The sequence below is a fragment of the Ursus arctos genome, unplaced genomic scaffold (assembly GCF_023065955.2).
Source record: "Ursus arctos isolate Adak ecotype North America unplaced genomic scaffold, UrsArc2.0 scaffold_8, whole genome shotgun sequence".
In the NCBI taxonomy this organism is placed as follows: domain Eukaryota; kingdom Metazoa; phylum Chordata; class Mammalia; order Carnivora; family Ursidae; genus Ursus; species Ursus arctos.
Window position 1 is genome coordinate 65,226,462 of NW_026623100.1, and position 283,116 is coordinate 65,509,577.

The 283,116-nt window shown below is 49.0% G+C and overlaps 6 protein-coding genes across 12 annotated transcripts; 3 read left to right on the plus strand and 3 right to left on the minus strand.

Moving 5' to 3' along the window:
• The first annotated feature begins 337 nt into the window (after positions 1-337).
• CIB4 (calcium and integrin binding family member 4) lies at positions 338-40,168 on the plus strand. Its single transcript, XM_057309131.1, has 6 exons — positions 338-523; positions 606-702; positions 28,739-28,880; positions 37,425-37,534; positions 38,404-38,492; positions 39,985-40,168. The coding sequence occupies exons 1-6, from the start codon at positions 411-413 to the stop codon at positions 40,013-40,015; spliced, it is 582 nt and encodes a 193-aa protein (XP_057165114.1). The 5' UTR covers positions 338-410; the 3' UTR covers positions 40,016-40,168.
• Positions 40,169-41,912: 1,744 nt separating this feature from the next.
• Positions 41,913-55,148, minus strand: CIMIP2C (ciliary microtubule inner protein 2C). Its single transcript, XM_026517210.3, has 4 exons — positions 55,075-55,148; positions 45,297-45,570; positions 43,962-44,074; positions 41,913-42,057 (listed from the first exon to the last, which is right to left on the minus strand). The coding sequence occupies exons 1-4, from the start codon at positions 55,146-55,148 to the stop codon at positions 41,913-41,915; spliced, it is 606 nt and encodes a 201-aa protein (XP_026372995.1).
• A 3,591-nt stretch (positions 55,149-58,739) lies between these two features.
• On the plus strand, positions 58,740-150,344 carry OTOF (otoferlin). 3 transcript variants are annotated; one of them, XM_026520462.4, is made up of 47 exons: positions 58,740-58,922; positions 73,914-73,972; positions 89,183-89,271; positions 97,331-97,430; positions 98,705-98,886; positions 105,482-105,526; positions 111,906-111,979; positions 113,735-113,861; positions 114,332-114,386; positions 120,981-121,112; positions 123,781-123,843; positions 124,235-124,319; positions 126,913-127,072; positions 127,393-127,579; positions 128,379-128,565; positions 129,888-130,111; positions 130,573-130,681; positions 131,194-131,374; positions 131,493-131,613; positions 132,224-132,324; positions 132,434-132,524; positions 132,637-132,753; positions 133,030-133,182; positions 133,473-133,662; positions 133,769-133,893; positions 134,279-134,413; positions 135,108-135,269; positions 135,449-135,568; positions 136,045-136,206; positions 136,298-136,460; positions 137,024-137,094; positions 138,565-138,594; positions 139,002-139,133; positions 141,044-141,110; positions 141,776-141,897; positions 142,021-142,155; positions 142,487-142,624; positions 143,139-143,266; positions 143,387-143,557; positions 144,391-144,551; positions 145,260-145,402; positions 145,788-145,876; positions 147,242-147,340; positions 147,477-147,718; positions 147,842-148,020; positions 148,127-148,227; positions 150,164-150,344. In XM_026520462.4, the coding sequence occupies exons 1-47, from the start codon at positions 58,844-58,846 to the stop codon at positions 150,342-150,344; spliced, it is 5,967 nt and encodes a 1,988-aa protein (XP_026376247.3). In that variant the 5' UTR covers positions 58,740-58,843. The 3 variants fall into 3 exon arrangements, with proteins under 3 accessions (XP_026376247.3, XP_026376239.3, XP_026376257.3); XM_026520454.4 differs by lacking the exon at positions 105,482-105,526 and having other exon boundaries at positions 136,964-137,094; XM_026520472.4 differs by lacking the exon at positions 105,482-105,526.
• A 1,475-nt stretch (positions 150,345-151,819) lies between these two features.
• On the minus strand, positions 151,820-189,259 carry DRC1 (dynein regulatory complex subunit 1). 2 transcript variants are annotated; one of them, XM_026520418.4, is made up of 17 exons: positions 189,014-189,259; positions 181,984-182,071; positions 177,254-177,366; positions 175,711-175,894; positions 174,972-175,109; positions 173,923-174,009; positions 173,116-173,238; positions 166,435-166,574; positions 162,838-162,972; positions 162,329-162,561; positions 158,973-159,085; positions 157,706-157,795; positions 157,088-157,174; positions 154,867-155,051; positions 153,731-153,871; positions 153,297-153,399; positions 151,820-152,078 (listed from the first exon to the last, which is right to left on the minus strand). In XM_026520418.4, the coding sequence occupies exons 1-17, from the start codon at positions 189,166-189,168 to the stop codon at positions 152,022-152,024; spliced, it is 2,172 nt and encodes a 723-aa protein (XP_026376203.2). In that variant the 5' UTR covers positions 189,169-189,259; the 3' UTR covers positions 151,820-152,021. The 2 variants fall into 2 exon arrangements, with proteins under 2 accessions (XP_026376203.2, XP_057165115.1); XM_057309132.1 differs by having other exon boundaries at positions 158,973-159,049; positions 189,014-189,242.
• Positions 189,260-193,678: 4,419 nt separating this feature from the next.
• On the minus strand, positions 193,679-238,840 carry SELENOI (selenoprotein I). Its single transcript, XM_026520405.4, has 10 exons — positions 238,596-238,840; positions 223,107-223,175; positions 222,531-222,639; positions 220,288-220,362; positions 211,672-211,934; positions 210,635-210,743; positions 205,298-205,346; positions 203,770-203,950; positions 202,528-202,710; positions 193,679-200,534 (listed from the first exon to the last, which is right to left on the minus strand). The coding sequence occupies exons 1-10, from the start codon at positions 238,650-238,652 to the stop codon at positions 200,436-200,438; spliced, it is 1,194 nt and encodes a 397-aa protein (XP_026376190.1). The 5' UTR covers positions 238,653-238,840; the 3' UTR covers positions 193,679-200,435.
• A 163-nt stretch (positions 238,841-239,003) lies between these two features.
• ADGRF3 (adhesion G protein-coupled receptor F3) lies at positions 239,004-274,833 on the plus strand. 4 transcript variants are annotated; one of them, XR_008958210.1, is made up of 20 exons: positions 239,019-239,218; positions 241,424-241,588; positions 244,411-244,669; positions 251,057-251,167; positions 259,020-259,139; positions 259,357-261,405; positions 262,399-262,459; positions 262,831-262,992; positions 263,463-263,636; positions 264,163-264,381; positions 264,918-265,127; positions 265,615-265,758; positions 265,933-266,129; positions 266,536-266,715; positions 267,656-269,038; positions 269,504-269,545; positions 269,634-269,696; positions 270,156-270,211; positions 271,087-271,142; positions 274,336-274,833. XR_008958210.1 is itself a non-coding variant. In XM_057309133.1 (19 exons), the coding sequence occupies exons 6-19, from the start codon at positions 261,322-261,324 to the stop codon at positions 271,088-271,090; spliced, it is 2,979 nt and encodes a 992-aa protein (XP_057165116.1). In that variant the 5' UTR covers positions 239,019-239,218; positions 241,424-241,588; positions 244,411-244,669; positions 251,057-251,167; positions 259,020-259,226; positions 259,357-261,321; the 3' UTR covers positions 271,091-271,609. The 4 variants fall into 4 exon arrangements, 1 of the variants encoding a protein (XP_057165116.1); XR_008958212.1 differs by lacking the exon at positions 251,057-251,167 and having other exon boundaries at positions 239,004-239,218; XR_008958211.1 differs by having other exon boundaries at positions 259,020-261,405.
• Positions 274,834-283,116: the final 8,283 nt, after the last annotated feature.

The window sequence follows — 283,116 nt, forward strand, 5'->3', positions numbered from 1 at the left end:
CGGCCACACCGCCCCCTCCCCCTCTGCTCTGTCCCTCACAAGCAAAGCCGCCGGGACAGTGTGGGCCTACAGTAGAGACATTGATCTCCGGGAGATGAGGCTGGTTGCTTAGTCCTGCGGTCTGTGGAGACAGCCTGTGGGGCTAGGGCTGCTGTGCGGCTGCTGGCAGCTGGGCTCTAATCCTGGCTCAGCCACACCCACCGTGTGACCTCTTTTCTCTGGGCCAAGGGCGGGGCTGGGCAGATGGCCTGGGTGGCACGCTGGCTTCCGCAAGGGCCTGCTGGCTCGTCCATCTGTAAGGGAGGGACTGGACTGAGTGACCACGGATGTCCCTTCCAGCTCTGACATTCTAGAACTAATACTTGTGGAGTGTATCTCACGCTATAAAGCACACTCGTGTACCTTTCCTCATGTCTGCCTCATCTTTGCACACACACCCCCCACTGTGGGCTGGGCACACTGGAGTCCTCAAGGATGTTTCTAGAACAAGGATGTCTAACTGCCTTTACTATGTCACTCAATCGTAAGTCCCTTTCCTCCAGATAGGCCAGCAGGAGAGGGGCGCGTGGTCTGCCGTCCCCAGCTCACTATGCCTCTCTTTTTAGCATCCATGACACCTTCCTGAAGCTCTGTCCCCCTGGGAAGTACTACAAGGAGGCAACACTGACCACAGACCAGGTCAGCTCCCTGCCAGCCCTGAGGGTGAGTACAGCATGGGGGCGAGGTGGGGCGTGCCACTGGGGTCCATGGAGGGGTCGAGGACACTGGCGGGGGGGGTGGGCACTCTGGCCGTGGGGGCATCTGGTGGCATGCTCTCCGGCGTAGGGCCCAGCAGGCATGGTTTCCCAGCACTCAGGACCCCCTCAGGTCTGGCCTCCCTCTATCCTTGCATCAGTCCCGGAGGCAGGACAGGCGTCACTGCACCATTTCTCAGGTGAGGGGCTGAAGTGTATGGAGACAACGGGACTTGCTCTGGGTCTCATGGAGGAAGGGGCAGGCCTCGCTGAGGCTCCCACTGGCCCTGCTGGCTGGTCCTTCAGGGCCCGCCTGTGATTCCCTTTGAGCCTCAGCTTATGGCCCACCGCCAGCTTCCTGCTGACCATTTACCCAAACTCCCCATCCAGAGGACCCTGCACCGGCTAGCGCTCTCTGCTCTCCTTTATGCCCCAAGCCAGATAAGTGGGAAGGTGGGGATCCCCTGCACAACCATTTGGGCCTTGGGGAAGCCAGGGTGCCACCCCAGTCTGTCCGCCCAGACCCCTCCTCAGCCCTTTTCTGCTCAGGCTGCCTCAGTGGACTAGGGGTTTTCTAGAAGGACTGAGAATCTTCTCAGTTTCTTCCCTGAGAAGCCAGGAGTAGGCCTCGGAGCCCAGGGACTCTCATCCCAGCCTGCCTCCTTCCATGTCCAGATGTGACTACAGGAAAGAAGAACACATGCATTTCTGTCCTTGTCACCCGTATCCTCTCCCCCTCAATTGAGCCAATCCTCTCTGACCTGGCGCCTGATAGATGAGAGAGGTGGACCAAACCTTCATATCTTCTCCTGGATTTCCCCGCTTTCCTGGGCCAAATCTCATAACCCATATACCCCGGATACATACATATACACACACCCTGCCCTTGCTAGAGCAGAGCCCTTGAACAAACCTACGTCTCAGTCTTCCCACCTATGAAATGGGGGGAATGGTGGGGGTGGCTGGGACTTGTTTCCATGTGCTCCCCAAGGCTCCCTGCACTCCACAGGCTGTGCTGACACGAGCCGTCCGTGGCCCCACTCCCAACTTTTAAGGACCATCTTGAGTTTTCTGTTCCTGCTGTAAAAGGCCCTGCCCTTCCCCCAAAGCACCTAGAAGAGCCTGGAGGTGTACCATAAAAGGGCTCCCCAATCACTTCTACGATTTTTAATTAAAATGTGTACAGGGCACAGAGAGGCGATGTCAGGTTAACAAATCATGGTGGTGTCAGCCTTCCCGATGTTTCGTTCTGATCTCAGAGGAATAATGGTTTAAATTTGTCATTGTGCAATGAGAGGCTCCTGTCTGGAACACGATGGGCCTGAGAGCTGTGGGCACCTCTTGGAAGACGTCTACGGGCTCTGGGGCGGGGGTGGGGGGGGGGAGACGGTCCTCGGGGAGAGATTGCACAGGTGAAGGGGCACGCATTCAACTTGGGCCATGTGGCCTCTCTGAAAAATGAAGCCCGGAGAGGGAAACACCTTGCTCAGACCCTGTGACCGCAGAGCCTGACCCGGCTCTGACCCCACTTCTAACCGGGGCCTCCACCTCTGATCAGGGGTTGGCTTGGTGCTGACGGTGTGCCTGGGTCTGCGAGGTGCCCTGGGGGCTCAAGGGGAGAACGTGACAGAGACCCGCCCTGGAGGGCTGGCGTGGAGGGTGCTGGGAGACACGTGGGCCAGCACTCCACACGGCCCCAGAGCACCCTAGTCAGGCCTGGGGTCTCTGTTCTGAGCCCCCGAGGAGCAAGCCCTGGACTAGCATCAGAGCGCTGGGTCAGGGCCCCGGTCCTTCACTCCACCTGTGACCTCTGCCTCTAAGCCTGAGTCCCTGTCTGTGAAGCAGTGTGTCTGTCCCGCGCTGTGCGACGGCAAGTGCAGGGACGAGCCACCGGCCTCCGCACCAGCGCTGTGGCAGGAGGACTCTGGAGGGGGTGCGGGCAGCCCCAGCCCACAGGGAGCACCGGCCCGGGCCACCTCTGGAGCGCTGGACGCCCAAGCCCTTCCCTGGACAGTGGCTGGGAAGGGAGACGGGGTCTTGGGACAGCCTACTCTTAATTTTACTTATTTCATCCTTCTAAATGGCCATTATCCAACTCTATTGTACAACTGAAAACCAGATCATTGTAGGAAAACACAGAAAAGCAAAAATATAATGAAAACCGTCAGGTAGCCCACCTCAAAGCATGATCATGAGGACCAACTTGCCTTATTTCCCTCAATTTTTTCTAAGCAGATATTTAAGTGTTTATTAAGTGTTTATTGGGATCACATTGACTTTTTTTGGTACATTGCTTTTTTTTTTTTTTTTTTTTGCCTTCCCCTTTTGGTTTCTTTGTTCCTTTTCCAACTGGTTCTGAACAGCCAGAACCATCTCATGAATTTAGGACACTGAGCCACTGCCACATCAAGAGAACGAGGGGACAGGACACTGGGCCAGGAGCAGAAGGGCTGGGTTAGAACTCACTTGTCTGCCATGTGATCTCAGGCAAGTCACTTCACAAGAGGAATGATTCGGGGTGGGAGGAAGCAAATAGACCCCAGGCAAAGAAGACGGGGTGGGAGGGGTGCTGCGTGGAGCCTGTTTTCCTGCAGGTGTGAGGCCTGGTTCTAGGTGCTCCCAGGTATAGCCCTGGGCCCAAGGACGCAGGTTTCTCGACAGTATGAGGAAGCACTTTCTAATCCGCAGAGCTGTGTGCGGAGGGCCTGAGCTCCCTGTCACCGACAAGCGAAGCACCCGACAAGCATTTAGCTGGTTACACTTAGGTATGAACAAGAGGCTGAACCCCGTGCTTGGTCCCCTCTTCATGGCCCGAGCCTGTGGTTCTGGCTCTGGGACTCGTTCTTACTCTCTGTTGTGTCAGCATGGTATGTCCCAGACTTCGGACTTTTTGTGGTCCAATAAAATTTTTAAAAAATTTTTTTTCCCTTTTTTTGAGGAAGAACTAGCTAGAGATGCCAACTTTCTAATTTTGCCAAGTAAGGACATTTAAAAACTATGTGATCCACAATCACCATCATTTCATTTTTAAAAAATGTTCATTTTAGAGCAAATATATGAGAAGGATCTAATCCCAGGCATAAGAGCGGTTCTTTCCACACACATCTCTTCTTGTCCTTATTTTTCTACTTTTGCTACCGGTCATTAAGCACTTTGTCACTGACCAGCACTGGTCCTCAGACTAGCTTTTGGGGATTTAGATCTAGGACTAAATTTCCCTCCGTGTCTTTCCAATCTTGGTCGAAGGGGGAAGCTTGCTTCCCAAAATGAGCAAGGAGAGGCTTCCTGGGGGGTGGGGGCCTGAGTGTCCCTGTTGTGTCCTCTGCGGGCCCAGTGATGGGAGCTGTGTGACTCACACTGCCCAGAACACATCTCTGGAAAAGGCTGTGAGAATTGGGCCCCAGGGAGCTCCGGGTACGGCTATAACTTGGCTCAGGCGTTTGAGTGGTCTGGGAAGAAAGTCCTGTTTTCTTAACTTGGATTCACTGGTGGAAAAATGGGTGGGTTAATATTGGGAAGGGTCTGCTCGTCAGCAGAGAACAAGGCAGAAGAATGGCCTGGGTAGCAGAGGGCAGTGGGAAAAACCTGATGACGGGGACACAGTGGTCCTCTTTCACTCAGAAGTTCCTGTTTTCTCTTTGCGGCTTTCTTTGGTGTATTTAAAAGCGAATTAGCTCAATGTTTCTGTTCTTGTAAATAATGACCTTGCTTTCTGTAAAACTTGGATGAGTAGTGGCACAGTGTGACCTGGGTTTCTGGTTTCTGGGCCCAGGACGGCGGTGGTAGGACCTGGGGAAATCTCGAGGTCTCAGAGCCAGTAGGATGGAGGCTGCTCTGGTCTTCCCCCCCTCCCCCTCTGGGATTCCCGTGGGCAGGTGGTCTGTGCACAGCCTGGCCTCTACTACACTTCCCCCCAGCATCAGCTCTGTAAGCACAGAGAGGTTAGGGAACCTGCCTGAGGTACCAGGAAGCTCTGTGGGTATGGCTCCAGAACGTTCAGCTCCACATCCTTGCTTTCTACCTGCCCCCAATGTTTCTGAACCTTTCTGATGCCTGCTGTAGGCTGGGCCTAGCTGCTTAGAATAGCTTGTGAAGAACCCACTCCCAAGGCTTTCAGCAAATCAAGAGTCCTCATGCTTATTCAGGCTTTCGAGAAATTACCAGAGTAGCAGGGGCAAGGATGGGAATGTATTTTTTTATTTAAGTTTTTTTTTTTAATCAAAGTTATTTATGCATGCCAAGTTATGCATGTCAAGTTGCCCTCTGGGGTCATCCTCATTTCCCTTCTCTGGAAAGAAACCATTTGTAGCTCTTAGCTGGTTCTTGGTTCTTGCCTCCGTATCTCTGGAGAGCACTCTTGAATGGTGCCTTCTTAGTATCTCAGGCTTTGACCTCATCCTAGAGAAGAGGTTGAGCTCTTCCCTCCCCCATATGACCCCCCACATGACTCCCATCCCCCCCATGACTCCCATCCCCCACATGACTCCCATCCCCCACATCACTCCCATCCCCCACATCACTCCCATCCCCCACATCACTCCCAGTACAGGTATATAAGTATTTCGGTTAGATGGGTATTCAGTGTTTATGTTATGATGGCTACATATGCTACTCGAAGCTGAGCCAGGAAATAGACTACGGTTACTTTTCCCTGTCTGCACGTTTTCTGTTGTTGTCTTTCCCGCATGTAATCATTGTTTTTGCTTTGTTTTCTGTGTACTTATCATTAAGTTGACACCAAACCTCTGCTGATCATCTAAAAATCTCCTCTAATTAAAGGCTTTCAGAACTGACACATTTTCTGTACGTTGCATTTTCTTGGTGAAATTTCTCTTGGAGCCTTAGGAGCCTCGCTAGTCAGGGCCGGGGGGCCCTCCAAGCCTGGTCCATGTTGTCCTAGGTTCTGGTGACTTCTCCCTTGGATCTTCATTCCCTGTCTTCCTCTCTCCGTGTGCTCCCTTGCTTGGGTGGAGCGCATCCTCTAGTAGCTTCCCGAAAAAGGGCTCACGGAGGTAAATGTCTTGCCCCCTTACATATACCTTACATGGCTGATAATGTCTTTATTCTCCCCTCGAACTTGATCGAGAGTTTACCTGGAGCTGACCTATCAGCTGGTTGTCATTTTCCCTCGCGTTGGGAAAGCAGCGCTCAAGTGCATTTTTGCTTTCACTGTTGTTACTGAGCAGTCCAAAGCCTTTCTGTTTCCTGACCTTTTTTTTGTAACTCGATTTTTTTCTTTCTGGGAACTTGCAGGCTCTTCTCTTTGGCCCCAGGATTCTGAAATTCCCAATGATGTGAGGTGGTGTGGGTCCTTCTCCCTGTGTACGAGGCACACAGAGGACCCGCTCAGTCTGGAATGTTTCCATGGATTGTTTTCTTTGATAACTCTCCCCCTTGTGTCTTTGTTCTCTCCTTCTGGAACTCTAATATCCTGCTGTTCTACATCAGGGATCGGCCTTTTACTTTTTATCTCCTCTCTCTTATTTTTCATTTTCATCTCTTTGCTCTTCTTTCTGGGAGCTTTTCTCAACTTTATCTATAACCTTAATTTAGTTTTTCACTTCTGCCCTTATGCTTTTAATTTCCAAGGGCTCCTTTTTCCCTCTGTTTTAAAATAGTATCTTCTTTTTCCTGGACGCAATGTCTTATCCACCCCACCCCCCCGCCAGCTTGTTCGGGTCTCCATCTTCCGTGTCAGGGGTCTTCCCTGGCTATCTGGTAATCGTCCGCTTGTAGTAGAGGGTAGGGGGCTGGTAGCTGAAGAGCTGTGTCAGAGCTGGAGCCCCTGGGTAGGCTTTCGACTGGGAGCTCCCCCAGAGAGGGAGTGGGTGGGGGGCCCATTTCTTGCGGTCTCCCTAGAGAGGATGGGAGGAAAGTTCTGAAAGGAGGGCTGCTGGGGTCTCAGACTTCATCGCTTGTATATTTATTTAATCCCCAATTCTCAATGTGGCTGACACCCCCCGCCCCGTACAGAAAGCCCCTATTAGACTCTCCAGAGAACAACCTTCCAATCTGGTGCGGGGGCTGGGGAGGGCCAACCACCCAGAGTCCAGCGGAGGGGACTAGGACTTCAACGCTTTCCACACTTTTAATCAATCCTCCTTTTCTAACCTCTATGTACTTCCAGTGCCTCCAGGTGCACCCAGTTCCAGAGCCTTTCGAGGATCCTGGGGTGTAGAAAAGGCTGCCGAGCAACTTTACCCACTGTGGGCTCAGGGGCGGGCTCTCTCCTGTCTGCCCGGTCAGTTACCGCTTCTCGCGTGTGTCAGAGCGCTGCTGTTTTATCGAGTTCTCTCTGTTTTTTGTGGGTGATGCCTCTAAGAACTCCCTTTACTGTAGTTGTAGTGGGTGTCAGAGAGAGTGAAAATAGATGCAAGCGTTCAACCCGTCATCTTTACCCAGGAATAACACCTGCATTCCCGACATTCAGTAAAGCATTGCGAAAACAGCCTCTCCTCCCTGCAGCTGCCCCCAGAGCTGCCCCGCTCCCCGCTCCCCACCTCATGAATGCTCCACTCGGCTGGTGTCCTCAGCGCTCCAGTGCGGCTCATTCCTCTTCCTGTCCCCATATCACCCTCCAGCTGAGCCAGGCTACTGGGGAGCCCCTCCCTCCCCAGGACCCCTGGCAGATGACACTTCTTGTCCAGCTGATTTCATTACCAGGGAGAAATTCCCACAGCTGAGACATATTTGTGGCCTCAGCCTCATGGATGGTGTTCTCACACCTAGTTCTCATCTATTTACCCTAGAAGTAGTTATTATTTACCAAGCGTTGTGCACTGAGTGAGGTCTCGGGGGCTTCCTTTCTTGTGGAATTCTGGGTAAAGAACAGACAGGAGAATCACAAACCATGGGGGCTTTGCAGAGCTCAGATCCTTGACCCCAGTGCCAGATGCTGTGCCCCAGATGGGCACATCTGGTCTACCGGGGGGGGGGGGCATAGTGCTACCTGGAGGGACCCCAGCCCAAGACACTTGGTCATCTCTGTCAGCGTCTACTCCCCACTTCTTAGGGTGCTGAATGGCTGCTGGGGTAGCCAGGCAAGTCTAGGCACCGCTCCCCGAGGGCCCCGGAAGGACCTCCCTACTGCTGTCCTGTGGCTGGTCCAGGGCTGGGGCTCGGCACAGAAATGCCTGCAGGTCAACTCTTCCAGCAGCCTTGGCCGGCTGAGTTTTTATCTGAATTGACAGCTGGGGAAGCAGAGGGTCAAGGAGGGGAGGCAATTCGTCTAGTGAAAACTCCGCTACTATAAATGACCATCTTGCTTCGCCTTTCAGAGGGCTGGAAGGGCTCCCAGAGGCCCGTGGGTTCCCGAGCCCCTTTTCTACGGCAGATGGCATGCCTGGAGAGATTGTGAATCCGCCTGTCCAACTGAGCAGAGATAGGGTGGGTGGGAAGGTAGTACCTGGATTCGGGGAGTCTTCCTGGTACATTTTTTAAAATCAATTTTGTCAGAGCCTTGGTGTGGCTACCCCTCACTGTACCCCCGACGATGGACAGGTCTTTACCACTGAAGAAACTGAGGCCCAAAGACTGCACGTGCAAGGTCGCAGGGCCAGTCAGAGGCAGAGCCAAGGCTGGAACCCAGCTGTCCTCTCCAGACTAGGCTGTTTCCTTGCCTCCCCTGCTGAGCTCCCACCACCTCCGAGGAAGATCCTGTTGAGGTTAGACCCCTGGGAAGGAACTCGCCTGCCTGCTCCTGACCTTCACCTCTTGGCTCCCATGAGCTCAGAGCAGTCCTCTGAGCACACGTACGCAGCCAGAGGGCAGAGCCGGGAGCACTGAGGGAAGGCTGCATGCAGGAGCGGCTGTCTGACCACCCACCGCCTGGACCAGGACAGCTGGACCCAGTGGTAATCCCCAAGCTGGATTTAGGCCACTGGCCTGGGCCCTCCCTCCCCCTCAGATGTTCTCCCTGGCTTGCTAACAAAGGAAGCGGATTGGATGGTTGTGGCAATACTGCTTTCCAGCCCCAAATGCCCACTGCCATGGGTCACGTGCTTCATGGTCACGGCCCCTTTGCATGCTCTGCTGCGTTTGAGTCTCGCAGCAGGTACGTAAACCACAGCGGTACAGCCCCATTCCACAGATGAGGGAACAGAGACCATGGGAAGTTCAAACACACCCAAGGCCACACAATCACAAAAATACTTCTGTTCTTTCTTCTCCGTCTTCTGGGGGCAGATGAAGCCAGAGTCCCCAAGCAGATCACCATGCATGTGTCTGGGTGCAGGTGTGGCAGGAGGAGGAAGGAAGATGGGAAGGAGCTGGTGGCCTGGACAGTGGGCGACTGAGGGAAGAATGGCTTTTCCCATCTCTAGCTGAGATGCCTTCCCCAGGCCTCCCTTGGCGACAGATCACACGTGTGTGTTCAGTGTACTGGGGAGGCTCATACTGAGGCCCAGCTCATTTCCACAGCCCAGCGCCTCAGGTTCCTGTGGCAGGCCTGGGAATTGCCTGAATTCCAAGTCCCCAAGCCACGTCCCCCCCTAGTGCCCAGACTCCGGAGTGGGACAAATACTCCACTGAGAAAGAAGAGAGAACAAAGGGGCAGCCCTGGATGGGAGAGCACCCCAGCCCAGCCTCCCAGGCTCCCACCCAGAGGCCCCACCTCCCAGGCCATGAGGTCACTCTGAGCCTTTGATCTCATAGGAGAGAAGTAAGCTGGCTCTCAGACACCCCCTCCCAAGATAAATTCTGGGTGCTGATCAGAGACCCAGCGCCTCCCCGGAGGAGCCGGAGACCCAGGGCTACAGGCACAGCCGCTGTGGTCCACTGGGCAGAGTTCCGGCCAGCTGGCCCCCCGCCCCACCCTCCCCACCCACCCCGAAATCTACCCTGTGCCAGGCCCTGTGCCAGGATGCCAAGCACACGCCATCTCATTGAATCCTCAGGGTAGCCGGTCACAGCGGGGAAGCAGAAGAGCAAAGGGGTTAAGCAACGGGTCCACAGTCACACAGCTGATGAAGGGCCGCATTCTCCACCACATGCTCTGACTCCCCCTCCTCCCAGGGGGAGGGTCCCGACTCCGGAGGCAGAGGCAGAGCTGGGAGGGCAATTTGGCAGCTGGCTCACTCCCTGCATTTTCAAGCATCATTAGATCTTTTTCTGACAACTTCATCAGTTAGCAGGGCTCAGAATTGGCAAAAATCCGTATTTAGACATTCAGCCAAAGAATTAAGAAGTGGCTGGTTTCAGAAAAAGCTCAGTGATGTGGGAAGCCGGCTCTGCTGTGGGTGAGCAGTCAGCAAGAGAGAAACAGCTCTGGCCCCCGGCGTGGGTTGCACTGTTGGCACCGGGGGCCTTGAGCACATGTCCTTGCTCACCTTGGGGCCTCGGGGTCCTTATCTTCCAAACGGGTGTGATCAGACCTCCCTCACAAGCGGTTAGGAAAGCCTGGAAGGTGGGGAAGGGCTGCCCTTGCAACTTTCCCCTCTGTGGACTCACTGGCTTTGGGTCAACTTTCGCCTCAATTGTCTATCTGGACCGCAGGGCAGGGCGTGGATGACCCCGGCGCTAAGCTGGGGCTGCCGGGGGGTGGGGCCTGTGGGGACGTGGCCACGGAAGCCCCTCCCCCAGTGCATCCTGATGGCAGTTGCTGCAGCTGCTTCTGGAAGCGGGGTCGTGGGTAGCGCTCCCTACTGCTCACCCCGCAGAGGTTTGTTCAACCCCTCGTCAGCCCCGGGGAGGGGTTCTGTTTCCCGTGCTGAGTGTGAGCGGCCCCTCTGCCACCTTCTGTGTCACATCTCACGGACCCTGGAGAGTAGCCCCTGCTCTGGTCTCCAGGTCAGACCCGCATCAGACCAGGACTGTTGCCCCCAAGTCCTGCTCCCCCCAAGTCCTGCTCCCCTTGCCTCTTCTGCCTTTCTCATGCAGCCAAAGCCACTCGGGCCTTTCATGGGCTCTGACCACGATTCATGATTTCTCCCGGAGCTCCCAAGAGCAGACGTGGAACCCTTGAGAGCCCTTGAGAGGCAGTTTGGCATCGTGGACCAGGCAGGCCCGGGTCTGAATGCTTCAGCAAGCCGCTCAAACTCTCAGAGCTTCGGCTTCCTTACCTTTACGCTGGGAACGCTGGGAACGACAAGTCCCCTTCTCAGGGCCTATCAGGATCCAGTGGGATGCACGCTCCAGCCCTCCCCCAGGGGTTGCATCACCTCAGCGCCTCTCCCTGTGACAGGCACCCGGGAGTCGAGGCAAAGTGGCCAGCCCCGCTGCGGGGGGGAGGGCATAGACTCTAGGGCAGGTGGAGGGGCCGTCTGGCAGCAGGGCTAGCTGGTGGCAGGACGAGGGCTGGGACTGGGCGCCATGCGGGCACTCGCCCCACCGGGCTTTCTGCTTCTGGGAAGAACATTTATGAGGCGAAGGTGAGAAGTGAATCTGGATTTCCTTCCAGAGGGGAGCGTCCTCCCACCCTGCTGCAGGGGACACTGATGGGACCATTTTCAAAGTATTGCTTGCGCCCGAGTTCCCTGGCGGCACCCAAGGGAACAGGCTGTGGAGGGCCTGGGGACATGTTTGTCCAGCACCCTGGGCCCAGGCCTGTGTCACGGAGTCTAAGATAAACAAACCCCCTCTCAACTTTTCAAGAGTCCTGGTCCCAAGGGCCCCTCTCGGCCTGCTGGCTGGAGGCTTTATTCCACTCATGTCTTTTCTGATAACTTCATTTGTGCCCCCAGAGACCTCAGACTTGTTTAAAAATAGAAAAATAAACAACATTGTTCCTGAAATGCCCCCCCACTTTGGGCCTCCTAACGAGGTGTTGGCTGGGCTGGCCGGGGCTCTGTTCCCAGGATTTTCGACCCTCCACAGGCCTCGGGCCTGCTGCCGCCTCCACAGGGACCAGATGCCCCACAGCTCGGGAGGGCTTCCCAGTGGCATACATCGCGGTGTGGAGGCCGGTGTTGTGCAGCCCTCCCGGGGCTGTAGGCCACCGCGGCTCCACACAGCTGGGGTCGGGGATGCATTCACCCAGGTGCAGAGGGGCAGGCCAGGCCCAGCATGGGCCCAACCACAGAGGGACCTGCCAGGGAGATTCCCCTCCTCTTAGCTCGACCCCTAAGGAAGCCACAGGCCCCTCCGTGTGCCAGGCACAGGCCCAGACCCCCAGGACTCTGCCCGCAAGTCTCCCAGGCTGACAGGCCTGTTGTTGAAAGTCCTGGACCCAGGTCTGCAGTTTGTGGAAGACTGGCTTTCCCCACCTGAACAGTGGCCCTAACGAGAGCAGCCGTGCCTAGCTTGGAGGGTTTTTATGAAGACTGGACAAGAGGAAGGAACGTGAAGATGCTAAAATGGTCTGAAGAGGATCATAGGCGGCCTTAGAAAGGAAGAGCTTCTGGAAGGAGGCAGTGGCTTTGCCCCTCTGGCCTCACAGCCGGGGGTTAGACAGAGGGGGGCAGCATCTCTGGATAGCCACCAGGCTGCTAGAGGGACCCCAAACCCCACCATCCGGAAGGCAGCTCAGAAACGGGCATGTTCCACCTGAAGAAAGACTCACGAGGACGTGACCCTTTTTAGGTATTTGCTGGCAGGTGGAGGAGGAATTGGGGCAATTGGATCAGGTTAAAAGTCCTAAGCAGATAGTGCTTTTAGAAGCCAGAGCAGGCTCATTCAGAGAGCAAGCCGCTCGTCCCAGAGTGCAGTGCGAGGGCCATCAGGCTTCAGGCAGCAGTGACCCACCCGTCCGGGACATTGAAACAGAGATGATCGATGTCCTTCCATCCCCTGAATGTCCCTGCGTCCAGAGCTCCAGCCAGGAGAGGGGTCGTCGTCCTCTCTCTTTCTGCCTGAAGCCACACGCCAGAGGGAAGTGCTACCAGCAGGCCAACCCAGTGTCAAGGGGACACTGAAGCCGATGTCTAGACCCAGACACCAGTTCTCAGGTGGTGAAGATCAGAGATGGCAGGAGGCACCCACTTCATCCTGCTCCCTGGCCCCTGTTGTCCCAGAGCCCCTCCTTTGTCCACCACCCCATGAGTGCCCGCAGGACTCAAGTGCCCCCCATTTTCAGGAGGGCAGTCAGGGAGAACAGCTAGTGGGCAGCTCTGGATCAGGGACCAGTCGGTCCCTTGTCGGCAGGAGCAGTGCCCTGCCCGGCAGGCGGGGCTTCCCTCTGCATTCTGGGCAAAAGGCCTCCGGGAACAGGGAGAATCCCTGAGGGGAGGGGAGGCTGCCCAACAGGGCCGGGCAGTTGAGGTGACCCCACCTCTCTCTGCAGGTGCCCACCTCCTCAGAGAGGTCTCTGAGCCGGCAGGGACCCTGAGAGACAAGAGAGGCCAGGACCACAGTGCTCTCTATGTCATGCAGACCAAGACAGTGGGACAGTAACACAAGGAAGCCGGCAACACTGGTATAATCCGGTAGAATTATCAGGAAACATGCTCGCTCCCTGCTCGGTATCAACCTGTGGCTTTATACTTTGGAATGCATGTGGAGAGATACATACAGACACCAGGAGATGAGCCACAGCCTTCTTCCACCGAACTTCCATTCCCATCGCAGTTTCCTTGCTGGCCTGGCAGGAGTGCACCCGCCAGCTCCTCACGGGGTCTGAGAGCTGAGTCCAGCTCTGCCTGGGGCCCAGCCCTTGCCCTGCAGAGAAGGAAGCAGAAAAGAGAAGCAAAAGCCCCTGCTTCCCACCTCCTGGGAAGGAGAGTTTGCACTCTTAGCAAAATGTCTCGGAAGTGCACTTTTCTTTTTTAACTCATTTTTTATTTATTGTTAAAATGGTATGTCCACATTCAAACACATTTTCCAAAAAACAAATCCCTTGGCATCCCACCACCTGACAGAAGTTGTCTTTTCTTTTATAACCTTCTCCCCCAGGGCACACTTTGTTTTGCATCACTGTAGACATACAGAGATACAATTTTATTTTGTGCTTTTTCTCCCATTAGGCGAAAATGTGTTTTTTCCATGTTGTTACATAGTCCGTGTAATTATCATTTTAATGGTTGCGTAATTGCATTGAGTTCTGATTTACTAAGCTACCCTCTCATGGCAGGACATTACCATTGTTCCCAGTTTGGGATTTTTTTTTTTTTTTTGCTACTATAAATAATTTTGCAATAAACATCCTCATGTGTTATTTTCTTCATTTTAGGAAATTACTTTCTTAGTTTAGATTTTCAGGTTCCCCTTGGAGGCATGAGAGAGATAGGGCCGTCCACTTTGGGAATTTGAACTACGCAGCCATTAAGATGATAATTACACTGACTACGTAGCAACACGGAAAAACATTTATGCCTCAAGGGGGGAAAAAAGCACAAAATAAATGTAAAACCTGGGCTCTTAAATATCCCTAAGCCAAGCCAATGATAAAAGATAGAACCCTTGAGACCTCTCTCCAAGTCGACATAAAGGTCACTTTGCATGAGGTTTTCCGACGGGCAGGCGTGTGTTGGGGTCCTATCCATTTTCTCCATCCTCCAGGAGGGTACAGTGTGAGTACTCGCTCTGCATTTCCTGCTGAGAGGTGGCAGCCCTAGCTCCGGGGTCTCCTCCTGGGGTCCAGCTGGTGCCATCCCGAGGTCAGGAGCTGCTGCAGACCCGGGTGCCAAACTCTACACACCTGCTGTGACCCAGCATCGGCTCTGCCTGCCGTCACCACGACCTCCACCCCGGCCCCCAATGCCAGGATTCCTAGGACATTTTCCACTCCTCCCCTTGCTCCTTCTTGAGCCGCCATCTCCATAGCCCGTTGCTCGGAGCTCAGCCTGGACCCGCCTGCTGACCCCAGAGTGTGACACCTCTGTGCACATTTTCTCCCATCTGGATGCAGCGTCTTCCTGGGACACGCTCCATGGCAAGAGCTCAGCTTTGAGGGTCAGACAGACCTGGGATCAGATTGCCGCTCTTCCTCTTTACTTGGTTAAGATCTTTAACCTCTCAGCTCCCGGGTTCTGTTTATTTATACAATGAACTGACGGATACCTACTGCGTGGGTCCTTGCAAAGAGTAGACGGGGTCGCACGCTTGAATGAAAATGGCACAGCACGTGACACGCAGTAAATATGTAAGGAGCACCAGTTTCCCCCTTGGGTCCAAGGGAAAATGGGGATGAGTCGAAGTGCCTAGAGGTCTGGGTCCCTAGGAGGCGCTTCGTGAATGGGTAAGTGATGTGTTGCTGGCTGGGCTCTAGGCAGTGCCGATGTTCCTGGAATAAAGGGCAAAGTGCAGGAAAGGAAGTTGGGGGCTTCGAGAGGATACAGGGCCTTCGAGATGCTTCTGTTTGGACGTTGTGATCTTTAAAGACTCACTGAGCATCACAGAGGGAGAGTAGCCACCCCTGGGCTGGGGATCGAGCTCCTTTCCTCCTTTCCGTTTATATCCATTGAGGCAAAGTGAGGGGCAAAATCCAGCAAGTGCTGTTGCTCAGATGTGTTGATGGAAGAGAAATTGTTGTCTTGAGGCAAAGACATACATCCTACAGAGTTCACAGAGGAACATGTTCCCAGGGTGCCCCGGGGTGGGCGGCCCCAAACAGCTGCAAAGCAGTCCCAACACTCGACTCGGGGAGCCCCTCCTGCTCACAGACAGGAAGGCTGCTGAAACAGCAGTAGGGAGCTGGGGGGCTGTGACAAGCAGGGGCGCTCAGCTCCCGGTAGCTCCCGAAGCTGTCCCGTGCCTGGTCTGCCCCGGGTGACCTCATCACATTAGTCAGGCTTTCCTGCTTTGCACCAACTGCCGTTCAAGGACAGGTACAGACCGTGTTTTAAGAGATTTTTATATTGGCTCTTTGGAACTTTGTTTGCATTTTCCACAGAAAAACGTATAAACTGCTGTTAGGTCCCCAGCCTGAGCCACAAGTTGGCGCCGCTCCTGGTGCCCCCGGCGTCAAAGTAAAGAAACGGACCCTGTGGCAGCATGGGGAGCCCTAAGTACCTTCCTGCCCCAGGGAAAACCCTTGGCCACCAGCTATCTTCCCTCCAATTTGATGCCCTGTGAGAGAACAGGGCGCCCCTCCCCCATGCTACTGTTCTCCTTTTTTGGGGGGAGGGAGGGCTTGCAAGGGACAAGGAGGAAGGGCTCTGATGTCTTCCTCTGTCCCTTCTGCCCCATCTATGCACATCTGCTCCACTTCCTATTGACCCAGCAGAAGCCTTGACCTCTTCACTGGTTTCCATAAAAACTCCGCTTAGGCCAGCCCCTGTCTGGATTTGGGCTGGCACTGCAGAAGGGGTAGGTAGGTCCCGGGAAGGGTCGCATCTTGGATGATTCGCCTTCACTGCTTCTCCTCTCTCCCTCTTCCACCTGTCCCCCTCACCGTCCACAGCCTAGAGGGCCTCTTGGGGTGCCCATGTCTCCCTCCTCCTTTCGCCATCCAGACCTCCCCGAGCACAGGGGTCTTCCCGCTCACAGGACCCACCTCCCCGTACGCCAGCTGCTCTAGTATCCGTGGCACTGTTTTCCTCATTATCTTCGTAACTCAACAAAACGGCAGAGCTACGGGATTGACCTAGAGGGTCATTCGTTTGACACCAACGCTTTATTTGGTACTCCGGGAGAAGTGGTTTTCATCAGAAGGTCTAAGGCGGTAAATGGAAACATTTCCGAGGTAAATCTGGCAGAAATTGGAAGAGGGAAGTGAGGGGGGAAAGCATTTGAAGGACACGTTTGCAGGAGAGACACTTTGTCACAGGTAGAATTGACCGTGTGTAGTGAGTTCAGACAAGGGAGGGTCTGCCATGGGTTGGGGGTGATGTAAGCTGCCTGCCTCTGGGGGAGCCTGGCCACAGCCTGAGGGATGGAGGGGGAGCGGAGGGAAGGGAGAGGGGAAAAGGAAGCTTTGTGAGATATCCTTGCAGAGCAAATGTTTGCCAGTTGGGCGTTTGCCCTGGGCTGAGGCTGGAGGCTTCCCGTCTCCGTACAAACCCTGTCCCCACCCACATCCTTGTTTGGGTGGGATCCACCTGTGGCTTCTGGGGGGGGGGATGCGGTGGGGAGGGGGCAGCATCTGATGTCATGTCTCTGCCATTGATTAGCACTGTGACTTTGACCGGGTCACTTAGTGTAGTCTAAGAATTGGCTACATAAAAGCCACCTGGGCAGCTTTTAAGCTACAGGTTCTGGGGTCCTACCCCTACACGAGCCGACTCAGAAAGCCCATGATCGGGGTCATGGATGCGAATTTCGGTGAATGGTCCCTGTGGGCCCACCTAGCCAGTGGGTGTGCTAGTGTCTTTGTGAGTCTCTAGCCTCAGCCCCCCAAATGAGGTCATGCATCAGCTGGCACTCAATGTACCAGTCCCCTTCACACCCCCTCTCCTCCCCAGACTGCTCTCCCTTGAGTCCCCTGGAGATTGCATGCAGAGGTGATGCCTCTGGCCGCAGTCAGCAGTGATCCTGAGGAAATGCTGGGCCACGGGCACCCCCTGGAGCCAGAACTAACATTTCCACTCTCCCCACCAGCGGGGGGGAGGGGGTGCACTCCTGGCACACACGTGGGCCCCGGAGGCATCTTCGCTTGGGAACTCAGCAGGTACAGCTCAGCCAGGGCCTGGAGCTGCTGGTGATGCTGATGCAGGGGATGGCGAAGTTGGGGGTAGCTGGTGTTTATTGGGGGCCTGCCAGTAACAGGTGTTTTGCAAATATGATCTCATTCGACCCCCATAAAACCCCATGAGCAAAATTACGATTCTGCCCATTTTACAGATGGGAGCTGGAGGGGCCGCACGGTCTGCCTAAGGTCACATAACTCGATTCTCTTGTTACTCTTGTTACCCAGGAATGTGGACATGGTTTGACGTGCTGTTAGGCATTCAAGCGTTGATCTCGAGCAGTTAAAAATGGGCTGTACGAATGTGAGTAGACATTAACCTATAAAACGGCTAAGTTCGTCTCTCCTGTAATGGGTGTTGGTAAGCCAGTGAGGGACAACTGGTCTTTTGGGTTCCCCCCCCATTTCTTCTTATTTTTTCTCTGCTGCTTGGGCAAGTTGCACTTGAGATTGTGTAAACCTCAAGAGCTGCAGATACCAAAATCTTGTAGACGTCAAACAAAATTATTCTACCAGCTTTTTAGAGTCAGTCTGACTCCAGAGCCTCTGCTCCTTCTGTTCTCTACCTTGAGATTCCCACCGCATGATGCCAGGCTCCTGGGCCACCCCCAACACAATACAGTCCCCTGAGCTCCTCTGTGCTAGCAGGTATCTCTTCTGGAAGTTTCCTCAAGGCAGTCACAGGTACCTGTGGGCCTGAAATCTGGGGAGAGACTGGGCTGGTGGGTCTGAGCCAGGTTCAAGCCACGTGGTCCCATGGATGTTTAATAATATTTAACATTTTTACTGCCTTTCTCCCCTATTTGTTCCATTAGCGATCTGCCTCCAGCTGCCGGCAGGACACATCGTCAGCCTGTCCCTGCCAACCCATCTGTCACTAGGAGACAGCTCCCATACGGGCCTCTCTGTTTTTAGACTTCAGGAAGGTTGAACATCTAAAACACAGAGACTGTCCCTTTTTTATAAACAACTGGCCTGGCCAGCTGAGGAGTGTATTCACCTAAGTGAATTTTTCATCCCTCACACTCCCTGTCCCCAAGTCCCCTTAAATGGAAATGTCAGGCTTCTCTCCACCTGGTGAAGATCATACAGACCAGTCTGGGCTTTTGAGAGGTTTGAGGGTCTGGGTTAAGCCCCACTGTTGCTCTCTCCTACATAACATTTTTATCCATCCAGCCAAAACCCGGGCAGTCTGCAAAAGGGGAGGAAGGGGCTGGAGGCCATGTGGAGAAAAAGGAAGGGGAGCCCTGTTGCCTGGCCTTGTTTCCTAGTCCCCTCCCCAGAGCACCCCCCAGAGTCCCACCACATCTTGCTCCTTGCCCCATCTGGCCTTGGCGCCTGCCCTGTCGCTGTCTCCTGGCTGGTTTCTCTTCCTGGGCCCTCTGTCAGTCCTTCCTCATAGCAACACTACCCCTCCAAGCTCTTGTCATTTGACTTTGCTTCGTACTTGATTCAGACATGTCTACCCCACCTGTTCCTGAAGGTAATTATTTAAGTGCCTAGGCTGAGTCCCATAAAGGACATTTGGGGGATCCCGGGAACTTGTTCAGTGCCTGGTGTACAGTAACTCACCTTATGCATTTGCTACAAGGACTTGAAGTTCAGGTTCATGAGTTTTGTGCCCTGCATCCCTAGCTGAGAAGCCATATCCTTTGGCTCCACTGGTTTGTTCTCCGAGCAACTGCCAAGTGTCAGGGACTTGGGACTCAGGGTAATACCTCAAACCCTGCTTGCTTTGTGTGTGCAGAAATGTGAATTTGAGAAATTTTCTTGGGAAAAAAATACCCAACAGAGTTAAGAGTAGCAGTGCAGACAAAGCATCGAATTAGGAGTTTGCATTCTCCTTCTCTGGCTTCAGTTTCCTCTCTGTAAAACGGAGTGGTGATATCCATCCGGCCACGTGCCTGTGAGATCATGGCAGCCCAAACCAACAGCTTACACACAGTAGGTGCTCAACCATGCTGGGTTTGAGCTCTGACTGAGCAACTTCAACTCAACACTGCCACCTTCTGGCAGAGTTATTCTAGTGCTGAAGGGTGCAGGGGTTCAGACCCAGAACTGGGAATTCCTCCTGGGCAATGGGTCAAAGGAAGAGAAAACTTCCGTGAAAGTTTCTCAGTTCAGCCCAGAAGCTCCATCCACCTGTGGCTTCCAGCCACTGCCCCTTGGTGACAAGCTCCTTCACGTCCTCGGGGGCCACTTCCTAGGGGCAAGGAGCCCAGGGTTAGAATGGGCTCCACCTGATAGACCTGGAATTCCTGACACTCTTTTCCCTCCAGTGACCAACTCCCACTCTTGGGTGAAGGGCCTTTTTTTAAATTATTATTTAAATAAACATTTACGTCCTTTATTTTCTAATATAAGCACTTAATGCTGTTTCTTTCCTTATACACGATGCTTGCACTGAATACCACAAATTTTGATAGCTTGTTTTTGTTTTCATTTAGATCAAATTATTTTCTCATTTCTTGTGTGACTTTTTTGACTTTGAGGGTCTTCAAGATACCTTTCTGTTACTGATTTCTAATTTAATTTTGTTGTGGTCAGAGAACATATTTTGTATGATTTATATCTTTTAATATTTATTGAGACTTTCTCTATATCCTAAAATATGATCTATCTTGGTAAACATGCCAAGTGCACCTGAGAAAAATATGTATACCGCTGCATAAGGCAGAGGGCTCTATAAAACGCTGAGTAAGTCTAGTTGGTTGGTAGTCTTCTATTTCCTTAACGATTTTTTGGTCTATCATTCTATCAACTATTGACAGAAGGATATTGAAATTTCTAGCTCTATATGTGGATTTGTCTCTTTGAAAAGAATTTAAAATGAGAAAAAGTTCTTTCATATTTACTCACGTATTTATCATTTCTGGTGTTCTTCATTCCTTTGTGTAGATCCAGGTTTCCTTCTGGTATTTTCCTTCTTCCCGAAGGACTTCCTTTAATCTTTTTGTAGCCCTGGTCTGCAGATGAATTTCGCAGCTTTTGTTTTGGAAAAATGTCTTTTGCCTTTAGGTTTGAAGGATATTTTTGCTGGGTATAGAATAATAGCGTGAGAGCCTTTTTTTTTTTTTCTTCTTCCTCTCCGAGTTAAAGATACTGCTCCGTATTTTTTGGCTTGCTTAGTTTCATTTTTATCTCTGTTCCTCCATATGTATGCGTTCCACCCCACCCCCACCAAAAAATATTTTCCCCTTTATCGCTGGTTTTTAGCAGACTGATTATGCTGTGCCCTGATGTGGTTTTCTTCAAGTTTCTTCTGCTTCCGTTTTATTAAGCTTCTTGAATCGATGGGTATACAGTTTTCCTCATCATGCTTTCCTCTACCTTTTAGAACATATTAGCATATTTATTATTGTCTTAATGTTTGTGCCTGCTCATTCTATCAGTATCATTTCTGGATCTGTTTTTTTATTAGTTGTTTTTCCTACAGGTTGTGGGTCTTATTTTCCTACCTTCTCACAGGACTGCCAACTTTTAATTGGATACTGAATATTGTAAACTTTATATCATTTGGTACTTAATTTTGTCGTATTCATTTATATGTTACTGAGTTTTGTTCTTGGATGTAGTTGTGCATTGAAATGAGTTCAATCCTTTCAAGGCTTGCTTTTAAGATTTATCAAGGCGAGTATTGCATATCTTTATTACATAACCATGGTACACTTATCAAAACTGATAATAAATTAAAATTGGTGGGACACTACAAACTAAATCACAAACTTCATTCGGATTTCACCAGTTTTCTTATTTATGTCCTTTATCTGTTCTAGTAGCCACTCCAGGCTCCCACATTGCCTTTAGTCTCCCCTAATCTGTGACAGTTTCTCAGTCTTGTCTTTCATAATTTTTTGGAGAGCACTGGCCAGTTATTTTTGTAGAACCTCCCTCAGTTTGGGTCTGTCCGATGTGTTTTCTTGCTTAGACTGGGGTTATGGATTTGTGCAACAAATACCACAGAGGTGATGTGCCCTATCTCATCACATCATATCAAGGAATACATGATACTGACATGACCTATTACTGGTGATGTTAACCTTGGTCACTTAATTAAGGTGGTGTTTCCGGATTTCTCCACTGTAAAGTTACTTAGTGGATAGAGCTAGAAAATATATGCATGTATAGTAACTCAAATATACTACACACCAGTATTTATTTTTGTATATATCACATCTAGACTTCCCCTCTTGCATATTTGTAACTTCTTGTGACAATGAGAAACTTGGTTCCTATTATTTGTTATTTATTTGTCTATCTGTTCAACCCCAGTATCCGTGTAGTTTCAGAATTGCCAACCCACACACACCCCTGTGAGAAACAAATTTGCTAACCGGGCTCAGGGTTGGTTTGTGGCTCTTTTTGTCTTTAGACTATGTATCCAGTAAAACCACCATTTTCCAAAGTTATTTGGTTAGCTCCTCTTTCCAAATTCCTTCCAGTGAGGTTTTTGTCATACATTTAAAACACAGTTACTTTTATTTGTCATGGTCCCCATTTCATCCTAGGTTTACTAGCATCTTGGGTCCTTAAAACTTTTTAAATTTTTTATTTGCATCCTATAAACTTCACTCATTGTGGGTATGGTTCTATGGGTTTAAACAAATGCGTAGAGGTGTGGCTCAGCCACCACAGTACCACCATACGAACAGTTCCATCACCTTAAAAATTTCTTTGTGAGTCTCCTTTGTTGTTATTTCCTTCCCTTCCCCCAACCACTGACAACCACCTGTTTTCCATCCCTATAGTTTTGCATTTTCCAGAATGTCATACAAATGGGCTCGTACAGTATGTTGTCTTTTGGATCTGACTTCTTTTACTTAGCAGAACACATCTAGGAATTATCCACACTGTTGCATGAATCAATACTTTGTTCCTACTTATTGCTGAGGAGTATTCCAGTACATGAATATACCAGAGTTTGTTTATCTATTCGCCTTGTTGAAGTAATATTGATTGCTGTGGCTTGCCTTTTCACTTCCTTAATAATGTCTTTTAAACAACATAAGTTCTTATTTTCATATACTCCAATTTATGGATTTTTCCCCCTTCATGATCAAAGCCTTTTCTATATTGTTAAAGAATTTTTGCCTCAAGGTCATGAAGATGTTCTCCTATGTTTTTGTCTACACGTTTTACTATTGGTTTTCCATGTTAGATCTATGATCAATCTGGGATTGATTTTTGTGTATGGTGTGAGGTAGGAATCAACCCAACACCACTTACTGAAAAGACCTTCCTTCCATTCTTTTGCAATGTGATCTTTGTTATAAATCAAGTAGCCATATATGTGTCGGTCTGTTTCCAGAATTTTTATTATGGCCATTGGTCTGTCTTTCCTTGTGCCAGCTACACTGTATCAATTACTAAAGCTATAGCAAGATCTTGATATCTAGGAGTATAAGTGCTTCCGCCTTGTTCCTCTTCTTTAGAATTGTTTTGGCTGTTCTTGGCCCTTTGTGTTTTCAATTTCCATATAAAGTTTAGAATCATCTTGTTAATTTCTGCAAAAACATCAGCTGGAAGACTTTAACTAGAACTGTATTAACTCTGCAGATCAATTTGGGAAGAATCAACATCTTAATTAAGTTGAACCTTCCAATCCATAAATATGGTATATCTGGGGGAAAGTTTTTAAAGGCACTAAAACACAAACGATTTCTTACACCCTTCTCCCAGGATGTGTGGTCTGTTCAACCAATCTTATGCAACTATGAGAGGTCTTTTGGGCAGCAGCTTGCTCAGTGAGAGTCTGCATAAGTAACCTCAGGCCTCCACTCAAGATCCAGAAAGAACTGGCCTCTTATGTACCCCTCCCAGCCGACCCCTCCATCTACTCCTTTCCTAGACAGATGCTTTACATCTGTTTAAAATTTTTAAAATACAAACATTAATCATATACTTTTGGCAAGAGTTGGTAGCAGACAAAATGAACAAATGAAGCATTAGTTTAAAACAACAAACCCTAAAAATTAAGACAGTTTAGTTGGCAGTGAGAAGTTTTAAATGAAATAATGCTGTCTGATCCTTTTTAAAAAAACAAGATCTTAAAAATCAAACCTCATCGGCAACGTCACTGCTGAGTCACTAGCGTATTTTTGTATGAATTTTTCCAGCAACTGTAAAAAGCTCCTTTTGACTGTGTACTAGTTGGAAAAATGGTGAGGAGATATTTTTAAGCTAAGTCCAAATATTTTCCCTCTGACTTTCATCTTCAAATCAGATCTCTTGTTCAATAACTTTGAGAAGATCTTTTTAAAAAAATGTTAGTTTTTTGGCAGGGACTGCAATCTTTTTATTGTCAACAAACTGTAGTTTCTGTTTCAAAAAAAAAAAAATCCCCAGCATTTGGGGTTTATTTTCATCTTCTTTAGTTTTGTCATACAGAGATGGAGATTGACTACTGAGTCACCTGTGTAAATGTCTATACTGGCGTATGTTTATATTCACTTGTTCAGAACGCCTTCAGGCTGGGGTGTGTATTATTCTTGAAATGGAAGCGTTGCTTTGTCAATTGTCATCTTCTTCCTCTCTGGGGATTGAAGGCTTCTAAATGAGTGTGAGATTTAATGCAGACTATAACTCTCTGGATAGGTCCCAAAATTTATTGGTTCAGATTTCAGATTGTTAAAGTAATAGCAACACAATGTGGAACACAGTACTTGAACTGTGACCATGCATGAGCCTTGCTCCCTCTCTGGCCTCTCCCCCAGCTGTTCTGCGGCTGGGCTGGATGCAAGAACACCAGCTAAGCTTGCGCTTAGCTCTGGGTGGAGAGCAGGGCCAGGCATGGAGGCAGCCTCTCCTGGGCCCTTTGAAACTATCCTTGCAGCCCTGGCATCATCCCTTTGCACAGAGCTGCACATGTGCTCAGGAGACCTCGCCACAGGGGACGTCCGTGCCCTGGGATCTCCCTCCAGGAAGGGAGGAGGCAGCAAACCTGGGAGAGGGGGAAGCTGCCATTGCTGGAACAGAGACAGGCCAGGGACACCCTCCTGGCACGTGCCCGCTAGGCCTCACAAAGAACCGTACCAGCCGCCCCTCGGTCCCCAGGGCCTAGAAACAGCTCTGGTGACCCGGGGCCCTGCATGTCATCTGCCCTGCCATCTGCTCACTCCTCCCCCACTCCTTCCCTCTGGCCCCTCCACCATTCCCAAGCCTACCCACTTCCTGCTGCCTCCGCCTTATTCTCTCGGCTTCTCCCTCCCGCAGTGTTTGCTTGCACTGTCCCCTCCAAGGCTGCTCCCTCTCAGGACAGCCACTACCCACCAGAAGGCTGGAGGTGGAGCTCTCACAGGCAGGGGCCACGGCTTTGACTTCAAGCTAGCCTCTGTTTTGGCACTTTGCGTCAAAAAAAAATTTTTTTTAATTGAAGTAAGCCTTTTAAGAGGTTCCAGTTCCAAGGTTTTCTTCATTTAATGGTCACATGTTCTGCCTCCTCCACCACCTTTTCTTTTATGTTTGTTTGCCACAAGGGACCATAGTGGAAAGTGTGCCAGGAAGACTCAGGAGACCTGGGTCCTAGGCTGAGTGACCTTGGGCAAGTCACTCCCTCCCCCCTCCCCGACTCCCCACTCTGGGGCCTCTTTTCCACATCCCTGATTTATGAGGGGCTTAGTCTAGATCAGAGATCACCAGCTACCTTTGATCATGCCTACCCAGCGATTAAAAATATGGGAAGCATACACCCATAATATGTGTATATTCAGACTCTGTCTCTTTACTACAATACCAGTATGTTATGATACAAACATGCAAAATAAAACATTTCAAAGATTTTATTTGTTTGTCAGAGAGAGAGAGCACAAGCAGGGGGAGCAGCAGGCAGAGGGAGAAGCACCCTCCCCGCTGAGCAGGGAGCCCGATTTGGAACTCCATCCCAGGACCCTGGGATCATGACTTCAGCCGAAGGCAGACGCTCAACCGACTGAGCCACCCAGGTGTCCCACAAAATAAAACATTTTAAAGCTAAATATTATATAAATTAAATAAACATAAAATACCTTAAAAATAGATTCCCCTTTCATTTCTAGAACAAAATTTCCTCCTCTCACCATTGTATCATTGGCTTGTAATTAATAACAATGGTACAAGGGAAAGCAGTATGGTTGGACGTGCTTCATTATTCTTTAAAATCTTGCTTTAACACTTGGAGATCGAGCTATTCGGGGGTCTGGTTCTAGTTGAGTCTATTTTTAGTGGCTGTCATAGCTGGTCCAAAGAGAACAAACGTATCATTGGCTGCATGTATTAAATTATGGCACTCATTTTCAATCCCATCTGCCAATTAAAGGCTTTTTATCGAAATGAAGCTCGTAGATGTCCATCTGCCCTTGTGTCACTCAGTGGCTCTTACAAGATAATTGGAAAAACACTGCATTTTTATATTTTTAACAAATGGACTCAAAACCCACTGACACTCTCCATTTGGATGATTTTCAAACAGATTTAGAAAAATCTGTTTCTAAGATTTTCAAGTATGCACATAGAGACATTATTTTAAGTGACTTCACATGTTTTCAACAACAAAAATCTGATATTCAAAATAGTTTCTCCAAAGCAGGAGTTCTTTGGAAAAGCAAGTGCTTTTCTCCCTCATTGCTGAAATGAGTCACCTCTACCTCGAAGAGTCAGAAGAATTCGAGTTCATTTTTCAGTGGATATCTGCCAACAGTCACTTGTCATCATAAAATGCTCAGCAAATTTGGAACGTTTGTCTTTTTGTACAAGAAACACATATAATTCCTCTTAAAGTTTGATAGCTCTTTTAAGCGCTCTGCCAAGAGATAACCAGCAAACCTCTATGTGGTTCAAAAGATTTTCAAAGTCACTTCCCTTCTGATTACAAATCATTGTCTATGTTTTACTATGCTTTAAACTCTTAAAAAAAAAAAATTACCCACACCAATGCATCCGGTATCACTTTGTGTACTTTGGGTCTTAACCTTTTGACTGGTAACCTGCAGGAAGTTTCGTGGGGCATTGGTTTCACAGGTGTGGCCATCCCTGCACCCTTACCCAGAATCCTTTTCATCCTGGAGCAGCCACTCCATTAGTGATAACACCCAGACAGTTTCTCCCATAACTGGTGTTTTCATTAAGGGAGTAATGTACTGTTCAGTCAATATCGCCTCTTTCCATTAGTCGCTCACAGAAATGTGGTTCTTCATGTATTTTATTCTCGAAACAGAATCTAGGAAAACCATGTTAGAAGCATCTGTACTTGTCATCCAACTATTTAGCGAACTTTCCACAGTGTGAAATTTGTTCTAATGCTTATTTCTCTACATGTTCAGCAATATTTCCCCCACATCTTCCGATAGTATCTGTGGTCACTACATTGTGTCCTATGCACTATTCTTGCTACCACCAGCTTCCACACCAGCTGCCTCCTTCCCAATCTCTGTAAGGCAAGTGGTGTGTGTATGTGTGTGTGTGTGTGTGTGTGTGTGTGTGTAGATAGCAGAGTCACGTGACATGTGCCAAAGAGAGAGTGGATTGGCTTCCTGGCTGCCATCCCCTCCCCCCCCATCACTCCTAGCAAAGCCAAGCGTGGAGATGGGCCCCCAGGGAAGGGAAGACTGATATCTCTTTCCCTGGTTGGGTGTATGTTTAGGCTCACTTCTTGCTGGTCTGCCTTGGCCCTGTCTGACCCCAGGAAATGAGAACCGAAGCTGGGACTTGAGCTACGTCTGACGAGATGCTCACCATTTCTCCTACCAAATAGAGGACAACTTGTATTTTAAGTAGCAGAGGATCTGCCCTGACGTTTTCTGGTTGATCACCCGCACTTGCATTATAAGCATTATCTTCAATTGTATTTTCTTTGCAGGAATCTTGTTAAGCCACCATTTGCGAGAGTTAATTGAGTTAAAATTGGGCCAAGTAGTTTGTGAAGCCACTCAGCTAGATACACGTGACCTGGAATACATCGCAGCAGATAGCTCTTATCAGCATTCATTTGACGCCATCACGATAAGCTTTCCAGGGGGTGGGGGTGTAGAGGTGAAAGGGTGGAGGGGCAGACCCTGCAGGAGCTTGTTTGGAAGTTTTATCAAGGCAGCCCGGATTCTCCCAGCCCTTGGCCACTCCACGGACATATATGTGTATATATATGTGAGAGTAACCCCGTCACCTAGGGACCTTATTTACAACGTAGATTCCTAGGTGTATTCGTTTGCTAAGGCTGGGGTGACAAAGTGCCACAATTATGTGGCCTAAACAACAGAAATTTACCGTCTCACTTCTAGAGCCTAGCAAGCTGAGAGCAAGGCTTCTGCAGGGTTGGTTTCTGCAGAGGGCTATGAGGAAGGATCTGTTCCATGCCTCTCTCCTAACGTTAGGTGGCGGGCCAGCAATCATTCCTTGGCTTGTAGATGCCTCACACCCACCCCTGCCTTTATCTCCTCGAGTGCATGTCTCTGTGTGCAAATTTCCCCTTTTAATAAGGAAACAAGTCAAATTGGATTAGGGGCCCACCCCACTTCGTATGCCCTCACCTTAACCAATTATATCTATAAGACCCTGTTTCCAAATGAGGTGACATTCTGAGGTATGAGGGGTTAAGTCTTCAACATACAAATTTGGGGGACAGACACAATTCATGCATGATGCTGGGCTACACCTCAGACCTTCCAAAACAGAATCGCTGAGGGTGGGAGCTCACACTTCATGCTCTTAACAAGGAACTTGGGTACCTTGTTTTCTCACTAAACCTTGAGAGCTACATGGCCACCAGAGGTGACAGAGAAGGTTCTCTCTCCCACCTCAAATACACAGGAGTACCAAATAAAACACAACCATAGGTATTAATATGTAACTTAGTTCAAAAGAAATGAAGGAGAAATTTTCATGTGCCATAAATGGAGAGCTCAAAACCAGAGGGCTAAGCCTTGGCTGTTGCTGAGAAAACCCTAAGGAGTGTTAGACAAGGATACAGGCCCCTGGCAGGGCGTGGGGGAGTGCTGGGGCTCAAACACCCTTGAGGGAGGTAACAGGCCCATCGGGTACTTGAAGCAGAGGAACTAATCCTTTTGCATGAAGCGCAGAGCCTTGAAAATGTACCTTGTCAGTGAAAGTCATTGAAAGGAGGACTAGAAAAATCAACCAGAGATTTGTTTAAACTAATTAAAAATTGGGCAGATTGGCCATTCAGATCTGCTATGAGAACTCACAGAATCAAATAGCTTTCTTAGTTGAGGTGCATCTAAGGAAAAAGAATTTGGGTTGGTTGAGGGGAGGGATTGGGGTCATTCTAGAATACTACAGCAAAGTTGAGACCTGATAAAGCCTACCAGCAGGCAAGGAAGAGTTTAGAATAGGCAGGGCTGGGCCCCTGAGCAACTGGGAGAAAGAAGTCCTGGTAGGGGAATGAATTAGACATACAGAAAGCAGAGAAGGGTGCCAGAGAGGAATTTGCTGTGCTTCTGATAGATACAAGAGGGCCAGGGAGGCATGAACCTGACATTGATGGGCCTCCTCATCCCCTCCTCTTCCTCTTCCACAGGTTAACCCTTTCAGAGACCGAATCTGCAAAGTGTTCTCCCACAACAATGTGTTCTCCTTTGAGGATGTGCTGGGCATGGCATCCGTGTTCAGTGAACAGGCCTGCCCCAGCCTGAAGATCGAGTATGCCTTTCGCATCTATGGTGGGTGACTAAGTGGTGGTGGGGGGTGGGGGGAGGTGCCATAGAGTAAAGACCAACCTGGAATCCATCAACATCAATTCACTGATGGGATGATGTTCCTTGGGATTCACTTGGGTGTTTATGGGTATTAACATGTTTCTTGAGTTCTTTGGTTAAAAAAAATGGTGGTGAACTACTACTTCAATGGATAGATGCCCTCCCCTCCATGCCATCAGAGGCAAGTGGAGCCCCGGGTGTTGTATTTTGTGGTAGCAGTGTAGGCAGGCCAGATAGAGAGAGATTGAGGACTACATATGGGTATGAAGGAGCTATGCTGGTTTTGCAGAAATTCAGAAATTTAAACATCAGAACTAGCTTAGCCACTAAACGGCTGAGAAATCTTAGACAAATCATTTCATCTTTCTGGGCCTCAGTTTCATCATCTTTAAAATGAGGTGTTTGAGGGAGATCATCTCTGAGGTCCTTTGACATTTTTTGGTCTCTGGTTTTGTCTGTAGCCATAAGACGCTGCTAAATTTCTGCTCTTCAGTGGGCTCATGTCCCCTAGCGCAGCTGAGATACCTGGAATTCTCAAAAGAAATTAAAAGGAAAGAAACAAAGAAATCTTGAGAAGTCTTCAAACAGACCATGTGCAAGGCTTTACGCTCATTGTGATAACTCCTTGGCCCCAAAGGACTTGTACACTCAGGCTTGTCTAGTTGGGCATTTCATGTGCTTTCCCTTCCAGCCAGGTCCTCCCTATCTCCACACGGTGGACGCCATCTTATTCTTGCCTTGCATTAGAGTGGTACCAGAAGCAGAGAGTTGACACTTGGAAAAAGGAAATGGTACTGGATGGTTCCCCTCCCCTTTTTACAAACTTTTTTTACCCTAAAGGTGGCTTTCAGTGAGGGTATCATACAGGACTGAAAGAAACCTTGAATTCTTTCTGACTTGAAGAATCAGAGAGTTTGGGGACAATTTTCCCCTGAAAAGTGAAAATAAGGGAGAATCCATGAAAGAAAGCCAGACAAGGGAACCCAACATCTGTGTATGAACTATGCCCAGATCTCTTTCTGACCTCTAAACCATACATACAATGGCAGACTCAAAGCAGCTCAGGTAAGGATAACAGAACTGAGATTTGAGTGGCCACTGCATTTTAACAAGGTCCCTCTGTGACAGGGATTGCAGCTTAAGTCCTATTGTTTGCCTGATAGATTTTTTTTTAAAAATCAGCACTCTTTGGAAGAATATAACAGAATCCAGAGTTTTTACAACAATTTATTTATAATGTCTAATACAATCCAAAATGTTTCAATATACAGAAATTTCAGAAAACCAGAAATGTCTGAGCTACAATCCAAAATTATTCAATAGACAATTAAAAAAATAAAATTGATATATTCTCAAGAATGGAGCCTGACTCTGACATGACCCAGATGTTGGAATTCACTAATAAGTATCTTAAAACAGCTACTCAACCTTGGCCAGTGAGGTAAAAGATATTCATAATGAAAGAAATAGTAGGAATTCTCAGCGGAGAAATAGAAACTATAAGAAAGAATCAAGTGGAAAATATAAAAGTGAAAAATAAACTACCTAAGATAAAAATTCACTGGATGGACTTAACAGGAGAATTGAGATGACAGAGGAAAGGGTCAGAAACCTGAAGATAGTTCAACATAAATAATCCGAAGAACAGAAGGAAAAGAATTAATGGGGAAGAAAAAGTATTTGAAGAAGTAATAGCCCACATATCCTAAGTGTGATACAAGACATACATTTATAGTGAACTTCAAGCAGAGCTAAGTACAAATGAAATCACACACCCAAATTTAATTGGCTTAGTGGTCCCCACCTGTTCATTCATCTGCCTCCTTCCTTACTGCAAGTAGTACTGGGGATCCCTGGGGAGTTCTAGCCCACTAGCTTCTGCCCCTTTCTGTCGGGACTTGTGCCACAGAGTACTTGCTGTGCTGTCCCGAGCCACGTCTGCCTCCTGTCAGTACTCTTCTGGGTGGACAGCTCTTCCCGACGCAGAATGCTGGCCCAGGCTGAGTGCTCTCATCTGAGCCAAGAGTCTTCAGGTGGCAAGTAACAGGGACTTACCTGTGTAAAAGGCAATGAACAGCGGTATATTCATTTTCCACTGCTGTGTCATAAATTACCACAAACCTAGTGGATGTAGGCTGTTGGCAAGGGCATTTCCTTTTGTCAGTGGAACTCAGAGCCCTGGCTTCCCGCTGGCTATCTGCTGGAGGCTTCCCTCAGTTTCCAGAGGCTGACCTGTGCTCCTTGACACATGGGCCTCCCCTGTCATAGCCACTTGCTTCTTCAAAGACAGCTAGAGAGAGAGTCTCTTGCGCGCGTATGCTGGAAAGAGAGAGTCCTGTATAACACTGTAATCACAGAAGTAACATCCCATCACTGTTGCCAAATTCTGCTGGTGAGATATAAGTCACAGTTCCCTTCCACACGAAAGGGATATGGAGATTATATTCACATAAACACCAAGAGGGGCAGGTCTTGGGGGGAGGAGGGCTCTAGAGTTTGTCTATCATGAGTAACATGGCACCCTTGGTGGAACTGAGGCAGCCTCCCGAGGACGCAGCTGGCAAGTAGTCAGGAAGTGAGGCAGCTGCTGTCTTCTTCTCTCTCTATGGCTGCCTGGCCCCTCATCTCTGCTTCTCTCTGTGCATTGGCCCTTTCTACAGACTTCCGTGCTTCTGTGCCTATGGGCCGTAGATGAGCACCCTGGTCCCCCGTTTTCTCAGGAGAGGCTGATGGCTCAGCCAAACCCACGATCTTGCTACGCCCAGGCTGGGTGAACAGCCTTGTCCAACCAACCGCAGCCCAAAAGATGCAGAGTCACGTAACAGACACAGCTCCAGAGACCTACTGCCGGGGGTGGGGACACTTCTCAGAGATGGTGAAGTGTGGGCTGAGCAGATGTTCCCGAAGACGTCTGCCTCAGCTGTCTTTCCATGGTTTCCAGAGCTAAACAAACAAAAACACCCAAACCTTCAGGGAGCTACAAAAACAGCAGGTTCTCCGGGCTTCAAGGCACAGGAGCTAAATTGTGTTCAGCTGAGAAGTGGGGAGAACGCCCTCCTCCCAAGAGGTCAGACTGAGCGCCTCACGTCAGATCAGGGACCAGACACCACCTGTCTCCCACGCTGTGCTTGTGTCTTCCTCCAGCCCCTCTCTCCAGGCCCCCTTGACGGGTTTCCTGCCTCCTTGCGCTCAAGCACGAAAACAAAAAGCGCAAAGCCTTCATGCAAATCAGCTGTGCAAATAGATGCCTGGGGACTCATACACTGCAAGGCTTCATCAGATATACCCAGACAAATCTGAATTCTCTTTAGGTTCAGAAGATTTGTCGCCTCACAGAGCTGTCAGCAGGCTTAGAAATGGGACACGTGAATCTCTGCGCCCGGGGCTTGGCGCGTGGTAGCTTCTCGGCACGCTGACGTGGTAACAGCGGGGAAGGGAGAAGAGGGGGAATAAAAAGGAAAAGGAGAAGGTGGTGATGGCCCTGGTGAGCCTTCTTAGCCAAAGTCCAGAGACTTAACTCGATGCTCTAACGCCTTGGTCCTCCGTGCGTGGTCCGTCCACCGGCAGCAGCGACCCTGCCAGGAAGCCCGCTGGGAATGCCAAATCTCCGGCCCCACCGCACCCCGGCTGCATCCGAGTCCACATTTTAACAAGACCCCCAGCTGGGCCCTCCACATCCTAAAGCTTAGGAAATGCCGCTCTAACCCATCAGTTCTCCAACGTGACTGCACACTGCAGTCATCTGGGGGACGTCAGAGCCACGGCTGCTTGGGCCCCAGCTGCACAGATCTGGTGTAAGGGTGGGGGCTGTGCCCTGGTTGGTGGGCTTTTTAAAAGCTCCCTGGGTGATTCTCAAGTGCCACGGAGTTTCAGAGCTGCTATACCGGTTTGGCTTGCATTCAGTTATATGTAAGAGTGTCTGTGTTAAAGAAAAAAAAAAGCCTGGAATTAGGCTGTCCAGAGCCAGGGGGCAGTGGCCGACCGCCTGGCTCCTTCACACCCCCTGATGTGGCAGCTTTAGTCTGGGACTGTTGTCCTCATCATCCCAAGACGGTTTCTGTGCCTACAGGCTTCTCATCTTCATTCCAGGCAGGAAGAAAAAAAGGACGGGAGAAGGGATAAGAACCAAGCGAACATCTGAAGGCACAGATTGAGTTGACTTTTCGGTAACAAGCTTTCTTGGAGGCCCCACCCGGCAGCTTTGGGCTGCTTTGTCCAGAACTATGTCCCGTGGCCACAGGTGGCTGCAAGGGAGACAGGAAAGCTGGGTGTTTTAAGCTGAACACAGCATCACCCTGGACAGGAATTGCACTGCTGTTGGTAGGAAGGGAGGGGGATGGTTATCCGTCAAGAATCCAGCACTGGGCATGTACCTGCTGGGCTCCAGTTTCTGCTTTGAGGGATGTTCCTGACCTCCAACAGATTGGTCCCCCACCCTCTCTGGAGGGACCGACTCCCCAGCCCTGTCTTCCTGCTCCCATCACACGGCTGCCACCATGTGAACGACCTTCAGGCAGATGCCAGAGCAACAGCGGGAGAGCTTGCCACACCCCCCGAGACCTGACCCAGGACCGAGGGCTGGGAGAGGCAAGGGAGGCAGGCTCAGTTCTCCTGGGAATGATAGTGGAAGCCCTTCCTCACTCAACCAACATGGGCTAGTTTCTGTAAAAGGACTTCGTAAAGTGCAAGGAGTAACATGACAGAGAGATTGGGATGATGATGGCAAGAGTGTTCTAGGGGGCCTGAAGGTTGAGCCCCATTCTCGAAGCTCTCTCTAACCTTCCTGTTGTCGGGAAACAGCAAGAGGTAGGCCTTCCCCCATTCTCAGAACGGCCCAAGGCTGCGGGTCTGAGGCTGCTGAGGCTGCAGGGGCTGGCCAGCCGCCCAGAGCTCCCAGCCCCCACCCCTTTCCCAGGCCGCTCTGCCCTTGCACCCCCCAAAGGAGGGGAACTGTCCAGGACTACATTCTACTCTAGCAAATTATTCTGTTTTCAGATGGCCTGGGACCAAAGCCATGTCACTTTGCTGCAGTCTCTGCATACGGGAGCTGGGCCAGCAGGATGCCTGGGGACACTGCGGGGTCTATGGGAGCGGCTGTGGAGCTTCTTACCAGCAGAGCAATGTCACTGCGGCTGCCCACTCCCTCTAGTCCCGGCGTCAGTCCCTCCGCCCCTCCACCTGCTCCCAGCCCTCACCCATGATGTGTGATGGCAGCGATGCACGGGGAGAGCCTGGATGAACATCTCGGGCCTTAGCCTCCAGGTCCTGGGGCTACTAAGCCGTGGGTCAGGGGAGAGCCACCTGCTCAAGGACTGGGGCGGTGAGTTGTACTTTCCACATCCATATCCTGTCCAGGCGACGGCCAGCCAGGTGACTTCATGCGTCGCCTTGTTTAACTCTCCCAGCAGCTCTGTGGAGGTACTGTTACCTATTTTATGGATGAGGAACCGAACGTTCAGATCATGCATTAGTTGGGGTTAAATTTGGTGGCAAATGACAGGGGACCCCCTGTGGTTTACACAAGATAGCTTCCAAGATCTCTGGCAGCTACGTGTTACTTCCCTAACGCATAGGATCCCAGAGGCAGTTGTCCACGGTGTTGCAGGATGTAGTTGCCTCCGTGGTGTCACTTTATCCTCCATTCTCAAGGTCGCCTTGCTGTCACAAAGAAGGTGTAGCCTTCTCTTTAAAGACATTCCTGGAAGTTGCCTGTGCCTCTTCTGCTTGCATCCTGCTGGCCAGAACCCAAACATGGGGCCACGTCGAGCAGCAAGGGAGGCTGGGAAATGGAGCGTTCATTTTAGATGATCATATACCCAGCTACGAATTGGGTGCTTCATTACAATGCAAACATACAGGGACCCTGGGAGAAAAATAAAGCAGGGAATGGGTCAGAAAGTGCAATTTTAGCAGGGTCTGGTGAGAAGCTGGCATTTAAATGAAGACCGTAAGGATCTCTGGGTGAGTGTTCCAGGGAGGGGAAGCACGGTGCAAAGGCCTGGAGGTAGGATTGAGCCTGGCGTGCTAGGTAAAAGGCAAGGAGGCGGAGTGAGGGCAGGGTGGACCTTGGAGAGCACTGTCAGGACCTGGGCTTTCCTCTGGCTGAGATGGAGGCTGTGAGAAGTGGTGCTGAGGGGAGAATGTGGTAGGGTCCACAGGACCACAGGCTGCTGAGGGGAGAACAGACTGAGGGGGCAGACGGAGAGTAAGCACACTGGTTAGGAGGCCGCTGGGGTAACCCTGGAGACCGGTGACGCTGACTGGGCCATGGTGGGGGCAGTGCAGCGGGGAGGTCATCAGGCTGGGTCCACTGTCTCTCCAAGGTGGAGCTGGGAGGGTTTGCTGGCACCTTAGGCATGGGGAGTGAGGGAAGGACACGGTCAAGGATGACTCCACGCTTATTGGCCATTGCCCGTCTGCCAAGAAGGGCACAGCTGAGTGCAGCAGGTTTGGGGCCAGGGAGGACGGGGGCACGTCAAGAGTTTGGGTTTGGACCAGTTGAACTTGAGGGACCTATCAGACCTCCACGTGGAGAGGACAAGAAGGCCTGTGGCTGGATACACGTGCCTGGAGTGCAGGAGAAGCCCAGGCTGGACATAGATCTTGAAAGGCGAGAGGCAGAAATGAGACCAAAGTATAAGTGTGTCGTTTAATCTCGGTGTGCCTGTCTCTGTCGGTGTTATAACGACTAAACGCAGTAGAAGAGAAAGCACTAGGTCATTGCCTGGCACATCTGTGTCTGTCCGGTGGTGTCGTCCCTGCCTAAGCTTACTGCCCTTACTGACCGTGTGGCTGCCGAGCGGTCCAGCGGCTGCACTGGGGTTCCCAGAGGAGGGAGGGGCCACGCGGGGAGTTCTAGAAGAGGCAGGGGCTGCACTGGCATTCCCAGAGGCAGCAGGGGCATTCTCCCAGAGCATTCTCCCTCAGCTTTCATGGCTCTATGTAGTTCAGCCCGCCTTCCACCCTTAACCTCTGACTCACTCTCCCAGACCTCCAAGCCACTGCTCCCCTCACCCCAGACTGATCACCCTGGAGCTGTTCCTTCTCTACCACTGTCCCTAGTGACCCTGGCACCTCCTCTGGTTGCCATCTCTGGAGGTCCAAACCCTTTAATCCTTCTCCGATGCCTCTTCCTCCAAGAAGTCTTCCTCATTCACACCCTCAACCCCAATCAGACATGAACCTGCCTGCCTGGAAACCCTTGGAGCCCTTGGGATGCCTGTTCCTCTCTCCCTGGAGCCAAGCTACTCAGGTGCCCAGCTGTCTCCCCTGCACCCCCCAGACTGGAAGTGCCACCCAGGCAGGAACCGTTCTGGTACAGCTGTGCACCAATGCCTGGCTCAGGGATGGGCACCCAGCAGGCACCCACGTGTCTGCAGAGTGTAAACGAGTGAGGCGGTGGCAAGAAGCAGGTGCTGCCCCGGGAAAACAAGGCAGCCCTAGGTCACCGGCACCAAGGAGAGCAAGGCTTGTGCCAGGAGGACCGGTCCTGTGTTACAAGCTGCTGGAGCTCAAGGAGGGAGCCATCCTGGGCCTGAGGGTGTCAGGGAGACTTCACGGGGAGGCAAGGGAGAGCGAGTGCAGGGTGAGTCCGAGTGTTCCAGGGCTTGGAGGAAAAGGAGGAGGGCACTCCGGGCAGGGGGCAGCTTTCTGCAAAGGCTGGAGATAGAAGCGCTCAAGGCCTGTAGAGAGGACTTGCAGCAGGCACTGAGGGGCCCGGGGACACCCTTCCAAGGTGCCTCTGTAGGAAACTGGGTTAAACACACCCAGGGCAGGGAGAGGGTTCAGCGTGCAGGGGCTTGTATAACGCCCATATTTTGTTGTTGACATACAATGTTACAGTAGTTTCATAGGAATGACCATATTTTTTAACTCAAAGAGGAGGACCCAAGGTCTGACAAGGGTCAGGGCGCACCCTGGAGTGGACACTGGGCATTGTCCTCCGCGCAGGGGGTGCTGGTGCTCAGGTCACCCTGCGTAGGGCCAGGAGCAGGGAACCGTGCTCAAGTCCAGGCGTCCATCTGCTCCTCCGTGCCCCTGGCTCCCGGCCACCAAACCACCTACTGGCTTTTATGAGTTCTGAGTGGGAGGATTCCCTAGCACGGTGGTTGACGTGGGCTCGGAGACCAGCCTGGCTGGGTCCGAACCCGGCCGTCCACTTACCGGCAGTGTGGGCCAACATCTCACCCCTCTGTGCCTCAGGGTCCTTTTGGTAAAGTGAGACTCATGAAAGGTTGACTGTGAAGATTCAGTGACTGAAAACAGGTGATGCTCTCAGGACATGTCTGAGCCGGTAGTATGCGCCCAGTGAATGCTGACGACTACTACTGCGTTGATCGTGTTATTTAGCCCCACCTGAGCCCCTGCTGCTTGCCTGTCCCGGGCTCGCCGAGGGCCAGGCTCGAGGTCTGCCCGGGACAGGGGGGCTCTGTGGGGCCATGGCTCCCTGGACTCCTGGGAGGTTGAGAAAGCCCCCACCTCCTCTCACACTCTGCCTCCTCTTTGCAGATTTTAACGAGAACGGCTTCATCGACGAGGATGACCTGCAGAAGATTGTCCTCCGACTGCTCAACAGTGATGACGTGCCAGAGGACCTGCTGACCGACCTCACAAACCACGTGTGTGCCCGGGACCATGTCGGCCGGGTTGGGCTGGGCCATCCCCCAGAGCCCCTGGACGGCAGGCAGGGTGAGGTGCCCTGAAAGATGGGCACATGGCTGGAGGCAACTATCCCCCAAGTGTGTGTCTTTCCTCCAAGGTCCTTCCTTCCAGGGTCCCCGAGAGCAGGTGCCCGATCCACCCACTCCAAGGGGCCCTCCCACCCACCCTGCGGTCACTGCCAGCAGGTGACCCGACAGCAGCTTAGCCTCAGATGGACACATCACCACGTCCCCTTTCCCACACTATCCCAGGCGTCCTACAGTGACAGTCCAAAGTGTGATGGGACATGAAGGCAGCCTCATGATTCTGTTTGTCCTAAGACCATGAGAACCTTCAAGTGCTTTTGGTCTGGACTGAAACTAGAAGCAAAGATAAAACCATAAGAGGGCATCGCTGCCGCCTCGACCTGAGCAAGCCCCATGCAGTACAGAGCCCCTGCCTGTGACCGGATATAGGTGTGGGTGGGAGATGTCACCCTGCTTACCTCTGCACCTGTTTTCACTGCCAAGTTTGTGCTGGAGGCACGAAGGGGACTCTTCCCATAATGAGACCAGCCCATGAGGTCCCAGACCTCAGTGCACATAACCTTATCTCTGCATCTCCATGTCTTTGTCTGGGGTGGGGAGTAGCAAGGGGGGTGGGGAGAACATCTGCCTCACCCCCCCTCAGGGGGGTCGGGGGACTCACATGCATGTTAAGCACCCAGCAGAGAGCCGCCTATGGCAGCACTTGGCATGAGACATTCTCCCCTCTGCCTGCGTCCCCATCTCTCTCTCTCATACCGGCCTCCTTCCTGTTCTCTGGCTCCTTCTGCACCCCTGGCCAGGTCCTGAATGAGTCAGATCTGGACAACGACAACATGCTGTCTTTCTCGGAGTTTGAACATGCGATGGCCAAGTCTCCAGACTTCATGAAGTAAGGTGTTCTGGAGCGGGGGGAAGGGAAGTGCCCAGCATAGCTGGGGGGCGGGGGGGCAACTAAGGGTAATTCCTCTTCTTCCAGAGCCAACAAAGCCCTTCAGTCTTCCCAAGGAGGTCATGAGTTTCCACGGTAATTTGCCGATTCTTTCAGAATCAGCAAACCTAGAGCTTTAGAGAAATTAGGCAACCTAAATTTCTAAACTTTAGAAAGAGGGAGTGGGGTTTTAACCAGCAAAGGCAAGATTACATTCCAGGCTCTGCAAATGGGTGGTCCTGACTTTGCGTACTGCCCGTCCAGAGCTGGCTCCGCACACCAGTGTCTTCCCCCGGGCACAGGGGGCTCCAGAACTGACTGGCGGGTGGCCTTGGCCACTGCCCGTCCTGCTCCCCTGCCCCCACAACTCCAGAGGTCACCAGAAGTCGGGGATTTGCACGGGGGTGTGAAGATAATGGTCACAGAGTATTTCCAAACCTTGTTTCAGGCAGAAGGGGCATTAAAGGTCTTATATCTTGGTCTAGACACCCTTGAGTTGATCAGCCATCTCCATATTGCCAGGCCATGTTGAACTGTCTTGTTTGGATCCTTCCAGTTATGGGAAAGGCACCACCCCTGCAGCCAGCACATTCATGACCGAACAGCCCTGTTAGAATGCCTTTCTTGGGTTGAGCTGGCATCTGTTTGCATATGTCTGCTGCTCTGTGGCCCTATTCTGCCCTTGGTCTCATAGTCTAGGTGAATTTGATAGCAAAGAATGCCCACTCATGATGGTTGAACCACCCAATCAGAAGAAGAACAAAGACAACTAGACCTCGGAGAATACCTGGTCAGGAACCAAAGATGGTGCATTTTCTCTCTTCTCTATGCCCAGAGTCTCTGCCTCTCTCCTCGGCTCCTCTCTACTTAGCTCTGCGTGCAAACCAGAATCTCTCCTTTGTCAGAGAGGAGGCCAGTTGTGGCCTCCTGACAGTAGTCACTCATTCCTAAGTCGTATCTCTCAGCTCTGACTCCAAATTCCCAGACAGAGAATCCAATTGGCCCGGGTCGGGTCAGGTGTCCGCCCCTCTTCCGATCACCTGGTGGGAGGAGAGGGCTCTCCAGGCCCTCCTGGCTGTGACGGGGCAGGGCCGTGGGTGGACCCTCTGAAAGGTTGTCCACATTTGGAACAACCACCCCAACTAAGGGTAATTCCTCTTCTTCCAGAACAGCTCAGCACATAACGGAGTCAGAATCCTGTCCTCCTTGCCTTTTTCTTTGAATCTCTCCCATTTCTTTCCATTGATTTTGGCACCACGAGGTTCTGACACCCTTCGCTTTCTGGTATTGCTAAAAGGAACATAATAAGGCTTTGGGAGGGTTTGCAGCAGCTGCGAACTGGCCATCCCAGAGAGGGGGACGAGAGGCTGCCTCCAGGACCACTACGAACCTGGAAATTGGAGGGCGCTTTAGATCTGTAGCTCAGGGTGGCTCATGGGATGCTTTCTCTCAGCTCCTTTCGGATTCACTTCTGGGGATTTTGATGTGGCCACAAATACCTGATCTGGAAGCCTCAAAGGCGATCACTGGAACTTGGAATTCAACCCCCTCTGGGCACTGACCGACTCCGATCAGAAGTATGACTTCGTCCCTGTCCTACCTCACTTCTAGACTATTGTTTATTCAATAAAGCAAAACAAAAGCCTTTCCCTTGCCCCCAGTTCATCTATTGAATACAGGATGGCACAGAAGTACTTTTTATTAAGGACTGCTCATTCCAGGTTTAAGTTTGCCGGTGACACGGCAAGGTGTCATCCAAGCTAGCTAGGATGACCAGCCTTTTTGAGGACAGTTCAAATCCCAACCCCCGTCACAGCAGGGACCAGACCAAATGGGATGACGTTTATGCAGAAAACCCACATAATTCCCTTCCTTCCCTGGAGCTACTTCCCAGCATCTCCCGCTGCTGACTATACAGAGACGTGTGTACAGTGGTCATTCCAGTTGCTTCCTGGCGTCCCAGTCCTTGTCAAGGGAGGAGACATCTAGGACCCACTTGGCACCCAGGCACCAGGATGCAACAGTATGGACCAGCAGTTGGGGTTTATTTGCTTTGGTATTCAGCCAAATCCTGGAATGAATTTGGCCACCACTGGGACCCTTTGGGACCTAGGTGGTCAAGGAGTCTGGGTCACAGGGAAGCCCCTTACAGGGTCTCTGAGAGCTGACAGGTGCCTCTCTGATGGGCACACAGTTTTTCTGGTTTACATCGTCCTCCGGGGAGGTGTCTAAACACTGGCTCCCGGGGGGGGGGGACTGTCACATGGACTTGAACCTGTAGTGGTCTATGCCTCTAGGTCCTGACTCACCCATTCAAGAGGTAATAAATTTCCCATTGATGGATGGAGTCCCTTGATCAAATCTAAGAGACACTGGAATGTTGGAGAAAACCTGTCATGTGGATACACAACTGGCCTGAGGTCCCCATCCCAGATCCTGTCTATTGAGGGGCTGTCCCCCACATCCTGTCCCCTGCCCCAGCATACAGGAGGCCTCCCAGGACTTGGAAAACAGCAGCCTGGTGAAAGCAGACACTCCAGACTCCCAACCTCAGGCATGTGACCTGGGAACCCATTCCCCCCATTTCCTTGAAGAGTGGCTTCGTTCTGGGTCACTCGCTCCTGTCCTATTCTAGAAACAGTCCCCGGGGGAAATACCAGTCAGCTTGTGCCTGCCAGTCTGGGAAGAATGCAGAGACTGGCTGCTTGACACACAGCTTTTTCTCTTGGGCACCACGGGGGCTTTGGGGCTGGGTCGTCGCTGCCTCCCAGTCTCCACATGGACCACAAGCAGCTTATGTAGTGGGAAAACGAGAGCTTGGGTCAAAATACTGGGTCACTTCTAGGCTGTGGGTGCTTGTGCAATGTTCTTAACCTCTGAGGCTCCATGTCTTCATCCATAAAGTGGGGATAACACCACCCCCCTCACAAGTTAGTGTGCGGACTAAATGATGCCCAGTCAGGGCTCAAAATGGAGTCAGAGCTCAATTCCTGTGCAGTTGTTCCATGGTCACATCACCTTCGTTCTCAGACATGCGATAATGCGGCTTCCTTGATTACACTAGTGGAAGTAGATGGGAGGTATCTCTTACCTGAGTGACCCGCCACCAAGGCTCAGGAGCCCTATAGTCCTTGGTTCTACCTGCTTCCACCTCAGGGGAGGGATAGGTGGGCCCAGTAGGTCACTGGACACTGCTTCCTACTGGCTTGAACCCCTGAGCTGAGCTTACCACAGCCCTTAAGACTCAGTGCTGTGTGACCCTCAGGCGTGTCCATGCTGTGGCAAAATGTTCCTGGAGCTCAGAGGAGAAGACCATGGTTTGGTCATGGCTAAAGATTTTATTCCAAAAAGCCAACCTGCTCAGAACCAGGCTCTCAGGCATCACGCTCTGAACTCAAAGTAGCGATCTCTCTTCTGCCGCTCATGTGGGGAGACCCTCTTCCCCGAGGGGAACGTCTGGTAGGTCTTCAGGTTCTCAGGGGAGACTCTTAAAAGGTGCCACTTCTTCTCTGGAGTCAGAGGAGGACTGGGGGCAAGGATGGAGCCAGCGTTACGCAGTGTGCCGGGGAGGTGGGGGAGGGGGGAAACGCCCAACCACAGCCCTGTGTGCCCCATGTTCTAGACCATCCTGACCTTGCTGGCTGCTCACCAGCTCAGCATCTGATCAGTCACCCTGCAGCTGAGATCAGAATAATGTGTATTTGCACAACGATACAGTGGTGAAGAGGGAGAACATGGGTGTCAGACAGAACATGGGTGTCAGATTCTGGCTCAACTCCTGCTGGAAGTGGACACGTATAAAGTGGACTAATATTAGTACATCTGTCTCAGCTTTGTTTTGAGGAGTAAATGAGGTAATGCTTATAAAGCACTTCAATAATGCCAGACAAGGAGGAAACAGTCAACAAATATTATAAGAAATGGTGGTGATGGTGATGGCGGCGATGGTAGTGATGGTGATGATGGTGGTGGTGATGGTGGTGATGTTGGTGATGGTGATGATGGTGGTGGTGATGGTGGTGATGGTGATGATGGTGGTGATGGTGATGATGGTGACGGTGGTGATGGAGGTGATGGTGGTGGTGATGGTGATGACGGCGATGGTGACAGTGATGTAATGGTGATAGTAGTGATGGTGATGATGGTGATGAAACTCAGGAAAGGGCAGGGATTTGCCCCAGGCCACAGAGGTGATCAGGGAAAGGGCACTGACCCTCCTACTCCCAATGATCTGGTTGGCCCTGTGTGGTGTATGAAGCCACCGGCTATACAGACTGCCAGAAAATTTGGAGAAGAAATGGACCTGGGGCATCCCAGGCTCCCCACAGCTGTGGGAGGTGCAGATCCTGCCCAGAGTGTTCTCAAGAGGAAATATGTCCCCAGGAGAGGCCCCACACTGCCTCCAGGTTTGGTCTGACTCAGAGCCACCCAAGGGGTGGAGACGGCCAGCTCAGAGTCCTAGAGTTGGTGTCAGGAGATCTCGGTTTCTCCAGGTTCTACCTCCAACCAGACTTTCTACCCAGCACAAGTTTCTGAAGCCATCCCTAAGCCTCAGTTTCCCTATCTATAAAATGGGTCCCTCTATCTTACAGAGAGAAAGCTGCAGAGGCAGTTCAATCTGTGTCTTTAAAAACCATTAAACTCAATGGAAAGGTTTGCCGCCTTATCAGTCATGATGATGGCGAGGCTTGTGGCTCTTGAGGCAAGCAAAGGGTTAGCATGTAGTCAGAAACCCAAGATCTTTCCACTGACCTCCTTATGCCTCCCTCCCCACAAGATGCCTTGGCAGCACAGACTTGATTTCCATGCATTGGTGTCAGGAGGGAAAGCAAGGCAAACATGTACCTGGATTATCTCACAGGGTGGCGTTGACCTTCCCTGGGAAAAGCAGCTCTCCCAAATAAAAGCAGTGAGATTCAGGCAGTGGGGAACTTTCACATATTGCTAGACGGACAGTTGGACTTTGAAAGCTATTTTGTAGTCCTGAGGAGAATATTATTCTGAGTCTGGTCGGTGTTGGGGGGACCGATTCCCTGCTCTGTGTAGTGCCCTCTGTGTCCGCCAGAGGGCAGCAGTTCCTCGCTGCTCAGAGCAGCTGTGCCCACGTTTGGACGTGTGTAGCTGCAAGGCTGCCATTGCAGGGGAGAAGCCTGCAGATTTGGGCCAGCAAAGATGGTGGGGTTTGCTCCTAAACTCCCCGTGCATCTGGCCAGGAAAACACTCTGATTCCGCTCATTCAGGCTCCTGGCTTCGCTGTGAGGCTGCCCAGACCCCAACCCGCTGTGTAACTGTCACCCCCTGCACTGTAGGCCCCTTAGGGCCAGATCTTAACTCCTGTCTCAGTCTGCGTGGCTGTATGCCTGGCTGAAAGCAGGTACCCATGGACATGTGCTTGTAGAGTGCATGAATGAAGGGAGGGCAGGCACTCACAAGTCGGTGGGGAGTGGGTACCGTTCCCACTCCTTCACAGGCAGCACGAAGTAGGGCACCTGGGGCACCATGCCTGTCTTGTCTAGGTAGTATTTCCGATGCTGCTGCGCCGTCTACAGCTCGACCCCAGGAAGAGATAATAGGCTGTTAGGGCGCAGGAGTGACCCGGGAGCCTGCAGCTCCTGCCTGCTATCCCTGGGCAGGGGGTGGGGCTGCCTCCCCTAATGCCCCCGTTGGAGTCCCCAACTGGGTGTCCTCTCCGAGACCAGCTCCCCACCTGTCTGATGGGGGTACTGGCCCCCACCACACCGGCTTTGCTAGGGAGAGTAAGTGACACAGGGGACCAGCAGAGGTGAGGTATGGGACTCGTGGCTCAGCAGGTGGTACGGTGCGTTTCTCCCTCCCTCCCCCTCCCGGACTGGGGGTGCTCTGTGCGAGAGCCACGATGGAGAGCAAAGGCCTTTCCGTGCCCACTGACACGGTCCCACAGCCCCTGGACGTCTGACAGCACTGACCCGGTCCTCTCCCTGGGGAGGCTGCCTTCTCATGCAGTTCTCTGCCCTGAGGACCAGGAGGTACCCACGTCCTTGAACTCAGGCTGGAGGGATGTTTGCAAGAGAAGTGAGGGAGAGAGCGGGTTTCTAGGAACATAGCAGGGAACGAGCACTGGCCCCCTGAGGTGGGCGAGCGCCTCCAAGCCTGTGGCGTGCGAGGATGGGTCTGAGGCAGATGCGGGGGGGGGGGGGGGGCGGGGGGGGGCTTTAAGAGCCAGAGCAGCAGGACCAGAGCGTCAGGGTGTGGACAGTGAAGTCCCAGTCGGGGGCTGAGGTTGCCTCGGGGCACAGCCTCAGAGGGCCTGTGAAGCAGAAAGGTGTCAGGTGGGCCCTGGGACCCAGGGGGGCAAGGACAATTGAGAGTAGACTGAAGGCTGGAGCCAGGGCCGGTGGGGGGGGGGGTTCACCCTCTAGGTGAATCTTCAGCCTTTTACTCTAGTAGGAAGTAAGCAAGGGTCCGCAGGGCCATGGGGCAGAGGTGAGGGTGGGTGCATTCCCAAAGACCCCAGCTCTACTGGCAGTGGGGGTGAGAGGGGACAAGGGCCCTCGGAGTCCCTGGGGTAGGGGTGGGTGCATCTAGGAAACCGAGTCCCGAGCCCCGTCCCCAGGGCCCCTAGCCAAACACATAGGTTCCCTGCTAGCTCAGGGGCTCAGAACAAGCAAACAAACTCACCCTTTGAGGGTGAGAGGTCTCCTCTGGGCCCCCCCCCCCCCGCATTAGTCCCGCCCCTTCCCCCACCGCTGCGGGGAGCAAGCTGCAGCCCAGCCCAGCGCAGCCCACCTGGTAGAACCCCATGAGCTGGGCGGAGCGGTCACTATCCAGGTTGAAGCGGGTGTAGACGGGGGTGTGCAGCCAGCGGTCCCGGATGTGGGCGCGCTTGCTCAGCACCAGGTCAGGGTTGGAGGAGAAGAGGGTCGGGAAGTGGCCGCCTCTGCTGAACGGAGTGTGGCTCTTCTCCAGGGCCGCATTGCGTTGGTCCTGGAAGTACTTGAGGGTGGCGGTGCCGTAGGGGGAGCCGAAGGAGAAGGCCACACTGGGGACATGGCCTTGGTACCTGCCACCGTAATGGGGTGGGGGGAATGGGAGGGGAGATCAGTGCAACGTTCCAGGGCCAGTTCCAAGAGAGGCCCTTAAAACCCAGAGATGGGGTCAGTGGGCCCTGCGGGTCACCTCTGGGCCTTGAGAAGCTTCCCTAAGGGGCACTGCCCGTTCAGGGCTCCGGGTAAGGATGAGGGAAAAAGACAGACTCTGGGCCTCTACCTCCCCGTAGAAGATGGTCATCCCTCCAGACTAGAGGCTGAGGCCGGAACCAGAGCACCAAGGCCCCCTCCTGAGCCCCTGAGCAAGCCTGCAGGCAAGTCACTCTCCATTCAGAAGATGGGGAGGCCTCCTGCTGCTATCTCATTAAGAGTAGAGAATATCAGAAGTTGGTAGGGACACAGCTGTGTGACACTGCTGTCAGACTGGAGGCAGCCAAGGCCTGGGTTCATGTGCTGCAGCCTGGCTTGAGCTCAACGACCTCACGGGCGCCACTCACGCGGCCTGCCAGGGGCTCCATCGCCCTCTGCGACCACGGAGGCCAGAAAGACGGACAGGGGGCTGGCGAGCGGGGCCCCTCGGAGACCCCGGGGAACACAGGACGCTAAGGAGCCCTGGTCGGTGAGATTTGCACAGACAGCCAGACTTGCTGAGGCCAAGTGAGGGGAGAGAGGGAGGCCCCCAAAGAGCAGGAGCGTCTGACTTTGTGCAAGTGCGGAGATCAATGCTTTCCCCGGTCAGTGCTGCTCACCCCCTAAAACCCGGCCCGGACCCCATGGTGCCATTGAAATGGCCCTTGACAGGCCATCACGGGTCTCCTGCAGCACGGGACGTTGGTGACCTCTGCCTTCTCGTAACACTGCTCCTGGATTTTAGGACACTGTTCTGCTCCTTGTCCGCTGGTCTTCACCTGCCTCTCTGACCATTCCTTCTCGGTCCCCCCCCCCCCCCCATGGCGGGCCTCCTCTGCTCCATCCTGAGCCCTCACAGGCTCCTGGGTGATGGTATCCATGCTGAAGCCTTCACCCAGCCCAGAAGTTCCCTCAGACTCCCGCACACATGGCACACTAGACCTTCCCTTGGGGGTCCCAGGCACCATCTCTCCCACCACCCCCCCACAGCTAGTCCTGTCTCAGGGAAAAGCACTCGCCAGATGGCCAAGCCAGAAACCTGGCGTCCACCTCCCTCCGTGTCAGCCCCCGCACGCAATCAGTCCCCGGGCCCCAGGGCTCTGTCTACACCCCTAGCTTGGGCCATGCCACCCCTTACACCTGGACCGTGGCCGCAGCAGCCCCCCCATCCTCCTAAGCACGCTCTTACCTCCCACCCCGCTCCCATACTTCAGCCCAAATGACTTTTCTAAAGTCAAGCCCTTAGCGTGGCGTTCAAGGCCATTGATGAGCTGACCTCGCCTCCCTCCCCAGCCTCACCAGCTGTCCCGCACCCGCCTGTAAAGAGCCATTTGCAGGTTCCTGCATGTACCTGATCTTTCTCCCTTCCACCCCTTGTCTCTCCCTCGGGGTTTGCCCTGTGCTCCCCAGCCATCAGGAATGCCAAACTTGCTCTCTCCCCCAGGCCCTAATGCTTGTCTCCAGTACTAAAGGATCCTTTAAGCCTTGCCCTGTGGGGCGCCTGGGTGGCTCATTCGGTTAAGCGTCCAACTCTTGATTTCAGCTGAGGTCATGATCTCAGGGTCCTGAGATCGAGCCCCACACCGAGCCCCACACCGAGCCCCACACCGAGCCCCACACCGAGCCCCACACCGAGCCCCACACCGAGCCCCCCGCCGGGCTCCATGCTCAGCACAGAGTCTGCTTGGGATTATCTCTCCCTCGTCCTCTGCCCCTCCCCCTGCTCATTTTCTCTCTCTCTCTCTCTCTCAAATAAATAAATAAATAAATAAATAAATAAATAAATAAATCTTTTCTTAAAAAACAGGACTGTCCTACCACTTCGAAGATCCTTTCCTTGCCACCTCTTCCAGGTCTGGGTGGGTCCTGCTCTCTGTTCCCGTCCCACCACTAGCCAGACCTCATTCCGAATGTTCTCATCTACGTCTTTGTCTCGTCACTAGGCTGGGAGCTTCTTGAGCAGAGCTGGATCCTGTCTTACCTCTCCATCCCCAGTTTTCAGGCAGGTCTGGCACGCGCTCTGAGTAGGAAACTTTTGGGAAACAAATAAAATGAGTGGCGACGTGCCTACAGCATCGGTGACATTTCCAGTTGGACCCACTCACACAAATGCCCGACGACGGTGCCGGAGGGACCCCCAGCACCTCCCCGGGGGCCTCCCCTGCTGGGACACCTCGCCTGTGCTCAGCTGAGTTCTCTTACCAGGGAAGCCCCAGGGAGTGTGGGGAGCCTGCCGGCCCCTGAGACATCATGGGCTCCCCGGTCCCACCAGGCCAAAGGGCACAGCCGTCTGAGGTCCGCGCTTCAGGATAACCGGGGGCAGCCGCTCTGCGCCTCGGCCTCCGCACCAATAAAACTAGAAAAAAATGCACAGCTTCCCTCTTCCCATCTTCAGGTGGGAGTCAGGAAAGGCAAGCCTGGGGATTACGGACAGGCCCTCCAGTTGCTCTCCACTGTGGGCGAGGTGGAACAAGAGCCCCTCCCTGGTTCCTGGCCCTACCTCCCCTCAGCAGCTGTGCCTTTCTAGAATCTTGCAGCACTTGCGGTTGCCTGGGCCCAAGCAGGCAGTGAGGGGAGAAGCCTTCCGCTGCATTCAGACATTGGTCCAGCCTTACCTCTCTTGCCCTTGGCTTCTCTCTGCCCTTGAGACCATGAGCCTTGGGATCCTAACCCACTCCCACCTGTCTCTGCCCTTCTGCTCACCATCCTGAGCTCCTGGCTCATGGCTGGGTCTCCTTCTGTCCTGGAAAGACGGAGGGCTGGCAATGCCTGTGAGGTCACCTTGTCCACTTCCAGGACAGAGTCCTCCTCTTCACCATGGTTTGCCCCCTCCTGGGTCCAGAGCCTCCCCCTCCTTCCTCCCCCCACCCCTGCCCTGCCACTCTCATCAGTCCCTATTTCTCTCGGCCTCTGTCCCCGCTCCTTGCGATCTATACTCTCTCCTGCTCTCTCAGCTTCTTCCCCTCTGCCCACAAACACACACACTTGTGTACATTTTTCCCAGACTGCAAAATCCTCCAGTGGGCCTTGGCCCTCTCATCCCACCCTTTCTCTTCCTCTATTCCCGAATTTCCCTGCAGAATGTTCTGTACCTTCTGCCTTTGTTTCTTCCTCTCCCATTCTTTCCTTGGCTTCCCTCAGTCCGACTTCTCACCACTGCACCACAGCCCGCCCTGGCCGGCTTAAACGTGAGCCTGTATTTTTTCATTAAGGTAATGTAAGACCATCCAATTGCCAAATCCAACATCCTCGGCTCACCCTTTCTCTGCAACACTTGCACCGATGCAGAAACTCATTTGCAAGAAGCATAAGCTGAGCAGTCGAAGCAGAGTTCCTGAGAGTTCTTTGTGCTATGTATGAAACCTAATAAAAATATAAGCTCGACAGTCAAGCAGTCAGAGGCCAGCAGGAGGGAGAAGCTTCTTGCTTCCTGCAGATGAGTCCTCCCACATTGAGGGAGCTCCCCACGGACGTGCCCCTGCCCCCTGCTTGTCCTTCCACCTTCAGATAGAAAAGCACTGGGCTGGTGGGCTGAAGAGGGAGAAGAGGCTTATTGAAGCCCACCTGTCCCTTTTCCTTTGGAAGCAAGCCAGCCCACACCTCTCCTCTGTCCTGTTTTGGGTGGACACACTCTGCCCGGATCCAGCCCTGCCACCTCCTTCCGGGGCCCAGGATCAGCCCTGTTCTCCCCTATCAACTTTCACTCTTTTATCTCATTTCTCCGAGGGTTCAGAAGGCAGGAATGAAAGTGAGGCTGGTCATCAGGTGCTGTCAAACCCCAACAAAAAGATAACAAAGCAACAGCACGAAAGCGAAAGCAAGGCTGTCCGCAACATTCTGTAGGGACAAGAGCGTGACCCAAGAACATCAGACTGGCCAAGCGCGGCCATTCAGGTGTAAAGGCAGCCGCCGGTCCTTCCCCGCAAGAAAGAGCTCAGCAACCAAAGCAACCCATAGGCTCCCCTTGCAAGTAGCGTTCAGTGACGAAAGCCTGCCAACTAGATGATTCGAAAGAAAGAAATACCCAGGAATATAGATCCTCTGTGAAAAGGACAGGTGGTTAGCTTCAAATCTATTTAAGCACGGAAGTAGAAATAGCAGCTAGGTGAAGGCTGGTGGCAGCAGGGAATGTAAATGTTATAAAACCTGTCAAAGGGAAAAATAATTTCGGCAACAAAAATTGGGGGGGGGGTTGGGTGGAGGGGCGATGGGAGTGCACTCACGAAGAATTTATAAGCCAAGTCAACGCATGGCAACTAAATTTAAAACGTGTCGTTGAAAAATACACAACACAGTGACTCTCACCCTGGATGGCTTTTAGTCTCCCTCCCTCTCTCTCCTTTAGAGGGGTCTTTTAGGAAGTAGTATCTCTTGAGCCGAATTAGCATTTATCTATGCCAACATCTTTCTCTTCAGTGAAGTCCTAGTATGATCACATTTCATGATTTTCATTTTAAAATAGCAAATGTGGCATAAGCGTATTTTTATAGAATTGCTTTGTCTATCTTTCTATCCACCCAGCCAGCCAGCCACTATTCAGCCTTTTTGCTACATAGACGCACCACGAGGAACCTGGAAGGAAGTTCGCCAAAAGCTAACCCTGGTTAATTCTAGTGTTTGGGTTTGGGGTAGTTTGTTTCTTTGTGCTTTGTACACGTACTTTTTTTTTTTTTTTAAGACAGTGAGATAGTTGAGAATGACTTTACTGGGAACCTACTGGGTGCTGGGTGTTGGGGATCCAGAAGTCCACGAAGCTCAGCCCTTCCTCCTCCCACCTACCCCCTCATTCGTATTCACTGCGTTACACAGTGTGTGTGCAGAGGCCGTGGCAGCAGGGGACACTCTGAGGCCCTTAAATGCAGAGAGGGAGGCCCACTTCCAGGGGGAGGGTTATTGGTGGAGCCCCAGGAAGGGCCTTCCACTGGGTGAGAACCCCAGTGTGGAGGGGGACAGCCTGGGAGCTGGTTTTCTTCCTCTGTTTCTCTTCTAGTGCTTCCAGATGCCCCGAGTCCTCTTCTCTTTTCAGAGCCCCACTCCCTCTGGGAGAGCTCATTTCTGTGAGACTTCCAATACCGCCCCTACACCAAGGACGCCCAGATCTGTGTCTCTGTGTTTCTTCTCCCGGCCACGGATCCACACACCTCGTTGTCCACATAGGGCTTGCTTGCGAGTGCCCAATATGCCTGGATCGAAACCAGCCTCTTCCTCCTTCTCTGGGATAGCGCTGCCTGGTGACACCCACATGCACCCTTCACCAGCCAGAAACCGGGATTCCTGCCATCCTCCCTTCTCCATCCTCTTCCTGTCCCTAAGCCTTGTGACTCTCCCACGGCTGCCAGCCTGGCTCTTCACTCACCGGGACAGTCTTGAATCTCCTAGCCAGTCTCCCAGACCAAGTCTCACCCCTCCAGCCTGCTGTCCACGCTGCTGCCAGAGCGATTTTCTCAAACAGGCATCACATCACCAAGGCTCCCCTCTCCCTTCCCACTCGCCCACGGGCGCCCAATGGCCCGGAAGCGGCACGTCCCTGGGGCCTCACATGCCATCCACGCCTCTGAGCCTTCACACACATCCACTCGCCCCGGGATGCCAAGTCCCTTCCTGACCCTGGAGGATTCCCCACCCACTCTCACAGAACCAAGGCTCTCTGTCACCTTCCCTAATCACACACCCTCTTCCAAGCGTGAATGTGTCACATCCTTCATCCACACTCGGGCGCCCAGTGGTCCACTTCCTCTGCTAATCTGTGTTCTCCTCTATCGTCAGCACCTACACAGCACCTAACACAGGACTAGCGCTCAATAAATGTCCACTGGAGGAGGCAGAAGTCCCGAAACCCGGGGGGGCGGGCACCACGGCCCAGAACACGGCTTTCAAGGGGCTGGGCTCTGATCTGCAGAGTGCACGCTGGCGCGCAGCGTCCCACCCACAGGGGCCTTGGTGCTCCTCGGAAGAAAGGAGCTATAGAAATGTGACGTGTTCCTGTGATTCTTGTCTTCACCACCCCCAGGCTCTCTGCCATACTCCTCCTCTCCTCCCTGATTTTCCACCTTCTCTGAATGCCAAGGTATTTGCATCCCAATAGAATAGAAGCCCTCTCCCCCACAGTTCTCCAAGGATTCCTAATCCTGTTCAGAGCTCGCTGCTCGAGGAGCGGCGCAGGTGTGCGCACCTAGGCGCACACGTCCACGTTCATGTAGCTCCGAGGGCGCGCCTCGGCGAGCCAGGTCTGCGTCCCCGGTAGGCACTTGTAGTTGTGTGCCTTGAGCGCTACCCTGTGTGCTTCCGCACCAAAGCTTTCCAAAGGCCTGTTGTTGTGGGTCCTGTGGCCGGCCAAGGTGGAAAGAACAGAGAGGAATGGCGGGTTTCATCACGGAGCATCCAGCGGTCCCTACGGTGCTGCCACACCGCCTCCTTGACGCCCTCCTCTGCGGCCGGGCTCCCCAGCCCCCTGCACAGGAGCTGGGAGACAGTGCTCAGCCGGGTCCCCCGGCAACGATCCTGTGTGTATCCTTGTGTCTACAGAGAGCAATCCCTCCCCGCCTCTTGATGGCTCTGGTAGGCCCCATACCTGACATTAAAATTAATTACCATGCCATCAGAGATCCCAGGAGCAGCCTTATTAACTAATTAACTTGTGACTATGCAGCACGTCCTCATTCCACTCGGGCCTTCTTCTCCACAACACTTCCTGCTGAGGACAGGGCCTATCAGATTCTTCCCCTGGGCAAAAACTTTCAAGGGCTCCCCATTGTCTAGGAAATTAAGAACCAACAGGCCAGACGCTCAAGGCCCTGCTTGACGTGGGCCTCTGGGAGAAGTCTCTCCAATCTTCCCATCCACCTCCATGTGGCAGCTTTTCCACTCCAGCTAAACAGGCCTTTTGCTGATCTCGAGGCATATCCAGCCAGCACTTCCACCCCTGCCTTTCCTCAGGCCGTCCCCTCCATCCCAAAGACACTCCTTTCCTCCTTTCCCGGCCTTGGGAACTTAGCCATCCCTCAAAGTCCATTTCCAAGACCCCCTTTTCCAGGGAGCCACCCAGAGACCATGCTTATCCTCTCCATTGAACTGTCATCTGTGCCCTTTGTGACCCTTTTATAAAAGGTTTTTATTTATTTAAGTAATCTCTACACCCCACGTGGGGCTCGAACTCATGACCCCAAAATCAAGAGTCGCCATGCTCTTCCAACTGAGCTTGCCAGGCGTCCCCCTTTGTGACTCGCTTATGTCCCGGTTCCCATTCTGGCTGTGTTGTAATTACCTGGGCCTTTAGTCTAGTCTTTCTTTCTGAAGTATAAACTCTGTGGGGAGAGAGGGAGGCGTTCTCCTCATATCTGCATCCCTAGCACTCCTGGTGCTCAGGAGACGCTCTGCAAATATTTGTTGAAATGAACTGACAAGTGGAGGCACATTTTGAAGAGCTGATGATTCTTCTGGAAAGAAGGAGGGTCCCTGTTACAAAGCCTAGGTCTCCAGGGGTCCCTGACCCCCTGTTCTCAGGAAGCCTCCCCCGTTCTTCAGGGTTGTGTGAGAGGCACCAGTTGCCTAATGGGCACATGGAGTCTCCTACATCCCTTTGGCACGTGGCCTTTGTTTTGTAGCCGAGGGCGCACGGGCCTGTCTTCAGGGCAGCACCTGCAGCTTGGAACTCTGTCCCAAGTCGTCCCCCCACCCCCGTCCCGTCCCGGGCACACCTCAGTGACCACATCTGGAACAAGGTGGCCTGGGCTACGTGATCTCCAAAGTCCTTACCACTCTGAATATTCTCTGCCTCTATGAATAAAGCTGGTAAGGGGGATGGTTTGAGCGTCAGAAGAGACTGGCTGCGCTTAAAATCCTGTGATTAATGTTTGAAAAGACACACAAAAATAAGAGTTATCCAAGTGTGGTGGGGAACCTTGGATTCTTTCATTAAGTTAACAAAATGAGGTAGCATTTAGAAACAAAAGATAACCCAATTCAGTCCTCATCGGTGGGGATCTTTAGGGACAGCATATCCCTCCCAGAAAGATCCGTGGCCAAAGACCACACTGGCCCGGCTCATGCTTGGAGCCTTCTTTATGATTCACTTGTTATCACAATTTCTAGATCAGTCACAGGACAGGGTGCTCGAGGGAGCTGCAGACCAGTGGCATGGGTAGGAGCAACCCAGGATCGCTTCTGAAATATGCAACCCCCCAGGCTCCGGACAGAGTCAGGGGGACACTTGGGGAGGGTTAGGTTCCACCTGGGGATGGCGGGGAGCCAAAGATAAAAAATATAATAATGTTTAGAATGAAATCCTATGAAAAACACCCAGAATGTGGTATAAACACCTTATCAAGGGCTGCCGAGATGGCTTCGAACTGAAGCTTATGTGATTGCACCATTGGGACCCATCAAGGGCAGCCCCTGCTTGTTCGTCTTATCACAACACCTGGCACATCCCAAGCACTCAGCATGTCTCTGCTCAGCTTGTCTTTGTCAAAGGAATGCCTAAATGAAGGAAAGGATTAAGAGGAAAATCCTAAACCACCCTTTCTGACACACCTGGCTTGACATCAGCAACATCTCAGAATCCAGTTCCTGCCCTCTGTGCCCAGGGCAACTGGTAGGAGAGAGAAGAGAATCTTACACGCTGGAAGAAAATGTTGGGAGTGGCAATCTCAGACACTTTTCGAGAAGGGACCACAGATTGGTAGAGACACTCAGGCTTGCACTTTAGATGCGTGGAGCTTGATAACAGCCAGAGAAAGGAAAGGTAGGTTTGACCCTGCGTCTGAAAATGCTAAAGGCAAGGCAGATCTGGGCACTGGGAAGCTTTCAAAGCCAGCATTCCGTGGGGATTAAGTGAGACCAGGGGAAGAACCGACCACAAAGTCCAGCGGCCAACGCACACTACTAAGCAGTAACCACTGCCCAACCCGCTGCCAGATTCTTCGAAACCCACCCAGGGCCCACCCGGTCTCCTCTAGTCTTTCTTCCGACAAATACGACTCTGGCGCGAATCCTGGGGGCACCACACTGGGCTGGGGCCCGAAAAGCCAGCTCCCTTCCCTTCTCGGGCTCCCTACGCTTGCGCTCCCGCCCAGGCGTCTCCGAACACCAACCTCACGCTGGGGGCTCCCGCTCCTCCCCCTGCCTGGGGCCCCAGGCCGGGTGTGCTCGGGGACCCACTTTCTACGAAGGGGGAGCTGGAAAGCTCCTGCCCGCGCCCAGCCACCGGTCGCTCTGAGCGAGCAACGCCCCGGGAAGGCCACCCACCCAGCTGAACGATCGGCGCTCGCGGTTCCATCAAACCCCAAAGGCGCTGGGGCGGAGTTACGCGCGGGAGGAGCGTTCGACGGCGCAGACGCGGACTCGGACGCAGGGGTTCAGGCGGGGACCTGGGGGCGCGGCGGCCTTACCCGGGCATGAGGCCGGGATGCACATAGGCGGCATTGAACTCGGTCAGCAGGGTGCCCGCGCCGCGGGAGGCCATGGTGGGTGCGGCAAGCGCGCCTCGAGCCCAGCGCCCCAGCCCTCCCCGCCCGACGGTAAACAGCCCGGGGTCGCCTGGCAACCGCGCGCCTGGCAACGTGACTGGGGCCAAGCAGACGCCGCGTTCGGGGTGGTGGGGGGGCAGCCCTCCTCAAGCGTGCTCTCCGGTGGACCCCGCCAATCGCCGCTCGCACCCACGCGCGGCTTCCACGTCCAGGAATGGGCTCGTCTCTCTGCACAGCCGGCCCGCGTGTGGTGACGGCCCGATGCGGGATGAAGGTACAACCTCGCTGGAGAGGCCCGGCCGGGCTGCGCCCTGAGTGCCCTTCTGTCCGCTGCAGGACTCGGGTACCCGGCCCCAGGCGCCCTCGCTTCGGAGGCGGAGCAGAAAGAGGCAGCCCCATCTCGGCTCTGCTCCAGGAGCCCCATGAGCCAGCGCTCCCCGGGTCTGACCGCACACCCCAGTTCCTCCAGAATTGTCTTCGTTACTCTCTCGTCTCTCCCCGGGAACTTCCTTCTCACCTCTTCCCGCCCGGCACACTATTCCAGAAGAGGGGTTTTCAAGTAAGGGGCAAAAAAGCAAATCCTGGAAAGATCTGGGTGTGTGATTTACACCTGTCCTCAGTTCTGAAGTTCGGTCCACAGGGTGGGACCAGAGAGCAAACTTGCCCAAGTCCCTGGTGAGGTTTCCTTGTAATAATGCCTCCCTCCTGTAGCCGGTGCCCCCACGTCCCGTTTCTCCAGTAACCCTCATCCCAGCCCTGGTCTTTAACTGGGGCGAGAAAGAGCGGTAACAGTCTCCAAGGCGACGTGCTCTGTGCGACTTGGAGCCAAACCTGCCTCCCAGCTCCCTTGCAGGAGTCCTGGTATCCTTAAGAACCCTCCGCCGTTTACCCTGGCCTTCACAGTTTCATTCAATCCTGTCGGAGGAGAAGTGTTATCTTCACAGTTTGACTCTGTAAATGGCAGCTGATGAAGACCATAGACACTAATAAGCTTGCAGGATGCTTTTGCTACCAGATTTCTGAAAAGGCTTTTGCTGACAGATAACAATGGGGTTGGGGGGGGAGGGGCACGGGCTTCCAAGGGGTGCAAGAAGCAGGAGAACTGAGGCCTGGGGGGGAAAAGGAAATGACAGGGAGTGAGTGGTTGCAGACCAGGCAGAAGGACTCTCCACCAGTCCTTCCAACTGCAGTCAGATCTGTGTATTTCTCAATTCCCCACTCAGAATATGAGCAATAATAAGAAAAACATCTGTAAAAGCTGTAAACGAACAACTCTCAGTTCAGGCGTGCTGGACTCCAGAAAGGTATTCCCCCAGCCAGGGTCCAGGGCCCACTCCCACCCCCATCATGACTTCCCAGCTGACGGTGCCTTGAACCTGGCACCCTGTGTTCAACTTGTCTGTGTTCCAGCCAGTCTTCTGCTTGAGGTCCAAGGCCGTATCACATTCACCCCTGAAGCCGCAGTGCCTGGTACTGGGAGAAGTTAGTCAATATTTGTTGAATAAATTTCATAGAGAGAGTTACGGAAGTGGATAGTAGTAGGGGGAGTGGAAATTAAAAAGTGAAATCTAGCTTAGGTTCCAGAGGGTCAGCTGCCTCAGCCGAGAGGTGCTATGTGTTAGCAAAGTGGAATTACTGCCGTTTTATCAATATAGAAACAGGTTCAGCTAAGCTCAATGCCTTGTTTAGGGCGAGCTCATGGGCTTTTTCCTGAGGTTGCACAGGCCTCTTGAAATTCACCCCCTACAGGAGAGAACCATCAGAGGGCCTAGGGAGAAGATGGATCTTTTTTTTCCTGCCAAGTCCCGCCACGCCTTACAAATAAAGATCACTTAATGACCTCACTTATGGGGTATGCTAGTTAATTTAGTTTTTTTTAAAAAGAGATATTTAACTTACCTGGTTTTAAAATTTGAGGGATATTCGTTTGTATTTATTCAATAAATACAATAGACTAAAATACTCTTTGTTTCATTGTGGTTAGATAAAAGTGAGAAAGGAGAGCAGGAATTGAGGAAGAAAAGGGAGAGAAGGAAATAGAACATAAGTAGGAAAAGAAAAAGAAGGCAATGTAGCAAGGAATCATCTAGAAGGAGGCTCCTGTGATATCCTGCACATCACTGGACTGTAGAATTCAAAGGGAGTAACCTCTTGTTAGCATGCCATGAAAATTTAACACTTCCTTTTTTGAACCTTTAGGCTCTGTTCCAGTTACATCACCAAGCTCACCCCTTACCCTGTCAACCTTCCACGGGCATCCTGTTATACCCAGGATTCCATGCGAGGCTCTGGGGCTGCAAAGATGCAGGGCACCGGGGTCTCCCCATGGCGAGAATGAAGCGTGAGATGAGAGGGGTGGGGGCAGCACAGATGAGGATGAAGGTGTGGGTGCAGGGGCACTGTCAGGATTGGGCACCAGTGGGCTGAGTCCAGGCGAGAAGGCAGTGGTGGGGTCAGAGCATTCCTGGCGGAGCAAACAGCAAGAAGAAGGGTGCACATGGCCTTGCAGAGGCTCCAGGTTCAGGAATCCTGGGGTCCGGGGTCCCTTTCGTTATAAGCTCCTCCCAGGGTCTGGCGCGGGAAGAAAGGGCAGTTCTTTCTTGGTCCTTGGAAATTATGCCAGATATCCCTTCCCCATGCCCCCCAATTTCAGCAGCTAATTGGACACAAGGCCTGACAGTTCTGCCCCGGTGAGGCTCACTGGCCCTGGCTTTTCCATCCCCAGGCCCCAGACTGGGGCGAGGTTAGTGTCCAGGACCTCAAGCATTGCCCTTAATAGAACATTAGCCTCTGAGGCCTTCATGCTTAGCCTGGCTCTTGAGCTCCCCTCAAACAGCACCCCATCTTCCCAGATCCAAGGATCCCAAAGCAGGAGGTTAGGACCCCACCTCTTGGGGGTACAATGTCCATGAGAGCAGGTGGAGGAAGGAACATCCCCTTTTCCTCAGAGCTCCCTTTCTGACAGCAGCCACCAGGCACAGCCTCAATGCAGTCTGGTGGACGCTGATTTTCCAGCTGGAGGGCCCGGGTGGGGATCTCTGTGTGGCACAGTGGGACCCAGCCAGGCCGGGCCCATCCAGGTTCTCTGAGCCTCATGGACCCCCGGCAGCCCTGGTGGCCACCTTGACTGGGGGGCGTGAATCACCTTAAAACATGAGTGCAACAGCCCAGCTTCCTGGGCACACAGATGCTAAAGCTCCTTGCCCCATGCCCTCCCCTTCCACACTCGTGCCCGTGCCCCTGTGCCCACGGCTGGTGTCAGAGCCGGCCTAGCAGGGCGCAGCAGAGCCCTGTGGAGAGGCAGGCAGGAGCAGCTGCACCAGGGGCTGGGAGACTGGGCAGGGCTTCATCTGGGAGCAGGCGGCTGAATAATGAATTCCAACTCTGAGCCTGCACTCCCAGGCTGCACGCGGGGTGCACAACGCGCACACACACAGATACACACCCGCCGGGCTGACAACTTGGAGGGGCGGGGGCTGGCAGGGCTGGGAGGCTCTGTGAATCGCTGGAAGGAGCCGCTCCTCGGGCTCGGTTGCCTTGGTCTCTGTGGGCAGCATCCGAGGGGGCGCTGGAGGCGGAGGCAGCAGTGCGGAGAGGAGGGAGGCGTGTGAGTGAGTGTGAGCTGCGCTCCGCCAGGCTCACTCCTTCCCGGCTGCTCCCGCCCAGCAGTGTCCAGGCGCTACACACCAGCATGGCTCTGCTTGTCCACCTCAAGACAGTCTCGGAGCTGCGGGGCAGGGGCGACAGGATCGCCAAAGTGACTTTCCGAGGTAGGGAACCCCCTGTCCTAGAGGGACCCCAGCTCCGGGCTGATGGGCATAAGGCAGGGCAGGGGGGATGGATGGGAAAAGTTCTCGCAGGGTTGGGGCGATAAGGTTTTCCATGGGCAGCCATCTGCCCCTGGCCTGACTGGCCATTGTGATTTCCTGACAGTCAGGGTCCCCCGTGTTGCCTTGTCTGCATCTGTATCTGTCCCTCCCTGCCCTTGCCAGCGTGCCATGTGCCTGGTAGGGTGCCGAGTCCTCTGCCTGCGGGGGTCCTGGGGAGGCAGAAGTAAGAACCCCATCTCCGAGCTGAGGGAGACCCAGGGCTAAGAGGCCCAGCCCTGCAGAGCCTCGGTGGGCCCACTCCTCCTCTCCCTCTCCTTCAGAAGATTTCCTTGGGCACAGGGTGGGGGTGGGCTCTTCAGACTGGAAGCCCCAGCATGGCTCCCCAGAAACCAGGCAGCCAGGGGCTCTCTGGTTGAGGATACTATTGGCTTCTTGTGGATCTTTTGGTGAGCAGGGATCCTGCGAGCTTCACTGGCTTCCCCTCCGTCAATTCTCTTCCTATCCTCCTCCCCACTTGTGCATCCAGTAGCCACTTACTATGTTCTATGTGCCTGGAGGCTGGAGGCTGAGCGTGACCCAGGCTCTGTCATTGAGGAGCCCACCTCCAGTGGGACAGAAGGACCAGTGGACAGACAAGTAGGACAGCTGCATGATATGATGAGGCTGGGGACAAGGGCAGCATGCAAGCCATAGAAGCAGCACCCGACCGGGCTGAAGCAGGATGGTCAAGGAAGGCTTCCTGGAGGAGGTAGCACCTCAGCAGAAACCCAAGGGGCTAGCAGAAGGGAACGAGGTGAGGAGGTGAGGGCAGAGCTGGTGCAGGGGACAGGATGCTCAAGGCTGGGAGAGGAGCTGGAACGTGGAACAGGGAATAGACAGAGGATCCATGAGGCTGGAGCCCAGAGTGAGTACAGAAGCTGAGGCAGGAGAGACAGGCAGAACCAAGGAGGCAAGGCTGCCCTTACCCTGAGGACAGCGGGCAGCCCCTGAGGGTTTTAAGTAGAAAACAAGAAGGGCAGGCTTTCCTGTGTTTACTGCCCGCCGGCCTCTGCTTCTGCCTGGCCGCAGCCCAGCCCTCTGGGCCAGGGGCGTCTCCGGTGGCCTTTCACCAAAGGCCAGGGCACTCCTCACTAGACAAGGCCCTTCTTCCCGGAGAGGGGATGAAGGTGGCCGGATGGGGGAGGAGCTGAGAGAACCCCACCAGATTAGAGAGCAAAGTGAACATCAGGCCCCGGCTGGGAATTAGGAGGGATAGGTGAGAGCAGGGGCCGCAGCCCAGTGCCCACGTCACCCCTCAGTGGCGCGGGCTGTGGCAGGAGGCCCGGGTTGTCCACACTGCGGCCTGTTGTGCACAGACTCGGCAGGGGTGCTGGGGATCGCCTCTCCCTGCTAGCAGGTGGGGGAGGAAAGGGTGGGCAGGCTGCCTGTTGCTTCCCACACCAGCCCGAGGACGGCTTTGTCTCCAGCACCCTGGATCTCTGGGTGCCACCTGCTGGCTTTAGAAAAAGCAAGTGTGTCCTTCCATCTGTGAGATGTGTCCCTGTGCTCCACAGACAGCACAGCCCTCAGCCGTTTAGCTACGATCGCTATGCCGTTGCCGCCACGATAGGACAGTCCCCGGCTGGGCAAACCAGGCGCGTTTGTGGGCGGAGACACCAGGGCCCTGTTGTAAAGACATCTGCGTGGCATTAGTGCAGGGGCTGAGGCACAGAACCTCACCCCCAGCCCTGGGTGCTCAATCCTGCAAGCCCCGTTATCTCCTCCTGGTCAACCGGGGGTGAGCACACTGTCTGTCTGACGCCCACCTTTTTCTTTGAGGCCTGGAGCCGGCCCTCCAGCCTCAATGGACCACACAAGAATTTGCCTCCTTGCAGGCTGGGCCCTCTGGACCGAGTGGAGAGATCCACTTGCAAGCTGTGTACCTGCGGCAGGTGGCCACAGACAGAGCTCTGGGCAAGGAGCTGGGCATCAGGAATAGGCCGGTGGCAGGCAGATTTCTAGAATGCGTCCTTAGAACAACCAGAGATGCCTCAGCCATTCATCTTCTGCAGGCAGCAGTTGACAACCAGAGACACCCCCAAAAGACCAACATTAACAACAATTCAGAGGAGCCGACCCACTCCAGAATGTTCCACAGCATCTCCTGGCATACACAACCACCAGTGTCCAAGCAAACAGCTACAGGGGGAAATGAGAAACTGGTGAATAGTCAGAGGGAGTGGATGGCCCCGAGTTCCCTTAATCCCTGGAGTGAAGTTCAGTGACAGATTGGGTGAGGGAGCCCTAGTGGCCTGGGCCTGTTGGCCGTGACCCCGGCAGACAGGATGAGCTGGTTGAAACATAGTCTGACCTTCTGTGCTGTGCCACCCGGGACACTTAGGGGCTGTGGTGGGAAAAGGTTGATACGGAGTCAGAAGCCCTGGGTCCCACCGGGGTTCTGCCGCTCACTTCGCCTCTCTAGTCCTCATCTTTAACATGGGGACGTGGAGAACATCTGCCTCACCGGCTTGCTCCAGGGAAACAGTAGATGTTGGAGGAGTTTGAGGGAAGGGCATTCAAATGACTGATGTCTGCGAGGCGCCCATTCCAGTGCTCCTTGGGGGCAGCTGCCGGTTCCAGAGCCATCTTCTCTCCAGTGCAAGAGAAGAGAGGAGAGAGCATCTGAGGACTTCCTGACCTGTGCCAGGAGCAAGCAGCTCGGGCCTGTCCTCTGCTCTGTAGGGATCCCCCGGCTAAGATGTTCCTCGGGAACCTAGGCCTGGAGCAGATGGCCCCTGAGACTCCGTTCCCATGTGGGCTGGACACTCACCAGCTGTGTCCCTGGCCAGCCCTCTCGTCCTGCCGCAGGGTCAGCAGCCTCCCCACCTTCAGGCTCACACCCAGCTCAGCGCCCAGCTCCACTCCAGCTCTTAGCTCTTACTCACCCAATGGCCACTCTTAACCCGATCCTGCCCTTATTCATTCACTCACCGAACATGCTTATATTTGTGGACAGGCCTAGGTCTGGGGGTGAAGACACAGCCCCCTCCTGCAGGGGTTACAGCCCATTGCATCAGACAGGAGACACCAGAAGGCCTGGCCCCCAGTCCGAGTGGTGCACACAGACCCCAGAGCCTCAGGGCCTCAGCTTCCCACGAACAAGATGAGACCATGGTCCGCATTTGACTCAGAGGCCTGCAGCCAGAATCAGGAGAGGGCTGTCTGGAAAGGTGCCATCTCAATGGCAGGTCACTACTCAACATTTGTCCTTTTCCAACTGCTAACATCGTTCTCGGCATTGATCAGAACCAGGAAACACAGGGTGGGAGGGCCTGTAAGTTCCTCTAGGCCAGCCTCTGTCCAGTGCTCAGCCCATGCAAACCTGGGGAGAACCTGGGCTGTCTGTGGAAGTAGCGACAGACTGTCTGGGGCCAGCTGTCTGATCTCCCTGTACTCCCCATCCCTGAGCTTTCTTGCCAAGGTACAGGGTTTGGGGATTGGATGTGTGAGATGGGTGACATCTGGGGGTTGTGTCTGATCTCCAGATAATTCACCCGAACTGGTGATTGAACCGGTGGTGATAAAGGTCTGCTTTATCAAAGACTTCTCCCTCCTCCTCTACCCAGCCCACTCCACTGCATTTCCATAACACAGAATTTCCTGCCACTCCCCAAAGATACAAGCCCTGTATATCTCCAGATCTTGAAACATTCATCTCTTTTGGCTAGAACAACGCCCACCCTACCGTCCATCCTGAGAACTCCCTCCTCTGTGAAGCCTTCCCCTTTCCTAGCAGTGCTAGTGTGCGTACTCTTGTCGAATTCAGCTAGGGCGCTTGGTGTCTTAGAAACTGCCCCAGTTCTGTAGGCTGCACTCACGTCCGAGTACCTTCAAGACAGAGATCCCACCTTAGCTATCCTGAGCCCCGTGCGGAGCCCTGGGACCTGTCATCAAAACGAATATGACACAACTCCTATCTTTGAGGTATTCACTCATCAGTGGCTTTTAAACCTTCCACTGTGGCACGGCCATTCTTTGGCTTAGCATCCCCAAATGAGAGCCCCCCACCCCACCCCAGCTTTCTATCCAAGGGGGAATCCAGGGCTGGAAGAGGCCTCAGCAGCCACAAAAAGAACCCTCCATCGACCTCCGAGCCCAGAGGGTCTTCTGGGGCCCCAGAGGGAGGCTGACCCAATCCTCTAGCAAACGCTGGGGAGTCCAGCTCTGGCCCAAAGGTCAGAAGCAAGAGGGGCTGCGTGTGGCCTGAGCACTTCCTAGACTATGCTCTTTCTGCATACAATTGTGTACAACACGTCGTACCGGGCGGGGCTTCGTAGGCAAACCAGGGTCTCATAATCAGAGAGGGATGTGTGCAGACATAATGGGGAAATGGTGTCTGACTAGGGAGGGTCAAGGTGTGCCTGGGGTGAGCCATAAACAGCAGCCTGTCCCGGGGATGGCAGCTTCCTTCCTGCAAGTGTGGAGATGCAGAAGGAGGGGTGAGGGAGAGATGCAGAAGGAGGGGTTGTTGCAGGAGGCGAGCCCATTCTGGGTGAGGGACTGATGGGACCAGAGGCCAGAGGAGGGAAATCCCAGTTAAGTGCACTGACTAGGAAGCGACAGATTTGCCTGGAGCGGAGGCTGCAGGGAAGTTCCGGGGAGGGAGAGGAGCCAGGATCCATGGGGCCAGGTGAGTGACGGTATGCTGGGAGGGGGTGGGGCCCCGGCCTGGGCATGGGGGACCAGATGCCCGCACTCATGGCTGTGGGGACCACCAGGATTCCAAATTAGATTTCTTTCTCCCATTAAAATGGAGGCCCTCTCCCTCTTGATGGTCAATAGGACTTCTATCTGGAGACTTCGCTGCCATCCCTGGTGAATGAGGCAGAGCAAATCAGTCCCCCAGTCCTGGGAGGCTCCCGGGATGCCTGGGCCTGTATGTGCACTCCCGCCCTGCCCCACACCTCCTCTCTGAGAGCGTGTGGGCTAAGTGTCACCCCCACCAACAAGGGGGTGGGCACTGCCCCCACAGAAGGGGACAAATGGAGGGGACCCTTAGGACAGTCTCGGCAGCCCACACTGGCTGTGGACCTAGCTCTGTGCTTTCACTGTGCCTCCCACAACCTCCACTGTACCCAGCTCACACAGGCCCGTCACCACCTGACCACCTAGGGGTGAGGGTGGGGACAGATCTTCTCTGTCTAAAGTCCCAGGTGGTAAATGTCCCCGCCTCGCACCCAGAGCAAGCCAATGCAGACCTCGGAGAGCAGGCAGAGCCGGCTGAAAATTCCCCGGACTTCTCCTGCTTTGATGAGTGTGTTTTCATGATATGAAAATGACCATAAAATTGTCTTCTGCTACAAAGGCCCTCAGCAAAAATGCTGCTGGAAATGTGCTCAGAATAGATTTACAAATAATTTCCCTGAATTGCGATGCCTTCCTTGGTTGTCTTACCCACCCTCACTCATAACATAAAAGCTATAGCCCTCCCACCTACGCCCATGGCTGGGCCTGACCCTTTTTTATTATTAACTTCTTATAACGGTAAGTCTCAAATACATACAAGAGCTGGGAAAGTAGTGCCTTGGCCCCCAAGCTCTCCCAGTGCAGTCTTAACATCTGTGAACTCCTGGCCAGTCCTGTCCCATTTGTGCCCCTCTTCCTCCCATACCCCAAATTATTTGGAAGTGAAGCCCAAACACCACACCATTTCATTTGAAAATATTCATTACATAGCTATAAAAGACAAGGACTCAATTTTTTTAAACTCACACATTATATCACTCCTAAAAAACTAACTCCTTCATACTTTCATATAGTCAGTCAGTGGTCAAATTTCTAATTGTCTCATCGATGTCATAATTTTCTTCCAGTTCATTAAAAGCTACATTTTCATGTGCTTTGTAAATCACGTAGTTTATCATTCATTCACTCCTTCTTTCATTCACAGATAATAATATTCAGTGAGGGTCAGCTATGGACCAAGTGTTATTTTAGGCTTGGCGTGACAGCAATAAATTAAAGACATAGTCCCTGCCCTCAAGGGGAAGACAGTCATTGCACAAATCACCATGAGCAGCGTGATGAATATTCTGGAAAGGGAGGTACAGGTGCAGGGCAGCGTGAGGCAAGGGAAACCCATGCAGACCAGGAGGTCCGGAAGCTGCGGGGTGGGGGGCGTGGGGGATGGGCTGATATTGAAGCTAGCTCTTCTTAGCTGGGACAAAACCTACAAAAGGCCCCATTCCAGGCAGAAGGGCTAATAGCAGTATAGATGCGATGGTGTGGAGCCACATCAAGGGTTTAGGGAGCTGGGAGTGCTTGCTGGGGATGGGGTGGGAGTGGCCTGGAGGATTGGCAGGGGCCCAAACACAGAGGGTTTGAACTTCTGCTTTGTGAGTGAATAGGAGTCAAGGATGCTTTTAGCAGGAGAATGGGAAAAGGGCATCTGGTTTTGGAAAGGACACTCTGGATGTCAGGACTCCAGACCAAGAGCCCAGGGAGGAAGCTGGCACCAAGGTACAGGTAGAGGGCTATGCCTTAATGGGAAGGCTGTGGGTTTGGAGAGAAGGGATGACACCGGTTCAGAGAGGGGGTAGTGAGCTCTGGAGTTGGTAGTGAGCAAGAGGGCAGGCTGAGAGTGCCTCTGGATTTCTTACTTGGGTACTTGCATGGGTGGTGAGGCCCCTGGTGGAGGAGGGGAGCATGCGAGGAAGAGCAGGTTTGGGGGTGGGGGCACAGAAAGGACAGACTTGTCTGTCAGTCATTCTAGTGAAAATGTCCTCCAGGAAGCCAGAGATCAAGCTTGGTACAGTGAGTCCCCAGGAAGGTGGCTGGAGCCCAGTGTTTTGGAGTCCAGGGGGTACGCGAAGGTCTAGGAGAAGGTGAGATATGCCTGAGTCCTTACAGGGCTGCTTTGGGGTCAAGTGAAAAAGGCGATATACGTGAACGGCTCTACACACTGTAAAGTGCTATGTATATGCATACAGCTGTGTATATGTATATGATACACACTGTAAAGTGCTATGTAAATATAAGGATTATGCTCTGCGTCCCATGCACCTGCTGCAGACTTCCAGAGAGACAGGAGTAGACCAGATCATGGACTCTCGGGGACTCCGTGGACTCAGGGATTTGGGCGGGGAGGTGGGCAGAGCCTTATTGACCCACCTTGGGATTCCTGCTGACACTCCGAATTTTTCCAGGCATGAGATGATGGGGTAAAAACACCTAGAGCCACAAAGGCGGGCTCCTCCAGGGCGGGCAGTGGGGGCCCCCACAGTGCCTGGCGTAGAGCAGCCCTGGGATAGAGGTGACACCCACAGGTGCAGGGGGAACAGTTGTGATTCGTGGCAGGGGCCACTCTGCATCCCCCATCCCGGCAGCACCAGGCAGCAACTGCTCCTCACACTGACAGCTCCAGGAGGGTCTCCTGAGACAGAGAATATCATGTGATCATTTTTACCTTCAGCCCGTGTCTACTTCCTGCTTGAACTTGATCCACCCCTGATACAGTGGCTCAACAGTCTTTGTTACTACTTTATTTTTTTTCAAAGCCGAAGGGCTCATTGGCTTAGTTGAAAGTCTGTTTCCACTCACTGGCTTCCCCCCCCCCCCCGCCCCAGCCAACGTTTAAGATAAAATCAGTTTTAACAATATTTTTACACCCTTTAGGAATGTAAAAAGTCACTTTCCCACCATGCCTTATTAAATGCCCAGTGCCTGGTATAGAGCAGGTACTCTGTACAGCTTGTGGATCACTAGGACCATGGGTTCCTCTAATCTGTCACAGACATGGGGAACCTAAGACCTGGCAGTGGCTGAGTGTGTGGCTGGCACTGTCTTAGGCTCAAGGGAAAACACCACGCTCTCTTTGCCTCAGTGCCTGGGTCTGAAAAATAGACCTGGGGCCATCAGTTAGTTACATAACAAAGTCAGAGTTTGAGTGAGCACTTAGAAGGAAGTGTAGGTTAAGCTGAGCCAGAAATGGGGTTTATAATCCCTGCCCTGTCCCCTGCCTCTCTGATGAATCTCTGACATAAGCCTGAGTTTCTACTGTGTATACCTGGGTGTTAACAGGACAGGGAAAGGAGAGATAAATGAATGAAGGTGGAAATTATATTTGAATGAGATTTGTAGAAAATAAAGGGTTTAAAGTAACTGGGGGCTCCATCTAACTGAGAACTGGGGGAGAGAAGGGACAACCTTCCTTATGGGAGGCCCAGGGATTCTGCATAACCCAAATCTGGCTCTCTGAGTCCCTGGTGATTTTTCAGAGAGCACATTATTTAAGGACTATTGTGAGGAGAAAGTGTTATTACAGGAGATAATTACAAACAACTAGACACAAAAATCATTAGGGATATAGAACATTTGATAACGCCTTGACCTAACTGGCATTTCTAGGACATTCCACCCCAAACTTAAAGATACACATTCTTCTCAAATGCACATGGACTATTCATCGAGCTAGACCATATGAAGGGTGGTTAAACAAGTCTCGATATATTTCAGATGACTGGCATCCTGCAAAGTATGTTCTCTGACCCCAGTGGGATTTACTTAGAAATTAATAACAATAAGAGATTTTAAAAAGCTCCAAATATTTGAAAATTAAACAATATCCTTCTAAATAACCTATGGTCATAGAAGTAAACAGAAGAGAAATTATAGAACATTTCTAGCTGAATGATCATGAAAATACACCATGTCAACATTTATAGTTTTAAATACCTACGGCAGGAAAGAAAAAAGTCTAAAATCAGTGATCTAGGTTTCTGCTTTAAGAAGCTACTAAAATTAAACCCAAGTCTTAAAAAAATCATGCTAATTGAAATAAGCCAGACACAAAAGACCACATATCATATGAATCCATTTATATGAATTGCCCTGAATAGACAAACCCATAGAGATAGAAAGTAGGTAAGTTGTTGCCAGGGACTGGGGCAATGGGGAATGACCGCTAATGAGTGTGGGCTTTCTTTTAGGGTGACACAATATTCTGGAATTAGTGGGAAAGGTTGCACAACCTTGTAAATGTACTGAAATCACTGAATTGTACACTTAAAGTGGATAAATTAAATGGTTTGTGAATTTCATTTCAAAAAATAGAAATAAGTACAACCAAAAAAATATTAAAACCAAGAATATAAAAAAGGAAATGAGAAAGCCAACAAAGCTGAAAGTTGACTCTTTGAAAAAAATTAATAAAATAGGTAAACCGTAGCAAGAATGACCAAGAAAAAAAAAGCAAGAAAATGCAAATTATCAATATCAGGAATGAAAAAAAGGATATCATTTCATTAAAAAGAAAATAAGAAAATACCATGAATAACTGTATCTCGGTTAAGTTTCTACAACTCAGATGAAGCAGACCAATCCCTTGAAAAACACTTTACCAAACTGACACAAAAAGAAATAGAAAATCTGAAGAGTCCAGAATCTATTAAAGAAATGAAATTCGAAATAAAAATGATGATGATAATGATGGTAAACTGCTTTCCCATCAAGAAAACTTTAGGTCTCCATAGCTTCGCTGGTGAATTCTAGAAAATCTTTAAAGAAGAAATAATACTACTCTTACACAAACTTTTAGAAATAGAGAAGAAAGAACACTTTGTAACTCATTTCACCATACCAAACCCTGATAAAGACCTTATCCAAAAAGAACATTAGAGTCCAATACCGCTCGTGAACAAAGACGTAAAAATCCTTAACAAAATATTGGTCGATTGAGTTACAATCCACGAAAGGGGTAACACATCATGACAAGTAAATTTTATCCCAGGAATGCAAGGGTAGTTTAAAATTAGAAAATTAACCAAAGTATTTCACCACATTGACACAATACAAGAGAAAAACCACCAACAGATACAGAAAAGCTTTTAACAAAATTCAACACCTATTCATGATAAGAATGCTCTGCAAACCGGGAAGAGGGGGGATCTTCCTCAATCTGATAAAGGGCAACTACAGAAAACATCCAGCCAACATCATACTTAATCCTGAAACAAAGAGTATTTAAACACAGAATATTACTCAACAACAAAAATAAATGAATTACTGATATATGCAACAATACGGATGAATTACATAAATATTACATTGACGAAAAGAAGCCAGACACAAAGAAGTACGTTCTATATAATACCATTTATATTAATATTAAAACAGGCAAAACTAACTTTGGGGTGATAGAAATCAGAACAGTGGTTACTTATAAGAGGTAGAGACTGATTGGAAAGTGAGGGGCGAGAGACCATCTTAAGAAAATGGAGATGTCCTAAATCCTGATTATGTGATAATTACACGGGTATACTCAGCTATTGAAACTCACTGAGTTGTGCGCTTAAGATCCGTGAATGTAAATTTTACCTCGTTAAAAAAAAGAGCTAATCACACCTAAAATACCTAAGACTTGAAAAATATGTAGATGAGGAAGAAAGTCATTTCTGATTATATACTACTAACAATAAGCTAACACAACGTGATTCACAGTGGAGAAGACCATTTTTATGTTTGAGACATAACTTAAATGTCCAAAGCAAGAACAGGACCCTTTAATGGAATAATAGCCGTTTTTTAATTGGGTGATGAACTATGTCCCAGGCGTACAAGCACTACCGTTTGCTCCATTTTATGGACGAGGAAACTAACAAAGAGAGGTTAACTTCGCTAGCAAGTGGGAGAGCTGGGGTTTGAACTCAGGCAGTCTGGTCCAAGAGCCTCACCACTCTCCTGTGGCCCCCTGTACCTGGAAGGGACCTGACACTTCACTCAGTTTCACAGTTTCCGGTCCAGGATAATTGCCCCCAGTTTTCAGATGATGGCTCTGAGACTCCAAGGGCTGGAAGAGCCAGTTCCTGACACGGGTACAGGGCATGATGTCCCTGAAGCTTGTCCTCAGGACATTCCCCTTCTCCTTTAGATGGCCCAGCACCCCACCCTCTGTCTTCTCAGGAACCTGGACCCCAGGACCCCGATCTCAGGTCTTCCTTCAGTGGGCTGCTCCCTGAGGGGAGACTTTCATTTTCCCCTTGACCATTGGAACTCGCCTGTCTTATGACCTCCTACTCCTTCAAGGCTCCATTCTCTGCTCACACTCACAAACACTCGTTCACACTACCCTCTCTGCCTGGATGTCCCTCTCTCTCCCATCTCCCCAGGGTCAATGCCCTTGCCTCTACCATGTCTTCCCTGATCTGCTAAGCTGAAGTCATTTCTCCTTTTCCTGTGTGCTCATTTTATTCCCACTCTGTTGCTTGCTAATGATCAAATTTTGCCTTGTATAGTAGGTAGCCTTTTACCTGTCTGAACTCTCCCCCTGCTGGATTATAATAAGCTTCTTCGGCCAGTGCCCCACGACAAAATCTCTTGTATAACAACTGTCCCCTCCTCCAGGGCTGAATGGCCGTGCTGCCACAGCAGGAGCAGAAGACTCCCTTGCATGTGGGAGTGAATGAATGCACACCAGCTACCAACCCAGTCCCTACGTACCTGCCTTTTCTCAAGGTCTGGCTCTAACAAGGTCAACTGCCTGGAAGAGGGAGCTGTTTGGTGCAGACGGGGCACTTTGTACCCTTAAGTCACATCCGTGAAAGACTAGCACTCCATCCTGCAAATGAGACAAGAACTGAGCTCAGCCTTATCTAGGAGGGTAGCTGCAGGAGGGATATTTTAAATGGCAAATGATATACCGGATACTTCTGTGAAGCTTTGGACTCTTGAGTCCCTCCATTTGGGTGTATCCGACATCGTGGCACTTCTTATAGTTGTGAGCTCAGAGTCTACTATCCAAACTTGATTTATTGTCTCAAGGACGAGTTTATTCCAAACCCAACAGCTCCGCTATCCCCCGAGCAGCTCCCTCCGAAGGAAGGGTGTGCTGTTCTATTTTCCCTGATCTCCTGCTCACTCTACCCACAAAGCCGCCCCACTGCAAGGAACAGGCTATTTTCTTCCTCTCAAGCCTCATTCTCAATCTTCTCCATGGCAAGAAAGGGGATTGGATATTGGGATTTTAAGTGCTTTTGTCTGAAAGCCATTTGAAATGGAGCTGAAATGTCAACATGACCGGTGTTGAGTGGAGAAGATGGTAAGTGGAAATGAACTTGAAAGGAGAGACAGGGTTAGGAATCCTCACTGATAACTTGGAAGGGATGACAGAGGTCCCCTGGCTCTGTCCTAGCGAAGACAGAGGACCACCAGAATGATCCCTGATGCTGTTTGTACAAATCCACCTAAAACGCGACTTTTCAAAAATGCTTAAGGACATTCTGTCTCTGTACAAGTGATTTGGTTTGGTTTAGCAAATCTTTTTTTTTTTTTTTTTTAATATCTAGAGGTAAAATTTAGCTCATCCTGTTTGACAATATTCACCACATTTAAACCCCCAGAGCCTGAGGCAATGAGGTTTTACTGCCTTTTGGAGCAGAGCCCTGGTGTATAAATTCTGCAGTGGCTAATTTCACTGTATTTTATGTCCTCTGTAACAAGGCTGTAGGAAATCCGCAAGTGGGGACGGGTCTGAGCCTCTGTGGCTTCCTGCACTGTATTGGACGGTCCCTCCCTGCCTCCACCCCGGCTGGGCTGCTTGGTTTTCACTCCGGGGAAACCCTGGAACACAGCCTCATCCAGGCTCATTACCATCTTTGAGGATGAAGAGGCCTTTGATGATTCCGAGCCACAGGTCCCTGGGGAAGCCCCGGTGCACACATATGCTCACCTGATTCCCAATTTACATTGTGTGTTACCTGTGGGGAAATTACAAGCAGCTCAGGCACCATCTCTCATGCTTCCCTGAACTGCCCTGGCTGCCCTGGGGTTTGTGGGTAAGATTTTTCTTTCTGGTTTTTCTGTTTTGTTTTGTCCCTGTCTAGTGCTAGAGAGGCTTTGTTTCCCATCTGTCTCCTTCGCATCTATTTTCCGTGTATGTAGCTTCTGCTTTATAGCTTCTTCCTCGTTATCTGAGATGCAGCCCCTCCTCCCACATGTCCATCTTCTAAACACACACACACACACACACACACACACACACACACACACACACCCTTCCACAGACCTCTACCTGCCTCGGACAGCAAACCCCTGGCCTCCTCCTTGTCGGGGGGGGGGGGGTGGGTAGCTGCATACTTGCTCCTAAGTTCTAACCACCAGGCAGGCCCTGGAGATCTCTGTACCAACCCCTCTGATGACGCGAGTGAGGGAAGCAAGGCCAGGGGACAGAAGTGGCTCCCAGGGGATCGAGCCCCATCGCAGTGCAGGGTTGGAGGGGGCTCGTTCCAGCCCCTCCCTGGCCTGGTGTTGGCCGTACTGGTTCAGTGCGTGCGCCCCTCCCATGCCCTCTCTGCTGCCAAGTCCTTTCCTGGGTCCCCAACTTGCCCATCAGTGACAACCCCCACTCAGCCTCGGAGTGGGGCTGAATTCATCCTTGAGACAGTCCTTCAATGACATGGGCCACTGGTTTAGGTTGGTGGGGATTTCAAAGCATTTTTCTTTCAATGACAAAAGTAAAGCATGGTCATGGAAAAAATGTCAGACTGTAGTGTATACAGTCAAAGGCCAAAGTAGGCTGCTTCCAATCTCTTCTCAGGCCCCTTAGCCAGAGCTAACGGTTTCTAATGGTTTGAGATCTTTGTCTATTCACAAAGGAATTTGGTTTGGGTGTTGAGGGTGGGGGAGTCGTATACAGGATCCCATTTAACATGCTAGCTTTTCTCCCCTCTTTGGTGTACAATTGAGAGATGAAAATAAATTAATCCTAAATAATAATTTCTTTTTAATGTACCCTATCTCTGGGTTTGTCCTCATAGAACTTACAAGTCCTTCCCACATGCTTCTACCCCCCCACACACTCTAAAAAACAAAAAATCCCCTCCAAACCAATATTTATTATCCTCTCTTCTCTGTACCACTTCTCTATCTCACACAGCACTGTGTCTTGGGGTATGGATTATATGGTATTGAACTGGAAACCTGTTCCAGCTCCCACTAGACTATGAGCTCTCTGCGGGCAGGGGTCCTGTGATTGTATCCATTCCTTTATCCCGAGGCACCAGGAGGTGGCCTGGTATGTTGCAGACTCCAGTGAGTATTCCTCAAAGTAAACTGAGCTGGCCCATGCATCCCACACACTGCCCACCCTTGCCCCCCAGGACTGTCCTCCATCATTCCTGGTTATGGTTCTTCCAGCAACAGAGCCGGTCCTCACTGGATGGGCTAGGAGAGCGGGCAGCTTGGCTTCTGCCCTGCCAGGTGGTGTACGGACATGGGCAGGTGGGGTGTGGGAAAATGTGTCTGTATCACACTTAGTAGTACCCGTGCCACTGGGGAAAGGAGGGGATGACATGCAGGAGAAAGTGCCCGAGGCTTTCCCCTCCAAGGCTGACAGAAAAATGAATGAGAATGCAGGGGGAAGATGAAGGCCCTTGGGTTTCGGGGAAGAGGGTCTGGGGTGGGCCTGGTTGTGTCGGGGCTGGCTTGGGCAGGAGTTCCTGGGCCTACAGTCACGGGGCGGCGGGGGGCGGGGGGGGGGGCTGCCAGCTGTCAGTGCGCCTGCCGCCCTGGGGACCAGGCTTCTGCTCAGGGCAGCTGCAGGCCAGGGAAAGCCAGCAGAGCTGAGGAGACGGCAAAAGGGGGCCAAGAAAGCCACCGGGAGAGCAACAAGATGGAGAAAAGAGTCTGGGGCTCCCCTCTCATGTCTACCTCTGACACGCCTGCCCCTTCTTACTTTAGTGTCCCCATTTGTAAGGGGGAGCTAGTGGCCTTTGACCTGCTGGCATCACAGGGCTCCCGAGGAGGGGCAAATAAGACAGCACTTGCCTCAGCCCGGAGAGCACGGCCCATGACATGGGGCCCTGGCTGATAACAGCGCTATGTGAACCCAAATGCTGTCATGGAGAATGCCAGGTAGAGAGATCTGACCCCCGCTTCTTGTCCTCTTTCCCCACCCAGGGCAAGCCTTCTACTCCCGGGTGCTGGAGAACTGTGAAGATGTGGCTGACTTCGATGAGGTAGGATGCCCTGGTGGGCCGCTCGAACCCCGGCCCTTCCACCTGGACCCCTCTCCCAGGCCTTTGCACAGGAGAGCCCGGTGCAGAGTGACTGACCCACAGAAGGGCAGTGCGGACCCAGCCCATACCCTGCTGCCCTCTGGGGGATTTTTGTTCTCCAGAGAAAGGGCCCGCAGGTGTCAGAGGCCTAAAAATGAGCCCCTGGCTGAGGGTCCAGCAGTGCTCAAAGAGGAGCTTCCCTACCCAGATCCCTGGGAACATGGAGGGCTCAGGCTAAGCCCACCTGGGTTTCTAACAAAGCCCGTCTAATAGAGACATCACCCTTGTCTAAGAGTGATCGGGGTACCTCTCCCACTGCGTCTCCCGGAAAAGCTATTTTCCTTTTGAACCTCGGGCTCAGAGGGTTGATTGAGTAAGTTATTTGCCCCGTTTATAGCCCATTGTCTCAGTGTTCCCACAACCCTGCCCTTATTCCGATGTATGTTTGCATGTGTCGTGTATGTGTCATTCTCCTTTATCCCCACATTCCTTCTCTCCGTCTACAACCATTCCGGTGCATCTAACGTGCATCTTTTGGTTTCCTGTGTATTCTTACAAAATTTGTGTGGCTGTCTTGTGAGTATGTAATGGGTTTCCTTAAATAATATCGTGTTACATATTTTACTTTACTTCACTGAGCAAGATGTTTACGTTCCATCCATGTTGCTCCGAGAGTCTATTGCTTCTCCCTGCTGCTCCGCACTCTATGGGCACGTCCAACACGTATGAGGGGGTTCAGCCTTCCTGGTTTGTCTGGGACCGAGGGGTTCCTGGGACACAGACCGGAAGGGATAAAATGGGGAAAGCCCTGGTTTAACTGGGATGAGTTGGTCATCATGCACATCTTTACCTACTTATTCCTCCAGAGAGGAAACTCCAGCGTGTCTCTAACCACCCCCAACCATCAGAAAGGCACTGAATATTCTTATGCATGTCTCCTTTGGACTTCCGTGAACATTTCTCTGGAATATACCCCAGGACCTAAAGTCACTGGCTCCCAGGGTATGCATAAGCTTAAGCTTACTCAGCACTGCCATGGTCTACACTTCTACCAGCAATGCACAAGGATCCCTGATTCCCAATCCTTATCTACACTTACTGGCATTCAGCTTTCTGAAGTCTAACAGTGGTGCCTCATGGTCCTTTTAATAATACATTTAAAGTTTCCTATTCTGTAAATTGCCTGTTCCTAGTCTTTGCCCTTTTCTCCTATTGCTGTAGCTGTCTTTTTCTTATTGATTTGCAGTAACTCTTTATATATGTCTGGGATATCAATCCTTTGTTGGATTAAGAGATTGAAATTTCTCTCAGTCTGCCATCTGTTAACTTTGTCCCCTCACTAACTAGAAATCCTTAATCCTGGTGTGTTTTCAAGTTTTACTGAAGATGTCTTTACACTCTTCTAGGTTACAGATATATTTCCCTACATTTTCTGATTTTATAATTGTATTTTTTTTTATCTTGTGTGTGGTTTTAAAGAGGGGTACAGTTTTATTTTTCTCCATGTAAGAAACCACTTTTCCTAACATCAGTTTGCTAAGCAATTAATCATCTCTCCATTTAGGGTCTATGTCTTAGCCTTCTATTCTATCCCTTTAATCTGTTTGTCTGTTCTTGAATTTAACATACTGTACTCATTAATATGGCATTTCTGTATGTCTTAGTATCTGATGAGGCAAATTCCCTCTGTTTACTCTTCTTTTTAAAGGGTGAACTATTTATGGGCCTTTATTCTTCCAGATAACTTTTAAATAAGTTTATCAAGTCCTTCCAGAAACCAACTGGAATTTTGATTAGGTTCCATTGGATTTAAAAATTAATTGAGGAAGATGTCAATTTTTTATATTATATCATCTACTCAAATTATCCACAATCCTTTATTAGCATTTCTAAGTTTACCACATAGAAGTCATATGATCTTGATTATTGTCTTCTATTTTTTCAAAAAAAGATTTATTTATTTATTTTAGGGGGGAGGGGGAGGGGCAGAGAGAAAGAATATCCAAGCAGACTCTCACTGAGCAAGGAGTTCGATGCAGGGCTCCATCTCACAACCCAGGAGATCAGGAGTCTTTGAAACCAAGAGTCGGATACTTAACCAACTGAGCCACCCAGGTGCCCCAATCTTGATTATTTTCTAGATGCTTTCTAGTGTTAGTGTTATCATGAATGACCTCTGACTTTCACTACATTTTTTAGTTGGTTATTGCTGACCTAGAGAAATGCTTTCTTTTCCTTTAGAAGTTCCCCTTTTATCTGATAAACTTGCTGAGGCCTTTTACTCATTTTCATAGTTTGTTCTGTTTCTTATGTAGGTGATCATATCATCTACAAAAAGAGGTTTTATCTCTTCCCTTCAGTCCTATCCCTTTACTTCTTTATCTTTCCATAGAGCATTGAACTACCATTCTTAGTTCTCTGTTAGACAGTAATGGTGATTGGTGGGCATCCTTTCTGTGTCTCCAGTTTTAAAAGGAATAAATGCATCTAAAATTTTGTCATCATGTATACTTGCTGTAATAGGATCTTACTATTTAAATGTGTCTAACTTGTTTGCTAAGAGTTTTTATTATAAAAGGTTGTTGAACTTTAAAGTTTCTTCTGCATCTATTGAGACAATAATAACTTTGCTCCTTTAGTATATTCCATAATGTTTTACTTTTAATACACTGTTATATTCAACTGGCAAATATTTTTATGCAGCATTTTTGCAGCTACGTTTGTAAAATTTTCATCATTTGATAGTGCATAAAATTTTCTGGAACAACGTGCGTAAAATAGATATTTGCTCTTCCTTGACCTTTTGGAAGAACCACATGTAATGGCATCTAAATCTGGATGGTTTGGGGAAGGGGCTCTTCAAACCCTTTTCAATTTCTCTGTGTCTTCTTCACCAGTTTTGGATTTCTATATTTTTCTAGGCATTTTTACATTTCATCTAGGTTTTCAAATTTGTTAGCACCTATTTGATTGTAGTTTTAAAATTGTTTTAAAGTGTTTTTTGTGCTTATAGTTATTTCCCCCTTTTTATTCCTTACTGCATTTATTTTTATCTTCGTTCTATTTTTCTTGGTCTTGCTAAAGATCTGTTTATCCTATTAATCTTTGTAAAGAACCAGCTTTTGGCTTCATTAATCTCTTCTGTTGTTCACCATTTCATTGATTCCTGCCTTTTTCTTAATTATTTCCCTTCTCCTTGTTTATTTTATTTTGCTCTGTGGCTCTTTTCTTAAGTTCCTGAATTGAGTGCTAAGCCTGTTATTTTTAACTTTTCTTATTTCTTGATAAATGTATTTAAAGATATAAATTTTGTTCTATATTAACCGCATCCTACAAAAGTTTATATGTAGTATTTTCATTATCTTCAGCTTTAAACATTTTTATGTTCTTTTATGATTTTCTTTTAAAGCCGAGTTATATAATAAGGAGTTACATAATATAATAAGTTATTTAGTTTTCAAATGTATATGACATGTTAGCTCCTTATTTTTTTTCATTTCTAGTTTTCATGCATTATGATCAAAGAGCACAGTCAGTAGGATACTGATCCTTCGGAATTTATTGAGACCTCAGTTATGGCCTCTATTCATGGTCATAAATGCTCCCTCTACCTAAAAAGAATGTGTTCAGTGGAGGGTTCTCCATAAAGTGCAACATAAATTCAGACTTCTTAGTTACACTATTCAGTTCTTCACCTTTTCTGCTTATTTTTCTCTGCTAGATCTATCAGTTTCAAAATGATTACAATAAAATCTACTTCTACAATTGTTGATTTACATGGTTCTCCCTATAGCTGTCAGTTTTTGCTGGATGTGTTTCGACACTGTATTACTAGTAAGTTCTATATGTTCAAGATGGCTCTATCTTCTTGTCTATTTTTCCTGTTTCCAGTACTTAATATCTTTCTTTGTCTCTTATGACGTTTTTTGCATTACTTTCTATTTTGCCAGCTGTTAAGATTACAATCTCAGCTAATTTTGGTTCATTTGCCTGGTATAGCTCTTTCCATTCTTTTAATTTCTTGGTATATCTTTTTTCGTGCCTCCATTTTCAGTATTTCTGTGCTTTTAAATTCAAGTGTGTCTTTTTAGGACATGTATTCTTTTTTTTTTTTTTAACTTATTTATTTGTCAGAAAGAAAGAGAGCACAAGCAAAGGGAGAGGCAGGCAGAGGGAGAAGCAGGCTCTCTGCTGAGCAAGGAACCTGATGAGGGATTTGGTCCTGGGATCTTGACCTGTGCCGAAGGCAGACACTTAACTGACTGAGCCACCCAGGCATCCCTAGGGCATGTATTCTTAGATTAAATTTTCTCTCCCAGCATGAGAGTCTCTGTGCTTTGATTAGTTTTATCCATTTACATGTATTATAATTGCTGTTTTGATTTTTATTTCTACCACCACCTTATTTTATATTTTCCATTTACTGTCCTTTTTGTTTGTTTGTTTTCTTTTCTCCTTTCCACCTTTCCATGGGATAGATTGGGTTTTCTTTTGTCAAGTGAAAAGCTATACATTCTACTTTTGTTTTCAAGGTAGTCACCCTTCCTTGGTCACGTTTAGGTATCCTTGTTGATAGCTGGAAACAAATCAGTAATTATAGTTCCGCTTCTCATGACAAGTATTGTAATACTCTCCTAGGCCTCTTTGATTTCCCTACCTCAGCCCACACTGTCTAGGTTATACAACTTTCATTCTAGGTTCTTGTGAATGTGTGTTCTCCTTTTATTTGCCCTCACCTTCTTTTTCTTCTTGAGGACAACAATGGTCTTCACCAAGATATCTGATCACCTTTACTTCTCCTATTTCTTAAAGCATCTCTTGGCCTTGTTTTTCTTCTTATTTGAGTGCTTCCTCTAAAAGCAGTTTCGTTTGGATCTTTGTGTAGCCAACCTTCTAAAGCTTTACAAATCTGAGAACAGTTTCTTATTTCTTCAAATTTGAAGTCTTCTAGACTTTCACTAGATATAAAATTCGAGGCTCAAAGTTCTTTCCTTTACTTCAAAATATCAGTGCCTGTTGCTGGTGAGAAGTCTGATGGCCGTCTGGTTCTTGTACCTTTGCGTGGGATCTTCTCTTTCCCCCTGGGGGAAAAAAAGTATAATTCCTTTATCTTTGATATTCTCAAATTTTATGATAATGTGTCTAACCGTGGGGTCTCTTATCTCTCGTGTTTTGCTCTATTTTGTGAGCTCTTTTCAAATCGAAGGCTTTTCATCTTTTATTTATTATAGAAAATTCTATCTCCATTATTTTTTTCAAATATTCCTTCTGTTCAGTTTTTATATTGTTCTCTTCTCTGCGCCCCATGTCATCAGATGCTGTTACTTCTACCTCTAGCTGCTATTTCTTTGCTTTTATATTTTTTCTTCTATCTGTCCTTTCCTGCTGTTTTCTGAGGGAGTTCTTCAAAATGATCTTCCAATTTACTAATTTGTTCTTTTTTCCTTAGGATTCCTTGTTGTTTTATATTGTTAATCTATGTCGTTATGGTCCATTTGTTCTAATGATCTTGCCCCCGTTGGTATATACTGTTCATTATGTTGTCTTGCCTTTATAAGAAATGTCTCTCCAAGTATTTACTTGGCCCAGTTCAAGGGCCCCAGGGATCAGCTACTCTGTCTGCTGACCAGTACTGGGGAAGTATTGAAGGCCAGCTGGGTCAGACCCTACAGGTTGAAGGGCAGGTGTGAGCAAGGGCGGGGGCAGTCACCACAGAAACAGGCGGGCTCTCATCTCTAAGCCTTTAAGGAGAAACACGGTGGCTAGAAAGCAAGCTAGATTTTTAACCAACTGGTTTTGTGGAGGTCCATGAACACCTGTTTTTGTCAATCCTCATCCCAGTAGGGCTGTTGTCGCCATTTATCAGTAAAGGAGAAGGTAACGATCACCCCAAGGTAAGGCCAGGGATCAATCAGTAAAAGCAGAATTCACAAAGATTTCCTCCCACCCATTGTCCCACGGTGGAGTCCGCTCCCCGGCCTCCCCTGGGCAGCCTCCATTCTGCCCCTGACACAGATGGGTTGAAAGAGGTTTCGGTCTCTCATTTCTGTTTGTCTATTTGTTTGTTATGTCCTAGAATCTGTATTTCCCTCTTGTTTCTAGAGTTTCTCCAGGGTTGTCTTTGGGGTGGGAATTGACGGTCCTAAGTTACCATCCTGGCATGAAACAGGAGCTCTGTTGTGACCCCCTTAATAGCTTACCCCTTTTTTCTTGAGGTTTGTTTCTAATCTTTGGCTCAGCTGGGCTGGGAAGGGCCTCATGGCAGACTGTTTCCTTTGAAGCTGGTACTTAGCTGAGTAGTCACCAGGCTGAGAAGCCACCCAGAACCCCTGTCTCCTCCTCACATCAGGTCCATCCCACACAGTGTGGCTGTGCCTGTAGGCCCGGAGCTGGCGGCATGGGGAAGGAAGGCCTTGACTTTCTCTCCTATGCTCAAGAGTAACCACTGACCATCACAGCCAGCAAGCTGTGGCCTCCACAAGGACAGCTCTGCTCTAGACATCTCCCCACCTAGCTGTGTGACTTTCAGTTTGTTTCTAAGCCTCTGTTACCCTTCTGTCAAATGGGACTGATGATAGGTATGAGGGCTCTTTGTCAAATGATGAACAAAATGAGGGATGATGGTGACAGAGGAACCATGGCTGCCTACTATGCCAGCATCTTGGCCTTGGGCTTGCCCACTATACAACCTACGCTTCCTTCCCCTCCCCACTTCATCAGTCAGGCCCCAAAAGGAGGGGTTGGTTGAATGAAGACATAGGCAGCCTGGCTCTCCCTCACAGTCCTGCCTCCCCAATCATTCAGGCAGAGCATTTGACTCCCTCTTTCTCATCAAGCTTCCCAGGGGACGTGTCAGCCCAGGCCTCAGCCAGTGAGCAACCTGATGCCCCTTCCAAGGGCACTGCCACCCCTTTCCATTAACTGCACCCCGGGACACCTGACCCACAGGTATATATGACATTCAAAGTTAATCACCGTGTCCTTCCTCTTCCCAGTGTTGCCCAACACGGGGCAAGTGGAGAGTCAGTCCCTGCCGGCCCCAAGCTCCAGCAAGGGGCCACATTCTGAGCGCCTCCCATGTGCCAGGCTAGGGTACCCCAGAGGGGGAAGCAGGCTCAACAGTGCGTGAAGATCCATGTAGGAACTCGGGCAGAGGGGAGCCTCTGGTTCCATGGTGAGAGGGTGGGGATGGGGTAGAAGCCAGGGAATCACAAGCAAAAGCACACGGCCAGGGTCAGAGAGTAGCCCCAAGATGGGGAGAAGTGGTCCTCACCTGGGGAAAGTTCTACCCACCCATGAGCTGGCTGGGAATTTTATGGTTGTCATAGCGGGGAACCCACTGGCACTTCGTGGAATGGGGGCCAAGGATGTTAAACGACTTGCAAAGCTCAGGCACCCCCACACCGCAAGGACTTGCCCATCACTTCACTGGGGAAGCCCCATCTGAAAATCATGGCGGCAGCTTCCAGAAGCAGCATTGTTTCCTGGGCAATCCTCTTCCGGGCAATCCCCACAGCAACCTACAGATGATGAAGCTCCAGCTCAGAGAGCACGTGTCCTTCCCAAGCGCTGTAAGTAGCAAAGCCAGGGCTCTGAGTCCGTGCTGAGATTAGATGAGAAATCCACTCCAGATGCAGCATAGGAAGCTGGTCCGGGGCCTGACACCCCCCCCAATCCTTACGAGGCCTTGTTTTGGGGTCTTTCCATGCCCCCTGTCACCACTCCTTCCTCTGAGAAGGGGCCAGCAGTCTGGCTGCCACAAAGCAGGAGACGCAGCCCTCCACCCCCGGCTCGAGGAGGGCCCAGGGGCCTGGAACTGCCCACATGCTTACACCTGTCTCCCCAGACTGGGGTGGACAAGCCCTAAGCTTCCTTGCTGGTCCCTGAAAGAAACAGCCTGTCTGTGGTTCTAGAACAAGCTCAGAAAAAGAATCTCATCGGCCCCTTGCAGAACTTCTGAAGGTCTCTTGGCTTTTTAGAAAGTCTCTTTTCTCAGGTTTACTGTGCCCAGACCCTTCGGAACCAGCTCAGTGAGATACAAAGCACATTGGCCTGAGGGTCATGAGAACTGGTCTGCAGGCCTCACTGAGGTTTTAACAAACTCTGTGACCTTGGGCTGGCCACTCAGCCTCTCCGGGCCTCAGATTCCCCTTTTGTAAAATGGGGAGATACTCCTTGCTCTGCCTGCCTTGCAGGACAGATGCATGGCTGAAAAATGAAATAAAAGACAAGAGAGCAAGCGTCTCCCCCTTCTCTGCTCAGACAAGGGTGAGAGGGGCTGCTGCAGGCTGCGCCCAGGAACCTGAGTGGGGAGGAAGCGGCCTTGGAAGAAAGACAATGCTTTGGACAACAATGGGTGGAAACAGAACCTGGATGTGGTATCTCCTTTCCCTGAGGCTGGAACCTGAGACCTTGCATTTAACCTACAGCTCTGGGGGAGGGGGAGAGGCTTTGTGCTAGGCCAGTAGCTAGCAAAAGCCCCTGCCCTGGGGGAACGAGAGCAGTCGCCGGGAGTCCACCCCAAGCCAGTCTGATTTGGCTCTAAGCCAGGCCTCCGTGGACCGGCCTCCACAGGCGAGGCCACAGCAGCAACAGAACTTGTAGGAATAAGTAGAAGAGCAGCTGTTCTATCCCAAGCACCTCGTGTGTGGCAGGAGGGGCTGAGAGCTTCACGCAAGTGTTATAACTCACTGGGTCAGTATCCTTCCAGGTGATAAGGAGCCACAATCAGGATTTGAACCCAAGTCTATCTGATTCCAGAGCCTCCAGTCACTTGCAAAGTGAACCTGCCCTCAAGGGGCTCAGTCCAGTGGGGAGATGGACCCAGTATAGACAAAGATGGACCACGGGGTGGGGAGGCCAGGGGCTGACCTCACCTTCCCACTTCACTTGTACCTGGAAGTCATGGGCTGTGAGCTCTGTGAGGCCAGGAAGGCACCTGTTTGCTTCATCAATGGCTGGGCACCCAGCACAGGGCACAGGAAATATTGCCAAGTGAAAGAATGAACAAAAGAATGAACCCAACTTGAGTCTCGGGTCTTTAAATTCCCAAGACACTCTCTTTCCATCGCATTCTAAAGCTTTGCGGCATATTCCAGTTTCCCCCCCAAATCTGAAGGACTGTCCCTTTAAGTTCATCATCTTGCTAATTAAGGATGGTTCCAGACCTAGTCGGTGACGAAGCTCAGGATAATCCAGGGCATTCTCCAGACCGCATCAGGGAAACTTTTCCATGGGTCCTAGATCTCTGAGGCTGATAGGATGCAGAACTCTGCCGCCCTGGCCAGCACATGCCAGGTCAGGGCCAAGCCGTGAGCGGGCGATCTAGGTCACAGCTCCACATTCCCTGGGATCCTGAGACCTCTCCTCCCAAGAAAGGTCCTCCTCTCCTCCTCCTGCCCCTAACACTGGCCACCTTACTTCTGTCAATGTTCCTATCACGGGCAGCAATTCCAGGTCTGTGTGTGTGTCTCCAGAACTATCCAGGAGCTCCAGTAAAACTAGGAAACACCCCTGCATTCTGTACTGCCCAAAGTGCCGTGTACAAAGCCTGGCACAAGGAGATGCTCAGCAAACCCTGAAGGTGCTCAGAAAACATTTGCCCCTGAATGGGGCTTGCTGGCTGGTGACATCCTGAGTGGCAGTGTTTGGCTTAGCTACAATCTGTGTCCCCCAGAGTGTGTGGAGGCTGACATGGTGTGGAATCTTAAATGCTGTGTGGATTCCCTTGGGCCAGTCTCTGGGCCACCAATGTTCAAAGAACTTCTGAAATAGAAGGCACAACTTTCAACTTTCAGAGAGGCCCTTTGTTCCCAGAAGTCTCCTGCAGTCCCTGCAGTGCCATCCCCCAGAATGCCAGGCCTTGCCCTGGCTCCTGGCACTAACAATACAGGAAGAATCACTATCATAAGCCGTCATGTTGGTCACCCTCTTACCCTGGGCAGGGCTCTGTGTCAGGTTCTGCGCTTTACCAGCTTCGCGATCACCCCAAGAAGCAGTACTATGACCGTCACCCTCACTTTACAGAAGAGTAAGCTGAGGTGTGGAGAGGTGAACTAGCCCACCTGAGCTCACCTGCCAGCAGCCCAGGCAGCCATTTGAGGCCCATTTGTTGAATGTCTACTGTGTGCTGGGCCCTGTGCCAGGTGTAGGGAGACCTCTGTGAACAAGACAAAACTGGGCCTGTCCACTCTTCTCCTGCTCTGAGCTGCTCTGAGAGCAATGCTCAAACTGTCCTTGCAGTTCTTGGGGCGACAGAGGAAGCGGGAGCAAAGCATCGGTGTGTGGAGAGGCAAGGCCTGGGGCATGGAGCCCAGCTCTGCCACTGACGTCAGCCTCCCGGACATGAGTCTGATTCTTAGACAGACAGCATGGGGGAATGTCACAGTCATCTAGTGCTGTGGAACAAACCACCCCATTCTCCCCATTTTAGGGTTTCTCGTGATTCTGTGGGTTGGCTGGGCTCAGCTGGCCGGTTCCTCTGCAACCAGCTGGGAGCACAGTCGGTGCTGACCGTTGTCTGGAGCACTTGGGTCTCCCCGTGGCCTCGTGTTCTCCAGGACCTCTCTCCACACGCTCTCTCCAGCACAGTAGCTTTGACTTCTGTACCTGGTCATTGACTTCTGAGAGGGCCTGGCTTTTACCTCAACTACTAAGCTACATTACCACTTACTAGCTGAATTACCTTGGGCAAATCCGCTCTGAGCCTCAGTTCCCTCATCTGCAAAGTGGGGATTAAATTATATACTATGTGTAAAGTGTGGAGCCAATGCCTGGCACATGGTCAGCACTCAATAAATAAATGTTCTCCTCGCTGTCAATCTAGAAGGATTGTAAGAGCCACAGACCCCTCTGAGATTCAGCCTCAGCTAATCTCCCTGGCTTCAGGAGAGGGTGCAGACTGCGAGTTCAAGCCCCGAGCTAAGAGTCAGGAGACTTGAGTTCTGATCCTGCCTCCGCCACCAACGCTGTGTGTCCCGCAACACTTCTCACACCCGCCACCTCCCCATGTACAAAAGAAGCACATCTTAGCCACGTTGCTGTGAGCCTGGGTTATCCGCAGAAAGCGCTCTGAGAAGTACCGCATTCTACCCAGACATGCATTCGACACACGTCAGTACACATCACCCCAGCTGGTAGAAAGGAAGTAACACAAAACATGAGAAGACAATGAGCAATAACGTTTTTTTCTGGTAAAAGAGAAATGGGACATCAATAGGCAAGGCAGAAGAGGTGGTCAGAGAGTGATGGAGGGAGCAGGAGAGGCAGTGGAGGGTCAGCGAGGGGTGAGGGTCAGCCCCAGACGGGTAGAAAGTCCCCACAAGGAAAAGCAAAATAAAACAAGATAAGTCATGCCTCTAATTTCTGCGGTGTTGTATCGCTTACAAAACCCTCCGGTGTGATCTCACTGGGTTCTTTCAACAGCCCCAAGAGGGAGGTATGGTCACCCTCATTTTATCCACGAGCTCAGGCACCGTGACAGGGGCCTGCAATCCCAAAGCTAAGTCGCGTCAGAGCCAGGGCTGTACCTCTGAGCTGTCAGAGGAGCTAAGAGAGTGACAGAGGGTGTGTCCTTCAGAAACCGGGGAGAGAGGGCCTTGCGTGATCTGCTCACCGCCCTTCCCGAGCTCAGGAGGTATTTGCTGACTGCAGGACGGCAGCAGTGGTAGGGATCGGGCTGGAAAAGCTGCACAGGCCACAGCGGGGGACTCTGGGCCCTGGTAGGGCCTTCTCCCTTCTCGGGATACCGGCGGCAAAGCCGGTCGTGTCCCACCTCGTGGCGGGTGGGGGACGGAGAGGAAGCTGGAGCTTGACTTCCGTGGGAGGGTCCTTCCGGCGCGCAGGCGTCCTCAGACCCGGAAGCACGTGCAGGCACCTGGCAGTTCCCCCACCCCACGCCCGGACCCCCCAGAGATGCAGTGTCATCGGTCTCAAATGCAGCCTGGGCCCAGGGATTGTTAAAAGCTTCTGGAAGTGATTCTGAGGTGTAGGCAGGATGGATAACCACTGAGAGAGGAACAGAGACCGAGCCCCCCCCACCCCCCGAGAGAAACTTGATGAAGGTCGGAAAGGAGGCGGTAAGGAGAAGAAAGCAGGGCAGCCCGCAGAGGAGAACAGAGGAGGGGGGGTGGGCAAGGGAGGTAGAGAGGTGAGGGGCGGGAGCAAGCAAGGAGGGGAGTCAGAGGCACAAGCTGGCGGACTCCCTCACGACTAGTCTCCTCTTCGCACACGGGAGCCCCTGGGACGGCCTTAGTCCCAGACATCCATGGTCACTGGCCCCTGATCCCAGCCTCACTGTCCCCACCTCCTGGAGCTCCTTCCCGGAAACACTACATGTGATGCATTCTGGAAAAGGCCCCCCGGGCGGTGCATTCCTGCGGGGTCTCCTGTGCCGGCAGCACGCCCGGACCCCCCACGCTCTGCTCAGGGCATGGGCCCATGGAGACCCCTCAGTATTCCTGTCACCCTCCTGGCCCGTAAATGGCACCCCAGTCACCAGGCAAGTCAGTGCCTGACGGTGAGCAGAAACAACTTCTGCTGATCCTTTGTGTTCACGTCATTAATGTCACTGCTCAGGACCCCTTCCTGTCATGGTGCCACTGCCACAGTGACCTCCTTTTTCCTCCTAATCTTCCTCTCCTTCCAAAGTCAAGACCCCACCCGCACACCCTCAGGTGGAGCCAACACCCACCCTCTTCATCCCACGAAAACCGAATCTCAGGGGCTCCCCAGGCCTCGCCCCTCGGCGCTGTGGCTGGTGAGCTGGGCCTTCACGAGCTAGCTTATTTCCCTGCAGCTCGATTAAAAGCAACTTCATTAAGAAAGCCACACACTGGGCCGCACTGGAAGCGTGCAGGCAGCAGGAGCAAAAGCTGCTTAACGAGGCCGGTGGGCCGGGGTGGGCTGCCCGCTCATCCTGCCCTTCTGTGCCCATGGCCTCTGAAGTCCTCCCAGGCCCTGCTCTGAACGCTCTCCCTCCCCGGCCTCCACCCCTTCTCTTTCTGCTGCTTCTTCCTCTCTCATCTGCCCACTCCAGCTGAACCCTCCCTGGGACTGAAGAGAGCGACATGAGGCCGTTGTCCTGAGACAGGCCCTGCCCACACTGGGCAGCGACCTACCAAGCTGGCCCAGCGCCCCCCAAGCCTCTGGGCCCCCAGTCTGGGAGAAGGAAGCTTTAGAATGGCTGGCAGGGCCAGCTCCCAGAGACCCCCCAGGGCCTTCTTGGCCACCAACACCAGAGTTCCCTGAATCATGTTCCTTCTGAGAGGCCTGGCTTCCCTGTGTGTGAAACAGAGAACACGGGAGCAGCCTCTTGGGTTGGAGTAAAGACTAAATGAATTAGTGCATCTAAACCACTCAGCCCCCTGCATAATGAAACGCTCTCTACAAATGGCAGCTATTATTAACATTACTATCGTTATTATTACTATTGAGCAGTCTGGATGGGGTGGGGTAAAGAAATGAAACAAATTTAGAAGTCACTGCCTTCCACTTGTTTGGTCAAAATCCCCGTCGATACCATCTCTTAGCGGCATCGTGAGCAGAGCCCCGAGCTTTCTGGTCATCTTCCGTTATTCACAGTCCAGTCCAGGAAGGTTTGCTATTCCAGCCCGGCATCTTCTTTGTGCCCAGGGCCTGGACTCCTCGCTTCTGTCGGGCTTGTGGCTCCAGACATGGAGTGGGACAGGGTCGCCTGCTCTGGCCCTCCGCATCCCCTACCCGCTCCAGCCCGGGGTGGGGGACATGGTCTGATTCTGGGGGGCACTGCCATGGGCGTGGCCCCTCCCTGTGGTGTGGCAACCTCTCTGGTGAGCTCCAGCCAGCTCTGGAAGCTGTCAGTACGGCCGGCCTGCAAACGCTGTCTCATAGAGCACCGTGTGTGTGGGGGGGGGGTTCCTCTGGGGAACCTGAGCAGCTCCCACACGGTAAGGATTCCCAGCCAAGGACCCCTGACTCCACCCCACCTCAGCTCCTGCCACGGGGGACATAGCCCCACAGCCTCACCCAAGCGGAGGACCCCTCCCCTAAGCGGAGGACCCCTCCCCTGGAGGGCAGGCTTGGGTGGAGTGGCAGCAGGCTTGCTGAACCTGGCTCCCCTTCACAGCACCCCCGGCCCCACAGAGCGGAAACCGCATACTTGACGCACCTAGTGGTGGCGTGTCAGGCTCCTTATGGCCACTGCCCTTGCCCAGGACGGCCTCTCCCTAGAGGCCTGGGGACCAGACCAGTTAGCCCCTGCCCAGGCAGATGTCCTTTCCTGTAGGTGTGTCAACCTCTCTGAGCAATTCTCCTAGGAAGGGGCCACAAAAACACTGGGCCTGGGATATGACTGTTGCCATTGTTCCCTTCCGCAGTCGTCTTTCCACCCTAGGAAAGAGCGCTGGGGTGGTGGTTGGGGGTAGCAGGCCTTAGAGGAAGCCCTATGCAGGTGCCTGGTTCTGCCTGTTGGCAGCTTTCTTTAGAGGATGGGGTACTTAGCACCACTAGTCTCTATTTTGGGCCCTACTTGCCTTTTCTAGGGCATCAGGAAAAATCCCACTCAAATTCCTACTCATCATTATTATCGATTTAATAATGAAGCCAAGATAGAAGTGGTGAGGGTAAATTTAGAAATAGTGTGCTGGAAACGGACCACCCCTCCTCTGTGGGTCTGACCCTAATAACACTAAACAGCTCAAGTCTGTCCCCAAAGAACATTGCCAGTGTGAGGGGTGATTCGACCTGAATGGGGGGGCCCAGGACCGGCCAGCATGATTGTGGCAGGAGAGAGCTGGAAGCTTACAATTCCACTCAGCACACAGCAAAAACCAAGCCCATGCCCACAATCCTTGCTGTTACCCTGGAGCCCACTCCATCCTGGCTGCACCACCCACTCCTAGTGCACCCCAGGAATTGGGCTGAGAGTCTGAAGTCCTGGTTAGCCCTAGGTTCTTGCACTCACCCTACCACCTTGGGTAGGTCCCTGGACCTCTCTGAGCACCATCTTTGAAAGAGAAATGGGTCACAATGCCCATGTTACAAGGGAGTGGTTAGAATTATATGAGATTCTAGGTGTGAACCTTATCCCCGTGGAGCACTGTGTGGATGTGGAGGGCCACCTTACCAGGGATCCGTCTCCTACTCATACCCTGTCATTTCCACCTAAGGCCACAGCTGTCTCTCTTTCCCTAGACCTTCCGGTGGCCGGTGGCCAGCAGCCTCGACAGCAGTGAGATACTCGAGATTCAGATCTTCAACTACAGCAAAGTCTTCAGCAACAAGTAAGTGTGGGGTGGAAGAGGTGGGGCCTGAAGGGGCTGGGGGCCTGCCCTGCTTCTTGGGCTACCCTGTCCTTTGAGCGTAAAAGGGGACTCATACCCCCAGCCTACCCTGGATTGACTGTCGCAGACCCCCCTCCTTGCTCGCTCATGTTGTCCTCAGAGCCCCTCAGCCTCCCAGCCAGTGTCAGCCAAGAACACCCTACCCTCCCATTCGCTCCTTCTGTCCCCAGCGCCCTCTCAGCTTCCTGTCCCCTTCTTCAAGTCTTCTGCTTGATACCGTCCTGGGTGACAGTTTCCCAGCAGAGTAATTAACAGAATGGCTGATAATGTACTCCAACAGACCATCTGCAGCCTTGAGGGCGAACTTCCCACACCCGGGGAGGATGAGAAGCTCTGAGGCGGTTTGGTGCAGTGGTTCGGGCATCAGGAAAGCCTGATCTCAGATTCCGAGCTCATTCATCTAGTGTGACCCTGAGCTGGTTACATAACCTCTCTGAGTTCAGTGTACTCACCTGTAGAAAGCATAGGTATTTACCTCGAAGGAAGCTATGAGAATTAAATGAGATAGATATCCATACATGCGTTCATTCTTCCAGGTGTTTACTAAGTGCCTACTGTGTGTCAGGCACTGAACCGGGTGCTGAGGAGAGCAAGTGCCTCCCCTCACGGAGCTTGCATTCTTCAGCAAAGCACACCTACCAGTGAGCACTACCACTACTAAGGGTTCAGTAGAAGGAGTTCCTGTCCGTCTCTCTGGGCAACGAGCAGAATTCAGGATGATTTGAACAGTCTGAAATGATGGCTAAACATAATAAATGTAAAATCTCATTTGGACATTCAAAACCAGTTGCTTTTACACCAGCTCGAGGGGGTCATGGCTGAAGAGCAAGATGTCCAGAAAAGCATGGGGATGTTACTCAGTGAGAGTGCAGTATTACTCAATAGTGGGAGGAGACTACAAACGAAAGAAGAGCTGGCCTAATCCTAGCTCGTATTAATAGAAGTAGAACAATCAGGGCAGGAGAGGTGAGGGATGAAGCTTCCATTGTCCTCATGCTGGTTGGAGAGAATACCAGTAGGCAGCTCCTTGGGTTGCCCAGACCTCCCAAATGTCAATACATTTCTTTATATAATATTAAAAAATCATATTAGTTAATTTCATCAGAACCATTCTTATCATTGGGAAGTTGTCAAACTCAAAGGTGGATATAAGTTCTCTAAAATTCTTATTTTCACTTGAAAGCTTGAAGGAGAAGGACTTTAAGTCTGACGAGTGGATGAAAACCTCAAGGAGAAACTCACAGAGGACATGTCCACCCATCCATATATCTGTCCTTCCATCCATCCATCCATCCTTCCATCCGTTCATCCTTCCATCCATCCTTCTGTCCATCCTTCTATCCATTCATCCTTCCTTCTATTCATCCTTCCTTCCATCTATCCTTCCATCCATCCTTCTGTCCGTTCATCCATCTCTCCATCCATCCATCCATCCATGCATCCACTCTTCCAATCACTCATCAGATATTCACTGAGCAAGTATTCTGTACAAGGCAGATACTGCGCTAGTCACTGGAGGTACTGAAATGAGAGATTAAGTCGCTGTGCCTGTCCCTGAAGAAAGTTTCCTGCCATTTGGAAGAGGAAAGAGAGATGTGTGCCCAGAGGCAGGACCAGGACCAGGCTTCATTGCTGGCAGACAGTAGACAGCTGAAAGGTAGCCAGAGCTCTCCAACCAATGAGATGTTGGAAAGTAGTGAACTCCCCATCACTGGGAGAGGGAGTGGATCACAATGTTGTGGAGGGGATTTGTGAATGGGGATTTTTTTTAATGTTTTTTTATTACATTATGTCAGTCACCATACAGTACATCCCTGGTTTCCGATGTAAAGCTCGATGATTCATTAGTTGCGTATAACACCCAGTGCACCATGCAATACGTGCCCTCCTTACTACCCATCACCGGTCTATCCCATTCCCCCACACCCCTCCCTTCTGAAACCCTCAGTTTATTTCTCAGAGTCCGTAGTCTCTCATGCTTCATTCCCCCTTCTGATTACCCCCCCTTTCTTTATCCCTTTCTTCCCCTACCGATCTTCCTAGTTCTTATGTTCCATAGATGAGAGAAACCATATGATAATTGTCTTTCTCTGCTTGACTTATTTCACTTAGCATTATCTCCTCCAGTGCCGTCCATGTTGCAGCAAGTGTTGAGAACTCGTTCTTTCTGATAGCTGAGTAATATTCCATTGTATATATGGACCACAGCTTCTTAATCCAGTCATCTATTGAAGGGCATCTCGGCTCCTTCCATGATTTAGCTATTGTGGATAATGCTGCTATGAACATTGGGGTGCATATGGCCCTTCTCTTCACTACGTCTGCATCTTTGGGGTAAATACCCAATAGTGCAATGGCTGGGTCATAGGGTAGCTCAATTTTTAACTTTTTAAGGGACCTCCACACTGTTTTCCAGAGTGGCTGCACCAACCTGCGTGAATGGGGATTTTTGAATTGGGTCGAACCACACAGGCTTCAAGGATTCTGTGGTTTTTATTGAGAACTCACAACATCTCAGCTGAGCATGGGGTGTGGGAATTTAGGCCTGCTAGCAGGGCCACAAGAGAAGATGTTCAGGGCAGAGAAGGCACCCCTTGGCCTTTTGGGGTATCACATCATTCAGGCAGCTGCTATAGTATCCACAAGAGAAGTTAGTGAGACACCTCACCAGGCACCCCCAAGATGAAGCAAAACCTTCTTCCCTCGGGTGAGAGACTGGGTGAACTGTGAGGATAGGAGAAACAGGAGCAGAAGGGCCCACACACACACTGAAGTGGGTGTGGAAAAGGAAGAACTGGAAGCTGTGGGCCAGGGGAGGCATCCAGGCACCCCAGCAGGGAACCACAGGCAGATGTCAGAGCTTCCAGAAGCCTCAGAGCCCAGCCAGTGCAACCCTCGCTGCGTAGATGGGGAAACTGAGTCTCAGAGAGCCTACTGAGGCCACTAGACAGTGACATGGCTGGGGCTAGGATGCCTGTTTTCCTTCTCTCATTCCCAGAAAACCGGGGCATGTGAGCAGTGATCATGGACACCACTGACATGATCGAGATTGATAGTTCTTTACAGTGAAAGCCACTAAACAGTCACCGAAATGCTGGAAACCCTTGGAAACATCAAAACTCTTGCTATAAACAAATCAGAAGTATTTGTTAAATTGGGAAACTGAATACCATCCCAGTGAATACACTGAAACTTCAGGCTTCGGTTAGTTCTGAAACGCCAACAAGAGAGAGACAGAGCAAGGGAGTTCCTAACCGAATCCTTCCCTTCTTACTCTCTCCCTACCCTCTCTGCTCCACCCAAGAGGAGGCAGGAAACCCCTCCAGGGGAGGTCTGGTCTGGTGGGAAAGGGTCCACTCATTTTCTTGGAAAGGATGGGGAAAAGGAGTGGCCATCCCATGAGGAACACAAGGCCCATCCTGACACAGGCCAGCTTGGGGGTTGGAGTGGGAGGGTAGCGTGCTCGAAGTCAAGTGGGGCTCAGGTCTGCCCACCCTGGAGTCACCAGGCTCCTTCTCATGGGGCAGCTGAGCTGAGGGGGAGGTTCTGGGGTTTGCACTGGGCTTGACAGCCCGCAAAGCCACATCTGCCCCTTGGGACAGTGCCTGGCCCCTAGCAGGCCCCCAATTACTTTGTGGAATGAATGAATGAATAAATGCCCCATGGGGTCAGGAGGCAGAGGGTGTGCAGGGTGGAAGGGTCTGGAAGCAGAAATCCAAATGATCCTTCTTCTCTGAAAAGTGCAGGGCACTCTGAGGTGAGAGCCAAGTCACATGATTGATGCATTTGGGGAAACTGAGGTAAAGGAAGCTGGTATGAGAAACAGAATTTATGGGTCTGATCTCACTACCCCCTATCTCAGAGAAAGAGACTTGTTCTAGAAGCAGAGGGTGGCTTGGGAACTGGCCCCTTCTCCAGTGGTGGTAGGGGCTGCCAGGAGGAAGCGAGTCCTGGTCAGGCACGAGGAGACCCCAGGTCTGCCCAGCCTGCCTTGAATGAGGTCCTCCTTCAGGAACCTCCTGTGAGGACAAGGTGTCAGGTCCAGAGGATCTTGTGTGTCCCCCTTTCCCTGTCCAGAACTGTTGATGGGGAACAGCCTGATGCAAGTGCCAGCCTCCTGGGACTTCTGAATAATTCAGGAGCCAGGAGAGCAGTGGAGGCCTAGCCAGGCCTTGGGCACTTGACACGGGCTCCCAGGGGAAAGCAATGAATTATTGACAGGTCCTGGTGCCGGGTTGCCGCTCTATTGTGGTCAGTCTCTGAGCCCATCCATGCCTGAGGCCCCTTCCCTGCTTCCCCTGCTCAGCCTACCTGGCCACTCTGCGGGGGCCAGTCCAGCCTCCTGGGTGACTGTGGGCCCTGTAGGGGGTGCCCTCTTTGTGATGGGTAACTTCCATGGGCCACATAAGGGAGGCTATCAGAGGACAGAAAGTCAGGTCCCAGCCCCTTCAACTAACTTGGGGAAACAGGCCCAGCAAGGGTCCTTGCCCAGGATTACACAGCAAGGGCAGGGCAGAGCTGGTCTTCAGCTCAGACCTCCTGACCCCTAGGCCAGCATCCTTCCCAGAGGATGAACGGCCTCCCATCTCCACTTTCCAAAGAAAGGACCCTGCTGTCCAAGGGCTTATGAGCTCATCCTGCCTGGTCACCCGGGCCAGCCTCCCTCCCAGGCAGCTTTTCCATGCTTACCCACCCAGAGGAAAAAAGGCAGCAGGCAGACCTCCCTGAGTTTGCAGCCAGGCTAGACAAGGGCAGCCAGGGTAGACAGGGAGTCACCCCACAGGTCAGAGCTAGGGCTCCCTGCACCAGCTCCCTCCCCAAAGAATGTCTACGGAGGGGGCTGGGCCGTGGCATTCTGTGGGAAGCAGTATCAGGACACTTGCTTTAAAGCTGTGGGGAAACTATGAGGAGTAAAAGCCCCCTAAGCCACCCCCTGGGTCCCAGGGTCCTAGCCCCACCCTCTGGGCCCCAGACAGACCCTGGCTCTGTGAGGCTATGCATCTGCCCCCAGAGCCTGCCCTGCACTGAAGACCAGCACAGCACGTGTGTGGGCCGTCCAGACAGTCATGGTGGGAGGAGGGGCGGGCCTCTGAGTGTGGCAGCCGCAGCCCAGCCGGGTTTCACTTGAATGCTCTCAGAGCAGGTAGTATCACCTCCTTCGAGGACATGGGGAAAAAAGCAAGGCTCAGAGAGATTGGAGAGCCACCCAAAGTCACACAGCTGCCTACAATCTGATGCCAGAGCCCAGCCTCTTTCTGCTCTCTATACTGCTCCTGTTAAGGATGGCATTTAGTCTGCATGTGGACAAGACTCAGACCAGGGCGTGCGGAGTAGGGAATTTGCCAGAAGGCGGATCACCATAGTAAGTGTGGTTAAAGCAGCGAGAGCAGCTGTGGAGTAGTGAGATGCCCGTCACAGAGTGTCTAGCAGGGGGCGGAGAGCACGGGTCAGGGAGGATGCTGAAGGGACTCTTCCTTAACAAAATGCTGGGCAAACCTTCCTCTCGGGCCCTCCAAGTCTAAGGTCTGAGACTGACCTCGGTAACCACCTGCAGGGGAGGAGAGGGAGGAGATGGCTCCATCCTGCCCCCTGGGGGTCTCTTGTCACATTCCAGCATCTCTGCAGATGCTTCCTCTGCTGTGCAAAGGGCAGCTTCCAGCAAAGACGGCCTGAGTGCCCATACTCAGCAGGGGCTCAGTGGGTCCTACTAGAACTAAAAGGGCCCGTTGGCAAAGGGCAGTAGTGGACAGAAATTCTCAAAGTGTGCTCGCCAGCCAGCATCATCAGCATTACCTGAAAACTTGTCAGAAATACCTATTCTCAGGCCCACCCCACTGAGGCATGAGACGCCAGGGCGGCAGGTGGGGCCAGCGGTGACCTGGAGCTGGCTCTTACCCGCTCCCAAGAGCAGATGGTGCCCATCTCTGGGAGTTCAGTGACCACACGTTGGAAGCCTGAAATTGGCCATGGCGGGAGTATTGGCCCCACAGAGGTCATCGGGAGCTCTGAGTCAGGACTGTCCTTCTCTCCCGGCCAGTTGTTAAACAGTTGCCAGCACCACTGTGGACGGGGAGGTCCCAGTCATTTATGTTTTCACAAGCCCTCCAGAAGATTCTATTTATCCTGAAGTTCAAAAACCATGGATTTAAAACCAAAAGGCCCGTGTATTTTCAGAACTATAGTCTGTTGCTAGAATGTCGACACAGCACCGAGGCTGCAAAGCCACCCGCCTCTGCGTGGCATAAAGACAAAACTGAGACTGAGCGGCAGCTGCTCTAGGTCCCCTGGCCCCCTGCCGGGACTTCTCTCCGGGCACGGCCCAAGCCGGGGGAGGCCAGGACGCCTCCAGGGAAGAGGCCTCCGCTGGGCAGGGTCCGCGAAGCACCCAGAAGCCTAGTCAGGCTTTCCCGTGGAGGAGTGGTATGAAGAGTCTTGCCCTCGGGGAGGCAGGACAGCTGGTAGATAAGGCTCTGAGCTTTGGGGGGAGGCATTTCATGTGTGTCCACTAGGGCTGCTCCCACCGCTTCCTCCTCTCACACAGATGGGAGGCTTTTTTTAAAAAACTGTATCCATGGGGCGCCTGGGTGGCACAGCGGTTAAAGCGTCTGCCTTCGGCTCAGGGCGTGATCCCGGCGTTATGGGATCGAGCCCCACATCAGGCTCCTCCTCTATGAGCCTGCTTCTTCCTCTCCCACTTCCCCTGCTTGTGTTCCCTCTCTCGCTGGCTGTCTCTATCTCTGTCAAATAAATAAATAAAATCTTTAAAAAAAAAAAAAACTGTATCCACCCTCTGTGCTCCTCAGGAGAGCACAGACATCCGACATGTCTGTTGAAATCAAAATTCGCCCCAAGCCTCACCTCGCTTGGATTTGCTGTTAGCTGCGTCCCTTCCTGCTTTCTCAGACTCACCTTCCTCCTCTGTGAATCAAGGGCAGCACCGGGTGACCCCAAGGCCCATTTGGCTCTCACACACTGTGGGTGCTCCCCTCAGTCTTTGCCGCTTCAACCAGAAATGGTTGAACGTTTTCATCTACCCCATGTGGAATCACCGTGTGAGAACATCTCTCTGAGTACCCCGTTCCTCCCTGAGCAATAACCTTCAAACTGTAGGGTAAAATGAGGTTCAAATCAACTTAGTCAGCATTTATTAGGCACCCACTGTTGTTCATTAATTCAGCCAGCAGATATTGCGATCTCCTGTGTGCTGGAAATATCACATACAGGCTGGAAGTAGGACACATAGCTCCCCCACCCCTACCCCCGCCCCTGCTCTGGAGAGGCTCACAGCAGAGCGACACCCCTCGATACCCACCAGACTGCTTCTGGAGTGCTGACTATGTTCTTGGCACTCTGAGGATCTCAGCCCTCTAAACAGCCGGAGAAGTGGGGATTATTGGCTCATCTTAGGAGAAGCCAGACTGAGAGAGCCGAGGTTGTCAGGGAGGCAGGTAACGGGCTGGTGTCAGAACCGGGCTTCAGGTCCCAGCCTCCAAAGTGCAGGACTGTGCTCTTCGTAGCACTGTGCTCCCCTCCTCTGCTGTCAGGTGGGAATTGGGGATCCCACAACCAGGTGGGCCCTTGCCCTCAATGGGCTTATGGAATGCAGGTGTGAGCATTGTGGACTAATCCAGGGACCAGTGAGCCAATGGTGGTGGTGGTGGGTAGAGTGTGTCCAGGAACCTCTGGTCCTTCCCCAACAACCTCCACACTGGGCATCTGGGCAGGGACTCAGCTGAACCCCAACTCCATGTGCTCAAGGAACACAAGCCAGGGGGTACCCAGCCCCCATCTGGGGACATTCCCCCCAGGCTGTTCACTGCCCATGAGCTCTGCCAGGGAAATGGGTCTCACACGTACAACCGCTCACAGCTTACCCTAGAACTAAGCAAGCCCTCGGTCTCTCCAGCCCCCTCCCCAGCCAGTCACAGCCCCTTGGGATGTCAGTTCCTCACTGTGGCCTCTTCGTGTGGAACTGCCACGCCCCGTCTGCCGTCCACAGGCTCATCGGGACCTTCCGCATGGTACTGCAGAAGGTGGTGGAGGAGAAGCACGTGGAGGTGACCGACACACTGATGGATGACAACAACGCTGTCATCAAGGTGGGTCTGCCCCAGAGAGTCCCTGGACTTGCCCTTTGTGGGGTTCCCCGGGGGCCTGCTTCACCTGCCTCCTCCCACGCATAACGTGTTCTGGGGGACACTCCTAATGGGTGGCGAGGTGAGGCAGGAGGGGGAACTCAATTCAGACCACCGGAGCCCCTCAGCCTGGGGGCCACCATCCCTGGTCACATCAAAAGGGCCACATTGGCTCAGTGTGGAAGGACGTGAGGCTTGGAGTCAGCGCGGCTGGGCTCAGATCCCAGCACTGGCACATCCTAGCTGTGTGACTTGAGCAAGTAATTTACTCTGTCTGATACGTTAGGTAGGGTAAGCTGAAGTGTTGAGAAGATCAAAGGAGTTTATGGTAAAGCATCTTAACAGGACACCTAGCACAGTGAGGGTTCAGAAAATACGTGTACCTTCTCCTTCCCTGGGGAAGTCGAAGCCTGGGCATTCGGAAGCCTATGTGCCGAGCAAAGGCTGCCTGTGTGGTCGCAGGAGCAAGTCAATCCCCAAGCTGTGAGGAAAAGCAAGTACAGCTGGGAGACAGCCTGACACCCATGCAGGTTGAGGAAGGGACTAGAATGAGTCTTCCCTGTGCACCGGGGAGACACTAGAGCTGAAAGGAGGTAAGTGGCCCAAGGACCCAGAACAAGAAGCCCGGCCAGGATTCTCAGGTGCACAGACAGCCTGGGCCCGGGTTTGGGGCTCCACTTTCCCCCAGAGAAAGGCCCAGGGTGACCCCGAAGTCCCTCCTCCAGAACAGGAAGGCAGGTGTCAGATGAGCAGGAGGAAGTGCCAGCCCCGGGCCTCTGGAGGTGCCCAGGCCTCTTCTCCTGGGGGCTCAGCTCCTAGCACATCTCCAGTCTCAGGAGCGAGGGGCGGTCAGCCCTGCTCCTGAGGACAAGGGGGCGGCCTCTGCGCTGGGACCACTGAATGATCTGATTATGTACGTGGTGGACTCGAGAGCCCCTGCAGTCTAGACTCAACTGTCCAGGGTAGGCCCCCACCTTGGGCACCAGGGAGGAGCAAAGTCAAGTGTAGCAGGACCAGGAGCCAGAACCCACGAAGTTGACTGGGTCTGTACTTCTCCATCTTTCTGAGCCTCGGTTTGCTTGTCTGCAAAATGGAGGTGTGGGGAGGATAACAACCAGCTTGTCTTCCTCCAGCCACTGAAGGAAGTGAAAGCACTCTTGTCACCATCACAAAGCGGCGGCGTGCACGAGTTATTGCCCTCGCGTTCCCCTGCTCACCACCCACCTCTCTCCCTCCAGACTGTCCTGTGCGTGGAGGTCCGATATCAGGCCACAGATGGCATGGTGGGCTCCTGGGATGATGGGGACTTCCTGGGGGACGAGTCCTTTCATGAGGAAGAGAAGGACAGCCAGGAGACAGATGGGCTGCTCCCTGGCTCCCGCCCCAGCTCCCGGACACCAGGCGAGAAGAGCTTCCGGAGGTAACAGGCCAGGCCCCCTGGCTGCCCACCACCCCCAAAGACACTGGGAGGATGCCTGGGGCTTGGTCCCCCTCAAAGGCCCCTCTTGGCCTGACTGGGCTCAGAGTCCAGAGCTGAGTTGCTGGAGAGACATATAAGAGGCAGGAAGGTGTTTCTACAGTGCCCCGCACACCTGTCTCCCAACCCCAGGGCTCACCTGGGACTCAGGGTATCAGGGATCAGGCTGAGGGGCCAGGCTTCCTACTACCCTGAGGAAGTTCTGGGAGGATGAGCTCTAACTTGAGGGGAAGAGGCTACACCCCCCGCCTCCTAAGAGAATGGGTGAGGCAGACAGGAGGGGGCCCTAACCTCTCTGGTCCAAGACCCGGCTGTGCCAGGCCAGCCCCTGGCAGCCTGCCGTCCACTCTGGCCCAGTGGAGGCCCGAGAGAGAGAGGCCTTTTCCTGCCAGGGGGAAGCCAAAGGCCCGGTCAGAACACAGCCTCTCTTCTGTTGAGAAAAATGCATCCTGACGTCCTGGCCCCTCAGTGTCTAGGACTCACACCTGCAAATGTCCTGCCACACACAGGTGTCAGGATGCTCATTTCGAAAGCATGGTTTTTCCAAAAAAGGAAATGCAATTGTATTGTTCTCAGAAATCAGAGAGACAGACTCTAAGTTAATAAAATGTGGACCACAGAGTCCCAGTTTACTGGGACTAATGTGTAAAATGCAGGTAGGTCAGTGGTTTTAGTCTAAAGTTTTAGAGGAGATGCCCCCCCTCCCCGTGACTGCCTCCCTCCCACCTCCCGCCTTCCCTTCCCAAAAAGGTGTCTTCGGTCCCTGTTCTGAAAAAACACAGATTCTGAATCAGTGCAGTTGAATTGAGAATTGTTATATTTTTATGAGACAAATATGCTTTTCTTCTTTGTACTTGAACCACTCCCCTCCAGCCACACACACACACACACACACACACACACACACACACACACACACACTATACAAGCTTAAGACCCTGGGAGCCAGGTGGGGAGTAATGGTAACAAGGTCAAAGGAACCCTGTGTGTGGCAAGTACACAGAGCCTTCCACTCTGGGCCAGCCAGGGAGTGGGGCGGCATCGTCCAGACCAGCTGGGAGCCTGTCCTTCGTAGACTCTGGCCAGCCCGGTGGAAAGGGCGTGCAGTTTGGCCCCAGGAGACCCAGGTCTGAGTCCTGGCTCTGCCTCTTACCAGTCTTGTGACCCTTGGCCATCACATACCCTCTTCACTCTCTTTCCTAAACTGTAGAATGTGGCCCGGAGCAATGAGAACCACCCCCCGCCCTGCTGATAGGAGAGCCAGGAGGACCGTGGAGGGACAGGCTGTAACTGGGGTGCCGAGTGCTACCCCATGTCAGGGCTGATGACGAACAGGTTCTTGGCAGCTGAACAGTGCAAAGGGTCAGGAATTGGTCTGGAAATGGTGACGGAGGAGCAGGGGTCCAGTGGGGAGCCAGGGGACACACACAGGGCACCATGTGGTCGCAATCCTCTGTCCCCACATAGGAAAGAGCGTGGCTTGGCTGGGGCTGTCAGAAACTGCAGCTGGGCTCTAAGAAAGGGCACAAGATTGAAGCTCGCAAGGGCCAGCAAGTGCAGGGAAGTAATACTGGCCCCAAATCAGGAAGCTAAGTTCCATTAAGTCCTATCCTCGCTGCCACTAACTAGCAAAGTGACTTTGAGAGAGTCACCTAGCCCTCTGGGCCTGTTACAGGAATGGGTTGAACATTCTGGCTCCTCTCTAACTGTGACATCCTGAGGGACCCAGGGACACTCTCAAGCTCATGGGTAGCACCCATGTGAAACAGCTCTCTGGGAGCTCTTGACAGCAAGGGCTGCCCTCCCTGGCTCCTGTAGCTCAGGGAAGCTGAGCCAGTTCTTCTCTCAGTCCTAGGAGAGCAGGCCGGGAGGCTGACGGAAGGGACAGGAGTGCATGCAGAGAACGAAATGGGGAGCTTTGGTCCCCAGACCTATAGAGGGCTCCTCTCATCCTTCCTCAGCTGTGGCTGTGCTTTCCCACCTCTCCCTGACCTTCCCGTGGCCTGTCCCAGAGCAGGAGGAAGGGTTTTATCCGGGATTGGGAATTGGGAGAGGGTGACAGCCACGGTCAGAGCCCGTTGTCATCCAGATGCCCCTGCCCCGTGTTGGACCATTTCCCAGCTGCCGCTGGGGCTGCCGGCCCTGACACTGAGAGTACCTTGGAGACAGTGCCCTTGCCAGGCCTCACCACACAGCCAGCAGGGTGGGTGTGGGGAAGAGGTGAGAACATTCGAGGAGGACGCTTTGGTGGTTAGGAGAAGGTGGAGCTGCTTTAGAGAGTTTGGGCTTATCCTACAGCTTAATTCTGGCTGCCTCCATGGGGCCTGTGAGCTCTGGGCCAAGGAGCGTGGGTGCCGACAAGAGCCTGATAGTTGGCCTCGAGGCCCTAAGTGTCGTGTCTCACCCTGGTCACATAAGTGCCAACCAGCCAGGCCTGTCACCTCTGGAGTGTGGGAGGAAACCACCGTCTTCTGGACCAGAGAACCCTCCAGAAAGGCTTTGGCCAACAAAGGGACAGGAGGAGAGGATGTATGTGCCTAGCCTCTGAGCCCCAGGGAAGTCTTCCCCACGTCTGCCCCTTGCCCTCCATCTACTCCTGAAAAGGCCACCCCTTTGCAGATAAGGGCCCTCAGTCTATCAAGTGTCTCTCTTGTCTCTCCTCTGGCCCATCACCAGCAACAAGGAAACCTCATTGCTAGCAAACAGCAGTGTCTCACCTGGTCATCTGGAGTCATGGGGGTCTGGGGTGAGAGTCCACTCTTCTCTGTCTGCAGTGGCTCAGTAGGGTGCTTGCTGGGGTGGGGGCGGGGGTGCTGGTGGAGTGAATGGACAGGAAAGAGCCTCCGCCCCAGACTGGTAGGGGCTCTTCCATGGATGACAGAGGAGGCCACTGTGGGGAGGTCCTGGGGAGCCCACACCTCTCCCTCTAGGGTCTGAGCCCCCTGGCTGGATTCCAGCCATCTGTCCTCACCACTCCAGGGAAGGCCTCTGTAGACGCTCCCCTTACCTAAGGGCACTCACTCTCAAGGCCTTAAGTCTCTTCCTGGAAATTTCTCCCAATTGACCTCAGGAAATGTGTGCTGACCTCTCTGTCCAAGCGTGCCCCCTAACCCAACAGCAGCAGCCTGTTAACCTTTTCCTGCCACGGTTCCATCGATCTCAGGCCCTGGTCAGTCTTGTGCCCTCTGAGCCACTCTGCCTACTTCTCTAGTCTCTGTCCCAAACCAGGGGCCCCTGATTTTGGCCAGCTGTCTGTAAAACACTGTGGGAGTGTTCCCGAAGGCCCTGCAGTGCCATGGAGAGCACAGGGCTCAGATCCCAGCTCTGCTTTTTGGAGCCACACTTTCGCACCTGTAAGAGGGCCAACCCTGATGCCCCTGAGGTGCGTTAGGGTCACGTGAGACGCTACATGTGGGCCGCCCACCGTGGCAGCTGGCGTGTGGTTGGCGCTCAGCCAATGCCTAATTCCGTCCTCCTTCCTTTCCAGAGACTCCGTGTCACCCACCCAGCTTCCACCCTGAGCACGATCAGACCTTTGGGCCCAGGCCCTGTTATTAAGCTCCCCTCAGCTCCAGCCACCCCACCCTGGACCAAGGGCTCCGCCAACGGTGCTGCCAACAGCCGGAGCTTCACAGCAGCCCGGGGCCCAGGGCGGGGTCTCACTTGCTCACAGGGGTCCCCTCACCTCCCACAGCTATCAGCATTGCAGAGAAGGACTGAATTACCAACCCCGTGGGCACTTTGCTCTCAGGGGCACAAAATCAGCGTTCTGGGCCTTGCATGTCAGGATACACCTGCCCTAGTCTCTGAAGGGAGAGGAGACCTTGGCCCTGAACACGTATGCACACACTCACACGTGCCGGGGTGTTTGCACACACTCACATGCATATATGTTCTCTCTGTGTGATGCCGGGGTGCTGTGCTCACCCCTGGGTTCTGGGCTCTGTGGCGGCGGCGGCTCTAGGAGCCACATCCAGAAGGACAGAAAGGAGCCCCAGCTTTAATCTTGCAGCTTCTCTTGGGGCTTTCCTGCAGATTCCCTCTATTCTGTGACTCTCTCTTCTCATCTTCTCCACCTGTCTGGCCCTCCTGCCCTCCATGGCCCTACCTACTTCTGCCCAGCGTCCCTGCCTGAGAACGTAGAGGTTCCTGTTGGGCTCCTCCCTGCTGGGTCTCATCTTGGGAGAGCAAGGGGGGACCACTTTTCTTGTTCTCCCTATGGATCATTCCTCCACCCCAGCAGAGGTCCATGGAAGCTAGTGATCCCCCACTCCTGTACCTGGGGTCAAAGGGCAGCAGGGTATCCCCATGGTGTGTGTCCTGGGGTGTGCATGGGGTCAGTACAACCAGCCTCGCCCCCAGAGTGTTGCTTCAACAGTCGCCATGACCTCTTCCCTGCCTCCCTTCACCAGGCTGAGCTCCAGAGATGCGGGAGCTCTTACATAGCGTAGAGGAGCCAGGGTCAAGGCCATGCTGGGATAAGGGGTGAAGTGGTGCTCAGGAGATTCTTCTCCAGTCCAGCCACTCCACCTGAGGTTGGGTTCCCCTCCATCCCAGGGCCGAGTGTTCGAGTGAGGCCTGGCACCGTGAAGCACTTGGGTCCCAGCAAAACCTAGAGTTCCCCGCAAGCTGCCATATTGAATCTCCCACCCCGTGGCTGCTCTCAGTGGCACACCCAGAGCAATGGGGACAGGGGTGTGAAACCAAGGCTCAGAGAGAGAAGATGCTGGCTGAGACACAGAATTTACCCAGTTGGGGTGGGACACTAAAAACACAATGTGGACTGTAGGAGGGAAGTCAGACGTGTCCCGGGTTCACTGAGAGGGCCCCTTGCAACAAGGCCAGAGGCCAGTTCACATCCCACCCCTACCGCTCCTGGCTGAGTGACTGAGGGCAAGCTGAGCACAGAACCTTGAAGCTTTATTATTAATGTTAGTTGAAGTCCTAATAGGGGTTGTAGTATTATCTTTTCATAGAAGGACAGTCCATTTTCCTTCTCCATTTCCACACTCGGACTGTGGGCCTGTGTGCAGCCCCTCTGTAGGCCCAGAGGCCTGGAGCATGTGAGGAGGAGGCGTGGCAGGCATGGGCCAGGCAGTGTGTGCTGGGCCCTGGGCACGGGTGCATGATATGCCTTGGCCTCTGCTCTGTGCCTGAGTGGATCCCCCACTGGGCCAGCCGGCCTCTCTGAGATTACAGGGCAAACCCAGAGGGAAGGAGAAGAAGCATCACATTTTGTTGTTCAGGTATATAAATTCCATCTTCCTGTTCCATCCTTGGCCAATCCTAGATGATACAGTTCCCCTTGTGGTTCCTCTATTGCAATGCTTTTTAGACTTTTCAGGGTTAAAGAGGTCTTTTAAAAATAGTAAACAAACTTCCCGCAAAACTTGGGCCCATAATTCAGAGAAAGGCAGTCCTATTTGGATTAGTGTGAGGGTGGGGCTGGTAAATCTGCCATTCAGCCCTCCTTGTCAAAAGCTCATTGAAGCTCCTGTTCCATTGGAACAGGCCCCATGCAGTTTTCACATGTGTCCCAGTGGGGGCCCACAGCCCACGCTGGACCTGCCTGCCCCCAAGACCAGCCAGGCCTGGGGCCAGCACTGGGCTGCTGAGATCATCTCCCTTTCTCTGCAGCGAACTGTTCTCTGATCAGTGGTCTCAGCTGATTTTGACAGCCAGTGACCTGGCTGATGTTGACTACTTTGAAAAGAATTATAGACCGAGCAGCTTGTCTAATGGAAAGGGTCACTGGCCAAAGCTGGACTTCAGCCATGATCTGGCTAGGCCTTTGGTTTCTGAGCTGTCAGCGCTCAGAAGTCTTGTCTACCTGGGCAAGGCCTGGGCCAGTGCAGAACAAGGAGAGGAAAAAAATCACTAATTGTTGTCTGCTTTCTTTTCTTCATCCTCATTGCCACAGCATCAGGGAAGCATTGAGAGAACATTCCAGAAGGGTTTTTTGAAAGCCTCCCTAAACAGGGAGAAGAGCACCATTCTTACCCTGCTCAGGGCCCCAGAGTGGTAGTTCTCTTGCTGCCACGTGCCCAGAATCTCCCCAGCCCACCTTTCCTCTTGGAGGCCCTCAGAGCCTGGGAGCTGGCCACTCCATTGGAGGAGATCAGGGAGAAGGTGGGGAGATGCAGGGTGGCCCAGGCCTGGAGGGTGCCCAGGCTCATCTTACCTTGCTTTCCTTGAGGCATCTGAGACCCACACTAGAAAGCACAAACCCTTGCCTGGGAATGGAAGAGAGCAGCTGATACCCTGAGGCCTCCTCCCTCATCAAGGCTCCAGATGCTCCTGGACTTAGGGTTGGGAGAATGGCCACCAACCCCACTCCTGTGACTAGGGCAGAGCCTGGGACCACCCAATCCTTGCCCAGCAAGGTTGAAGTAAGAAGCTATGGAGTGAGGGGTCCCTGGAACAAGGATGCCCTTGGGGAGTGGGGGGTCAGAGGGCCAGGGGCTAAGTCTGCAAGTGTCTCTGGTCCACACCCTCTTACTCACATCTTCTTGTCTCCTCATTTCTTCCCCCTACTCAGCAAAGGCAGAGAGAAGACCAAGGGAGGCAGAGATGGCGAGCACAAGTAGGTGTCCCAGGCCAGGGCGGACCCCATGGGGCCCAAAGGCTCCTCACCACAGGGTGCCGATGTCGGGGTGGCCCATCTCCAAGGGCTTAGGTGTGGGCTGCCCTGGTGGAGCCAGCACCGGGGGATGGCAGGGCAAGGGAAGTCTGTCCATCTGGCCATGGTGGGTGAGGGTCGGGGTGGGGGTGGGCAGGTGTCTGGGCCTGCTGATTTCCACTCCCTCTTGTCTCCTTTCAGTGTCTTGACTCTTCCTCCACTTCCCTGTTCCGCTGTGCACCCATGGACCAGACCCTTAGGCTTCCCTATGAGGGAGGGTGTGACTGAAGGCATAGGAGTGGGGAGGCCCAAGAAGCCAATGGCTGCCTCCCCCCTAAGAGTCAAGGCAGGGCTGGGCAGGTGGACATGCAGGCCTGGAGGCCCAGGAGGACAGACTCTGGGCCCGGAGTGGCCACAGGGGTGGCTGGAACATGAAGCCAAGGGGAGATGAACAGATGAGTACCCTCTGGTTGTCCTCACCATCTCCGTCCCCCGAACGGCTTCCTACGGGAGGGAGAGATCAGGGGCTGTCTGGGAGAGCAGAGAGGTAGGGAAGCCAGATGAAAGGGGCCACAGGGGCTTGGAAAGGCTCAAGGCTCAGGGCTGATGAGTAGGTCTCACAGAGTCCTCCAGAAGCACATGCCATCCCAGGGACTCTCTAGCATCCGGGGGAATTCACAGGAGCAGTAGTAGTCAGGGCTGACCAGCTGAAGGGGGCCTCTGGGCCACAACCCTTTCTTAGAGATGACAAATCTGAGTCCCAGAGAGGGGCAGTAACTTGCCCCAGAATAGGAGAAGAGCTAGGACGACAACAGAGGGAATTTAGCTTCTGACCCAGAGTTTACAACAGACCTGGGGAGTTGAGAACACTTGACTATACTCTAAATTTAATTTAATTCTCCAAACACACTGATGCAAGCTGAAAAGCCAAGCATGTGGTCTTTATTTTCCAGATAGGGAAACCGAGCTTCAGAGATGTTAAGAGATTTGCCCCAGACTGTGGTGCCAATAAGCTAAAACCTAGGTGACATGAGGACATCATGGGGACGCCAGGATTGTGCCTATAGGGATCTGGGGTGGTCAGCATGGGTGTGGGCTGCGATCTCCACTTGCGTTGGGATCCCGGGGGACTCATCGTCGTCCAGTGCTTCAGCAAGAGCTTATTGAGTCCCAACTCGCACTTGTTACACACGAGCAAGAGCCAGGCGATGGCACTGCGTGGGGAAAGTCCAGACTGAGGAGTGTGTCAGGCTCTGAGCAAGGGAAGGAGCCACAGGCAGAGCTCATGCTAGGCTTGAATCCGGGCAGAGAGCTGAATCCGGGGGTGTGAGAGATGATGCGGTGCCGAGCTGGGAGTCGCTCATAAGGAGAGGTTTCGAGGGGTCAGGCCCGCATGGACGCTTAGACGTGAAAGGCCTACAGAGGAGGTGTGAGCAACCTGTCCCTCCCCCAGGCTCTGTCTGCAAGTGGCGATGCTCTAGGGCCCTTCCTGGTTCCAGCTCCCAGTGTGTCCCAAGCCAGACCCCCAGCGACGCAGACTGGTCGTAGCTGAGGCGCCCCACGGGGCAGCCACATGGTAGCCCCGCAGAAAATGCTGGTTCCCTAGTGCTACCTCATCCGAATCTCTTGTCATCTCCAGTCAGCACGTGGGATAAAGTCAACTGGCATTTTTTATGTTTATTTTAATGTGTAGGGCAGGAGGAGGATTGAAAGGGGAGGGAAATGAGATTGCTAAAAAGAGATTATAAACAAGTTGAAACTCTTTTTCACCTGGGAAAGTTTTAAAATCAGTTTTAAATCTCTGAAAGGTTATCGTGTGGCAAAGCTGGCTGGTTTGGAGCTCCCCTGAGGAGAAATCAGTGGAGATATGTGCGGGTTGCAGTAGGAAAAACGAAGGATTCTGCCATGAAGGGGCTCGTGCTCCCCGTGAGTCAGTGAGATGCGGGGAGAGGTTCGCGTGGGGAGGTGGGAAACCTGCTGCCCTGATGCTGTTTGCCGGAGTCTTGCAAGGGCTCGGCCAGCAGCGAGAGCTGAGGAGCCTGCTCCCTGGCGAACTGTGCGCCTCAGTACGCAAGGGCCTCCCGAGCCTCCTGCTTCCCCCAGGGCCCACGGGCAAACAGGCCAGTTCGGGGACACGTTCTTGTATGAAGGGTCGACCTGTCCTGCCCAGATGTGGGAAGCTCTTTGAAACTAACTGAAATTCAACACACTGAAAAACAACCCTACAGCCTGCAATTATGAAATTAGCTGTACTTGGGGCAGGGGCACTGAAAGAAATAAACCCACCAAAGGGGCACTTGGAGCACATGCCCCCAAGTTGGGAAAATGTGGCTGTTTCAACAATGCGGAGAGCCAGAGACCTGTTTCTCTCGGGCAGGAGTCCCTCCTAATTACCTGAGGCCTGAGCTGGTGAGCCTGGATTGTGAGGATTGAAGGCCATCTCAGGGCAGAGCCGTGGGCAGCCAGGTCTGGAGTCCGTGCTCAACACAGCACTCCCTCCAGAAGAATACAGAGACCTGAATTCGTGTAATGCCCAGCTCACTGCATTTATTTTGGCCAATGTTCCCAAGTCATTCTGAATACCAAACTCTCCCCTGGGGCCCTAAGTGCGTCCCCCAGCCACAACGTCCTTCTAGATCTGAGCCGTGGAACCAGCAAAGAAATCTTCAGGTCCAGAAATGAAAAAAGGAGTTTACAAAAGAGTGAACTAATGTTAAATCTTTTCTCTAGAGGGTGAGAGTGGTCTGCATTGTTACATGCATATCATTCTGCCTGCAGTGAATCCAGCAACGGGGAAGCCCAAATGTGGCCCTAAATCCTCAGAGGGCCCACAGAGGCCCACCTGCCCTGGCTCCTGCTTCTGTTTTCCAGCGGCCAAGAAGGAGGAGCCACTTGGTTGCAAAGTATTTTTTCACTGAGTTGATGACTGGCTTGTTTTCTTTGTCTCTTTCTCATCGCATGGAATCTCATCGCATGGAATCGAAGGACTCAGACCAAATGCAGCATTTTATTTAAAAACAAAAACAACAGCTCAGTACACCAGCGCACAGTCACCTAGTCAACAAATTCCACATTTTGGAAATCTAAGTCTCTAAGACCAGTGGATCATCTTCAGCAATCCCTGTCTAAATTAACATTCATTCCAGAAATCACCTTTACCCTTTGCCAGGAGGAGCAGGCACGCTGTTTTCGGGAAGCAGTGAAGCAAGAGGCAGAAAAGGCTGCTTCTAGAGTGAACTTCTGATGTGTCGTCAATCAGAAAACCCTGAAGGGTGGTGTGAGCCAGTGACATCAGGCTGGACCGCACGCTGTCCAGATGACCTGAAGAGCAAGTCTGGGAGCCCATCGTAAGAATTCCGGAAATTACATTCACCCTACACATTCTGCATTTTTCATTAAGGGATAAATCATCATTTTGAGATATTTCCAGGCATAGAGGAGTACCACCGGTGAACCCGTCCACCTGAGATGCTTAAAATTATGCAGGGCCTAGGAAAAGCATTTTCTCCTTTGGGTGGCTTCAGGGTACAGTGGAGAAAAGTAGGAGAGTATAGGTTTTTGGGTTTTTTTAAGTCTCAATCTTTGCTTCCAAATATGTTTATTTTAAGGAAGAAAGTGACTTTCAAGCTCAAGGGTCATAACTGCCCAAGGGAGGCCCCAAGCCTTTTTCCACTTTGGTGGGTCCTTGGGACCAGCATCAGAAAGCCACAATTCCCTGCTACTTGAACCCCCTCCAGGCCTCAGGCAGCAGATACAGACCCTGTCCCAGGATGCCAAGCAGCTGGCTTCTCCAGGCAGAGCCTGCTTCGGACCCAACACAGTGCTTTGACCTACCATCTCAGAGCACTTTCCCAGGAGCTTTAGGGCAAGGGGAACAGGATGGGGGAGGAGGGAGGGCAGCCCAGAGGGGTGAAGGGTAAGGAGCAGGCTGCGTGTGATGGCATCGTGCAGGTCACACACAGCATAAGGCTGGGGACTCTAAGGATGGCACGGCCCAGAAATGGCCAAGAAGTGATTGTACAGTCAAGCATAGGGCCGTCCAGGAGACTCCTGGATAATCCAGGAGAGCGGCAGTCAGAGCAGGAAGGCTGGATAGAATGGAATCCCAAACACTGAGACAGGAAGTAGAGTGAGGGCCCACACTAGGCAGGCAACCTGTTGCAGGGGCCAGAGGGTGCTCCGACCAGTTCCCCCACCCTTAAGGCCACCAGGCAGGGAGCAATCCCACGGGGGCTCAGTGTGAGCCAGGCAGGATGGTCCTTTCTCACGGCCACTCAGTTGTTCCTGATGAGGTCATTGACCTGCTCAATGTTTTGTCACCAGCCATTAACCTTCATGGCAGTCTCTTCCCAAAATGCATTGAGGCTGAGATAATTTGTGAACGAGCCCCTTCTCTGTAAGTAAACCAAGGCGTCTGTGGGACTCGTCACAGACGGCATCCTGATCTGCAGCTTGTGCTGGCCCATGGTCCACACCCACACCTATAAGTACAGGGCCTGGTGATTGTTCACCAAAGTTCCAAATGGTCAGGATGGGATGTCCACTGACAGAGAAGTGCAACCCCATCGCACTGAGGGGTGGGAGTTGACGGCCTAGCAGGCGGGGGCTCTGCTGTGCTTCAACTCCAGTGCTCTGAGCCTCTGAGTCCTTCCTTGGGTTGAATGAGGAAAAGCATTGTGTCCCTCCCAGGATTGCTATGAAGATGAAATGAGCAAACATCTGGAAAAGCCTTTGGCCCATAGTAGGTGCTCAAGAAAAATTGGATAATCTCTTGTTGGCACATAGGTATAAACCTTCCCTTATTAGAAGGGGAGAAGCTTCCTTTCACTCTCCTCTGTTGCGATGTTCCAGACAACATGATGCTGGCTAGTGCAGACACATCAGTGTTACCCCAGCTTTCCTTTACTCACCTCATGGCTTTTTAGGAAACCACGGATACACTGGTGTTTTCTAAGCTGTGAGCTGGTGCACACGGAGGGATTCTTGGTTGCTCTCTCACTGGATTGCAGACTCACAGCCCTCCATGTCTTGCCTGGGTGTAAAGAAAGCAAAGAAGAGAAAAGAAAGGCCTGGGGTTAGGGTAGGGCCAGATTTGAGGGAATGAGATTGGCCCCCAACCTGGAGTAGAGGGGCTTGAGGTTTATGGCCATCCCTACGAGGACAGAAAGGTTTTGCCCAACCGCACATTACCCGGTATAAAGAGCAGGGAGTCTTGGGAACCATAGCCAAGGCTCTGCAGGGAGATGTGTGACCCAAAGGTGGGTGGGCTCTGCTGCAGGCGAGCTCAGAGCTGCAGCCTCCATCTCGCCCCCCCGGGCCTACACGATGACAGGGCTACGCCCAGGAGGAGGAGAATGGGAAGAGGAGGGAGTCAGGTATCCAGCTCGTGCAATATTGATGGGGTAATGGAATATTGCACTTTACCCCCTACTGATCCAACTCCGGGTCCCTCCTGGCACCAGGGACCTCAGGCTCGGCTGCAGGGACATCACTGAAGGGACACTGACGGCCCTTGCCCCCTTCCCTCAGCCCCCCTGACTGCAAGGCCCTTCGCCTGGGGGCACAAGGCCACTCCAAGCCAGAGAAAGAGGTAGGAACTATGGAGTCTGCCATACGTTCCTGGGGGTTGGTTGAAAGGGGGGACTCCACAGTGAGCGGGGACAAGTAGAAGGGGTGGAAGCCAGCACCAAAGACAGATGGGAAAGGGCCCATCTCCTCCTTTTCACTGGGGACCAAGGGGAATCCCAGGGCATGGAAAGGTTGGAAAAGACAAGGTAGGCTTTGAGCACCAGCGCCATCTGAGAACCCAGCCGCTTGTTTCAGCCACATCTCCCACCTCCTCCTTGGCCTCTGCCCCTCTGATCCTATTCCTGTCCGTCTGTCCTGATGCTTGGTCTCGGGTCATCTGGCTTTCCTTCCAACCAGCTGAGGTGGGGTACACGGACAGGGAGGATAAGCTCAGAGGCATGGTGGAGCTCAGAGCTCTAAGACGGACTGAGGGAGCGGAGATCAGCCCAGGCCCCGGGAGGGCTCCAGTTATAAAAACTGTTCTTTCCAGCCAAAGGTCACCTTCTCTGATCGCTGGGCCCTGGCCTGTTCCTCAGTGGCGTGAAGGCACCGGGAAGGAGCAAGTGGTGGGGTCTCCTCTGCTCTAATTCCCCCTCCTGGCTCCCGCTTTAGAAAGTCTGGCCCCCACGATATCTCGGGACCAGCACCGGAGAGGCTGGAGTATGAAACTCCTTTCTCTTACGTGTTCTTTCTCGGGTTTTGCTCTCCTGTGTTTGTGTTGTCTTCCTCCTGGCGTCCATCTCCCTCCACCTCGTTCCGGCGGCCCGCCTCACAGAGCCGGGAGAAGTGTGTTCTCGGCCATGAAGCTCGGCAAGAACCGGCCCCACAAGGAGGAACCCCAAAGACAAGGTACGGACAAGCCCGGGGCCATCTCTCAGCACCTGGCAGAGACCAAACCCCCCGCCCCTCGCTCCGCGGCCAGCGCCCCAACAAGGCTCTCCTGTGATTGGCCAGCGAGGCTACCTGGGCGGGCCCTAGCCTCCCATTGGCTGCCGGCAAGCCGAGTCCTGAAGGTGGTCTTCAGGAAGGGGGCGCTCCTAGCACCAAGGGTGGGAAGGGCATCTCCTCTGGTCTAGAACTGAGCAGAGCCCTCTGTCAGGTGGGCCTGTTCATGAAAGGCTTCTCTTGCCCTCTCTGTTCCTCCCTCCCTTTTTTTTCCCTGCGCACAGAAGCCTGAAGATTGTTCATTAGAGAAGGGAATAACAAAAAAACGAAAGTGGTTTGGCCAGGGGGAAAATCAGCCTCCAGAAAATCCTTACTCAGTGGCAGGACCCTCTGCCCTGCCTTTCCCCAGGCCTTCTCACCAGGCTGCAGGGAAGGCCCCGCCCCGGGGAAGAGAGGCAGGGTGGGGCCTGAGAGTCCAGAGTGGCCTGTGGCCCTGGTTCCCCGGAAAGCAGCAGCCTGGGGAGAGGGCAAGACAGCTGTTCTCAAGGAGGCAGGGAGGCCAGGAAGAAGACAGGGGAGAACGGGATTGGGTAAGGGAGCAGTATGTAGCTTTCTGACCCAGCCCGTTGATCACACATCCTCCTTCGGAGCTCCTGTCTTCCTTCCTCAGATCCCCTGTGTGGCCCACTGGCCCCAGCCTCTCTCCCTCTTGCCCCCGTGCCAGTTCTAGCTGTGCCCTTCTCCTTAGATTGGAGAGGATACAGCTGCTGGCCGAGGCCCAAACCCACCGTGCTTCGGTGCTTTCTCGGGACAGGTGATTCTTCGTCTCGTTGGACTCATACATCAGTGCCGAGTTAGGTTCCGGATTCATCATCAGCTCTTGTACATGGATAAGCTACTTCCTAAGCCTCAGTTTCCCAATCCGAGACATGAGAATAGTGCCTATCTGGACAGGACACGGATATGAGAAGTGGAGATAGATGCAGGACGTGCCTGGCTTTGTGCCTGACACATAGGCGCCTCTCAGTAAATGGTAGAGTAGCTATTGTTCGAAAAGTACGTAAGTATGGATTCTTCATTCCCTACCTTCTTCCACAAGAGGTATTCAGTGCTTATACAAGTCATATACAATAAAAGAGTTACATTCGAGTAAAATAAAAAAGCAAGACTAGGGGTGCCTGGCTGGCTCAGTCAGTAGAACACGCATGTGGCACTTGATCTTGGGGTCGTGAGTTTGAGCCCCACCTTGGGGGTACCAATTGCTTAAATAAATAAACTTAAAAAAGCCTTTAAAGGGGCGCCTGGGTGGCGTAGTCAGTTGAGCATCCAACTCTTGGTGTCAGCTCAGGTTATGATCTCAGGGTCCTGGGATCAAGCCCCATGTTGGGCTCCGCACTCCGTGGAGTCTGCTTGAGATTCTCTCTCTCTCTCTCTCTCTGCACCTTCACTCTCTCTCTAAAATAAATATATATATATATATTTTTTAAATCTTTTAAAAAATTATAATTAAAAAAACAAGACTAGATACAATATCAATTAAAATCACAGATCAAGCTGAGGTAGGAAACACTGCAGATATACGGGCCGTAACATTCTAATCAGATGCTACCAAGTATGCCCAAAAATTGGCTGTTAGCTTCCTGGATGCCAAAGCAAAAGGGGAAGGACAGTCTCTAGCGCACCATCCAGTCCACCTAACTGGCCTTTCTTCTTCGGCAGATGAACCGGCTGTGCTGGAGATGGAGGACCTTGGCCGCTTGGCCATTCGGCTGGGGGATGGGCTGGACCCCGACTCCGTATCTCTAGCCTCTGTCACAGCTCTCACCACCAACGTCTCCAACAAGCGGTGAGTGTGCGGGAGTCTCGCACCCCAAACTGCCTCTGCCCCATCGGGCAGGACCTGCTGTGTGTGGAATTGGGGTGGGGAAGAATGAGGGCTCCTGGCCAGCTTCTTCCTAACCCTACCCCTTTCTTCTTTTCCTGGATGTCTCTCACACCCTGGTCCCTACAAAGGCAGGAGCCTGTGTCCAGGTCACTGAACAGCTCCAGGCCAAGGGAAATCACAGAGCTGCCCAGCCCACATCTGAACCTGTTGACCTCGTAGCTATCTCTCTGTCGTTTGTGCCATTAGCTAGGCCTCTCTATTGCGGCCTCTGAGAACAATTAATCCCCATTCTGTTTGATAGTCCTGGAGTGTTTGAAGACCATGATTCTGTCCTTCTGCCCTCTGCCAGGGTCCAACCACTGCCAGTGCCTGCCTCCCCCCCTGCAAGCAGTCCCCTTACACCAGGCCTGACTGTACATTCTCCTTCTCAGGTCCAAGCCAGACATTAAGATGGAGCCATGTGCCGGGCGCCCCATGGATTTCCAGGTAGGTGGGGCAACTCGAGGCTGCATACCTTGCAGACTCTACTCGAGTAGGGAGTTCTGGCCAAATGTGCATTATAGACTCTGGTTGCATGGATCTGAGGGTCATAGAGCTGAATATAAGTTCCTAAAGTAAGCTTGTTTCTGAGAGGCACTTGTAAAAGTGTCATAACTAAAGAGGTAAAAGCCTACAGAGGAACTTGAGAACTCTGCTTTTGCTGGTCAAAGCCCTCCCAGGGTTTAATTCGTGTCCAGCACTGGACTTCATAAAGTTAGAGGGACCTGGAAAAGCTGTAAAAAGACCAAGAATCAGCAATATCTATATAAAAATAATAAATATACAGTTGTATTATTATATACAATATATATATAATATATATAAATACAATTAAAGTAAGAACCTCTGAAGAAAGATTTTTTTGGTGTGCTTTTTTAAATTATTGTTTTTTAATGCCAGAAGTAATGTCAATCCTGGTTAGCCATAGGTGTGAGAACGTGGGTGGGTTTTTTCTTTCTTTTTCTTCTCTGTGTTTTCTGAAATTAACACTTAATTTTTCTGTTTCTGTGTTTCTGAAACTGGAGACAGAGTGGCTGAGATAGGGAAAAATTTGAAGCCATACTTAATGTGGCCACAGCGCAGGCAGGATGGGTCATGAGCATGGCTGGTAGCTGCTGAGAGGGGGTCACACAGGACGACTGAATCCCAGCGCAGCCCTCCAAGCCTAGGGTGCCTGGTCCTGAGCTTTGTAGGCCCACATCCCCAATTTTGTCCTTCTGGCAGAGTTGATCGGAGCCTGAGAGACTGAGTTACACTAACACAACCCACAATAGACTAATGCACAAGCCAGAAGCACCTAGTACTTATTTATAAACTGGAAGCAAGAGGGCCCATGGACCACCCATTGCTCTAGGCCTTCCCTTAGGGTCTGACAGGACCCAGCTTTAGGCAAGACCCAGCTTTAGGTTAGAAGACTGTGGGCATTCCTAGGACTGAGTATGCTCACTGGTCAGAGGAAACAGAGCCTTCAGGAGACTGAATCTGGCTGCCACTGTGTCAGAACCAGAGCCCAGAATCAGAGTGAGCCTCCTCTCCCAGGTTAGAGCTGTGTCTTTTTTTTTTTTTTAAGATTTTATTTATTTATTAGAGAGAGAGAGTGCACACGAGAGTAGGGGGAGGGACAGAGGGAGAAGCAGGCTCCCCATTGAGCAGGGAGCCCAGTGCAGGATGTGATCCAACAACCCTGGAATCATGATCAGAGCCGAAGGCAGACACTTAACCCACTGAGCCACCCAGCCGCCCCTAGAGCTGTATCTTTGATCCTCATTTCTCAGACCCCATGCGCACCACCCCATCATTAAGGACAGCCCCACCTCACCTCCCTCAGGTCATGGTATAAAGGACTAAGAGGCACCTTTCTTTGTATCAGTACATCTGATCGTGTTTTCTCAAGGACATTCCATGTCTCCCTTAATCCTTGCTTCAGTTTGTTTTCATCCAGTTGGCGACTATCTTTCCTGGTGCTTGAAAATTAGTCCCAGGTGGTGGTTTTAGATAGTCTCAAGCTGTTGGGCTCCTGCGGGGTTTGGGAATGTCACTCCCTCACATCTCTGCCACAACCCAAACAATATCTGAAGACCTCTGAAGGCTTTTGCAGGGGACTGGGCTCAGGGCTTTGCTCCTCTGTTCTCTGAGAATAGGAAAATTCCAAAGAACAAAGACCTGTTTGTCTGTGTTTTCAGATACTCTTCCTGCTGCAGTTGTCACCAGCCTGCCACATAAGGGCACATAGAAAATGGAGTCATTGTTGATCTTTTAACATAACTTATTTTCTTGAAGGCTTACTCTGAGCCCGGCACTAGACTGAGAGCTGTGTGTATGTTTTCCATTTAAGTTAACGTAATTCTTACAACCACCCAAATATAGGTGTTACTGCATTTCATAGGTGAGAAACTGAGGCAAAGGAGGGTAAGGAGCTTACTCCAGGTCACAGAGTTATTCAAAGGTAGAGCCAGGGTTCAAATCCAAGAGTGTCCAACCGAAGCAGTCAGAGTGACTAATTTCTCTCTAATTGAGCCTTTTGGACATTCACCCCCCTCTGGTCCTCGCTCATCTTTAGCTTACTACCTACTGTTTTTTCTTCAAAGCTCTTTCCAACTGCTTCCTAATAGAGACTTTTATTAAGGGGACCACACTTTCTCCCTCCAAAGACTTTACAGACATTCGGAATTGAACAGAACGGTTGTTGTATTTAACCTGGTAACGCAGTATTTTCTGACAAGTTCATTCCCATCTCAACTACAAATATGAACACAGTTTGAGAGAGAGCTCTGAGGATGCAAGTGTGGATTTATTCTTACTTCCAATAAATACAACACTGAAGGCAAGAAAACTTACGAAAGGAATGTCACTTTCTGGAGAACTTAGCTTCGCCCCTTGAGAAAGACCTCAGAAAGCACACCCAGCTGGTGGGAGGAGAGGGGCTTAGCTGAACTCAGATGCGGGAAGGACCCTGAGGGCTTGGAGCAGTGAAAAGGCCATGGCGTGCCCATCCCCTCTGTTTCTTCTGGTTAGAATGTATGTCGTGTGTAAACCCTTTCCTGACTATTGGCGTATCGAAGGCGAGAAGCCGCAGTGTCCCCCCAGTGAGTATGCAGCTTCCCCATCGGAGTGAGCAAAGCTCAGTGCTTGGGCAGAGATGTTCTTGGTAGGTCTTGGAATCCTGTGTTCCCCGCCCTCTCTTCCGGGAACCGAGACCTAATACATTTTCGCCTCCATGTCATCTCCCTAACACTGACCCTGGACCCCAGCTTCGAATGCAGTATTTCACCCACTTCCTAGCTCTCACAGAGCCTGCTCCCCTCCAACCTCTGCACCACCACTGGAGTGATCTCAAAATGCCTACCTGGTCATGTCACATCTCGCCTCCATGTCATCTCCCTGACACTGACCCTGGACCCCAGCTTCGAATGCAGTATTGCACCCACTTCCCCGCCCTCACAGAGCCTGCTCCCCTCCAACCTCTGCACCACCACTGGAGTGATCTCCAAATGCCTACCTGGTCATGTCACATCTCGCCAGCCGGAGGTGAGGAAAGGTAAAGGGTGTTTCAGAAGGGCAGCACTGATGGGCCTGCCCCCTGCCAGCCCAGCTCCCCAGCACCGTTCTGGCCGCACCATCAGATTTCGTGGAAGCAGGTCCCAGAGCGCGCCATGACTCTTGGGCTCTCCCAGGACCGAGGCTTAGGTTTATACTCAGCCTTATTCCTTGCGATGGCTTTCATGACATCACCCGGGGACTAGGTCCCTTATCTTGGAAAACGAGGGCTGAATAGGTGATTACCAAAGGAATCTCCCCGGTCAGCCGGTCGCCCAGTCCCTTTGTGGGTCTGTTTGCCTCCCCATCTTCCACCCTGGAAAAATCGAGTCCTCTGCTGATGACCAGAGAACGGAAGGAAAGGAGGGCCAATCCGCTCCCTCAAAATTATTTAATTTTACTTCTATTTTTTTTTTTTAAGATTTATTTATTTGAGGATGGGGAGGGGCAGAAGGAGAGAGAGAGAACCTCAAGCAGACTGCCCACCTGAGCAGGAGGCTGATGTGGGGCTCGATCCCACAACCCTGAGATCATGACCTGAGCCAAAATCAAGAGTCAGGCACTCAAACAAGTGAGCCACCCAGGCGCCCCTCAAAATTTGTTTTAAATATCAAGTCCAAGTGATATATTTCCCCTCCATATAGCCCCAGGTGGGGTTGGGGAAGCAGCAGGAGTGACGTTCCCCTCCCCCACCAACACCATGCAAAGACCTTAGTGGTTCACTTCCAGGGCTCCCCTCCGGGACACCCCTCAGCCAGCAAAGAGCACCCTCTGGAGCCTTTCTCTTCGCACCCCCCACCCTCTCCTCCTTTCAATCTTCCTTCTCTCCGCAGCCCTTTGGGTCCTGAAAAGGAGTTGGGGGCAAAAACGCTAGCATCGTGGCTGGGCCTCTGGATAAAAAACATAAAAACTAACCAACTGTTCACATTTGGAAGGTTAATCTCCTGATAGCATGTCTTATTACCTTAATAGGACAAAACTGTGTCTGTCTACTTCCCAGTCTTGAGTTATAGAATCTTTTTTATTTTCTTTTTAATGGAGGGGAGATGATGGTTAGTTGTGGGAAAATATAATGAGATTTTTTTTAAGTCTTTGGTATAAAAAGTTTCATAGGGGTTAAAACTCTATGAACTACTGTGCAAGAACATTCTGGAAGGACTTCTAGTGTCTGCTTACTCTCTTCACAGTCAACTTCTCGGAACTAAGTTAATTAGCTCTATTTCCTTTTTAGCTCCCTGAAGAAATGGTGATCATTAAACTTCTTCAGAGCTCTGGATTCTGAGCTTCATTTCTTTGGCATTTCAAGTTCCAAATAGAAATGCTTGCTTTCGTAGTTCAAGTGTTCCTTCAATTAGTAAATGTTCGGTTTCCAGTTCTGTATACTTTCTTGGCAATGTTCTCATTGGCATTGAAGTTTCTATTTTTCTTAACAGCATTAGTTTTGATGTACGGATTTTTCTTGGCCTTCAGAATATTTATAAGACTTTGACGGACACAGTGGATGATAATTTCCGTGGTTATTCTTTTTTTGTGAAAAGGGAAAATAATTTTCTGGAGTAAAATCCTATTTAGAAGTTGCATCACAGCACAGCGATTGAAATACCAAGTCTCCGAGATGAGACGCTTTGTAAAAGCAACCCCCACAGTTTCATTTGAAGAATGAGCTGAGGTAAATGCTGACTCTAGTTTAGCACAGGCTATTTTGTTAAAATACAAGTGCGAGAGAGTAAAATGGATCATTCATAAGCATCTACGGGACCCTACCTACTTGGGAGACTTTGAGAAGCCATTTATAACAATAGCTCACATTTTCTAGAACTTTCTACTGTGTATGAGACACATTACCTCATTTAGCATTTCTATTATATGGATAGATGGTGTTTCCACATCTAGCTCAGTGAGCCTGCATGGTGGCCTCCTCTCACACCTGGTCATGTACAGGGTCTGGGGCTCAATGCCAGTCCAGCCACCCCAAATGTGTACCTCTTTCTATTTTGTCATGGCTGCCCCAATGAGGACCGACACCTCTAAACCCAAAGCCAGAATTGATTGCTTAAAATGAAGGTCAGGAGCGGCACATGGGTGGTGCAGTCAGCTAAGTGTCTGACTCTTGGTTTTGGCTTGGGTTGTGATCTCAGGGTCGTGACATCCAGCCTGGTCTCGTAGGGCTCCGTGAGCAGTGGGGAGTCTACTTGGGACTCTGTCTCCCTCTCTCTGCCCCTCCCTACCTCTCTCTCTCTGTCTCTTTCTCAAATAAATAAATAAATCTTTAAGAGGAAGGTCCAGAAAAGGTATGCACACATACCATCCCTCCCCTGCCCCGTGTACATGCACAAACATTTGTTCAGCGAACAAACAAGTGAAAAGAGGCTTCCCCGCATAGAAGGAAGATTCCCAGGAACTGGGCCCCAGCTGAAAAGACACAGAACACACAGAACACACAGCATGAAGCCAGCAAAGGTGGCCCAGGCTCCCAAACAAAGAAATTTTTAAAAGGGGGAAACCAGGAATGTGGAAAGGGGGCCAAATTCCAGAAACACAGAGAGCTCTCGGAGGCCGGCAATCTTAAAATGAGAGATGCCAGAGCAGGAAATTAAATGCACATTAATGAAGACTTAGAAAGCATAATCCCTGAGCTCATGAAACCCAGGAAGTGGTTTGCAGCCCTCCAGGAGGCGGAGCCACAGAGGCTGGGGGAGCACTTGAAATCATCGGGAGCTTTAAAAATACAGGTGCTTGGGGGCGCCTGGGTGGCTCAGTCGTTGGGTGTCTGCCTTCAGCTCAGGGCGTGATCCCGGGGACCTGGGATCGAGCCCCGCATCGGGCTCCCTGATCTGGGAGCCTGCTTCTTCCTCTCCCACTCCCCCTGCTTGTGTTCCTTCTCTCACTGGCTGTCTCTCTCTCTGTCGAATGAATGAATGGAATCTTCGGGGGAAAAAAAAGTACTTTCATTTAAAAAAAAAAAAATACAGATGCTTGGGCGCCTGGGTGACTCAGTTGGTTAAGCAACTGCCTTCAGCTCAGGCCATGATCCTGGAGTCCCAGAATCGAATCCTGCTCCGCGGGGAGTCCACTTTTCCCTCTGCCCCTTCCCCATCTCGTGGTCTCTCTCTCTATTTCTCTCCTCTCTCTCTTTCATTCTCTCTCTCTCAAATAAATAAATAAAATCTTAAAAAAAAAATACTGATGCCTGGCCCCACCCGCCCAAGGTTGGACTGGCTTGGTCTGGAGTTTGGCAGGGACACCAGTGTCTTTAACCAGCGCCCTCCTCCTTGCTGGTAATTCTAGAACGCACTTAGAGGTGATCCAGCCCTTGCCCTTCCTTTATAAATGAAGACCCTGGGACTTAGTGGGGAAAGAGCCCCCGATCCCCAGCAGATTAGAGGCAGTGCTCACACTGGAACCCAAGTCCAGTGTCAGCTCTCTGCTCCTGGGCCCCTACTCCAGGAGGACCCGCTCCCAGGCTCACTGGGCTCGCCTCTGGCCTCCCTCTCCTGCCCACAGGTCAGCGTCACTGTGATTGAGGCCCGGCAGCTGGTGGGCTTGAACATGGACCCCGTGGTGTGCGTGGAGGTGGGTGACGAGAAGAAGTGCACGTCCATGAAGGAGTCCACTAACTGCCCCTACTACAATGAGGTCAGTGCCCTGCGGCCCTCCGTGGGGAAAGGGACTTTCCTACATGTGGCAGGAGGCTGGGCCCCAGCCCACCCAGGCCCAAGGGGAGCAGCGGGAGTTGAGGGACACAAAGGGCTCCCGGCAGGGGTGACCTTGGTCCATGCTGTTATCACCCCCAGCACGCAGATGTGCCGTGCCATGTCCTCCGGACCCCGAGTCTAGATCACCCCCTGACAGTGGTCTGGCGGGAGGCCACCGTTTGAAACAAATCCCCAGGGACTGCAGCTCCCAGCGCTGTCTGTGGGTGAACCCCGTGAGGCCCGGGCGCAGCTCTTTCCCAGGCCGGAGGCCTTTGGGGCAGTGGCAGCATGAAGGAGTGGTTCCTGTGAGCCAGCCTCTCCGTAAATGCTGGAGGAGCGTCCCCTCTTCTGGCCCCCACAAAAGTCAGAGCTTGTTGCCCTCAATCCCATTTGACACAAGGGGACACTGAAGCTCTTGGAGAAAGTCCTTGCCCGGGTGCTAAGGGTCAGAGTCAGCTTCTGCGTGCTCACCTTCTCTGCTGGGCTGCCTCCGTGCTGCCTGCACCTCTGCGGGGATCCTTCCAGAGCACTGACTTTGACTCTTAGGGTATGAGAGAAAAAAGTCTGGCTTCTGCTCCTGTTCTTTTTTTTTTTTTTTGAAGATTTTATTTATTTATTTAACAGAGATAGAGACAGCCAGCGAGAGAGGGAACATAAGCAGGGGCAGTGGGAGAGGAAGAAGCAGGCTCCTAGCGGAGGAGCCTGATGTGGGGCTCGATCCCATAACACCGGGATCACGCCCTGAGCCGAAGGCACACGCTTAACGACAGCCACCCAGGCGCCCCTCCTGCTCCTGTTCTTCACAGGCATCTGAGGCCACACTGAGGTCAAACGACCTCAGACACCGTCTAATTCAATCTCCCCATCATACAGAGGAGGAAACTGAGGCCCCAGTATGAGTAGGGCCTTGCCCAAGAGCACAGAGAGTTCTGTTGACGAAGCAGGGCCAGTCTGTCAGCCTCAGCCAGTGCTCTGTCCGCCCCCTTGGATGGCCACCCCTGACACAATAGCTTGACTCCTGCTCCAGCAGGGAACGAACTTAATCAGCTCTGCTGAGGGATGCCCAGGTGCCCGAACGTAGGTCAGAGGAGCGCAAAAGCCGCTGGCCTGGGGGCTCTAGCCCTCCTTCTCCTGGAGGGGCATCCAGTCTGCGTCTCCTGGTGGCTCCAGGGAGGGAAGGTGGCAGGCTGGCCGGAGTGAGACATCTGCGTCCTGTGTCTCCATGTCTGTCCCAAGGAGTGGTGAGGGCTGAGGGTGCCACCTGAATGTGGGGGGAGACCCCCAGCTGTTCGTCTTCGGGAAGGAAGCCTGGACACGCATCTGCCCCCCATAGGGACCCAGGCTAGGGTGCTGTGCTACCACAGGTGGGCCTGGTTCTCACAGCTGGTTGCCCGCAGGCCCACAGGGCTGGGACATCAGTGCTCAGGAATTACCACCACCCCCGCCGCCTCGTCCCCCAGCCCCGTGTGACCGCCTTCCTAGGAGTCAGGAAATTCAGCTTCCACATCTCTGACCTTCCATCAGGACACCTCCCTGACTGGAGAAGCCTCCAACCTCAATAAGAGCTGCTTTCCCTTACTGGATGTGGAGACGGGTGCCCTTGGCTTTCCACGGTTATTTGATAGCTGCCAAGCCACGTTTGGCTGACTTGAGGGCTCACCTTGCACCAACCCCATGCACCTCATGTTTCATTCAAACTGCTTCCTCCTTCCCAAGGAAACAGAGCTGCTCTCCCCACACTGTTTCCCCAGCAAACTCCTACTCACCCTCCAGAGCCCAGGCCAAGTGTCCTTGCCGCCGAGCAGCCTTTCCTGCACTCTCTGGGTCAGAGGTCAATGCGCTTCTTTCTCGGTGACGCTAAGCCCGATGTGGGGCTTGATCTGAGGACCCCAGGATCATGACCTGAGCGGAAGGCAGACGCTTCACTGACTGAGCCCCCCAGGCGCCCTAAAGGCAGCACTCTGACCCACAATGCTCCAGTGTGAGTCTTTAGCACCAGGAACAGACTGTCCTCAGACACTGGCCCTGAGCGTGTTGGCAACACTTCTTCCTTGTCTCTGCCCACACATTCACCAAAGCTGTGGTCCCTCCATGACTGTGCCCTGTACTGGTTCCTGGCACCTGCACACCAAGGCCAGGAGAAACGGGGCCCCGGGGTGAGTGGCAGCTCCCAGCTCCAGAGGACAGTTCACACCTGGGACATTTTACGTTTACAGCAAATGAAGTCCTTCACAACTTAGCGTACGTGTGAACATCGCTGAAATCGAGACGCATCTAGGCGGTGGAGCAGGGGGTTTAAGGGCAATGTCTGTGTTGCCTTTGTAACTACAGTGTATATTATGGTGTCTTGTAATATCTCATTCAGCCTCTAACAACTCTGAGCATTTGGAAACAGATCAGACAGTGTTGCCCAAAACCACGCAGCTCCCACCTGCCACTGAGTCAGGGAGGACCAGTGGTTGCCACTGCTGCTCCTCTGAACTTCGGGGCCTGGGGGAACTAGCCAGGGTGCAGACAGGCACTGGCAAGAGGGAGGAGCCCGGCACTGCCCCGGGCTGCTAGCTGCTGTCAGCTGGGTGACAGCAGCTCTGGGTCCTCCTTCCTTCCAGTACTTCGTCTTCGACTTCCACGTCTCTCCTGACGTCATGTTCGACAAGATCATCAAGATCTCGGTGAGCGTAGCTCAAACTGCACCTTTGTGTAGACTTGAAAAGAGCATCCCTCTGGATGGACCAACCGCCAAAGGCGGCCCCATGTCCAGACACACAGCTGGGCAGTGGGGCACAGGCTGGTTTGGGCCCCTCTCACCTGTTTAACTGGGCGCCTCTGCACAGTGTACAACCTACTCACCCGTACCTGGCAGCCAGCAAAAATGAGGGCAAGAGGGGTTAATGCTGAGCCTCAGGAAGCCATCCCTGCCCTGCCAAGTGCCCTCCCGCTTCCCTGAAAAGCTTCGTTCCCCAGAAAGACAGGTGGTGCCACCATCAGACCACCCCACCCCTACCCCGTGGAAAGCCTCTGCCCCGCCTGGCCTGACTGGTGGCTTGTGGTTCTGCCCGGAAGGTGATTCACTCCAAGAATCTGCTGCGCAGCGGTACCCTAGTGGGGTCCTTCAAGATGGATGTGGGAACCGTGTACTCCCAGCCCGGTAAGTAGCTGCGCGACTCGGTCAGCATCAGTGGCCATGGCTCAGCGAGTGTGGCCCATGCCGTCCTTCCCACCGTGGCGGCCCCAGGGCCTAGCCTGGTCTGGACCGTAAACTCAGTGTGAGGCCTTTGGGGGTGTGGTGCGATGGGTGTCCAGTCTGCACACAGACGCAGTGACGACCAGTGCTCAGGCTGCTGGATTCCCAGGAGCCCTGCTGGGTGTGCAGCACCGCCCCCTTTTACACTCGAGGGGCCTGGGGCTTTGGAGAAGCGCTGGGGCTCCACCGTCACCCACTTGGTCTGCATGACTCCAGGGCCCCCACTGAGCCACACTGTCCTCCACACAAATGTAAGTGTGGCAGCCTCTAAGGGACGCCGGGCTCACCGACCATCCGTCAAGGCCCCAGGCCTCCTGAGAATAGCCACGTGGGGCTGTGGCCGACTCGCCACAATGCGGGTCCCCCTGGGCCCACGCTGGATGGGGCTGGCGAGGGAACCCCAAGGAGAGGCCCAGAGGGTTTGTGAGGCACAGGCCAGGCCACGGAGGTGCCCTGAGCCTGCCAGATGACGACCAAGCCCATGGCCAGCTCAGGAACCTGGGCGGACAACCTGGCAGCGGGGCCCACGTCATGGGCCTGAGGTGAACCCACCACTCAGGAGGCAGTAATGACTCCATCAGACCCTTGGACAGTGACAATCCCATCTCATCAGTGTCACGTCTGACCCTCACAAAACAGTGAGGGAGGAGCCAGCAGCGTTCCTTCCCATTTTACAGACGAGACAAACGAAGCCAAGAGAAGTTAAGTAGCTTGGAAATGCCACTAAACTATCAGGTCAAACAAATTGGTGATTTCTTATGGTTGCACTTAATGGACCCTTGGCTGGTGCACTCTGTGACTAGGGAATCAAGTCCAAACCCAAGATTATACGCATAACCATCACAAAAGCATAGAACATTCAAGCCACAAGAGACCTTACAACATCTAGTCCGGTGTCTCTATATGACCAAGAGGCCCAGGGTTACGAAGAGACTTACCCAGAGCCAGTGGGAGTAGAGCCTGGTCTCTGGGTGCCAGACCAGTGCCTTTTCCCACTGCTACACGTACGTCATCCTCAGCAGAGGGTGGCCCTAGTGACCATTAGCGTCTTCGGGAGTAGGGGAGAGGGCCAGTCGTCGATCTGGCACTCTCCAGGAAGCACGCCCAGCTGTGGGCCGTGGGCTGGAGTGGCGCGGGTATCCCTGAGGTGGTGCTCCAGCCCGGGGCTGAGCAACGCCCTCCCCCACCCCCCAGTACCGGCAGCAGGGGTGTGGAGAGACAGCAAGGAGCCTGACGTGGACCCCTGGGCTTCTCTATGGTAGAGTCCTGGAGAGGGGACCCCCGCCACTCAGGAAGCACCTGCAAAGCACCAGGCAACGGGCCACGCATGCCATGCCCTCAGGCCTACCCCTCACCACCCCCTGCACTCAGCATCCCTCCATTTCATGAGAAGGAAGCAGGCCCAGCAAGCTTGTATCACTGGTCCAGGGAAAGGAAAAGGATATGAAGCTGGGTCCAGGTGGGCCCAAGGCCCAGGCTCTCCACTGGGCTAACCCACCACCTGATGTGCTGCTTCCACTGAGTCTGTTCCAGGACCTGGTCCCTTTCATGGGAGCCTGAAGTCATATGGCCCCGTCAGTTAGGGCACTGAGGTCTTCACTCTGCTGGTCTCTGGTTTGGCCTAACCCTTGTGATGACTCCCTGGTTGCTGACCCAGCCTGGGAGTCGTTGGAAGCATGCTGCCAGGGACACAGGACTCCTGGGAGTCTCAGGTGGTGTCCATAACTTGTGGAGCTGGAAGGATTTCCTGCGGGACCGGGGCCTGTTCCCACCATGGCAGGACCACGTTTGCACCAGAGGCGGCAGCAGGACACTGCTCACTCCCTAATTCTTTCTGCTGGAGATGAGGAGGGGTCGTTTGAGGTCACAGCCACCCTCCGGTAGATCATAGAGGAGGTCTGGGGTGCTAGCCAGCTCCCCAGCCTGACCAGCCTTCCCTGGCAGGTGTCTGAGAAGTGTGAATGGGGGGAGGGGTAGGAAGGAGGCCCTTCTGAGCTCAAAGAACAGCACCCTTAAGGCAGGAGGGTCTGAACAGGGACTCCAGTTGTTCAGAGGGAAATAAGCAGCTGGGCCCAGCAGGAGCACCGGGGTGGGGTGGGATGAGTGGAGTGAGCCGAGCAGAGCTGAATCAGGAGGCCTCACAGACGGCGCTAAGGTCGGTGGTCTGTACCCCAAGCACTGACAAGCTGCAGACATTTGAAAGAAAGAGTGAGGGAGGGGGAGCCTCTCCGAAGGTTCTGTCTGGCAGCTGCGTGCAGGTTGTCTGCAGGGGTGGGGGCAGGGCGGCTGCAGGCAGAGAAACCAGTTTGGAGGGTTCTCGCTTCAAAGTCACACCCCACAGCTGGATGCAGGACCTTCCCCCAGCTTCTCGCCCCTGTGGGGGCCTCTGTCACCTTCTGGCCATCCTGGGGACCAGGGGCCAAAAAGATGCTCGACTGCGCAGCTCCGCAGCCCGCCCCAGGATGGCAGGTGCAGTCCCTGCTCATCACCCCTGCAGAGCACCAGTTCCACCACAAGTGGGCCATCCTGTCAGACCCCGATGACATCTCTGCTGGGCTGAAGGGCTACGTGAAGTGTGACGTCGCCGTGGTGGGCAAGGGGGACAACATCAAGACGCCCCACAAGGCCAACGAGACAGAGGAGGATGACATTGAGGGGTGAGGCTCCCATCTCCCCCCAGCCCTGGAGACCTGACCCAGCCCTCCCTCCCCCCCAAAACGAGCCCTTGGGGTGGACTTGGCACACAGACCCCCCTCCCTCCCTTACCCTTGTCCCCACCTACTCCCAGACTGCCCAGCTCTTCTAGGCAGTGCTGGCCTTGGGGTCCACAGACTCTCCTCCCAGGAGAGGAAGGACTGAGGCAGGGCGGGGCAGGAGTTCACAGAGATCGTCCCGGGCCCCAAGGGTACGCAGATGCCAGGGCAGGACTGGGGTGCCCACGCCTGGCCACTGCAGCCCTAGCTCTGTGTGCCGGTAGGAACTTGCTGCTGCCTGAGGGAGTGCCCCCTGAACGCCAGTGGGCCCGGTTCTACGTGAAAATTTACCGAGCAGAGGGGCTGCCCCGCATGAACACCAGCCTCATGGCCAACGTGAAGAAGGCTTTCATCGGTGAGAACAAGGACCTGGTCGACCCCTATGTGCAAGTCTTCTTTGCTGGCCAGAAGGTATTGGGGCGCAGGAGGCTGGGTCTGGGGTAACAGGCATCAGAGGTACAGAGTGATTGGAGGATGGGGGTTAGGGGTGGATGTGAGGCAAAATCAGAAGCCAGGTGACACCTTCGAGCCCCTGGTGCCTTCGAGGAGATGAGAGGGGAGGGGAGCTCCAGCGAGAGGGGCTGGAGCTGTGGCCAGGCTGGGGGTCCTCTCAGCCAGGACGGGCCTTAGGGGATCCCGCCTGCCTCTGCATTCTAGAGACCACGTGCTAAGGCAGGGGCACTGAGAGGGAGGAGGGTCTGAGAGGCTGGTGTGGGGCAGGGTGCCTGCCAGACATCAGTGCACACGCACGTACACGCACGCCACACGCGAGCACTGGCTGTGGTGTGCAACCGATGTATCGCTAAACCAGCAACATGCTGGGTGTTAACTAGATTGAATTTTAATAAAAAATTAAATATGTATATACAAACCTCACACATACACACACACATACAAATATACACACACCACATACACACACCCCACCCACACATACATACGCATACACACACCCCACACATACACATACACACACAAAATTACATATACGCACACACCACAGATACACATGCATACACATAGACATGCGTACACATGCAAACACCTATAACTCATACACATAACCCCCACGTGCACACACACGTGCGCACACACCACACATACACATACATGGATACACACGCATATGCACGCTCCTCACATATGCTTACACGCACGTGCGCGCGCACACACGCACACACACACCCTAACCCTTGCTCCCTCCCACCAGGGCAAGACTTCAGTGCAGAAAAGCAGCTACGAGCCACTGTGGAATGAGCAGGTCGTCTTTACAGACCTGTTCCCCCCGCTCTGCAAGCGTGTGAAGGTGCAGATCCGGGACTCCGACAAGGTCAACGACATGGCCATCGGCACCCACTTCATTGACCTGCGCAAGATTTCCAACGATGGAGACAAAGGTCAGCAGCAGGAGACTGGGTGAGGGACAAGGGTGAGGGACAAGGGCCCTAAAGGGCAGGCGTAAGTGAGACCTTCCCCTCCCACCACCTGCACCATCTCCACCTCTTCCTGAGAGGCCCTGGGCATTGTGAGGATGTGGTCGGCAGCCCCCTCCCCCTCGAAGGAAAGGTGGAAGGTCATGGCTCAGGGCTGCACCGAGCTGACAGGGCCTGCCTGAGCCAGGCTGCCCGGATGTGAACCTCAGCACTGACCGTTAGTAGCTGTGTGATCTCTGAACCCGTTTGCCCCTCTGTGAAATGAAAATAGTGATGATACGGGTGTAGACACGTACGTTTCACATATGCGTGGACCTGCCGCCGTAGTCCCTGTCCACGGGCTTGTGGGACTGACCCTCCCCAGAACCCAGGTGCTGGGCACCAGGGGCACCAGCAAGAGAAGCGTGCGCCCTGTCCTCGTGGTGCCCACTGGGGACCAGAGAGGGGGATGTGCCACCAAATGCTCAAAACCGCAGGCCAGAGGCACAAAAGGCCACATGTTATGTGACTCCATACATACGAACGGTCCAAATAGACAAATCTGCAGAGCCAGAAAGTAGTGGTTGCCAGGGCGGGGGAGGGGACACGGGCTAACTGCTCAGAGGTACAGGGTTTCTTTGGGGCAGGATGGAGTCAGGTGATGCTTGTACAGCAGAGTGAATATACTACAAACCCCCACGGCACACAGTGTTAAACGGTGAATTTCATATTATGTAAAGTATATCTTGAGTTTTTAAATGTCATAATTTTTTCGAAGCCAAACACACATCGCACGTGCAGCAGAATGGAGCCTGGTGTCCACGAGACAGCGAAGGCGGACAGCGAGGAAGTTAGCGGGGACTAGGGACTGGGCTGGCTTCACGGCAGACCGAGGGAGGATCTTCGGAGAGGAGGGGAGGGTCCGCATTAGCAGGGTGCCAGACCTGGTGAGCTGCGGATCTGCACAGGCCGCTAAGGCCCAGAAGGCCAGGCTGAGGCATTTGAGGGGAGCCGGCGTCTGTCCTTCAGACAGATTGTAGGCAGCCCCAGCTCCACGGGCCCGGAGGCAGGGAGCCCTCAGTGCAAGCAAGGAGGCTGCCCCACGCCTGCCCACGCACCGCAGATGTGAGCATCCCTAGGGCCTCCTGTCAGCCGCTCGCTGGCCCGCAGTCTTTCTCCCACCTCGAGTGTTTCACCGAGCAAAGCATGGGGTTCTCGGCTCAGCAACTGGGAGGTGCAGGCCTGAGCGCCCAGAAGAGTTTCCACCACTCCCATGAGCCTCTCGTCCCTCTCCCTGTGGCCCACAGGATTCCTGCCCACGCTGGGCCCGGCCTGGGTGAACATGTATGGTTCCACACGCAACTACACGCTGCTGGACGAGCACCAGGACCTGAACGAGGGCCTGGGTGAGGGCGTGTCGTTCCGTGCCCGCCTCATGCTGGGCCTGGCCGTGGAGATCCTGGACACGTCCAACCCCGAGCTCACCAGCTCCACAGAGGTGCAGGTGGAGCCGGCCACACCTGTCTCGGAGGTGAGGTCCCAGGGAACTGGGCTGTCCTCCGGAGCCCCCAGCTCAGCCCCCTTCCCACCATGGCAGCCTAGGCCTGGGCTCTGCGTGTTGCTGCCCAGTCTGCCTCAGAGGGCAAGACCCCATGACGAGGCCCCCTTCCCCAGGAAGCAGGGGCGCACACTCTGCCCCTCTTGGGGACCTCTGTCCCCTTGCAATGCTGTTCCTGCACTCTGCCTGGAGGTCCCAAGATGGAGCCTCATGTCTGCCCTTTTCCTGGCCATGGTTGTCCCTGTCCATGGATATCCGGGCTGGAGGGCAAAGGGATTTAGGTCTTCAGGGTCTGGGCTGCTTGCCTGCACAACGGGGTGGGATGTCTGCCCCCAAAGGCCCAAAGGGCTTGTCTGTAAGACAGTAGGAGGCCTGACCCCAGGCCCAACATCCCTGCTAAGGTTTGAGGATGGTTTGAATCGTCTTCCCCACAGAGCTGCACAGGGAAAATGGAAGAATTCTTTCTATTTGGGGCCTTCCTAGAGGCCTCAATGATCGATCGGAAAAATGGAGACAAGCCAATCACCTTTGAGGTCACCATAGGTGAGTGCTGGGCTCACAGTGGGGTCTTCAGGCCTGGGAGCTGCTGGGTGGCAATGGCTAGGCCCTGCACCACGGGCCTGGAGGGAGGGAAACTTTGACCACTTTCTTCCGAGTGTCTTCAAGCACCCCATAGCATGCAGTGTTCACGCGAGCGTGCACACACACCCACTGCAGTTCCTTAGTGCACACACCTACAGGGCTAAGCTGTGTTTGGGACATGGGGAAGCAAGAAGCCTTCCCTTCAGAAGGGAAAGGGGAGAGAGTAAGGATCCAGGCCATGTCCTAGGCTGGACCTTGAGCTCAGTGGTCATCAGGGTTCCTAGCAAGGTCTTTGTACAGGGTGGAGGCCATGGGCACCTTCCTCTGGCTAGTGTTCTCTTGTGTCCAAGCTGGTACAGACTCCAGGCACCTTCCCCACTCCTTGACCCCCCTCCTCCCTCCCACAAACCCAAAGCAGCACCCTGATTAGAGGGCAGGATTCTAGCCCCTTGCGTGCCCCCTTCTGCCTCCAGGTAACTATGGGAACGAAGTGGATGGCCTGTCACGGCCCCAGCGGCCTCGGCCTCGGAAGGAGCCTGGGGACGAGGAAGAAGTCGATCTGATCCAGAACTCAAGTGAGGATGAAGCCGATGAGGGTGGGGACCTGGCCTCGGTGTCCTCCACCCCACCCATGCGGCCCCAGATCACCGACAGGTGAGCCAGGTGGATGGAGGGTCCTGAGAGGCCCTGCCTGCTGCCTCCCGTCCTCTCATGGCCTGGCCTCCCACCTCCCTGCACCCCAGTCCTCAACCTCCCACCTCCTGCCCCCCAGGAACTACTTCCATCTGCCCTACCTGGATCGCAAGCCCTGCGTCTACATCAAGAGTTGGTGGCCGGACCAGCGCCGCCGCCTCTACAATGCCAACATTATGGACCACATCGCCGACAAGCTGGTCAGGGCCAGGCGGGGGGTGGGAGGGGAGGGGAAGACAGGGGGTGGGGGGGGTGCTTCAGAGGGCCTCGCCCAGCTGGGAAGCCTCCCCTGCAACACACTAGACAGTCTGCCCAGCAGGTCGCCATGGGGGGAAAAGGAGGCAGGGGGTGAGGACTACAGGAATAGCCCCAGCACGACCTCTGGTCTTGTCCCTGCTCCCATGTCCCAGGAGTGGGTGGGGGGCCCGAGGGCTACCTGGAGTGGAGTCTGGGAATCCTGGCCCATCCCGTCCTGGTGTTCCCTAGAGGAGGCTGGCCAACCCCTCTGTCTCTGGCTGGTGCTGCACCGCTCCCCCATCTAGCCCTGTCTTCTTCCCAGCCCCATTGAGTCCACTGGGACCACAGACCCACAGCCCAGAGGTGGCTTCTTCCTTCTGGAAGAGACAGAACCTGGGGAATTGGTGGTTTCTGTATGGTGGCAGGACCTGGGGGGGGGGGAGCATGGCACTAGTGAGGGGTCCCGGGTTGCTAGCCCTTTGTTCCCCTGATAAATGGGGGGAGACATCTGGGGAGACTGAGGTTGGGGGGCTATGGCTCAGCAGGCATCCTCCCTTCACTCTTGGTCCGCAGGAAGAAGGCCTAAATGACGTGCAGGAAATGATCAAGACGGAGAAGTCCTACCCCGAGCGTCGCCTGCGGGGCGTCCTGGAGGAGCTCAGCTGTGGCTGCTAGTGAGAGGAAGGGGTGGGGCGCGAGGGGCTGGATGTGAGGGGCTGGGTGTCCGCAAGCCTGCTGCCAGGCAGGTGGGCTCCGCTGAGCACTGCTCGCCTGGTCCCCCAGCCGCTTCCTGTCCCTCGCTGACAAGGACCAGGGCCACGCATCCCGCACCAGGCTGGACCGGGAGCGCCTCAAGTCCTGCCTGCGGGAGCTGGTGAGGACATGCCAGACACACACTGGATCAAGGGAGGGTGCCTGAGGTGGGGGGACATCTGTCTCAGACGGCGTGGCCTGAGCCCCTCTCTCGCACACGCCGCCCCCCGCAGGAGAGCATGGGACAGCAGGCCAAGACCCTGCGGGCACAGGTGAAGAAACACACGGTGCGGGACAAGCTGAGGCTTTGCCAGAGTTTCCTGCAGCAGCTGCGCTTCCTGGCAGACGAGGTATGCTCCCCCCCCAGCGTGCAGAGGAGAGGGGGTGCCTAGCCCCCAAGCTGGAGTGCCTGGAGTGGGGAGGGGGTCCCGTCACAGGAAGGGGGACCCTCCCGCTCTGACAGCCCTTGAGGGACGGAGGTGAACCAGCCCTTTATCCTGCCTTCTGGGAGGTGAAGGAAGGCCCAGGCCTGGCTGTACGGCAGAGGCCGAGGTCAGTCAGGCCCTGGGCACCCTAGCCACGTGGCAGGAGCCCTCCCCTAGTGGCGCCCGCCCCTCCCGCCCCAGCCCCAGCACAGCGTCCCCGACGTCTTCATCTGGATGCTGAGCAACAATAAGCGTGTTGCCTACGCCCGGGTGCCCTCCAAGGACCTGCTCTTCTCCGCCGTTGAGGAGGAGCTGGGCAAGGACTGCGCCAAGGTCAAGACACTCTTCCTCAAGGTGCTGAAGGGGAAGAGACGTGGGGGGGGGGGGCGGCTGGGGGCTGGCAGGCCTGAGCTGACCAGGTGGGCCCGCAAGTCTCAGAGAAGAGCTGCAGAGAGGCTAGGAAGAGGGGGACGGGGGCCAGATGGCACTGGCCTGCCCATCCCCCTCCGCACTGCTCCCACCCCCACCCCCCGGCCCAGCGGATAGCTGCGGAGCGGCAGGGGCAGCTCTGACCAGGCCTCTGCCAGGCCCCCCGCCTTTCCTCACCCCGTGGGCCCGGCGGCTGACCGCACCCCCACCCCCAGCTGCCGGGCAAGCGGGGCTTCGGCTCAGCAGGCTGGACGGTACAGGCCAAGCTGGAGCTCTACCTGTGGCTGGGCCTCAGCAAGCATCGCAAGGACTTCCTGTGCGGCCTGCCATGCGGCTTCGAGGAGGTCAAGGCAGCCCAGGGCCTGGGCCTGCACTCCTTTCCACCCATCAGCCTGGTCTACACCAGTGAGTGAGGCCCCCTGGGCCGGCGAGGGCCGGCTCCCAGCCATCACTCCGGGAGGGCGCTGGAGGGGCTGCTGTCCCGGGAGCCTCAGCCTGCTCTTCCCCACAGAGAAGCAGGCCTTCCAGCTCCGAGCCCACATGTACCAGGCTCGCAGCCTCTTTGCCGCCGACAGCAGTGGCCTCTCGGACCCTTTCGCCCGCGTCTTCTTCATCAACCAGAGTCAATGCACAGAGGTGAGGGCCCACGGGAGGAGGGAGTGGCCCTGGCTCGGGGAGTTCTGGAAGCCCCTGAGCGTGTGGGACCTGGAAAACAGATCGGCCAGCACCCCAGACCTTGGAGGACAGCCTTGCTGATATCTGCAGGCCCAGGCCACACTGGTAAAGGCTTTAATCGTGCTTACGTTCAACACAGAAGAAAGGAAAGACATATGGGGGCCTGGGAGCTAGCCTTGTGTTCGCCTTCGTTTTAAGCTTTCGGGAAGAGTCAGGGAACATGACGCTCCTGTCCCCAGAGTCTCTGGAAGCCGCGGTGGCTTGGGGTGACTCCTGCTCATGTATCTGCCCACACACCGCTGCTTATTACCCATCCCCCCTCCCCCCGCTCCGTACCACCTTGCAGGTACTGAATGAGACCCTGTGCCCCACCTGGGACCAGATGCTGGTGTTCGACAACCTGGAGCTGTACGGTGAAGCCCATGAGTTGCGCAATGACCCTCCCATCATTGTCATCGAGATCTACGACCAGGACACCATGGTACGGGCGGGCCCAGGCACCGGGGAGCTGTGCCTTCATCCCTGCACTCCGCACCTCCCCTGCCCAGCCCCAGAGCTCCTCGGCCAGGGTGCCTACTGGGAAGCTGGGAGTGGGGATGGCAGACCAGCCCCTCCAGCAGACCCAGGTGTCTCCTGCCCTGTCACTGGAATCTCAGGAAGGAGCTAGGCCAGCATGTCCCCCCACCCCCCACCCCACAAACTCCTGCCACAGACAGACCCAGCTCAGGCCCAGAGTCACTGGAACATGTTCCAGCAAGTCCTGCTGTCATCAGCCTTCCCACACCCCTGGGCGCCCCTGCCTTCTGCCCACACCTGCTGAGTCAGTAACAACCTCACAGCTCTCCAAGGGAGCTCTGGAGTGGAGAAGGGAAGGGTGGAGGTGACCCCTCCAGAGCTGGGGAGCCGCCCCTCCAGCTACCGGGATCCCCTGAGAGCTCTGGGCCAGAGGTAGGAAGATCTCATTGCTAGCCCCGAGTCCCGCATCTGCAGTTCACTGCCAGCTTGGCCTTGAGCAAGTCTCCGGTGGGTCCCAAGATTTGGTTTTCCCCATCTGTAAAATGGGGTGATCACACCTGCCCTTAGCTCCAGGGGCTGTGGTGAGGACAGATCCCAGGTGTGAACATCCATGGTAAACTCAAGAGCTGGAAGGCCACCTTGGTTATCTGTCGTATCAGGGCAAAACCGACTTCATGGGCCGGACCTTTGCCAAGCCGCTGGTGAAGATGGCCGACGAGGCGTACTGCCCGCCCCGCTTCCCGCCGCAGCTCGAGTACTTCCAGATCTACCGCGGCACTGCCACGGCCGGGGACCTGCTGGCTGCCTTCGAGCTGCTGCAGGTGGGCCACAGGGCAGGGCCGGGGGCTGCTCTCCCCCCGTCCTGCTGCGAGGCCGGTTCGACCGAAGCTGGGGCCTGGTTCTCAGGAGCCTGGGGTGTTGGCCTTCCCTGTCTCCCCGCAGCACCTGACAAATAACTCATGGGGAAGGAGAACGTGACACTATGACTCCCATTCCCCAGATTGGGCCAGCGGGGAAAGCGGACCTGCCACCCATCAGTGGCCCTGTGGACATGGACCGAGGTCCCGTCATGCCTGTGCCCGTGGGCATCCGGCCCGTGCTCAGCAAATACCGAATCGAGGTGCATGAGGGTTCTGTTGGGGTCCTCCGGGCCCTGCCCTGGACAGGTCCCGCTGTCTTCTGGCTTCCTTGCCCCCTTCACTCGGTTCCCATCAAGGCTCACATGCACACATTACACTGTGGGCATCGAGAAGTCTTCGGCAACCTCAGAACACTCATTTCTCAGACAAGGAGACTCCTCAGTCCGAAGTCACACCCAGAGCCAGCGGCAAAGCCAGGCTCCTGCCCGTGCAGCACCGGCCCGGTCCTCACTGAGTCACACCGCATCATTCCCAGACCTTCCCCGGCCCTCCCGTCTGCGCCCCCACACCCACCCTCACCCTGGAGCCGCTCGAGGACGCCGGCCACTCATCAGCTCTCCTGGCCCTTACTCGTCCTGACTTGCTGCCCGCGTCCCTGCCCAGCTCCCCCTCAGGTGGCCCAGCCCGCCCTCCACTCGTCCCACTGACTGCGGGGCTCCCCTCTCCCCCCACCCAGGTGCTGTTCTGGGGCCTGCGAGACCTGAAGCGGGTGAACCTGGCCCAGGTGGACCGGCCGCGGGTAGACATCGAGTGTGCAGGGAAGGGGGTGCAGTCGTCCCTGATCCACAATTACAAGAAGAACCCCAACTTCAGCACCCTCGTCAAGTGGTTTGAAGTGGTGGGTACAGGCCCCGGGTGTAGCCAGGCAAGGTGGGGGTGGCCCCTCTGTGCCCCCCTTGAGCCCAGGCTGCCCTTGCTGCACCCCCCAGGACCTCCCGGAGAACGAGCTGTTGCACCCGCCCCTGAACATCCGGGTGGTGGACTGCCGGGCCTTCGGACGCTACACGCTGGTGGGCTCCCACGCCGTCAGCTCTCTGCGGCGTTTCATCTATAGGCCCCCAGACCGCTCGGCCCCCAGCCGGAACACCGCGGGTACGGCCACACCCCGAAGCCCAGGCCGGGCTCCACTCGGCCCCCGGGAGGAGCTCCTGCCCTCGGAGCCGCCGGTCGGCTAGGCAGGGGCATCCGCAAGCGGGCGTGGGGGAGGCAGGGAGGCCCCTCTCCGGGGACCAAGCTACCTTTGGCTGCCCATCACTCTAGAGCCAGAAAGCGCCAGAGCCAAACATGGTCTTCGAGGGCCTGAGGGCAGGTAGCTCCCTCTGCTCACTTATGGATGAGACCCAGGCCTCCCTTCCAGCCTCCCTCCTGGCCCAGCCTCCACTGTTTCACTCCGCGGCAGCTCAGCCTTCTCTCTGGCTCACACTCTACCTCTCCTTATGCCTGTCTGTTCTCTCTCCATTGCCCTGTCCCTCCCTCTTACCTCAGAAAGTTCCAGAATCAGCTTTAGGCCTCTGGTCCTTCCAATCACCTCTGACTCTTCCTGTCATTCTTGTTCCTCCCTGTCTGTCTGCCTGTCTGTCCGTCTCTCTGTCCAGTCAGGCTCCTCCGGGGTGGCCGCGTGCTGTGCAACAGGGGCCCCTCCTCTCACCCCACAGGGGAGGTGGTGGTGAACATGGAGCTGGAGGCACCCGTCAAGAAGCTGGAGACGGTGGTGAAGCTGGGCGCGGTAAGGCACGCAGCCTCAGTCCCACGCTAGCTGGGACCGTGTGGCGCTTCTCAGGAGCAGGGCCGCCTCCTCTGGCCCACAGCCCTGGGCCCCCCAGCCACGCACATCGTGGTTGAGGGCTAACCCCAGCTATGTGTGCAAGCGGTCCATCCTCGCTCTGTCCTGGAAAGCAGGACTGTCCGCTCTGCGTGGGCCTCAGAGTGCGCGTGAGCGTGCAGATGTGCACGAGCGCGGGTGTGCGCGGATGAGAGAGAGAGCAGGAACCATCTGAGGGAATAGCCTGTGATCATATTTACTCCAACAAACTGCACCATAGACAATAGATTCCCTGCACGAACACAGTGCGCTTTCCAGAGGCTCCCTGGTTTTCCGTCCCGGCCATGCACAGACCAGCCTCCCTAGGCCTGGGCTGGGGAAGGATTTCCAGGTGGAAGCTCCTAATTCCTCTTGGTTTGGGGGATTTGGGCCATTTATCTGCCAGAGGGAACCCCGTCATCTGGGATTTAGATCAGAGGGAAGGGTGGGAAGGAGGCCCCAGGGGGCAGATGTGGGCTTCCTCCCTCCTAGATTCTCTCTACCCCATTCCTGACCTCAAGTCCTTCTCACGGCCTGGGGCACCTCCTAGCTTCTGAGGTCTGGGCTTAGTCTGAAATGACCTTCCCTTGGCCCACAGTCCTTGACCCCAGAGGGTCCCAGGCAGCTGGCTGAGTTAGCAGTGGGCATGGTTCTCAGGAAAGGGGAGCCCTGCCAGGAAAGCTTGCTGCTCCAGGGCTAAGCCTGGAGATCCTGTGCCCTCTCAGCTCCCACCCTCCCGAACTACTCCCCGAGGGCTCCTCCTGGGGCCGGGGGAGAGCCCCCTAATTTCAGACCCGCAGTGAAAAAGATAGCGGACGGCACGAACCTGAGCTTCCCCATCATCACCCAGGCCCTGGGCTCTGGTGGGGTGTTTTCCAACTATGCCATCGTATGAGCATCCACTAAATGTTTAAGGCTCTTGCCCTCGTAAGGCCGGGGGGCAGGGTGTGGAGAGTAGAGTTGACCCCGTCTAGCCAACATTACTGAGCTCCCGCTGCATATGGGTCAGCCTCTCTCCAAGCCCGAATGCCCACTGAAGACATCTGGGAAGTTACAACTATGCAAATGCCCAGTCCCCACCCTTGGACGCAGCAGAGACCTGGCACCGGTGGTTTGTCAGAGCCCCCCGTGAGTCTAACGTGCGGCCAGGGTGGAGGACCACCACCCTTGAAGGTCTGAGGAGAAACATCTGCAAAGCAGACCTTTCGCAGGCTCACCAGGCAGTGTGACAGAGCGCAGGGGCTTGCACAGTGAACGTCCCTGCGTGAGCCCCCTCTCAGCTCTCGCCCTTCTCCTCTCCTCTCCTCTCCTCTCCTCTCCTGGCTGGGCGCCTGCCTGCCGCTTCGGGCCCCTGGTGGCTAATTCTGTCCCCATCTCCTTGGTTCCCCTCTGCAGACTTCTGATGCCGTCATCAAGGTGGATGTGGTGAGTGTGGGGCCATGTGGGGGCTCTGGAGAGAGAGGACCCTACAACAGCATAGGGTATCAGGCCACGGGGCCTGCATCAGGGACCGAGCCACTCCCCAGCCCCTGGATGCTCAGGGCCAGCACACTCCTCCAGAGACGCAGAGGGGGCAAAGCCGCTGAGTGCCAGTAGCGCCTCGGCCCATGGCTCAGATTGGCAAGTCGTGACCCTCCCTAGGCTGTGGTATCCTCCTCCTACAAAACAAGGCCCTGCCCCTCTGACGCTGGTGGCCCCCAGGAGCCTCACGGAGTCTAGGGCTTCCCAGAAGTAAATAGAATGGAGGGGGGAATCCTTGGGTGGTCCAGGGCTCAGAGAATGGCCAGGGCGCAGGGCTGTAGGCAGGACTCTGGACCTGGCCAACCCTCCAGGCTGATGAGGAGAAGGAGAAGAAAAAAAAGAAGAAAAAGGGCAACTCAGAAGAGCCAGAAGAAGAGGAGCCGGATGAGAGCATGCTGGACTGGTGGTCCAAGTACTTCGCCTCCATTGATACCATGAAGGAGGTAAGGCCTCAGGCCTGGGCTGGGGAGCCGACCCCAACTCCACATCAGCCCCTTCTATCCAGCTTCTCTCCCATTCCCCACCAGAGCTGGTTCCCCCACTCCATTAACACGAGCTTGGAACAGACTTGTCCCACATCCTCGAGGATCTAGCTCAGGACCCACCTTTTCCAAGATGGCGGTCCAATCTACCTTCCCTGGCTTGGTTTTCTCTTGTCTCACTCATTTACACCACAAACATCTCCTCAGTATATGTGACGAGTCAGACACCATCCCAGGTACCGTGGGAGCCAAAGATAAGTCCGTACCTGCCCTGAGGAGCCGTCCTGGACATGCCAGCTGATACAGTACGGTGTGATGACAAAGGCAGATCAATGCCTGGGGGAGTCAGAGAAGGCTTCGCAGGGAGGGTGACCTTTGAGGAAGAGGAGAAATGCGTGCAGAGAACAAAAGGGAGCAATGCTTGCTGGGTAGAACCTGGCCCTCTTCCCACTGCTTTGCTCTGCACATCGCTGCCAGCTGTGGCTGTGGAATGTTCTCCCCTGCTGTGTGCACGCAGCTTCTGCCTGCCGAGGCTGATTGCACATTCCAGAAAGTGCATTTCTCCTCTTTCTCGTTTGTCTCTCTCCATCCTGCCTCCCCAGCTCAGGGCACTCCCTGACTTACCAACTGATCAGAAGGGACATGTGCCTGTGGTGTGTTTCTTCCGTAGGACCTGAGCTGATCCAGCCGCCCCCTCTCCCCAGGCCCCTTCTGTGACCCAGGCTGTGTGTGATGTTTACCGTCCACATTAGGTTAGCTGGCTAAGCTGCTGTAGCAAGTTAGATTGGTGTGAACAAGACAGAAGCTTCTTTCTTTCTCCTGTGTCTCAGAGAGTGGTGTTAGGCTGGTACGGGGACATGATGGTGGCAGGTACCAAGACACCGCCGCTTGTTGCTGGCATCTGTGTGGTTAGAGATGGCTCACCCTCAGTCCTAATACCAGAGCACAGGAAGGGGTAAAGAGGAAGCACACTCCTTTTCTCTTAAGGGCCCAACGCAGAACTTGCACAAATCATTTCCACTCATGTTGGCCAGAATCTAGTCCCTGTAGCCACACTTAGCTGCAAGGGAGGCTGGGAAATGTAATCTCTGGCTACAGGCCTGTGTGTCCAGAAAAACTTCTAAAGAGCAGGAGGGCAGATAATTGGGGGTCACCTAGTTGCACCTTCTCCCACCATCATCTCCTGGTTTCAAGCTGGCCACGCTGGAGCTCCAAGGGGCAGCCTGTTTTCTCGTCCCTGCTCCTGTAATTTGCAAGGTCTGCCACTAGGTGGCGCCTTAGTTGATACCCTGTGATTTCCAGCAGGTGGGGTGGACTGCAGGGAAAGAAAACACATTTTCTGATTCAGTTATACTTTTCTATATTCAAAAAAGAATAATGCCACTAAGAATCAACACTAAAATGCATTTTATTTTTAAGTAATGCACAATTTAAGGAACCACGAACCCCTGACTACAGTTAAGTCATATTGCACACGTAATAAACTTTTTCTTAACCCACTTACACAGAGCACGTGATGAGTTTGAACCCCAGTAGGAACGTGTTTGTTTCTTTTTTTTTTTTTTAAGATTTTATTTATTTATTTGAGAGAGAGAGAAAGAGCACGAGCCAGGGGGCAGAGGGAAAGGGAGAAGCAGGTTCCCCGCTGAGCAGGGAGCCAGACACACGGCTCAGTCTCAGGACCCTGAGACTCAATCCCAGGACCCCGAGATCATGACCTGAGCTGAAGGTTGATGCTTAACCAGTTGAGCCACCCAGGTGCCTGAAACGAATTTCTAAGTATTTAAGACTGGTCTGAGACCACAGTTGGGGTCAAAAGACCCCTCCCCAGGAAGCCCACCTTCCTTCCTCTTCACCTCATCTTTTGGCAGCAACTTCGACAGCAAGAGACCTCAGGCACTGACCTGGAGGAGAAGGAGGAGGTGGACAACACTGAGGGTGAGCCTGGGACCGTGGGTCTCCGCCTCCCCTCGTGCCCCTGGAGGGCCGGCTCCCTGCCCGCCACACCGGCTGCTTCTCTTTCCCCTCCTGGGGGCCCGCACGGCCGCAGCAGCCACAGGCAGCTATCACCAGCCCTCTCCGGGCACCAGGAGCAGGCGTAGGCCCTCAGCTAGAGTGGCTTGTGCTCGAACCAGTTCAACAAGTCACAAGGATGAACAGGCATTTAGAGCCGCAGAACATCAGAGCTGGAAGGGAGCTCAGGCCTCCAGCATTTTCCAGACCTTTACCATGGAACACTGTTAATGGGTATTCCAGAGGGAAAAGGGACTCTTGGGTCAAATTGATTAGATGGGTCTTTCGGCACAGGACTTCCCAGTGCCTTTAATATACAAATGTTATTATAAGTCTCTAAATGGGAGATATGATATAAAATATTTTTCCAGCTTATCTGACCACAATGTACCCTTTCTTCTAAAACAGTTCAGAAACATCTACAGCTGGTGTCCCACTGAATGCAGTTTGGGAAATGCTGATAGAGAACAGCCCTCTTAATGTGACAGACAAGTAGCTTGAGGCCAGGGAGGAGAGTGAGCTGGCCCAGGGCTGTGCCCCATCATTTCTGCCCCAAACTGACCATGGCCTCCTTTTCTGGTTCTGGCCAGGCCTGAAGGGGCCGATGAAGGGCAAGGAGAAGACAAAGGCTGCAAAGGAAGAGAAGAAAAAGAGAACCGGCCAGGGCTCTGAGGCCCCTGAGAAGAAGAAACCCAAGATTGATGAGCTCAAGGTGAGGGTCTGGGAACAGACCCACCAGGGCCGTGGGGTCCTGCCTGGGGCAGGAGGTGGCAGATGGGGCGAGACAGAGGCCAGAGGTCATGGCTTGTCCCCCGGACGTCCTGGCCCGGCTCAGGTGTACCCCAAGGAACTGGAGTCCGAATTCGACAACTTCGAGGACTGGCTGCACACTTTCAACCTGCTGCGGGGCAAGACGGGAGATGACGAGGACGGCTGCACTGAGGAGGAGCGCATCGTGGGCCGGTTCAAGGTCAGCGAAGGACGTGAGCCCGGGCCCTGAACCCTGAGCCCTCCCCGGCCACCCCAAGCCCCAAGCCCAGGGCTGACAGTCAAGTGGAATTGTCAGCTACACACTGATTGGTAAAATATGAAAATATTTCTATGCTGATTTAAAAAAAAAAAAAAGAGCATCTGCCCTGAGTGCCCCAGCCTCCACATTGCCCTGGCCACTCCTTCCAGAACCCCCGGACTTCCCTCTGATCCAGCAACTAAAGGGTTAAGGCCCTGAGCAGCAGGGTGCAGACCCTCAGTGCCACCTCTGCCTGTGGGAGCTGCACCCTGACGCCCCTGCCTTGCCCCAGGGCTCCCTCTGCATGTACAAAGTGCCACTCCCAGAGGACGTGTCCCGGGAAGCTGGCTACGACCCCACCTACGGCATGTTCCAGGGCATCCCCAGCAATGACCCCATCAATGTGCTGGTCCGAGTCTATGTGGTCAGGGTAAGACTCCCCTCAGATCCTCTCCCAGAGTCTCCAGTCGCCCTGCCCAGGGGGAGCTAAAGCACTTGCAAAGTGAGCGCCCCAACTGGGAGGCACCAGAAGGGTCATCTGGTCTAGTTTCCACATTTTTCTCTTTTTTTAAGATTTTATTTATTTGAGAGAGAGAGAGAATGAGTGGGGGGAGGGGCAGCGGGAGAGGGACAAGTAGACTCCCCGCTGAGCAGAGAGCCAGACACGGGGCTAGACCCAGGACCCCGGGATCATGACCTGAGCCAAGGGCAGATGCTTGATGGACTGAGCCACCCAGGCGCCCTTGGTTCCCACCTTTTATAGAGGAGGAAGCCAAGACCTGAGACAGGCAGTGACTTGCCTAGGGTTGCGGAGCAAGTCTCCTGTCTCTGGTCCAGCCCTCCTCCCTTTGCCGTCCTGGGACCACCAGGGAGCGGGTGAGGGCACTGGAAGATGAGCAGGGTGTGGGGGGGGCCTGCTCAGGAGCACCCCTCCCCCCTCCCAGGCCACAGACCTGCACCCCGCAGACATCAATGGCAAAGCCGACCCCTACATCGCCATCCGGCTGGGCAAGACAGACATCCGAGACAAGGAGAACTACATCTCCAAGCAGCTCAACCCTGTCTTCGGGAAGTAAGGCCTCCTGGTGTTCCCCAGGCCCCCTCTCCGCCCCGCTGCAGCTTCCCCAGCCCCACACCCACCCACACACCCACCCCACCCTGACCTTCAGCCCTTCTAACCCCCACCCGCCAGGTCCTTTGACATCGAGGCCTCCTTCCCCATGGAATCCATGCTGACGGTGGCCGTGTATGACTGGGATCTGGTAGGCACCGACGACCTCATTGGGGAAACCAAGATCGACCTGGAGAACCGCTTCTACAGCAAGCACCGCGCCACCTGCGGCATCGCCCAGACCTACTCCATGTGCGTGGGGCGGGACAGGGCAGGGCGGGGGCACCTGCTGCATCTTGACACTGAAGACAAGATTAGAGATTGTGATTTGGGAAGGAGGCTCTATGACTTTTTTTTTTTTTTGGTTTTTTTTTTAGATTTTATTTATTTATTTGACAGAGATAGAGACAGCCAGCGAGAGAGGGAACACAAGCAGGGGGAGTGGGAGAGGAAGAAGCAGGCTCATAGCATAGGAGCCTGATGTGGGGCTCGATCCCAGAATGCCGGGATCATGCCCTGAGCCGAAGGCAGACGCTTAACCACTGCGCCACCCAGGCACCCTTCTATGACGGTTTCTGTTCCAGGCCAGGCCTCCTTCCCTATCGACTCTGGGCAGACCACAGATTCTAAGACAGGGAGAGAGCCAGAGGATTCCAGGACAGAGGGGGCAGGGCAAGGAGAGAACAGTGGGCTGGGAGGACAGGCAGCACTGTTCGGCAGAATCCACTGGGGATTGGCCAGCCTCTGCCACTGACAGGCTGCGTGACGCAGGTCACATTCCTAACCTCTCTGGTTATCAGTGTCCTCACAGGAGTCTTCCACGTACCAGAGGCGAGGGCACAGTTGGGGAATGGGTTGGGCTGCACTAGCAGAGGCTGAAAGCTCATCCTGGGGACACAGGGCGTGTGAGGCTGGAGCCTGGGGTCGGAGGGATCAGCCTCCAGCAGCCCTAGTGGCTCAGGTGGGACCCACTTGCTGACACGGGCAGCAGCCAACTTAAGAGAACTGACTGGAACCAGTTACCACCTGGGGATGGGCCCAGCTGCACCCTGAGTCCCACGAAGCCTGTGTGCCCCCTCCCACAGACATGGCTACAATATCTGGCGGGACCCCATGAAGCCCAGCCAGATTCTGACCCGCCTCTGCAAGGAAGGCAAAGTGGACGGTCCCCACTTTGGGCCCCCCGGGAGAGTGAAGGTGTCCAACCATGTCTTCACTGGGCCCTCTGAGATCGAGGATGAGAATGGTAACAGGGCTCTGAACACAGCCACGGGTGGGGCGGGGGTCGGAGGCCAAGAGGAACCCACACTTCCCTGTGGCAGGACCTCAAGGTCTAGACTGGGGTCTCCTTAGACCCTCTGCCCATCAGCCTAGAGTCCCACCCTTGTCTGCCCAGCCTTTGCCCTTCTACCCCATCCTACTACGCTTGCCCACTTGTTGCCTTCTCTCTCCCTTTCAGAATTCCTGAAGGATAGAAAGGACCTCCCCATTCTGCCAATGAGGACCCTGAGACCCAAAGTGTTTCAGTGACTTGCCCAAGGTCACATGGCTCTTCAGAGGCAGAATGAGGGTGGGGGCCCAGATCTGACTCCAAGCCCTGGGCTCTCGCCACTGCTTTGCCCATGTGGCACTTCCCAGAGACCAGGAAAGTGTGTGTGCTGTGGGACTTGCTGGCCACCTTCAGGGTGCTGGCCAGGAAGTGGATTCCTGCCCTCCCTGCTCTCACAGCCCCGCGGGATTCTCTGGTCAGAGCCAACCCAAGGACACGGGTCTTGCTGGGGCAGCTGAGAATTTGGGCAAGCCGATTCTCCCCTGTGCCTCAGTTTCCCCAACAGTAAAAAGGAGATAGGATGGACAGGTGATGGCTCCAGGGCCTCTCTGTGCCTGAGTCCAGCCCAGCACAGGTTTCCTGTTCTGCTGAGGCCGCGCGCCGCTGACCCACCCGCACCCACAGGTCAGAGGAAGCCCACAGAAGAGCACGTGGCACTGTGTGCCCTGAGGCACTGGGAGGACATCCCCCGCGTGGGCTGCCGCCTGGTGCCCGAACACGTGGAGACTCGGCCGCTGCTCAACCCCGACAAGCCGGGCATCGAGCAGGTGACTCTCGCCTGGCCGAGATCTGAGGTTCTTCGGTATCTGGGATCAGGGAGGCCCAACCTGAGTCCCTAAAAATGGATCCTCATTCGCCACGTTCCCAAAAGCCTGGCGGGCACTTCCCCACCGTGCCCCTCACGGCAAGTCTAGTGGTGTGTACCTTTGCTTTGAGTGACAGTCACGTTCGCTCGGGGCAGCCCGGGGCCGGCTCCCCTAGACGCTGTGATTGGCTCTTGGTGATGCCATAAGAATTCTGGCGTCCGAGGATGAAAATTGATGAACTGGGTCCTGAGGGAACAAAGGTTGGGGGTGGAGGGCAGAGAAGAGAGCTGGCCTCCCTGGGCAGGGGGAGTCCGTGGGGAGATTTGCCATGCCCCCTCCTCCGCAGGGCCGCCTGGAGCTGTGGGTGGATATGTTCCCCATGGACATGCCGGCCCCGGGGACGCCTCTGGACATCTCCCCCCGGAAGCCCAAGAAGTGAGCTTCTGGGGCCCAGCACCACTTCCTTCCCACCCTCACCCCTCCCCACCCTTCCGCGACCTTCCTTCCTGTAGGGGCCCCAGGCTCGGATCACCCGCATCACCTTCGTCAGCGGTGCTTCCCCTGTGGCCTGGTGGGGGGAAGAGAGCAACCCATCCAGCCGGCAGGGGGGCCGGCCCTGGGTGGGTCCCCTTCACCCCCACCCAGAGCCACATCCCTGGTGTGCGGTCGGTGAGGCCAGGAGACGCTGCGCACTTGCTAGCGCCCTCCAGTGGACGGTCATCCTCAGAGCGGCCACTGCCCCCAAGCCTGCTCTGTGTTGTCCCCACTCCAGGCGGTCAGTAAGCCCTGCCGGGGAGATACGCAGAAATAAGGTGCGAGGGTGGGAGAGTGGAAAGAGTGCTGGATCAGACACTGAGCTGCCTGCCTCTCCCTCTTGACCCTGGCCAGGTCACGTTGCCTCCCTGGTCCTCAGTTTTGCCATCTGTAAAATGGCAGGATGGAGTTGCTGCCAGTTCTGACATCCTCAGGGGCTGGAACCAGGGCCAAGGGCATGGGTGGGAAAGTAACACACTCAGGGAGGCCCTGGCAATATTTAAATTCTTAATTTTTTAACAGGGGGTCCCACATTTCCATTTTGCACTGGGTCCTGCCAATTACAGAGCACATTGTGCCTGGAAGAGCCTCCAGGTCTGAGGTCACCAGTGTGCTGTTCCAGGGCCGGCCACTAGGGGACACTGCACCCCATTGTGTCACCTGGGACTTGTAGTCAGGGTGTAACTCTAACTCCAGGGAGAGCCGCACTCCAAGTCACGTGAAGGGCGTGACTCAACCTCCCTCCTAGTGGTTGAAATGCAACCTCCGATTTATAGTGGCAATTACACTTCAAGGGGAAAAGTTCTCTTTGGGGACAAGGACAAAAAGGAAACCAGATTCCATGGGTGTCCACTGCCAGCTGCTGGGCTTAAACGTACACTTGTGTTAGAACTGGAGTGTCTTCTGGCCTCTGGAGACCGGGGTCGGGCTCAGCAGCCCCCAGCAGTGGCCCCTGCCCCTCCCAGCCCTGCCCAGCCTCCCTGTCCAGGAGTCTGCTCTGGGTCCTGGCGTTCCGGCCAGACAGGCTTCAGCAGCCATGCTGGCTGGTGACCCTCTCTCCCTCACCCAGGGCCCCAACATCCCCCTGTCCCCTCAACTCCCCCTCCTCGCCCCCTTCCCTGAATCATCTCTCTCCTCCCCAGCCTAGCCCAGACCCCATGCTCGCCCCGAGTCCCCAGGATCCCCTCGGTTACCTGCCCCATCTATACCCAAGACCCTAGGGCAGCCCGCTCCTCCAGACCACCAGCCAGACTCTCCCCTGCCCAGGTATGAGCTCCGGGTCATCGTGTGGAACACGGACGAGGTGGTCCTGGAGGACGATGACTTCTTCACTGGGGAGAAGTCCAGCGACATTTTTGTGCGGGGGTGGGTGAGAGGGCCCCTGGCCGGGGGGGTGGGGGGACCCACTGGACTGGATGAGCCCACCTTCCTGGGAGGCAGGAGAGGAGGGAGGGGGTTTCCTGCAGGTGGCCGCAGGCCTGGAGCCAATGGCACCTGGCAGGTGGCTGAAGGGCCAGCAGGAGGACAAGCAGGACACGGATGTCCACTATCACTCCCTCACCGGCGAGGGCAACTTCAACTGGCGCTACCTGTTTCCCTTCGACTACCTGGCGGCTGAGGAAAAGATTGTCATCTCCAAGAAGGAGTCCATGTTCTCCTGGGACGAGACGGAGTACAAGATCCCGGCACGGCTCACCCTGCAGATCTGGGACGCTGACCACTTCTCCGCGGACGACTTCCTGGGTGCAGGGCTGGGGAACGGAGCGGGTGGCGGGGGGAGGTGGAGGCAGGGGGAGCCCACCCCAGGGGGGGCGGGGGGGTCAACCCGAACCCAGCCCGTCAGAGCTGACTCCGAGGCTGCCACAGGGGCCATCGAGCTGGACCTGAACCGGTTTCCCCGGGGCGCCAAGACAGCCAAGCAGTGCACCATGGAGATGGCCACGGGCGAGGTGGACGTGCCCCTGGTCTCCATCTTCAAGCAGAAGCGCGTCAAAGGCTGGTGGCCCCTCCTGGCCCGCAACGAGAATGATGAGTTCGAGCTCACGGTGGGGACCACCGCTGCTTCAGCGGAGGGCCGGGCTGGGCCAGGCCAGGGTGCTGAAGGCCCAGCGCCCGGCCTGCGAGCGGGGATCCTTCTGTTCCTTTCTGCAGGGCAAGGTGGAGGCGGAGCTGCATCTCCTGACAGCCGAGGAGGCGGAGAAGAATCCTGTGGGCCTGGCCCGCAATGAACCCGAACCCCTAGAGAAACCCAAGTGAGTGGGCAGCCTGCCTGGCCCCCCTGCCGCGCTGGTCTGCGGGGAGGGGCACGGGGACAGGAAGGAGGCCAGAACCTTCTGGTCTTCCTGCTCCCCCTCTGCAGGCACCTCGGCTCTCTGTCCCTTTCTGGGCAGGGGAGCCCCCTCCCTCTCTGCTTCCTGCTGGAATCCACCCCTCCTCTGAACCAGCCAGCAGCTGCAGTGGTGGAGTGGGGAGCCCCAGGCAGGCCTGATGGCAGGGGAGGTGCCCAGAAGTGCACACACTCAGCTCAGGATCCCCCCGCCACCATTGTGAGGCCCCCGCTACACCCTGAGCCTTTGTCCTCTGTGTCCTTTCTCCGCGCTCCCCCCTCTTGCTGCTCCAGCCGGCCAGACACGAGCTTCATCTGGTTCTTGAACCCTCTCGAGTGCGCCCGCCACTGCCTGTGGCACACACACCGCGGCGGGCTCCTCACACCGCGGCTGCTCCCCTTCCTCGCCCTCTTCCTCTACTCTGTGCCTGGGTGCCTGGCCAAGAAGGCCCTGGGGGCCTGAGCCTGGCATCCTGCCGGCTCCGGGACGCCTCACTTCTTCCTCTGGACTTCGGGCCGATGAGCTTGGCGGCGTGCGGCACAAGCGCGTGCACACACACGCGTGTGGCACACACACACACAATGAACACGGGCACACACAAGTGCACGCACACACACGGCAGCTTTCAAGCCGTCGAACAGTCCCGTAGGCTCTCAGAACCAAAATGCCGGTCGTACGTGAGTGCGTGTTAGGCCAGAGGGGCTCCGCAACTTGCCTGAGGTCATCTAGCAGATCGGAGCTAAGACCCAGCTTAGGATTTCGAATTGCCAACCCAGTGTTCCGGGCAGGACGCTGCTTCCTGTCCTGGGGACGGACTGACAGACTCTAACCCGGGGCCATTGGCAGAAAGCAGTTGACTTGTGGACGGGGAACGGGGAAGGGTTTGGCCAGGACTAGCCAGCAAGGCCTCACTAGCTCCCACCAGCCACCGCCTCCCAGCCCAGAGCCGTTTTCTGCCGAGTAGGACAGGGAGGCTCTCCATCCAGGAGAGCGGGAAGGCGTGGGGTCCTGCCCCTCCTGGCTGAGGCACCGCTCCTCAGCTTAGAGCAGCCGTGAGGGGCCGGGCACAGTGCCTAGCCCGGCACCTGCCTCTCTCTCCCTACCCTTCACCAACCCCGGAGGCAGGGTCCGCGATTAACCCCACTGTGTAAGTAGGAAACTGAGACTCAGGCAGGGGCCTCACTTGTTGGTTGCCCCTGGGCTTGGAAACCAGGTACCCTGAGAGGAGCCCCGCTCTGCCCTAAAGGTTCTGGAGGGCATAGTGTGTGTCCTCCGGGGGTCGCTGGGACAGGAGTTTGAAAAAGCCTCCTCGGTACATGAATTTTCTATCTTAATGTCTTCTAAAACCAACTGTTTTCGTAACGCCGACAACAGAAGGCAAAGCTTAGCAAGCCCCTCTGGTCCGGGAGGCCGAGCACAAGGTAGAGCCGCGAGCGCTGAGTCCCACAGGGGCTCCTCCGACCCTTGGCAGGCCCGGTGGGGACCGACGCTCATGTTCATCAGGTTGAGACTCGCCGGCTTCCCAAAGACCACGTGGGGCCGCCCTGGTGCCCAGACTGGGAGCTGGGGAGTGGAGGGGCTTCCCAGTAACCAGCCCAGGCGGCCCCTTCCATAGCCGGGTGGAGGCTGGAGGGCTGCCCGACTGCTCCAAGCCCCTCTCGGCCTTGGGAGGAGCCCGGGCGCCAGACGGTCGCCCGAAGAGCCCAGGGAATGGAAGCAGCAAAGCTGGTGCTTAGAAAGGGCTCGAACCCTGGCTCCAGCAGGCACTGCTTTTGGGCCCAGGGCTGTGACAGGGCCTGCTGGGCCCTAGAAGGGCTGAGGGCATGGGGTGCCTGACCGCGGCTCCCCCTCTGCCCCCCAGCCGGCCGGACACCGCCTTCGTCTGGTTCCTCAACCCCCTCAAGTCCGTCAGGTACCTGATCTGCACGCGCTACAAGTGGCTCCTCGTCAAGGTCGCGCTGGCGCTGCTGGGGCTGCTGCTGCTGGCGCTCTTCCTCTACAGCCTGCCCGGCTACACGGTCAAGAAGCTCCTCGGGGCCTGAAGCCCCACGGCCTGGCGGCGCTCCTCTCCCAGGCCTGGGCCTTTGCCCTCCTCTCCCTAGGGAGCGTGGGAAGCGCAGTGTCCACCCTGGTGGCCGCAGGCCCCGGAAGCCTGCCTCCTGCTGGCGGGGCTGGTGACCCACCCCTCTCATCCTCCCCCCCCCCCCCCCCCACGAGCCTGTTGCTTGCCTCCTGCCGCCATCTGGTCCCTGCCTGTGGGCTGGGAAGGGCGGGAAGGCGTGGGGTCCTGCCCTCCTGGCTCCTGGCTCAGGCACCGCTCCTCAGGCCACCCAGACCCTGCCCCAGGTCTTGCAGTGGCGGGTAAAGATTTAATGGAATTAACTGAGAATTAGCCAGGGCCTAGGGCTATAAAAAGAATGAATAAGCGAAAAGCATCACTCTCCCTCCCCCACAGAATGTTGTGGGGGCAGCCACACCACCCGTCTTTGTTCTGCACGTGTGGGCCAGACCCTTCCCACTAAGGGTGTGGAGGTGGCTGCTTCTGCCCCGCAGCCCTCTTGAGTGGCTTCCCTCCGGCCCAGGGAGCTGCCATGGTGGGTACGCAAGCCCAGTCCCTGCCCTGCCTGCGGGTCTTCATTGCTTCCCAGAGCTTCCTCTGCCCGGTCCAGCGCTCAGAAGCCCGGATACGGCGCAGTGAGAGTGACCTCCGGTGCCCCACCCCACCCCACCCCCCGTGCCCACCCGCCCTGCCAGGCCCTCGTGGAGGCCTGGCTGGGAGGTGGTACTTGCAGTGAGAGCTGGGTTTCTGTTAGCTGTTGCTCCTTTCTTGAGTGGTGATTTTTCTCTTAATAAAAGCAATTAAACGCTGAGCTGACAAGTCTGCGTTTGGCCAAGTGGGGGGACCAGCACAGGGGCACAGGGTCTGTGAGCCCTCTGAGGTTGGCAAACTCAGCACCAGCTGGGCCCCTCTGGCTCCTCCCCTTTGGATAGCCTCGTGGCCCCGGGTTCGAGGAGGGCTTAAGACTCTGGGCCACTTGCCTGGGCTGCCCACGGGAAGAGCCTGACAGTATACCAGGTAGAACCGGGGACCCCAAAAGCTCACCAAAAGGGCCCTGCAAGCCCAAGAACGGTCTGAAGGCTTAAGACCTTACAAGAGTCCAGGGCACGTGGGGGGACTCAGTCGCGTAAGCATCCAACCCTTGATCTCAGCTCAGGTCTTGGTCTCAGGGTCATGAGTTTAAGGCCCGTGCTGAGCTCCACAATGGGTGTGGAGCCTACTTAAAAAAAAGGAAAAAGACCCTGCAAGAGCCCCCAGAGCTCCAGCCTCCACTCATAGACACCACTGCCCCCAAATGCAAGAAGGGAGTCCCACACCACTGGCCTAGGCCCAGTCCCGCAGTGACAGGCCTGTTCTCCTACCACAGTCTGCGGCAGGGACAAAGTCTCCTTATGACACGAGGCAGGGTCGTGGGCCAGTATCTCACTGGACCTGAGCTCTTGGAAGAGATTCAGCCACAACTTTTTAAAGACTTTAATCATGACAGTGGGATAAAAGCAACTGCTCCAGGGGCCTTACTTTGACAGGCCCTATCACAGCAGCTCTGGAAAATCCAGAGTGGTCCCAGGCAGGTCCCTGGGAGAAACGTGCTGGCGGCGGCTCTGGCACCAGCACCCGTACCGGCGTCCACCCTAACACGGCAGCCCTTCTGGGTCCAGCTCTACTTCGTGGGCACCCGGAACACCTGCGTGGGTGGAACTTGCAGTTCGGAGTTGATCTGGAAAAGAAAGAGCGAAGCTCATTACATTTTTCCCAGGGGCCTCCTTCTTCATGCCTTCTGGGGGCAGGTGCACCTGCTGGCTCTCCTCAGGGCTCCAAGTCTCTGCAAGCATTTCCTCCCCACGTGCTTCCAGATGCCAGGGAAGGCCACAGCCGGCCTTCCTTCAGAAGAGAAGTGCTAAGGCTTTTGGTCTGGCTTCTGCTCCAGCTGGCTCACCTCCGGTAATGTTCTGAACCCTCTGCTCTGACCCCTTCACCTGTGCGTCCCATCCCTGGTCCAGCCCTGCCCTTCCCCGCTCCGCCCCCCCCCACCCCTGCTTGTGCACAGCCGCACGGACCACACCGTTCTCTCATGTCTGTCACAGGCCAAGAGACCATCACGACGCCGAGGCCTTACCATATCCTCTGTTCAGGTGTGGCCTGGGGCCCGAAACCACGGCAGGGCCACACTTCCAGTTCCTGGGCTTGTGGCTGGCCTCAGTCACCTCTCCCACACACAGCTGGTGACAGAGGACCTACGCCCAGCCCAGCGTGTCAAGAGCATCCTGACCCATGGCCTCAGTGCCGTGTGAAGGATTCCACACTAGCCCAGCAGAGCGAGCAACTGTGTGACGAATGGATTCTAAGCTCTGGAGCAGAGACATGAGATTTCTTCTCCTGCAAGCCATGGGGAAGTTGCCCCAACCATCACGGGAGTGATCGAGAGTGGGGGCCAGGGAACATCTGTCCCAGCTGGAGCTTCCTCTCGCCATGTCACATCCCCAGCCGGACAACCTGGGCCGGCAGAGTGGGAGGAGCCCAGGGCTCTGGGCCCGTCAGAGTCCCCAGTTTTGATTCTCCCTTTTGGAAGAATCATCTGTGCCCTGTCGACGTCACAGAGGGCTTAAGAGCAAAGAAGAAACCGCATAAAGAAGGGCTCTACGGCCTGTGACGCTGTCCCGGGCTGGGGCACGGCTTCCGAGAGCGGGCCGGCAAGCAGCTGGCACCACAGACCCCGGGCATCGGAGGGGCACTATTACAGCCCGGATGTCCTGGAGGCAACGTCCACTCCCTTGTCCGATAATTCTGTCCCAACCTGAGGTATGACTGCTGATATTTTCCATCACATCTTAACGCTCTCTTGCTTCTGGTGAGGGAAGAGACTCGTTTCCTAAGAGGAGTCCCACGGCCTCCCTCAGCCTCCTGCCTACGTGCTCGGAGGGTCCCTGTCACCCACCTTGGAATCGAGATACTGTTGAAGCAGCATCTGGAGCTCTGTGTTCTGCTGCTCCAGAGAGCTGTTCTCCACCAGCAGCTTGGCCCTCTGGGTCAGGAGGAGGCTTTGGGTGGAAAAATCAGTTAGAGGCTCACTGTAATCCTCCTCCATCCTCCACCAAGGAGGGGCCAGGGTCTCTGGGTTTCGTCTGGTTGGAGCTGGAAGAAGACCCCAGAAGCCTCACCCACCAGAGCAACCTTCCTGCCCTGAGCGAAGTGGGTTGGCAGGAACAGAACAGGAGTGCTGGGCCGGAGGCCACACCCCAGGCCTCTTCGGCGGGACCTTTCCTTCCAGTGGAAAGCCAGGGAGGTGGCAAATGCGGCCACGGCAAGCAGGACCCTTCCCCACCAACTGCCTGGCCCCCTCCTCCCCTGCGCAATGACACGCGCACTTACTGGTATTTTTCCAGGCCTGTGTACAGAGCGTCCCAGAGGCTCTGCGTGGTGTCGGGGATAACCGTGGTCAGGGCCTCCCAGTACTCAGAGTCCTTGGAGTTATCTTGCACATACTTCAACTTCACGGGTGCCCGAGAGTTCCTGAAGGTTGAGAGCAACAGTCGCATCGTCTCCACCTGGCACCCCGGACCCCACGCGGTGCCAGCCACCATGCCCGCCCCTCACAGACTCCCGCTTTCCCACCGGTCCCCTTCCCACTCTGCTATGCCCGTCTATCGGTTTTACGGCAGAGTCTCTGAAAGGGCACGTGTCCCTGGTGCCATTGTCGCCTTTGTGACAGCCTCACTGGAGTTCTATCCACCCCTTTTCTCCACCAGTTCACCTCACTGAACTTCCATCCCGCAACTGTGCCCATTTCTTTCACTAATGCATCTGAAACCCCTCTCAAAAGTCGGCATCCCCTCGAAGGTAGCCTGAATCCAGGACATCACCTCCACCAGGACAAGCCCCCGGCTGCTCTCCTGTAGCCAGCATCGCCCCCCTCCCTGCCACCAAAGGGATCCTTCTAAACTCCGCGGCTCTTGAGTACGTCTTCCCCACCGCTCAGGACCATGTTCCGGCTCCGGTCCGCTCAAGGATACAAAGGTCTTGGGCCCAGCGGGCAAGGCCCTCCAAGATCGGGCCTGGCACCGTCACCCACTGGCCACACTTCCCAGGGAGGACCCTGACACCAGCCACACCTGTCATGATTCTTGAATGCACCTTTCCCCACACTGTGACACCCTGCAACGCCCTTCCCCCCCAATTTATCCACCTAGGAAACTCCGGTTTGGGTGCCTAAAGCCCTCTGGGACACGCCAGAAGGGGTTGCCACTGCCTCCTCTGAGCAACGGGACACCTTGTTATGCCCTGGCCATCGTCCTGATAACAACGTGCGACCTCGACAAGGCCTACGCCCAGCAGGCCCCAGTACTGACCACTGAATGAATGATGCATGAGAAAATCCAAATCGCCTCTTCACCCCCTCCTTTCCTTCGTGTCCACAGATTTCTCCAGCCCTCCCCCATCACCCTGTCCTCCCCGCCCAGGTTCCAGCCACCTTCCCTGGGCCTCAGGCAAGCCCCCCAGCACCACACCTGGGTTTCTGTAGACCCATGACAAAGGCCTCCAGGATCTTGAGGACATCGTTGGGGTGGATGAGCCTGGGAGAAGGCAGGGCCTCCTTCTCTTCCGGTTTCCCTTCCACGAGGCTTTCCTCCTCCTGTCCCTCAAGGTCTGTCTGCTCTCCCGGCTCCAGGGCTGACATCGGGCTTGTTTGCTCCTGCGGGGGTGAGAGATGCCAGGGGTTGAGCTGGAGAAAGACGCAAGGGGGACTCTGGATTGGGGGTACACGGCAAACATGAGTGTCTGAAGACAGAAAAAGGAGAAAAGTTTACAGAAAGTTACAGAAAAGATGCAAAGGGACACATTTACAGGAAGGAAGAAATGGTGAAGGAAAGAATGGAAGAGGAGGGGGATGGGATCAGGAGAGGCACACGGGGGCTTCAGAACAGTGATAATCTTCTAATTCTAAATCGGGGCTCATAGGTGTTCGTTTTACTGATATTCATAAAGCTGACACCATATATATTATATATATGTGTGTGTGTGTGTGTGTGTGTGTAAATACACATATATATTTTTTTAATAAAAAATCATAAATTGTATTTTAATTTTTTAATTTACAAAAGTCTTCCTCCTACTCTTGTCTCGTGTTCATGCAGTTCACCTCCCACAGGCAAACCAACGTCATCAATGTCTTACGCATCCTTCCAAAGAAATCCTCTGTCCGTACAAGCAACGCCATCCCCCCCGTTTTCACATGAATGATACTCTCCTGCAGACACAGTTCTGCACTCGGCATCTTTCACATACCAATAAGCCTGAGAGATATTTTCATGTAAAAAATATGTAAGGAACTTCTTTGTTCTTTTTTCCACTGGTGCCCAGTATTCCACTGTCGCTGCGCCACTGATGAGGTCACCAATCCCTTCAGGATGGAATTTTGGTTATTTGCCATCTCCTCCCACTTCAAGCGGTGCTGCGACCAATGAGCTACGATAAACGCATCCTTCCGTCGGACTGAGACATAGCTGCAGAGCGAAATCCTGGAGGGAGGACTGCAGGGGACCGTGTATATGGTGTTGTCATCCATGCTGCCCTCTGTGGAGGCTGCGACAGTGGGCTCTCACAGCAGCGACTTAGGAGTGGCTCTGGTCCCCACACCAGGGCCGTCACGATGTGCTATCGAGCTCGCAGAGTCTTGCGTACGTGACAGGTGCAGATGGAATGTGGAACAGTTTTAATTTGCACGTCTCTTATTATAAGAAGCCTGGCTATCTTCTCATATGTTTAAAAGTGATTCGTATTGCCTCTTATAGGAGATTTTTGTTCCTATCCCTTGTCCACTCCATCGAGTTGTTGGTCTTTTTCTTCCTGGTTTATACGAGTTCTTTCTATATGAAGGAAATGGGCCCTTAACTGTGATACGAGTTAAGAACATTTCCCCCAGCTGTCGTCTGTATCTTAACTTTGCTCATAGTGATTTTTGCCCCACAGGGTTGTTGCTTTTTAATGTAGTCAAATAGATCCTCTTTTCCCCTCTTTATGGCTTCTGGGTTTTGTTCATCCAGTCATTTCTTTTAGGAAGCATATGAGGATACTCACCCTGGAGCCAGCAACATTAAACATATTTTTTAATTCAAGTTTTTAATTTTTAAATTAAAACGTTATAATATTTTTAACATGATGGCTTCTTCAGAATAGTCCATTACAATCAAGATAGGTATTACACGGGACGCCCGGGTGGCTCAGTGGGTTGAACGTCTGCCTTTGGCTCAGGTCGTGATCCCGGGGTCCTGGGATAGAGTCTCGCAATGCCCCGCTCAGTGGGGAGTCTGTTTCTCCCTCTGCCTCTGCTGCTCCCCCCTCCCCTTGTGTTCTCTCTCTCTCTCTCTCTCAAATAAATAAGTAAAGTCTTGAAAAAAAAAAAAGATAGGTATTACAGATGGGCCCTGCTTTGCAGGAAAGTGGTAAGGATCAAAATATTCAGAACTTGGTGGCACAAGGGCTCCGAGGGGCTGAAGCCTGGCTTTGAGGAAGAGCCCAGGAAAAGACACCTTGGGCCTTAGTGTGAGACCAGTCTCCCATCCAGAGCAAATTCTTTCCTTTGCAAATAGAAAAAGTAATAATACCGGAAACGTTAAGTTAGCTATCTCTGACATAAAACCCTCACTATTTCTCCAGAAGTATTATACAATGCCTTCTGGGGGCTTCCAGAATTTCAAATACTCTCTTTTTTATTGTACTTCACATTACCTGACTGGAGGGTGAATGATAAATTCGGTATTTGAGGAAGAAGTTCACCAGCTTATACAAGTCGTCCTCACTTTCAATTCCAAGGGCCTGGGGGAAAAGAGGAGAATTGCTCAAACACCACAGCAAGAAATCCACCGGCTGCGAGAGTTAACAGACCTCAGCTCCTAAGAGCAGGAGGTTTGGCTGTTCCCCCGAACACTGCCAGCACCTGCCATGGCCCAGAGTGAGGCCACTCAACACCGGGGAAGCGCAGTGAGATCACATCCGAGCAGAGAAACTATGCTCAGAGGCAGGAACAGCTCTGCACAGGCCCGGTGGCTATAAGAATGCTAGAGGAGCCTGGACACACATCTGAGTTTAGGGGCGTTGGGGAGAACCTCCAATCTGAGAGCCAGGCCATGAGAAAGAAGCTGGTGGAGGAAGGGTCAGGGCTGGGAGATGACTCTGTGGCCAATTTGTGGCATGGAGAACGAGGAAAGGGAAGGAGGTGACCCCGAGCCCAGGGAAGCCTGGGAGACTCACATCTCTTCCCAAGGCCAAGGCAATGTTGGAAAAACAGAGGACTCTGGCTTAGAATGAGGTCCCCACCCCATGTCAGTTCAGCCCAGGGGGACTCACTGAGAAGATGGCATCCAACCTCAGCAGATAGCATTCGTTCTTCTCCAGGGGAAGCAGAAGGCTCAGCAGCTTGCTCTCTATGAGGAAACCCTGAGAAGGAAGATGACATCTCTCGTCAGAGACAGGTTTCGGAAACGACTGCTGGGACTGCAGTCTACCTCTGTGTAACTCTAGGCGATGACACCACAGAGCAGGACCCCAGGGATGAGACTCTGGGCAGCAGGACCCCCGAGGATGTCCTTCCTGGGATGCCTGAGAGCCCTTCCCGGGGGACAAAGCCAACACGCATCATGGATTTCACTCCCCCACCTCAGAAGGGTGCAGGCTCGCCTCACCCACACGCCCCTGGGCAAACAGCTAAGTTCCCCAGAGCAGCCCAGACCCGTCCAGTCACAGATTCCTGCCCGCCCAGTGTCACTTCGCTCAGAGGCTAGCCCTCCAATATCCGTAGACCAGGGCCGCAGGCACTGAGCGGGAGGAGAGGGAGTCATGGCAGGCGGGGGACACACCCGATCGCATCACCGTGCACATGAAGTGGGGGGCGGCTGGGGAGACTGCGAGCCTGGCACCCACTCTGAGCTGGCCGGAGAGGTGGCCACTGGCGGCAAGCCTGCAGAGAGAGGAGTACCCGCCTGCTGTCTCTTTCAGCAGGAGCCGCCCTCAGGGCCAAGAGCCAGCTCTTGGCCAAAGAAAACTGTCCCAAGGTGATGGGAGGCTGCCAGTCCTGGCTGCGCCTCTCTCACTCATCTCAGAAATGCAGGCTCATGCACCAGTCGTGTTCCCGGAACGCCTCGACTCCTAGCTGAGCCAGCGCCAAACGCTGGACACGAAATCCAGTGCGTATTGCTGAGACAGGACAGATCTCCAAAGCCTAACACACCCTGAGTGATCACTCTGAGCTCCCAGAGGAAGGCCACGTCAGCTGCGGCCACACCACTCGGCAGGTGGGTTCACAGACGTGAGACTGGAGCCCTTTCTCTTGCAGAATCAGCTTTTTTTTCTTTTTCCTTTTTTTTTAATTAGCAGGAGCCCCTGGGCCAACTTGGCCCACACCTCGCTGACCCACTAAGGGAGGACCCATGTGCCAGCGGGGGTCAGCCCTGAGGCCGGGCCTCTCCGTGAAGGACACTGCTTGCGCCCTCCTGCTTCCCGGGCCGCGTCTGGCCGGCCGGCCTGGGCAGCAGCAGCAGGCGAGAAGCGAGGGCAGGGAGCGGGCAGAGCCAGCGGCCAGCAGTCCCTCGACGCAGCCCCACGCAGCCGGCCTCACCGACTCGTCACACAGCAGCATCAGGATCTTTCTGGTAGTTTTCGCAGAAATCTGCTTCGGCAGGTCAAGGTAAGACTCTGCTTCCGAGGCGGTCTCCTCCATCCCCTCCTCTTCTGCAGACGGGGCAGAGAGGAGAGAGAATGGGAGAGACAAAGGAGATCGTCGCTTGGCTTTGTTGATTTTAAGCAACAAACGGCTTTCCCGAGAACGTTTACCTGTTAAAAAGCCTCTTTAGGCCCCATGAAGTCTCCTTCGCTGAAGAAATCCTAGTATGTGGCAAAAACGGGTTGGGGGGGCGGTGCTGGATACGAGACTAGCGGGAGAATTCTGCCATTCTACAATCTTCGCTGTTCTTAATTTCATCTCCCTGCCAACATCCTACTCCAAATCCGGCCACGACCAGGAAGTGGAAGGGACAGTAGGAACCTATTTATTCTCACTTGAGAGAACAATCTAGCACATCTGCTCGGTGGATTCTAAACCAGCAGCAGATCAGAAGCAGCCAACTAAACCCTGGTCCAAGGGGTGGCCTCAGTTCTCGGCAGGAACAGGTAGCTCATAGCAAGAGCCAAACATTTTCTTACTTAAAATGAGAAATTTAAAAATGTTTTGTCCTATATATTCCTCATCTGAAAATAGTCCTAAGAAATCACTGTCCTACCAGGTTTTACTAGTGGTTCGAAAGAGAAAACGAGATCATGTAAATGAAGATATTTTTTGAAAAGTACAAGATACCATGTTGCTGGTGGAAACGCAAAATGGTCCCATCCGTATGGGGCAATATCCAGCAAAACTATGAGGCATTGACCCTTTGACCCAGAAGTCCTACTTTTAAGAATCTATCCTAACAATTCACCGGGAAAAATATGCAGACACAAATGCACAGAGCGATTTATTGCAGCAATGTTTGTAAGAACAAAAACAAACAAACAAAAACCTGAAAAAAATCCCAAGTGGCCACCAACAGAACACTATCTGAAGTTATAGCTTGGCCACACAACGGAATACCAAATAAAAACAGCATGAGGAATGTGTCTTCTTACTATTACAGACTCAGCTTCAGGAGACTTTGTAAGTGAAAAAAGCAAGATGGAGAAAAGCATATGCTCTCATTTAAAAAGTGGGTCTATATAAATATAAACAAATATATATACACATTTGTTTTTAAAAGCAATTGAAAGATAAACCATACATTTTTAGATAGTTGCCTACAGGAAGAGGGACAAAATAGAGTGGAGAGTATTCTTATCCTATACTTCCTCCAGTATACCTTGCTTTGTACATTCGACTTTGGAAGCATGTAACTATATAACTATGAAACAAAATTAAATTGTAAAAAGCAATCCCTAACAATCAAAAGTAAAACAAAACAAAAAGACCTAAGTATGTATTCGGTTGGTGACATAACCAAATAGAAACTATTCTAAGTGACTTTATTTTTTTTTTAAAGATTTTATTTATTTATTCGACAGAGAGACAGCCAGCGAGAGAGGGAACACAAGCAGGGGGAGTGGGAGAGGAAGAAGCAGGCTCACAGTGGAGGAGCCTGATGTGGGGCTCGATCCCAGAACGCTGGGATCACGCCCTGAGCCGAAGGCAGACGCTTAACCACTGTGCCACCCAGGCGCCCCTCTAAGTGACTTTAAAAGACACCAATCGGGGCACCATGGGGGTTCGGTCAGTTAAGCGTCTGCCTTTAGCTCAGGTCATGATTCCAGAGTCCTAGGATCGGCCTGCGTGGTCTCCGTACTCAGCGGAGAGCCTGCTTCTCCCTCTCTCCCTCTGCTCCTCCCCCAGCTCTCTCGCTCTCAAATACATAAACAAAAATCTTTAAAAAATAATAATAATAAAATAAAATTTAAAATAAGTAAAAAATAAAAGACAGCAGTTTGTCTGTACATTCCTAGTGGAATGTGTCCTAGGAGTAAAAAGAACTTCAAGGAAGTTTAAACAATTTTTAGTAATCATTCGTTAGGAGTAGGTTGATATTTTATTCTGCAACTGTTCTGTGGTTGTGGGAAAAGCAATGAGTGATTATTCTGGAGTCACTGTGCACCAAGATTTTCAAGTGAGGAGAAAGGAGATATACTTTGATAAGGTTAAGTAAAAATTCTGGCATCCTGATTATTACGAAATGTTAGGAGGAATACAAGATTTATTTTATGGTGAAAATGTAATTCCACACCCTATGTTCATCCACAATTGACCCATCCCAAGCAATGAGCACTCCAGCTCCCAGACTGTGGTTTCAGAATACCATTCCCTATTTAAAAGGATCAGGTCTCCTCGACCTTGAGAAATGGCCGATTACAGACTTGAAGCAGGAAACACATAATGTGAGACTGGCAATCTGGTCATTCTGGAAAGTCAGGAAGCTATCGACTACTACTGAGGTTGTGTCAAAAGGACCCAGAAGCCAACATGAAGAGACTCCCATGGGCCAAAGATGGGACAATGTGAGCATCAATAAGCGTGATAAGTGCGGTAAACTGAAACACACCAAATTTGTTTAAATCCAAGTGTGTTCATAATGATATATTTTTTTTAAGATTTATTTATTTATTTATTTATTTGAGAGAAACAGAACGCGTGCACGTGCGCACGCAGGCGGGAGGGGCAGGGAGGAGGGAGAGAGAGAAACTCAAGCGGACTCCTCGCTGAGCAGAGAGCCCCATGTAGAGCTGGATCTCACAACACTGAGATCACAGCCTGAGCCGAAACCAAGAGTCAGACGTTTAACCAACTGCACCATCCAGGTGGCCAGGGATATTAATTTATGAAACGTTACTGGTCACCTTTGGAAGATGCTAGAGACCCAGCCCATTTATTTTGAAAACTAGTAAAGAGAGAAAGAACAGCATCCTGCTTTTCCTCTATGAACTGTGTCTCAGGGTAACAAATAGCTGATGAGGGGAAGATTCTATTTTCAGAAGTGTCCCAGCTAATAAATGAAGACGTATGATAGAATTTAGAATATTGCCTTTTCGCAACCCTGAAGGCAATTAATGGATCTTAGACAATGACTACCACTGGTTGTAGCCTCCCAAAGAGAGAGACAACCTACCACTGGTTTATCCCAATGGAGGTACACAACTGGGTACTCAGCAAAACCTGACCGAGCCTGAATGTGATCAAGCTTCCAGATCGAGCTACCAGATTATAATACAGGGAAGAGGGTAAAGCTATAAATTAAATTAGAGACTTAAAAGCCACGACTATAGACCTTCCAGCTATGAGAACTCCTCCCCCTTCTCTGGACTTCAGTTCGCTCATCTTTGAAACGAATGGTTGACCTGATGGCCTGACAGGCCCCCAAGCTCTAGGGCTCTCGGACTCTGGGACGCCATTCCAGTCACCTGCTTGCATCAGCACCTCTTCTAATATCTGTGTGGCAGACTTCTGCGGCTGCTGAGAGAGGGGTCCCACGTTCCTCAGGAACCAGAACTCAGGTGCCGTCCAGGGGAGCCCCAGGTGATGGGTATGAATGATCCTGTCGACATCAAGGGCCCTGCTCATCAGATCCTTTGCCTCCTCTTCATTCATCAGCCAAATCTCCCGAAACTGCTTGTCATCAACGACAGCAAAATGCCTGCGGAGGAGCGTTGCTCAGCATGGAGCGGACCCCGGGGCCTGGCCTGGGTCCCCCCGTGAGCAGGAGGGCGAGCACTGATGTGGAGCTGTGCTGCGTCCTGGGCCTGGGTCACCGGCCCTCACCTGTGACAGACTGGAGGCCGTCCCCACACCTCTCAAGAAAAGGCAGGTGACATGCGAGTAGAGGGACGGGGAAGACAGCACAAAGGACTCCGCGTGCCTGGGCCCACCTCTATCTAGGGCACGTGCCTTGGGACGCGGGTCCCTAAGATACCTCATGGCTTTCTGTAGCTCCTTGAACTGCATCACGAGGCGTTTGTAGTCGGAGGTCAGCGACTGGTTCTCCTCCTGAAACTGCTTGATCTGTTGGGCGTACTTGGATCGCAGGTTGTTCAGGGTATCGTGCAGTCTGCGGAGCAGAGGGGACCGGGTTCGTCTGCAGCCGAACAGAAGCTGTGGTGTGTGCTCCTCCCCGGGACTTCACACAGCCTTACAGAACCCAGGGTCAGCGCGGTGCAGACGCAGAGAACCTTCCCGTTCATTCCCAAACCCGGCTGCGCCGGCTGCGAACGAGGGAAGGCCGGCCACAGGAGGCAAGGGGGTCATCCGGGACTAAACTCACTTACGACGGTCCAGAAACCCTGACCCCTGAGGGGCCGTCTCCTACTGGGAGTGTGACGGAACCCTCCCCCAACAGGCCACCTGTGAGCGTGTCTCTAGGGACAGCCACCTCACATCCTTCAAGGGCGTATCTCAACTACTTCACTGCCGTGATTTGAATGTTCATTTCCCGTCTAAAACAAGGAAAATAGGAAGGGAAAAATGAAAACTTCACACCATAAGTCTACGAAATATGAGCCCTCCATCCTCAGAGAGCTGACACTGCTCACGAGTCCGACAGTTCATTCATTCACTCGCTCATTCATCGAACATGGAAGGTCTCTTGCCAGGGGTATGTTTGAATACAGCGATGAATACAAGGATACGTTCCAACGGAGGGCACTATCAGCCGACCCAGAGGCAAAGACACACTCGTCACGGTGGAGCGTGAAAGCGCCGTGGCGGGCACTTTACCCAGGATGCCGGGGAGCCCAGAGCTGAGGCATGGAACTTACCCTCAAGGGGAGTGGCCGAAGGTTCCAGCACAGTGACGGGTTATGATAGCCCGGCCAATGGCCCTGCAAGTCCAGGCATGTCACAGCTCCACATCTCACTGCTCTGGGAGCTCTGGGCATGGAAACTTGTCTCATGAATTATGCACGGCAGGCACGGCTTTTAGACCCAGGACCAGACGTCAGACTTCAAACCCGTGAAGAGGTGTCTTATGTCAGTGCCCCATTTACACAGGAAGACAAGAGTCTGAAGGCCTACGCATTTTCAGTTTAAAAACTCTAAAGATAAAATTGTCCCTCTTAAGCATTATTCTGAAATAAGCATAGGGTCCCCTAAACACACAAACATCCAGCCTTCACGTTTTCAGCCTCAATAAAATGCAAAAATCATTTAACTTAGGCTCTGATAAAAAGCAATATCTAATTCATTTTCTTAACTATAGCATTTTAGGAGACTTTCCACATATAGGTGTAAAAAACTTTATTAAGAAACAAAAATTTATTAAGTAGCCATCCCAAAGTACTTTTCCCAACGTCCCTTAGTAAAGGGGTTTCTATGTGTCATCTAGCCATAGGAGCTAATAAAACAAAAACCACCTCCAGGTGCCTGCTGCAGGTCTGGGCAAGGTCACGAGACGGGAAGGAGACGGGACGGGGTGGCTGCAAGGGGAGGCCCAACAACACGTCCCATCCGTCGTGACGGGCTGGAAGCTAGAGATGGAGGGGACGCAGATGGAGGATGGGAAAACTGGGAGGGTAGGCAAGCCGGGTTTCAAAACCTGTGTCCTGGCAGTGACAGCGACTCTCCCAGCTGAAATGTCTTTTGGCAGTCCCAGATAAAGTGACGAGGTGAGGGTGGGATTAGGGATATGTAGCTGGGAGTCCTCGAGAAAGAGGTCATATTCAGGGGCGCCTGGGTGGCTCAGTCAGTGAAGCGTCTGCCTTCGGCTCAGGTCACGATCCCGGGGTCCTGGAGTTGAGCCCCACGTTGGGCTTGCTGCTCAGTGGGGAGTCTGCTTCTCCTTCTCCCGCTCCCTCTGCCCCCCTACTCATGCTCTCTCTCTCAAATAAATAAATAAAATATTTTTTTAAAAAAGAGGTCATATTCAAAGCCATGAGACTCGTGTAGAGGATGGATGGAATACAAATATAAAGCAAAGGGATAAGTTGCTTTCTAGAATATCTAATCACGCAAGAGAAAGCAGAACCATGAAAGGAAATACACTGAGAAAGAAGAGCAAATATTTTAGAGTCAGAAAAGCCAAAGGAGAAAAATTCTGAGATTCAGTGCCAGTAACACTAGGATGAGCCCTGAGGAAGAACCGTGTTGCCTGGCTAGAAGGACATCATTGGTTACCTACAGGGGGAAGTGGTTGTCCAATTCTGGGGTCAGGGGTCAAGTTATGAGTGTTGGAGGTGAGGGGCGGGGCTGGTGGTGAGAGGAAAATGGCCAGGCAAGCAAGAAGAGAAAGAGTTAGCCTCACGCAGGAGCAGCAGTGTCAGGTGAAGGGTTTTCCAGGTTAAGGGAAACTGTACCTGGTTGAAGTCAGAGGGCAGAGCCAGGGAAGGGATGGTGGGCATGACGTAATGATGCCACTCACCTTTCTGTCCTTGGGATCAAACCCAAGGTCTGCCTCACGTACGTCTGCCCACCCCCCGTCCCACCAACGTCCCCTCGCCCGCAGTGCAGCCCCTTTCATCAAACGTGGAACTTCTGGCTTCGTACTTCCTTGCCTTCGGACCTGCCCTTCATTCCTGGCCCTGGCACCATCTACCTTTTTACCAATTCACATCCCTCCCCCCTTCACTAGGTCACTTCCTCAGGAAGCCCTCCCAGAGAACTCCTTCTCACAGACTGTACGGATTTATGGCTGTTGTAGATGGATGGAGAGAGGGAGGAGAGAAAGGAGAGATCTAGAATGAGACACACTACACACTTGATCTCTGGTGGTAGGAATATGGTGTTTTATGGCGTTTTTTAAGGATTTTATTTATTTATTTATTTGATGGGGGCAGGGCAGCAGCAAAGGCAGAGGGAGAAGCAGACTCCCCACCGAGCAGGGAGCCCAATGTGGGGCTCCATCCCAGGACCCTGGGATCGTGACCTGAGCCGAAGGCAGACGCTTCACTGACTGAGCCACCCAGGCGCCCGTTTGTATGTTTTTATCTTACTTTCGCTTGTGATACTTCCTGCTTCTCTAAAATGCACAGTACTGCTTAATAAAGAGCGGAGAATCTATTCTACAGACAGCTCCGCACGTGTGCAAGGGAGAGCCGGCAAGAGCACTACGCTGGTATCATTCGCAATAGCAGAAGATTAGAAGGAATCTGAATGTCCATCCACAGGGACATTCAATCGTGTGAAAGCTCTAATGAACTGATATGGGAACATTCGAGACACAGAACAGTGTGAATAGAAGGCTATCGTTTGGTGTAAACACAGAGGGGGCGGTAAGAGTATTTATCTGTGTTTGCTTGTGTGCAGTTAAAGAAATTCTGGAAGGAACAAAAGAAATGAACAACTATCACAGAGGTGGGAAAGAGGAACCACACAAAATGGGGGGTGGGAGACGGACTTTTTGCTGTGCATTCTTGCACGGGGAGGTGGGAGGGGCAGTTGAAAGTATTATCTTAAAAAAAAAAAAAAAAACCTCTTTTAGTAAGACTTGGTTATACTGTGAACGGCTTGCCTCGTCCAGAGGGAAGAGCCGTCCCATCCCCGTGTTCGGCACGGAAGGGCCGCTGTTCTGCTCGCTTACCGGTTGATCTTCCTCTTCTGCTGGGATTTAATCACTGTGCTCTCTTCGTCCCTCTTCTTCAGCACCTGGCAGTTGTACTCCAGCTTCTCCTGGTTGAGCTGGTACGTTGCCTTCATCTGCTGAAGCTGTTGCTCAAGAACCTAGAGTTAAAGTTTGAAAAAAAACAACACTCACTGGCCCTGGTATCAGTGGTGTGCTGAGGGCCCTGATTCTCCGTTCCGGAGCCAAGTCAGAGCGGCCGGAGGGACGAGTGCCTCCACCTGACTTCTCAGAAAATCCATCATTAGAGGCAAATGAAAGGCCAACCAGAAAAAAATATCCATCATACGGGCGCCTGGGTGGCTCCGTTGGTTAAGCGTCTGCCTTCAGCTCAGGTCATGATCCCAGAGTCCTGGGATCAAGTCCCGCATCGGGCTCCCTGCTCAGTGGGGAGTCTGCTTCTCCCTCTCCCTCTGTGCTCTCCCTCTATCTCTCTCAAATAAATAAATAAAATCTTTAAAAAATATATCCATCATTCGACCGCAAGCTTAAAGCCTATGTCCCTAAAGCCTGACAGAGACGACATTTGGAGCGTTCCAGTCTGCCCCCTCCGGTGCTCCACACCAGACCCTCTGGAGCTACACGTCACCCCACCAGAAACACCACACAAGTTCATATTGCCACAGAAGTGTCCCCACTTTGATCTCCAATTGGCAGTGTTAGTGTTTAACAGATGGTGTTCATTTTAAAGGAGGCTAGACATGGCTATCCTTTCTTTCTACATTTCCATTACCTGAATTCATTCATTCAGCAAATATTTACTTGAGGGCCTGATACATGTCGACACTTTTCCAGGTGCTGCTGAGAAAACACTGGTGAAAAAGGCACAGTCTTGCCCTATCTAGGGGAGGGACAGATCGACAAGCACTGTTGACAAGAAGAGAGGGGTAGGCGCAGGGTAGCATGAGAGTCTCCGTGGCCTTGAAGGCCAGGCAGGCGTTCCGGAACAGGTGGCACCAGCATGTCTAACTGAGACCTGGAAAATGAACAGGAGTCACTCGGGTGGACTCCTCAGAGGACAGAGCTCCAGGGAGGCAAGGGGACTGAGGTGCCTTGGGAATACCACGAGCAGTGTAGGGTGTGAGGTGTGAGGCAGGGAATGGTCAGAAAAGAGGCTGACAGAGCAGCAGGGCAGAAGAGAAAGAGCACTCTCGGGAAGCCTGGGTGGCGCAGTCCGTTCAGCGTCCGACTCTTGGGTTTCGGCTCAGGTCGTGATCTCAGGGTCATGAGATCGAGCCCCATGTCAGGCTCTGCGCTCAGCGTGGAGTCTGCTCGGCATTCTCTCTGCCTCTGCCCCTCCCGCTCATGCTCTCTCTCTCTAAAGTAAATAAATAAATCAAAAGAAAGAAAGGGATGGGAGAAGGAAAAAAGGTCACTCTGACAGTTGGTTAAAAAAAAATTTCAAGAGCAGGCCAAAGCTAGAGGCCGGGCAAACAGAGGCAAGCTTGCTCTGGCCTTTCCTGAGTGGAAATGCTGGAACAGAGGCTGCAATTAAGTGTAATCAGAGCTTGACAAGCAGGGACCTGTGACATGTGGCCCTCTTTCAAGCCTCCTCCCCAGTCTCCTTCCAATCGGCTACAGAGCCTTGCCAAGGAATCAGCTTAGGGGGTGAGTCCAGGCAGCGTCCCCTCCTCACTCTGGCCCACCCTCAAGGAGGGTAACTGGCCAGGAGGTGATGCAGAGGAGAACAAAGGCACTGGCATGGATAACCGAGAGAATTAGTCAAGAGTACCCTGTTTAACTATCTCAGAGAGTTCTAAATCTCCATTATGGGCAGGTATCTCACAATGATTTATGTCCCTGTGCTCCAATGAAACCAGCCTTGCTGCTTCAAATGTGACCAGCCCTGGACATCGGGAAGGCCACTTACCTAGGAGGTGGCTCAGTACAAAGTCCAGTAGAAAAGCTCCTTGTTGGATGGAGATAATCTGAGAAGGCATGAACACGGACAGAGAAGGAGCGTGAATGACAGTGAGTGGCTGAGACCCTGAGTGCCTGGTATTTGCTCTGATGACATCCAGGGACCTCCTTTTTCTCGTAGCCTTGCAAGAAGCCCCTATGACTAAGACGGCATTCCCCAAACTTATTTGGCCACAGAATGGTTTTTCATTATAAGGAAGTGAGAGCAGGTGAGTTACAAATGCAAGCTCTAGCACGTGAGTGTTCACGTCAGTTTCACTCTTGAAGGCTGATTATTAGATAATACTAACTATGGAAACCGACTCTCTAGTTTTCTTACAAAATACATCTTGAAAAGAAAAAAATATCACTGACTCGCTTTTTTTGTTAGCTTTGCGAAACCACCACTCCTACCTCACAGAGCTGAACACAGTTCACAATAATCGGAAGTAAACAGGCCATGTCTTTTTCTTTGTGACCTGAAAGAACTCACATCTGAGCTGATTTTATAGGCAAAACAACAAACAAAGGAATTCTGTCACCTGCCGGTTCTCATTTGCATTTCTTTGCTGGCACTCCTGGTTAATTATTTATTAGCGGATTTTATTCTGGGGAAGCACCCGCTCCTGCTCTTTGCTACAATACGTTCCTAGGAGACTGGTGCGTGGAAGGACTAGCAATGGAACACGCGCTGTGGGCTTTCCCCATCTAGGGGATCAGCCCCTCGGTCACCCCAGCTCTGCTCCAGAACTTCTGCCACCTCCACAGTCACGATGGCCCTTGGGAGTATCGGCAGGGCTGTGAACTCGCAGAACTAAAGGTCTTGTCGCCTCACCCAACAGCGTCCACGGCAGGCGGGCGCATGAATGACGTGACTCACTGTTTGTTCGCAACACCTTCTGCTCGAGCTAATTTTGGTACCGGCGACTCTATTGTTAATTATCTCAGTGTTTAGTCTCAACAGCCCTTGGTTGTCGCACGTTGAAGGTGGTTTTATATTTTTAAATCGTAATTGATTTTTTTAACGGTCCGCCCTTATTCTTCAATGACCCGAAGATATTGTTGCAAAGCTGTACTTTATGTTCCCCCAAGACTAAGGGCGAAACATCATGTCTGGTTTTTGTGAATGATTTATAAAGATTACAATCTTACCTGCCACAAAAGGCCTTGACTGCTCTGGGTACGGTGCTGATGACACCTTCCCGCTCTTCCTGCGTCAGTACCAGCCTCTCCGCAGCCGCTTTCCACACCATCTCCTGCCCCACAAGTTCCAGAAAACCAGCTGCCATCATTGCCCCCAGCGGAATGGAAATCTAAAGCAGCCTTTCCCCTGGTCCTATGGGCTGACCTCAGAGGTCCTACAGGGCCTCTTCTCCTCCACTCTCAGGAATTGTAGCTTGTTTATCTTTGGGCTTTGCACAATGTAAGTTCACGGTATTTGTTAAATAAGTAACTTGTATTTGATTTTTTGTGTGTGATTAATATTCTGGTATTAAAGGTAACAGTCCCTGAAGTTGAGCGAAACCATTTTTCAATTTTAAAAGCACAAGCAGGACCTCAAGTAAAAAACGTTTGCTTCCTGCATCAAGAACTGAGTGTTTCTAGTAGTGTTATTTTGGGGTGGTGGGTGGGTGTGGTAAAATCCTTCTCGAGTGCATAATGTTTACAGGCTTCTTTTTGCTCGTTAATAATGTCACCTTACTAGCATTAAGCACTTGGAAAGTATACATTCTCTTTTTTTACTTCTTGTACTTTACCCATCAAACCAAATCGATGTGTATTGGATCCTTCGTATTTTTGCGGTTTGCAAAAATTTTAGTTGTATATTTTAGAACTGATGCAGTGCTATGAATTACTTAGGAAGAGCAAATTTGATGTTGAGCTGCATACTGTATCTTCTTGACAAAAATTGATGCTATTTGACTTTATTGTCTAGTGAAAGTACACCTAAGTGGTATTATGATCAAGTTCGACCTACTGAAATACCCCACATACGGCAATACGGTAATCCCTGATCTGATTATCTGTTCCTAGTTAAAGGGTAATGTGGTACCGTACACTTCTGGCTTCCATTCCAACACAGGGAAGAACTGCTGTGCACAGGAACTGCACGCACTTCCTGCTCTGAGTATCTCCATCTGCCTGCCTCCCACACACTGACACTTCACGGCCTGTCCAACAGGACAGGGGAAGCCAGGAGACGCGGGTCTCCCAGGCTCTCTGCCTCTCTGTCCCTCACCTCCCTAGTCTGCCATCACCCCCTACCCCCAAAATCTCCCCACGTCTCAGAATTTTTTGGCTTTGTTCAAGCATTTGAGGATTAGATTAAGAATGTGAGGTTCTACTCCTACAACTCAATAGCAATAATAATAATAATAATAATAATAATAATAAGCTGCCCGATTAGAAGACATACAAATGGCCAATAAGTTTATGAAAGGTGCTCAACATCACTACTTATCAGGGAAATGCAAATCAAAGCTACAATGAGATATCACTTCACACCTCTTAGGAGAGCTATTGTCAAAAAACCAATGACGACAAGTGCTGGCAAGGGTACAGAAAAGGAAACCCCGTGCACCGTTGGTGGGAATGCAAACTGGTGTAACCACTCTGGAAACAATACGGAGTTTCCTCAAAAGATAAAAAATAGAACTACGGTTTGATCTAATAATCCCACTTCTGGATATAGATCCAAAAGCATTGAGACCTGGATCTTGAAGAAATGTCTGCACTCCCGTGTTCACTGCGGCATATTCACAACAGTCAAGAGATAGAAACAACCTAAATGTCCATCGATGGACTACTGGAGAAAGAAAATGTGGTGCAGGCATAGCATGAAATCTTCCTCAGCCTTAAAAAAGGACAACCTCCCATTTGCAACAACATGGATGGACAGGGAGGACCTTGTACTAGTAAGTGAAATAAGCCAGACACAGAAAGACAGATTCTGCACGGTATGTGGGATCTAAAACAGTCAAACTGGGGGAGGGGAAAGGGGGAGGTGTTGGTCAGAGGGCACAAAGTTTCAGTTATGTGGGATGAATAAATTCTGGGGCCCTAACGGTACAACAGAAGGTCTTTGAGTAACAATGCTGTTATTGTGTATTTGAAAATGTGTAAAGAGAGTAGATCTTGTGTTACGTACTCTTAACACAAAAGGAAAAACAAAACAAATAAAAGAACATGGGTTTCCATTATTTCACTGTTGGAGGCCAGTGGTGTGTAGTTTTGTCCCATAAATTATTATAAACCAAAATGACTAAAGAAAGCTTAACAATAGCCATTTTCATTAAAAGTGTCATGTGTACAGCCCACGTATGCAGCACTGCTCTCACAGATTTCCACTGTTCTTTGTCAGTGACTCTCATTTCCATGACAGTAATATGAGAAAGGCCCAGGAAAATTCTTAAGACTGGTAAGAATATTTGTAGTCTGGGGGCGCCTGGGTGGTGCAGTCGTTAAGCGTCTGCCTTCGGCTCAGGGCGTGATCCCGGCGTTCTGGGATTGAGCCCCACATCAGGCTCCTCTGCTAGGAGCCTGCTTCTTCCTCTCCCACTCCCCGTGCTTGTGTTCCCTCTCTCGCTGGCTGTGTCTCTCTATCAAATAAATAAAATCTTTAAAAAAAAATTGTAGTCTGGAGGGGCTTTGATTCAACCTTGTTACATAAAGCCACAAGAGTAGTAGGTCCTGAAATTTTATCACAGGCTATATGGAAAAGCCTTAGTCTAACAAGTTTTTCTAGACAGAAACTAAAGTGACTAGACCGTGCTGGAATATTAAGAGATAATTACATTACACCTAAATGTAATTAGAGATGAGCTTTTTCTTAACTAAACTTTGAAGCACAGAATCCTAGGCTTGGAAAGAACTTCACAAACCAGAAAATCTAACCTCCTTCCACTGCAAGAATCCTTCCTCAGCATTGAAGGCAGACACAGTCATGCAGCCTTTGAATACTTCATGAGATAAAAGACTCCTTGTTTTGTGGGATGACCCTTTCCTGTATTGGATAGTTCTAACTATTAGAAAGTTCTTTCTGGGGTGCCTGGATGGCGCAGTTAAGTGTCTGACTCTTGGTTTCGGCTCAGGCTGTGATCTCAGGGTTGTGAGGTCCAGCCCCACATTGGGCTCCACACTCAGCACCGAGTCCACTTGGGATTCTCTCCCTCTCCCTCTGCCCAACCCGAGCACTCGAGCTCTCTCTCCCAAATAAATAAATAAATAGGAAGGAAGGAAGGAAGGAAGGAAGGAAGGAAGGAAGGAAGGTCTTTCTGATGGCAAGTCAGACTCTGCCTTACAGCGATGTCCAACCATCAGCTAGAGGCTGTTTCAATATTAGGAACATTATAGGCTATGGAGCCAGAGCTGGGTCTGAATCCAGGGCCTACCTTCGCCACTAGATGGTAGCTGTTCTGCTTTGGCCCTCTGATACACCTACTAGCCCTGCTTGTTACCTTCCCTTTGCTTGGCTAAAAATGGATAATCCTCTCAATGATTCCTCAGGTCACGGTTTCCTGTTTTGCCTCTTGGCAGTTCTCCATGGTTTGTTAAAGAAAGAATTCCTCCACATATGTTTTGTCCATGAGCTCCTGCAGATATGATCACTTGAGGGAAAGCAGATAATGAGTATGTATCTGTTGCATGGACTGACTCTGGAACATTCTGGGCGGTCACCAAGGATAAAACGTGCCTGCGTACTCTGTCTGCTCTCCCACCCAGACGCCGAGCAACAAGTCAGACCTGCACATCCTGCTCCAGCCTGATCTTGATCATGTTGTAGTCTTCCCAGTCCCATATCCTCTGCTTGTTCAGCTGCTTCTCATAGCCCTCTACTTTCTTGATGCGGTTCATAAGATACTCCAGCTGAAGGCACAGGAAGACAAGAGGAAAGTCAGCCCTGGCCCTGCCCTGACTCCGTCCTTCTGCTGACCTGACAAGCATGACACAGTGAAGGGTCTCCAAGTGTCATGAGTCTGGAGGGCTCATGTCAGTCAGCCCTCAGAAGCTCCTATGCTCCAACACTTCATATTGTTTACCTTACTCTGGAGCTGCCTTACTGAGAAACGCCAAGAGGATTGCTCCATTAATAAGTTAGCCATGGGCCCTGTGCTCAGACACTGGTATTTCTCAAAAAAAAAAAAAAAAAAAAGTCACTGGATCTTAGTCAAGCTATTTCTTCGCTCTTGATGTCTCTGAAGTAAAGTGATAACCCCACACCCTTTAAAACACCTTCTTGGGTCACGAATATCCGTGGCTGGGGTAGATGCCTAGGAACAAAGAAGAGAGTGACAGGACCGCGGGAACCCCAGCGAGCTGCAAAGGAAGGTGGTACTCACGGGCACCAGAAACAAATGTCACCGCCAGAGGCGGCCGCCACCCACAGGGCCACAGTGACTGACCATGAAGTGCAGTAGTAAACGTCTGCCATGGCAACCCTCCCCAAGATACGTAAAGGCCAGTGAATTCAGTCACAGCAGATATTGCCCCAGGCTCCACGGATCACCCTTGACACGTCCACCCCCTCTACCCCACACACCACCCCTTTACCTCTTTGGCACTGTGAGCCTGCAGGGCCCGCTCCCATTTCTTCTTATTACTGGTCAGCAGTTCTTGTCGTTCTACCTCAAATGCTTTCTACGACCAAGAAGGAAGAGGGCTCTCGCGTCTGTTTTGATTGGGCAGGTTCCACAGAATGAAAGAACTCACAAGTAATTGCACAAGGTGCCACGTACCAACCAGATAGTCAAAGTCAAATCCAAATGCAAACTTATCAAGTGTCATACAACCAGATGGCAATGGAAGGAGTTGCATGGAGATCAGTGTTATGAAGTCTGGACTTCACACAAATTTCAACAGGAAATGTGCCAACTGCCCTGTGGCTCAGCCAATATCAGAGGAGGGAGCTGGAGAAAGGCCAGTGCCCTTGGTGGCAGGTACAGGGCAAGCCCTGGCATATGCTTCAATCACGCCAAGGGCCGCTGCACTGCTTTGGCTGGGGTTCCCACAAAACAAAGGAACACGTTGGTCACAAGAGGCAGGCCAAGGAATGCAGAAAGGAGTCTGTAATAATCCAAACAGAGAGGTCCCCACCCTCTCGGCTCTCTTCCATTCTGGAAAGGCCAGTCTCAATCTCAATCCTTAACATTTCATTCAAATTCAAAGTACTGATTCCTGAACCTATGTGCCCATGCTCCCACCCCTGCTTGCCATAAATACAACAAATAAACAGCTCACATACCCCCCTCCTCCACTCTTCTTATCCTTACATGGTTTTATTTTCTTGCAAAGCACTTATTACCACCTGTCCAACTATATATTTAGTAGTTTATCTATTTATTGTCTAGCTGTCTCCTACTAGGACACAGATCCCAGCGAGGACTTTGCTTTGTTCAGAGCTGTACCCCCAGCCCCTGGTACAGTGTCTGGCACACAGGAGACACTTGATGAATCCGTGCTGGGTGAGTGAAGGAATGGGTAAACAAATGAAGGGGCAGAAACCAGAGGACGAGACACCTGGGATGGGGAGGACAGACCTGGCCCTCCTCCCAGGGGCCACCCTCGGGCAGAAGGCAGCTCTTTCACACACACCCTGTCACCTCAATGTAATTCAACTCCTGACGGAAGGTTTTCATGACATTCTTCACTTGTTCTTCCATCCTCTCCAGCAGCAGGCAGATGTCATCTGACTGCTTCTTCAAATCCTTCACATACTGGTCGTCTTTTGTTTTCAACTCCTACAGAACAGCATGTCGAAGGCTGGTCACCAACTAAGCCAGAAGCAAGAGGCGCCAAGCACACTCCACCTGGACCTCTCTCTTCAGTATCTGTGAACACTAGGAATTTCTAACCATATGACGTGAAAGTGACTTCAGAAGAATCTGAGGACACCCGAGAGAAGCCACAGGCAGACGGAGCCGAGTGGCTGCAGCTCGGGGCAAAGCCAGAACGAGCAGCGGGGGATCAAACCCGCCATGACTACTTGCTGCAAATCTCCCCGGAAGCTCCCAGATGGCCCAGGGTGCCCCAGCTGAGCAACGAAGACCCGGGATCCAACATGGGAATCTATCTACTACAGACTAAGTTCCATTCCTGAACTGAAAACATAAAATCCGACACAGCATTTGCTACAAACATACATCTTTTTAAGGTCAGCAATAATTCTAAAATTACTACAAAGCTTTTCCTTCTGGTTGAATTTATTGCCTGAGGTGTGCAATAATCCGAGTAGCGAAGTGAGGCCTCCACATTTTTCCATTCAGGAGGAGCAAACCAATAAGCCAGTCAAATCCCCCAGCCTAAGCCCACGCAGTGGGAGGGGGGGGCAGGGAGTCTTGCCTGCTGTAACTCGCCGATAAGTTTGTTCTTGTCCTCTATCAGCCCGGCACAGTGCACCTGCTGGGTGTTGAGCATGTCCCACAGGTCCTGGGGAATTCTCTTCTGCTTGCCCTCCTCCCACTTTGCGGTGATCTCATCAAATTTGTCCTGGCTGGTCTTGACTTCGCTCTCCAGCTTCTCAAGTCTGTGAAAACACACACCCCGGCCATGCCAGCCCAGCCCAGGTCTGGAAGCTGCCTCCTGCCGGAGCAGTCTGAAATACCAGGCCCGGGTCCCAAGCACTGCTCCAGGTACCCCTGCTCGAAGCCAAACCAGGCTCTGAGAAATCTTTCAGCCTAATGACTGACTGGCAGTCAGGAGACCAAATAAACAAAGTGACACATGACAAGAGCAGATCGACCGTAAAGCTGTACCTACTTTCGCACGCACACATGCGTGCGGATCGAGAGTCAATTTGTCACATACTTCTGTGACAAGCTGTATGACTCCAGTGACCAAGGCCTGACTTTGCCATTAACTGACTCTCAACTTGAGACAAGTCCCTGACCCTCTGTAAGAAGGAGAGGGTGAAAGCACCTACTTTCACACGGCTGCTGTCGGGGTTACGTGAGAGGGTACTCAGCACAGAAGTCCCTGAACAAAAGGTGCTCATGTTACTATTTTTGGTTATCAACACACTTCAGGTGTGTGGCCGTTCCTCTCCTAAATTATCAATAAATGACCAGGGGGACATACCAATAGGGAAACGCCACTATTAAGCAATGGAAAATCGGCATGGCCTTTCCAGAAATTCCAGAGAGATTCTGTGATGGAGTATACTGAGGAGGGGACCAGAATGAAGGGAGGCGTGAAGACAAGAGAAGAGCCTTCAGAGCCCCCAGAACAGCCACTAGGACATACGCCGAGACTCTCTCCCTGCCTTAACCGACGGTCATTCTAGGAGGCTGGCTCCCGACAAGAGCTCCAACCCCTACAGGACAGGGGTCGCAACTTAACCTCATGCCCCCCCTTCTCCCCTCCCTTCCGAGCTAGAGCACAGAGTACATATTACAATTCACTTGACTTTTGTCCTCAAAAAATGAAAAACAACAGCCAGGTCATCTTTCCAAAGTCCACATTTATCCTGTAACTCTTGTCACTTAAGACCTTCAGCGTTTCCTCCGTGGTTACAGGACAAAGCCTAACTCCTTGGCACGGCTGGGGAAATGAGCCGATTCAGTGCTGGGTAGAGCCCCAGGCAGGCAGGAGGAAGTTGCGAGAATCAAGTCACCAGTCGCATACTGGTGGAGCTAGTGACGGGGCTGAAGGAATTACTTGTGCTCAACAACAAGAAACATCGTTACCATCGTACTGTTGCGGAGATGAGCTGAACTGGCCGAGAAGGGAGGAAAGCAAGGAGGGAAGGAAGAGATTCGTCCCTAAGGGGTGATAAGAGGATTCTGCTAGCCCGAGTGTGACACAGCCACTTTCCAACACTGGGGGAGATTTGGGGGACCCACGGAAGAGCTGTCCTCATGTCAACTGCAGAGCGGGGGGTCCTCACCTCTGACGCTTTATCTCCTCTTCCTCCACTCTCCTGTGGATCTCTCTGATATCTGTAGCCACCTGTATATTTGTCACCAACTCGGTGCCACAGAGGAGCAGTTTAGCCAATTTCTGAAAACAAAGAATTGATGAAGTTAGAGGGACGCCTGGGGGGCTCAGTAGGTGAAGCGTCCACCCTTGGCTCAGGTCATGATCCTGGGGTCCTGGGATCGAGCCCCACATCACTTCAGACTCCCTGCTTGGTGGGGAGCCTGCTTCTCCCTCTCCCTGCCCCCCACTTGTAGTCTCTCTCACTGCTCTCTCTCTCTCAAATAAATAAAATCTTTTAAGAAAAAAAGAATTTATGAAGTTAGAAACATTTTGCTCAACTGTCTGTAGCTGTTCAATCCAGCCAAGTGGGAATCAAAAGCCACCTTAAGACCCTTAAGAGCAGCATGTATTTGGCAATCCATTTCCATCAGGATGCTGGGGACGTGATATCAGAGCTTACAATTTAATAGCACATGTGATTCTGAAGGTACCTTGGTTTCTGCCCGTTAGACTAGGGATCAGCCGGCTAGCACGCTGGCAGATACCCTCCGTACATCTCGGCACCTGCCCCCACAGACCCTCCAAGTGATTGACGCCACCAGGGGCTTTTCTGAGAATTCAGTGGGAGAGGTGAGGCAGAGATAATGGCAATCATCCTCCAACATCCATTCCCCCGCCTCCTCTCCGAGTAACAGGACCCCCAATTTTAGCTGGACATTCGACCTACCAAAATGGATACACTTCCCAACCTCCTTTGCAGCTAGAATACAGTCTGATCAACAGAACGTGAGCAGACGCGATGTGTGCCCCTTCTGAGTGGTGGGTTGAAGGGAAAAGGTGTGTCCTCTGAGGCCCCATTCCCCCCTCCTCCCAGGCCGGCGTGTGGTATGGCCAGTATGACGCGGTGAGCAGATGAAAGTCACATAAGGAAAGGCAGAAGGAGATGAGGTCCCCGACATCGAGGAGCCCCCGTATCAGCCCTGGACCCTGTACTTATGCTCGTAACTACTAAGTAAGCCAGAGGAAGAAGTTTCTATGTTGTTTAAGCTACCGTTACGTGAGGTCTTCTGTTCCAGAGGCTCTAACACAGGAGAACAGTGCAGCGGACTGCATGGCTGACTCCCTTGATGGCTCAGCAATTTTGCTACTGGTACCCCTCTTCTAAATCCCTCCTTGGGGGCACCTGGGTGGCTTAGTCAGTTAAGCACCTGCCTTCAGCTCAGGTCATGATCCTGGGGTCCTGGGCTCGAGCCCCACATGGGGCTCCCTGCTCAGCAGGGAGCCTGCTTCTCCCTCTGCCCACCCCACTCATGCGTTCATGCTTTCTCTCCCTCAAATATATAAATAAAATCTTAAATAAATAAATAAATAAATAAATAACTCTCTCTTTGAATTCCGCCTCAGTGTCTTCACTCCTGACGTTTGGGCAATGACATGATTTCCAACAAAAAGTTTAGGTATCCCTAGGCTGTGCCTAAGTTTTCCAAGTCGGAACTTAAAAACTCTCAGCTCTCAAATTTTTCTGAACAAAGAACCTATAAACATCTCCATAACAAAGGAGTCACTGAAATGATCAGAGAGATTCTAATTCATCTCACCCTTCTAAGATATTTGGAAATGCAGTGGGTTTGTTTTTAGTTTTAAGATTTTATTTATTTATTTGACAGAGAGACAGAGTACAAGCAGGGGGAGCGGCAGGCAGAGGCAGAGGGAGAAGCAGGCTCTCCTCGGGGGAGCAGGGAGCCAGATGCTGGGCTCGATACCAGGACCCTGGGACCGTGTCCTGAGCCAAAGGCAGATGCCTAACTGTCTGAGCCACCCAGGCGCCCCAGAAATGCAGTTTTAATGAATACAGAACTGGAGCCTTAACCCAGATAACTCTAGACTGTCTTTAAATGGCTACAGTTTTAGCCCTTGTACCAAATGGTTTTATATGGCTAAGGAAGTAAAGGCTTTCCTGCAGGTTTTGAACAATTTTCTATTTTCTGCTCACACAAAGCAAACATCGGAAATTTCTGAATCAAGTATTCCAGACTCAAAGTAAAACTGAAAATGTTACAGTCACCAACAGACCAACAGACACAGGAAAAGATCAAACTGTCATTTTCAGGTGATATGATTATATATGTAAAAAAATAAACACACAAACGAAACTACAGGACAACTATTAGAATTAACAAGTGACTTTGACAAAGCTGCTGAATATCAGGTCACTATACAAAAACCAATTGTACTTTTATATGTCAGCAATAAACACTAATAGCCTCAACACAAAGTATAAGACATTGTTGAGCAAAATTAAAGAATACCTAAATAAATGGAGGGATATTTTATACTCATGGATTGTAAATCCCATTGTTGGTAAGATATTAATTCTTTCCTAAATTGATATAGATTCAATCCGACCTCCATTAAAGGCCCAGCAGGGGACACCTGGGTGACTCATGGGTTAAGAGGCTGACTTGATTTCAGCTCACATCATGAGCTCAGGGTCCTCGGATCAAGCCTCACATCAGGCTCCATGCTCAGCAGGAGTCTGCTTGAGGACACTCTCTCTCTCTCCTCTCCCTTTAACCCCAATCTCCCCCCTCCCCTGCTCTCTCTCTCTCTCTCTAAAATATATAAATAAAACTTTTTTTAAAAATCCCAGCAGGTTTTTTGGTGGAAACTGACAAAATGATTGTAAAAATTATATGGAAATGCAAAAGGTTAGGATAGCCAAGGCAATCTTGAAGAACCACAAAATTGGAGGACCTACTCTACCAGATGTCAAGACCTGTCATAAGGCTACAGTAGTTAAAATAGTGTGGAATTGGTGTAAAGTCAGACAAATGGACCAATAGAACAGAATAGAGAATCTAGAAACAAATCCACATACGTGATCACCTGATTCATAACATAGGTGTCCTGCAGTGCAGGGGGGAGAGGCTGATCTTTTCAATACATGGTGCTTAAAAATCCATACACAAAACAGTGAACCTTGAGCCTTACCTTCACACACCCACAAAAATCAATTCAAGATAGACTACGGACTACAATGTAAATGATAGAATGAGAAAGCGTCTAAGAGGAAACTTGGAAGAATATCTTTATAAAATTGGAGCAAGATTAAACAGGAAACAAAAGAATCACCAATTAAAAATGACTGATCAGGTGCGGGTCCAAGGACAGCGGCCCTTCCTGTCCAAGTCTTGGGGTAGAACTGGTTATTAATATCTTGATATCGAGGAAGGTAGCATTTGGTTTTTATATATTTCTTTGCTATGCCAACACTTCACATGACTTAAGTCCTAAGTGCAAGGAAGCTTGAAAAGCTGCTAATGAAAACAACACCATATCTTCGGGTTCACGCTCAGAGGCTCCAGACGAACTGTATATCAGTATTTGCAAGACCATAGCACAGTAGGTTCCAGGTTATATACAATATCCTTTTGATCCTATCCAGCAATGCTCCGAGATCATCGACACTTTGACGAAGCAACCCCAACAGAGGAGGCATGACTCATCTAGGCCACGGTGAGCACCAGATTGGGACCGAGAACACACCACTGCTCCGTATCCTTTCTGCCACCACAAAGTGTCTCATCCCCGACACAGCACCGTGCGGTTCACTCGGGTGTGTCTATAGATCTCTGTGCTCTATGATGACATTTCAGTAACTTGAGTATTTTTTTCTCCCAGTGAGCGCACTTCAACTTCTGCCAGAAATGGTCTCTCTCCTCTATGCTTTTATAAGCCCCACCTATTTTTCCAAGATGCAGCTCAAATGCCACTTTCTCCATGTAACCTTCCCGCATCAGGACCACTCGGGCAGCACCCCTCCTTACCTCAATTCCTACCTTCCTACTGCCCTATGATATTCATTTAGCAATTAATTAAATGAAGCACTTCGCCAGTTCTGCTTGCTGTTTGGAACTCTGCTCATTCTTCCTGCACCTTGTTCCAAGCGCTTTATCAAACATCCCAGGAGCCCTGGCGTTGCCACGGGAGAGCAATCAATGACTTTCTTTTTACTGTTTATTGAGTATAAGCTCTGTACTACTCCACAGGCTTGCTCTCACAGAGCTTACAGCTCCCCTGGGGACACCGCAGGCACACACATTTGAAGTCCTACAAGGGAGAAAACGGTCTAAAATGAAATGCATGACACAGAGAAGGAGTATTCAGTGTGCAAATTAAAGGAGTCTCGGGCTGCAGAGGGGTCATGGACTTGAAGTCCTCTCAAGTTGGGACCTGAGATGGTCTTGAAGTATGGGAAGGCATCCTGATGAGAGGAGAGAAGAGAAAGGTAGAGGAGAGTGGGGGGGATGGGAGGGGAGGGACATTCTGGAAGATCAGAGGCACACACGACAGGAAGAGCGGAGCCCCCACTGGAGGCGAGGGAGTGGATCAGCCAAGCCAGAGCAAAGGCCTAAGGCAGGTATCAGTGGGAGGAAGACTGAAGGTAGGACGGGAACAGAAGGCCCTGAATGGGCAGTTTAAACATTTGGACTTGATCCAACGAATAATCCATAGGATGAAATGAAGGCTCACTCCAAGAGAGCTCTCAAAATGGGAAAGATTCAAATTCACTTCTGCCTAACTAAAGGCAGGAACGTGGAATCTCTCTTGAGATTCTTCTGGTCTAAAAACCATGACATCATACCCAGCTCCCTAGTGTCACGGGCTGACGGGACCCATCTGCCACACAGCTCATACCAGTCTGCTTTCTTCTTTCTGCTTGTAGCTCTTGCTCCGATCTTCCTCACTCTCTTTCTTCCCATCTAAATATTCTCCAAGCACCTCCCTGTGATGGGAGAAAGTAGAGAAACTAAAGTTATGTCTAGTATGTGGATTCTATAGACTTTCCATAGTGCAGCATACCGTATACAAAAATATATCCCATATGGATAAAAATTTAAATATTAAAAAAACACAATCATAAAAACACTAGAAGTAAATACAAGAGAGAACCCATCTTAGGATAAGACCAAAGCTAGAAAAAAATAAAAAGACTGAGAGACTTGACTTCTCAAAATTAAAAACTCTTCTCCTCGAATCAAGGGATAAACTCGTAAAAGATACTTGACAAAATGTTGCCATCTAGAAAATAGAACAGGCTCCAATCAATACAGAAACGACAAAATACTGATTAGAAAAACTGTCCAAGGATTTGGACAGGCAATTTACAGAAGAAATACAAGAGGCACACAGACATTTGAAAATATGTTCAACTTCACATAGAACCTGAGAAATGAAACTGAGAAGCCTGGGAGGTATCATTATTCTCCATACCAGACAAGAAAAGATTTAAAAGGTTGATAATGGGACACCTGGGTGGCTCAGTCAGTTAAGCGGCTGTCTTCGGCTCAGGTCATGATCCCAGGGTCCCAGGATCCAGTCCTGCATCAGGCTCCTTGCTCAGCGGGGAGCCTGCTTCTGTCTCTGCCTGCTGCTCCCCTCCCACCCGCCTGTGCACACACTCTCTCTCTGACAAATAAATAAATAAAATCTTAAAAAATAACTAACTAAATAAAAAGTTGATAATATCAGGTGTGGGCCAGGTGTGGATGCCCAACTATTCACACCACTCCACGGGTGGGGATGTGAGGTATAACAACCTGTCTAAAAGCCGATTCGGCAAGATTTATCACAAACTTAAATACACCTCTCCCCATCCCCAAAGAGACTTCTTCCTCCTCAGGTTTGAGCTGAATCCCTCTTTCAGGAAACTGCTTCCTCGGGGCTGCCGCCCACTAGGTCTCAGTGGAGCTGTCATCTTCTCGAATACCCCACCTCCTGACCGATCAAAGTCCCTTCCCCGGATTTAAAAAATTGGCACTTCATTGATTGTGTGGCTGGGTCTCGGGTTCTGGGTTGGAAATCATTTTCCTTCAGAATTTTGAGAGCACTGCTGAACTGTCTTCTACCTTCCAGTGTTGCTATTTCAAACCCCTGAGGTCACTCTTTCTTAATCCTTTCCTTGGATGTGACAGTTGTTGTTTTCACTATGGAAACTTGGAGGTCCCTTCCCCTGGCTCTCCGTGCTCTTGAAGCCGCTGTCTCAGTTCCTGCAGCCAACTCAGTAGTCTCCAAGTTCTAGCAAGCACTTTTAGCCCCCGTGATCGATTTTTTTTCATAATAATATTTTTTTATTATGTTATGTTAGTCACCATACAGTACATCCCTAGTTTTTGATGTAAAGTTCCATGATTCATTACTTGCGTATAACACCCAGTGCACCATGCAATACATGCCCTCCTTACTACCCATCACCGGCCTATCCCATTCAAGCCCCCATGATTGATTAACTCAACCTTTCTCTGTGTATCTATAATGCACTGCATTGTTTCCTAGAAAGAATCCAGACCAAACCCTCCTGCACAACTTTCCACCCCCACCCCCACCCCAGGCACCAATACACAAGCTCTGAGCACCGGGATAAGGTCTGAGCACCCCTGAGTCCACACACAGTCAAGGAGGGTTAAAGACCTCTGTGCTCCCCTTTTACTGATTAACTGCCCTAAAGTTCCTCTAAAAGTCTTCAGGCGGAAACATGGGAGTTGGCTTTGGGACAAGAGTCCGCCTTCTCCCCAGGTGGCCGGCCCCCTGAATAGAGCTCACATTCCTTTCCAATCAAAACTCTTGAGTATTGGCTTTCTGAGCAACCAGCAGCTGAACTTGGGTTTTTCAGTCACTCTGAAGTTTCTCAGTGGTGTGCCCGCTGGTGGGTCTTCTTTCATCCATTGGGCTGAACATTTTCAGTCGGGTGTTTCCCCCAAGCAGGAAACTCATGAACTTCAGTACTGATCAATTTTCTGGAATACTTCCAGTGATAATTTCCTCCCCTCTGTTTGCTCTGCCTTTTATTTATGGATCTAGAAAGGAGAGACTAGAGCTCCTGGACTAGTCCTCTAATTTTGAAAAATCTTTTTCTCTCCTAGTTTCTGTTTTTCTTTTTGCTCTATCTTCTATGTGACTCCATGACCTGTTTTTCCTAACCCTTCTAGAGTTTTCCACTTCTATCATATTTTTTTTATTTCCAAGAGCTCTATTTTGTTCTCTCACCACTCCTTTTAATAGCATCCTATTCTTGTTTGGTGGTTGCAATACCATTTCTTTTTTTCTCCAAGGATCGTCCGAATGATAGTCTTTTTGTTGTATTACTATTGTCTTTTTTTTCCTACATAGTCTCAAGTTCCTCTAAGTTGCTTTTTTTCTGTGTGTTCGTTTTGGTGTCTACCTTTCATGATAAAGACTTTCCTCAGACGTCTAGAAAACCTGGTCACCGTAAGACTGAAAAGCTGAAGGCAGCTCTGAATGCAAGGGCACAGCTTGACAACAGGGAACTTCAGCGCAGGTCCATCTATGTGGACCGCCTGGTGGGCAATTCTGGATGTCAGTGCCTTTAAATCCTTCCTGGGGGGTTCGTCAGATCTTCGGAGACTTCAGTCTCCTGCCTGCGTTGTGAAGCTCCAACTTGCCCATATTCCCGGAAGGGGCAGAAGGACTGCAAGGTCTCAGCTGCAAGTGTGCACGTGGCCACAGAATCCCCTTGCGTTTAGTACAGTGTCCAGCGCCCCCCAAACCGTAGATCCTCCAATTTACTTCCTTCAAACCTCCCGTCTTTTGTGCAAGGTGGGAAAAAGGTTCCTGGCATCCAACTATTAATTTTCCAAACCACTTTCCTGATTTTAGTCCCCTCCTTTGCCTCTACTTCCACTTGAACCTGATGCTTCCGATTTCCTGGGCTTTTGCAGATTTACTGCAGAGTAAATCAAGGGGGGGCTCTTGGCTTTCCTCACTACCAGTTTATATTTCCATAGTCTTGAATCTGCGAAACCATTTACCATCTGTCCTTATGCTTCCCAGCTTCCAAAATGTTGTTGCTGTTGAGTCCCTTCTGTTTTGCTTGACTTTGTGAGTTTATGTCTTTTTTATTTAATCCCTTTAAATGTCATGTTAATGGAGTTTTGATAGAGATCCAAGATAAATGTATGTGTTCCATCTGCCATCCTTACTCCACAGTCACATCTCCAGGAATTTCAAACTTCAACTGAGACAGTAGAGACTGGGATTTTCAGGAGCTTCAGCCTATTAATCCTGTTCTTTATTTTTATATGACATTTGATTCTATTAACAGCTTCTTCCCTAAAACTATACCTCAATGGCATACCGAGGCCCAAGCACTTAGGGCAATGGGCACCAGAGGTAATCAAGAAGCCTATAGATCGTTTTAAAAGGATACAATGGACTAAAAGTCTGTCTGCTTATTATTTTTCAACCTGTGCCAGCAACAAAACAAGGTCAATGATAAAACACCCCTTTCTGAAAAATCTTTTGTTAATCTAAGTTCTAAACAATTTCTGCAGCTACTGTTGATTTTCAGTAACATATATAGGGGAACCTGGCTGGCTCAGTCGGAAGAACATGAGAAGCTTGATCTCAGGGTCGTGAGTTCGAGCCCCACACTGGGTGTAGAGATTACTTTTTTTAAAAGTCTTTAAAAAATTACATACACACATACACACACACGTAGGTTTCGATACAGCACCTTTCTATGTCTTATCCTTTAACAAGGACATGAATTCAGAGAACATGGAGAATACAGTTGGCCTGTGACATGTACAGACACAGTGGCACACATGTGTTTTGAGGGCACATTTGAAATGGTTCTGCCATCCCAGCTCACTTAGGCACAGGGCACATCCCCCAGCCCCAAGGTACTACATCTCCCAGCATAAGAGGGATTTGACATATGGGGCGCCTGGGTGGCTCAGTCGGTGGGGCGTCTGCCTTTGGCTCAGGTCCTGATCTCAGGATCCTGGGATTGAGCCCTGTGTTGGGCTCTCTGCTTGGCGAGTCTGCTTCTCCCTCTCCCTCTGTGCTCTCTCTCTCTCTCTCAAATATATAAGTAAAATCTTTAATTTAAAAAAAAAGGGGGGGGATTTGACATAAACAACAGCCCAGCTACTGAAAACATGAAGAAGCTGAACTCCCAGTTACTTCAGTTCTTTCGTTCTACATGTAAGCATTCTCTAAACCTCACGGAATTCTTTTGGAATTTCTTCATGTTTTTCCTTGCTTTTCTCCCCACAAAAATACAGTAACATAATTAAAAGGTATCGATCCATTCCTGTTTTCCTGTTTCATATTGTAAATTTTACTTTTATTTTTAAAATTTTTTCAATGGCCTTGTTATATAAACAAAGTTCAATAGAAGAAAATGTTCACTGTCTGCTTTCCTTTTCAGGCTATTATTATTTTAAAAGCTCCCCTGCTCCAGGTGTTGAATTCATGGGGTCCACCTCTGTACCTCACATATTCGTTTTCCCACCAGCACCACTGGCCATTCTGTCTTCTTTATATCACAGAGACAACCCTCTGTCAGCATTTCCTTTTCTGTCCGTTTCTAAATGCAGAGCTTTTCTAGGCCTTGGCCTGAGCTCTCCTCTCATCTTTTCATCCTCTTTTCCAGCGTTAAGTCAATCCATTCCCGGTTTTCAGTACAATCATAATATTGTCAACTCTCTGCACTGACCTCTCTAATCCAGAATTCTCTTGTGAGTTTCAGACCCATGTCCAACTGCCTAATGGATATCTCAGTTTTAATGTCTTCCAAAATCCAATTTCATTTAATATGTCCAAAGCCAAACTTTTTGATTTCCAAATCCTCCTGCCTCCCTTCTGCCGTCGCTGTCTTTATCATTTCAATACAGGGCACTACCATCTACCCAGCTGTTCAAGCCATTCTTGCTTTTTCCCTGTCTTTGACCAGCATATCCAAGATCAGTAAATCCAGTCAGTTTAAGCTCTAAAATATGTCTTGAGTACGTCTGCTTTCTCTCTAATTCCACCAGGCCAACTTCATCCCTCACCTGGACCAATGCAACTCCTTCCTAACCGGTCTCCTTAATTACACTTCTGGCTTCCCCAAGCCATTCCCTCAAAGAGCAATCAGAGTGATCTCAACACACTCAGAAATTTGAGAAACCCCACACTAAGTCCTTGGCCTGTGGGTAAGGCCAAACGGACATCTCTAAATTTGCACCTGAGTACATAAAAACAATCACCAACGGGGGGGGGGGGGGGGAGCAGAGAGGATGGTGGGGATTAGTGTCGTCCTTAAGGATCTCAAGGATACAGGAGGGGTGGTCCCTATCAAGTCTCCATTTAATTTATGGGTCTGGCCCCTGCAAAAACTGGATGGATCTGAGAAAATGATTATCAATACCGCAAGCTCAACTAAGTAGTAACCCTCATTGCTGCTGCCATGCAAGTGTGGTATCTTTGCTGAAGTAGAGTGGAGTGGTCTGAGGTACATGCAAGGTGGCCGCTGATTGGGCCAAACGTGTTATTTTCTACCTCGGTCAAGAAAAAGAAGCAGGAAGTTCACATTTACATGCAACAGATAATAATGTATACTCATATCATCTACCCGCTTACAGGGTCATGTTAATTCTCCTGATCTCTGTCAAAATATAGTCTGAACAGATCGGAACCATCTGGATATCCCACAGAACATCACACTGATCCATTACACCAGAGTGGCCTGTGCGCCAAATACGACCCACCTGTTTTTGTAGGGCTCACAAGCAAAGAATGATTTTTACACTTTTTAATGGTTAAAAAAAAAAAAAAAGATCAGATGAGTAGGCAGAGCCCAAAGGATTTTTAGGGCAATGAAACTATTCTGTATGATACTTACAATGGTGGATATGTGTCATTACATATTTGTCAAAATCCATAGAACACCGAGAGTGAATCATGATGTAGACTATGAATTTAGGGTAATGATGTGTCAACTCAGTTTCATCATTTGTAACAAGTGTACCACTCTGGAGCATGTTGATAGTGGGACAGGCTGTGCATGTGTGGGGGCAGGTAGTGTATTGGGAAATCTCTGTACTTTCCACTCAATTTTGCTGTGAACCTAAAACTTGTCTTAAAAAATGAATTCAGAAAAGAAGATCAAAATATGAAGAATATTTTGTGACACGTGAACATTATATGACATTCAAATTTCAGTGTCCATAAGTAAAGCTTTGTTGGAACACAGGCACATCGCTCTGGGCCCCTCGTGACCAACGGCTAGCAGACAAGTCACCATCTTGGTAGGGTAGCTGACCCTGGCCAGCAGGACAAGGTGTAAGTGCTGTTACGCAGTGAGGGTGTTCAGGAATTCAGAAGATCATGCAGGGGCCTCTTGGTAACCCCTTATAACAGCCCCCCGTGTCTGTGAATGGACAGGGGCAACAACCCTGGCCTGAAAAGAGTAGGATTATCAGTCTCAGACCCTTCAGGAATGAGGCTTTGTGTCATACACCCAGATAAGCCATGAGACCAGCAGAAGTGACAGTTGAGGTCCGCTGCAGAAATGCTTGTGGAAGGAAGGCAGGTTGGGGTGGAAGAAGGAAAGACCTCTGAGGGGAGGTCACGGTTGGCCTGTGTCTTCAGTGTATTGCTCGCAGTGCATGGCACAGCAGGCTCTCAGTAAAAGTGCGGAAGGGATTATTACTTCCGTCTTTGACTTTACAAGTGTGTTGAATGTTTTCATAGCCCGTACTTTGCTTGAACCTTCCGGAAGCAATTTTTCCTATCTCACCGCCTATTTTTCCGCTCACACACGGGGCCCGCCCGCCGCTCCCCACAGGGCTTTCCCGCCCGGGCAAGGCGCCCGCCCCGTCCCCGCCCCGCGTCGTCGGCACCCGGGGCACTTCGCTGCGGACCCGCTCAGACCCTGGCTCACCGCCTCCGGCCTTCCGGGCGCGCCGCGATGCGGAGGCGCCGGGCCTGGATCCGCTTCTGAGGGTTGTCAGAATGTATGGACGGCCCGAGAATCGGGGTGGACAGGTGTTCCTCCTCCTTCTCCTCCAGGACCCCCAGGGAACCCGGCGGATTCATGACAGGAGCCTCCAGGCCCAGGCAGCTCCGCCCGGACCACCGCCAGACCGCCGCCTGGTTGCTAACAACAAGCCGTTGCCTCGGAAAAGCAGTCACCTGACCGGCAGCTGGCGTGCGCGCGCGCGCCTCAGGCCCCGCCCACCTGTATTTGCATGCCAGCCTGGGGTTTTTATCCTGGAGAGATAATGGGGTTTAGGCGCTACCTTTCTCCGGGTGAAAATTATATGTTTCATTGAGCACTGTACAAATATCGCCTAGCATAATACCTAATATGTAGTAAGTGCTCAACCAGTGTTTGCTGGGTGAAAGAAATGTACACAGATGTATCTGGTATGCTCACTGCAGTTACTTATATTAAAAAACTGTTATGACCCCGAAATCCATCAAGAGGGGAACAGATAAAGCTTTCATGAGATGAAAGACAATGCAGCCACTAACAATGGATCTGACCTAGAAAGAGATAAAGATGTATTAAACGAGGAAGAGAAGATGTAACACAATGTGATCCGAGTTCTATTTGAAATATATCTAGTATATAGGGAAGAAAAATGAACAGAAAGTGAGGCTGTTATCAAAGAAATTACTGCCTGTGTTCTCTTCTAGGATCTTTATGGTTTCAGATCTCACATTTAGGTCTTTAATCCATTTTGAATTTTTTTTGTGTGTATGGTGTAAGAAAGTGGGCCAGTTTTCCCAACATGATTTGTTGAAAAGACTTCTTTTTCCCACTGGATATCCTTTCCGGCTTTGTTGAAGATTAACTGACCATACAGTTGTAAGTTCATTTCTGGGGTTTCTATTCTTTTCCACTGATCTATGTGTCTCTTTTTGTGCCAGTATCATAATGTTTTGATCACTACAGCTTTTTATTAGAACTTGGAAGTCTGGAATTGTGATGCCTCCAGCTTTGCTTTTCTTTTTCAAGGTTGCTTTGGCTATTTGGAGTCTTTTGTGGTTCCATACAAATTTTGGGATTGTTTGTTCTAGTTCTGTGAAAAATGCTGTTGGTATTTTGATAGGGATTGCATTAAATGTGTAGATTGCTTTAGGTAGTATGGACATTTTAACACTATTTGTTCTTTCAATCCATGAGCATGTAATGTCTTTCCATTTCTTTGTCTTCTATTTCTCATCAGTGTTTTATAGTTTTCAGAGTACAGATCTTTTACATCTTCGGTTAGGTTTATTCCTAGGTATCTTATTGTTTTTGGTACAGTTGTAAATGGGATTGATTCCTTTCTGCTGCTTCATTATTGGTGTATAGAAATGCAAGATTTCTGGGGTGCCTGGGTAGTTCAGTCAGTTAAACATCTGACTCTTGATTTTGGCTCAGGTCATGATCTCAGGCTTGTGAGATCAAGCCCAGTGTCGGGCTCTGCACTGGGCATGGAGCCTGCTTAAGATTCTCTCTCCCTCTCCCTCTCCCCTCCTCCTTCCCCTCAAAAAAAAAAAAAAAAGGCAACAGATTTCTGTACATTAACTTTGTATGCTGCATGCTGTATGCAAATACTAAATCACTATATTGTACTCCTGAAACTAATAGTACACTGTATGTTAACTGACGGGAATTTAAATAAAAAATTTAAAAAACAAAGGGATACGTACACCCCGATGTTTATAGCAGAATTATCTACAGTAGCCAGATTATGGAAACAGCCCAAGTGTCTGCCCCATCTACTGATGAACGGATAAAGATGTGGTATATATATACAATGGAATATTACACAGCCATAAAAAATGAAATCTTGCCACTTGCAACGACATGGATAGAGCTCAAGAGTATTATGTCAGAAAGACAACTACCATATGACTTTACTCATATGTAGAATTTACAAAACAAGCAAGCAAAGTGGGGGGAAGAGAGGCAAACCAAGAAACAGACTCTTAACTACAGAGAACAAACTGATAGTCATCAGAGGGGAGGTCAGTGCGGTGATGGGTGAAATAAGTGATGGGGATTAAGGAGGGCACTTTTGATGAGCACCAGGTGTTGTATGAAAGTGTTGAATCACTATACTGTATACTGCACGTCAACTAACTGGAATTCAAATAAAAACTTGGGGAAAAGAATTAAAATGTAGAAATTAAATTAATATCCATTATTTCCCAAATTCATACTGCTTTAATCAAGCTTTTGATTTGGAAAAAAAACACACACACACACACACAAAGTAGTTGATATCTCTGGGCATGGGTCTACAGGTGGTTTTTCTTTTCTATTTAAAAAAAACTTTGCAAATAACACAAATCACTTTTGATGTAATAAAAAAATAGTTTTTTTTTTTTAAAGAGTGGTGACAGGGGTTCCTGAAGAGACTGCAGCAGGCAAATGTCACAGGTGAGAGGGATTTGGGGGTGGCCTGTAGGTGTAGGTCCACCTTGATGATTCACAAGCATCGAGAGTCTGGTCCTCACTGGTGGGCAATGCTTCAAAACGCAGAGCTGCTCTTCAAAATCGACTTACACTATAAGTTCATGACAGAAAAAGAAGATACCCTGATTTGAGCAGGGAACTACAACTGACACACAACATGTGTATTTATGACCTGTGACCAGCACGTGTCTGTGGCTGATCTACAACAGAAGTTAAACGATAGCTGGCAAGTTTCTTGATGTTGTACGACTGACTGCAATGAACTCAGGGGCCCACGATGGGTATAACTTGCCAACAAGACTAGATAGGTCAAGTCCTTTCACCCCATCCCTGGGTAAGTTTGGGATGATAAACACAAACCCTTCTGGATGTATGGGCTTCCTTTGCTATGCTACAGGCTCGCCATCTATCTTCAGTATATAGTCTTTTTCCAGAAAAATGATACACTGACTAGATTTTAGTATACGAAGTCAAGTCACATACTTAATTCCACATCCGTAAGATTACACCAAATCATCTTAATTTGGGTTTGGGGATTCATCAAACATTTACATAATTTCTTGGCTTATTCCTGTCTCCCAATTTGTGTGAATTTTACTAATAGATTCTCAGAAGGCAATTTTCTTTTATTCATTTCAAGTTATTTTTAGAACTGCCTCACCCATCATCTTCATATACTGACTACCAAAGGTACGAAGGATGGAACAGGAAGGGAAGGAAGAAGGCAAGTCATGAGTAAGTCATAAGGCTTAGGGAAGAGTTCCAAGGTAAAAAACAGAGAACTAATTATTGGTAGAAACTGAGCACCTACCTTAGACCACACACTGTGCTAAATTCCTCCTTGCATCACTCATAGCATGTACGCATGACTGCAGTAATATTGCTAATCCCATTTTACAGGTGAAGAAACTGAGGCTCAGAAAAAAAATATGTAACCTGACTCGGGTCGATGCTTGCCAGGCTGAATGTGACTAAGAAATAGTCATGGCATTAAAAGCTTGGGAGGTCTTGAGAAACTTTCAGAATGAAAGCAAAAAGAAAAATGGAAGGAGCAGATATCAAGTTTTCTTTCAGGCAACTTGTGAGCAAGGGGAAAAGGTAAGAGCAGGAAGAAGAGCAGGACACTCCGGAGGCACAGCGTCTCCGTTTGGACAGACCCAAGCTGCTTACCTCGCACATGCCTGCTCTGCTATCAGGCACTCGCTCGGGGTTGGAGGTCTGCAGAGAGAAGGGCAGGGATAACTGCTAGGGCAACGATAACTGCTAGGGCAACCGAGAGTTTGGGAAGGGCGGGGGATTACGAGCATACTGCTGGACAACTAGCCTGGATTACAATATGGGACATTTTCCCCTGTCTTCAAGCCTGTTACAGAAAAAAAAAATTTTAAATGCCTGCTGCCAGAACTGGGAGATCAATCCTGATGTAAAAGACAGGAAATATTCTCAGAAGCAATGTTAGAAAATACAAGGTTTTTCAATAAAGCTTATGATTGATACACTAAAGTTTAAGTGTACCAAGTGTGCGTCATTCGGTTCCTGTGGAATTAGCCTGGAAAATTAACATTCTTTCTATAAGAAAATGTTTTTAAGTATGAGACAACCACCTTACAAACTAATTTAAGTGTGGCCCAGTTATTATTATACACTGCCCAGTACCCGGTTCTGGGGACGTCAAGAGCAGGACACCATGAACAGCTGTTACTGCCACCTGCCTGGTACTCTGCTTTCTGAAACAAGGCACAGGACTACAGAACACCCAGGAGCGAACAGGCTGATCGTTCTTGATTTTTTTTTTAAGATTTTATTTATTTGAGAGAGAGAGAGAGAGAGAGAGAAAACGAGTGGGGGGAGGAGCAGAGGGAAAAGCAGGCTCCCCACAGAGCAGGGAGCCCCACCCAGGGCTCGATCCTGGGACCCTGGGATCATAACCTTAGTCAAAGGCAGACACTTACCTGAGCCACCCAGGCGCCCCTGGGCTGATGGTTCTTTAAACAAACAAATCAAAAAACCATTTAATGTTTTGCTCTAAAATAATCAATAACTCTGAGACAAGTGGCTGGACATTATTTTTCTCCCCATAGCGCCCTCCCCTCTTGTACCTACCAAGGAAAGACAAAAAAGACAATCTGAAAACAGTTAAAAGGATTTAAAAATTATTTACTCTTTACTTTTATTACAATAAATATTTATCAATAATAGAATTAAACAATTTTAAATTAAAACCTACTGCATTACTTTTGGGGTTCACAGCAGCAGAAATAAACATAAATCCAGTTGAAAGGGCAAGGCTTCCAGAATCCAGTGGCAAGAAACAGTCAGGTCTTGATCATCTGGGCTAGCAACAGAGAACAGTAATACCAATGCTGCAGAAGTAACCATGAAATGCATAGTTGTGAACTATCTGTGCACCAAATTACCTAAGACTTCACAACATTGCGGCTAAGGAATTCAAGCAAGTTGTGAAGCCCCTTGTCTGCAAGGGCTAGATATTCTTCCCCCATCGAGCCCTTGAGCAGTCTGCTCCCAAGCTGCCTTCGGGCCAGGAACGGGCCGCATCATCATTCAGAGCCAGAAGCCTTGAACCCATGGAAGCAGCTATCTTTCTCACTCACAATCCCTGGTAAAAGGGAAACAGAAAGCGACATATTTCAAGGGCCTTCCTTGGGGATTAAGATGAACTGCAAATAGTTCATCTGTGGCTGCGGATAAGGAAGAGGCTTCACAGAGTTATGGGCTACGTGCTGACTGAGTCAACAAGAAGAGAACAACCTAATGAGGGCTCACCATTTTGCAGATAATCAAGAGTAGACTGCATGTATAAATGAATGTATCATACATATAATGCAGAAAATATGTGTACATATTAAATATGCATATACACACACACCACACATAACCAGATAAAATAAATGCTACGTTATTTACTTTGAACACAGCAAGTTCTAGACAGACCAATTATGAATATGCTCAATTAAACTACTTGAAAGAGAAAATTAAAGATTTTGTGCTCCCCTTTATCTTCCACGTGTCGCAAACACATCCCGGCTGCTTCGGTGGCGCTGTTTCTAGGCACCTGAGAAGGGATGGAGTCATCCTTTTGTTTCAGAATACTACAGAAAGCAAACTCAACGGCCCAAGTGACACAGCTCAATAACTGATTCGGCCGTGATTCCTGCCACCTCTTCTTAGTCACAGGGCATGAAGCGTTACGCAGAAAAGTACCAACTTCTTTTCCTATAGTTGGCTGCAAACTTAACCTACTGTATGTTGGATGGGAGGGAAAGGGGACAAGGTAGGCGGTACGGAGTTTGCAGCCGGGCAATAATTCACTGCCTCCCCATTACCCAGAAGAAATGCTACCTTTTTTTAAAACAATCGAAATTTGGAGTTTAATACTGAAGTCTGCTCTCTTGGCACATTTTGGAACAAGCAAGTCATTACATGTCGCTGGGACTTTGTCTCTTGAAAGCTGATGGGGTCAGTTAGCTAAACAAAATAGCCTACAATGTTAATATTGTGGGCAGCTGTAATTAGCAGTTATTAGAGTCTGATGTTGAATGATACTAGTAATTCAAACAGATTTAAAACACAACGTTCACAGATCTTGCAAAATGAAAACTCCTCCCGTTACGGGTTAATAACATCAAATACTAACTAAGCATGTCCCAAGTAAGGTCAAGACCTTACTCTTTAGAGATAAAAAGTGCTTGTCAAGAATATCAGAATCTAGAACTCATGGCAAATTGTGTATGTTTTAATAAAAAAAAATCAATTCTAATATTAACCATTACCTATAGAAACTGCTCAAGAGAAGACTTTAGCCAAAGAGCCATAAGGCATCCCCCACATTTAGCCATTCTTGGTTTTTTGTTGTTTTTAAAGATTTTTTTTTTAAGTAATCTCGACACCAAACATGGGGCTCAAACACACAACCCTGAGAAAAAGAGTCGTACGCTCTACTGACTGAGCCAGCCAGGCTCCCCCACTCCTGGTATCTTTAATACTGTCTCTGAGTTCCATGTAGCATTAGGCACTATATGGCCATGATCCAATTCACAGGCTTTAAAAACAGCACCACTCTGATTTAGTCTACCTTTCTAAAAATGATTCTGTGAAGAATAAACAACATGAACGTGTCTGTAGAAGACCAGACAAACCTTCTGTTATGTCCAGATGGACTTTCCTACAGAGATAAGCCTCTGTTAAAATATTCTAAAATCAGTCCATGTACCATTCTCCAATTCTGGGAACCTGGCCTTTCTGACCAAATGTAACACAACCCCCTCACTCAGGCCACCTGTGAGAGGGCTACAAATGGCAGAACATCTTTTGCTTCCCTATATATTAGCTCATTTAAGACCTCCGTCTAAAGAGCAGGTCCCTGCTTAAAAAACAAAACAAAACAAAAAAACAAAAAACAAAAAAAAAATCAGCTAGATTACTATCTCTTGCACATTTGTTTATTAAAGAGCAAAGCGTATTACTAGCATGTGTATTAAAAAGTAAGGTTACGTTTATTTCGCACTTTAGAAACACTGCAGTGAATTAGCCAATAAATCCCACTCCCATGGCTCCACACAAGGAAGAAGTCAACGTGCGCCACTTCCTCTGGGAAAGCTACACAACCATGATTTACCATATACCCTAATGTAAGTGCCTGCCAATATGTCAGTCATCTGTGCCACTGTCAAAGATGAAAAGTAAAATATGCAAATCACATGGGTTACATAATTAATAAAGGAAAAATCAGAAATTTACTTAAGCTTCCTAAAATGTGCAGAGCATCAAACTTTCAAGTTTCACAGTGATTAGTTTAACACCGTTTTACTGTTAAAACTGTCACTTAAAATGTACATGTCAAAGTGCTTCAAATGCAGCATACTAATTAAAATTCCTTCTGGAAATTTCTAGTACTGGCAGCTAATTTAGGAAGGTTATTCACCCACAGGGTGTTCAAGAAAGGGCAATGCTTTTACAAAGACACCTCACAGGACAAAGAAAATTCTAATCTGATAAGAAAGCTCCTATAGAGTGCTCAATCAAGTCCAGAACCGAGGTCAAGATAAAGGCCACTCTGAACACAAGAATCAACACAACCAAAGATTTCTGTATTTGTTTTTGGCTTTTTTGAGGACCCAAAGTCAAAAGTTCTAGCCCATCAGGATTACTCTGTTCCCTCTGGCACATTCCCAGTCCTTGATGTGTCAAGATCTAAGGCAATCCAGGAGATTGGAATGTGGCAAGACCTACCCGCTACGAAGCAAGTGGGCGTCTCTGTCCTAGGCGGTAGCAAGTCAAAAGGGAGGCAGGGTGAAGAATGAAAAGGAAGAGTTACACACAGGCGTCTAATTAAAATATAAAGGGGAAAAGCGCCCTTTGATTCAAACACCTTCGGTTTATCTTTTTATTTTCCACAGGTTAGAGAATCAAAGTCTACTTTGGAAAGCAAGGTACATTCCAAATGTTTTTCGACTGACTTCAAAATAAAGTCTTTGAAAACTAAACACTTGGGAATGTTTCAAATTCACATTTGAATTTAAAGTTAGTGGAGCAATGACGATTTAAATTGCGACGATTTTAAACGCTGCACTGCACTAGGATCACTGAGTAAGACAGGCACCGTGCATTAAGGAGATCCCTTCTTCTCCTTCAGATGGACCCTATGCCTGCTTTTTCCTTTCCATATTCCCCCAAAGCCCAGACTCCAGGTCATGATGACTGCTCTCTCGGTACCTATTCAGAATTCGGGCAACTCTCGACATATACTCCTCTCCCCACACCTCTATATTAAAATAAATGACATGTTGGTAGTAGTAGAACATTCTAGACCATAATCAGCATGGAGCTTTTTTTAAATTAGAATTTAAAATATTTTAAGGATGATTTTATTAAAAACCCAAGGACTATTTAGTTTTTTATTTGGAAGTTATTCACTCTATTACCCTTGAGACTAAAACTCATGAACTACATTTATTATGTATAAATGAAGGAATGGCGGTGTCAATTGTGACAATCTTCAACTGTGTAATGCACGAAAGATCATGAATGTTAGTAAAGGATCAGAAAAGGCAGCAATAACATACTCTACTCAGGTATTTTAAGGATTTTTCTACCCCATGCCCCCCTCAAATATAGGGGCATTAATTTCTGACAAGCATGAAAGGACATTTTTCATACCATAACCTGACAAGAAACTTCTCACAGGTCCAGGTAACTTTGGTCAGCAGAAACACAAAGCAAACATCTGGCCTGGCTAAGGCACTCCATTCTGAAATGTACAGAAAACATGCATGTATGACCAACCATGCCACTGCTCCCCTAAAGGCAGCTCAGTGTATGCTGGGAGAAAGGCTGGGGTGGTGGACTCACCCCAAAATATCATGCATAAGCCTGAAATACCTTTTATACTTTGGAAATGTTATGATAACTGGCATGACACAAATGCACAGAGCTATTTGCAAGTAAGCCTTGCTTCAGCTGCTATATCACTACACAACAAATGGGGGCTTTCAAGATGCATTTCAAGATGGCGGACTAAGAGAACGTCAGCAGTCCACTGAAGATTTACAAGTCCACGGTATTCTGAAACAGTTCATCACTCAGTTTCTCTTTCACCTTGTTGACAGCCACCTTTCATCTAATGGTGTCCATAAAACTATGGCATAATTCTTTACCCCAATAGGGAAATAGGTCATGAAGTCCAGGCACAAAACAATTTCAAATAAACTTGATGCAACAGAAAAAGAACAGAAAGACACTTTGAGGTAAAAAAGCCCCAAAAGTACAGAACATGACCCTACACCAGAAGGGTATTTTTTTTTTTTAACTATACTGTACAAGGTGAAGAAAGCCTGTGGTCCAAATTTGTCATTTTATAAACATTTCTCAGTTCTTTTCTTATATAATACAGATTAATTTCATTCTTGTGTAAAAGAACAACAAAAAGGTAAAATGATTAGCTCAGAAACCTTAGAACAAACAAAGCTTTGTTCCCAGCCCAAATTACCACTTGATCCAGTTCAACTTTACAGATGACAAAGAACAAGGTCTACAAAAAACAGAGTTACCATTACTTAATTTGTTCATTCTCTGATCTCATGATGGCAACTTATTAACAAACATGGAATCACTAGCCACATTTTCCAGCATCGACTTCTCCCATGTTGAGTCTCAGAAAAAGTCACCGAATATACCTCAATCCTTATGAACCGTTTTTAAAAATGAGTACAGAACCATGAGTTAGCTCCTTGACTCCTCATTTCTAATAACCTAGATGGCAATGATTAGGATTTACAAATTTAAAAACTGAAATATCGACTACATAGTTATTTTTACAAAGCAGCAGACTGAAATTCAAAAAGGAATACACTATAATTAAATTTAACAATGGTCGCATTCATAGATAAATAATGGTTAAGAATTTAATTACATATCAACACAGTGGTGCCTATTTTATCCAAGTGCAATCCGTCCAAAAAAAAAAAGGGGGGGGGGTTTAAGATACACTCTTCATTCAAGCACAAACTTCATTCAGTGGAAAATAAAGGAAAGTCAGCAAGTAAATTTCACCACCACCAAACTAAACTGAGACAAAGTCAAAAAGAAATAAAATATCCACATTCATGAAAAGGTGCGATCTATAAAACAACCACATTGAAGTCAAAGGGATTTTATGTTTGTCAATAAACCTCAAAAATTATTCCAAGTCATATTAAAGAGAGTAGGTACTCAGTAAGGCATATATATCAAAAACTTGCTTCAAGTGGGGAAGTGGGCGAGTTAGGGAAGAAAGAATTTCTACTTCTTTGCCCTGTATGAAATAAAAAACACAGCACTCTCTCCTCCATAAAAAAGAGACAGACAGAGGGAGGGTGGAAGGGAGGGAAGGCGGGAGGAGTGAGGGAGGGAGGGAGGGAAGGAAGGACGGACGGACGGACGGACGGGCAAACTGAATCAGAAAACTAATTCTGTAGTGAGGTTCACAGCAGGAATTCATGGTGAGGCTCATGAGATTTCTAACTCCAAAGTAAATTTCTCTTATAAGGAAGTTTACCTGTGTTCCCTACAAGTAATTATCATAAGACTGGGACTGTCACATGCATTCGTATAATCATAGTTACAGGCACCAAATCTCAGCAACTTGTAGCTGAGGGGTGAAATGCCACATTTAAACGATGAATCATGACAATGGGTGAGCTACAATTATGATCCACTCTCTGCTGAGTCTCAATCGAACATTTTTCTTTAAAAGAAAATTAAATCATTTATCAAGATCTCTCCCAAAGAGAGCCAGAACACTAGAGAATCTGAATATATATACTGCTCTCTTAGCCCATGAGGAAAAAAAGGCATTTCCATGGGAAAGAGAAACCAGTATTTGGCAACTGTACATTATAGTTCTGCAATCATTTGGCATCTCTTGCTAAAGGTGACTTGCTCTTATCTTTTCCCTATATTAGATTTGGGCTATTGATAACTTCCACTACTACAGACCTACTACTAAAGTAGTACCAAATATGAAAACATTTTGCGGTTTTCTTGATGTTATCAGTATTCCTAAACCAATTTGGGGACTTTAAAAATAAAAACAAAGCATCTTTAACTCTGTATAAACCAAAACATTATAGACTCATGAAGCTAAAATCACTAGAAACATTTTGCTGGTCTAAAGTACATTATGCTTAACCAAAATGCCACATGGTTTTATAAAAAATAAAATATGCTGGGAGTTAGTAGGTCCAAAATTCCGTGAGTTCAGATCATTTGTATCACTCCTGCTGTCCACGTACTATACACACTTGAGTTCCCAGGTCTGTTAAGCAGATCAGTTTAGTTCAATGGTGATGGATGAAATATTTACAAGCATCTTATTTACAGTACTTTTTTCTGTAGGTTATAGGCCAATATTGTTTTCTTCCATTCCTAGTCAATCTGAGTTTGGTTTCCTCAACGAGAAGGGATAAATCTGAAAATGGCTGCTCAGCTGCTTTACCTGAGGAAAACCAGAACATGAGGCAGTGACAAATACATTCTTACTAATTTTTTAAAAGGACACAGAATTCACACCCTGGAGACAACAATTTACTGACACAGCAAAACTCAGCAGAAATAATGAAAAGGTTTTTCTGGACTAGGAGAGCTATAAAGCTAGAAGGCTATAGAATTTTACAGAATACCTGGGAGGGTTAGGACTTAAACCTGGGTCTGCGTAACTCCAAAATCTAGTCTTTCCAGAGCCCTCTGGACCATACAGATTCACACCCAAATGTGCTGAAAAATTATAGGGTTAATTGACTTATATCACCTAGTAGATCAAGTATTTACATATACAGTTAGACTCAATATTCAGCTGCTTATAGCATTTCTAGGTAATTATTCCTAATCCTGATGAAACAGTATAAAAGTACACTTGTACATTTTGCAACATTTAAGCCACCTCGGTTAAGGTATTCCTGGTGGGTAGGCAAGACCCTGGTTATGTGTCAGTTACCAAACATCATTTATCTGATACTTCCTGGCTCTATTGTTCTTATTTATATTTCGATAGTTCAAAAGTGAATGCTTTGTGTGTGTGGCTTAGCAAGTTTTACCTTCTGCTCGGAAGTTGCAGAAGTGGCAAGAGAGCACAAAGACAGACAAAAAAGATGCTCCTGGAATTTTTTTTTTCAATAGTATTAATTTCCAGGTTTTTAACAGTGAAAATGTACGGCTTTTGTAATTTAAAGAAAAAGATGTTTTGGTTTGGTTTATGTACAGTTGCCTAAAGATACGCTTCTGAAGGGTTATAATAAATTAACACAATTATAAAAGACATTTACGACTATATACTACTTCATGCATGATTGATGAAATAGAAGATTAAAGCCTAAGAGTATTAATATAAAGTGAAGCATTTATGTTAAGTATGCACAAATAAAAACAATTATGTCTTCATGTCATAATCCCTAGTTATCATGGATTTTTTTTTCATCTATTTTATCTCAACAAATGTAGGCTACTTTGGGGAGAACCCTAAGAGAAGATATGCACAATATAAAGTAGTTCTCAAGCACGATGAGTGCCCCCATTTTAAAAATATGTATAGAAGTACACACAGTATAGAAGACATCTTGTTTCTCAAACTGAGTCCTAGTAGGGTTCCTTTTAAAACAAGCATACCAAATAGAAGCATTTTAAGAGTCATAAAAACATGAATACTAACATGAATACCCTTTTACATTTTTCATTGCTATGAAACTACCCTCAGAAAACAAAGAAAAATGTATTATTCCAGATAGTTCACTCTAACTTTAATTTATAATGGTGAAAATTTGGAAACAACATAGATGACTAAAATAACTGGATTACAGCTAAGTACATTAGGTAATTAAGTAATCTCCTTAATGGAATATTATACAATTAAAAATCACATTTATAAGACCATGCTAAAATACGTAAAATAATTAGAAAAGAGTGTTAAAGTATGAGGAAAAGAAAATGAACTACATGATTCTCGTTTTCATTTTGTTCTATCTTAGGCCGTTTGCCCTGAAACTAGTCTCTTGCTTTAGGAGAGAATATTAAGGTTCACAAAATACTTCTTAAATCCATTCTCTTCTAATATTTCCCCCTTTTAAAATGCCCCTAAAGCTAACTAAGTATAGAAATAAATCATCAACAAATGGAATTATTTGGTCCTCATTGAATTAAAAGCACATAAGAGTTTACAATTCCATTCACCAAGAAAACAGTTTACATTTCTACCTACTTAAAAACAACTAATTCCTCATAATAATTACCCAGAAATTATTTGTAGTTACTATAACATATTCATCAGAGAAATGATACCTAAAATTATGTATCTGGATATTATTCGAAATTTACAGAGAATATCCCAATTCTTCCAGCTACTTTAATAAGCAACTTTCTTTTGAAATTCTTCCCTCACTTCCTTCCCTAGTACTTACAAGAACCAAATGGAACCAATTTTGCTCTAGATTACTCACCACTTGTACTCCATAATGGATGTGGGCCAGAGTGAAAAGAGCTGTTAAAGTATACAGGAGAATGCTCTCAACGTGAAAGGCTACTCCAAAGTTCACCACCAGAACAACCAAGAAAAGAGGAACCAAGAACCAATTCAAAGTTGGGCACCGGGTGCTGCTCATTTGACAAACAATCAGCTGACACTTGAAGTTGTGGGGGAAAAAAAGAATGAAAATTTCATTAGCAAAGCACTTCCAAAATTAGTTACTCCAACATTTAAAAAGCATTCAAGTACTTGAGCCAACACGGTTACAAGACATTATTAAAATCAGTAGTTCTCAACTGCTCAGGAGCCGAATTGAACCTCTGCCCACACCTCCAAACCCACGGACCCTCAGAGTGCACGTCAGAAGAGGTGGGAAGATAATTTAGTAAGGTTGCTATGGAAGGCATTCTTCCACTAGGCAACAGTTTGGATAAAAGAAATTCCTCCCAATTTTAAGTACGATATCTGAAAAACACTTTGCAAACAGCCTTTCATAGCTCCATACAACGAAATTTCCTCATGGTCCTGAGGAGATGCTGCCTCCAACTCAATCATATTGTCAGAGTAACACCTCAAGCCCTCTCGGGCTCCCTTTACTTTCAATACCTCACTCAATCTAGTTTTATTCCTTCAGAGATACCTTTTATACAATGTATTAATATTCTCAGATCTTTAAACCCTGTGAAATCAATAGGACTGGTGATATTGAACACATGTTACAGACATGGAAACATAAACTCTGTGGCTAAATTATAAAGTAAAAACTTACTAAGTTTTTAGAGTGAGAGCATAGGCTCCCTGGTTGTCAAAACCATTAAGGTCCCTTCTCAACTCCTCCTGATCTCTCCTACCTGTCTGCCGTCTTGCTGGGCCATCGCAGAGAAAGGGCTTTCAAAAAATGTATTTATTACAAAGTCTTTACTCCCTGTTAATTTAAAATCAGCTCATTTAAAAATGTGTGTGTGTGTGTGTTTTCTCTCAAAAACCCCTTTCAGGCTCCCTAAATTAATCATTAGATCTGTAGTCATCTGGAAAAGGAAAAAATAATTTTCAGCATGTTCTGTCTTAGGGGTTATAACTCTTTCAAGTTTCTGATGTAAAATATCTTTAAATTAAAATCTGTTTATTTTTAATACTACATAAAATTTCCCAAATTACCAAATTTTGTCATGTATCCCTTAGATATATTATGACTTTTGAAAGAAAAAAATCTTACTGTGATGTTGGCAAAGGCTGTTCCAACCATAAAGTAGAAAACTCTAGGATGCAACTCTAAAATATCAGAAGGCGAATGGAGGATCCACGCTGTAGACAAAACGAATAGCAAACATGGAGAAAAAAAGGGAACCATAGCTTCATAGACTGAATTGTGTTTCAAGGTGTTATTTTTATAGCTTCTGAAAAAAAGAAAATCAAGTAATACAAAAAACATTATTACATATAAAACTCACACAGCATTTGTAAATTTTGTAGTTTTCAAAGTACTTTCACACTTATTCGCTTACTTTATACTCACAATAATCCCGTAGCACAAATAGAACCAACATTACTAATCCCATTTGGCAGACAGGTTAAGTGAATCTGAGAATTTAAATTCACATAACTTGCTACCAAGTGGCAGGGTCAGGACTAGAACAGAAGTCTTCTGAGCCCTAGTCCCCTGGAATGTAAAGATGAACAGAACTTGATCTTTGTTCTGTGAGATTACACTTCAACAGGGGAACTAAAATGCACACAAAACACCACGAGGAAGTACCGCAGAGTGCTGCTACAATACAAAGGGACAGAGGACTTACGAGTGGAAGACTCCGCACGGAGACGGCCCATAGCCTATCTCGGTGTCTCCAGCACACACTCCAATATGTCTCTGCTCATCTGAACAGAGCCCCAAATTCTAGTCTTGGTTCTGCCCCATTACAGGATCTTGGACAAGATACCACCCGATCAGGACCTCATCCTTAGAAGATGAGGAGAAAATGTCTCCATCTCTAAGGCCTTCAGAGCTTTAAATTTTACGGTTTCTGTGAATGACTACCAGCTGCCATAAATAGGCTAGATTCATAGAGCTTGGCTTGACACAGATGGGATTCTGCAGGACAGATCTGAGGGCTGAAGGATGAAGTGGGAAGTACAAGTGTTTCAAGCAGAGGAAACGGTACTAGAGGGAAGTGGGAGCAAAATTACCAAGGAGGGACACAGCAAAATACATTCAGGCCTCCTAACTAAATTCAGTGTGGCTGAGCAAAGGTGGAGAAGTGCAGATCAAAGAATGAGACGCCACCCAGGAAACTCTTACCTAACCCCCACCCCCACTCCTCCAGCAGGAATTTTTATACAATGCTACTCGGGAAGTCAGCATAGATCTACACAAGTTCAGAAATTTTATGATCGTGCTAACTCAACTTATACAGAACCAATTTATAAAAACTTATCATCGATGTCTAAAAAGAATATAAACCTATCAATATTCAACAAGAACACACTCCTTCCCAATTCACTCCACAAAGAAATGACAAACAGAAGACTGTCTGGTGAGCCAAAAACCGTAACAAAGAACCAGCAGTTTTGTGCTGTGGACTACAAAGCCACCACTGCAGATACCCTAAACGATCCTAACCTCATTCGAGGTTCAAAATACAGGTTTCACACCTTTTCAAAATGTCTAGATGCCAAAAGTAAAACAGATCCTAAAATTCATCTAAGTAACAATTTTCACATTTCTTGCCCAATTAAGAAATACTTACCTGAAAAAGTTTAATAAACTCATTGGAAGAGTCACACATAACGCACAACCTAAAAGGAAGAATATTTAAAATACTGTGATTATTCGAGTGATTTTTATAATTATCAAATACGTACAAAATATTTAATGCTTTTAGACCCAATAATTCGTAGTTTCAGGTTTACTTTTGTAATGAAATTAAATACACTTCTGAACAACATTAACAACCAGAAGAGTGGCAGTACAGCGTGATGATTCAGAGCGGAGGCTCAGGGGCCAGACTGGGCTCGAACCTTGGTTGTGCCTATGGGTTATGGGATTTCGGGCTGATTAACGCTTCAGTGCCTCAATTTTTTCTTTTATAAAATAGACATAATAGGATTGACCCCATAGGGCCTTGAGAATTAAATGAGTTACTATACATAGACACCTGGAACAGTACCTGGTATGCAGTAAGTTGCACAAGTGTGAGTTACTGAAAGAGGGGATGGCTAATGGATTCTGTGGTTTCCCATTTCCATTTATTTTTATCTCCATAGCATTCTTAATTTCTCCGCCCACCCCTAAGCATACACTAGTTCTTTCCTCTCAAACCGGAAAACAAGGACGGCCTTCCCAAGAAGCCCTCCCATTGCTTCTGCTGCCCTCACTTCCCACTTCTTCTCTAACTCTTCCCTATCACCTGCCAGACCTTCCTGTGGCCTTCCTCGGGACTCATTCATTCTGCCTTCCGTCTGCAGAAACTGTACTCTGGAATTTACCAAGTTCTCCTAATTATCAAATTCAATATTCTTTCTTCACTTCTGACTTCTAAGAAAGAGGACTTTGTTGACTCTCCACTAACTGCAATTCTTTTCTGCCTTTGCCTTTGTGATCCATTCTCCCAGTGCTGTTAGTTATCCAACCATTACATGTGCTGTCCTTCACTGGCAGCTCTGCCTCCTGCATATTCCTAACTGGGCATTCAACTGCGCTTCTCTTCTCCCCCAGGGAATCCTCTCTTGCTTTAACTGCAAGCTTCCTACAGAGGACTCCAAACTCCAGCAATGTACTCTTGGGAAATCAGACCATCTCTCTGAGCTTCAGATTCCGCAGTTATACAACATGGATGGGTTACACGACTTCCTAATGTCCCCTTGCATTTTTAAAATTCTCTGATTCTACAAATTATAGAGATGTAAATTCCTAATTTTTTTTCTCTGTCAAACTCCAAATCAACACCTGTGGCAAGTTTCTGGCTACTTCAGTTGGCTATTTCACTGTCAACAGATCAGATTAGCCCCAGCTTGTCCACTCCAGACTCCCGCTGACTATACTTGGCTTGGGGTGGGAAGGTGGTCGATGCAGCTATGACCGTAAGGATCCAAGACAGAAAAGCATTCCTTCAAAACAATTCCTAAGACATTTTGCGAAAAACAGATGAAAAGACTAGAATCCACCAAACAGAAATCTCATTTGAAAAGATGAATTACTCTGCCACTTCCAAGCCCAACTGCGACAAAGTTCCCCAAGTTAGAAGAGCTTAGAGAGAAAGGAAGAAGACAAGCTGACATACTCAGAAATTTTTAGCAGCTGACACCGTGTCAAGCTGGGAAGCACTGGTAGGGAGCCGGGGCTGAATTAATTAACCCAGAATCACTATAGCTCTGAGGTGTTGGAAACAGGCTGACAGAAACTTGCAAAAGATTTGCTACCAAGAATATTTTTAGTTTAAAATATCTTGAAATAGCTTTATCTTAAATACAGCAAGCATGTAGGAAGCCTGGGCTATATATAGGTTGCCAAAGAGACACACTGTATCTTCTATTTTTTCTCCTGATGTACTTTCCATAGAAAGTACAGGCATACCTCGGAGATATTGCAGGTTGTGTTCCAGACCATCACAATGAAGTAAATGTCACAATAAAGCAAGTCACATAAATTTTTTGGTTTCCCAGTTCATAAAAGTTATGTATATACTATAATGCAGCCTATTAAGAGTACAATAGCATTATGTATTAAAAAATGTACATGGCTTAACTAAAAAATACTTTATTACTAAAAAAATTCTAACCATCATCTAAGCTTTCAGCTAGTCGTAATCTTTTTGCTGGTGGAAGGTCTTGACTCGAGGTGGATGGCTGCTGAAGGTGGGGGGGCTGCGGCAAGTTCTTAAATTAGCAAACAATGAAGCTTCCCACGTTGACTCCTCCTTTCACAATTTCTCTACAGTATGCAAGGCTGGTTGATGGCATTTTATCCACAGTACAACTTCTTTCAAAATAGAAACCAATCCTCTCAAACCCTGCGGCTGCTTTATTCAACTCAGTTTACATAATATTTGAAATCCTTCATCATTCCAACAATCTTCACAGCATCTTCACCAATAAATTCGATCTCAAGAAAACCACTTTCTTTTTTCATCCATAAGAAGTAATTCCTTGTCTGTTACAAAGTTTGATCATGAGATGGCAGCAATTCAGTCCCATCTTCAGGCTCCACTTCTAATTCCAGTTCTCTTGCTATTTCCACCACAGCTACTGACTTCCTCCACTGAAGTCTTAAAACCCTCAATGTCATCCACAAAGGCTGGAAATCACTTCTTCCAAATTCCTGTTAATGTTGATTATTCTGACTTCTCCCCACGAATTAGGAATGTTCTTAGTGGCACCTAGAATGGGTGAATCCTTTCCAAAAGGTTTTCAACTTACTTTGCCCACACCCACCAGAGGAACCATTTTCTATGGCAGCTACAGCCTTATATTATAAAAAGGTATTTATTTCCTCAATAATAAGACCTGAAAGTCAAAATTACTTTTCCATCTCCGGCAAGATGGATGCTGTGTACAATCTCATTGTACACTGTCATCAGAGCTTTGGGTGACCAGGTGCTTGTCAATGAGAAGTAATATTTTGAAAGGAATCCTTTTTTCTGAGATCTCAATAATGGCCTTAAAATATTCAGTAAACCATGTTGTAAACAGATGTGCTATCATCCAGGCTTTGCTGTTCATGTAGAGAGGACAGGCAGAGTAGATTTAGCGAATTTTTAAGGGCCCTGGGATTTTCAGAATAGTCAATGAGCACTGGCTTCACCTTCAAGTCACCAGCTGCATTAGCCGCTAACATGAGAGTCAGCCTGTCTTTTGAAGCTTTGAAGCCAGGAATTGACTTCTCCTCTCTCGCTATGAAAGTCTTAGATGTAATTTCCTTCCCCTATTAAAGCGGTGACATCTATACTGAAAATCTGTTGTTTGTGCAGCCACCTTAATGATCTTAGTGAGATCTTCCAGATAACTCGCTGCAGCTTCTCCATCAGCACTGCTGCTTCACCTTGCGCCTTCATGATAGATATCTTCTTCCCTTAAACCTCATGAATCAACCTCTGAAAGCTTCAAACTTTTCTTCTGCAGCTTCTTTACCTCTCTCAGCCTTCACAGAATTGAAGAGAGTTAGGCCTTGCTCTGAATTAGGCTTGGCTTCAGGGAATGCTGTGGCTGGTTTCATCTTCTACCCAGACCACTAAAACTTTATCCTTATCAGCAAAAAGGCTGTTTTGCTTTCTTATCGTTCATGTATCAGTGAGTAGCACTTTTCATTTCCTTCAGGAACTTTTCCTTTGCATTTACAAACTTAGCTAATTGCTCAGGGCGAGGGGCCTGGTTTTTGGCCTATCTTGGCTTTTTTCCTCACTAATTAGCTGAATCATTTCTAATTTGTGATTTCAAGTGAGAGATGTGTGACTCTTCCTTTCACCTAAACGCTTAGAGGCCACTGGAGGGTCATTAACTGGCCTAATTTCAATATTGCGTCTCAGGAAATAGGGAGGCCCAAGGAGAGGGAGAGAAATGAGAGGGAGAGCAGGAGGTAGGTGGAGTAGTCAGACACACACAACATTTATTAACAAAGTTGCCATCTTTATATGGGTGTGGGCTGTGGTGCGCCAAAACAATTCCAATAGTAACATCAAAGATCACTGATCACAGATCACCGTAACAAATATAATAATGCAGAAGTTTGAAATATTGCAAGAATTACCAAACTATGACACAGGGAGACACGAAGTGAGTAAATGCTATTGGTAAACGGCGCTAACAGACTTGCTGACAGGTTGCCACAAACCTTCAATTGTAAAAAAAAAACACAGTATCTGCAATGCACAATACAGTGAAGTGCAATAAAATGAGGTGTACCTGTATTGGGAAAGCTGCTTTATTTATTTGTAAAGAAACGTGGGCTTTTGTTTTGTTTCAGAGAGAAAAATTCAGATAAACTTATAAATTACAAGGAAAGTTATGTGCCTATTAAAGTACATTAAAGTACAAATTAAACAATTAAAGTACCCACTTAACATTCAAAAATATATCTCACATACCAGAGGATTCCATCTTATCATTAAATTTAACATTTAAACATAAAATGCAGCAATACTGCCATAGGACTAGTCACTTAAAAGATTTCACTGTGTGGTGGGAGTGAAAAATAGCTAGCCTTTTCAAGGTAGAGGATTTAGTTCATACAGAAACCCAAAAATGAAAAATGAACATTTGGAAGATAACAGCGGGGTTCTAAAGTATCTGTAGTCCAGGGCCACAGAAAAAGGCCCAAACGACCGCCTAAAAGCCAGTGCCTAATGCACCACCACCTTCTCAGCTGATTCTGAACTCTACCCAATGCCCTTCTATTGCCAAGGTTCACTGGTATTGAGAGAGGGGGTTACTATTTAGATAAGGGAACAGAGCAATGGCCAAGAGTCTGCTATTTTACTTCTACAGAGGTCCTAATGCCACTCCTAATGCCCCTAAATAACAACCCAAATAACTTCCTCCTTGCCTCTTTGCATAGAAAACACTCTGCGTCCCATAGATGGCCCCTCTGGCTGAAATCAAGAGGGAAACATTACCATGACCAAAAACCTTTACCTATTAGCCAGTGGTAAAAGAAGGAGAGTATCTGAGAGGAAGGAAGGCTCAACTTCTGGAGTGGATGTGCTGTGAAGTAATCTCTATCTTCCATCTATTCTACTTCCTACAAACTAATGATCTTCAATTTTGAGATAGGCATAAAATCAATACCAAATGTCCACCTAAATGTGGATCCTCTGTAACAGTCTAAATTCGTTTAAATACTTAGTTCACGAGGTTTATGTGATTTTGGTATTTATTTCCTTCTGACTAGAAATAGCATAGTGCTAAACAAAAAAAACCAAAACACAGAAACCTCATTTTCCTTGCTGGTTTGGTGGAAACCAGGGCTGTAGGGCTGTTCTGCTTGCTGGAGGGTGTGGGAGAGGGGAAAAGGTGGTATAGCTTGTGATAATCAAACACTGGCTTCGATAATAAAGTGATGTTAAAATAGGCTTCAACATGGAGCTTCTTACCAATAATCATTGCAGTGAATAGGTCTCTATATAAGAAATTAAACAGGAAAGGTTCATACCAGGCCTCAACTCCCACAATCGCAGTCACTATGTAGACAAAAGATATAGTCTGGAAGGAAAATGCAGACAAAAGCACACAGAGGCATTAACAGCTGGAAAGATCGGGGAGCCAATAATGCTGTATGCAGCATAAGTCTAGTAAATAGTTTTAGTAAAAGCAAGAAATACACTTAAAATTGATACTGTGGCAATCTTCTTGCCTTTAAAAATATCTTCTTTTCAGCCAACGACCCCCATAAAATAACTAACTTTTAAACAAAGCAAGCAACTGGCCATAATTTAGAACACTTTAAGGCACATCAGGAATTGGTTAAGGCATAGGATGACCCAATTTGCCTACCCAATCACTTTCTTCAAACACACTCCAACATCTGATGCTTTAATGGGGCCTTAGATGCAAATGGGCAAAATGGCAACACAAAAAGCTGGTATTCAAAGGCAGGAAGAGTTAATAGCAAGCCTATTAAGTAAGAGAAAACACGTATCTCTACTCATTGAAATGTGGGCAGTCAAGACAAAAAAGCAATCATTATATGTACATATCTTTCTTTACAAAAATCAACAGTTCAAAGGAATACTTAGTAACATTAAGAAACTGTTCATTTTTTTTATAATAATGACATTGTGATAATGGTTTTTTAAAAAGTACTCTTACTATTTAAAGATATATAGTAAAATCCTTATCATATACCATCAGGAATTTCCTTTAAAATAACTGCGAGGAAGGGTATACATGAAACCGGACTGGCCATGCAGCTGCTGAAGCTAATAACAGGGGCGTAAGGGTTCACTATGCTATTCTACTTTTCTGTTTGAAATTGTTCAGAAATAAGCAAGAAATAATGCAAAAGGAAATTTTTTAAAAGCACAAATCAGTTCTAGCCAAAAAAGCAGCAGGGATATAAAGAAAGAATGACAAAAACTTGCCCCCAAAATTCACAGCAATGTTGAAAATTTAAGGTAGAACACATACTTACCACCTGGCTAATGTCATATCCCCACGGCAGGAAAAGAATTCCTGTGTTATACTTTTCCCAGTGGGACAGGATGAAAGAAAACAAAACTACCCATAGCAGGAGATAAAGAACAAAAACACTGACACCAGATGGTCCTCGTCCAAAGATGGAATACACAGTCACAACAAAGTAAACACATGACCAACTATCCAGGCCATGGTCAAAAAGCTCCCCTAAAGGGGTGCTGGAATTGGTTCTCCGGGCTTGCTTTCCATCCACACCATCTGCAACAAAAACACATTACCAGGGGAAAAGGTCAACATCTATACCAGTATGGGGAGAGTCTTCTTTAATAAGCTGGAGAAACACAAAACAAAACAGATCAGCGTTATCATAGGAATGCTAATTAACTAAAGGATAGCTACCACCCAGTACTTTTTATAAAAATGCAATCTTTAATTCCTACAATTTGAAGATTTCAGAAATAAAATCTATAATTTCTCAGAGTTTAATCTAAAAATTAAAATAGGGGGTGCCTGGGTGGCTCAGTTGGTTAAGCGTCTGCCTTCAGCTCAAGTCATGATCCAGGGGTCTTGGACTCAAGTCCCGCCTTGGGCTCCCTGCTCAGTGGGGAGTCTGCTTCTCCCTCTCCCTGCCTGTGTTCTCTCTCTCTCTCTCTGCCAAATGAATAAAATCTTTTAAAATAAATAATTAATTAATTAAAATTAAAATACATCACATCACACTAAATGGTGTCAATTATAGATCTGAGGACAAAGCATTGTAGTTGGACTCTGAATTCCTCCAAATCAGCCTAATAACTGAGTTGTTGCGTTAGCCACAAATTTTCAAGCCTCCAGGGAATATTCAATAGTTATTAATTACAATTTATCTAACCACTCCTTGCTCTAGGATCCAAAATCACCCTGTGCTTCAGTCCTAACCCCTATCTCATGTTGTTTGAAATTAGTCTCTTTGTCACAGATGTACCACTTCCACAACTGTAAGTGCTTTCAGAAAAGGCTTTGCGGAGGGAGTTAAGATGGCGGAGTAGGGGACCCCTTTTTCAGCCGGTCCCAAGTCGAGCTGGGTAGGTACCAGACCAGCCTGAACATCCACAGAATCAGCCTGAGACGCAGGAAGACGCATCTGGATCTCTACAAATGAACATCTCCAGCGCTGAGTATTGAGGTACGAAGCGGGGAGCCGTGAAACCGCGCACAGATATCGGAGATAAACGTAAGGGGGAGGGAGCCGCCGCGTTCGGGCGCCGGGAAGCGGTAGCCACCTGCACGGGGGAGCGGGCGGGCTCGTGGACCGGCACCCGCGAGAGAGCGGACTGAGACCGTGAGCCGGGAACACGCGCGCGACCAGACTGAGGGCCGGAGCTTCGGAGCGCGCGGGGGCGGCTGGCGGTATTAGAAACACAAAGGACAGAGACGCTCCGGCCCTGGAAGTGAGGGCTGACATGCCAGGTGTGGGGCGCACATCCCGGGACGCTGCAGGGTTGAGCAGCACCAACAGAAACAGAGTTAAAGTGGCCAGAACATTAGTAGAGAACGGGCCGCAATCCTTCTGTTCTGTGACAGAGACTGAAATTTGGCCGCTGCTGCTCTGACTCTCAGAAGAGGCACAGCAAACCGCCAGGGAAAGCCGCCAGAGAACAAAAGCCTGGAAATACCGGCTCAGAGAGTGCCCATCCCCATCCTCCCTCGCAGGGGACACGGAGACTCTACCCAAACAGGGTTGCCTGAGTATCGGCGCGGCAGGCCCCTCCCCCAGAACACAGAAGGCAGGCTGAAAAATCAAGAAGCCCACATCCCTAAGATCCCTATAAAACAAGGGCACACGGCCTGGGTCCTGGTCAATAATTTGGGCTCTGGACAACCCCGCAACCTCTCCTCATCAGAATGACGAGAAGGAGAAGTCCCCCCCAGCAAAGAAAAGACAATGAGTCTGTGGCCTCTGCCACAGAACTAATGGATATGGATATAACCAAATTATCAAAAATGGAATTCAGAGTAACAACGGTCAAGATGATATGTAGACTTGAAAAAAGTATTAACGAAAATGTTAATGAGAATATAGAATCTCTAAGGGCGGAAATGAGAGCGAATTTGGCAGAAATTAAAAATTCTATGAGCCAAATGCAGGCAAAACTAGAGGCTCTGACGGCCAGGGTGAATGAGGCAGAAGAGTGTATCAGCGAATTGGAGGATGGGTTAGTAGAAGAAAAAGCTAAAATAGAATCTGGACTCAAAAAAATCCATGCTCAGGAATGTAGGTTACAGGAGATTACTGACTCAATGAAATGTTCCAATGTCAGAATCATCGGCATCCCCGAGGGGGTGGAGAAAAACAGAGGTCTAGAAGAGATATTTGAACAAATTGTAGCTGAAAACTTCCCTAATCTAGCAAGGGAAACAAACATTCGTGTCCAAGAGGCAGAGAGGACCCCTCCCAAGCTCAACCACGACAAATCTACGCCACGTCACGTCATAGTGTAATTCACAAATATTAGATCCAAGAATACAGTATTGAAAGTGGCCAGGGCAAAGAAATTTCTCACGAACCAAGGCAAAGGCATCAGAATTACATCAGACCTGTCTACACAGACCTGGAATGAGAGAAAGGGTTGGGGGGGCATTTTTAAAGCTCTTTCAGAGAAAAACATGCAGCCAAGGATCCTTTATCCAGCAAGGCTGTCATTCAGAATTGATGGAGAAATAAAGACCTTCCAGAATCACCAGTCATTGACCAATTTTGTAACCACGAAACCAGCCCTACAGGAGATATTAAGGGGGGTTCTATAAAAGTAAAAAGGCCCCAAGAGTGATACAGAACAGAAAGTCACAATTTATAGAAACAAAGACTTTACTGGCAACATGGCATCATTAAAATCATATCTCTCAATAATCAGTCTCAATGTAAATGGCCTAAATGCTCCCATAAACGCCACAGGGTTGCAGATTGGATAAAAAGACAGGACCCATCCATTTGCTGTCTACAAGAGACTCATTTTGAACCTAAAGATACATCCAGACTGAAAGTAAAGGGATGGAATACCATCTTTCACACCAATGGACCTCAAAAGAAAGCTGGGGTAGCAATTCTCATATCAGACAGACTGGATTTTAAACTAAAGGCTATAGTTAGAGACACAGAAGGGCACTATATTATTCTTAAAGGATGTATCCAACAAGTAGATATGACAATTATAAATATATATGCCCCCAACAGGGGAGCAGCAAGATACACAAGCCAACTCTTAACCACAATAAAGAGACATATAGATAAAAATACGTTAATAGTAGGGGACCTCAACACTCCACTATCAGCAATAGAGCACCAGAGCAGAAAACCAACATAGAAACAAGAGCTTTGAATGCCATACTCAACGAGTTGGACCTCATAGATATATATAGAACACTACACCCCAGAACCAAAGAATACTCATTCTATTCTAATGCCCATGGAACATTCTCAAGAATAGACCATGTTCTGGGACACAAAACAGATCTCAACCGATACCAAAAGACTGAAAGTATTCCCTGCATATTCTCAGACCACAACGCTCTGAAATTGGAACTCAACCACAAGGAAAAATTTGGAAGAAACTCAAACACTTGGAGACTAAGAACCATCCTGCTCAGGAATGACTCGATAAACCAAGAAATCAAAAATCAATTTAAACAATTTATGGAGACCAGCGAGAATGAAAACACAATGGTCCAAAACCTATGGGATACTGCAAAGGCAGTCCTAAGGGGGAAATACATAGCCATCCAAGCCTCACTCAAAAGAATAGAAAAATCTAAAATGCAGTTTTTATACTCTCACCTAAAGAAGCTGGAACAGCAACAGAGGGACAGGCCTAATCCACGCACGAGGAAGTAGCTGACCAAGGTTAAAGCAGAAATCCTCCTCTCCCCTACTCATGCTCTGTCTCTCTCTCCTCTCTCTCAAATAAATAAATAAAATCTTTAAAAAAAAAAAAAAGTTAAAAATTGAGCTACCCTATGACCCAGCCATTGCACTAGTGGGTATTTACCCCAAAGATACAGACATAGTGAAGAGAAGGGCCATATGCACCCCAATGTTCATAGCAGCATTGTCCACAATAGCTAAATCGTGGAAGGAAACGATATGCCCTTCAACGGATGACTGGATTAAGAAGTTGTGGTCCATATATACAATGGAATATCACTCAGCTATCAGAAAGAACGAGTTCTCAACATTTGCTGCAACATGGATGGCACTGGAGGAGATAATGCTAAGTGAAATAAGTCAAGCAGAGAAAGACAATTATCATATGATTTCTCTCATCTATGGAACATAAGAACTAGGAAGATCGGTAGGGGAAGAAAGGGATAAAGAAAGGGGGGTAATCAGAAGGGGGAATGAAGCATGAGAGACTATGGACTATGAGAAACAAACTGAGGGTCTCAGAGGGGAGGGGGGGTGGGGGAATGGAATAGGCTGGTGATGGGTAGTAAGGAGGGCACGTATTGCATGGTGCACTGGGTGTTATACACAACTAATGAATCATCGAACTTTACATCAGAAACCAGGGATGTACTGTATGGTGACTAACATAATATAATAAAAAAACATTAAAATAAAAAAATTTTTTTAAAAAAGGCTTTGCACGTAGTAGGTGTTCAGTAAATGTAAGAATGTATTAAAGCCATACAATGCACTACTCTTTATGCTGTGAAGATTATAAGAATAATCTCAGAATAAACTAAGTTTGTGCCCTCAGCTTACAACCGAGAAAGGAAACAAAGCATGGTAATTAAAGATACAGTACATTCCAAACCACAGAAGAGTAGAGAAAAGGGCCAAGTACTCTTCAGGCTAAGACAATCGAGAATGACCTTCCAGACAAGATGAAACCTGAGTGGAGACATATAGGATGAGCTGGATTTCAGTAGATAAGAGTGTGCTGTTTCAAGAGGAGGGAGTGCTATCAGCAGAAACACCAAGATGGAAAAACACATGAGTATTCAGAGAACGCCAAGTAGCTCGGCCAAACCAAAAGAAACCAGTATGTGAAAAGGGCAGTAGAGAGGCTGGAGTGAGTTTAAAAGTTTCAGGGAGTACGAGGAGCTACTAAAAGGATGTGAGCAGGAGAGTGACAAGAGTGAAAGCAGCGACGAGCTTTGCGAAGACTCCCCTGGCATCAGTGGGAATGACAGGCTGGAGAGAGCACACTAATCAGCAGGCCTACACTGACATGGGATACAGTGGGAAAGAAAGGCTGGAGGCAGGTGAGATATTAAGAAAATAAAAATGGCAGTGCAGCAAAAGATGAGTGGTGAGGCTGAAGGACCAAAAGATCCTCTCCAAAATTTCCCATCTGGGTAACTAAGACAGGGGTAGGAAATAAAGAAGTCCAAAGAAGGAGCATGACTGGTGGAAAAGATGCTGAGTACAATGTCAGATGCTAAAACTGAAGTGTCGGCAGAATTATCCACATGGTAATATCAAGCAACCCAACCTAAGGTACTTACTAGCAACTCAGAAGACAGACGAGGGCTAGATATAAACACAGGAATCATCCCCACAGGGGGAAGGATCAGGACTGCCAAGGGAATGAGCGGAAAGAGAAAGTGAAGGATAAAGCACAGTGGAACACCTTCACTTAGGGGCAGAAACAGAGGAGCCGGGGCCTGAGGCGGGGGGGTGTAGAGAGAGAAAAAGAGAAAATGAGAAAGCTTAGTTAAAAAGAAGAGTCTGAAGCGTGGCTCTGCATGCTTGTGCAAGAACCAACCACCCTGCTGAAGAAGATACCATTCCTGTGGTCTCTCAGGAACTGTCTAGTAGGGGAGACATTTTTAAGAAAAAAAGAAGAAGAAGCAGCAGCAGCAGCAGCTGAACCATAAAAATTTCTCCCCAAAAGAAATAGTTTTGTTAACTATTAGGCTAATTGTAAAGATTCAGATTCAAGGAATTAAAAATTCCTATGATGACTGTGTTTATCTTGCTCACTATAGTGTTATCCCCAGTGCCTACTCAGTTCGTGGCAAAGAAGGCCTTTAAAAATATTGCTGAAGGAATACAGGAAAGGATGAATCCCAGATTCCTGCCCAAACACTACAGATCTCTGTTACATAGTGTTGGGAACTTTTTTGCCCTTAAGTAGCTAAAATATCTCCACAAAGTCTTTTCTCATTATTTGCTGGCTTAAATTCCTGTTTGCGGTGCAAGTCCTGGGCAGTTATTACAAACACGGAATTTATGGACTGCATACTAATTAGGTTTTGTACATCTTCTCACTGAACCCATTCCAGCTCCACAAGTCTGGATATGTTTTAGAATGGGTTTGTTTTTGTTTTTGTTTTTTGTTTATTTTAAGAGAGGTAATTCAGGGCATATACCATATATTATTGGGGGGGGGGGACAACTCAGGAGGACCTAGAACAGCACCCTGTGATCAGAGACATTAGTATTTCTGCAGCAAAATGTAAGAATAGTCACACTAGTAGAAAAAAGCTTATACATTGCCTTACGTTAGTTCAAGGCAGTTTTGCAACAAATAGTTCATGTTTGGTCAGGATTTCTGCCAAAATTGTGAACATGAAACAGGTAGGTGGGGGGCGCCTGGGTGGCTCAGTTGTTAAGGGTCTGCCTTCGGCTCAGGGCGTGATCCCAGGGTCCTGGGACTGAGCCCTGCATCAGGCTCCCCGCTCTGTTGGGAGCCTGCTTCTTCCTCTCCCACTCCCCCTGTTTGTGTTCCCTCTCTCGTTGGCTGTGTCTCTGTCAAATAAATAAATAAAATCTTAAAAAAAAAAAAAAAAAGAAAAGAAAAGAAACAGGTAGGTGGTACAATATATCTATCAAAAGGCTCTTAAGACATGCCTTTAAAAGCCAGAGCCCTCAGGCCACTCTCACCTTTTTCCCTATTCCTCCCTGTCCTTGGCAACCAAACCCTATAGAAGTCTTAAACCTACTCATCTTTAAGAACAAATGTACAAAATTTAGCTATTGTGGACAATGCTGCTATGAACACTGGGGTGCATATTGCCCTTCTCCTCACTACGTCTGTATCTTTGGGGTAAATACCCAGTAGTGCAATTGCTGGATCATAGGGTAGCTCAGTTTTTAACTTTTTAAGGGACCTCCACACTGTTTTCCAGAGTGGCTGTACCAACTTGCATTCCCACCAACAGTGCTGGAAGGAGCCGAGATGCCCTTCAACAGATGACTGGATTAAGAAGATGTGGTCCATATATACAATGGAATATTACTCAGCCATCAAAAAGAACGATTTCACAACATTTGCAGCAACATGGACGGGACTGGAGGAGATAATGCTAAGCGAAATAAGTCAAGCAGAGAAAGACAATTATCCTATGGTTTCACTCATTTATGGAACTAAGTAGTAGGAAGGTCAGTAGGAGAAGAAAGGAAAGAAGAAAGGGGGGGTAAACAGAAGGGGGAATGAACCATGAGAGACTATGGACTCTGGGAAACAAACTGAGGGCTTCAGAGGGGAGGGGGCTGGGGGAATGGGATAGGCCTGTGATGGGTATTAAGGAGGGCACATATTGCATAACGCATTGGGTGTTATACGCAAGTAATGAATCATGGAACTTTACATCAAAAACTAGGGACGTACTGTATGGTGACTAACATAATATAATAAAAAACTATTATTAAAAAAAAAGAACAAATGTACAAAAGTTTCTGCCTAAAAATGTAATTTTTCACTAAGCTTTCCCCTAATTCTTCTGGACTTCACTCTCCTCCTTCCCCAAACTCTCGCAGCTCTGGTCACCTGCAATGTCAGCATTTAATCATTTACCAAATTATACTGGTTTTACGAGTGCAAGTCTAAGCAACTTGAAGTCAGGGTCTGGTATTTTTTATTCATTTAAAAACTCTACACTGAGTGCCTACTATGTGTTAGGCACTGTTCTAAGCACTGGATACACAGCCTTCAAAGCTATGTACATTTTAGAACAGACAACAAGCAGGTCATATGGCTTTAAGTACTATGGAGAAAAACAAAAGCAGGGAAGGAGAATAGGAGTGTGGATGACAAGCCATGCAGATAATCCCAACAAAAAGCATTCTCGGCCAAATAGACAATACAGCCTAAGGACAGCACACTACCCTAATCACCCCCTCCACCAAATAAGAACTGATCACTTTCTTATTCTCCCACTTATTTTTGTTCTCCCACTGTGTTCTAGTATGGCAGCTTGTTCCAGTTGTTGATAAATATTTTGTGTAAAGAGCCAGATGGTAAAGAGTTGAGGCATTGTGCAGAGTAGTCTCTGTTGCAACGACTCAACTTTGTCTTTGTTGCAGAAATCAGGCCTAGACAACATGGAAAGGAATAAACAGAGCTGTGTTCCAACAAAACTTTAAGTATAAAAAGAGGCAACAGATCAGAGCTGGCCTGCAAGAGGTAGTTTGCCAACCCCTACCTTATTCTTTGCATCCCTAGGCAACGAGTGACAGTATTTTCCATAGAGAAACTCAAAAACATGTGTTTTAAATTGAACAGGAAATGAATAAACCCAAGTTAAAATGAATTAAGCATAGGAGAAAATATTAATTAGTGGATGGCTATCCCTGCTGACAGATTCACCAGCCATTGACTAATATGAGTATTTGCCAATTTCTTACCCAGGGTGTAGGCTATGAAGTTGAGGATGCCCACTACAATCCAAACCCAATCAGGGACGTGCTTGTAACCTGGTGCTGCAAAGGAAAGCAACACAGGTTTTAATACAAAATACAAGCATTCTTACCATACCACACACTGCCAGTAAGAAATATTTCTATTTATTAAATTAAAGTTCAAGTACATTATAATATACTTTCAATGCAGAATTAGGTAGATATTAAAATGTATCAGTAAACTGACAAAACCAAAGAAGTAACTGCCCAACCCCTCACAAACAACAGACATTTATTTTGAGCTTTAGTCGTAACTCAAAACTGATTGTTCATCTTTACTTGAAAATTACTTATGTGCTAAGAATGAAAATTAACATTTTTGGAACTTAAAAGATGCTTGTGTTTAATCTGATCCTCGTTGTTTACAATTATCCTTCAAACATATATTAAGCCTTCAATCTATATTCTCTCATTACATTATTAATTAGCTAAACAAAAGACCTTTGCATTTGGGTATAGATAGGTCACTTCCACTGGGTGATTTGGCATCAGAATCATTCTGAAATGATTCTGGACCTCACTATTTCCCCCTAAGATAGAACAACTGAGAATCAGGAGATCTGGGTTCCAGTCCTGGCTCTGTATTCAACGAGCAGTGTGACCATGAATATATCATTTAACCCTTCCTGTCTTCCATTTACCAAATATACCAGAACTAGATGGTTTACCTGGTCCTCTAGGTTCTATGATTTGGGGAAATATACATAATATTTACATATTTTTAGCTCTCTTAATAACTAAGTAAATAATGTTAGAATAGTCGGAAAAAATATTTCTAGTTACAAAATAAACTTTTAAGGATGTTTTGAAGATTAAAATACAAATTTTTAAAAACTGCTTAATATCCAAACCATGCTTAATAAAATTTAATCTTATTATTCATGTCATACTTTATGATCTTCATAAAGTTGCCATTTTATTACATATACAGAAACCATGGCTTAAAATTTCAATTGATAGGCATATGTATAGTTCCAATATTCAGAATTTCTAGAATATCAAGTCCTAAGTTTTTGAAAATCTGAACTTTGCTACAAAAACAATGTTTTCAGTGACTGTTAATTTCTCCAGGTCAGTCCACAAAAGTCTGCTAAACCCACAACACAGATGAATTATAACACTAGAACTCCTTACTACTATGTCATTTATAAGTATTCTTATTGGAAAATATATACTCCAACTTAGGATGCAAAAAATATCCATCTACCTTCATCTTTCCATTTCTCTCGACTCCATTAACTGGCTGAGCAAAGAAAATAAACTCTATCTCCCACTTATCCCCCCTCATCCCAAATACAGCCAGATTCTGTCCTGTGGCCTGGGGCAGAAACAGGGTGAGGGAGAACGTGAAGACAGGATCAGATGTGAAAGAAGACACTAGAGTCTGGGGTGGAAGGAGGCTGACAACTGCCTCCAAAAGCATTTCTTTCCTCTGTCTTCCAATGAGGTTCTTTTTTTTTTTTTAAAGATTTTATTTACTCATTTGACAGAGAGCGAGACAGCCAGCGAGAGGGAACACAGGCAGGGGGAGTGGGAGAGGAAGAAGCAGGCGGAGGAGCCTGATGTGGGGCTCGATCCCAGAATGCCAGGATCACGCCCTGAGCCAAAGGCAGACGCTTAACAACTGAGCCACCCAGGCGCCCCTCCAATGAGGTTCTTAAGACCTTATAAACGTCAATCAACACTTAAGGTCTAAGAACCATTTTCAGAGGAAACTCAGAATTATTAAAAGCAAATATGGATGCTGGGCAGAGGGAAAGAGAGATCACATTCCCTTCAACAAAGGGGGTGGGGGGTTCCTGCATAATCAGAACAAGGGAAGAAGGGATATTTCTGAAACTGTTAAGTATGTTGGACCCTGCTCATATTCACTTTCGGGCAAAGTGTCATAATCCCAATTTTCTGTCTTCTTATAAATCCAATTATTCTTTATTTACCAAAACCTCATTGCTTTTTAGACACCATTTCTAAATTAAGTAGCCAAGCCCATTTCTAGATTTAATGAAACATCCATAACAGACTGCAAAAACACAACTTAGCTTTTACACCCAATTCCTAACATTTTACATACTCTTACAGTATCCAAAATTTCCCCAAAATGCAAGCATATGAATAGAATCAGAAAATAACCACATCTCATTTTTCTCTATTTAGACGTTTTAAATTTTATATTAAAGTAATAATCTTACCTGAAGCATAAAAGTCAGGATCAAAATATGCCATAAGCAGGAAATTGAATACAACCAGCAGAAAGCCAGAGAAGGTGATCAGATTTGGAGCCAGCCAAGTAGGAAATACCTATTTTTTTTTTCAAAAGAATTACAAAATAATTAAAGTAAAGGAATCTCTCTGGCCACTACACAAGATGCAAATTTAAGTCATAATAAAAGCTATGAACTTGAAAGTTCATACATATGTATGTTATATATATTAAAATGTAAACCATAATGTCCAGTTGATAAAAATAAGCATCTTTCTTCTATTTTCTATATTTTAAATAATTCTATAATCAACAAACTTTTATAATCATAACATTACTTTTACTTAAGAAAAATTGTAAACTCATTTTATAAAAATGATAAATTCTACGGGATAAGCTTATACTCCAACAGTGAGATAAATCAAAAGGTCTAAGACTAAGGGAAAGGAGGGTGGGAGAGCTAGTTTCTCTAGATACCTTATTAAACAAACAGCTGCATCCATAATGCTCCATAAAATATTTAAAACTTACTAAAACATAAGTACAAGTCTATTCATCGTCTTACCTTTACTATAGTGTTCCAAAATGGATGCATGATATACAGAGAGAGCGGATTGGTATCCACAGCACTGTACTGTTAAATGAAAGAAAATATTCTGTTATCCTTGCACACTAGCAAGCAGAAAGGTATTTCTGGAGTGAAAATAATATTACAAAAATAACCTAGAGAATATGTCTACTTACATGATGTCCTCATCTAAATAACAAAACTGGAGGAACAACATAAATGGGACAAAGACCGGTCAAGTACATCCAGATTTCTTTTTCTCATTCAATCAACTTTTATAATGTTACAAGGTTTCAGTAGAGAAATTTATATTGCTCACTTACAATGCAAGACCAAAATGTGCACACTGTATACATTCAAACACTGACTTTCTCAACCTCCTCATACCACCACTAATACACTTACTAGCTGTGCGATCTTAGGCAAGTTACTTAATCTCTGCCTCAGCTTGTTCACCTGTAAATGCCAAATGCCATAAAAATTAGGTAAATTAATCATAGGCGCAAAACACTTAAAGTAGTACCTTGCCTACAGGGTAAGTGCTATGTAAGTATCAGATATTCTGTTTGTTCACCTGTAAATACCAAATGCCATAAAAATTAGGTAAATTAATCATAGGCGCAAAACACTTAAAGTGGTACCTTGCCCACGGGGTAAGTGCTATGTAAGTATCAGATAACTACCAAAGGATGACAGATCCCTTTACAGCCGGAAAATGGACTGCATAAATAAGCAAAGGAAGACAACGACAGGTTAGGGTTCTGTGGTAATCCAATTTATTCCCTAATTATTGAGCTATTTAGTAAAAATTCAAAGGAAATTTTAACAAATATCTGTATTTATACATATATACATATATATAATTCTAAGAGTCACATCAATGACTTACTCATCAGACACACATACACTGGAGTACCCGGCATGTCGGAAGCACTCCACTAGCTGTGAGGAGGAAGAGATACTTAATTGGTAAGGGAGAATTCCCACTTCAAAGAGTGGGAATATTACCTAACTCCAGCTGACATTTAAACATCACAATAGTCAAATGTCTGAAAAAAAGTTTTGTGTTTTATAGTAACGCTTGGTATGTACATAAAATAAGTAGTAAGCATTTGAATATCTAATTTTTTAAAAATCATCATTAAAGGTCAAAACTTCTTCCTGAATTCTTCCGAATATGCAGGAAATCTTTTCTCATCAGTGTTTCAAGACTCCAAAGTGTGATGGAACAAAAAAGTAAATAAATAGAAATAATGTTAAATACTGCTAGCAAAGGCAGTTAACTAGTAAGTCAAATGACTTAACAGACTCCATGTCTGAGTGCCTCCATTTCCCCAACCCATTCTGCCTGAAATGGGGTAACTGGGACAGTGGATCTGAACTAGACAGTGGGAGGAAAATGGTGAAGAACTCGGTGCGCCTCTGCTGGCCATCGGGACAGGCTGCGTAGCCAAGGCCAGACTCTACTTAAACGCAAGTTACTGTTCTTTCTAAAATCAACTTGCACAGCTCCCCACAGGTTACAAAGTCCTTCCACATGATAGATACCATTATATCTGAACCTCTGCAGAACGAAGGGGTCCTCAGCTGACAGGACTACTTGGATTTAATTTAAGTCTTTGGACCTAAGGACATGGAACTAGTATGAGCCTCTAAAGGCTGCCAGTGACAAGGGGGAGGACCCTGGCCTCCACTTCACAGAAGTCAGCACCCAGACCCACCTGATGTAGCCAGCGGGTCAGATAAATGAGGAAACCACACATTTCAAGCCCACAATCTACTGCAAAGTACAAAAGTTGTAAGAAGTTCAAATCAGAAGGAAACTGTTTAAGACATCACATGAATACCTAATACGGTGTACAAAGTACAATGTTCTTAATTCAAATGTTTGCTGAATGAGTCTCATTCAGCAGCTTTCCATAATTTGAACTTAGATCTAAAAGAAGGCCCTTACCTGACGGTATTTCATTTGACAAGCTCCTCTTTTTAAATTCTGAAGTTTCACCTCTAAATTTCTACTTCAGGAGACCAGAAGTATGAAAAGAATGCAGAGCTAAATACAAGAAGGTCAGTTTGCCTAAACGGATGTTTCACATTTAAGCACAAGTACAGCAAGAAAATGTAATATAAGATCACGAAAGGTAGCAAACAATAAACCTAAAGAACACTCTTGTGCTCTAGCCTTACACACCTGAGGATTTTTCAAGATCACATATCACTTAGTATAAACAAAGAAACTTAAAACTTTCTTGTGAATCAATAGGAAGAAAAAAGAATGATTCAAACCTTCCACGTGCATGAAAAAACAAATAAAAAATAAACTTTAAAAGATGTTAAGCTAGATTCAGGTATTTGTTAAAGCTTATTAAATATATTTTTATTTTCTGTTGGAATGGTATATATCTGAACACCTTAACCAGGTAGATAACCCACTGTTAAGGCCCACTGTGACTTGTTTGATCTCTAATCTGCAAGGCCAGACAACGCTAGTGCCCCGGAGAAATGCCTGAAAACCATAGCCTGGGTTTGAGAGAATCATTCCAAGGCAAAATCTCAGAATATCTATTGTGGACAATAGAGACTGTGGACTCTGGGAAACAAACTGAGGGCTTCAGAGGGGAGAGGGGTGGGGGACTGGAATAGGCCGGTGATGGGTAGTAAGGAGGGCACATACTGCATGGTGCACTGGGTGTTATACAAAAATAATGAATCACGGAACATTGCATCAAAAACTGGGGATGTACTGTATGGTGACTAATGTAACAAAATAAAAATTATTAAAAAAAAATCTCAGAATCGCAGGAGTTCAGAAGATGTCTAGTTCTTGCGTGCCTGACCTTCATCAAAGCAAACAGGTAAAACAGTCATCTGGCCTCTTTTTAAATGCCTCTGGTGGCAAAAAACTCGCTATTTCCAGAAGCAACCCAACCCATGTTAAACCGACTTTCTATACACTAACAAAATCCTCCCCTTGTCCCATATTTTCTATCCTGTCTTCATTTTGCTTTACAAAGTTAAGCAGACAAGGGTCCAATTTTTCTTCCGAACAACAGCGCTTCAGCTATTTGAAGGGCGCTCTCCCTGTCACACCTACATCTCTTCACCGGCTTAAACATCCCATGCTCCTCTTGCTGCTCCTCTTGCCATGCTTTCAATCTTCTTCCTCATCTAAGTCTTGGACTTTAAACCAGAGGTTGGAAAACTTTTTCTGGAAAGCATCAGATAGTAAATATTTTAGGCTCTGCAGGCCATAAGGTCTCTGTAATAAACACTCAACACTACTACTGAAGCAAGAAAGCAGCCAAAGAAAACAGGTACACAAATGGACACGGTTATGTTCCGGTAAAACTTTACTCACAAAAACATGTGTCTGAGGGCTTTAGTTTGACAACCTGTGTTCCAGGCAATCCAATCTGCTGTTAAACCAATACAAACATGTGCTCCAGGGCATAAGAAACCTCTCATGTGGTGCATGAGGAGAAAGAACATGACCATAAGCCCCTCTTCCTCAACACTCCTCTGATACTCAACAAATTAATTTCCTGTGGCAACAAAATCATTCTGCAGACTTAAATATGACTGCGCAGTTAGACTACTAAGCCACCTTTCTCCATGCTAATGTGAGAATGACTGCTGGAGCCTAAGTACAAGACTCTACATATACCATTATAACAGTTCATCTTCCTAGATTCAACTCATTTTTCTATCCTCTCCAGATCTCTTCAGACTCAGATTCAGATTCAGACTCAGACTCACTTATGCAAGGTAACAGCTATGCCTCTCCAAAATCTCAGCATGTAAATTCGTCATGCTGATAACAGTGCCATCACACCAAAGTCTCTGTAAAAATGCTGATCAAGACAGAACTTCTAAACATTTCCCTCAAGATTGCTCTTAGTACATTTAATAATTTTTATTTGGGTACAGAATTCTGTCCTGTCATCTATGACAATTAGTCTATCTTTCCCACAAGAGAAAATTTTCATAAAATCTTAGTAAGATCAGAATTACTTAACATTTTGCCAAAAATTAGAAAGTTTCAGAACTTTTTTTTTTACTTCAGTACAAGTCAGAAAATAGAGCAGAATTCATTCTTCATTCATTCATTCATTCATTCACTCAGTAAGCCAACAAATATTTATGATTGAGTACCTATGATTGTGCCAGGAAAATTTTTGCTAGGCCCAGTGAAGACAATGAATGAGACTAAAATGTTCCCTACGTTAACCAAGTCTACAGCCCAATGTGAGATAGACGGTAAGCATGAAAACCAGGAATAGGGGCGCCTGGGTGGCACAGCGGTTAAGCGTCTGCCTTCGGCTCAGGGCGTGATCCCGGCGTTATGGGATCGAGCCCCACATCAGGCTCCTGTGCTATGAGCCTGCTTCTTCCTCTCCCACTCCCCCTGCTTGTGTTCCCTCTCTCGCTGGCTGTCTCTATCTCTGTCAAATAAATAAATAAAATCTTTAAAAAAAAAAAAAAGAAAACCAGGAATAATCACAAGTTGTGTTAAACACCGTGAAGGAAATAAGCAGGGTATTTTGCAAGAGGACACGGGGCAGGGAGTGTGCATAGCCAGAGTGGTCAGAGAAAGCTTCTCTAAGGAGGGGACATTCAGCTGAGTCCCAGAAGATGAGAAGACAGATAAGGAACATAAGAGACACCATAGTGAGTCAAAGAAGCAAGACACTAAAGAACATGCTGTTGTAGATTCCATTTATATCAAGCTCAAAAACAGACAAATTAATTTATGACAAAAGAAGTCATAATAGTAGTTTGATGAGAGAGACTGAATGGGGACCTTCTGAGGTGCCACAAATAATTCTGTACCTTGATCTGGGTGGTGGTTCTATGGGTATATACATATGTAAAAATACATTAAATTAGACACTTAAGATCTGTGCCTTTATATGTAAAATACCTAAAAAAAGAAATAGAAAATAAAGAATATATATGTGGCAGTGTGCATTTGCGTGTGTGTGCATGCATGTGTGTGTGTGTGTGTCTGTGTGTGTGTGTCTGTGTGTGTGTGTGGTACATAGGTGTTGCAGGGAGGGGAGTGAATGCCAAGATACCTTCCAAGCAAAGAGAACAAAAATGTGCAAAGACCACAAAGCTAGAAATACTTGAAATATTAGAGGAAGGCTAATGCAGCTATAGCTTAGTGAGAAGGGAAGAGTGACAGGAAATGAGATTGGAGACATGGGCCTACACCACCTAGCAAGACCACAGTGAGCTAGATTTTATTCTAAACCCAGTGCACATCCTGATTTACATTTTTAAAGGATCGTACTGATTATAGTGTAGAAAGAACTGGACAGGGACCAAAGTGCAAATAGAGGCCAGTTACAAGACTTAAAGTACATCAGGTAGAGAGGATTATGGGTTAGACTATGGGTTAGGGTTAGCAGTACAGTGACTTCTAAATTACTTCCAAATACGCTGTGAAGTATACGTTTTCAAGAGGGACATTAAAAATGTGAGACTCCCCGTAATTTAAGAAGGAAATTGGCTCCGATGAAAGGAAAATTATGAAACCACCTCCTTGGACATAAAAGAATTTGCTTTACAAAGGTACTGTATTTCAAATCCCTTCTCTGTACTGGTAAGAAAACTGATATGAACTGACACACCCCTGCACTAAATACAGAGCTTTGAACAAATTATTAAATTAGACTGGGGCCCCTGTTCCAAGTAATGCTCTGCTATCTATACTCAACAGCAGATTTCCTCTACTTTGTCTTCTAAACAATGTAAGGAGAATAGGACTCCAATTGTCAAATGATTTTAATATATAAGGCCTGTCTTTACCCATCTGAAATATAAGCTTTATACTTGTTTTTTTTAAGATTTATGAGAGAGAAAGAAAACACAAGTGGGAGGAGCTGCAGAGGGAGAGAGAATCCTCAAGCAGACTCCCCACTGAGCAAGGAGCCCAATGTGGGGCCTGATCCCACAATCCCGAGATCATGATCTGAGCCAAAATCAAGAGTCAGCTGATCAACCAACTGAGCCATCCAGGCGCCCCAAAGCTTTATACTTATAAAACATATTTAGTTAGCTGTAGTAATCCATAAAATGTGGCTCGATACAAGCTATTAATAGTTCATAAACTGTATTTACTGTTAATCATTTCAGATGCAACCAAACTTGAAATATTTCTAATTTTTTAAAACTATCTCCAAAATTCTTGAGTTCAAAATTATCCATATGCCCCGACTCCTAAGTCATAGAAACGGTGAGATAATAAGTGTGTGTTGTTTTATGCCACAAAGTCTGTGATCATTTCTTACCCAGAGATAAGAAACTAGTGCACAATTCTGAAAGCACTACATCCTCTTTTCTACTAAGAGGTATCTTAGGGCTCCTAACCACAAAATCAAGACTACCTGATGTTTGAGAGCTAACACATTACAGTAATATAGTTTCTTACTCCTTTATAACTATCTCTCGGTTTTATTAACTGCTCTTCAGATTGCAATATAATGGAATATTTCTTTGATGAGGTGGTTCACAAAGTGTAGTCACCAAACTGAACCCATATTCTTGGATCCTGCCCCAGACATACAGAATCAGACACTCTAGGAGTGCAGCCCAGCAATCTCTTTTAACAGGCCCTCCTGGTAATTCTGCAGCACACTCAGGTTTGAGGATCACTGCTCTGGTGAAAGCTAACATTAACAGCACTCCCACAACCCCTGGCTGAAGGATAAACCACACTGTTAGTTTAGTGGCCAACACCTATTCTTCCTTATGGTAACTTCAAATCTGCACTGCAAGCAAGAAACAAGGTATAATAAAATGCAGCAAGTACTCACTACATTTACTAAATGCAAGGCATTATGCTAGAAACAATCTATGGTATAAAAACACCAAACCTAAATTTAAAGTGCAAAAAAAGGGGGGGGTTCAAATAACCCTGGGACAAAAATTTAAAATTTCTTAAAATACTTTTTATCAATACAAGACTTTAAGAACTACACTCACAGAAAACATGACTGCAGACAATGAGATAACATTTCAGTCAACATTACCACTTACACCTACTAACAAGTCAGAAGAAGATGGTGACAGAAGACTGGAGAAGCTAGAGCAGTAAACACAAGCAAGTTACAATGACAAACAGGTTTGCCTGCTAAACTTAAACAATCTATAATAAATTCTAACAAGAGATGAGAGGACAAAAGGAGGGGTCATTTAGTGAAGAAACCTGAAATCCTTGCAGGGAAACCTGGATATCAAACACATGACAAATACACGGAGGATACCGCAGATTCTTAAATAGGAGAGTGGTATTTGAAGAAATTTACTTACTCTGCTTGTTGTACTATTACATATGATTTAACAGAAGAAGAAATCTGAAGTTAAAGTCTCTCTGTGGGACCCAAGCTAGACACAGACCTCTGTTACTCTTCTTATCTCTCCATTAAATTGTCACCCTTAACTTGCTTTCCTAAAATACACTTTCTCTTGGTATAACTCCCTGGGGTGTGGGTACACATGGGTATGCTATATGTTAGCCAATGTTCAGAAACAGGGAGGCACAAATGTCAAGTTTTATTTCTTACTTAACACTAATATGCCATGTGCCAGGCACTTTACAAATATTAACTCATTCAATTTTGATAATGATCCTATGAGGCAGATACTACTCCATTTCACAGATGAGGAAATTTGGTTAGAGATGACAGTAAGTCAAAATGCTAGCACGTGATTTCTTTCCAACTTAGTGTTAGTCCCAAAGCTAATTATTTAATCAAAAGACTTTTATCTCAGTTAAAGCTACTAGTAGTATATAAAATGTTCTTAATACTCAACAAAATATTAAAACTAGTAAATACAGGGGTGCCTGGGTGGCACAGCGGTTAAGCATCTGCCTTCGGCTCAGGGCGTGATACCAGCATTCTGGGATCGAGCCCCACATCAGGCTCCTCTGCTATGAGCCTACTTCTTCCTCTCCCACTCCCCCTGCTTGTGTTCCCTCTCTCGCTGGCTGTCTCTATCTCTGTCGAATAAATAAATAAAATCTTAAAAAAAAAAAAAAACTAGTAAATACAGACATCCACTGGCCCCCACTAATAATTTTAAAATGGGAGAAAACAGAAATAGTTCTTTCTTTTTCACTGTACATTTTCCCCACCTGCAAACATTAGACACAAACCCAATTAAGCATGTCATTGAAGGTGTTTATTCTAATGTTTCTATATCTGGTACAAAACATCCACTAACTACAAGCCAGAGTTTATCTTTCATTCTTAGATTTGAGAGGAAGCATAGCATGAAGAAAATGGGCTCCTAGCCCAGACTGCTTAGGTTCAAATCTCAGCTTTAGGTCCTTGAGCAAGTTAAATTCTCTGTGCCTCAGTAAAATAACAGTAACTCTACTTCACAAGGCACTTATGAATATTAAATGCAGTAATATACGTAAAAGCACTTAAACAATGCCTGGCATATAGTAAATGCTATATAAACATTTGCTATCATTATCATTATTATTATTACTCAGTATTTACAATGATATTGCTCTTGCCACTTCAACTTTCCTTCACTGGGCTCACTAGGCTCAGCCTGCTACCTCGCATACCCACCACTTCCTTATGTCTGATTTACCATGATCTTCCTGGTCTCTGTGCCTTGGTTCCCCCATCAGTATCTGTGGAACATCTTCACCAACTCTCCCTTATGAGCTAGGCAAATTCTTATTCAGCAAAGTTCTTCACATTTAAGTATTATGGGGGTTAGAAAAACAAGCCATCCTCAGTGAACTGATGTTTCAGAAAATAGTCAAAGAACCAAGTCAAGATGTCTCTTTCAAATAGTACCTAAAAATGTGGTGACCTTCTACCTACCACTTAATCTCTCTCCCTCTTGTTCTGCAGAAGTTCCCCATTCCTCCTTTCATTCCTTCTGAAAGACTCCTGTCTCTGTCAACTGCAAAAATAATTCTTTCCATGAGACATTTGTAAATCTATATCTATGGCCACTCAAGAGATTACTTAAAAATAATATCTTAAAAAATAATAAAAAAGGGGCACCTGGCTGGCTCAGGTGGCAAAGCATGTGACTCTTGATCTCAGGGTTGTGAGTTTGAGCCCCACGTTGGGTGTAGAGATTACTTAAAAATAAAATCTTAAAAAAAAAAAATAAGGCCACTAAAAAGCTTTTCATGCCTTATGAATGTATTTATAGGTGGGAAAGGGCAGCTCCCCCAATCTACTCAAGGAGACCAAGCACAACAAAAGATAAGCTATGTTTGAATTAAGTGTAAGATATCTAGGTAATGCCATTAATTAACATGGTATACTGTAGCTGGCCTGCACTCATAACAAGCGCAAATCAAAAGACTAAGAATTTCTCATGTGTCTCCTCTGGCTCAGAAGAAAAGTACTCTAATCTTTGAAATCATTACAGAAATATTCCTCTAGTGGAGGATAACTCATCCACAAGCGAAATTTCTTTAGAGCATGAAGTTTTCTTTGTTTTGATTCCCAGTCCACAAACCACACCTTCACATGGCCCCGTCCAAGAGAAGTGCCCTGCACAAAAGATTACTGTTATCCTTCCACATTCAGCATCACTTATCACTTAAATTATAATTATGCTTCTGTTCTATAAGGGTCAATCTTTCATGAGTTTATTTACTCATCAGATATGAGTTCATAATACCGCCTCTCTGGGCTATCAAGAGGGTTAAGTCTTAGAACAAACAAGTGTTAGGTGCTATTGTTACCAAGGGTACCTTTCCAGGGTTAAAGCTTCACAAAATCCCTACCTCAGTGACTACAGCCTCTATGCACTCAGTCATCTTACCAGAACCCGAGTCATCCCAGACTCCTCCCCATCCTTCATCCGCTGACTCACCCCACCAACACCTCCAACTTCTCAGTCACCATGTTCTGTCAATTTTTAATCTTAAATCAAGGATCACAACAAACGTCCACAGGGGTCAGAAAGATAAACTGAACAAAGCAGACCCCCATGAAGTATATGGACTGGTAGGAAAACAGCAAACTGGAGAACAAATACCTTTTTTAAAGAGGGCAAGCACTATTTAGCTTCAGGGGAGTCTTGCCAAGAGGAAATTCAGGGCCAATATTGTCCACTATTCCGGTTTTTCAAACGAATCCAGAAATCTGGATTTTTATGGAGAAGATGCTAATTTTTGAAACAAAGTGTGGTGTGGGCCAAATTAAACATATCTGCCGGCCAAATTCAGTGGGTAGGTTAACCAGTCTTGACTTCTATCTCTAGCATCCCCATTCCCTTTCTATCTCTACTGCTTAGATTCAGGCTTCCCCCATTTCTTACCTAGGTTTATCCAGAAGGATTTTAAAAGGTCTCCAGTTCACCCCACCCATTCATTTTCTACAAGCTGCCGGGGTAAGTTTCCTAAAATTAAAATCTGATCCTGTTTAAAACCAGTTTCCCCAAACCTACAGCATTACGATATGCCTAAAAAATCACCTGAGGTATTTAACATGCAGATAACGGTCACCTACCCAATCTGAATCTCCCAAAGTGAGGCTAAGAATCTCTTTAAACACTTTCCCAGGTGATTCTGATGCTGACAGTCCTCGGGCCACAGAAACACTGATCTACAGGGTAAAATCTAGAAGCCCTCTCCATCAAAGCTTCCCCTCTTGACAGGGCCCCACCTCCCTCTTGAGCCTCATCCTCCTGCCCCTCCACCACTATGCTTAAACATCTACCTTCTTATGGTTCCCAGAAAATACTCTCAGGCCTCCACTCCATTTGCATTCCACTGCTCTGCTCTGTAAAGCCTTTTCTACCTCTTCATCTGGTAATGTGGGGCCTACTCAGCTTCATCTTTCTAGACTGAGCTCTGCCTTTCCCTTCCACCCCCTCTCTGTCACCTTTCTCAGCTTTAACCCTCTCTCCCTGGAGCTGCTTCCTTCTCTCCCATAGCACCTGGCACTTATCTAACTGCATTTTGCAGCCCCAGTGTTATGCCCGACACAGTAGGCCCTCAATAAATGCTTACTGATAAACAGAATCAAACTGTATGAACCTGTAAGGGTGAAGGTCAGACTCTTTAGCATTATCAAGATGCACACAGTCTCTCTTTACAACTGGGTAACTGCAATACTAATAAATTTACAATTATCACAGTTCCTATAATCAGGTTGTTGTTAACATGAAACAAGAGAATAACAGCAGAAACCAATTCATCATAGAATTATATTCTTGAAACCAAGCAAGATATTTCAAAGAACATTTACCTCCTCTCTAAAGCAAAATGATACAATTTGAAACTAGCTGTTACACTATCAATTAAACAATGCCTCCCCTAGGTCAGATAAGGTAAACCACAATAGAAGTTTCACCCTTAGGTAAGTGGGAAAATCCTTCAACTGTTAAGACTTTCGTCCAAAGGAATGACAGGTAAAAAGGAAGAATGATAAGCCTCTCAAAGGTAAAACCCCTCAATATAATTGTCTAAAGGTACATAAATAAGCAATGGAAAAAACAGTAGTTAAACCCCTGAGATCTTCACATTCAAAATACAGTATTCTTCTGATATCCAGGAGATGCACAGCTCCCTTTTACCATACTTACAAAATGATTTATACTCTGTTACACTTTCATTCCTTGAATAAATACTTGTTGAGCCCCTATTCTGTTCATGTGCTGGACCCTGGTCATGTGGAACAAGACAAGCTCTAGGTCCTACCTTCTCAGAGCTCATATCCTAAAAGAGAAGGCAGATTCCCAACTAATTATTCATCTGCTTAATAAAATTATGGTAACAAACGGAGAACACAAGTGCTAAGACAGCATATAACATACAATCCATCCCATGCTTTCTTCTGCACCGAAAAGCAATCGTCTTAGTTTCTTACTACAGAAATCTAATTACCACCCACATGTGCACCTCTCTTGGCGGTTACTCTGAATAACTGCCAGGTTTCCAACTGTAGCTCTCAGATGTACCTCTAGAGAGACAAAGAAATGAAACCAATTCAAAAGTAATTTTTCCACCAGCAGCTTTTACAGTATCAAATTTTCTCACATCTCTTTGCTCTAATATACAGGGTCACATCAGGGAATAAAAATCTCTTGACTGTTTTGAGTCTTTACCCATTTATGGGATGATCAGCTTCAAAAGCTGTTTTAATTCAATAAGCATTTATAAAGCACTTCCTGTTGAAGACCACACAATGGGAATGTGTGATCTCTAGGAAAAAAGTGTCTCCAGGTGCAATTCACCTTCCAGTAAAACTGACCACATAGATTTTTCCTTTGGACACCTTTGGATTCATATTTTTAATATGAACACAATACTAAAAACCCTCTACTAGAAGAAGTTTAGGTTATAATTTGTGGCCCTCCTTTTTTAAAATGAAATCAACAAACTACATTTTAGTGAACATTGGACGCTTGCTAAACTGACCTTTGTTTTCCAGGACGATAGGATATATGCTGCCAGACACAGGAAGTGAGTCAGATAACGGAAGAGGGAAAAAGATAGGAATAGAAAAGCACACTAAAATTTCCTATGGGGGCGCCTGGGTGGTTCAGTCGTTAACAGTCTGCCTTCCGTTCAGGGCGTGATCCCAGAGTCCTGGGATCGAGCCCTGCATCGGGCTCCCTGCTCCGCTGGGAGCCTGCTTCTTCCTCTCCCACTCCCCCTGCTTGTGTTCCCTCTCTCTCTGGCTGTCTCTCTGTCAAATAAGTAAATAAAATCTTTTAAAAAATTAAATAAATAAAAAATTAAATAAAATTTTAAAAAATTTCCTATGAATTAGGACACCTATCTAGTTGGAAATATAAATTTAGGGAACACTACTCTATAAGAAAAAGTAGATTCCATATTACAGACACTGCTCCAAATGAAACAGCTATTCTACTGGCACTTGAACCCAGAAAACCAGATCCTAGTAAGGAAAAAAAGTTTTATATGTCAATATTTACAGTGCAGAAGAGATAACAGGAAGGTAGGAGAGCTGAAGGCAAAACAGGAGGTATCTGGGTTAATAACCTTCTTCAACGAAGTTGTGAAGCCCTGGCCAGGTTACCAAGAGGCTCTGGGACTTCTTTCCATTTAAATTTTAATACATGTCAGCACTTCAGTTCAAAATTTTATGACACCATATTGCTTGAAAGCAGAGAAATGTCCTATAACTTGCTATGGTCCTTTACAGTTTTTCCAATTCCACTTAGACAAAATCCATTATGATTTTTTTTCAGCTCTTCATTCATTCTATATATATCTATTGGGTTCCTAGTATGCACAGTAGTACTGTGCTCAGGCCATGGTGGTCCATAAGCCAAGTCAACCACTTGAGTATTACATTTTAATAGGGAGACACACTAACAAATTCCATAAAGGAGCAGAGGGTACTCTGACAGCACACTTAAAAGGAGAGGAGAGCTTAGGGGATGCTTCTCTGAGGAAGCAACATTTAAGTGAAGACATGAAGATTAATATAAATGGGTAAGGAAGCTACATTCCTGGAACAACATTATTTAAAGATCTGAAAAAGGAAAGGGGGGATGGGGAGGAGATGGCTACTAATGCTGGCAGGGCAGACAGTGAGGAGCATGACGTGAAGCTGAAGACAAGACATATCATTCACAGCCGTGTAGATCATGTTATGGATTTTCTGGACTTCAATCCAAGAGCAATGTGAAGACAGTGGTGGGTTTTAACCAAAGGAGTAATGTGACCAGAGGCACATTTTTTTAAAGATCACTATTTAACCTAGAGAAAAGATTACAGGGCAAAAGTAAATGTGGTCAAGCAACAAAATAAAATAGTACTTGAGTATAACCCAAACTATAAAGTAAATATTCACGCATGATATAAATAAATGATTGGATATATATACAATGGGAAGAAAAAAATCTCCCATGCATAATTCCAAACAAATTATGTCAATACTCTGCCCTCAAGGAGTGGGACATAACTCTCCACTATTAAGTGAGGGCTCATAGCGACTCCTTTCCAAAGAGAGTAACTTTACAGGGAGAAACACACACTACCTCAGCCAGGTGATCAAAGTCAGTATCAACAGTGATAAGTCGTACTGACAGCATGTACTCTTCATATGAGGCAATGAGAACGGCACTTCGTCTCTGTACTCTCCCTCCCGAAAACCCATAACCCTTGCCTCATCGTGAGAAAAACATTACACAAATCCCAACTGGCGGGCACTCTACAAAATACATAACCAGTACTCCTCAAAACTACCAAGGTTATCAAAAAGAAGGGAAGTCTGATAAATGATCACAGCCAGGAGGAGCCTAAGGAGACAGGACGACTAAATGAAATGTGATATCCTGGATGAAATCCCAGAACAGAAGAAGGGCATTAGGTGAAAATTTAGGAAATCTGAGTAAAGTATGGATCTCAGTTAATAATGTGTAAATATTGGTTCATTAATCGTGACAAATGTATCATACTAATGCAAGATGTTAATAATAGGGAAAACCGTGTATGAGACATGAGGGAATCTGACTATCTTCATGATTTTTCTCCAAATCTATTCTAAAAGTATTCTAAAATAAAAGATTACTTAAAGTGTATGTGGGAAGAGTGGTAATGGAACCACTCTTCCAGCTTAGGCTAAAAATGATAGAACGTACAGGACCTAGTGATTCACTGCCTAGTGGGTGAGGTAGAGGAATCAAGAGTGAAAGTGACACAGACAGCAAGGATGAAAGGTTACAGCCCAGACTTCAGGCTCGGAAAACTGGATGGACAGTGGAGTCATTCACTGATAAGGGAGCAGTGGAGGAAAACCAGATTTGGAGGAAAGTTAACAACCAGCATTTACTGGAGGCCCATTCTGTGTCAGGCCCTTCACAAATTCCTATAACGATTTTGCACCATAGGGACTTCTACCTGGCCCAACGCCATGTAAAGGAATTAAAAGTTTGGTATCAGGTTTCTACGGACTCCAAAGCCCGCGCTCTTTCTACTACACAGTTCCTTCTGTGCACATTTACTTCATCTTGCAGCCCAAGCGCAAGCTAGTGTTGAGGAAGCCTTCTCACTGCGAGTAGAAGTGGAGTGCATCAGCAGCATGGCCTCAGTAGTTACTCCCCCTCCCCGGGCCTCATCTGCCAAAAACCATCTCCATCCGAGTTGTATGCAAGAGAAGGGTGGACACTTCATTAAAATGAAGACAATTAAGACACCATGAAGGGAACTGCATCCGCTAAAAACAAGAATAATGATGAGGCAAAGAAGCGCAGGGAATTCTCTGCTTCCACTCTCGTCGAGCGGTCTCCTAAGGAAAAGGCAATCCCCCCGGGAGGGTACCGAGTCAAGGCGGCGGGCCTAGGATGCTCCCACATACCCTGACCCCAAAGCTCCAGATCTCGGCAGGACCCCCGGAGAAACGCTCGCCAGCCCGCTCGGAGCCACGCGGCACAAGGTGACACGGACCGCGCCTGCCCCTCAGCCGCCAGGGAGAGGCCGGGAGGAGGAGGGAGAGGGGCGTCCGCGGAGCCCCGCGCTACCTTGTACTTATCAAAGCCAGCCAGCTGCTCCGGGCTCACGTATTCGTAACCAGCCATGACGACCCGAACACCAAGCGCCCACTCGGCAGCGACTCTCCGCGACGAGGTGCGGAAACACGAACCCCAACCACGCTAGCTGGGCAAGGATGGGAAGACTTAGGCTGGCAAAGGAGGTAGAAGAGCCGCGCTCCGCCCACCGCGCACGCGTAGCCGCCTCAGGCCACTTCCGCCGCCTCCCAGTGCGCAAGCGCAGCCTCCACCTCTCCCCGCCCACCGAGGGAGGGTCGCTAGCCTGTTCACGCGGTCCACCCCCTGACGCCGTCGCAGTCCAATCAATGTGGATTGGACAACACTAAGTCCCGCCTTCCAGCTTTTCTCGTCGCTTCATTCGCTAGCGTCAAAATTGGTGAGCTGAAGTAAGGAATGAGTGGAAGCGAAAGGTCAATTTCCCAGTGGTCCTTGCTCTTCCCTGCCGCGGAGGAGGGGGCTTCTGTGCTTTCGTTCCTGTGTGGAGATTAGGAGCTGTCCGTGTGGGTACGGTGATTGCTAAGAACCAAGTCAGCAGTACTTCAGGGAAGAGGGCTTCGTTCCCTCAAACCGTGACGTAAAAGACCAGAGAAAGGGTATGTGCCCGGCCGGCTGCAGCTCCTGGCGCGGTGCGCTGCGCAAAGTAGGTGCTTAGGAGACGTGAGTGGACGTGGAGCCTTGGTGACAGGCTTTTTGCAGTCTGTAAAGGGCCCTGAAAGGGGCTCTGGAGACAAATCCCTCAGGCCTCTCCACATTCCGCTCTATCAAAGTGAAATTGCTAAGTCTCCCACCGGATAAAAACATTGGTCTGAGTCTCTAGGGGTCAGTTAAGTGCGTTTTCAGGAAGTGCATGCACTTAACTGAAGCCAATTGTAGAAAGAACACTAGATCAATGGCTAGAGGTATCAATCTAATAGTAAAATTTAATAATAGTAATAGTTGCTGCCACTTTTTTGAGCGCCTTCTATGTGGGGAACTTTACATAACGTTATCACCATCCCCCATAACAGTACTATCAAGTGGGAGGCACTTTACCCAACTCGCAGATTAGGAAATTAAAATTCAGATTACCTAACCTGCCCAGAATCGGACCATTCATTATGCAACTCGGAAGTGGTCGACCCAACATGAAATGAGGTTCTTGCTGTCGGAAACCACTACCTAAGGGGGACTTTTAGTCTCTGCGTCTCTGAAACAAGGGCGATTATTTAGAGATCTCTTACGTTCCTTATATTCATTCATTAAACAGGTAATTATTGGGTGCTCAGTATATGCCAACTATATTATTATTTCTGTGTGTGTCTTATCTCACCTTCTAAAGTCCAGATTCTTGAGGTAATAGATATAAAGCCTCTATCATCATACCTGGTAAATGGCAGGATTTGTATCTTGTACATCTTAATGTTCCCCATGTCCTATAGTCCAGTGCCTTGCAGACAATACATGGTTAATACATTTCATTGAATTAGTGAGCAAAGATCTCTTTAATATGCTGTGTAGTGTCTGCTTTGAGGACATTAGAAATAATGGATCTCCCTTTAGGAAGGAAGTTGGCTCTAATCAAAGGAAAACTATGAAACCACCTCCTTGGACATAAAAGTATTTCCTTTATGCATATATTGTATTTAAAATCCCTTCTGTGTACTGATAAGAAACCTGAATTGACACGCTTTTGCACTAAATATGAGTTTCGAGCAAAGTATTCGTCAGACTGGAGCTACCGTCCCAAGTGAAATGCTACAGATTTCATCCACTATGTGTTTCTTCTAATCAATATGAAGAGAAAAAAAAGTCTTCATATCAGAAGATTTTTTAAAGATTTATTTATTTTAGAGAGAGAGAGAAAGAGTGGGAGGAGGGGCAGAGGGAGAGAGAGACCCTAAAGCAGACTCCCTGCTGAGAGCGGAGCCAATAGGGGCACCAACTGAGCCACCCAGGATCCCCTCAAATGATTTTTGATGTAAGACCTGATTACCCATCCCTTGTCTGCCTCCTCACCCACTGAAGTTTATCTTTCCTACATCTCATACGCTGATCATACTTTCTGGCTTCCAGAATGATCATCACAGAAAATATTTGTGCTAGAAGCAATGTTATCACCTTTGTAATAAAACCTGGGGGGGGGGGGAAGTGTTTTCATTCCTGGCATTCCTGTTTTATTTAGTCTTAAGTAAGAGGATGTCAGATAAATGGAGATACATAGAAAATTGGAAGTAAGGATTAATATAGTTTTTTTTTTTAAGATTTTATTTATGTGACAGAGACAGCCAGCGAGAGAGGGAACACAGCAGGGGAGTGGGAGAGGAAGAAGCAGGCTCCCAGCGGAGGAGCCAAATGTGGGACTCAATCCCGGAACCCCCGGAACGCCAGGATATCGCCCTGAGCCAAAGGCAGCCGCTTAACGACTGCGCTACCGAGGCTCCCCCTCCAATATAAGTTATTAAGGGCATAAAAATGGTCAAGGTTTTCCAAGGAAGCTTATAAAACAATGATGATTTGGTTTGCACTTTAAAATAATAGTGATGCCTTATACTAATAAATTCTATTATTCTCAAAGGAATTTGGCATCTCATGAGGTCATCTTAAGCTTGAGCCATGGGCCAAGTAGTTGTTCTAATTGTACAGAACAGAACAACAGAAGGATTATATATCTCGCCCAAAAGTCACCCAGTTTGTGGTAAAACTGGAATAAGAGCACATTCATCAAACTTTTAAATATTTTTTTCCACTACACCTTGTTTCTGTAAGTTACCACAGCAAGATGTTTATTTTTTTTAAGATTTTACTTATTTATTTGACAGAGAAAGAAGAGAGCACAAGCAAGGGGAGCAACAGAGGGAGAGGGAGAGGGAGAAGCAGGCTCCCGGCTGAGCAAGAAACCCTTTGCAGAACTTGATCCCAGGTCTCCGGGACCATGACTGAGCTAAAGGCAGACACTTAACTGATTGAGCCACCCAGGTGCCCCGGTAAGATGTTTTAAAAAAGAAAATTCACAAGTCAGTTTTTAATCAAGGCTAGAGGCGATGGGGGGTGACTAGGAAAGAACTGAACAGCCTCATTAAGTTGCTTATTTTTTCTTAAAAATGGAATTCCCTGGCAAGAGTAAACCTTCTCTTAGGTTAGGGTTTCTCTGGGCTTTGCTGTATTTTATATTTTTTCAAACATAGTCCTACTAGGTAAGAATGTGTAGAAATTTTATTTGAGTGGGTCATCAATCAAATTCTTTATCGCAGAAAAGGTCTGTGCAAAATACTGAGATTCAGCATAAGCTAATGCTGCTTTGTACCTCTTGCTTCGCATGTCAGTGGAGGAGGGTAGCATCTCTGGTATTCTGGGACTTGTCACCCCACCAGCCTCCCAATGGTTTTCTGGGCATTTTTGTTCCCTTAACCTTTGAACACAAACTCAGTTGTGTCTATAGTCATTCAAAACCCAGAGAATCAGTGTAAAGGTTCAGAGGGAACCAGAAGCCTACTGTGATATGAAGTAAGAGGCAAATGACAGGTCTAGTAATTTATTTAGACTCTCTGCATACTTACCATTCTTGTTTTGAAGACAAGTTATTATTTCTCTTTTCTAGCCATTATTCATGAGCGTGACTTACATATAAGGAGATTTATTTTTAAATCTATTTATTTTTAAATAGATTTTAAATCTATTTATATTTAAATCTATTTAAATTTATTTTAAATCTCTTTATGTATTAATACATAAAAGGAGAATTATTTTTAAAAACTGATTTCAGACATGGGTGCCTAGCTGGCTCAGTCAATGGAGCATGCAACTCTTGATCTCAGGGTTGTGAGTTGGGTGTAGAGATTACTTAAAAACAAAATCTAAAGAAAAAAAACTTGGGCAAAATTTCATTTTTTTAAAGATTTTATTTATTTGTCAGAGAGAGAGGGAGAGCACAAGCAGGGGGAGCAGCAGGCAGAGGGAGCAGCAGGCTCCCCGCTGAGCAAGGAGCCCAATGCAGGACTCGATCCCAGGACCTGGGATCATGACCTGAGCCAAAGGCAGATGCTTAACCAACTGAGCCACCCAGGCATCCCTCAGGCAAAATTTTATACTGGACTTATTTTGAGCATTCTTGAAGTTCTGGTAGTGACCCAGCGTCTGTATTTTCTGAACAGGAATTGATACCTCTCCAATACAAACATCCCTCTCCCCATTATTACTGCACTAGAATGGAAGCAGAACTCTAGGTAAATCAAGTACAAATCATTCAGATGAGTAGCCATAGTGGCATCACCCCATCTCCTTATTCCTTATGCCTTTTTCTGTATTCCTTTTTGCCTCATCTAATGTCAGGTCTGCAAATATAACCAAATGTAAACACTATTCTTTTTATTATTTCAATTTGAACATGGAGCCATACAAGACACTCCATTTTTAAAAGATTTTATTTTTTTTATTTGAGAGAGAGAAAGAGACAGAGCATGGGCAGAGGGGAAGGGGCCAAGGGAGAGAGAGAAGCAGACTCCCCATTGAGCAGGGACCCCAATGCCAGGCTTCATCCCAGGACCCTGGGATCATGACCTGAGCTGAAGGCAGACGTTTAACTGACTGAGCCACTCAGGCGCCCCTAGAAGCCCCATTTTTGAGTAAGGATTATTTTTGTCTTCATGAAACTTTGAGATCACTGGAGTTGGATCGCTAGTTATTTAGTTTTCGGTAGAAGAGAATGGTACTAGCAGAAAAACCTAAGAAGAGCAAGAGAGTAGGAAATATTGCTGTGCTTCATTTTCCTGTAGGAATCCCCAAAAAACCTGGGGTAGGGGCTCAAGCAATAGTTGCCAACATAGATGTCTACTACATAAGGCTTTGAGATCTTCCTTGATATACCCAAGGCTGTGCTGCCTGCTGGACCAGAATTCTAGCAGAAGCTGGCTCTACTTTCAGGAAACAAGACATACAAATATGAAACAATATGTAGAAGTAGCAACTTCATTATCTCTTCACGTATCCTTGTTGAACTTTAGCCATGTGCCAAATACAGATACCATTATAGACCTTGGAGATACAAAATTGAATAGAGCATGGACCCCAGACAAGGAGTACATTATTACTGCAGTCTTTGAATGACCAGTATTATCCAATGTCCTGGCTCTTCAGATTTTCTCTCTTTCTTCCTTCCTCCCCTTACCAACTCCTTTTAAAAAATTCACTGTTGGGGCACCTGGGTGGCTTAGGCGTTGAGCATCTGCCTTCGGCTTGGGGCGTGATCCCGGAGTTCTGGGATCAAGCCCCACGTCAGGCTCTTCCGCTGGGAGCCTGCTGCTTCCTCTCCCACTCCCCTGCTTGTGTTCCCTCTCTCGCTGGCTGTCTCTCTCTCTCTCTCTCAAATAAATAAATAAAATCTTAAAAAAAAAAAAAGTTCACTGTTAAAAGTGTGAGATATTTTGTCTTGGACAGAGAATTGATTCAAGGATAAGGAAAAAAGGGTTGGAATCAAAACAAAACTCTCTGAAGACTTTGAGATTTCACAGATACTGAATTAATATTTAGATAAATAATCTAGACGATTAGATACAGAAATAGTTCAGGTATACTAATAATTTTACTTAACCTTTCATTATGAAATGTACCAGTTGGCGTGAGCTGCAGGAAAGTAAAAGGTTCGGCAGATGTAAAAGTTATTTATTGCCGCATAACGGATCACACAAAACTTAGTAGCTTGAAATAACAGCGATTTTACTTGCTCATAATTCTGTGGGTCAGCAATTTGCGGTAGGTCTAGCTGGGCAGTCCTGCTAGTCTTGCTGGTCTTATTACTATCCCAAAACAGCATAAATGGAAACTGCAAAGCCTTCTAAGACCTAGGCTCAGAAGTCACAAAGTGTCACTCCTGTCTCATTCTCATGGACAAAGCAAATCAGCAGGCCAGCCCAGATTCATGGGAAGGAAAATAGATTCACGTCTTAATGGATAGAATGATGAAGTCACCTGGCAATGGAGCCTGCACGGAAGGCTGGGACGCGTTCTTACAACCAACTTTGCGAACACTCTACTGCCTCAGATTAGCTACAACAGCTAAAGACAGGACAGTAAGTAAGCTTCATCGGGAAAAGATTTGGAAACCATTAAATGATATTTGAATTGTTTTAAAGTATTGAGTAAAAGAATATCAAAAACTAAAACAGTAAAAACCCTCGTCACACAGCTTTGTTTACTCAACGTAATCTGTCTCTTACTTCCAAATCTCCCACTCACTCTCAACACTCTGCACTCTGGTTTCCAACCTCACCAGCTCCACTGAAATGGCTGCTTCCAGGCACCTCACTTTGTTGCTGAGTCCGATGGACACTTTCAGGCTTCTTATCTAGCTTTTCATCAGCTTCCACTGCCTGCTGTTGTTCCCTTGAAACATCTTCCTCCCTTGATTGCTCTGAATTACTTTTGTCTTTATTCCTCTCTCTTTGACTTCTCTTTCCAACACACACACACACACACACACACACACACACACACACACACGCATATGCAGGCTTGATTTCCCACTGTTTCTTTGTGCTTACATAGCATCCTGTACATACCTCTTTCTTCATACTTACATGTTATGAAATTAGCTATTTTCTTATCTGTCTTACTGGACTTTAAGTGCCTTGAGGGTAAGGACCACGTCTGTAAAGCCCGGACCTAGCATAATGCCTAGTACTCTGTAAGTCCTCAGTAAGCTTTTTTTTTTTTTTTTTGGTAGTTTTATGGTTTTATTAACATAAATACAACATGCACATAAGCTACCTATTCACTTTCTTTGCTGCACAGCCTGGCATTAGGATTGGTGACTCTGATGGCCAGTTGGGCTGCTCATTCCACAATGGTTTTGTGGTTCTTGGAGGAAACATTGTGAGCAATTCTGCACAGTAAGATTTTTTGCACATGAGCAGCACTTCAAGCTCCTTGAAATTGTAGACTAAGAACTTCCAGAAGCCACTGGGCAGCATGTGCTTTGTTTTGGTGTAGCTCCCATAACCAATGCTGGGCATCAAGATCTGGCCCTCAAATCTTCTGTGCACCCTATTGTCAATGCCTCTGGATTTCCACCAGTTGCATGTAATTTTTTTTTAAGATTTTCTTTCTTTGTTTGAGAGAATGAGACAGAGACAGTGAGAGAGAGCATGAGCAGGGAGGAGAGGAAGAAGCAGGATCCCCACTGAGCAGGGAGCCCAAGTTGGGGCTTGAGTCCAGGACCCTGAGATCATGACCTGAGCCGAAGGCAGACTCTCTTTTTTTTCTTTTAAGATTTTATTTATTTATTCGAAAGAGAGACAGCCAGTGAGAGAGGGAACACAAGCAGGGGGAGTGGGAGAGGATGAAGCAGGCTCATAGCGGAGGAGCCTGATGTGGGGCTCGATCCCATAACGCCAGGATCACACCCTGAGCCGAAGGCAGATGCTTAACGACTGCGCCACCCAGGCGTGAAGGCAGACTCTTAACCGACTAAGCCGCCCAGGCACCCCTAGTTGCCCTTAATTTTGACATATTAGTCTGACTGGTGCCAGATGAACTTCTTGGTCCTCTTTTTAACAATCCTGGGCTTCACTAGAAGTCTGAGGGCAACCGTGATGCTGAGTAGAAGAAGCTGCCCCCTCCACAGGCAGCAAGCAGCAAGGAAGAGAGGGGCTTTAGTAAGTTTTCACTAAATTAAATTGGACTGTGAGGGAATAGAGAAATGTATGTTGCTGGCAGCAACAGGTGCTATAATACGCTTCATATTTGTTGCCCTAGTAATCCCACATTGGAAGAACATACTTCCAGGAAATCATCTGAAAGAAAATAATCTTTATTGCCATTACTTAGAAAGAGCCATATTTATCATTGCAGGGGCAAAATGCAGACAATCAAAATGTCCAATGAATTAAGGACCCAAACTATAAACTATGGTAAATCAATGTGATAAAATATATAATCATTAAAAATATACATGAGTGGGTGCAAAAAAAAAAAAAAATAGAGGAAACTCCAGAAAATAACAAGTGTTGGCAAGGATGAGGAGAAATTGGAATTCTTGTGTGTTGTTGCTGGTGGAATTGCAAAATGATGCAGCACATATAGGAAAATCTTTGACAGTTGCCCCAAAAAGTTAAACAGAGTTACCATATGGCCCAGCAATACCAGTCCTGGGTATATACCCCAAAACCTGTACATAAATGTTCAGAGGAGCATTTTTCATCATAGCAAAAAAAAAAAAAAAATGGAAGCAACCTAAATGTCTATCAACTGATGAATGGATAAACAAAATGTGTACATCCAAACAATGGGATATTATTCACCCATATAAAGGAATGAGGGACTGATACATGCTACAACATGGATGAACCTTTAAACGTTATGCTAAGTGAAAGAGGCCAGGCACAAAAGGCCATATGCTGTATGGTTTCATTTGTATGAAATGTCCAGAATATGTAAATCCATAGAAACAGAAAGTGGATTAGTGATTGCCAGAGGATGAGGGTGAGGAGGATTGAGAATAACTACTGACAGGTACGGGGTTTCTTTTAGGATGATGAAAATGTTCTGGAATTAGATAATGGTGGTGGTTGCACACCCTTAATGAATATACTAAAAACTATTGAAATGTACCCTTTATTTTTTATTTTTTTTTAAAGATTTTATTTTTTATTTGACAGAGAGACAGCCAGTGAGAGAGGGAACACAAGCAGGGGGAGTGGGAGAGGAAGAAGCAGGCTTCCAGTGGAGGAGCCTGATGTGGGGCTCGATCCCAGAATGCCGGGATCACGCCCTGAGCCGAAGGCAGACGCTTAACGACTGTGCCAGCCAGGCGCCCCGAAATGTACCCTTTAAAATTTTATAAGTGAATTTTTTCTCAATTTTGAAAAGTAAAATAACATTATATTCAAAAGAAAAGCACAAAATAGCAAGTACACACTTCCTACAACCAAAAGTATATTGATGACCAGGGAAAGACAGAAGAATATCATGAACTTGGTGTTTATAGTTTATGGGCTTTTTATTATTTTAGTTAAAGTTGCTTCGAATTTGGTACTTTTTAAGACATATCTGCCAGAACATTATGGCAAATTTGCAAAGCGAGAACTGTAGAACTATAAAGTCCTGCAGTATAGTATAAAACTGTAAAGTTCTAACATTTTATAAAGTAGGAAGGGACACGTGTTAATAGGGTGCTTGTTTAGGATAACCTGTCTCTTATCAATGGGAAGATGGTTGTAAGGATTTGATGTAAGCATCAGCAAATTTCTCATACTGGATTTCTCTTTCCGGTTAGGCGTGAGAATAGGGATAAGAAAGTCCAAAAAGGATCAGAAGCAAACCGTTGAGGTAGCCACCAGCCAGTCCCCTCTTAAATCAGTAGGTAGGTAATCAACAGAAAGAGAAATAACAGTTTCTGTAGAGAAATTTGAAATAATGAAGACAATAAAATGGATTCAAAAAGAGCCCAAATTCCTATAAAGGAATAAGGCTTGCAAATAAGGAAATAGGTAAAAAGCCAAGGGGAGAATTAAGGAGGATAAAGCACTTTTAATCGGTAATTTTAAAAATCCCATCTTTGTACAGGCACAGCCTTTAAGCTTTATGAAGTGCTAGAAGTAAAGACTTTACTTTTAGAAATGAAAGCCTAGATATATATTAGAAGAAACAATTCTCTCATAAAGAAGGCACCTGTGGCTGGAGTTCCTGGCAGCCATGGCCGCCATCACCCCAACCCTGGAGAGGAGTTGCTCTCGAAGGTACTGGGAAGACTGAGGAGGAGCTGAAAAAGGATGACAGGATCCAGATAAATCACTGTAGGAGAGACCATGGAGTCTGACAGAGATGTGCCCAGAGACGGTTGGGTCCAAAGCCAGAGCTGCTTTGGATCTCTCCTTACCTGAGGCTCAAAACTGCGGATTTTTCCAGGGCAGCCTTCCTTTATGACCCTGGCTCTTCCTGTGGTCTTCGAGACTGAAAAGCTGCAAATACAGATCCTTCTAGGGCCCAGCACAGGGCTGTCAGAGGGAATGCTGGGGGCTCTACCTTCTTGTCCCAGACGGATCTAGATTGTTACTGCGATAGCTGAGCTGTCTTAATGGGAAAAAATTGCAATTCAGTAGTATTTGAACTGCTGATTCTTAGGATTGATTTTTTTTCATATAATGTTATATATTAGTTTCAGGTGTACAGCATACTGATTCAACAGTTATGTGGATTATCTGGATTACTTCTATTTTTATTTAAAATGTTGACACATTCATTCTATCTAAACCTGGTGAGGGGAACTCTCCTGTTTTATCTCACAGAGTCCCAACCTCATCTGTACCCTTCATGCTGTCCTGACTTACAGCTCTGTCCCCACTCTGATACCAGACTGCAGCAATGCAGACCGTGACTCCAGCTCTGGCCATGCCACCCCTTCCACTAAACTGCTCCTAACCAGAATATCCCCTCACTCTCCCACTGTGGGGTAGTTGCTGATACCATCGGAGGGATGTACCCTGACCATTAACAGCTGTTCGGGTTTTATCTTAGAATGGAGCCGTGGGCAGGGACATGCCCGTGTCATGAAACCGAGCAAATACATCAGAGTAGAATGTGGCTGTAGTGCAGAGAAGCAACAGTGAATTGCTATGTGGAGGGGGGGCCCCCTACAGCATCATCCACAGGATAGGACTATGGGGGGCAGAATAGAAGCTCATTTCCTTTGTGCATTTTGGCTGTTAGACCTCTGTGTGTATGTTTTTTTAAAAAATGTAAAATAATAGAAAAATCAACCCTTTTTGTCTTTAAATATTAAAGTGTGTGGGGTGCGTGGCTGGCTCGGTCAGAAGAGAATGGGACTCTTGATCTTGGGGTTGAGAGTTTGAGCCCCACATCAGGCACAGAGATTACTTACATACATACATACATACATATTAAAGTGTGATAACTGGAAGAAAAAACGGAGAGGGCATCTGTGTGTTTAGACTATGTAAAGACATACTATATATATTGCATCCACAAACTTGTCTTTTAGCAGAGATAATCCAAGATGGCGGAGGAGTAGGAGACCTTAGTTTCGTTTGGTCCCAGGAATTCAGCTAGATAGCTATCAAATCATTCTGAACACCTGCGAACTCAAGCAGAGACCTAAGAATAGCTGCAACTCTACAAAAAGAAAAGCAATCGCTTTCTGCAAGAATAACAAGACAGAAAAACTCACCTCAAAAAAGAGAACAAGAGGCAGTACTGACTACCAGGGACCTAATCAGTGTAGACATAAGCAAGATGTTGGAACTAGCGTTCAGAATAATGATTATAAGGATACCAGCTGGGCTAGTAAACTCTTAATCATAGGAAACAAACTGAGAATTGCTGGAAGGGAGAGGGGGCGAGAGGATGGGGGAACTGGGTGATGGACATTAAGGAGGGAACATAATGTAATGAGCACTGGGTATTATTTAAGACTAATGAATCCCTGACCTCTACTTCTGAAACTAATAATACATTATGTGTTAATTAATTGAATTTAAATAAAAAATAAAAATTTTTTAAAAGAAAGAAAATAAAAGAATGGCCAAAAGAAGTTCTCTGAACAAAAGAAAAATGATAAAAGAGAGAGCCTTGAAACATCAAGAAAGGAGAAAGAACATGGCAAGCAAAAATATGGGTAAATACAATAGGTATTTCTCTGTCTGAGTTTTCTAAATTATATTTGCTGGTTTTAAAAAAGCATAACACTGGTGTAGTTTTAAATGTATGCAGAAGAAATATTAAAGACAACTATATTATAAAAGGGAGAGGGAAGTGAGATAAAAAAAGAAGGTAAGAGTTCTACACTTTGCTCAGAATGGTAAAATAAGGGGGGCGCCTGGGTGGCACAGCGGTTAAGCGTCTGCCTTCGGCTCAGGGCGTGATCCCGGCGTTATGGGATCGAGCCCCACATCAGGCTCCTCCGCTATGAGCCTGCTTCTTCCTCTCCCGCTCCCCCTGCTTGTGTTCCCTCTCTCGCTGGCTGTCTCTCTCTCTGTCAAATAAATAAATAAAATCTTTAAAAAAAAAAAAAAAGAATGGTAAAATAAAGGACACCGTCAATCGAGGGACTTTCTACAAAATACCAGACATTCTACAGGAGCCTAAGGAAACATGATGGCTAAATGTATTGTGATTTCCTGGATGAGATCCTGAAATAGAAAAAGGACATTAGATTTTAAAAAACTGAGGAATCTGAATAACTACAGACTTCAGTTTAAAATAATTACGAATATCAGTTCGTTAATTGTGGCAGATTTACCATACTAATATTTATAATAGAAGTATGACTATATGAAAACTCTCTCTACTATCTTTGCAATTTCTCTGTAAATGTATAACTATTCTAAAATTTAAAGTTTCCTTTAAAAAAATGCTACACCATTAAAAAAAAAAACTTATCTTTTAGGAGAAAAAGCATAAGGATGAATCAAATAGTCTTGTTTTTTTTTTTAATTGCCCAGCATGGAGCCCAGCCCAGAGCCTGAACTCATAACCCCGAGATCAAGACCTTGAGATCAAGACCTGAGCTGAGATCAAAAGTCAAACATTAGTCAACCAACTAAGCCACCCAGGTACCCCCAAATATTCTCTTAACAGTCAAACCCAGGAAGGTTTCCTCATCTCTGTCTCCATCATCATCATCATCATCATCCATTTTAACTATAACATATGGAAGGTAATATACTTGCAATCCACACAGCACCACGAATTAACAGATGTTAATCTTTTGCCAGGCATGTTTCAGGACTTTTGTTTCTTTTTTGTTTCAGCTGAAGCTCCAGATCTTTACTATCTCTTTCCCTTTTATCCCCAGAAATAACCATGATCTTGAGGTTGTTTATCATTCCTATTCATATTTTATACTTTCATTATATATGTTCACATCCAGATTCAATACAGCATTATTTTGGGCATACATATGTGCAGGTGTGTGTGTACTTAATGGTATCCCACTGTTCCTACCATTTACAACATTTTTTAGACTTAACATTGTTTTAAGGTTGATCCACATCCATACATAATAGATCTAGTTCATTCACTTTAATTTCTGCCTGGTTTTAAAGTATGGTGTGAGTGCTGAGTGGCTCAGTCCATTAAGCGTCTGCCTTTGGCTCAGGTCATGATCCCAGGGTCCTGGGATATGGTCCCGAATCAGGCTCCCTGCTCAGCAGGAAGCCTGCTTCTCCCTCTCCCTCTCCCCCTGCTCACACTCGCTCTCTTTCTCTCTTTTGCACATGCGCACACGTGTGCACATACCCGCTCTCTTTCTCTCAAGTAAATAAATAATAATTTTTTTTTAAAAATGAAGTATGGTGGCACATTGTAAAACTATGATTTGTTTATTCATTCTACTATTTGTGTATGGTAGGTTATTTCCACTTCTTGGGCCATTCTTTAATAAATTTCCTTTCTAAAATTTGTTTAAAATTCACAGACTTCCAAGAAAAAACAATCTGAGAGCTATATTAAGTAAAAAACAACTTTTTTGTATATTTCTTTTGTGTGTGAGAGAGCAACATGAAAGTTGTGGTCACTTCATTTTTCAAAAACAAGAACAGGAAACATAACACTTTTAAAGTAAATAACTCAAAAGCAAAGTATACAGTTTGGTTCGTTTCATGACCAGAAAAAGACCCATGAGTACTTTCAGTTTCTAAATTACACATTGTCTTTAATTATTTTAATTTTTTTCAATAAGCCTGCATTGCTCTAATAAACTAAAATCAAAGTTGCTTTTTTAAATAAATTATTTTCTTGTTTTTATATTTTTAATATAAGTATATCGTTTTTGCCCCAACACAGTGAAATTTTAATTGAATGCAAACTCCTGTTTGGTGGGATTTATTCTTTAGGTGTGAGATAAAGGTCCAAACTAATTCTACAAGTTCAAGGAGACAGCATGGTACTCACCCTCTTTTTTATTTGACCTGAGTATTGTGTGATCAGTTCACGTCCTGTTGGTAATTGTGACCCATCAAATGGCCTCTACCCATCTCATTACATCAGTTAGTCTTGAGGAGGTTGGATCTTATCCTGTAAAGGATGTTTTAAACATATTATTTATTTAACAGAGAGAGAGAGCACGAGCAAGGGGGAGCAGAAGAGGGAGAGGGAGAAGCAGACTCCTCACTGAACAGGGAGCCTGACTTGGGGCTCAATCCCAGGACCCTGGGATCATGACCTGAGCCAAAGGCAGACGCTTAACTGACTGAGCCACCAAGGCGCCCCTATAAAGGATGTTTTTAAGTGTTCTAAGAATACTTAGCTTTTCTGTAATGCATTTGGAGAAACTTTTAGGAACACGTGTAATACCAGTGACTGTAAGAGTGCCATCCATCTGCTACAAAGAAAACGATGTTTTAAGGGAATGGATATGATTGCCATTCTGTAATTCATTTAGAGAATTTTTTTTTAAACAAATGTAACAAAGGCACCTGGGTGGCTCAGTGGGTTAAGCATCTGACTCTTGATTTTGGCTCAGGTCATGATCTCGGGGTCGTGAGATCGAGCCCCGCATGGGGCTCCACACTAAACATGGAACCTGCTTAAGAATCTCTCTCTCCCTCTCCCACCCTCTAAAAAAAAGAAAAAAGAAAAAGATGATTATAAGAGCTGTATGCATGCTGCTTTGAGAAGAGTGTTATTTAAGGGAATCTGGGTGATAGGCATTCTGTGATGCACTTAAAAAATGTGTTTAATAAAACAGAGGTATAAGTGTGCTATATGCCTGCTACCTTGACAAGAGTATTATTCCAGAGTGATTTGAATAACTTGAGAGAGAAAGAGTTCAGGAAGACAACCCCATTGAGTTTTATGAACTCTGGGATCATCTCCCAGTTGTGCATGCATAAATCTGACCCTAAATAGCATACTATACGCATAGAACCACAGTGAGACAGACCATCACCAGGGCCCATACTGGCCACTGGGGGGCATATATGCAGCAGATCTGAATAGCACTGCAGACTTTTGGAAAGGGAACTGATGTTAAAAATACAATCCACAGTGGGTTAGTCAGATCTCATGACCTGAACCAAACCAGGTCAATCCCTGCTAACACAAAAAAATTAACATTTTCCATAGGCTTTAAATGGCATAACATCAAATGTCCAGATACAATCCAAAATTACTCGGTTTATAAAAAAAAATAGGAAATCTCAACTCACATGGGAAAAAAAACAATCAACAGACAACAATGCTGAAATGACATAGATGTTGGAATTATTTAAAAAAAAAGATATTAAAGCAATTATTATAAAAGTGTCATAAGTATGAACATTCTTGAAATGAATGAGAAGATGAAGTTTCAGTGAAGAAACAGAAAATTTAAAGATCCAAATGGTAATAACAGTAATCAAACAATTTTTAAATTACTGCATGGATTCTATTTGTTTCATATTGCTTCTGTAACAAATTACTACAAATATCGTGATTTAAAACAAAACAAACGTCGTATCTTACAGTCATGAGGATCAGACATCTGAAGTGAATCTTATGAGGTTAAAATCAAGATGTCAGCAGGGCTGCATTTCTTTTGGAGGTTCTGGAGAGGAATCCATTTCCTTGCCTCTTCCAGCTCCTAGAGGCTGCCTTCATTCTTTGGCTCATGGCCCCTTTCTCCAGCTTCAAAGCACATCACCCCAACCTCTGCTTCTGTTGTAGATCTTCTGTTTTGTCCCTCATAGTCCTGTCTTCTTTTTATAAGGATGCTGGTGATTACATTGGGCCCACCCGGATAATCCAGGATAACCTTCCTATCTCAAGATCCTTAACTCAGTCACATCTGTTATTCACAAGAAAGAGAAAAAAAAAATTGAAAAACTGAGCAAAGCTACAGGGGTCTATGAAAAAAATAATACAGGGGGAAAATCTAACATTTGTCATTAGAGTCCAAGAAAGAGAGGAGAAAGAATGTGGTGCAGAAAAAATATTTGAAGAAATAATGGCTGAAATGCTCAAATTTGATGGGATACATAAAGCTACATATGCGAAAAGCTCAGTGAATCCAAAACAGGATTAGCCTAAAAAAAAACCAAAACAAACAAAAAAACCCAGCCTAGCCACATCATAACAGTTTCAAGACAAAGGAAAAAAACTTGAAAGCAGCATAGAAATGATACATTACTTACAAGGGAACAATAACTATGGATTTTGCATTAGAAACCATGAGGGCCAGGGGCACCTGGGGGGCACAGTCGTTAAGCGTCTAGACGCCTTGGGCTCAGGGCGTGATTCCAGGGTCCTGGGATAGAGCCCCACATCGGGCTCTTCCGCTGGGAGCCTGCTGCTTCCTCTCCCACTCCCCCTGCTTGTGTTCCCTCTCTCGCTGGCTGTCTCTCTCTGTCAAATAAATAAATAAATTCTTTAAAAAAAAGAAAGAAAGAAAGAAAGAAAGAAAGGAAGGAAGGAAGGAAGGAAGGGAGGGAGGGAGGGAGGAAGGAAGGAAGGAAGGAAAGAAGGAAAGAAACCATGAGGGCCAGAAGAAAATGGAACAAGATTTTAAAGTACAGTTGATCCTTGAACAACTTGAAGGTTAGGGATGCTAACGCCCGCACAGTCAAAAATCGATGTATACCTTCCGACTCCCCCAAAACGTAACCTCTAATAGCCTACTGTTGGCCAGAAGCCTTACTGATAACAGAAGCAGTCAGTTAACATCTATTTTGTGTGTTATATATATTATATAGTGCATTCTTAGAATAAAGTAACGTAGAGAAAAGAAAATGTTAAGAAAATCATAAGGAAGAGAGTGGAAGGGGGTGGGCAAAAGGGGTGAAGGGGAGTGGAAGTTACAGGCTTCCAGGTACAGAATGAATAGGTCACAGGAATGAAAGGCGCAGCATAGGGAATCTAGTCAATGGTATTGTAATAGTGTTTTTTGGTGCCAGGTGGTAGCTACACTTGTAGCGAGCACGGCATCAGGTATAGAGCTGTTGAACCATTGTGCTGTACACCTGAAACTAACATAACATCATGTGTCAACTATTCAAAAAAGAAAAAAGGAAGAAAGAAAAAAATCGTTAAGAAAGAAAAAATGCATTTATAGCACCATACTGTATTTATTGAAAAAGATTGCATCTAAGTGGACCCGCACAGGTTAAACCCATGTTGTTCAAGGGTCAGCTGTGCTACAAAGATCACATAATTCAACTGCTTCATTGTATTGATGTGAAAAGCGAGGTCTCTAGAAAGATGAAGTGACTGTCTTGAATCACAAGCTTCTTTAATTCTGTAACTTAATGTAATAACCACTTTTCTGCCATCACAGCTTCCTTGGCTTTTCTGAGCATGTGTCCATACACATTCCTTTAGCTGCAAATAACAGAAACCTGCTCTAACTAGCTCAAGCAAGAAGGGAAATAATTAAAAGAAGCTGGGGCCCCTGATGGAACTCAAGATCAGGAGTGCAAAGGAGCATCAAAAACAAACTAAAGTTGAAACAATGTGCTCTCTTCTTGTTTCTTTCCATTTTTGTTCACACTTTATCCTCACTCTTTCTTTGAGCGCAGACCATTTCCCCAGTCCATATGACCGAGAACTAGTAGCTGGTGAGATTTACATGTTGCAGGTCCAAATTCAGGCCCTCACTAGTCCCAGCTCCCAGAATATCTCAGAAGAGAGAAATGTTCCAACATGGCGTTTGATGTGTCCTCAACTGACTGTACTGTAGTCAGGGAGCCGTAGCAGGACTGTGTAAAGTGACCACTTGCATGCTATACCTGGGATTATGGGCGGAGGGTAATTTGAGGAAGTGAGTCAGAAAGTAAGTGGAATAGAAGCAGTAACAGCAGGCTTCCAGAACAAGTCTCTTGGCACACATTCCCCTATGGCTTGTAGCAAGGTGTTGAAACAGATTTCCTAGGTTTACTGATTTTATAAAATCTACTCATTTGTATATTTTGTCATTAGTTATATGAAGTTTTCCAGTTTTCTCTTTCACGAGAGTATTGAAATAAATCTTGTTATAATTTTGCATGGTGTTGGCAAGGAACGTTTACTCTTTTCTTCTCACATTTCCACCGAGGCAAGGGAACTTCTCCCCAGAAGGATATAGTCTCTGCTCCCTCTCCCTCTTCCGCAAGCAAAAAGGGATTTCACTGCCTGGTAAGACAGGCAGAATATGCTCTGGGTGCTCCCTCTTTGGAAATGGCCAGTCCTGCAGACTCATTCTGAGCAACTCCGTCCCCCCAAGGGAGACCCGGAGATGCCTGGCTATGTCAGGGACTGGGCTAGGTAAATTCAGTTCGGGGAGGATGTATTGGGAAGGGCATCTGGCTGAGATCCGAACCACCTTCTCTCACTCAGCTCTGCCAGTAACGAAGCTGCTCTTGATCCCCAGCTGTCCGATTCCTGTGTCTGCTTCTCCATCAGTTGCTGCTTCTCCAACCTTAACATGTAGTTGTTCATAGAAAAAATAATTGTTCTTCTTTCATGGAGTCATATTACCACTCACAGCCTTTTATGATTTGTATAAGACATTTCATATTTTTCCTTGTAGATCACAGCTTTGTTCCCAATGGTCACATTTGCTGAATTAAGCACATCTAGATAAGCAAGGTACTCATGAGCTGACTTTGAAAGAACTGCTTGATTCTTACACACAAACTCTCCATACTCCGTCCTGTTTTTAATATTATATTCATCTCCTCTCCTCCTTAGGAAAAGAAGCTTTTTTGAAGAACTGTCTTCTTTGTGGGATCAAATGCTATCTCATACTATCTTTAATGCATTTTTGTGGCCAGAAGTTCCTATGATTCTATATTTAAATTGATCTATCTTAATTCCCTTTATCTAATTCCTCAGATTCAAAGTCAGAAGACCCGGCTTTAAGCTCTGGTTCTGCCATCCACTAGCTGTGTGATCTCCTGGCTCCTTTTCCTTTTCTGTAAAGTAAGAGAGCTGGAGTAGATGGAGTAGATAATAATTGAGGTAGGGAAACTGAAAAGGCTTGGTTTGTGCTGTTTTCCTGCGAGGCCCTATTTACTCAACGTTCTGTATTTCACCTGGCATCTGAGTAAAAACCAGAGAAGCTACATTCCCACTCCAAGAGGGAAGCAAGAGAGTTAACCATTCTCTGAGTTTCATCCTTGGCCCCCAAACACCTGACAATGGCTAAGAAGAGCGGGATTCCAAACATGTTCTAGGACATTAGCTTCAAACAAACCTCAGCTGACGCTGGCATCAATGCTCCCTACCTTCAACAGTTGATGAAATAACACCTATCATTCACCTTTGATTGGACCCTACCCTGGATTCCTGAAGGAACACGTATCCAGGAACCCTAACCCCCAGCAACAATGAGACTAACTCTCCTTTCTTTTCCGAGTCTCCCAGACACTCCATCTGCTATTCTCTTGTCACTCACGCTATTCAGTGAACTCTGTTTTCACTTCCTCCTCACACTCATTTGACTTCTATGCAAAGCCAAGGAGCCTCTTGGCTGGGCCTGTGCGATCCCCCCTCTGGATCCTCGGACCCAGCCTGCCTGCTTCAATATCTCAGCTAAAGTCCCTTCCCAGTCTAACAACCTATCATTTAATATTTCCAATAATGTCATGCCGCGTCAGGTGGAAAGAGAATAAGAAGTTAGGATTCATATGGGGTAAAGGTCTAAGCTGCATTTATTCTTTAATAATCTATTAGTAGCTTACATAGTAAAGGAGGTAAAACTTCCTAAGATAACTTTTTCGAATACAGATAAGAGAAGCAGAGATTACAAACCTTTTTATCAAAGACTCCGCTGACATGGCCTGGAGGGCTCAAAGCACAAAGGAATAGAAAGGAAATTTCTTTTGCCCAGGGTGCAAACTAGGAGCCCAGAGAAGCTGCCAGCAGGGGTGGAAACTTAACTGGTTTCCAAGTATCATTAGGTATTTAGAAGGACAGAGGCCAAGAACCTTACAGTTGACCTTCGACTTGGGAGTAGGTAGGTGACAGCAATTAAGTACGTGTTTGTCTGAACCCCACCCTAAGCCTGAGACCTGATTCAGCCTCTGACTGCTTCCTGGAAACCAGGGACACCTGGGCAAACCTGAAGGACTCTGAACCTGGTTGGTCTACAAGAGAGGAGTTGAGACTGTAAGATTTGTTTGTTTTTAAGATCTATTCATCTGAGAGAGAGAAAGTGCACGCGAGCAGGGGGGTGAGAAGGGACAGGGGGAAAAGGAGAGAATCTCAAACAGACTCTCTGCCGAGCAGGGACCTCCCCCCCTCCAAAGCATGACTAAGACGAAATCAAGAGTGGGTCACTTAAGCGACTGAGCCACCCAGGCACCCCAAGATTTAATATTTTTATTAGGACTGCTCTTCCATTATAGAATACAAAATTGAAAAATACAGAACATAGAAAAACATGCCAAATCCTACCATTTAGTTAAAACCACTGTTGATGTCTTGATGTGTTTCTTTTCTTTTTTTTTTTAGGTAGGCCCCACACTGGGTGTGGAATCCCACATGGGCCCAAACGCACGACCCTGAAATCAAGACTTGAGCTGAGATCAAGTGTCAGAAGCTTAACCGACTGAGTCACCCAGGTGCCCCTTGGTGTGTGTCATTTATCCATTGATTCATTTAAAACAAATATCATTTAAGGCCTCTGGTGCGCAGTGTGAAGCCCTGAGGAATCCTGAGGTAAAGTCAACAGATACTTTCTAGAGCCTGTAGCTTCCCTTCCAATCTTTTCTCAGTATTTTTTGTACAGGCAAAAGTGTTTGAAACTTCTCTCAAATTACAGAAACTGTTCCATCTCTCTCTTCTGTAGTCCCTGCCCCTTGACTGACCCTGTTGAACATCATCCAGGACCACTTCGTGCTTGGACTGACGCACTCTGGTGACTGTGGCCGAAGCTGGTGGTGGCCCGTATCACCCTGGCCCCTCTGAGACCACCTGCAGCTGCAGTGGACAGTTCCCAACATGCTGATGGCATCCCCGCTCCACGTTCTCAAACCTGATTCTTTCCCACTCTCAAGTTTTCTGAAATCACTTATTAACAAAGTCTTTGCTCCCATGCATGTCATTGCTCTGTGTGTCAAGCATAGCTGACAGCCATGACCTTTGGCAGCCATCCTAGCAAGGGGACAGTTGAGGTGGTGGTGGAAGTAGAAATGTATCGAGGCTAGGGTTTTACCCTATGTCTTGTGTGTATGTGTGTGTGTATGTGTGTGTGTGCACACATGTGTGTGTTTATGCACGTATGTATGTTCGTGTGTATATGTGTGCATGTTTAAATCTACTCTTCCTTTTTTTAATTAGGAAAATACATGCCTATGTTTAGAAAAAATATGTATCAAACAGACACATCTGCACCCTTAATCCCCTTCCCCAGAAGCAACAGTTGCCAACGTTCTGATGTGTTTTTCCAGAAATATTCTAGGTATAAAAAACACAGATATTGAATATTGATTCCCCTTTTTATGTAAAAGGCAGCATAATATAGACTTTACACTTCACCATATATATTGAACTCCACTCCAAAATAGAGTTACTTCACTTTTTCTCCACAACAATGTTCTGTTGTTTGGAAATGTCCCTTCTGAATGGACATTTTGGTTGTTTAACTCATTGGCTGTCACGAACAACTCTGCCTCGAACATCCTTGTACACACGCTTTTGTATGCATGTATCACTACCCTTTGTCAGCACCGAATATAATCAGTAGTTTGTCTTTTGATAATTAGTAGGTGACAGTATTTTCTTATCTCATTTTTTTTACTTTTTTCTTTTTTGTTTTCTTATTTTTGTCTTTGTCTTTTTTGTTTTCAGTTTTATTTTCTTATTTCAATGTGAATTTTTTATATGTTTATCAAACTGTTGATATTTTTCAGTAAACTGACCTTTTCTAATTTTTGCCCATTTTCTATCTTAGTGATGTAAGATAAAAAATTCTTATGTTGGGGCGCCTGGGTGGCACAGCGGTTAAGCGCCTGCCTTCGGCTCAGGGCGTGATCCCGGCGTTATGGGATCGAGCCCCACATCAGGCTCCTCCGCTATGAGCCTGCTTCTTCCTCTCCCACTCCCCCTGCTTGTGTTCCCTCTCTCGCTGGCTATCTCTGTTAAATAAATAAATCTTTAAAAAAAAAAAAATTCTTATGTTAAGGTTGGCCCTTTATTCAATCATGGTGCTACAAACATGTTGTCTTTCACCTTTTACCCTAATGTTCTTTTCATCCCCCATTTAAAGCTTTTTAAACAGTCTAATTTATTTTCTTTCTGGCTTTCTGGGTTTTGTGTCTTGTTTAGAAAAGCCGTCCTCACTTCAAAAATATTTTGTGAAATTACTTAATAATTTCTCCCAGAATTTTTCTTGGTTAAATTTAAGACTCTGGAAATAATTTTAAGCTAGAAATCAGTCCTAATGTTTGTCTTTTCTACTGTTGCTCAGTGATCCAGCTTCCTGGAAGTTTCAGGACAATCCAGATTTCCCAGATCCCTGGCTTATTGGCACATTGCTTGTTGTGACCTAGAACGCCCAAGTCCTCTCCTGTGAACCGAGTTCTTGGTTCAGACCCCAGGGGGAAACTGTGCAGACCATTCTCACTGGGGCCCCACAGGGACCTGGATGACCATGTGACTCAGTCACAGACTGTAGCACTTCCTCTGTAAATTCGGCTGGCTCCTGCCCCCTCTTCCCTCCCATCCCAGCTGTGCTGAGCCTTGCCAGCTCTTCTGTGAGGGAATTTGCATCATGCAGCAGCCGGAGGACTCTTGAGGACCGCTTCGCTGAGCCATGGTCTGTTCAGCTGCCCCTGTGCTACTCCTGGCCATGACTCTCCCCCTGGTGGGGTCACCAGTTGTGCAAGCATCCCAACCTGTGAGTACGACTGGGGCGGGGACCCAGGGAGGTCAACAGAACTGACATAGGGGACTGTCAGTGTGAGAGGCAGCAAGGTGTGGATGAAGGGGCAGGTGGAGGGGCAAGGGCCGGAGGGAGAGGACGTAATGTAAAAAGGAGAGGCCAGTTTGTTATAAAATCTCTGAGCGATCAGTCTTATTTTCCAGGGTGTGGGATAGCTTTGTTTCTTTGAGTCACTGTGAACTCCAGTGATGCCAGCTGCACTTTGGATAAAGGCTCTCCCAGTCAAGCTTACCATTTAAAAATGGAAAGAACAGAAGGATTTTCCAGAGTTGGGAACCATGGGCCTAGAGGACAGGAGAGAATCTGAAGAAAGACAGCAGAGTCAAGATTAGCACTTTTTGATCCCTGTTTTCTCCCAGGAAGACATCTGTATCTCTATCTGTATCCCTATCCATATCTGTATCTGTTTTTAGATAGATACCCACATTCACATACAATTTAGAGAGAGGGAGGAGTTGGTGAAGAAATAATATGCAAGAACCAGAGACTAAGGGAAGATGCTGCCTTATGCTCACCCTCATGGCGATTCCTGTGGAGAGAACAGAATTCCCCAAGCCTCTGGGCCCCAGCCAGCTCTGCCTAGCCCTCCCCACTGGTGTCCCAGACACAGCCATTTCAATTAGCCTAGAGGCCCAGGGACAGGTAAATTCAGGAAGGAATTAAACAAAACATGTTGACTCTCCAGGGTGTGCCTGGTTCCTGGGTTCAGTTGGGATTTGCAGGCCCTGGCAGCGTCCTTGGGGCTGCATCCCTGGCATCTTCTACCGGAAGCCCGCTTTCCTCTCCTGATGAGTCTGCTTGATTCTAGGCACAAAGAAGAGTTTCAAAGAGAGGAAGTCATGCCAAACTACTCAGGCTACCCCCTGAGTTGCCTGGGGAAGAAGGTGTCCCTGGAAGAAACTTGGGGTCAGCCTCCTCTCAGAGGCTCTCTTCTGTGCTCTGTTCCAGGGACAGAGTCAGGCTGGAGGGGAATCGGGACAGCAACTGGACCAAAGGAGTGGAGCAGCAGGTAGTGAGTGGATTGGAGTGGACAGGAGGAGGAAGGGGGAGGGCGGGAAGGCAAGGGGGGAGGACAGCGAGCAGGCAATGAGGCTGAAGAGGCCCCACGGAGGACTGGAATCATGGCCAGTCACGGTGGTCACACAGGTCCAGAGGCCAGTTCTCTAGCTGTGAGGCCTTGAGAAAATCATCTTGGAGAGCCTCGTCTATAAAATGAGGGTTTTGGGGAGGGTGACATGGAGCTGTGTGCGAAGGCACCGTAGCTAGTGAGGGGTCACGGCCCTCTAGAGTCTTGTCAGCTCCTAGCTGAACTATGGGAGGTAGGATCTGCCTGGGTCCAGGCAGTGACCAGCCCATGGCCTTGCCACCTCTCCTCTCCAGCTGCCCCCTCTGCTCCTGTAGAATCAGTCCTGGCCTCAGTCTATGTACAGCTGGACTTGTCAAATCAGACCTGGCCACTGGCGCTCTCCAAGACCCTGACTCACCCCCTTGCCTCGGATTCCTCTTTCTCAAGAACTCTCACTGGCCTCAGCCTCACGACAGGTAGGGGGGATTGTAAGGAGCCCTGCCTCGCAAAGGCACTTCCACCACTTGTGGGGGACGAGGGCTGAGAGAAGAGAGCATGGGCTTCCTGGGTCTCCTGCAGCCAGCTCGCCTGAACCGCTGCCAGCCCCTCCCATTTCCGGGAGGGTCTCCGTGGCACGGCTCCTTCCTCACTTCCCCACCAGACAGACCCTTCCCTTCCTGTTCCGTGTCCCCATATTCTAAACTTCGGCAGAGACCCAAGAGACAGATGGTGGTGAGCTCGGACTTCGCCCCCCCGACCCCACCCCTGATGACTTTGTCCAGCAGAACCTCTGCTGCTTTGAACCCTGAGGAGGCAGTCCCTGATGGCTGAGGCTCTTGTGACTTCGGGACGGCTCCAGACAGCCAGCCCTAGAGCCTCTCAGGCATCACGCTACCTGGCTGCCTCATACAGCCTGTCCACTTCTTGTCCCCGCCCTCTGCCGCAGAGTGTAACGGCCACGACGATGGGCAAACCTATTGTGCTTGCCTCTCTGGGTACCAGTGGAACGCCAGCATCTGCTCCCATCATCCTCCCTGCCAGACCGCCCACAACCACGGGCCCTGCGGCTGTCTGGTCTTCGGCCCTACTGAAGCCGGCTACTGCCAGTTGCTGCCACCTGGTGAGGAGTGTTGGGAACTTGGAAACCAATGGGCCCAAGTGAAAGAAAGCATGTGTTTTCTCCTCTCTGACCCCTGTATTTCTGCCAGCTGGCCCAAGCCCAGAAGCTCCACCGGGTGGGAGAATCACCAGTTAATCCTGGCGGGTCACAGCCTCGAGCTTGGGACCTGAGTAGCGAGACAAATGAACAACAGGGCTCCTGAGACATACGGACAAGGAGAGAAAGGGCTAGAGCGACTGCTGTTGACCCTAGAGGGCCAGGAAGGGGCTCCAGCAGCCCCAGGTTACCTAGGGGAGGGGGAATCATGGGCTACAAGGCTTCCCCGTTTGGTTCCCAATGATAGGGCCCTCCAGCTGGACTGCAGCAGCCACACTCACCTGGGGACAAAACAAAAGCAAACAGTACTGGGAGCGGTGGGGAGAGACAGAGGAGGAATGGACTTCTGAAAATGGGGAAGGAGGGAGAGCTTAACCACAGAGGGCCACCATCCTGCTCTAAGGGGCCCCTGCCTCCTGCCTCCCCGCAGTCCCTGGAAGGCTGAGCCCAAATTCCTGCGTGCAGGCGCCTGGCACCACTCTGAATCTGACCCTCGTCAAGAGCCGTGAGACCACCAACCTGAACTGGTTCCTGCGGCATGCGGACAGCCCCACACCCATCCTCCTGCAGCCAGGGACACATGTGTCCCTGGCCTCTAGCCCGGGCGAGGCTGTCCTCAGCATCCTCAACGTCTCCCATAGATGGGCAGGTAGCCAGCCTGCCCTTCCTCTCATCTCTCTTCTCCCCTGTCTTCCGCTTCGCTTCGTCCTTCTCTTCCCCTGCTCCCCTCGCCTTCCTCCTCCTCCCTCTCCTCTCCTTCCTGCTTTTCTCTCCCCTTCCTTTCCCTTTGCATCCTTCCATTTATTCACTCTGGGGGAAAAAAGGCTAAGGGACCCACTGATGTGAACAATTATAACAGGAGAATGAAGAAGGTAGGGTGTCCATTTTGGCAGAGAACAGACAGTGTGTTTTGCTTCAAGCTGCTGCAGTGGCAGCAGGTGGTTGGGAAAGAGCATCCCCTGGCGGGAAAGAGGTTCACCTTGGAATTCATGGCTCCAAGCTATTAAAAAAAGTCAGGAGCCTCTTCTACAGGCCTCTTCCTCCTGGAAATCCTTTCCGGGGGCAGGGATCTTTGTTGCTGGGCTTAAGGAGAGGCCGTACCAGAAAGGCAGACCTCAGGTGTGGCTTTGGAGGCACAGGTGAGGGCCGGAGGAGCCGGGAGGTGCAGCAGGTGTGTATCTGCAGGTGAGTACCTGTGCTGCTTTGAGGCTCAGGGATTCAGGTGGGAGCTGTCCCAGGTGGTGAAAGTGCCCCTGCAGGCGTCAGATGTGGCTCGGCTTCCAGACCAGCTCTCCATTTCCTGTGCCACCTGCCCTGGCTTCCAGCTGACCTGCTGCATCCCCAGCACGCACCTGGCCTACACAGCTTCCTGGAGTCCCGGAGAGGGCAGCAAAGGTACAGAGGGGCTGTCAGGGTCAGGGGACAGGTGGCAGCTGGTCTCCAGGCAGCTGGTTCTCCAGCTTACAGGAAGAAGTGGCGCAGTTCAACCTGGGAGTTCTGGGTCCAAGTGCAACCCTGTTTTTACCCCGCAAGCAATCCTAGTTCTATTGACACAGCAATAACCACATGAGTGTAGACAACCGTTTGTAAAATGTTTTCACACGATCTTCATGAACTCTTGCAATACACTCTGTGAAGTTCGTTTGATGATCGTCCCCATTTTACAAATGAGGAACCTGGCTTCAAGTCCTGGGGCTAGAGACCTCCAGGTGCCGCTCACCAAAATCCAAGATCTGCAGATCGATGCTCGCATACCTCAGCTCTTCCCCGCTGTGTCATCTGCTTCTGAAGTTGCTAGAAAGACTGGAAGGATACCTCTGGGCCTGCTGGGCTCCAGGTCTGCTCCAGGCGCAGTCACTGTCCCCTCTCATGTTATCTTCAGCCTCCTTAGTCAGCAGGCCAGGCTCCCGGTGCTTTGTGCTGGCTGTGCAGCGCTGCCCTGCGGCTGACACCACATACACGTGTGAGCTGCAGAGCCCGGGACTGAGCCCTCTCAGGGTCCCCATCTCTGTCACCATCATCCAGGGTACGTGGCGCTTGGGGTCCAGCCGATTGACCTCTCACCTGCTTGCCCTGGGTGCTCCTCGATGTTTCCCTGCACTGGGCCCCACAGCCAGTCTCCAGAGCCTGAACAGGTTTCTGCCCCAGAAAGCTGGGGGCTGGACTGTGGTTGCTGAGCCTCCCTGATATCATTCTTCAGACGGAGACAACACCTGCCCTGAGGACTCCTCAGCTGTGGCCTGGAATGTCACCAAGGCTGGCCACGTGGCACAGGCCCCATGTCCGGTGAACAGGACAGGCATGGTAAAGCGGACCTGTGGGCCTGATGGGAATTGGGAGCCCGTTCACAGCAGCTGCACAGACGCAGAGCTCCTGGCCTTGCATCACAGAGCCCAGGTAAAGCTTTAGGCCCCCACTGCCCACATGCCTCACCCTCCGTGACCTACCCCTTTCTCACTCAGGACCTAGCTTTAGAAGTCTTTCACTCTGAGGCCCAGCCTGAAGGTCATTCGCCTTCTCTGAACTGGAGCCTAGCAGAGCCAAGGAGTGAGGTGGGGGCCAAAGAGTGCCCGGCACTGTCATTGTGGAGAGCGTGCTATTTTCCAATCTTTCCCCACCAAGTGTCTGTCCCACTAACATGGGTGCCGATTTCTTCCATGTGGCTCACTCGATCTTTGCTTCCTGCTCCCTCGGGACTGGTGTGGGGATGGGGAAGAAAGAGCTGGATGGGGGAGTAATGGCCCCTCCCTTGTGAGGCCTCGCCCACCCCACTCCCCAAATCCTGCTGTGTTGTCTGTCTCAGCTTCTACAGGCCGGCCAGGGCTGGCCTGCTGTGGAGGTGCCGCAGATCCTGGCACAGCTGTCGGAGCAGGTGACGGTGGTGAGCTCGCCCTCTGACTTATTGGCACTGCTGGGCACCATATCAGTCCTGGCCAAGCTGGTGGTGGATGCTAGAATACAGCTTACTCGCAGGGACCTGGAGGTGAGCTCTCTGAGCCATGGCAGGGGCCAGCTGGGTAGTGGGGGCCTGAAGTCCTTTGCCTCTGGGCACTTCTGTCCCCCTGACATCACCATGGGCTGTCAGACAGCAAGCCTTTCTAGAGTCTGAGTGTCTGCTCCCCTGGTCCGTATCTCCTCTTGGACACCAGTCTCCAAGGCCATGGAATGTGGAGAAGGTCCGATGCTGGGAGCACATGGGAGGTCGGGAAAGGCAGGAAGGGGTGTGAAGACGTGAGTTCAGAGGCATTCATGCACACGCAGATGCATGCATATGATGTGAAGCCCCCCCGCCCCGCCCCTGGCAACACACACGCACACAAGATACCTACATGGAGATACTCAAACGCTCTTGGCTGGGCTGGACTCACCTAAACCAGCTCTCAATATGGGCAACAGTTGGTGACCAATAAGTGGCATCCAAAAGAGTAACCAGGGGCAATGACACGACACACTCTTCCTATCTGGGAATGTATATCACATGTGGGTGGACGGACGTGTCTTCTATTTCGGAACATTGTGCTCTCTACCACTGGGTACCATTCTTAGCATTACAGACCCATAGGGGTCAAGGAATTGGAAAGGGGCTCCCTATGGGCCTGGGTGGCCCAAGGGATGGAGGGGAGAGAAAGGTTGTCATATGGAGAGGCTGGATTGCATCAGGAGACCACATACTTGAAGCCACCCCAGTGGTGAGCTAAACAGCTCCCCATTCTTCCCATATAGAAACTCTTCCTTCACAGGTCTGTCTTCCTCTCCCCCTTTCTCTCCCTTCCTCTCCCCCTTTCTCTCCACCCTTGGATCTTCTGCTGGACTAGGAAAGGTGGGTTTGGGGCCTAGAGTTCCCTGTGCCCCTGGCCCAGTGCTGTGGGCTCTAGTGGCCAGGGCTCATCTCTCTGTTGGGATCTCTCTGTTGGGCGTCACAGGCTCTTCTGAAAACCACAGACAAGATCCTAGACATGGACACCAGCTCTCTGTGGGCCCCAGCCCAGGCCCAGAAGCCCTCAGCAGGCTCAGCATTCCTGCTGGCTCTGGAGACTCTAGCATGCAGCCTGTGCCCACAAGATCACCCCTTCTCCTTCAGCTTGCGTAACGTGTGGCTGCAGACCCAGCTCCTTGGACCTACATTTCCTGCTGACTACAGAGTCTCCTTCTCCACTCAGCCCCCATTGCAGGCACACATTCCCAGGTGCTCACTGGCCTCGCTGGGCCATAATGGAACGAACATCAGTGTTACTAGCCTGGTACTGCAGAAACTGGACCGTCTTCTGCCCTCAAACTATGGACAAGGGCTGGGGGACTCCCTCTATGCCACTCCTGGGCTGGTCCTCTCCATCTCCATCATGGCAGGTGGCCAGGCCTTCAACCAGGGAGAAGTCATCATGGACTTCGGGAACACAGCTAGCACTCCCCACTGTGTCTTCTGGGACCATGATCTCTTCCAGGGCAAGGGGGGCTGGTCAGATGAAGGGTGCCAGGTGCAGACCGCTCATGCCAGCCCTACCACTCAGTGTATTTGTCGGCACCTCACTGCCTTCTCCATCCTCATGTCCCGAAATACTGTTCCAGAAAACCCCACCCTGGAGCTGCTGAGTCAGGTGGGCTTGGGGGCCTCCATCCTGGCACTGCTTGTGTGCCTGGGCGTGTACAGGCTGGTGTGGAGAGTTGTGGTACAGAACAAAGTTGCCTACTTACGCCACATGGCCCTGCTCAATGTGGTGCTCTGCCTTTTGGCTGCAGACACCTGCTTCCTGGGAGCCCCACTGCTTCCTCCTGGGCCCCGAAGCCCACTCTGCCTGGCTGCTGCCTTCCTCTGTCATTTCTTCTACCTGGCCACCTTTTTCTGGATGCTGGCTCAGGCGCTGATGTTGGCCCACCAGCTGCTCTTCGTCTTCCGTCAGCTATCCAAGTGCCGAGTACTCTCCCTGATGGTGGTCCTCGGCTATATGTGCCCAATGGGATTTGCAGGTGCCGCCCTGGGCCTCTACCTACCCCGAGGGCAATACCTGGGGGAGGAGGCATGCTGGTTGAATAGGAAGGGAGGGGTGCTCTACACCTTCGTGGGGCCAGTGCTGGCCATTGTGGGCATGAATGGGCTGGTACTAGCCATGGCTGTGCTGAAGCTCCTGAGACCTTCGCTGTCAGAGGGGCCCCAGGTGGAGAAGCGCCATGCCCTTCTGGGGGTGATCAAAGCCCTGCTCATTCTCACCCCCGTCTTCGGCCTCACCTGGGGGCTAGGCCTGGCCACTCTGCTGGAGGAAGTCTCCGTAATTCCTCACTACATCTTCACGATTCTCAACACCACCCAGGTGGGTGACAGTGTGGTAGCTATGCTTTTTGGCCTTTAGATGGTCTGAGTCACTGCCAGTCCCTTCCCAAGGAGGGATCATGGCGGAGCAGAAGAAACAGTCCCAGGAATCTTAGAAGACTTAGGTTTGGATCCCAGTTCCTCCACCGACTAGCTGGAGAACTTTGGACAAACCTCTGTGAGCTTTGGTTTTCTTATCTGTGAAATAGTATCTGGGTTTGCCAGAGAAGTCAGGGAATTGTCAGTACCCAAAACTTTGATACGTCGTTTATAACCAAAGCAGTAAGAGAAGCACCTGAAACGAATTCTATGCACCAAATGATGCGAATGTACAGAAGACTCTAGATGGGAAGCCTCGGGACATGAATTAGACAGGAAGACAGACGCTGAAGGAAGATGAGAGGGAAAGAGTTGATTTCAGTTGATTCCTTCCTCAACTAACTTATCCCCATATCCTTCTTTTTAGGGTGTCTTCATCTTACTGTTTGGTTGCCTCATGGACAAGAAGGTGAGTCTGCCCACCTAACCCCCATCTGACTTGCGGTGCCCAGGCCAGGACTTGGGCTGGCATGACTGAGGTGTTACCTCTCCTGCAGATACGAGAGGCTTTACTCGAACGCTTCTGCCGCACACAGCCCCCCAACTCCACCATGTCCCTGGTGAGTTGATGACTTCAAATCCTCAGTTCTCCTGCTGAGAGCAGGTTAGAAGCAGCTGTTCCACAACCTTCCTAAGAGGCACAGCTAGAAGCCAAGAGGAGGCTGGGATTGCCTTTTAGAATGAGCATGCTTTGGGTTCAAACTCCCCAACAATGGAGAAAGGAGCCCCATCAGAGCAGCCAGAGTCAGGTTCCTGGGCTCCAGATTCCAACCTGGACTCCTGGGGACTCTCTTTGTCCCTGGTTTCTCCATTTGAAAGTCTGCCTCCAGTCACTACATGAAGGGAAAATGTAGGATCGGTAAGCGTGGGAGTCAGCATAGCTGAGAGCAAAGTTCCTAGGATTACTGTGGCCCTGGCAGGAGGGCAGGTAAGAACATGAAGATGGGTACAACCTCACCAAAGGAGAGCTGATGATAATAGCAATCACCCTGCACCTGGGCCTTTCTGCCCCTTCCTAGGCTACATATGAAACCTACATCCCAGAACCCAGCAAAGGAAGAAGTGAAGACACCAGGTGAGAAGCAAGCCTTCCTGGGAGCAGTGTGAGCAGCACGGAGTGAAGCGGAGTGTAGCAAAGGGCTTCCTGCCAAAGAAGGCTCCTCTTCATGTAACTGTCCCAGTCCGAGGGTTGGAAAACAGACTTTTCCAGCACAGACATTTCTGAATGGGATGGGGAAAGTGGAGGGCTCAGAGAGCAGATGGCATAGCATCTTCTATTGCTTTCACAGAAAGCTGGAGGGACTTTTACCACCGCCAACCCTTGATTCATTTCACTGAAAATTCCTTTTCACACCATCAAATATTTAATTATCCTGAAAAACCTTTGCTTCTAAGGAATTGCCATTGGTGTGCTTGGTATCCAGAGGGAGGGCAGCCTTGCAAGGCCTCCTTCACCAGCCCAGAGCTTCAGGGCAAGCCCTTACAAGGGCAAGGCAGAAGCTTTGAGTGAACCACACACAGAGCCCATGTTGCTCCTCCTCCAAGGGAGTCAGGGGAAGGTGCCTGAATCCACCTGGACGGGCCCTGGCCCGATGCTCCGAGCCCTTCTGCTCTCCCAGAGCTCAGCCGTTGGCAAAGACAGACTAATGTTTCCACTAGTCACGTTCCTTTGTCTTGCGGGTCACCTGTCCCTACCTCTAAACTATTCAAGCAAAAGTAGCATGAAAAACTAGCTAAAGTTACCTAATGAATAAGCTTGCTTTGCTCTAAACATCATCAACAAATATTAAAGTTCAAAAGGATTGTAAGTAAAGATTTTGCAAGTCTCAGCCAATTTTTGACTAATCAACAGTTCATGTTATAGATATATTTGATAAGTATATATTTTAATTGTTTTTAACTATTTTTAACTATTCAGTGATTTCCTTTCTGATTATTTCTTCTCTATAGCTAGGAAGAAAAAGGATGGCTTACTGACAGGAACTCTCATCTTCCAAACATTAAAGGTGAAGGACAAATTTTGGTTTGTTCCTTTTCAAAGTTTAGGAAAAGGCGAAGCTACTGGGTGCCTCTTTCTTTAACGTTGACAACAATATCAATATAAATGTAGGTTTCATAGACATATGCATGTATACAACAAGTCACTGATCTGAGCACCTTTGTAAGAACACATTAACAATTCTTAAGTAGAGAGGAAGTCACCACAGACCACCAAGGATTAAAGCAACAAGATGACAACACTGACATTTAAAAGAGACAGGTTTAGGGTACCTGGGTGGCCCGCTCGGTTGACTCTTGGTTTTCGGCTCAGGTCATGGTCTTGGCGTCGCGGGATCCCCGGCACTGGGCTCCATGCTCAGCACGGAGTCTGCCTGAGAATCTTTCTCCCTCCTTCCCTCCCTGCCTCTGCTCCTTCCCACCCCTTGCATGCACACTCTCTCTCTAAAATAATAAAAACTTCTTTACAATTATATTTTAAGGGGCTCCTGGGTGTCTCAATCGTTAAGAGTCTGCCTTCAGCTCAGGGCGTGATCCCGGCGTTCTGGGATCGAACCCCACATCAGGCTCCTCCACTGGGAGCCTGCTTCTTCCTCTCCCACTCCCCCTGCTTGTTTTCCCTCTCTCGCTGGCTGTCTCTCTGTCAAAGAAATAAATAACATCTTAAAAAAAAATAATAAAAATAAAATAAAATAAAATAAAATAAAATAAAATAAAATAAAAAGTGACGGGCCCAAGATAAGACTAGATATGGAGAAGAAATATTTAAGAAAAGTCTTGAGACGACACGAGGACATCTAGCTGAATGAGTTAACTCATGGAATCCACAAGATGTTGATAGGGTTCTGAAAATTTTTTCAGCTGGAGAAATGAAAAAAATCCTCATGAATGAGTCTTCGTTCGTTACAAAATTCATGGCTATTTTTATAAAATGCAATGGGAACATTTTCTGTTGAAATGCAAATGGATATGCTATTGAAACATTTTTCTTACAAACATGGATCTGTGTGAATATTTTCATTGTATATAAACCAGCCCGAATATTTCTCTAAATGAATTCAATTGTATTTTTCAAAGAGAAGATACCAACTCAGCAGGGCGACTGCAACATTTCTATGCCTCGGACCTGTCCCAGCCCCCGAGGGAGGCAGGAGGCAGGCAGCCACTGAAACAGCCAGGGCTCTGCCTGTTGGTTTCCCTGGCAACAGAATCCTGTCACAATTACCCTTGTATTTCATTAATATTTACAGTCTTAATTTTTTAAAAAAGATTTTATTTATTAGAGAGAGACAGGGAGAGAGAACAATCAGGGGGAGTGTCAGGCAGAGGGAGGGAGAGAGGGAGAGGGAGAAGCAGACTCCCCACTGAGCTGGGAGCCCTACATGGGGCTCGATCCCAGGACCCTGGGATCACGACCTGAGCCGAAGGCAGACGCTTAACCAACTGAGCCACCCAGGTGCCCCTACAGTCTTAATTTTTTAAATTATAAAATTATTTTTGAATATTTCAACTAATATACATTTACTTTAAAAGCAGCAGAGACACTTTCTGAGCGTGGTTCTGTAGAAATCTACGTCTTCATTCTCTTTCTCAAATCATGGCACATAGTGCGTGCTCTGCTGCTAAAAACACACTTTAGAATTGATCAATGAAATGCCATGAGGCCTCTGTTCACTTAACTCTCACATTAAAAAGGACTGAAAAGAAGGTTCTGGAGCTAGATACAAGAAAGTGAGGCTTAGCAACAATTCCATTTCTAAAAAGATGACTTAAAGAAGTAAGTAGAGGGTTCCCTGGGTGGATTAACTGGTTGAGCGTCCGACTCTTGGTTTTGGCTCAGGTCATGATCTCAGCATCATGGGCTCCACGCTCGGTGTGGAGTCTGCTGAGATTCTCTCCCTCTCCCTCTGCCCCTGCCCCCGCCTCTGCCTGTGTGTGAGCTCTTTCTCTCTCAAATAAAATAAAGTCTAAATAAATAATAAGTAGACAAGTGAGCAGACAAATGTACAAAAGATGTGTATTCTAGGTGTTTATATCCTCAAAAAAGAGGGACTTGGTAAAACAAATTAGGACATATCTACCAAAGGAATGCTATATGGTCCTTACAAATGATGATGTATAGGGGGACCCGGGTGATTCAGTCAGTTAAGCATCTGCCTTCAGCTCAGGTCATGGTCTCGGGGTCCTGGGATTGAGCCCCATGTCTGGGCTCCCTGCTCAGCGGGGAGTCTGCTTCTCCCTCTCCCTCTGCCCCTCCCCCACTTGTGCGTGTGTGCACATACTCTCTCTCTCTCTCTCACTTGCTCTCTCGCTCTCAAGTAAATAAAATCTTTAAAAAATGATGATGTATAACTACACCTACTGATACAGAAAAATGTTTAGGCTATATAGCTAAGTAAGACAAAAGGGTTCCAGAACAGCATTATACTAGCCAATTCTGGTCCATACGAAAACTGGGTCCATTTGTGTCTATACAAATATGTGTGCCTTGAGAAGGAGAGATACCAAAATATTAACAGTGGGTATCTCTACTGGATTTTTCATTTTTTTCTTACTCTATAAATATTATTTGAATTTTTTTTTACAATGAGCATGTATTTTTTTTTTTAAAGATTTTATTTATTTATTCGACAGAGATAGAGACAGCCAGCGAGAGAGAGGGAACACAAGCAGGGGGAGTGGGAGAGGAAGAAGCAGGCTCATAGCAGAAGAGCCTGATGTGGGGCTCGATCCCAGATCGCCGGGATCACGCCCTGAGCCGAAGGCAGACGCTTAACCGCTGTGCCACCCAGGCGCCCCATGAGCATGTATTTTTATGTTAGAAAAAAAATGATTTTGAAAAAGTTCTTCTGAACATTTTGCATATTTAACAATAGAAACTTGACAAGCAAAGTAACACAAAGTATCCCCTGGAATTTAGATTTGTGTGGAAGGGTGGACTACATAAGGGGTTCCCGAGAAAGCTTTGAACCATCTTTTTGGAGTTCTGTTTTGGGAATCAATCCTGTCTGATCACTGACAGTCCCTTAAGTGTAGAGGGGGAAAGAGGCTCCTAGTTGAGTTGAGTGCAGCCAGAAGCATTGCCAACATGTCTAAATGCTTTGTCTCCTTCACAATAACACGTATTCCTTTTCAGAATAGTATTTTTACTCAGTATGCTTGTCGTTCCATCCCCACGTTTTTCCATTTCCTCTCAATCAGTGATCCCTCTTCACTGAAAAAGATCAGAGTCCCAGATAAACCACAGCGGGCGCAGACAGAGGACCTCCGAGTCACCCATTAAATTCCAGAGGAAGACTGGGAGACCTGCTGCTGCTTTTCACTCCTCGAGAGAGACTGGAATTGAAGAGGCCTGGAGAAAATAAATATAAACGAGAAGGGATGGGGGAGAAGACAGGCTGAGAACAGGATTCTTCTCTCTGAAAAGATAGATGCAAAGGGGGCAAGAATTTCTGTTTTGCTGGTTGCTGTAGCTTCAGTATCTAAGATATGCTTGACACATAACAGGCACTCAGTAACTATTTACTGAATTAATGAACTATACAGACCACAGGAAGAACATGGACTTTTACTCAGAATCAGAGCCCCTGAAAAGCAAACAGCTGGAGGGGGGCGCGGAGTGGGGAAGAGCACTTCTGAAGTTTGAATGAAAGATGAAGGCAAATAAAGGCTCCATTCCAAAACGGTTATTTGGTGGAAGAGAGGGTCTGATTAAACTTTAAATGAAAAGACAGATACTTAAGTTGGGATCTTTAAGAATAGCATAACCAGAGGGGCCTCTGGGTGGCTCAGTCTTTAAACGTCTGCCTTCGGCTCAGGGCAGGACTCCAGGGTTCTGGGATCAAGCCCCGCATCGGGCTCCCTGCTCCGCTGGGAGCCTGCTTCTCCTTCTCCCACTCCCCCTGCTTGTGTTCCCTCTCTCACTGGCTGTCTCTCTGTCAAATAAATAAATTAAATCTTTAAAAAAAAAAAAAAGAGTAGCATAACCAGTTGGAGACACCTGAGAACAAACAGCAGTGTCTCTTTAGATGGAGGCACCTATATCCATGACAGCCAAGGGCGGTCTTTTGTAGCAGTCATGCTACTGAAAACAGCTCAGCTTTCTCTGACATGTAGAGAATGTTTAGAAATAGCATACACCTTCCGTAAAGTTGGGTGAGCCCATGACTCCACTGCGGAACTAGAACTTTAGCAACCCGGGGCGCCTGGGTGGTATAGCGGTTAAGCGTCTGCCTTTGGCTCAGGGCGTGATCCTGGCATTATGGGATCGAGCCCCACATCAGGCTCCTCCACTATGAGCCTGCTTCTTCCTCTCCCACTCCCCCTCCTTGTGTTCCCTCTCTCGCTGGCTGTCTCTATCTCTGTCAAATAAATAAATAAAATCTTTAAAAAAAAAAAAAAAGAACTTTAGCAACCCCACGGAAACCCTCCAACCCAACCCCACTGCCTCCTGTCCAGGGGTGACCTCTGCTCTGAATGTTTTCAATATAGCATTAAAAAATTTTTTTGTGTGGTGAAACACATGAAATTTATCATTTTAACCATTTTAAGTGTACAGTTCAGTAGTGATAAGTACATACACATTGTTGTGCAACCAATCTCCAGAACTCCTCTTTGAAAACTGAAACTCTGTACCTAGTAACTCCCCATTCCCCTTACTCCAATCCCTGGCAACCATCCTTCTACTTTCTGTCTCTATGAATGTGACAATTCAATGTTCGTCCTTTTGTGACTGGTTTATTTCACTTAGCATAATGTCCTCAAGGTTCATCCATGTCATAGCGTGTGACAGGATTGTTAAGGCTTCATAGTATCCCACTGTGTGTATAGACACATGCAGCCGCCAGTGGGCATTCGGGTTGCTTCCCCCGTTGGCTATTGTGAATAATGCTGCTATGAATGTGGGTGCACAAATCTCTCTGAGACCCTGCTTTCAATTCTTTGACATAGAGTTGCTAGATCATGTAGTAATTCTATTTTTAATTTTTTAAGGAACTGTTATACTGTTTTCCACAGCGGCTGCACCATTTTATATTCCCACCAGCAGTGCACAAGGGCTCCAGTTTCTCCACATTCTCCCCACCACGTGCTATTTTCTGGGTTCTTATGATAGCAGACATCCTAATGGATGTAGGTCGTATCACAATGTAGAGTTTTCATTTGCATTTCCCTAACAACTAGTGATGTTGAACACCTTTTCACACGCTTATTGGTCATCTGTATAACTTTTTTAGAGAAATGTCTATTTAAATTCTTTGCCCATTTTTAAACTGACTTGTTTCTTGGTGGTTGAGTTGTGAGAGTGCTTTATGTGTTCAGGATATTATCAGATATATGATTTGCAAATATTTTCTCCCATCGGTGGCCCTCTCACTGTGTCCTCTGATGCACAGAATTTGGTATTTTGATGAAGCCTTATCTATTTTGTTGTTGTTGCCGCCAGTGCTTTCGGTGTCATAGCCGAGAAAGCATTGCCAAATCCAGTGTCATGTAGCTTTTCCCATTTTCTTCCAGGAGGTTTATCATTTTAGCTCTTGTCTTTAGGTCTTTGACCCACTGTGAGTTAATTTTTATATATGGTGTAAGATAAGGGCTAACTTCATTCTTTTATATGTGGCCCCTCCATTTTCCCAACACCATTTGCTAACAAGACTGTCCTTTCTCCATTAAATGGTCTTAGCACTCTTGCCAAAAATCATTGGACCACATTGTGAAGATTTATTTCTGGGCTTTAAAACAAACTATTATCTCCAAGAGGTTTTCCTTGGGCCAATGATGGGGCTGAGTCCAACCGACCCCTCCAGCCGCCCCTCCACTGACTGCCTCTGCTGAGTTCTGAGTCTGTTCTTTAAAGAAGCTGAATAGGCAAGAGAATCTCTTCTCTTGGGTGCATAGGTCCCTGTGAGCAGAGGCTTTGAGTCCAAACGCCACAGCTTACAGCTGCCAGGGATGGAGACCAGAGTTGAGAAATGCGTTGTACAATTGAGAAGTCACTTGCTGATGCTAACACTCTTGTTGAAAGATGGAGAGATCAGGATGATGCAGCAGATCTCTGACTGACCGCACCCCAGCTCTCAAAGAGTAGAAGCAATGAAGCAGTACCAGGAAGAATTCAAGAACTTAATGAAGTGGCAAGACGTCGGCCACAGTCCACATTAGTTATGGGAATCCAGCAAGAAAACAGACAAATCAGAGAAGTGCAACAAGAGAACGAAGAATTGTATACATCCCTGGAAGAACATCAGTCTGACTTGGAACTTATAATAAGCAAGTATCAAGAGAAAATGTTTAGACAGCTAAACTTTGCTAATTGGTGAACAAATTAAAGGTTTTCTGAGTGACTGCTGAGCCTATCAAAAGCTTCCAACAGTGCTGTTGGCATTCTGGATGATATTTGGATAAACATGAATATCCCCAATAAATGTTTGGGAATTCACAGAATTATCCAAATTTTATTATTTTATATCCAAATTTTGAAATACATATTCTGCCATGGTTTTGTGAACAGAAGACTGTCATACCAAATTTTATACCCTCCATGTTTGGTGACAATTAACAAATAGCTTATGGGTTGCCTAGGTGGCTCAATCCGTTAAGGGTCTGCCTTCAGTTCAGGTCATGATCCCAGGGTCCTAGAATCGAGCCCCATATTGGGCTCCCTGCTCAATGGGAAGCCTGCTCCTCCCTCTTCTTCTTCCTGCTACTCCCCCTGCTTGTACGCTGTCAAATACATAAATATTTTTAAAATAAACAAATAGCTTCTGCACCAGGAGACTTACACTTTAAAGACTGCCCATCTACCTTCCCATTCATGTAAATTTTTGTCAAAGAAAATTTGGTTTGCGAGGCTGTAGGAATGTTTCATATACACCATAAACAAGAGGTGATTTAATTTTATCTGGTTTAACATAATTAAAATACTCAGCTAATAATTGCCCCTAAGTTGCTAGAGAAATGAAGTATCATTTCAGGAATGAAAGAAAGAACACTACTTTCTAGGGAAGATCTTTTAAGAGACATGTTAGGATGTTAAAATACTCCTTTGAAAGACTAAGTTTTGATTCTAAATAATGAAGATGAGATCTTTCTCTTCTCTGGTTGATCTTTAAGGATATTATGTAGCTCATTTAGCTAACAGAGTTGAAATGTCGGATACGGCAAGCTAGGTATGGTAATTTGAAAGTAAATTGGGAATTCCTCTGCCTCATAAAACCCTTCTTTTTTTTTTTTTTTTTTTTGAAGAGTATCCAGGGGAAGGGGGTGCCTGGGTGGCTCAGTCAGTGGAGCATGTGATGCTTGATCTTAGGGTCATGAGTTTGAGCCCCACATTGGGTATGGAGATTACTTAAAAATGATGTTTAAAAAATATGTGTTAGGGGGGCGCCTGGGTGGCACAGCGGTTAAGCGTCTGCCTTCAGCTCAGGGCATGATCCCAGCGTTATGGGATCAAGCCCCACATCAGGCTCCGCCGCTATGAGCCTGCTTCTTCCTCTCCCACTCCCCCTGCTTGTGTTCCCTCTCTCGCTGGCTGTCTCTATCTCTGTCGAATAAATAAATAAAATCTTTAAAAAAAAAAATATGTGTTAGGGGCACCTGGGTGGCTCAGTCAGTTAAGTGACTGCCTTCGGTTCAGGTCATGATCACAGAGTCCTGGGACTGAGCCCCGCATCAGGCTCCCTGCTCAGCAGGCGAGTCTGTCTGCTTCTCCCCCTCCCTCTGCTCATGCTCTCTCTCTTGCTCTTTCAAATAAATAAAATCTTAAAAAAAAATAAAAATATATATATTACAAAAGTATTCCTAAGAGATAAAGTAAATTAAAATTTCAAAAAATTTTTTTTCTTTATTTATTCATAAGCTCTTATCTGGTCCTCATAACCTGTAATATTTTTCTTTTCTTTTTTATTTATTTACTTATTTTCTTATTTATTTCACATAATGTATTATCTATTTCAGGGATACATGTCTGTGATTCATCAGTCTTACATAACACCCAGTGTTCATTACAACACATACCCTCCCCAATGTCCACCACCCAGTTACCCCATCTCCCCACCACCCTTCCCTCCAGCAACCCTCAGTTTGTTTCCTAAGATTAAGAGTCTCTTATGGTTTGTCTCCCTCTCTGGCTTCATCTTGTTTCATTTTTTCCTGTCTTCCCCTATGATCCTCTGCCTTCTTTCTTAAATTCCACACATCAGTGAGATCGTATGATAATTGTCTTTCTCAGATTCACTTATTTCACTTAGCATAATATCCTCTAATTCCATCCACATCGCTGCAAATGGCAAGATTTCTTTTTTTTTAATGGCTGCATAATATGCCATTGTATATTCATCTATTCATCTATCAATGGATATCTAGGCTCTTTCCATAGTTTGGCTATCGTGGACATTGCTGCTATAAACATTAGGGTGCAGGTACCCCTTCGGATCACTACCTTTGTATCTTTGGGGTAAATACCCGGTAGTGCAATTGCTGGGTCATAGGGTAGCTCTATTTTCACTTTTTGAGGAACCTCCATACTGTTTTCCAGAGTGGCTGCACAAGCTTGAATTCCCACCAACAGTGTAAGAGGGTTCCCCCTTCTCCACATCCTCGCCAACATCTGTTGTTTCCTGAGTTGTTCATTTTAGTCATTCTGACTGGTGTGAGGTGGTATCTCATTGTGGTTTTGATTTGTATTTCCCTGGTGCCGAGTGATGTTGAGCACTTTTTCATGTGTCTGTTGGCCATTAGGATGTCTTCTTTGCCAAAATGTCTATTCACGTCTTCTGCCCATTTCTTGATTGGGTTATTTGTTCTTTGGGTGTTGAATTTGATAAGTTCTTTATAGATTTTGGATACTAGCCCTTTATCTGATATGTCATTTGCAAGTATCTTCTCCCATTCTGTCAGTTGTCTTTTGGTTTTCTTGAGAAAGGCTTGTATTGCTATCTACTTCCCTCTTAGGACCGCCTTTGCTGCATCCCAAAGGTTTTGAATAGTTGTGTTTTCATTTTCATTTGTTTCAATGAATTTTTTTAAAATTCTTTAATTTCCTGGTTGACCCATTCATTCTTTACTAGGACGCTCTTTAGCCTCCATGTATTTGAGTTCTTTCCAACTTTCTTCTTGTGATTCAGTTCCAGTTTCAAAACATTGTGGTCTGAAAAATATGCAGGGAATAATCCCAATCTTTTGGTACCAGTTGAGACCTGATTTGTGACCCAGGATGTGACCTATTCTGGAGAATGTTCCATGTGCACTCGAGAGGAATGTGTATTCTATTGCTTTGGGATGGATTGTTCTGAATATATCCGTGAAGTGCATCTGGTCCAGTGTGTCATTAAAAGCCCTTGTTTCCTTGTTGATCTTCTCATCAGATGATCTGTCTGTTGCAGTGAGGTGGGTGTTAAAGTCCCCTACTATTATTGTATTATTATTGATGTGTTTCTTTGATTTTGTTATTGGCTTACATAATTGGCTGCTCCCATGTTAGGGGCATAAATATTTACAATTGGTAGATCTTGTTGGGTAGACCCTTTAATTATGATATAGTGTCTTTCCTCATCTTTTATTACAGTCTTTGGTCTAAAATCTAATTTGTCTAATATAAGGATTGCCACCCCAGCTTTCTTTTGATGTCCACTAGCATGGTAAATGGTTTTCCACCCCCTCACTTTCAATCTGGAGGTGTTTTTGGTTCTAAAATGAGTCTCTTGCAGACAGCATATCGATGGGTCTTGCTTTTCTATCCAATCTAATACCCTGTGTCTTTTGATTGGGGCATTTAGTCCATTTACATTCATGGTAACTGTCGAAAGATATGAATTTAGTGCCATTGTATTGCCTGTAAGGTGACTGTTACTGTATATTGTCTCTGTTCCTTTCTGGTCTATGTTACTTTTGGGCTCTCTCTTTGCTTAGAGGACCCCTTTCAATATTTCTTGTAGGGCTGGTTTGGTGATCACAAATCTTTTAACTTCTCTTTGTCCTGGAAGCTTATCTCTCCTATTTTGAATGACATTCTAGCTGGATAAAGTATTCTTGGCTGCAAATTTTTCTTATTTAGCACCCTGAATATATCATGCCAGTCCTTTCTACAGAGCCATACACTAGATTTTGGGTGTATTTTGGTCTATTAGAAGAAATTGCATCCCAAAATTTTAAAGAAAGTAAAACTATATATATACAAAAATAAGATTAAATACAATGCAGGGATAGAATGTGACTGTAAAAATGAAAATTAAAATAGATTTTCTAAAAGTTGATATAATAAGTTGGTTGAAAAGGGAAAAAAGAAAAATTTAAATAAAAAAAGAAAAAATAAAGAAAATTTAAAATATTAAAGTTGAAAGACTAAAGACTCATGGGGAAAAAGCCATGAATTCTATGTGCTGTATTCCCCTAGTGCTGGAGTTGTGCAGTTCTCATTGATTGGTAAACTTGGTCTTGGCTGGATGTTCTGGGGGAGGGGCCTGTTGTGTGGAGTCTCAAATGTCTTTGGCCCAGACAGGGGCCGGGCTAAGGTATCATCGGCTCTGGTTTGCTCTCTGTGGCTTTTGTTCCTTAAAGGCTTTCGGCGCAGCTTTAGAGGATGAGAATGAAAACGGTGGCCTCCCAATCTCCAGCCCAGGAGCTGAAAGCTTGGGGGCCCGTTCTTTAGTGCGCCCTCAGGGAAAAGCAGTCAATCGCTCCTGTCTCCCTGGTCTCCAGCCGCACTCTGTGCTCACCCGGCCTGTGACCGAGCGTTTCTATCTCTGGCACACAGCCCAGTTTGGAGTCTCCAAACCCAGCAGATTCAGGCTCCCGCGCCGCTCCTCCCGGGGGAGGAAGGGGAGTCTCCCTGGTTCTGCCGCTTGCTGGGCCCCTTACTGGAAGAGCAGGGGCCCGACTGTGCCGGGGATCACGGTTTATGGCCACCCAAAGCTGGGAGCCCACTCCTCGGCTCAGTCTTTGCAGCCAGCTTCCCCGCTCCGATACCTGGGAGCTCTGCCGCACTCAGGCACCCCCAGTCTTCCTGTGACCCCGAGGGTCCTGAGACCACACTGTCCCAGTGAGGGTTCCAACCCCCCCCCCCGCCCCACCGCGGTCTAGCTTCCTGTATATCGCCTCAGAGTCACTTCTCCGCACACCCTACCTTCCAGAAAGTGGTCACTTTTCTATTCGTAGAGTTGCAGCTGTTCTTTTTTTTCCATCTCCTGTTGAGTTCGCAGGTGTTCAGAATGGTTTGATGGCTGTCTAGCTGAATTCCCGGGACCAGACGAAACTAAGGTCTCTGCCGCCGCCACCTGGGATGCCTCCCTAACCTGTAAGATTTTTCTTGTAACTTCTCAAATTGAAGGGGGGGAGGAAATCTACAAATTTATAAGTATTCCTTTTTTTTTTTTTTTTTTTACAAAATATGTAGCCAATATATGAATTTTTAAGACACCAGAAATAAAAATGTACCTTAACATCAACCAAAATCTCAATTTTTCTAATTTTGTAATTATAGAATAAAAGGACAAAAGAAAAAGGAAAAAACAATCCCTACTATCTCCGGATCTTACCAGCTTTCCACGAATATCCCTTTTCTGTTTCAGAGTCCAATCCAGGACACCATCTTACATTTAGTGGTCATAGCTCCTTAGCTTCCTTTGGTCTGAGCTTCCTATGACCTTGATAGATGACCTTGATTATTTTTTCATGACCTTGATAGTTTTGAACACGGTCAAGTAATTCTTAGAATGTTCCTGGATTTGTGTTTGTCTGCTGTTTTCTTATGATCCAACTGGCTTATGGGCATTTGGAAAGAATACCACTGAAGTGAAGTGCCCCCGTGGTTACATCGTGCCAGGAGGTACGTGATACCCATACCACAGCACTGGTGATGTTAACCCGGGGCACTTGGTTAAGCTAGTGTTTGTCACGTTTCTCCACTGAAAGGTTGCCTTGTTTTCCCTTTTCATGGTCTATTTGCTGGAGGTGGGACATTAAGTCCAGCCCACACTCAAGTGAGGA

Bases quoted from the DNA above. Each gene is read 5' to 3' on its own strand.
- OTOF (XM_026520454.4), top strand. From the start codon at position 58,844: ATGGCTCTGCTTGTCCACCTCAAGACAGTCTCGGAGCTGCGGGGCAGG. The intron at 98,887-111,905 runs GTAACAGGCCAG...CCCGCCTCACAG, and splicing joins GGCGAGAAGAGCTTCCGGAG to AGCCGGGAGAAGTGTGTTCT. The intron at 142,156-142,486 runs GTCAGCGAAGGA...GCCTTGCCCCAG, and splicing joins GCATCGTGGGCCGGTTCAAG to GGCTCCCTCTGCATGTACAA.
- CIB4 (XM_057309131.1), top strand. From the start codon at position 411: ATGTCTGCCTCATCTTTGCACACACACCCCCCACTGTGGGCTGGGCAC. The intron at 37,535-38,403 runs GTGTGTGCCCGG...ACCCCTGGCCAG, and splicing joins TGACCGACCTCACAAACCAC to GTCCTGAATGAGTCAGATCT. The intron at 38,493-39,984 runs GTAAGGTGTTCT...GCTTTCTCTCAG, and splicing joins AAGTCTCCAGACTTCATGAA to CTCCTTTCGGATTCACTTCT.
- CIMIP2C (XM_026517210.3), bottom strand. From the start codon at position 55,148: ATGGCCTCCCGCGGCGCGGGCACCCTGCTGACCGAGTTCAATGCCGCC. The intron at 45,571-55,074 runs GTAAGGCCGCCG...TTACGGTGGCAG, and splicing joins CATCCCGGCCTCATGCCCGG to GTACCAAGGCCATGTCCCCA. The intron at 44,075-45,296 runs GTGGGCTGCGCT...GTCGAGCTGTAG, and splicing joins AGCTCATGGGGTTCTACCAG to ACGGCGCAGCAGCATCGGAA.
- DRC1 (XM_026520418.4), bottom strand. From the start codon at position 189,168: ATGAATCCGCCGGGTTCCCTGGGGGTCCTGGAGGAGAAGGAGGAGGAA. The intron at 162,562-162,837 runs GTATCTTAGGGA...GCTCCTCCGCAG, and splicing joins GAGCTACAGAAAGCCATGAG to GCATTTTGCTGTCGTTGATG. The intron at 155,052-157,087 runs GTAATGTGAAGT...TCACCCCCGCAG, and splicing joins ATCATTCACCCTCCAGTCAG to GAGCAAACAAGCCCGATGTC.
- ADGRF3 (XM_057309133.1), top strand. From the start codon at position 261,322: ATGGTCTGTTCAGCTGCCCCTGTGCTACTCCTGGCCATGACTCTCCCC. The intron at 262,993-263,462 runs GTAGGGGGGATT...CCTCTGCCGCAG, and splicing joins TGGCCTCAGCCTCACGACAG to AGTGTAACGGCCACGACGAT. The intron at 263,637-264,162 runs GTGAGGAGTGTT...GCCTCCCCGCAG, and splicing joins CTGCCAGTTGCTGCCACCTG to TCCCTGGAAGGCTGAGCCCA.